Source organism: Phaethon aethereus, assembly GCF_964289735.1.
Source record: "Phaethon aethereus genome assembly, chromosome: W".
Taxonomy (NCBI): Eukaryota; Metazoa; Chordata; class Aves; order Phaethontiformes; family Phaethontidae; genus Phaethon; species Phaethon aethereus.
The window spans coordinates 34,361,262-34,649,619 of NC_138581.1; the positions used below are offsets into that span (position 1 = coordinate 34,361,262).

The 288,358-nt window shown below is 44.4% G+C and overlaps 1 protein-coding gene across 1 annotated transcript; it reads right to left on the reverse strand.

Moving 5' to 3' along the window:
* Positions 1 to 47,434: 47,434 nt before the first annotated feature.
* LOC309415200 (zinc finger SWIM domain-containing protein 6-like) lies at positions 47,435 to 214,014 on the reverse strand (the record flags this gene model as incomplete). Its single annotated transcript, XM_082012650.1, has 14 exons — positions 213,469 to 214,014; positions 139,203 to 139,559; positions 109,459 to 109,607; positions 108,789 to 108,939; positions 92,923 to 93,102; positions 91,162 to 91,338; positions 90,733 to 90,879; positions 86,594 to 86,740; positions 84,153 to 84,413; positions 78,904 to 79,039; positions 59,266 to 59,423; positions 58,591 to 58,754; positions 51,723 to 51,804; positions 47,435 to 48,297 (listed from the first exon to the last, which is right to left on the reverse strand). Exons 1-14 carry the CDS (start codon positions 213,953 to 213,955, stop codon positions 47,435 to 47,437), a joined length of 3,459 nt encoding a protein of 1,152 aa, XP_081868776.1. The 5' UTR covers positions 213,956 to 214,014.
* Positions 214,015 to 288,358: the final 74,344 nt, after the last annotated feature.

Below are 288,358 nucleotides of genomic sequence, written 5' to 3' on the forward strand. Positions count from 1 at the left end.
CTTGCTGGAGGCTGAGTGCTGGCTCTGTCCATCCCTGGCCTCAACTCCTTGATGGGGGCTCCAGGTGCAACTTCACATTTGCCAGTCCTTGTAGTGATAAGGCCCTACAGTTTAAAGGCCATGGCTGCAGAGCTAATGACGTCTCATCCCTAGCTCTTGCATGTTTTGTAAGAAGCCACCTGAGATGCAAGCTTTCTGGCTCATGGTTTATTTCTGCAAGGACTTACGTTAATGAAGGCAACACTTTAGACAGACACCACTTCAGGAGGTTCTGACTTAATTACCTAAGGAAAAAAAGCAAACCAGGAACAAAAATGGGATTGCATGAGGAACATCCTACACACACACTCTCTCTCCCATCCCATTTGGAGTCTGCTTCTGTCCAGGTTGTCAGGGTCCCTTGAACCTGCAGGTAATGACCCTCTTGGTGTCAAGCAGGTAAAAAAAAATATGGCTGAAAGACCAAGAATAAAACATTTTTTATTCTTTTGTAGCTTTCAGGGTTTTTTTGAGAAATGATCAACAATAATCAAGCAGTCACAGTCCCCAATAATCCTGGATAAAGGGTCATTTATTTCTCATACTTTTTTCTCTTGCATCCAGAAACACATATTCTCATTTAGAAACTAATGCGACCAGGTTACTGCGCTGTTCTGAAATGCTTTTGTGACTCATAACTCAAAAATGCTTCTGTGATTTTTCCCTTATCACTATTGATGGTTGTGTAGGACTCTGCTGCAGCAACATTTCCTGCTGTAGCACGCTGACTTAATGACCATCGGGGGGTAGAACATACAGGCTGTTTGGGTCCCTATCAGAGCAGACACATAACGCTGGGCTATTCCACCCATTGACTTGTTACATCCATGATTTGATACAGACAGAAACACAGATTTGAGTAGATTTCACGTTCTGTGAGTATTCATTGAATAGAAGTACACTGGACCAAATCTTGCAGAATCACAGAATCACAGAATCAATAAGGTTGGAAAAGACCTCTAAGATCATCAAGTCCAACCATCAATCCAACACCACCATGCCCACTAAACCATGTCCTGAAGTGCCATGTCTACGCGTTTTTTGAACACTTCCAGTGATGGTGACTCCACCACCTCCCTGGGCAGCCTGTTCCAATGCCTGACCACCCTCTCTGTAAAGAAATTTTTCCTAATATCTAGCCTAAACCTCCCCTGGCGCAACTTGAGGCCATTTCCTCTCGTCCTATCGCTAGTTACTTGGGAGAAGAGACCAACACCCACCTCACCACAACCCCCTTTCAGGTAGTTGTAGAGAGCGATAAGGTCTCCCCTCAGCCTCCTCTTCTCCAGACTGAACAACCCCAGTTCCCTCAGCCGCTCCTCATAAGACTTGTGCTCCAGACCCCTCACCAGCTTTGTTGCCCTTCTCTGGACACGCTCCAGCACCTCAGCATCCTTCTTGTAGTGAGGGGCCCAAAACTGAACACAGGATTCAAGCTGCGGCCTCACCAGTGCCGAGTACAGGGGCACAATCACTTCCCTACTCCTGCTGGCCACACTATTCCTGGTACAGGCCAGGACGCTGTTGGCCTTCTTGGCCACCTGGGCACACTGCCGGCTCATGTTCAGCCAGCTGTCATCCAGCACCCCCAGGTCCTTTTCCTCTGGGCAGCTCTCCAGCCACTCCTCCCCAAGCCTGTAGCATTGCATGGGGTTGTTGTGACCCAAGTGCAGGACCCGGCACTTGGCCTTATTAAACTCATACAGTTGACCTCGGCCCATCAATCCAGTCTGTCCAGATCCCTCTGCAGAGCCTTCCTGCCCTCCAGCAGATCAATGCTCCCGCCCAACTTGGTGTCATCTGCAAACTTACTGAGGGAGCACTCGATCCCCTCATCCAGGTCATCGATAAAGATATTGAACAAGACCGGCCCCAGAACTGAGCCCTGGGGAACACCGCTTGTGACCAGCTACCAACTGGATTTAACTCCATTCACCACAACTCTCTGAGCTCAGCCATCCAGCCAGTTCTTTATCCAGTGAAGAGTACACTTTTACACAGAGCAAAGAGTACACTTTTTTTTATCCAGTGAAGAGTACACTTCTTTACACAGCGAAGAGTACTTGCATGATGTGTAGATGGGAGCCTCCCTTTGAACATCCAGTCCAGCACTGGCAGTCAGGGTGCCAGGAGGAGCTGTGCTTCAGTACCAACCACTTCCGAAGCAGCTCGAACCCCTTCATATGCTGCCAATATCTCTTTTTCAGTTGGAGTATAGCGGGCCTCAGATCCTCTGTATCCCCATCTCCAAAACCCTAGGCATCGACCTCGAGTCTCCCCTGGTGCTTTCTGCCAAAGACTCCAGGTAGGACTGTTCTCCCCGGTTGCGGTGTAGAGCACGTTTTTAACATCTTGTCCTGCTCGGACTGGCCCAAGGGCTACTGCATGAACTATTGCCTGTTTAATTTGGTTAAAGCCTTGTTGTTGCTCAGGGCCCCTTTTAAAATCATTCTTCTTCAGGATCTCTTGATAGAGCGGGCTTACAATCAGACTGTAATTTGGAATATGCATTCTCCAAAAAACCCACAATGCCTAAGAAAGCTTGTGTTTCCTTTTTACTGGTTGGTGGAGACATAGCTGTTATTTTGTTGATCACATCCATTGGGATCTGACGACGTCCATCACGCCATTTTATTCCTAAATCTGGATCTCCTGTGTAGGTCCCTTTACCTTACTTTGTTTTATGGTAAAACTGGCTTTCAGAAGGATTTGGATTCTTTTCTTCCCTTTCTCAAAGACTTCTTCTGCTGTGTTGCCCCATATGATGATGTCGTCAATGTATTGCATGTGTTCCGGAGCTTCACCCTGTTCCAGTACAGTTTGGATCAGCCCATGGCAAATGGTAGGGCTGTGTTTCCCCTCCAAGTGAAAGCAAACTGTGGCCTGCACTCTGCTACCAGAGAAACTGAGAAAAACGCGTTAGCGATATCAGTTGTGGCGTACCACTTGGCTGGCTTGAACTCCAGTCCGTACTGAAGTTCTAGCACGTCCGGCACGGCAGCACTCAGTGGCAGCGTGACTTCATTCAGGCCACGAGAGTCTACTGTCAGTCTCCACTCTTCGTTTCACATTGGCCATATAGGGCTGTCAAAGGTTGAGCGAGTCTTGCTGATCACTCCTTGGCTCTCCAGCCGACGAATCAGCTCGTGGATGGGAATCAGGGAGTCTCTGTTGGTGTGATATTGCCGCTGGTGCACTGTTTAGGTAGCGATTGGCACCTGTTGTTCTTTGACCCTCAGCACCCCCACAACAGAAGGGTCCTCTGAGAGACCAGGCAAGGTGGACAGCTGTTTAGTTTCCTCTGTCTCTAAGGCAGCTATACCAAAAGCCCACCGGTACCCTTTTGGGTCCTTGAAATACCCTCTGCTGAGGTAGTCTATGCCCAGGATGCACGGAGCCTCTGGGCCAGTCACAGTGGGGTGCTTCTGCCACTCATTCCCAGTTAGGTTCACTTCAGCCTCCAGTACAGTCAGCTGTTGGGATCCCCCTGTCACTCCAGAAATACAAATGGGTTCTGCCCCTTTATAGCTTGATGGCATGAGGGTACATTGTGCACCGGTGTCCACTAAAGCCTTATACTCCTGTGGGTCTGGTGTGTCAGGCCATCTAATCCACATAGTCCAGTAAACTGTTATCCCTCTCCTCCACTTGGCTGGAGGCAAGGCCCTTCTAGTCCTGGTCATACTATTTGTTACTCGGTTCTTGTGGATATGAACCAGATATCCCTCCAAGAGGATCAGAGTTAAGATCAGCCTTTCTATTCTGTCTGGGGAACTGCCCACTGGAAACTGGAGCGGCAAGTTTCCTGGAAGAACCCAAACCCCCTTTTCTGATTGTTTTTTCCCGCAGCTCACCTACCCATTCCTCTAAAATAGAGGTAGATTTTCTATCCCACTTCCTCATGTCCTCTCCGTGGTCACACAGGTCAAACCACAGGGTGGCACAGAGTGTGTACCTACTGTATCCTCTCCCTTGAGTAGAAGGACACTTGTTCCTAATAGCTGAGATACTGGTTTGTATGGGTGGGGTGCAGAATATAGACTCATTGAATCGCTTGAACTCCCGGGACAGTTTCTTGTACAGTTTCTCAGATAGTTTCTTGGATAATGTGTCTGGCAGTTCCTCTACGTCTGAGACACAGGCCCGCAGGGAGGAGTGACTCTCTTATTGCTGGAGTTGACCAGGCAATTCATCCACTGTTTGTCCCACTCCATCTTTCCAGGCCATTACTGCCAATGAGTTGGCATATGACGGTGCGCTCCGTACAAACTTCCGCCACATGAGTCGGGTGCACTTGACTTCATCCTGGGTCTTTGGATAACTGCTTGTTGTTCAGGTCATCATAAATCACCTCCAGCATGGCTAACTCCTTCAGGTACTGGATACCTCTCTCCATGGTGGTCCACTTGCCTGGGTGACATAGAACATCTTCCTTGAAGAGATACCTTTCCTTCACGCCATACAGGACTTGCCTCCAGAGGCTGAGGACTTGTGCCCCTTTTCCAATAGTTTTGTGAATTCCCCCTTCCCTAGAAAGTGATCCTAGCTGCTTGGCTTCCCTACTCTATAATTTCAGGCTACTGGCCCTGTTATCCCAGAATCAGAGCAGCCAGGTGACAATGTGCTTGCCTGGATGATGGCTGAAATCCTTTCGCATATCTCGCAACTCACTCAGGGATAAGGATCGGGTGGTTACCGCCTCGTTTATGAGTTCTTCCTATTCTTCCTCCTGCTCCCTCTTAGAAGAAGCTTCTTCATCCCTTGCTAAACAAGCTGACTTCCGCTTCCAATATTTCTTCTTGAGTATAGGGGCGACTGATACAGGCATGGGTTGGTTCTCTGGTTCAGTTGCAGTGCCTGTTGCTGGGGTTGGAGTAACCGCAGTGCCTGTCACCGATAGCTGAAATGGCTGAAACATCTTCACTCCTTTCCCTGGGCCTGCAGAGATATGAGTTGTTCCTCTAAAATATATTCCGAAATTCTGTCCTACCTTCATGACCAAAGTCAAAGCTTGTTTCTTTGTCCTGGTTTCAGCTGGGAGAGAGTTACTTTTCTTCCTGATAGCTAGTATAGTGCTGTGTTTTGGATTTGGGATGAAAATGATGTTGATAACATACTGATATTTTTAGTTGTTGCTAAGCAGTCAAGGACTGTCCAGCTTTCCATGTTCTGGCCTGCCAGCGAGAAGGTGGGGGGTGCATGGGAAGCTGGGAGGGGACATAGCCAGGACAGCTGACCCAAACTGGCCAAAGGGATATTCCCTAACATATGACGTAATGCTCAGTATATAAACCGGGGTAGTTGGCTGGGGAGGGGCCGCAGCTCGGGAACTAACTGGGCATTGGTCAGCAGGTGGTGAGCAATTGTGCTGTGCATCACTTGTTTTGTATATTCTTTTATTGTTATTATTATCTTTTTTTTTTTTCTGTCCTATTAAACTGTCTTTATTTCAACCCACGAGTTCAACCTTTTTTTTCCAATTCTCTCCCCCATCCCGCTGGGGAGTGGGGAGGAAGGAGTGAATGTCTCTGTGGTTGTTTTAGCTACCTGCTGGGTTAAACCACAACATTCCTGAAGTCCTATTTGTATCAATCACCTCAGTTAAGCGATTCTGTGCACATCATCATGTTCTTAACATGATAGAGATCTATAGCCTTAAGTGAAGACTAGAGTAGCTGCAGAATATTTGATGTTGCAGAAGACTTATAAATTTTAGGTAATAAGAGATATTTCTTTAACCCAGATGTTGACAATATTTCAGTATAGTAAATAAGAAAACAACATGTGAACTAAAGATTAGAACAAAACATGCCAAAAGCAGGTTCTCAGAAAATTGCCATGTTAGTAAATTATCTTTATTTCAAAGCAGTAAGGGGGAAACTACATCATCCCTTTGCCACTGCACACAAAGAGTCCCTGTTTGGGATCAATGAATAGGTATGTGCAACCAACCTTCTTGCCATTGCCTGCAGGTTATGGTTATAGATTTGGAAGTTGGTGGAAAATTTCAGATTGAGCCTCAACGTTCACTCACATCTGGACTTTAATGTAACAGCCTAAAGGGAGTGTTGCTCTAAATTTTAGATTACACTGAACTGATGAAGGGCTTGACATGATCTACAGGGAAAGGTCAGAAAAGCTGTAAATGTTTATTTCAATAAGATTAAACCAGTGCTTTCAATGCTGCTTTTACACTTCCATCTATATATCCACTTACAGGCTCTGCAGAACACCTTCTAGTGCTTTTCTGTCCTAGGAAATCTTTAGCATACATGCACTGAAAGGAAATGTACACAGCATATAGCCCTGTAAGAGACCAGGGTAGTGGAATCTGTGGGCAACTGCATCGAAATTGCTAATTCTGTCTGGTCATCAGTAGAAAAAACATCTGGGCAAGAAAGAGGAAGCTTGGGCTGATTCAGGAAGAATGTTAGCCGTAAGGCTAAGGACTAGCCTAGCTAGATGGTATCAATACAGGCTGGGGGATGAAGGGATTGAGAGCAGACCTGCTGAGAAGGACTTGGGGGTACTGGTGGATGAAAAGCTGGACATGAGCCAGCAACGTGCACTTGCAGCCCAGAAGGCCAACCGTATCCTGGGCTGCATCCAAAGCAGCATGGCCAGCAGGTTGAGGGAGGTGATTCTGCCCCTCTGCTCCGCCCTGGTGAGACCCCACCTGGAGTACTGTATCCAGCTCTAGAGCCCTCAGCACAGGAAAGACATGGACCTGGTGGAAAGGGTCCAGAGGAACACTGAATGAAGAAAATGAACTCTATCCCAGCTGAAACCAGGACAAGAGGAAAAGCACTGTCCAAGGACAAAACACAAGAATTTAGGTTAATTCTGGAATTGTTACATAACATATATCCACAAACTACCTCTCCAGCGCCACTTATTTTTGTGTGAGCCCAACTACTTACAGTGGCTTGAGTGCTATTTAAAAGACCATAGCAAGCATACTTGAAGAGCATGTGCTTTCTGGTGTTTGGACCCATGACAGGTGAATTCTTGATTTATTTCTCTCTATATCCTCTTCCTTTTGTTTCCATCCATGCTCTAATGCATGGAATTCCTGGTCTACAAAGCAAATCAAGTAACCTGCAATGCAGCAGTAGGAAGAAACCAGTGAGTGTTCATGCCACAAATGTCAGGTTGTGTAGGATCAAGTCCAGGCACAAATGACTGCATACGAATAATTTGTTAAAGCAATGCTGCTTCTCAGGATTATTTGCTGATTTCCAGTTTACAAAGTTGCACTGCTGCTCATTTAGGCTTGCATGCAGAAATAAAGTTTATAGGTAATATTTGGAAAACAGTTACTCAAATTGGCTCACTACATTTCCATAATGACTATTGCATATATGTAATAACTATTTTTTAAGCCATCAAGTATTTTGTTCCATGTGGCCACTTTCTATGAAATGGTTCTATTTATACTGGCTACTGAAAATAAATTGTGGCAATATTCTCTCAGGTCAAAAGCAAACCTCATACAATGCCCACTGTTAATTAATAAGGCTCTCCTGCTGCAACAACAGGTCCACAAAGCTGAGGTGGTGTAGCTAACGCCATTCATCATCCAGGGCATCTCCAGTAAAAGGAGGATGGGTTTAGGATGAAAGAGATTAGAAGTCTCATCATAATGTCTTTGGCTTATGTGAGTTTGAATGATTTTTAAATAAAGGTAGCGGTTTTTAGTATTATGATGCTGGACAAAATTAAAATCTTGACTTAAAAGAATGAATAGTTTCATATCTAAAGTATTTCATGCCAAATGTTTGTCAGGTTTTTTATCTTAGTCCAACTATTTACAGTGTCTCTAATGCTATGTAAAAGACTGTAGCAAGACATCCCCAGGGAATTATATTACTATTTGGCTTTATACTTCTTTCACTACTTCCAATAAAACATGAGCTGCTTCAGATGTGTCAGAGGGCATTCCATCTCCTCAGCTGCAAATGACAAATGATGAAAAATACACATTGCTGACTTTTCTCCCACCCCAAATTCCTATCTAGCTCTCCAGTGACTCTAAGTGTTGCATTTAGTCTATTTTTGCAGATGTTCTGCTCTCGTGGTTTAACCCCAGCTGTCAAATAAGCACCACGCAGCCACTTGCTCACTCCCCCCACGGTGGGATGGGGGAGACAATCGGAAGGGTAAAAGTGAGAAAACTCATGGGTTGAGATAAAGACAGTTTAACAGGTAAAGCAAAAGCCACGCACGCAAGCAAAGCAAAACAAGGAATTAATTCACTACTCTCCATTCGCAGGCAGGTGTTCAGCCATCTCGAGGAAAGCAGGGCTCCATCACACATAATGGTTACTTGGGAAGACAAATGCCATAACTCCAAACGTCCCCCCCTTCCTTCTTCTTCCCCCAGCTTTATATACTGAGCATGATGTCATATGGTATGGAATATCTCTTTGGCCAGCCTGGGTCAGCTGGCTAGTGTCCCCTCCCAGCTTCCCATGTACCCCCCACCTTCTTGCTGGCAGGCCAGCATGAAAAGCTGGACAGTCCTTGACTGCTTAGCAACAACTGAAAACATCAGTATGTTATCAACATTATTTTCATCCCAAATCCAAAACATAGCCTCACACTAGCTTCTGTGAAGAAAATTAACTCTATCCCAGCTGAAACTAGGACACCTGAACAGTGACTGTGCATCTCTCAGATTTCATGTACGAAGATCATTCTCATTCAGTGCTATACATACATATGCATTGTATTCATCTCATTTATTGTAAGTGTGAATTTAGAGGTTCTTCCTTCTGTCGCGGCCCGAAAGGAGCCGTTCAGGATGACCTCCCTCCCCATGAGACCAACGACCAAGTTTGTGATCCCCCTGGACTGAATTAAGGTGAAACGACACCACCCAATCAATATAACAATTTAATAATACAAAATGCAAGGCATGAGGTTACGTGGATATCTCAATGGCAACTACCCTAACTAAACAATTCAACTAAACAAACAAGTCCCGTGCAACATGTCTTTTACAATTCAACAGAGAGGAAAAAGAGAGAGAGAGAGAAAGAGAGCAAATAAATAAAAGCAAATATCTCGGCTCTGTGTGTTTTTCGGCGCTCTGCACACCGGGTAGAAGAACCCATATTTGGGACAACAGTTTTGGCAACCCAGATGGGACCGCCATAAGGCCTTGTCTGGATCGTCTTGCCAACCACAACAGTGCACACCAACCTGTTAATCAGGGACTCCTCCAGATCTCCTCCGAGGTCGGGGCGACAAGCGACTCAAAGGTGCAATGCCCAAAAAGAGATATTTGCATAGGGCGAAAGAGGGGTGCATCCTTGGATTGGTGAGTATTAAAATTTAATTACTTTCATGGCAGAGGTACAAAAAGGTAAAAAAAGTCGCACGCATATAAGTTGCTTGTAGACACTGGCAAGGGGTGCCTTAATTGACCGGTGGGGTCAGAGCCGAGGGCGCACAGGGGTATGTTCTTTACACGCTGAAGCTTGGTACCAGGGGGGTGCCTTGCCGAGTGTGAGAACTAGGTATAGGTAATAGGTAACAATTGGCAAAATGGGCTCGAACCAATCCGTGATTCCTCCCTGTAGCCCTTTGGGGTGTATTTTGAAGAACTGGCATAAATTTGGGGGAGATCCAATGACTAAAGATAAAAAAATTATTGTAATCACTGGTGACTAAATTACAAATTGGATGATGGCTGGAAAATGGAGTTTTACAATTTAATATTATACTGCAGTTAATGTTGTTTTGTCATTGACTTGGGAAAACAGGATGAAGTTTTGTATGTTGATGCTTTTATGACTCTGTACAGAAATCCTGATATTCAGAAAAATGTAAACTAACTGACCTAATGATGTATACAGCTTCTGATTATAAAAAAAAACCCAAACCAAGGATGACTGTAGCATAGGCTGTGATAATAAAAATCACAGAGGGACACGAGCAGGAGGATGCGCAATTGTTAGTCCCAACGGCCCCACCTTCCACCTTTAGAAGTGGTGGGACCAGAAGGGTTGCCTGTTTTTGTACATGTCCCGTTCACTACCTCTGACCTGTTAAACTGGAAACAATCTGTTGGTTTATAGAGAGAAAATCCTGAAAAAATGCACCAACTTTTAGAGACTCTAACGCTGACTCACAGTCCTAGCTGGGGAGATGGGAGATGTACAAGCATTATTAAATATCTTCTTTACAGCAAAGAAAAAAGAATTATAATAATAAAAAAAACAAACAGGGAAGAAGGTGAGAAAAGAAATAAACTGGAGGACCCTAACAGGGGGGAGGAAAGGCCCAGCTGAAGCAATACCGACAATTAATCTTATATGGGATCCGGCACAGAGTACCAAAATCAAAAAATATGCCCCCTCCCAGCTTCCCGTGCAGCCCCCACCTTCTCGCTGGCAGGCCAGCATGAGAAGCTGGACAGTCCTTGACTGCTCAGCAACAACTAAAAACATCAGTGTGTTATCAACATTCTTTTCATCTCAAATCCAAAATGCAGCACTGTGCTGGCTACTAAGAAGAAAATTAACTCTATCCTGGCCAAAACCAGGACAGAGTTGGGTCAGGGCTCCAATGAAAATCCATCGGCCTTTTACGAGAGGTTCTGTGAAGTAGCTAGAAAATGGATGGACTTGAATCCAGACGATGAGGCAAATCAGAGGATGTTCAATATGCTGTGCATTGGGCAGCGACTCAGGATACAAGGAGAAAGTTGAGGGGACTGGGGGAATGTCGATTTTACAATTGATAGAAATAGCATATAAAGTGTATAACAATTGGGATGAGAGAGAAAGAAAAAGAAAAAGAGAGCAGAATGAGGTTACAAGCATCTTTGCTGGCAGCAGCAATAAACAGAAACAATGTCAAGGGAAAAGTAGAGGAAGAGGCGCACAAAACTGAACCTCTATAGGGCCAAATCAGTGTGTGGCCCGTAGGCAGGAAGGGCACTGGAAAAATGAATGCCCAAACTGAAAGGGGCCAGAGGAACAAGATCACGCAGGAAACGCTAATCTTATTATAGTAGAAGGTTCAGACAATGAATGAAGAGGATCAGGGAAAACATTAAAGTATCCTCAGCCGATGCCCTGGTTTCAGTTAAGCTGGGGAACGAGACCATAGATTTTTTAATACATAGTGGAGCCACTCATTCAGTAGTCACTAGTTGTAAAGGGCCCCTAAGCAAAACTACTATACAGATTGTTGGGATAATGGGAAAGAGAATATTAAGGTCATTTTTACCACCTATGGAATGTACAGTTGGAAATACTCAAGTAACTCACGAGTTTCTATATATGCCAGAATGCCGTCTTCCACTGCTAGGATGGGACTTGTTATATAAATTGAATGCACAAGTAACCTTTTCTGAAAACTCTGTACAGCTTCACATCCCACCCGAAATGGCGTGGAAGGCACAAATCTGCATACTGACAGATAAAACCCTGGAAAAGACTGGAAACAACATCCCGGACATGATATTGGATGTGATAATTCCTTCACCATGGGCCTCAAAGAGACCAGGTAAAGCAAAAAATGTAACTCGGATTACAATAGAACTAAAGCCGGGGGCAAAGCTGGTAAGGGTAAATCAGCACCCTATTAGATTGGAAGCACACAAGGGTCTGAAGCCCTTGACAAATACTTTTATGCAATACAGACTGCTTAGAGAATGTCAATCTGAATTCAGTAATCCTGTTTTACCAGTAAAGAAGCCTCGTACTGAAGAATATAGACTAGTAAAAGACTGGACATACACCCCACTGTATTGAAACCTTACACTGTACAACTTTGGTACCTGAAACAAATGACTATTTTACTGTTTTGGACCTAAAAGATGCTTTCTGTATCCCAGTGGACGAACAAAGCCAAACAATCTTTGCCTTCAAATGGGAAAACCCCACAATGGGAAGAAAGCTGCCGTTGTGTTGGACTGTGCTCCCCCAAGGATTTAAAAAAACCAAACAGCCTTACTCTCTTTGGTAACATATCGACAAAAGACTTAGAACAATGGTGGGGTGAGAATGATGATGCAACTCTGTTACGATGCATAGCAGGAAAGGGAGAATCAATTGGTGGAAATACCGAGATGATCAAGAGATACAGAAGGATGTTGGGTAACCCCGAATCAGCAAGTTCTTACTACAGCCAAAATGATGGAAGCTCTCCTCAAGAAACGATATGAAGAAACTCAGCTGGGAGCTGATGCTATGATCAGCAGTGTTAAGAGATACGCTATAAGGCCAAAAATGCAATCAAGTGCAGATCGAATAGTAAGAAGACGTCAGACCTGCTGCACAAACAGCCCTAAGATTTAAAGAAAGCTACCAAGGGGTGAAGCAAAAAGGGGAATAGCCCCCGGGGAGCAGTGGCAAATAGATTTCTCTGAGTTACCAAAGTGTGAGCAGTATAAATATCACAGAATCACAGAATCACAGAATCACTAGGTTGGAAAGGACCTTCCAGATCATCAAGTCCAACCATTAATCCAGTGCCACCATGTCCCCTAAACCATGTCCTGAAGTACCACATCCACATGTTTTTTGAACACTTCCAGAGATGGCGACTCCACCACCTCCCTGGGCAGCCTGTTCCAATGCCTGACCACCCTCTCAGTGAAGAAATTTTTCCTAATATCCAATCTAAACCTCCCCTGGCGCAACTTGAGGCCATTTCCTCTTGTCCTATCACTAGTTACTTGGGAGAAGAGACCAACACCCTCGTCGCCACAACCCCCTTTCAGGTAGTTGTAGAGAGCAATAAGGTCTCCCCTCAGCCTCCTCTTCTCCAGACTAAACAACCCCAGTTCCCTCAGCCGCTCCTCATAAGATTTGTGCTCCAGACCCCTCACCAGCTTCATTGCCCTTCTCTGGACATGCTCAAGCACCTCAGCATCTTTCTTGTAGTGAGGGGCCCAAAACCGAACACAGTATTCAAGCTGCGGCCTCACCAGTGCCAAGTACAGGGGCACGATCACTTCCCTATTCCTGCTGGCCACACTATTTCTGATACAGGCCAGGATGCTGTTGGCCTTCTTGGCCACCTGGGCACACTGCTGGCTCATATTCAGCCGGCTGTCAACCAGCACCCCCAGGTCCCTTTCCGCCGGGCAGCTCTCCAGCCACTCCTCCCCAAGCCTGTAGCATTGCATGGGATTGTTGTGGCCAAAGTGCAGGACCCGGCACTTGGCCTTATTAAACCTCATACAGTTGGCCTCGGCCCATCGATCCAGACTGTCCAGATCCCTCTGCAGAGCCCTCCTACCCTCCAGCAGATCAACACTCCCATCCAACTTAGTGTCATCTGCAAACTTACTGACGGAGCACTCGATTCTCTCATCTAGATCATCTATAAAGATATTGAACAAGACCTGCTTGTTTTAGTAGACACATTCTCTAGGTGGCCCGAAGCTTTCCCTTGCCATAACAATCAAGATAGGGAAGTCATTAAAATTTTATTAAAAGAAATAATTCCCCAATTTGGAATCCCTGAGGGCTTATTCTCCGATAATGGACCTCATTTTATTTTAGAAATAATCCAAGGGGTGTCGAGATTCCTCTAATTGAAATGGGATCTACATACCCCTTGGAGACCACAGTCTAGTGGGAAGGTAGAAAGAATGAATCAGACCCTTAAAACACAAATTTCTAAAGTATGTCAAGAAACCCAGCTTAAATGGGTAGATATCCTATCAATTGCCCTGATGAGGATTAGGATCGCTCCATGAGTGAGAGAAAGGATAAGACCCTTTGAAATACTATATGGAAAACTATATCCCATCAATGAGGTGGGTAGCTGGAGTGATCAGATAATACATATTAAAGGTGAAGGAAGTTTGAAAGATTATTTGTTATCTCTCTTGTGGGTATTATCCTCTTTACACAGGTATCTCAACCAGTGGGCTCCGCTTCCTTTGAACTCTTCGGTACATAACTTCACTCCTGGAGATTGGGTTTACATCTGGACCTGGAAGGATGGACCACTAAAAGAAAAGTAGAAGGGATCAGCTCCTGGATCCACTACATGAGAGTGAAGGGAGCTCCACCAGAGGAAAAGTGGACATCTGTACCAACGGGAGCGCTAAAGCTAAGACTTTCTAAAAACTCTATGGGCTAATGAACTGTTTATAGTTATAATATGGTTTATGGTAACACTGATCTTTTCAAACTGCATCACAATGACAATAAGAATATTAATGAAGATACTCTTGCTTTTACTGCTAATCAGACACCCTATACCATATGTGATCAGAGTTGATGGAAACACAGGAACAATGGGAAAGCCAATACAAAACCTTACATTGACAATCACTGGTAATCATATAAAGACAAAAACAAATAGGTACCTTATTTCTGTTACACCACCCAGGTGATAGAATCTCTACTGAATGTAATGTGACAAACTATCTAAAGGGACATGCCTCTATAGTCATCAAAATGATGAATCAAACTCAATCAAAGGAAAGGGAAAGCTGCTTTTCAGGCCCCTACTGTAACATTAGCTTCTTCAATGACACACCTGGCAGTAGTATGCTTATGGGTAAATACAGGGAAAGAGAACGGAAACGCACTATCCTTAAAGATCATGCTAACACCTACCCCTAAACCTCATACTACTGCTTATATAACCACCCAAACTATATGCCCATTGATCTCTGAAATTGGATCATATGTAATCAGACATGTAGGATGACAGCAAGTGATGTTGAACCCATCATGGTCCCTCAAACGAGTAGAACTATTAATGCAAATTAATCTCTCTGCAGTTAAACCAATCTGTTCACCATTCATAAGTACATCTTATACAGGGTGGTTAGCATGGTTACGTGAGCCTTACCCTTCGAAACGAGCAAAGAGAGATGTAACTGGTACCTTAGGGACAGGATTGGGAGTCTTAAACAGCATAAATGCTGAAATACTTGCAAGCAAACTTAGTACAGCCATACATGATCTAAACAAAACAGAACATCCATTACAGTCCTCCCTATCAGCTTTAGGAACTCATCAGTGACTTTTATCTAAAGTATTACCTCAGTGAGAAAGAGTTACTGAAAAGGATCACCAATTAATCCTAGATGCACTTGATGCAGCTCAAAGTAATATTTCTCTAGCTCTCAGTGGCATCCAAGCTCAACTGTGGGTGCAATCTACAATAGCAGCAATTGTAAGAGAAGGAGAAGATGGCACCTTACCCACTGAAATTTGAAAAATAATCTGGGAAAACGCAACCAAATTTGAAAGAAAATTCCATTTGTGGAGGTATCTATTTAATTTCACTCATGATCCTATTAATAATAAAGCCATGGCTTTTGTTTTAACCATACAGAATGCATCAGTAAAAACCATCTACCTGATCATTGCGTTAGGATTAAATCACAACGGTACTATACTCTATCCATTAGAGTATAGGCCCAAAGAGGCAATAACAAATGGCAGACTGTTGAAATTGATGCATGTGTAGTATGGGAACAACAGGGAAGTAACACCATTAAAGCTCAGGACATTTGCCTTGACATTGAGCAAAATGTTTGTCACTTTAAGATACATCCAGAAGAGATCCCTGGAACGGTACTTATATATATTCAGAAGGGGTGTGTATGTATAAGAACTCATTGTAATTTTTTAGTTGTAGATAATATCACTGTTCGTGTAGGTAACCACTCAAATACTTGGTTTGTAACGATTAATATTATAGGATGTGAGTTTAACTATGCAGCTTCTATTACGTCTTATCAGCTGTTAGAATTCAATTATACTTTAGTTAAAAATCTATTGCCTGCTCCCATTGGGATGAATCTCACTCTGCTAAAAGAAAAAGACAAACTTTTACAACATAAGGATCTACGCCAGTTGCTGGGATGTACCTGAGATGATGGACAAAGGACTTGAATCACAGTTCACCATGAGGCAGAAGAGAGACATCATGTTTCAGACTGAATGAAGAAAGATGGAGAACATAGATGGTGGGAAGCCCTCCTTGGATGTCATGCGACATCCCATTGTGATCTTCTTGTCACTGACATGTTTACATGTATTGCTTATAATCATATTGTACTTTAAGGTTTGGCTCATAATGAAGCAAATAATAGCTCTAATGCAAGGTAGGCATGCTCACCACAGAGGAAAGTAAACTCCTCAGACCTAAAAGCTTTCCTATAAAGAATAGAAAAATTTCCAACAAGACATATGGCAATGGGAAGAAACCATAGAGCAATTTTGGAAAATTCTGAAGCCTCCCAAGGATGGGGACTTTAAAATGAAAAGATCTAAGTGAGACTTATTTGAAATATTGATTATATCTCTAAGTCTCAAAGGGGGGAATCTGTTGAAGTGTCCTGGTTTCAGCCAGGGTAGAGTTAATTTTCTTCATAGAAGCTAGCGTGAGGCTATGTTTTGGATTTGGGATGAGAAAATGTTGATAAGGTGCTGATGTTTTGGGTTGTTGCTGAGTAGTCAAGGACAGTCCAGCTTCTCATGCTGGCCTGCAGCGAGCAGGCTGGGGGTGCACGGGAAGCTGGGAGGGGACACAGCTGGGACAGCTGACCCAGGCTGGCCAAAGAGATATTCCATACCATATAACGTCATGCTCAGTATATAAAGCTGGAACAAAGAAGAAGGAAGGGGTGGAGGGACGTTCGGAGTTATGGGATCTGTCTTCCCAAGAAACCATTACACGTGATGGAGCCCTGCTTCCCTGGAGATGGCTGAACACCTTCCTGCCCATGGGGAGTGGTGAACAAATTCCTTGTTTTGCTTTGCTTGCGTGCGCGGCTTTTGCTTTACTTATTAAACTGTCTTTATTTCAAACCATGAGTTTCCTCACTTTTACTCTTCCAATTCTCTCCCCCGTGCCACCGTGGGGGAGTGAGCGAGCGGCTGCGTGGTGCGTAGTTGCTGGCTGGGGCTAAACCGCGACAGAAGGTATGCAAGGAATGAAGCTGGGGGTATTGTTTAGTCTCTGTGAGCAGTTAACAAGGTGCAACCTTGAGGGAAGGAACAAGATAATCACAAAAGAAACACAGCTACTCAACCTTGAGTCAACTATCCTAATTAACATCTAATTAACATATAATATGCAATGCTACAGGCTTGGGGAGGAGTGGCTAGAGAGCAGCCCAGCGGAAAGGGACCTGGGGGTGCTGGTTGACAGCCGGCTGAACATGAGCCGGCAGTGTGCCCAGGTGGCCAAGAAGGCCAACAGTGTCCTGGCCTGTATCAGGAATAGTGTGGCCAGCAGGAGTAGGGAAGTGATTGTGCCCCTGTACTCGGCACTGGTGAGGCCACAGCTTGAATCCTGTGTTCAGTTTTGGGCCCCTCGCTACAAGAAGGATGCTGAGGTGCTGGAGCGTGTCCAAAGAAGGGCAACGAAGCTGGTGAGGGGTCTGGAGCACAAGTCTTATGAGGAGCGGCTGAGGGAACTGGGGTTGTTCAGTCTGGAGAAGAGGAGGCTGAGGGGAGACCTTATTGTTCTCTACAACTACCTGAAAGGGGGTTGTGGCGACGAGGGTGTTGGTCTCTTCTCCCAAGTAACTAGTGATAGGACAAGAGGAAATGGCCTCAAGTTGCGCCAGGGGAGGTTTAGATTGGATATTAGGAAAAATTTCTTCACTGAGAGGGTGGTCAGGCATTGGAACAGGCTGCCCAGGGAGGTGGTGGAGTCGCCATCTCTGGAAGTATTCAAAAAACGTGTGGATGTGGCGCTTCAGGACATGGTTTAGGGGACATGGTGGCGCTGGATTAATGGTTGGACTTGATGATCTTGAAGGTCCTTTCCAACCTAGTGATTCTGTGATTCTGTGAATATGCATAATAGAAACCTGCTCCTGGGCGGGGAAAGCCCCCTCCTCACAAAAGCCCCTTCCTCACTGAGCATGCCTAGAAAAAAAGGACGCTGTGACTTTAAGTGGAGACGAGGCTTGTGAGAACCAATGGGAACAAGGGTAATGGAGCCAACTTGTAAAAAATACTGATAACTGTTGCTCGAAGTGTACAAATATTTTCTGTGTGTTAACTGAGGCATGCTAGCTTTGTGGGCCTATCACCTAGCACCCAACTCTGTGCAGATTTGGAATAAAAGCAAATATCTCGGCTCTGTGTGTTTTTCGGCTCTCTGCACACTGGGTGGAAGAACCCATATTCGGGACAACAATGTTGCCATTTTTATACAGTCCAAGTCCCACAATCTCTGCCCAGTTCCAAGAAACTTCATGCATATGCAACAGGCAACAGCACATCTGCAGGCTTTGGTGTCTCTTGCCTGCACCGTATCTCTGCTCTGCAGGAACCGGTACCTCATTCTTCTTTGTGGTTTTTCTCACTGCACCTGCACTGTATCTCTGCTCTGCATCTCTGCTCTGCGGGAACCAGTATCTCATTCTTCTTTGTGGTTTCCTCGGTACCGCAAAATGTTTAAGACAAAAAAAACACATGTCGGTCCGCCACACCTTCCCACTTGAATGTACAGAAATATGTGGAAATAATGGAAATATTGTATGGAAATAATTATTCATTTTTCTGTTGAACTTAAGCACCAAAGTAATCATCCAAGTAAGCAAGTAGCAAGTCTACCTTGCATAGTCTGTGCTGAAGAGCATTACTTCACTCTTGGTATCCAAGATAACTCAAGCTAGTGTAAATATGTCTTTAAAAGCTGCAATCACACATTCCAAAAAAGTTACAACCTATGTTTTTGGTAGCTATAAATGAAATATTTTTGCTCACACTCCATATTAAAAGAACATCAGTGGAGGAGATGCTTGCATTTTGGGGAGGACTGTCTAGAATAACAGGAGACAAATAAATTAACAAAGTCAGAGAGAATTTATTCATTCTCTTGCACTCAACAGTGGCTACGATGCAAAAATGAGTTATGAAGCCAGTTAGACTGCCCCAGTCCTAATACAAGTTTCAGCAGCCTGTGCTGGCTTTGGTCTTTCTGGGCACTGTTTACATAATTTGTGAATTAGTTCAACAAAGCATAGCTACATGTTCTTCCAGCCACACAGCCCTGGGTGCCTTGGGAGCTGGCTTTGTCAACTTTCCGCTGTGGGATCACAAATCAAGCTCCTTTCCCTGCAAGACCCTTGGCTGTTGTGTCATGTATGGAGTAGGCATAACACCTGTGAGTGACAGAGACACCCCTCTGTCCCATCCTGGAAACTCTTATGAGCTGAATATCATACAGATGGTTCTCTGTTTTGAAATAGGTACTTCTAAAATGTCACCTAAGAACTGAACACACTTCAGAAAAAAAGGCATGAAATAACCCATAGGCATTCACCAATCTGTCATTACTTGGTTCAGTAGGTATCACTAAAGCCCACCTCCGCTTGCTGAGTAGAGACTTGTAGCACTACCTTTGCAGTGCTCTTTGGGGAAGAGTAGATGTACCTGTGAGGATAACTATTGAGAACAGTTTCTTCTGCACATGACCTTCTTTAACCAGAAAACTTTTGAATAGGGAATGATAATACACGTTTCAGGAGAATAGACTTTAAAACATTTCTAAACAACAGGGTTCCTCAGCTCCCCTTAGGTTTCTTATTTACAGTGTCATATTTAGTACTGAATTTAACCAGCTTTACCTGTAACAAATCTGCTGAGAGATCCTATGATGAAGGAAAATTTCCTTTCCAGCCAATCTCTTTAGGAGCCATGTTGAGGTGCTTTTCTCATACGTTGCAAACTTCCTGCCACCTGGAAGGCACTGGTCAGTACTCAAGCCTGAGAAATTCCCAAAGTTTAAACCTGAACAGGTCACTGCACTGGCTGTTGTGTTCACTGCTCTGGCTGGCTGCCTTCTGCTGTCTCCTGTAGATTACAGACGGTTACTCTGGAAAAAGCAAAACAAAACACTTGATTACTTTTTGCTAATTAAAAAGTCCCTACCAAGCAAACTATGGCATTTGATTACCATCATTTTTAGAAAAGGTTGCTCAATAGCAGTTAATTCCCACAGTCAGTTCTGGTATGAGCCAAGAGGAGTATGCAACTTGCCGTAGTTTAGGAGAAGAGATTAAATTTAGTCTTTCTGGAAACGTATAGAGGAAAGGAAAGACTGTCCAAAGTCAGCTGAAGAAATTACCTCAACTAAGTAAGCCATATTTGAGGCAATTTATTTTAATGTGATCCCAACAGGAACTCTTTAGAAGATCAGCTAGTCACTCAGTACAGCTTCATCTGATGTTATTTTGCTGAGCCCAGACTGTATTTAAAACAAATTCCCAATCTGTATTTTAACAATGGACCTCAGAAGAGCACAGTCTAGGAATGTGGTTACAGCACGGGTGGTTCCTATCAATATTACCCAAGTCATGCTGTAAAGGTGATAGGATACCAATGTTTTGTAACTAGAGTCATCATTAGAGCAGTTTCTACAGAGTAGATAAGATCAAAACAAAAGCTCATTGACCCTCTTGCATTTAAGGACTCCGTTATCTTTATTATAGAAATCCCTGAATGCAGCTTACTTCCCATTACACATTTAAGCCCATGCTGTCTCTGACACTCTAATTCTCTTAAGATTTGAAAGCACTCTTTCTCTATGCTTATTAATTTTACATGGTACTTTGAGACAAGTTAATAACAGGATCCAACTCATCCACTGTCCCACTGTTGGGGAACCAAAATATATGGATGAGAAACCTAGTGCTAACAGCAATGCTATTCAGATAAAGCTGTTTTTATCAAGTTGTGTCAGAAAGCTAAACAGCCTGCTGCTCCTGATCCCTCCAGTTTTGATCTGCTCTGTGGAAGATAGTAAACAATCCCACAAGTATTACCAATTTATAACTTAATTTTCCTTCCAATTACTGCATAAATTATGTTATTGCAATTTATACCTGAGGTTCATATGCTACCACACTGATACTATCTGAGCATAGATTGATTAGCCAGAATATACAGCACAGCAGCAACCATTCTCCTTTCTTGGAAAGGTACCAGGCTCAGGATGGAAAGGAGCTGCCAGGGAAATGCCATATAGTTTTGAATGGAAGGATTATTTCTGCGCCAATTCTCATGCCTATGCTGGAGGCATAGGCAATGCAAGGAGACACAGGCTCATGTTGGGTCTTTAAATACTAGCATAATATAAACATTTACCCTTATCTGACAACTTCAATTCAGCAATTATTAATTATTACAGGAAGCCACAAAACAGCTCACAATGAGCGATTTATTCAGGTAACATAGCCACTGCTGTATTTATGATTAGTCTAATACAAACAGTAGGTTTCTATTCATTATTTGCAGTTCTGAAGTTTACTGAAGTCACCATTCACAAAAGTGCAGCCTTGTTTAAAGACTGAATTTGTTGCACAAGTTTTGCTTTTTGTTGCCACCTGAGTCACATGCTGTGGGTCCCCCTTGGGGTAACATTTTACTTAATAGGACCCTAACTGAGAAAGCCATCTGTCTCTGGGACTGATGCAGAGGGAAGGCGGGATGGAGGGAAAACTGAGTCTTTGGAAGGAAAATCTGATAAATAAGCTCATGGAGCTTCAGGATATTGAATTAAAATGTTCTGGTGCTCTTCTGCAGAAGAAACCATATTAGATCCACATGCACGAACTGCAGACTTTCAGGAAGCTGGTGCCTTTGTGACGGCTGTGTAGGTGACTTCGCAGACTATGTGCTCTCACCTAACATTTGCACCAAGGAATTCTTCGTGCACATAGATGTGAAATTGTAACTGGAAATATTGCAGCTAAGCTCCTGCCTGGCATGTTGAAAAGACAGAGCTGCCACTGTCGTGAGCTGAGGGCACCTGTGCTCATCCTGCGCTATGCTGTACCATACCAGCCTGCAAGCGCGGCCGGGGTCTGCGGATCCCCATACCGCATCCTCCGTCACCATTCCCCTGCCACCATTGGCACAGGCGAGGGAGGTGAGCGTGCTTGCAAGCCTGCTGCTCTCTTCCTTCGCCTGCAGCTTACGTCTCTGGGCTGAGATTTTGAAGAAGGTTCCTTTGCTCCCCACTCTGTGTGGCAACTGACATGGCAACTGCCTCCCCTGAGCCTTCTGATGCACACTGGAAATTAAGAAACTTCTAGGAGGTTTGCAGAAGGAATTTGCTCAAGATATGAAAAGAATTGTGTGACACAGCACCTCCAACAGAGGGGAAAGCAGTCAATCGTGTACTTCTATCAGACTGCCTGTTTTCTGCTGCCCCCCAGTTGTAATGACTACCAGTAACACGAAAGCTCAGAAGACAGCAAAGACATCCCTGGTCACCCCCACAAACAGTGCAAGTCACCTAGTTTTCTCTTTCCTGTCAGCACCCGGTTGAGCATTTTACCCCAAAGAAACCTGGCCCCCTTTTCACTTCACTGTGAAAGCGTGGCCCCAGAACCTGACTGTGCAACAGTCCCTGCCTTGTCTTTAAGCCTCCTCAGACATACTGCATAATTTTTACCCTACAGTCAGCATAGTTTCATCCCACTGTCCCGGTTTCGGCTGGGATAGAGTTAATTTTCTCCCTGATAGCTGGTATAGTGCTGTGTTTTTTGTGATTTGTGATGAAAATAATGTTGATGATATACTGATGCTTTTAGTTGTTGCTAAGTGTCCTGGTTTCAGCCAGGATAGAGTTAATTTTCTTCATAGAAGCTAGTGTGAGGCTATGTTTTGGATTTGGGATGAGAAAATGTTGATAACGTCCTGATGTTTTGAGTTGTTGCTAAGCAGTCAAGGACAGTCCAGCTTCTCGTGCTGGCCTGCTAGCAAGAAGGCTGGGGGTGCACGGGAAGCTGGGAGGGGACACAGCCAGGACAGCTGACCCAGACTGGCCAATGGGATATTCCATACTATATGATGTCATGCTCGGTATATAAAGCTGGGACGAAGAAGAAGGAAGGGATGGAGGGACGTTCGGAGTGATGGCGTCTGTCTTCCCAAGAAACCATTATGCATGACGGAGCCCTGCTTCCCTGGAGATGGCTGAACACCTGCCTGCCAATGGGGAGTGGTGAATGAATTCCCTGTTTTGCTTTGCTTGCATGCACGGCTTTTGCTTTACCTATTAAACTGTCTTTATCTCAAACCATGAGTTTCCTCACTTTTACTCTTATGATTCTCTCCCCCATCCCGCCGTGGGGGAGTGAGCGAGCGGCTGCGTGGGGCTTAGTTGCTGGCTGGGGTTAAACCACGACACTAAGCGGTCGAGGACTATTCAGCTTATGCTGGCCTGCCAGCAAGAAGGCGGAGGGGGGGGAGAGTGGTGCACGGGAAGCTGGGAGGGGAGTGAATAATAATATTTACAGTAGTAATAGTAATCATAATAATAATGATAATAATAATGATAATGATAAAATGATATACAAAATAAGTGATGCACAGTGCAATTGCTCACCACCTGCTGGCTGATGCCCAGACAGTTCCTGAGCAGTGGCCCTCCCTGGCCAACTCCCTCAGTTTATATACTGAGCATGACGTCGTATGGTATGGAATATCCCTTTGGCTAGTTTGGGTCTGTTGTCCTGGCTGTGTCCCCTCACAGCTTCCTATGCAATTACTTATTTTGTATATCCTTTTATAATTTTTTTCCCTTCCTTTTCTGTCCTATTGAACTGTCTTTATCTCAACCCACGAATTTTACTCTTTTTTTTCCGATTCTCTCCCCCATCCCACTGGGGCAGGGGGGAGTGAGTGAACGGCTGTATGGTGTTGAGCTGCTGGCTAGGGTTAAACCATGACACCCACATAGTTCACTTAGGTCAGGAGGCTTTTCTCTGGCCAAAGCAGGCTGCCTGGCACGCACCGGGAGACACTGCCGCCAGGGGACCTTTTGTTCTATGGTGAACAAGAAAGAAATGTAACAACGGCAAATCACCACAGAAAAAATGTGCTGTCACTAAACTTCATTCAAGATAAAGGGAAGCCTGTGGTAACGAGCCCTGATGGTACCTCTGAAAACACAGGCCTTACTGCCGCTGAGAGAATTTCCTGGTCTCCCAGAGGCAGGGGTGCCACCCTCACGCGTGCCCTCCAGGAGCCGCTGCCTGAGGAAGAGTCCAAAAACCTCCACATAACCAGGCTGGTGAAACAAAGGTCACCCAGTGCAACAGCCTGGGCCAGGCAGACCTCTTTATTTGGCATTGCTATTTATCTTCTGAGGTTTAAAAAAAACCAACAAACCTTCAGGGGGTTATGTCTCCTGGACTCTTGGCTCCCCCTGGATGAGGGTGGCAGCTGACAGCAGGTCTGGGTGGCTGGTGGCAGGATAGGGGGGCTGCATGTGAGCAGACTTGGGTTGCACTGCTGCCCCCCAGCTCACCCCCAGGTCCCCCCCAGTGGGGCTGCTGCCTGCCCCTGGGAAAGGCTCCATCAATATCCAACAGAATAGCAGCATTCCTGTGTTTAACACCCCCATTCCCTGTTTGCACTGCTTTCCAGAGTGAGGATGTTATCCCAAGGATCACGGCTCAAGTCCAAAGTGTCTTGAGCATGGCAGGCAAGCTTTGTGCCCCTGAGCTACTGTACAATGCTGCAAAGCTGTGCTGCACAGCTGCCTCGCTCCATCCCAGAGCTGGCTGCCTCTTACTAGTGTCAGGGAAGGATCCTCTCTGATAGCGCTCGCAAGAGCTTGGGTGAAAGGTATTAGCACATACCAATACTACAATGTACTTTTGTCTACTGTTGTCTATAGGAAAGTCAGAAGCCTATTAAAATTTGTAATAATGAAGAACAAAGTTACCTACAAGAAAGTAGGTTTCTCCTGGGAGGAATCTTAACAAAAGCAAGAGTTTGGAGATTGCAGCCAGTACATAAAAAACTGGAACAATTGCTCCATATTGGGATTTATTTCAGGAAATAAAAAGCAGGGAAAAACTGGAATACCTTTATGTACTATATCACACACAGGTAAAATTACATGTTCTGAAAAGGTCTGTGGTTTCTATATTGCAATTGGAAAAGATTTTAGATATCAAACACATTATTTTGCAACATACTGGCGCCATCTGATGCGTTAGATATAATCCAGGGCTTCTTAGATGACATTGAAGATTCAAATGGTTTGAAGAACAGGAATGAAAACTTTCACTTCAGGCAGAAGTCAGTATATCCTTTTCCAGAACAACAGATATATCTTTTAAATCCTCTATGGGATTTATTATGGTGTGCCTATTAGCATCAACATATTTAAGCATGTGTCAGTGTTTCCATTATAAACTCCTATTTTAAAGTGTTTTATAACTCATCTGTAAATATATGGCACTTGGCAGAGACAGACACAATTAATCTGTTTCTGTACCAGGACTTTAAAAAGTGTGCATGCACACGCACACACACAAGCAATTGTGGAATCTTAGTCTTTAATGTAGTTCTGTAGCCCAAAATTATCTAAATCAAAAGAATAATTTGTCTTCAGCTTCTGACATAGCTCTTTACTTTCACTGCTCTCCTGATGTAGCCAGTTATAATTTATTTTTCAAACCATAAAAGCAACTGCTCTTACACTGTACCCACTTTTCTTGAGGGTTATAGTATTACTGCCAAGGGAGTTTCACCTAAGGAGGAAACCTCCCTCATCCTCCCCATGCACATTTCTGCAGCAGGCCTATAATGAGCTATTATTTGGTAAACAAGCAGCAGTCTGAAAACCTCCTTTAGCAGGCATTTACAAAAGCTACCTTTAAATAGGAGAATTTTTTTAAACACTAGTCTGCAAAGAGCTTTGATACATTTTCAAAACATGAGCAAGTGAAACAGAGCTGCCAAGAAGCAATTTAAGTTGGTTTTTTTTTTACTCCTGTTCCACTTTTTATTTTAGGCTGTTAAAAAGAAAACAAAGGAAATTAAATTAAAAGCCTCTCCATTTGAGAAATTCTGGCTGTTCCCTCCCCAGCGTCCCTAGTGAACTCCCTCATGTCCATATCTGAATCTCCAAGGAGCACTAAGTCTCCCACAGTTCTCTACAGGCAGACCAGGACAGGGTCCCCCTGGGACCTGTCGGTGGAGTTTTGCAGCAAGGGGTGGAAGTGGGGAGTCACACCCCCCAGAAGTTCTGGGCAGATGCCCCCAAGGATGATGTACTTTGCACAGATGGCCCGGCTCCCTCCAGCTGCTGAAGGAGCAGCCAGTGCACTCTATGATGCTTCTAAGTCCTCTTTTTAGCAAAGTACTTTAAGGAAGTGAGAAGTACCATTGACCTCACAAGGACTATGCATGCACAGAAACTCAACCGTCTGCTTCCATATCTTGCTTATCCAGAGACCTAAATCAATCACAGAATCACAGAATCACAGAATCAATACGATTGTAAAGGACCTTCAAAATCATCAAGTCCAACCATTAATCCAGCGCTACCGTGTCCCCTAAACCATGTCCTGAAGCACCACATCCACACGTTTTTTGAACACTTCCAGAGATGGTGACTCCACCACCTCCCTGGGAAGCCTGTTCCAATGCTTGACCACCCTCTCGGCGAAGAAATTTTTCCCAATATCCAATCTAAACCGCCCCTGGCGTAACTTGAGGCCATTTCCTCTTGTCCTATCACTAGTTACTTAGGAGAAGAGACCAACACCCATGTCGCCACAACCCCCTTTCAGGTAGTTGTAGAGAGCGATAAGGTCTCCCCTCAGCCTCCAGACTAAACAACCCCAGTTCCCTCAGCCGCTCCCCATAAGACTTGTGCCCCAGACCCCCCACCAGCTTCATTGCCCTTCTCTGGACACGCTCAAGCACCTCAGCGTCCTTCTTGTAGTGAGGGGCCTAAAACTGAACACAGTATTCCAGGTGCGGCCTCACCAGTGCTGAGTACAGGGGCACGATCACTTCCCTACTCCTGCTGGCCACACTATTTCTGATACAGGCCAGGACGCTGTTGGCCTTCTTGGCCACCTGGACACACTGCCGGCTCATATTCAGCCGGCTGTCAACCAGCACCCCCAGGTCCCTTTCTGCCAGGCAGCTCTCCAGCCACTCCTCCCCAAGCCTGTAGCGTTGCATGGGGTTGTTGTGGCCGAAGTGCAGGACCTGGCACTTGGCCTTATTAAACCTCATACAGTTGACCTCTGCCCATCGATCCAGCCTGTCCAGATCCCTCTGCAGAGCCCTCGTACCCTCCAGCAGATCAACACTCCCACCCAACTTGGTGTCATCTGCAAACTTACTGAGGGAGCACTCGATCCCCTCATCCAGATCATCTATAAAGATATTGAACAAGACCAGCCCCAGAACCGAGCCCTGGGGAACACCGCTTGTGACTGGCCGCCAGCCGGATTTAACGCCATTCATCACAACTCTCTGGGCTCGGCCATCCAGCCAGTTCATTACTCAGCAAAGAGTAAACCTGTCTAAGCCATGAGCCACCAGTTTCTCCAGGAGAATGCTGTGGGAGACGCTGTCAAAGGCTTTACGAAAGTCCAGGGAGACAACGTCCACAGCCTTTCCCTCATCCACTAGGCGGGTCACCTGGTCATTAGAAGGAGATCAGGTTGGTCAAGCAGGACCTGCCTTTCATGAACCCGTGCTGGCTGGGCCTGACCCCTTGGTTGTCCTGCACATGCCCTGTGAGCACTCTCAAGACAAACCGCTCCATGATCTTCCCCGGTACAGAGGTCAGGCTGACAGGCCTGTAGTTCCCGGGATCCTCCTTCTGGCCTTTCTTGTAGACGGGCGTCACATTGGCAAGCCTCCAGTCTTCTGGGACCTCCCCTGTTAACCAGGACTGCTGATAAATGATGGAGAGTGGCTTGGCAAGCTCCTCCGCCAGCTCCCTCAGTACTCTCGGATGGATCCCATCAGGCCCCATAGACTTGTGGGTGTCCAGGTGGCTTAACAGGTCCTTAACTGCTTCCTCCTGGATTATGGGCGGGTTACTGTGCTCTCCATCCCCATCTTCCAGCTCAGGGGGCTGAATACCCTGTGGATACCTGGACTGGCTATTAAAGACTGAGGCAAAGAAGGCATTAAGTACCTCAACCTTGTCCTCGTCCTTGGTGACAATGTTCCCCGCCATATCCAATAAAGGATGGAGATTCTCCTTGCCTCTCTTTTTGTTGTTAATATATTTGTAAAAACATTTTTTATTATCCTTTACAACTGTGGCCAGACTGAGCTCTAGCTGGGCTTTTGCCTTTCTAATTTTGTCCCTGCTTGACCTAACGAGATCCTTGTACTCTTCGTGAGTTGCCTGGCCCTTCTTCCAGAGGTGATAAACTCTCCTCTTTTCCCTGAGTCCCAGCAAAATCTCCCTGTTCAGCCAGGCCGGTCGCCTTCCCTGCCAGCTCTTCTTACGGCACATGGGGACCGCCTGCTCCTGCGCCTTTAAGATTTCCTTCCTGAAGACTGTCCAGCCTTCCTGGGCCCCTTTGTCCTTCAGGACTGTCTCCCAAGGGACTCCCTCAACCAGTGACCTGAACAGGCCAAAGTCTGCCCTCTGGAAGTCCATGGTAGCAGTTTTGCTGACCCCTCTCCTTACTTCACTCACAATTGAGAATTCCATCATGTCATGGTCACTAAGCCCCAGACGGCCTCCGACCACCACATCTCTCGCCAGTCCTTCTCTGTTTGTAAACAGCAGGTCCAGTAAGGCACCTCCCCTGGTGGGCTCACTCACCAGCTGTGTCAGGAAGTTATCCTCCACACACTCCAGGAACCTCCTAGATTGTTTCCTCTGTGCCGTGTTATACTTCCAGCAGATGTCCGGTAGGTTGAAGTCCCCCACAAGAACAAGGGCCAGCGAATGCGAGACCTCCGCCAGTCGCTTATAGAATGTCTCATCTGTCTCTTCGTCCTGGTTGGGTGGTCTGTAACAGACTCCCAGCAAGATATCTGCCTCATTGGCCTTCCCCCTCATCCTTACCCATAAGCACTCTACTTGGTCTTCACAATCAGTGATTTCTATGCAATCAAAACACTCCCTAACATACAGAGCCACCCCACCGCCTCTCCTTCCCTGCCTATCCCTTTGGAAGAGCTTATAGCCATCCATTGCAGCACTCCAGTCATGAGAATCATCCCACCATGTTTCTGTGATGGCAACTACATCATAGCTGTCCCGCTGCACAATGGCTTCCAGCTCCTCCTGTTTGGTGCCCATGCTGCGTGCATTGGTGTAGATGCACTTGAGCTGGGCTATCGATTTCAACTCTGGTACGCCACCCCTAGGCTCATCTCTAGTGAGCCTGGTTTTATCCCCTCCCCCCTCCAAATCTATTTTAAAGCCCTCTCGATGAGGCCTGCCAGCTCATAAGCAAGAATCCTTTTGCCCCTTGGAGACAGTTGCACTCCATCAGCTGCCAGGAGGCCCGGTGCCGTGTAAACCGCCCTGTGGTCAAAAAACCCAAAATTCTGATGACGGCACCAGCCCCTGAGCCATGTGTTGATCAGGTGTGCTTCCCTATTCCTTTCAGCATTCTTCCCTGTCACTGAAGGGATTGATGAAAACACTACCTGTGCTCCCGCTCCATCGACCAGTTGCCCCAGTGCTCTCAAGTCCTTTTTGACTGCCTTTGGGCTTCTTAGTGCAACCTCATCGTTGCCAACCTGCATGACCAACAGCGGGTAGTAATCAGTGGGCCAAACCAGACCAGGGAGTTTCCTGGTGACATCTCTCACCTGGGCCCCAGGGAGGCAGCAGACTTCCCTGTGAGTTGGGTCTGGTCGACATGGGCCCTCTGTACCCCTCAGAAGGGAGTCGCCTACAACAATTACCCTCCTTTTTTTTCTTAACAGAGGACATCTTGATGCATGGGGCTGGCTGACTCACCCTAGGCACCCCCTTGGATGGACCTTCGTCAGGGTCCTCATGTTCCTGTCCCTCACGTTCCAGAGCCCCATACCTGTTGTGCAAGGGCAGCTGGGATGGTGAGGGAGTCTGAGAGGGGATTTGCTTGCCTCTCCAAGGAGGGACCTGCTTCCATTTCCCCTCATCTCTTAGGTCCTCTTCTTCTGCCCGGCAGCAAGAGGGCAGGGGATCCCCTGCTGCTTGTGGAGCCTCCACCAGCTGCCCCTGCTTCAGGGATGGCAGGGTGTGGCTCCACCAATCTCCCTCTCACACTCCCTAATGCTCCTCAGCCTCTCCACTTCCTCTTTCAGCTCTGCCACCAGACTGAGCAGGTCGCTCACCTGGTCGCACTGCACGCAGGTGGTGTCTCCGCTGGTCTCTGGTACAATAAGACGGTTCCAGGCTTACGTCTAGTCTTCATGTTAGGGATCCCTGAGGTCTGCCATGGGAACTGCTATTCACCCAGTATATAGCACAAGAATTCATGGAAAAAGCCCAAAAGCCACATGTATTTAATCTTTTGGAATTACAGCTTTCAGAGACCAGCGTCTTTTATGTGCTTTCTGTAGCGCTGAGAGAGTTCTGCAGTTGTGCTGTCAATTGTGCAATAAACGAAGCAAGCTGAAACCCGCCACTGTTTGAAAAACCCAGACATCAAGGACCTATTGAACAAGCTAAGGAATTTTTTTTAGCCAAATGCCAAAACACTATAATTTCTGAATTTAATGACAAATTCACAGCATGGCTTTTAAATAAACAGTTTAATTCCTCATGATTCTTACATACAGAAAATCACCAGAATAGCTAGTAAGTTGAAACGACTGCAGAAAGACGAGCTGCACAAAAGAGCGTTCACTTTAAACAAAGGCACAGAGGCAGCACTCAGGCTCATGGGTGGGATGGGGGAACCCAATGTCACCGAAATCGGGAATAAACCTCGTAACACCAATGTAGTGTTAAAAGGCAGGCATTCTTTATTCACGGCGCCGGGAACACGGGGGATAGCTCCTCCTAAATCGTGTTCGCTCGATCAGTTCAAAAATCAAACATTTATAGGCAAGATTAATACATATTCATCAAGTGTCCATACAATGATTGGTTAAGTATTCCTCGCCTACCATGTAAATGACCACGCATGCTCACTATGATTTCTTGGGATTTTACTTCCTTAATCTTTTGAGTCGGAGGGTTTCTTGAGTGGGTGGTCTCTGAGTCGGTGGTCGCAATCTCCCCCTGCCGAATTACCTTTCCTACAAAGTTCACTTAAACTTGGCAACACTCAATAGGCTTTCACGGGCTGTCGGCCCAATATGCAATCATTCACCCCACAGCCCTTTGTTTTAAGACAGGACTATAGAATGAATAATTACCTACCCACCGGACCACCGAACTGACCAAGGTGTTCCTTCTTTCTGACTACTTGTTATTAGAACAAAACATAATACCATGATCACAAAGTTACACTTAACTCCTTGATAATTAAATCAAGATGGGAAGGGTTAGGTGGGTTCTCGAGCAGCATTGCTGGTGCATAATGTTCTTAGAGTTACAACTTGCTACAAATTCACAAACCTATTTTCTAACGCTATTTTAATTCCCTACCATCTTGGTTACATTTCCCCCCTTTGGAAGTTTTGAAATAATTTCTTTTCAATACTTCCATTACAAATTAATTTCCTTATTAACATTCAATCACTTCATTGTATGATGGTAGGAGCATTATTAGTTAGTCCATTTAAATTTTGGTGTTTTGTAGTCAATGCAAGTGTAATTCTGCTATCAATGGTAGCTCTTTTTGTAAATTCCTTTTTCAAACAATGATAAATGAATAATATTCTCAAAGATATTATTAATAATAATAACACAGTACCAATTAAGGACTTAACCCAAGAACTCAAGTTTCATCCCAATCCACTGAAAATTTTATCAAACCAATTTTCTTGCATGTCTTGTTGCATTTCCTGAGTATCCTTTTCTATTTTTCTCAATAAGTCCAAATCATATTCAACATCCTGAGTAACATTTGGGATATGTATGCAACAATGATCTATCCTATCCCTCAGGTATCCACAAACTCCATGTTCTTTTAGTAAGAGCACATCTAGAGCCATCCTATTTTGTAGGGTCATCTTCAAAGTGGCTTGTAACTGTAAATTTAGTTGTTTAAATCCTTTCCTTGTTATTTTGGCTAATCTTTTCACTTGACCTGTCAACTTATATAACCAATCCCTATTCCTGTAAGTTGCCAGGGGAGTCAATAAGGATTCTAAGGCTCATCCAAGTTTCACTCCTGTTGAGGGTTCATTCCAATCATCATCATCAATTTGTGATCTTTTTGTTCATATTAACTTTAAATTTTCAGAATCTCCCCTAAAGGGAGCTTTCTTTCAGATTGGACATAATGTTGGCATTCCTAAAGTAATTTTTTACTTTCCCGTCCATTGGTAAATGGGTGGTCCAAGTTCCATCACTCATTGCCCAAACTAAATGTCCTGGGCTCTGAACTGTAGACCTTCTACAAGTAAATATTGATCCCCTTCTAATTTTATATACACTAGTCAAATTTAAATCATTCTTGAGTCCTCTGCACCAACACCCATATTTCAATGCAGCTGCTAAGGGAGGAACTTCTTGGACTGCTCTATCAACTGTACTGCAATTATATATCTTTTTACAATTCCACCAGGGTACTATGTCTTCCTTTTCTCTGGATGTGGTTCCCCTGTCATTAACTGATGGGAAAACTGTAAAGACTGTTCCGTCCCAGGCAAAACACCATGAAGTATTAGCCATATATTGAAATTGAGATAGAATAGCCATAGACCACACTGAATCCCATGCAACCTCTGCCTCTTGCTCGGTTTGATTTTTACAATTACGAACTACTCGTCCAGCTTTCTCGGGATCATATACAGGGAGGCCTCTACTTATTTCTTTTCATAATTGTTTATCTCTTGTGCTTACTGCACTCAAATTTGTTGTTAAGATTCCCCATGGAATTGATTCACCTACTGCTCTTGGAATTGGAAGACATGCGGTTATTTAGGTTACATTTTGTAAATTTGCAAATTCTTTTATCAATCCTACCATTAAATTTTCTTCTGGAGTTCTCCTTGGAATGTATATTAGCTGCTCTGCTTCACTCTCCCTTCCAATTGATCTATTATCATCTCAAATAATGCTCCCAACATCATCAGTTTCCAAATCAAAACCCATTTTTCCATATTTTCCAATGATAATTTCTTAAACATGTTTTAAAGTCAACTTTGCAGTCTCTGAATCCCTATTGATGACCTTCCATGACGGGGCTTTCTTCACTCGGGTGTCGTGTATCCCCGGTTCCACTCCTCCAACCTTGATTGCAGTATAAGTTGTTAACAGTACCTAGAATGGTCCCCTCCACTTTTCCTGCAGTGGTTCAGAGTTCCAAGTTTAAAGATCACCTGGCTGATACTGATGTACAGGCGTATCCAAGGCAAGTGACCTAGTCAGCACAATATATCTCCGAAGTGCTCCAAGAACTTTTCCTAAAGAAATTAGATACACTTTCAAATCAGTTTCCCCAGCTACCTTCATATCCCCTGGGATTAAAGGAGTCTGGTACAGTTTATCATACAGGACTTCATATGGACTTATACCGTCTCTTGATCTTGGTTGGATCCTGATTCTCAAGAGAGCTAGTGGTAAAGCCTGTGGCCACTTCAAAGATGTTTCCTCACAAATTTTACATATTTGTCTTTTCAACATTTGATTCAATCTCTCAATTTTTCCACTCGATTGTGGCCTCCAAGGGGTATATAAGTCCCATTTTATACCCAAAATTTTACTGAACTATTGAACTACATCTGCCACAAAGTGTGGTCCTCTATCAGAAGACATTCCCAATGGCACTCCAAATCTTGGTATTATTTCCTTCAACAACACTTTAACTACCTCTCTAGCTTTGTTGGTGCGGTAAGGGAAGGCCTCCGGCCATCCAGAAAATGTATCAATTAGTACTAACAAATACCTGTATCCATTCTGACTGGGTAACTCAGAGAAATCAATTTGCCAGTAATCTCCTGAAGAATTTCCTTGTTTTATCATTCCTAGAGGTGGCCTCTTTTGGTTCATGGGGTTATTTTTAAGGCAGATTGGACATTTAGCTATTATTGATTTAACTATTCCTGTCATTCCTACACATACTACAGATGTTTTTAAACTTGAAACCATAGCATCTACTCCCCAGTGTGTTTGTTCATGTTTTTCCTCTGCGAGTTCCGTCATAATTTGCAGGGTTACTATCACCTGTTTTTTTGTTTTACTGGTACTAGTGCAAGGATACCTCGTTCTGCGGCCTCTTTTGCAGCTTTGTCTGCCAATCGATTACCTATATTTACAGCCGTCTGACCAAATTGATGAGCTTTACAATGCATTACCGCCACTTCTTTCGGCCTCTGCACATCTTCCAGGAGTTGGAGAATTTCTTCTTTATACTTTATTGATGTTCCTTGGGCTGACAGCAGTCCCCTTTCTTGCCAGAGGGCTCCATGAGCATGGATCACACCAAATGCATATTTAGAATCAGTCCAAATATTCACCCTTCTTCCTTCAGCTATTTGCAGAGCCCGCCTCAATGCCACCAATTCTGCTTTCTGTGCTGAGGTACTTACAGATAGTGTCCTTGATTCCAATACCTCAGAGGTGGTGATGACAGCATATCCAGCCATTCGTTTTCCTTCTCGTACGAAACTGCTTCCATCTGTATATAGCTCCAGATCAGGGTTTTCTAGGGGTTCATCTCTCAGGTCTGGTCTGCTGGAATAAACTTGTTCAATAGTTAACAAACAATCATGTTCCAAATTTCCTGTTGGATTCTCTGTTGACAAAAATATTGGATTGCTGGATTAACAATCGGTGTGGTTTTCAATTCCACATCATCTTGTTCCAATAGGACAACCTGATACTTCAGCATTCTGCTGGGGGATAGCCAGTGACCCCCCCGTTTTGCTCTAGAACAGTTATTACCATATGCGGTACGTACACCACCGTCTTTTGACCCATGGTCAATTTTCGAGCTTCTTGGATCAGCAATACTGTTGCTGCCACAGCACGTAAACATCCTGGCCATCCTTTACTCACGTTGTCAAGTTGTTTAGAGAAGTACCTCACTGGTCGTCTCCAGGGTCCCAGCCGTTGCGTCAGCACTCCAAGAGCCAGATGTTGCCTTTCATGTGCAAACAACTCAAAAGGTTTGGTCACATCAGGTAATCCCAGAGCAGGTGCCATCATTAATGCCTTTTTCAGTTCTTTGAATGATTTCTAACATTGTGGTGTCCAAGTCAGATACTGATCCTTGGATTCCTTTAAAGCCTCATACGGTGGCTTTACATACAATCCATAATCCAAAATCCAAAGTCAGCACCACTCAACCATTCCCAGAAAAGTTCTCAATTCTTTCAGGCTACTTGGTTCAGGAATTTGACGGATAACTTCTTTTCTTTCATTTCCCAATTGTCTCTGTCCTTGGGATATTTCAAATCCCAAATAAATTACTGTTTCTTTTCCTATTTGGGCCTTATTTCTGGAGACTCTATATCCTCCTTGGCCTAGGAAATTTAGTAAACTGATAGCAGAACACTTCCCTTTTGGTCCTGTCTCTTCCATATCTCTAATTCCTTTGCCAATTGATTCCCAAATATCGTAGGGCTATTTTTGAATCCTTGTGGAAGTACAGTCCACGTCAATTGGGTCTTTCGTCCTGTGGCCAGACTTTCCCACTCAAAAGCAAATATGTTTTGGCTGCCTATATCTAGAGGTATGCAGAAGAAGGCATCCTTTAAATCTAGTACAGTAAACCACTTATGTTCCTCTTTCAAAGAAGTCAGTAAAATATATGGATTAGCCACTACTGGGTGTATATCTTGGACTATCTGATTTATACCTCTTAAATCCTGAATCAATCGGTATTCCTTACCTCCGGATTTCCTTACTGGTATATGGGAGTGTTATATTCTGATTCACACTCTACCAATAGTCCATATTCTAAAAATTTTGTAATCAACCCCTCTAATCCTTTTCGAGCCTCCCACTTAATAGGATATTGTTTTTGTCTTACCGGTTTGGCTCCAGGTTTTAAAATCACCTTTACCAGCTCTGCCAGTTTAGGTCGTCCCAGAATTCCACTTGCCCAGACCAAAGGAATAACTGCATTTTCCACTTCTTCTGGAATCTGTTCTTCCCTGTAGGAATCCTGTAACATAAACACTCTTGCCTCTATGGCTTTTGATTCTGGTATTAACAATTTGATTTCTCCATCTTTGAAAGTTATTTGTGCATCTAATTTACTCAATAGATCTCATCCCAACAAAGACAGTGGACATTCAGGCATATACAGAAACTGGTGAGTTACCCATTGTTTTCCCAATTTAAACTTTAATGGCTCTAAAAATGGCCAATTTTCCTTCTGCCCTGTCGCACCAACAACATCTACTGATTTGTGACTAAATTTCCCTTTACATGTACACAATACTGAGTAAGTAGCTCCAGAAACTCTATTTCTTCATTCCCTAGCTTCAATGTAACCAGAGGTTCAGCTAGGGTTGATTCCCCCAGTCCCCTTCATAGTTCTTCATCCAGAGTCATTAATTTAATTGCCTGGAGAGCCGGATCTAATTCTCCTGCCTTAGGACATTCTCTTTTCCAGTGCCCACACTTCTTGCAAACAGCACATTGATCTTCTGCCAATCGGGGCTTATTTTCCTTCTCTCTCTGATATTCATTCCTTGTCCTCTCCCTCTGCCTATCCTGTTATTCCCTGCCAAAACTGCTAGTAGCTTTCCACCCCTTCGGGTTTGCCTCACCTATTTTTCTTTTTCTCTATTGTTATATACAGCCTAAGCAATTTCAAGCATTTTACCTTAGCCACCCTTTCGGGATCCTCCTGATAGGTACCTGCAGTCTCTTTCCATGATCTTAAATCAGTAATTGAAAAAGGAACTTTCACCACCACTGTTTCGAGTTCTCATCACATTTTCCCCTTTTTCACAATCTTTACCATGGGATCATACGGATGTATTCCACACTGTCTCTGCCATTCTGGATGATTTTGTATTGTAAAGAACAAATCAACATAAGCCACTTCTTCCCATTTACCCTCCTTTTTACAAAACAACATTAATTGCAAGATGGTGTTATATTGCAATGTCCCATTTTCTGACCATTTCTCCCCACTGTCCAACCTTGGACATACATTGGCCACCAATGATTGCAATATTCAATTAATTGCTTCCGAGTCAGAGGATCACCTCCCAGATCTTTCCAATGCCTCAAAATACATCCCAAAGGTGTTTTTTTGTGGGATAGATCTTTTACTCGGAAATGTTCCCATCTTCCCAAGACTAGTGGGTGTGATTGTGCACTATCACAGGCACTAGTCGGAGGGACCCCTACTCTCCTCGAGGGTCCCTCTGGATCTTCTAGCCCCCTGCTAGAAATCCCCCAACCTCCTTACCTGGGCCCCTAGCCCAACCTTGCGAGGCTTTCGCCGCGTCTTATAGGCAGGCATTCCTTGTGAGGGTCTCGTACCCTCACCCTTTCCAGAGGTACCTTTCAGCCCTACTCTGCGTAGCTTTCGCCGCGCCTTATGAGCGAGCTAGTGGGACTCGAACCCACGTTACTTCAATCCTTTAAAGAATGCCTTATTACCTTTCCAGGGGACTTGCTCAGAATTCTTCGGTCCGGGGATCAGAGGTTCTCCCCGAGAATCCCTCGGTGCCGGCTGGAGGTCCTGTGATCCCACGGATCCGTCGAGATTCACAAGCAGGGTCCCACCTGGGTCGCCAAAACTGTCACCGAAATCGGGAATAAACCTCGTAACACCAATGTAGTGTTAAAAGGCAGGCATTCTTTATTCACGGCGCCGGGAACACGGGGGATAGCTCCTCCTAAATCGTGTTCGCTTGATCAGTTCAAAAATCAAACATTTATAGGCAAGATTAATACATATTCATCAAGTGTCCATACAATGATTGGTTAAGTATTCCTCGCCTACCATGTAAATGACCACGCATGCTCACTATGATTTCTTGGGATTTTACTTCCTTAATCTTTTGAGTCGGAGGGTTTCTTGAGTGGGTGGTCTCTGAGTCGGTGGTCGCAATCTCCCCCTGCCAGAATTACCTTTCCTACAAAGTTCACTTAAACTTGGCAACACTCAATAGGCTTTCACGGGCTGTCGGCCCAATATGCAATCATTCACCCCACAGCCCTTTGTTTTAAGACAGGACTATAGAATGAATAATTACCTACCCACCGGACCACCGAACTGACCAAGGTGTTCCTTCTTTCTAGCTACTTGTTATTAGAACAAAACATAATACCATGATCACAATGTTACACTTAACTCCTTGATAATTAAATCAAGATGGGAAGGGTTAGGTGGGTTCTCGAGCAGCATTGCTGGTGCATAATGTTCTTAGAGTTACAACTTGCTACAAATTCACAAACCTATTTTCTAACGCTATTTTAATTCCCTACCACCTTGGTTACACCAACACAAGGAGGCTCTACAGATGTGTGGTCTCTCTCAGTCACATGCCCTGCATAGGTCTCACCCTGTTGCCTTAACCCTCACCATCATTTGTCCAGTAGAGAAGTATTTAGTACTAGGGAAAGAGGAAACAGTTTCCCTAGGGGTACCTATGCCTATGGTTTATCAAGCTGTGTAGTTGTGTCCAGAAGCAAATATGTTACCTGGTTGTTTTGTCTCCCTTGCTGTCCTTCGGCCCAGCCATAGCACATCCTTGCAAGATGTACACACTGCTTGGAAAGACCGTGAAAAGATTAAATACCTGGCAATCACTGACTAAGACCTTAAACGTGTAACTTCTTGCCTGACAAGATCGAACAGACCTTGAGCAAGCTCGTTAGGCTTCCCTTGTAAACTCACTGATAACAGGAAGCAAGCTCATTAGGCTTTCCATGAAAATCACTGATAACAGGAACTCAGGACATTTATGCCAAGATAAGCACCAAAGAACTAGTTTAAATTGACCTCTGAGATAAATGATTTAGTCCCAAACAGGATTCCAATTTAAGTTTACAATTTATTAAACGAATAGAGGCAAGCAAACAGCGCTGGGTGCGCCGGGAGTCTCCGTTCCACCAAGACGCACACCTTCACTTCTTACAATTCCTTCCTTTATACTTTTCTAGGCTTCGTTTCTCGCCTTTCTCCACCTTTTTCTTGGAAGATGACTCTTTCTCTAAGTACGTCACCACTTCCCCGGTCTGCGCATGCTTCATCTTTTTCTAGGTGGTCGTCCGGTGGTCGTTGGGAGGAAGATGCTCCTCTTCGTCAGTGCACTCTACATGACCTCTCTGTTTGCGCAGGCGCTCCGTTATTCTACTTATATTATGCTACCTTATTTGGCTATACGTTTTCTCGACATTTCTGCGGTTATCTACAACACTGGTTTGCACTAGTATATCAGGAACTAACATACATATCAGGAGGCTACATAAGCTACGCATATCAAGGGAGTTACCTAAGCTACACTTAGCAGGAAGTTACATAAAGACTACCACTCCCCTGTTTATGGTCATGCCCTACATATATTCCTTTATTTCAATATAAATGACATTTGCTTCAAGCTTATATTCACTAGATTTTCTTTACACGAATCACTCATTCCTCACACCTCCTTGTACCATTCTGAGGCCGAAAGGCTGATGAGCTAATTCAATGACTATATATGGACAAAGGAAGCCCAAAGTTCAACTAGCAGACAGCGTGAGGAAGACTATGGATGACCACCTGAGGCTGAAAAGACCCTAACCCTAATTTTACTGCACATGCTCGGACTACATAAATGAATTCCAGGAACTCATCACCATAAGACTGCCCCCTCTCAGGGAATCTGATGAATATGTATGATTTTTCTGTATATGAACTGATGTGCTTTACTAGCCTGTTGGAGCACTCGTGGTGGAGCGATCCCCAGTGCTGCCCAGCGCTGCAATAAAGAATGCCTGCCTTCTAAAACTTCAAACTAAGTGTTAGAGGGTTTTCTTGCTGACTTTTCGGTATCAACCAAAGCTACAGATATCAGTTAGTGAGCCAGCCTGTCCTGCGCATCAGTCCACAAATGTTTCACCCAAGTGCAACACCTGAAGAAAAGCTTGGGCCCATGATTAATAGCTATATTTGGGCCTGGACTCCCATCTGCCCCTGCTGAACATGCTCACCTGTAAGCATACGCTTGAATAGCAGCAAAGACAAAGGGACAGAGGGCTTCAGTTGTACCATTTATAATGCATCTAAGACGTGAGGTGCAATCTGTCTAACTTGTTTCCCTGCACATAGGAAAAGCTAGGCGATAAAGAAAGCATTACAAATAGTCATTGTGCCAATTAACAAGATTCAGGTCATCTGGAATTGGATGCCACAAACCCCAAATGATTTTTCCTGCCCACTAACTAGGCAGAATTTGGCACTACTTCTCTCACCACTGTTTTTCTAACTAACAGACTTCCCAAAAGTGTGTGCCAAGATCAGCCTTGACGTTATTCCAGCAACTTCACCAGAGGAATATTTAGCTCTGTCCTTAATCACCTTCATCCATTTTTTTGACTTTCCAGTATCCTTCTATGAACAGTGATTTGCCTTTGATTCCTGGGACACCAAACCAAGATGACTTTGTGGTTGGACAAGCGATTCCAAGGTCAGAGTGGTGACCTGGAAAGGCAGACAGTGCTGGTTCTACATGCTAGCTGTGGCTGATGCCTTAGGTCTCAGGTCAACAGCCCCTAAAGTAAACGTGACTGAACAGCTCACCCTTCTCATTCACTGTTCCACAGATACTTCCAACACCATGGACCACAGTTACCAAGCAATACCTCCATTACTCATTTTACATCATCAGACCCCAAGCAAGAAATGCCCTCCACATCATCTTCCATGTAAGCATTTTTCCAAATACAAAGCTCTTGAAATTACGTATACTAAAAGGCAAAGGCTAAAGAAAGAAAAGGGAAGTTATAACAATGAAATGCAGTTAGTACAAAACACAGTAAGAGACTCTACTCACTGGCTGGCTCCTGGGCAGACAGGATACTTCAAAATTCAGAGGTTGTGACATAGACAGTTTAATCAGGCTGGGGCATCTGCACGTCTTCTGCTACCTGTTGATTCCAGGAACACACTGGAGCCCACCTATAATGGAACACCAGGAACATGGACTCTGCTATGTGTGGTGGGTTGACCCTGGCTGGATGCCAGGTGCCCACCAAAGCCACTCTATCACTGCCCTTCTCAGCTGGACAGGGAAGAGGAAATATAATGAAAGGCTCATGGGTCGAGATAAGGACAAGGAGAGATCACTCACCAATTACTGTCACCGGCAAAACAGACTCGACTTGGGGAAATATATTTAATTTATTACCAATCAAAATCAGAGTAGGAAAATGAGAAATAAAACCTAAATCTTAAAACACCTTCCTCCCATGCCTCCCTTCTTCCTGGCTTCAACTTCACTCCCAAATTCTCTACCTCCTCCCCCCCTCAGCAGCAGTGCAGGGGGATGGGGAATGGGGGTTGTGGTCAGTTCATCACACATTGTTTCTGCTGCTCCTTCCTCCTCAGGGGGAGGACTCCTCACACTTTGCCCCTGCTCCAGCGTGGGGTCCTCCATGAATTCCTCCAACATGAGTCCTTCCCACAGGCTGCAGTTCTTCACAAACTGCTCCAGCCTGGGTACCTTCCATGGGGTGCAGTCCTTCAGGAACAGACTGCTCCAGCATGGGTTCCCCATGGGGCTGCAGGTCCTGCCAGCAAACCTGCTCCAATGTGGGCTCCTCTCTCCACAGATCCTGCTAGGAGCCTGCTCCAGCACAGTCTCTCCACAGGGTCACAGCCTCCTTTGGGTCCTCCACAAGCTGCAGGTAGATATCTGCTCCACCGTGGACCTCCATGGGCTGCAGGGGGACAGCCTGCCTCACCATGGTCTTCACTACGGGCTGCAGGGGAATCTGTGCTCTGGCGCCTGGAGCATGTCCTCCCCCTCCTTCTTTGCTGACCTTGGTGTCTGCAGAGTTGTTTCACATAGTCTCACTCCTTTCCTCCGGCTGCAGTTGCGCAGCAGGTTTTTTCCCCTTCTTAAATATGTTATCACAGAGGCACTACCACCGTCGGTTGGCTCAGCCTTGGCCAGCCAAGGATCTTGGCCAGCCACCATCTTGGAGCCTGCTGGTATTGTCTCTATTGGACATAGGGGAAGCTTTCTAGCAGCTTCTTTTAGAAGCCACCCCTGCAGCCCCCCTGCTACCAAAACCTTGCCCCGCAAACCCAATACAGTAGATGTTTTGCTTTCCAGTCTTCAAAATACCAGATTTAACAGAAAACAACAAAAGAAAGCATAAAAACATTAAATATTTGGATTAGATAATTAAGGAAAGAAACCAATCTGATGCAGCTCTTCACATTGTGCAGGTAAGGAAGGGTAATATTTTAAAAAAGGGGCAGTTCATGATCGTGGTACTTTCCAGTCATAATTGCTCTCTGCAACTAGAAGCTATAGAAATCTATCAAAATTACTCTTAGAAATAGCTTGTACTTTGTAGCCAATACATATTAATAGACATCTTTGATCCTGTGACCTTGCAGATATCTGCAAATACAGCAGCTGATGTAATTTTCTTCTTAAGGCAGGTTCTTTTTCTCAGAGCATATAATGCTCTACTTTTACTATCTTTAGGGATAATGATACTACCTGTAAGGATGGATCGCAAACATTTCAACTGAGGGCTAGGTGCTACTTGATGCTGACAGCCCAGGATGTTAGCGGAGGCAACACTCTTGTCTTCCCATGTGTGGTATGGAGTGCACACTTCTACAGGGGAGGCAAATCCTACCAATCTCTTCTCTCAGTAAAGCTATCCCTGACACTTTGTCATCTCCCCAATTAAGAATCTTACAAAGTTTTTCATCTCATATTCAGTGTAGTTTGTAACATGCTGAAATACCCATAAATCTCTACTATTGCATTGTCACGAGGCAAGGGTTGGACATAACAATTTGTGGCTCGTGCTCCTTCCTTCCCCACTTATCCTTGCAGAAAGTATACTTTCAAGGGGACAAGCACTTAAAAAGATGGGAAAATGTTTGTTTATGAACACTTTATACTTTATCCCTAGCCAGAACTGCAAAGCAAGAGAATACCTGAGGGTATCATACTTCCCGATTCTGTAAGGGTATCAGCTATATTGCTATTTTTCAAAAATATATCCTGCATTAAAATTAGATGAATTACCAGGATTTTTGTTTTTAAATCAGAACTAGAAGGATGGATGATTTTTCAGTAAAAATCTGTATTTTAATCAAATTGAAGGCATCTCAGTGAAATAAATTTACTTCTAGTGCAAATACACTCTATGGAACTACAAATCTAAATTGGCACAACTCATAAAGCAAAATTTCCCTCTATGTAAGCTGCACCCCAGTTTTGATGTGCTTATCTTATACCCACTTATATAAAAACTTAATTGCTACTAGACAAACCTGAAAGAAAACTGTAGCTCAAACTAATTTGACAGAACACTAAAGCATTATTGAAAAGTGACTTTCACAGTGGCTTTTGAAAGCTTGCAGCATGAAACCTTGTATGGATATACAAAGAAATTGATGGAATATGGATTTTCTATAGAACAGAAAATTATTAATGCAAAGCACTCAGTATCTTCTATACTTAAAAATACTGGGAAGCCAATTGTGATATACAGTCCCAGTCTTCTAGTTGCAGCTCTAGTCTCAAATATTACCTGCAATTTCTCTCAAACAATCTAATAAATTCTTTGTCATGTACATGCAAGCCAGGTTTAGCTTCACTGCCATAGCATTAAAACCAAAAGATTTTGAGAATAAGACGTGAAGTACTCCAAAGGAAGCTGTCTTGGATTTCAGTTGCACCTTAGTATCTAAAGTATAAGTAAGTCTCCCATATGTGCCTTTCCCTTTTTCATGCTGAAAAGCTGTGCAGTTTTCTCTAATGGGAAAACCAGATGTGGAAATGAAGTGTTGAAACACCAAAAAGCTAAACAAAGGTAACGTAATTTGGGTAAGAAAAATCTCTGCTGGCTTCTGTTCTGGCAGAATGAATAGACTATAAAGGAAATCTGAAAACGAACTTATGGATAAAAGTCAGTTTCTTGGGCTGCAAGACAGTCTCATAATACAGAAGTAATATCACGTCTTTCGGGATTTCACTCAACTCACCAAAAGAATCAAGATTCAGTGGTAGCCTATGATATGGAAGAACCATGCTCAGTTCCCTTCACTGCTGAACAGCAATCCTGGATTTAAAAAAAGTTCTCATTTAAAGGAGGAGTGTTGAAAAGCACTATAACATTTTGCAATGATAGCAGAGGTGTTCAGTTGCATATCTCAAATATATGGCTCTGAAAAGAAGATAAGGTATTTGAGACATTGTATTTTGACTAGGCTTCCTTATGCTTCAAAATTAATTCCAATCTGTAGTTTCAGAAATATTTGATCAGTTTTCACCAAAAGAGCCCTCAGACTTTTTTTCATGGAATCTCTTTCCTGCATTCTTCCTACCTCCACAAAACAAAAGCAGTACATATCTAGACATGTTTGCTAGAGACATGGGGCAATCATCTGTTGGTCTATGAGGGCTTTTAACATGGTGTGAACTGCACTGTGCAGCACCACTGAAGACACATGAAAAACTGATAAGAAACTGATAAGAAAAATTGATCAGTTCTGAAAGAATAAGCCATTGTACTTGTCAAAAGAAGGTGGCAACCATCAAGACCGCATTTAATTCTAAAAGCCTTTGTCTTCAAATAAGCTTCAGTTTTGCAAGCTACATAATCCACAATATCCATAATACTGAATTATTTGTAAGAAGAGGCAAAAAAACCCCAACACCCACACAAACCCTATAACAGAATGGAGTATCCTTCTTGTTCCTTATTGTCTGTAGCAGAAAATTAATCTAGGACAAAGTAATGAAGCAAACACATAATGAGGATTCAATACTTGGAAGGGACAGAAGTCACAGAAGCTATAGAACGTTAGTACTACCAGGTCAGGACAACTCAGCTGTTAGCAAGGCTTGGTAAAGACTCATATTTTACATGACAAGTTGTACAAAGATTCAGACCTTTTCCTCCTTAATCTTCCAGTGACACAAGTCTCACTGTCAGAATTCATAGTTACACTGGTATCTCTGATAGTTGCTTGCTGCATGCTAATTCTCTTTTCAGCTGAAGATACTAAAAAAAGAAAGTGAAGATGTCCAGGTCATGTAGTCAAATATGACTTCATATAACATAACCTAAGATGATAAAGATCTTGGTAAAGCAGAAAGCTCCTCTTCAGTTTTCAACCATGCCATATTCCATTATTCACTGAGGGCTGGAAAAGTTACACAAAACTTACAGAGCAAAGGCTCCAAAAAAGCAGAAAGGCTGGCTGTCAACTGGTGAGCAGGAACTCTGTGCTGGGTGGAGTGAGCTGCACAGTTCAGAATACACAAAATGCTTTAGAAAAGCCAAAGAACAGCAAGAACTGTCCTTGTATATATTTGCAGCACATCTCAGCTCTCATTGTCACGCAAATAATCCACTGAGTGGGAACATGCCCCCACACACTTTTCCATCCCACCAGGGCAATATGTCAAGGTTTACGGTTCGTTGTATAGACTATGCATCTTCAATTGCAGGCAGCATTTGGTCCCTCTGACACATCAGGTCTTCCACCAGCAAAGGAGCTGCTGCAATTGTGAACACTACCATTCCTCAGCAGGTTTCTGAGGAACAAAACATTTCTTTCCTGGTCTTGGTGGTCATATTGCTTATCACCATAACACATCAAAGTTGCAAACTGGGAATTTAAGATCTATGAACTATCCATACACAATTCAACTCCAGTAACAGACACCATAAAGGAGGCAGCATCAACTTTCAAAAAACTAAATTTAATCAAAACAAAAAAATTGTTGATCATTAACAAGTTTATAAAACAGTGATTTAGTTACATAAATAAATTGATATCAGTGTATCAAATCTTAATTACTTTCAACTTCATGAGCATGTTTACATGAGTGATAAAGTACAACCTTTTTACCTATTATAATAAATAAAATGGAGAGCATGAAATAGTTTTTCTAAACAAAAATACCTACAAACATACCTCTAGCATGTTCTCTAATGAAGGGAATAAGAGACACTGGACAACTTTTGCACCAAAACATAAAAACTGCTTTAAAAAGCACAAGGATACAGAATCATCAGCTAAAGTAAAGACACTATACTGTAACCAAAGTTGGTATTTAATAATATAATGAACAGTTTGGTAGTTAGATCTCCAGTTTGGTTATTTTAAAGCATTAAGACAAGGCAAGATAGAAGGCTGCTTTTGTTTGAGTAATTCTAGAGAAAATAAAATATATTAAAAAAAATGAATGGAAAAGTAGAACAGTCATACCTACACAACTTTCTGTCCTGCACAAAGTCAAAATACCTATGCAGAATATATATATTTTATATATATATATATTTGTGCACAAAGGTTAGCTTATTATTAGCTCACTGCAAAGGCGTAATGTATCATGTCAATCATTTTGCGTTTTGTGTCAAAAAGGATATTTCTTTAAGTTTCCTACGCTAGGAGGCACAAACCCCGATTCTGGCATACTGTATTCTTAATGCTAAGGCTCGCTGCTCTGGCTGTGTATTTTTCTGTTGTCCCTCTTTACTATAGTGCCTGTTACAAGCATGTGTGTATGCATGTATACATATATATGTATACACGGGTTGTATAAATATATATATATAAAATTTCCCCCAATAGGTATCAGTCCAACCATGCAATCCAAAAGGTGGCTCTGCATAGATGCCCAGCATATAGTTCACTACCTGAGCCAACCCTGAAGCAAGGCGCACTTTAGTCCTTCAGATGATAGGTTTTCTTTTTTGTTTAAAACCAAGTTACTGCAGCTTCAAGTATTTTGCATTACATAGACTTTTTTTAATAAATTAATGTTATTTTTTTCAATATTCAGACATATACTATAATATATACACAGTACAATAAATGCTCTCATTCTTTTTTATTTTTTTTTTATAAATCCCTGAGAACGTATGTTGACAGTTGCCAAGTTTCCACATGCACAAGCATTGTGTGCCATGCTTCTGGATGAACAGCACTGCAAAGCCACGTGGTCAGCCTTTTAACTATTAGTATTTCATTTGTTGGTTTGTTTAAATATGCTGAAATGTAAGGATGAGTTACAAAGGAGTAAAGCTGAATCCATTCGAGGTACTTATCACAGGATGGAGGTTTTTTGTTTGGATTTTAAAGCCATTGCAATATATGGGGTTTTTTGAGGCTGTGAACATATACAGAAAGAACAGGAAAGCGATGTGGGCTTTTGCCACTTGACAACATATACTCAGTGTAAACCAAAACTTTTTTAACCTCTCTCTCACACAAAACAGAAAAAAGGAAAACAAATTAAACACACAAACTTTCACAACATGACAGTTTAGTTTGCAAACTCAATATAACTATACACATATAATACCGGTGTGGCTCTGTTTCTTTAAGTTCAAAAGGATACAAAGGCAGGCTCAAGTAAAAACAAACCACTCCCCCCACGCATTTTCATCAACCAAACCGCTCACGAACCAACATCATCAGTTTCTTTTTGCCTTTGTAGATTTGTTTTAGGTTGTCAATAAACTGTGTAAACTGGATGTGTCCATCATGAGCCATTAAGAAGGTCTCTCGGGCCTTGCTGAGGAACTCTATAAACTCACTATAGTGTCGCGGGCTGATGTGAGTGAGACGTGAATGAGTTGTATTAATGTAGGCTCCGATCGTGGCATCCAAGAGTTGTCTTAAAGGGGCTTTGTCTAGTGACATGAGCTTACCAGAGTTCCTCCTTCCATGAAGTCCCACCATGCCAGGAGTGGTCAAAGTACACCTACGCAAAATATCTGACAGTACTGTTGCACATTTGACACTTTTGACCACCAGAGGTATTATAGCTGCTAGCTCATTTTTCCCAAGGGAGTGGCTGAGTGCACATGCCCATAGAACGTCATTAATGGCAGGGTGTGTGTCCTGATTGTAACTCAGGTTGAGATGTGTCATGGCCAAAGTGGCCAGCTTGTAGGCCCGCATAGGGTAACCACGGTGCTCCATGTATCGTGCTATAGTAAAAAGCTGCGAGTAGCTCATGCCGGTTGTAGCAGCATCTAGAACAATTTGGTAAGCGGTCTCAAAAGCTATGTGATCCTTTTCACATAAGGTCAGTGCAGAGAGGGCACAGTTTTGAGGATCCTTCATGGCACACTGTAGAGCAAGTGTCCTAGCACTGCCAGCCAGCTTCTCCTGCTGATGGCAGTCCAGATGCAGATGGACAATGGTGCTGTTGGACATCACTGTTGTAGCAACAATACTAGTGGCTTCTGTTGGAGTGAAAAGTGTAAACCAGTTTTGCATTATACTATCCAGTGCATAAACACCTGGGGAGAGAAAGAAAGGATTAGCCACAACTGATAAGACCTAGCAGATACAGATGTTCAGCAAAAGATTACATTTTCAAAGCCTAAGAGCTTGCCAGTACATCCAAGGAGATGTGCTTCAGCAAGAAGGGCTAAACCAGATAACATGGCTGGAAAAGGACATTAAAACAAAAGCTATGTAGCAATCACTGAAATGCAGATAATAACAAGCAGCCCTCACACAGAACACTTAAAAGGCAATTTTAACTTCTTTTCTCAGTGTGCATCTCAAGGTACAGCGCATGCACAAAAGAATATGAAAGCATGCTAAATGTCTAATTTAATAGAACACCATGGCATTTAATACTAAGCACACCTTAAAAAAAAAAAATCCTAACCCCCACCCCCTCCCAAAAGGCTTTTCAGATACATCTTGTATCAAATTCATATGCACCTGAACATCAAGATCCTTATTAGGGAAATACACTGAGCAATATGCACTACTGGATATTATCTGAAATAGATATTTTCCTTACTATCACTTTATTCCTGGCACGTGTGTGTGGTGGGGGGGAAGAAGGGGGAAACAGTGATTAATGGATTCCATAAACCGAGTCTTATAGCCAACTAGAGTGTCTTATTATTGCTAGAGGCAGTTTACAGACATATGTGAGCCCACCTAAACCATATCCAGAGGTCTTTTTCTCTATAGGACTCTGATATGTCCTGTACACCCCTTCACTCGTGCAAAAATTCAGCATAGTCAGAAAATAGCAGATCTTCATTAAATGAATGTTTATTTAAAATAAACAGATTCCTTGTTTTATCAACTTGATTAAATCTCAAGAGTACTTTGTGTGACATTAAAGGTTCTTTATGGGATGCATCTATTAGAATATGTAAACTAATTTAAAGCAGTATTAAGCATTTTATTTGCCATTATGTAACTGCACAAATTAATTGGGTTTGCGTGGCAAGGTTTTGGGTAGCAGGGGGGCTGCAGGGGTGGCTTCTAAAAGAAGCTGCTAGAAGCCTCCCCTGTATCCGATAGAGCCAATGCCAGCCAGCTCCAGGATGGACCTGTCACTGGCCAAGGCTGAGCCAGTCAGCGATGGTGGTAGCACCTCTGTGATAACAGAGTTAAGAAGGGAAAAAAACCAAAACAAAACAGCATAGCAATTGCAGACGGAGGAGAGGAGTGAGAATATGTGAAACAACCCTGCAGACATCAAGGTCAGTGAAGAAGGAGGGGGAGGAGGTGCTCCAGGCGCCAGAGCAGAGATTCCCCTGCAGCCCATAGTGAAGCCCATGGTGAGGCAGGCTGTCCCCCTGCAGCCCATGGAGGTCCACGGTGGAGCAGATATCCACCTGCAGCCTGGGGCTGACCCCACGTCGGAGCAGGTGGATGCCCCTGAAGGAGGCTGTGACCCTGTGGGAAGCCTGTGCTGGAGCAAGCTCCTGGCAGGACCTGTGGACCCATGGAGAGAGAAGCCCACGTTGGAGCAGGTTTGCTGGCAGGACTCGTGACCCCGTGGGAGACCCACACCGGGGCAGTCTGTTCCTGAAGGACTGCACCCCATGGAAGGGACCCAGGCTGGAGCAGTTTGTGAAGAACTGCAGCCTATGGGAAGGACCCATGTTGGAGAAGTTCATGGAGGGCTGTCTCCCATGGGTAGGAACCCACGCTGGAGCAGGGGAAGAGTGTGAGGAGTCCTCCCCCTGAGGAGGAAGGAGCGGCAGAAACAACATGTGATGAACTGACCACAACTCCCATTCCCTGTCCCCCTGCACTGCTTGTGAGGGAGGAGGTAGAGAATTTGGGAGTGAAGTTGAGGCCAGGAATAAGGGAGGGGTAGGGGGAAGGTGTTTTAAGATTTGGTTTTATTTCTCATTATCCTACTCTGATTTGGTTGGTAATAAATTTAATTAATCTTTCCCCAAGTTGAGTTTGTTTTGCCTGTGATGGTAATTGCTGACTGTTTTCTCCCTGCCCATATCTCAACCCATGAGCCTTTCATTATATTTTCTTTCCCCTGTCCAGCTGAGGAGGGGAGTGATAGAACGGCTTTGGTGGGCACCTGGCATCCAGCCAGGGTCAACCCACCACAACAAAATAATACCCAGGCACTAATATCTGTAAGATAGCCTCAGTAATAATTACCTTAGCAAAGATATAAAAGCAATAAAACAAGAGCATTGCATGAAAATTTGCAGACACAAACCATTTTCTGGCTGAGGTTATACAAAGGCAAGCTGTATTTTCCCATGCTACTGACAACATTATTTTCCCAGTTAAGCATAAAGAAAGAAAAAACTAATCCAGAGAATAAGCAGCAGCAGCAATCCTTTGAAGTTCTGAAACTCAAGAAGCATCTATGCAATACAATCCAACTCAGATGTATGAAAAAGGAGTAAATAAAGTAGGGAAGCATACTTTCCAAAAATACCTTCAGTGACAATTAAAATTGCTCCCTTATAGTACTTATATTGTCCTCACTACCACAGCTGCTGGTTTTCTTTTTGGTTTTTTTTTTTTTTTTTTACAGCTACACATTTTTAAATCCCCTCATCTTCACTTTCAGATTATGTATCCTCATCTTGCAGATGGTAAACTGGAATACAGAAGCTAAGGGATACCTCATCAAGTCACACAAGAAATTTATGGCAAAGCCCAGAAATGAACATAATGTCCTGCTGAGTGCACTATTCTCCCACTGCTATCCTCTAAGTATGAGGCTAGTTCTGCTCCCACCTTATTTTTACCTTACGTGGTTAAGGATGGGTGCATTAGTGCTTGGTTTACTTTCCAGTGCAGATGACAGGCCTGTACAATGTCATAGCCACATAACAAAGATGCATTACACTCTAAGCTTGGATTTACCCAGGGGCTTAAAAAAAAACCACAAGAAAACAAACAACAAGCAATGAGAACCCCTTCATGAGATCTTGTCTGCCACACAGTTGGAGGCATCCTCAGCATTTCATTCACCTGTTTTCTGGTTCCTCTTCCCCACAGCTGACCAGATAGTGCTCTCACTAGTCTTTTGGAGCCTCACCTTTCAGAGCAAGCCAAGTTGTAGCATAGTCTAACAGCCCATAACCATGAGCCTTTTCTCTGCTCTCTCCGAGCCTCAAACCCAACATGGAGGGGACAAGGGGAAATCTGGGGTATTTCCCATGAGGTTATGCATGTCCCTGTCTTGCAGGGGAAAGAATTCACACTACATTACTCCACTATTGTCTCACTTGGCCAGTGCCTATTTGATCACATGCTCAAAAACCCCACTCATCATTGCCATAATTAATGTCTTCTAACCAAAGGAATTTTATAGATGAACAGAAAGTGGGAGACATTTGCAGAGCCTGAGTGTTGACAAACAAGATCAAGCCCTCTAAGATTAGCTGACAAAAAGGCAGGAGCCCTTGAGAAGCATCTCGGAACATACCTATTTCTGTTGCACATGTTACCAGCCACCTCACCATTTCCCGCCGTCGCCAATTCAGTGTTGACAGTGTCATCCGCATCACCTATTAAAACAACACAAACAAAATAAAAATTAATCCTATTGCAAAACCAAGACAATATACAAACAATTAGGGATTTAAGAAGAAGCATACAGAGAATAATTCTAACTGCAGGTCCTTCAAGGCTAAAGGAGAAACTCTGTTTTATTCGGGGAGAAGAAAAAAAAACACCAAACACAAAAAAGCCCCCCCCCAAGCCCAACCAATTACCAATTAGTCAAATTAAATTATATTATGTCTCCTCCCTCTATGTATGTTAGTCTTTAAAGTGGAAATGTGTCAACTCTTGTTGGGCAAAGTAACCCATCTAATTTTCCCCCCATCTGCATTTTTTTCATTGACTTCAACAATACAGACAGGAGTTAGAGTGATTTTACTGGCTGCTTATGCTGCAAAGTTTTATATATACACACTTGCAGATATATCCGGATATTATTAGTAAGTCATAATGATGATTTCTCTCTCTGAACAAGGAGTCCCTGCAAAGAAGTTCCATCGCAAAACCATCAGAATCATAGAAAAAGGACTTTAAGCTCTGATTGCAGTGCCTATATTTTACATCACTTGCAGTTATTGCCTATGCTGTTTCTTAAAATGTGGGCAAATATGTTTATGCAGTAAAACAAACACTGCATGGAAATTGCATGGAAAGCTTGTTTCAGCTAACTGGACAGACCCCACAGACATCTAGATGAAGAAAGCAAATAGTTTTCCCCTCACAATATCAGTGATCATACTATGGTATTACTATTTGTAGCAATTAAACAAAGAGCATAATAAGTCAACCAGAGCCTTCAGCTATGATCTTTACATATTAACTCATAAAGTGCACTCACAAAACAGCTTGGAGTCAGCAGCATTTGTAAGAGGGTTCTCAACCCATATCCCCCCCAATCCTAAGGTGACTTCAAAGTGGCATGTAGCCCTCTGTCATATTTGTTACTCCTGCCACCTCCTTTAGCCCTAAGCAGTAGATAGGATAATTAAGATGGAAAGGCTGCTGAGGAGCACAAATGCACAGATGATTTTTAAGAAGTCTGGTTATAAACAACCATCAGTGATTCCATGCTGGCCTCCAAATGTTCACACCTTGGGAGCTTGCTGACTGGTTGTACATCACCCAAAGTTACAGCATAAGGCTAGCTTTGTCGGTCTCAGACATCATGGTATCATTTTGACTAAATAGTAATTTAAGTGCTAGACTGGAGAACATCATTTTGAGAGAAAGCAAATTGATCTGTGAGGAGCAACCCAACACATTTTAAAATATGAAAATATGGCTAACAAATGATGGAATCAGCCTTTACTTGAAGTCTTTCTGGAAGAAAAACAGACATCCCCAAGTCAAAATGCTTTGGAGTGCAAGTATCTGTCTGATTCTCTCCATCAAAGAGTCTAAGTGACTTCCTGTGTCGATGCACACACAAATTGAAAGCTAACACTCTTCCAATATACAAGATGAATTTTCAGCTTCCCCCAAGTAGAGCGAATCCAAGAGAAAATACAGGGTTATGGACTGAATTCTGCTACTGGTGAAGGAGGAAAGGATGTAAAAAAAAAAAAAGGCATGAATGATGACTACTCTGAAAGTCTTCTCTGATGACTTCCTTCACTGTGGTGGTCTGTAAAACGATCATTAGTCACAAGAGCCTTCAGCATGCATAGTGGGCATAATAGCAGCTCCAGTGTAACTCCATTCATAACTTGAGAGCAAAAAACAATACTATATCTAGTTTCTTGAAAAGTTCCTTGGATTTGAACTATTCTGGAATTAGGTTCCTTTCATTTGATTAAACTGACAAGCTGAGAGCACTAAGGGAGGAGCCCTTTACTGATGATTAAAAAAAAAACAACCAAGGATTTCAAATAAAGCATATATTGATGTCTTGACCAAGGAGAAGTTGAAGTTAATTTATACTGTAGTCCATGTAGCCAAAGAACTATTTCACTTCTGCTCAATACACTCTTGAGCTACCTCTTCCTAAAAGGGAGTTCCAGATCTGTCCAAGATCTGTGATATCAATTGAAGAGACCTTCTTAACAGGTTAGTAAGACTGAAAATGACAAGAAGCTCCTGGGAATTACATAGCTTATCTAAAAGACAAGCTCTAGTCCTGCTGGGGGACTTCAACCACTCCAACATCTGCTGGAAAAGTAGCACGGTGAGCTGTAGGCAATCCAGGAGACTCCTGGAGTGCATGAGGGATAACTTCCTGTGCCAGGTAATAGACAGCCCTACCAGAGGGGATGCCATACTGGACTTGTTGGTCACCAATGCAAGTAAGTTAATCAGTGACATCAAGACTGGAGGCAGCCTGGGCTGCAGTGATCATGCACTGGTGGAGTTCGCAGTCCTGAGGGATATGGGCAGGCAAAGAGTAAAGTCAGGACCCTGAATTTTAGGAAAGCAAACTTCCAGCGCTTCAGGGAGTTAGTCAATAGGATCCCCTGGGAAACTGCCCTCAGGGACAAGGGAGCAGAACAGAGATGGCAGATCTTTAAGGATGCTTTCCATAGAGCACAAGAGCTCTCGATCCCCAGGTGTAAGAAATCGGGAAAGGAAGACAAGAGACAAGCATGGCTGAGTCAAGACCTGCTGGTCAAACTAAAGGGCAAGAAGGAAATGCACAGGCAGTGGAAGCAGGGACAGGTATCCTGGGATGAGTACAGGGGCGCTGCCTGGTTGTGTAGGTCAGGAAGGCCAAGGTGCGGCTGGAGCTGAACTTGGCAAGAGATGCAAAGAATAACAAGGGCTTCTACAGGTATGTCAGCCAGAAAAGGAAGGTCAAAGAAAGCGTACCCTCCTTGATGAGCAAGAGTGGCAAACTGGTAACAACGGATGAGGAGAAGGCTGAGGTACTGAACAACTTCTTTGCCTCAGTCTTCACTGGCAGTGTCTCTTCCCACATGTCTCGAGGGGATGGCCTGCAAGATGGGGACTGGAGGAGCAAAGTCCCTCCCACTGTAAAAGAAGATCAGCTTCATGACTACCTGAACATGCACAAGTCTATGGGACCTGATGAGATGCATCCCAGAGTCCTGAGGCAATTGGCTGATGGAGTTGCCAAGCCACTCTCCATGATATTTGAAAAGCCATGGCAGTCAGGGGAAGTCCCTGGAGACTGGAAAAAGGGAAACATTGCACCATTTTTAAAAAGGTAGCAAGGAGGACCCTGGGAACTACCAACCAATCAGCCTGACCTCTGTGCCTGGGAAGATCCTGGAGCAGATCCTCCTAGAAGCTATGCTAAGGCACATGGAGGACAGGGAGGTGATTCGAGACAGCCAGCATGGCTTCACCAAGGGCAAGTCCTGCCTGACCAACCTAGTGGCCTTCTGTGATGGAGTGACCACATCAGTGGACAAGGGAAGAGCTATGGATATTGTCTATCTGGACTTCTGTAAGGCCTTTGACACGGTGCCCCACAACATCCTCCTCTCTAAATTGGAGATATATGGATTTGATGGGTGGACTGTTGGGTGGATGAGGAATTGGTTGGATGGTTTAATCCAGAGGGTAGTGGTCAATGGCTCAATGTCCAGATGGAGATCGGTGACGAGTGGTGTCCCTCAGGGGTCTGTCTTGGGACCAGTGCTCTTTAATATCTTCATCAATGACACACAGTGGGATCGAGTGCACACTCAGCAAGTTTGCAGATGACACCAAGATGAGTGGTGCGGTTGACATGCCTGAGGGAGGGGATGCCATCCAGAGGGACCTGGACAAGCTCGAGGAATAGGCCCATGTGAACCTCATGAGGTTCAACAAGGCCAAGTGCAGGGTCCTGCACCTGAGTGGGGGCAATGTGTGCTCAGAAGGCCAGAAGTGCCCAGAACGCCAACTACATCCTGGGCTGCACCCAAAGAAGTGCGACCAGAAGGTCGAGGGAGGTGATTCTGCCCCTCTACTCCTCTCTGGTGAGACCCCACCTGGAGTACTGTGTCCAGCTCTGGAGCCCTCAGCACAGGAAAGACATGGAACTGTTGGAGAGGGTCCAGAGGAGGGCCACAAATATGATCAGAGGGATGGAACACCTCTCCTATCAGGAAAGGCTGAGAGATTTGTGGTTGCTCAGCTTGGAGAAGAGAAGGCTCTGGGGAGACCTTATTGCAGCCTTCCAGTACTTAAAGGGGGCTTATAAGAAAGATGGGGACAGACTTTTTAGCAGGGCCTGTAGCGATAGGACAAGGGGTAATGGTTTTAAACTAAAAGAGGGTAGATTCAGACTTGATATAAGGAAGAAATTTTTCACACTGAGGGTGGTGAAACGCTGGCACAGGTTTCCCAGAGAGGTGGTAGATGCCCCATCCCTGGAAACATTCAAGGTCAGGTTGGATGAGGCTCTGAGCAACCTGATCTATTTGATGATGTCCCTGCTCACTGCAGGGGGGTTGGACTAGATGACCTTTAAAGGTCCCTTCCAACCCAAAGATTCTATGATTCTGTGATTCTATATGATTCTATGTTTCTATGATTGTCTCTTCCAGAAAGAACAACCTTGGCTTCGTCCTGATTAATTTTTATTTTTAATAAGAATTTCTTATTCTAGAGGAACAGATCTCTCTACCCATAAGAGATGCAAGAAATGGCCAACCATTACTTCCAACAATGAACCAACGCACCAATGTGAAACCTCTTTGTCATGTACATTGGAAGGAGGTTTATTTATTTACAGGCTTTTGGGGAAAGGACACCTCTTGCCAAATACGCATCAGGTGATCACCTGCACTAACTTGCTCAGCAGTTCTGTCAGCGGTACCTGTCTACATTTGTGTGGTAATACTTGCATTGATGTAGCAATACAACGGGCAAATGAAGGAATAGAAGCCCTCCTGTACCTGCAGATCTTACAACGTCTGTGCCAGTAAGGTTCTGAAGGACAGAATACACCGGAGATGCTGAGATGCTACATGCCCATTTGACCACGCTTTCCACAGCTAGTTTAAATGCCTTCCCTCTGCTGAGTCACATAACACATGCTGCCATTAGAAATAGGAAGAAAGAACCCAGGAGTCCATACATTACTCCCAAATCTAGAAAAATATAAGAGGCTTTTCTGTCACAGAAATCCCAGTGACAGAGTTGTGAAATTGTTTGTATCATCTCCTCAGCCCAACCAGTCCAACTTGTCATTGTTGTAGCTGAGAGGCAGAACAGTATTTCAGGAGAAACAGAGTTTTATAGGGCACATAAATATCATAAGCAGTCAGTTACTAGATAGCGAACACAGACAATCTAATTGCCATTAGGTTGGGGGAAGGCAGGAGAGGGGAAAGCATCTGTAGGCCACTGAAGACAGTACTGACACTGTAAGGCTTTTACAGGAAAAACATTTCTGTAGAAATCTATATAGCTGTGAGTTACTACCAGAAAACTGCTATGCATCTTCCTTCCAGAAAGTGTCCCACCGTGGGGGAGTGAGCAAGCAGCTGCATGGTGCTTAGTTGCTGGCTGGGGTTAAACCATGACAAAAGCAAACTACCTTTAAGATTCTTAAACCACCTTAGTAAGCTCGGGGCAGACAGCAGACATGTTCTTACACCAGTTTATTCCAAACACCGGATTTAGGAGAAAGTATAGGTTCATGATAGTTATTTCACTAGATCTTACTGAAGACATTCTGATGACACCATCATCCACACAGGGGTATCCATGAACACAGTGATATCCAAAGTGTGCTGCTACCACTGAATGATACTTGGTGAATACTTGAGGTGACATTCAAGTCAATCAATCATAAGGATCTTTCTCAAGTAAACAAACATTTAAGGCAGAAACATACCAAGATGTGAAAAAAAAAGCAGATTTCCACAGCAACCTTGGGAATAAGAAAGGCTAACAAAGCACACAATCTCAGCTTTCTGATTAAAGACTTTAGCTTCTAAAAGTCTAGAATAGGCAAATAGTACCTTTCTTTGGCATGAGAAGCAACTGGGATAATATCCTTTCCCCAGAAGTCTTTGGAGCTTTGTTTACTGAAGCAAAGTAGTAAACGGGTTTCTGATCTTTGCATGTTTTTGTCTGTTTGTTTTTTGTCATCATTTTTAAGAACTCCCTGAAGAGGGATGAAGAGATTTATTTTTGTTGAAATGAACTGTGTAAACTCCAAGATTCACCAGTGTAAGGCAATATTACTCCAGATACCTAAAAACTTAGCTGTCTCCTTTTAGCTTGTAAAGTCTCTCCTAAGAGCCTGAAAACCAATCTGAGGTTCTTGTACACATCAAGCTGAGTCTGATGCAGATGACCATCCCACAGCTTGTGGAGTGCAGGATTTGATGAAGTGAGAGGGCTGCTGTTAGCACAATCTGCCTTAGAAACAGGTCATTACGGTTGACCTTGGCTTTCTCTAGTAATTCAACAAGGACCTACCAAATCTCATTTGAGGGAAAGGAAGGGAAGGATGGGAGGAATGACAAGAAACCCCTCAAGGCCATGCAAAAGATCTGCAAAAGTGCATTTCTGGCAAGCAGAATAATTTTGCTATCTAGCCATCCCTACCTATACTCCTGAACCCATTGCATTGGTCCTCTTTCACCCCTGAACAGAGGAGTGCCTTGCAGCCAGCTGCTCTTGGCTCTCTCTTCCATGCAAATGGCACAAAGGGGCTGTGCAGACCCTTGCTCTGTGTTTACCAGTCAACTGCACTTTACATCAGAAAACAGAATCTAAAAATTCCAGATAGAGCCCAAAGAGGGTATGGTCGTCAGTGACTTAAAGAGCTGTACCCACCAACACAGGGTCAAATTCCTGTCTTCTACTGTAGTAATAATGAACAAGGGAAATACCTGAAGGCCCAACTCCAGAGAAACCTTCAGAAGAGTGATGTCTGGCAAGCTGTCCATGAGTGTTGCTATTTTAAATGCATCCTGGGCAAGTTTGAAGATGTGTGATGAGGAGTGGATATTTTTCTGGATGGATTCTAGCACTGTTTCCAGCCTCCGAACATCACCTGCAAGGTGTAAACAGAACAAGCTCCCAAAACATCCAGAGATACATTATAATTGAGCCTGCCATTGCTACACAATAGTACAATGTTTCAGTTATACACATTTTGTTTTTTATAAACCTCCCATAATTAAATCACATGAATGAAAGATACAAAACAGCACAAACTCCTCTAGTGCCTGATGGTGTTAGTGTAGTACATGGCTAAAAGTCATCCTGACTTGTGAATTTTAGAAGTGATTTGTCCACTCCTGGGTTTCATAGTCTATATTGTGTGTCAGAAGAACAAAAAGCTGTCTCATCAGCCTCAAATCAAGCCCATCTGGCTACCGTCTAGCTAGTTTAACCACTTTGCTAGAAAATTGACAGGTTTAAGTCAGTTCAGTTTGTTGTTCCTATTTCAAGCTCCTGTCAGACTGAAATTTGGATTACTAAACACAAGTTTTATAATCTGTTTATTCCATGCAATATTAAAAACATAAATTTAGTTGAGTACGTAACTGACAACAATGTACCTTTGGCTGCTGTCAGCATGGTTGATGCCAGCTCACACTGCTGGGATTCGATGTGACTTAGGGTGAACCAGCGAGGATACCGGTTTGGAACAACTGATGCAATGTGGTGCGAGCGGGACATGTCTCCCGAAGGAGCTGTAGATTCCAATACTAGCAACCTGAAATAAGGAAGAAATCCTCTTTCATGAAATCATTATTATTTTAGGTTACTCATAAGCAAAACTAAAGCTGCAAGAACACTTGACCTTGTTTATGAAATGTGCAATTTTGGGTATAAAGATATTGGAGGACCACTTCTCGGGGAATCTTAAAAGTCCATTTGCCAAACTTGCCTACATCAGTGGGCATCTGCAGGAATTCACAGGACAATTAAGCCATCCATTAGCCAAGGCAGCAGAGACTTTCTGCATCATCCATAGAGTTGAAGCTTTTTTCCCCTGCCTTGTTTCAGTCTTTGAACCACAGCCCTCAGGAAGGAAAGTGGAGTAGTTCTCCATCACACTAAGAACATGTAAATATTTTCCAATATTTGGAATATACTTTCTTTACTTGCAAATGCTCAAAGTAAGGGAGAGGGATATTCAACAAGTCATTCGGATTTTGACCTTGCAATAAATTCAGACATACCAAAAAGGACATTTTACTGTTCAAATATGAACTACTTTTTAAAGTCCTTAAACTCTAGCCTACTAACATTTGATAATGTGCATGCTAATGTGAAAAAAAAGACTTCCCTTTTGTTTTATATCAAGAGTCAAATCTCTTCCCTAGTACCACTGAGACAACTCTTTATATAGTTTGTCGCTTTGAATTTCACTGCCAACTTCTATGTTCCTTTGCTGTGAAAAGAAATGCTGTTGTGAATTGGTGGGTTTCATGCAATTTTGTCAAGATTAGGGAACATCATAATAAGCACAAGCAGATTTATCGTTCTTCACTTTTTTTCCCTTTCAAACATCAATTATTTAGCTAGGTTTTAGCAAAGCTACTTTGTGATTAAACATCACCATTAAAGTCTGACTCCCAAAGCCTGGGTTGAAATTCAGGCTTAACAAGGGATCAGTCAAACTAAGCCAAATTCAAGTTCGGATTTTAAGTGAGCAGTCAACTAGGTCACCGCAGATCCACAAGGCTCTACTCCATGTTTCAGTGCTGCAAGCAGAGAACTGTAGACAGAAGTGACCATCAAGGATAGCACACACTGTCCTTGCAGACCTGAGGTGCATGCATGAAGGGCCTTATGGTCTCAGCTTCCATTGATTTCACACTGAGTGTTCCACACACTAAAAGAGGATTAAAAAAAATGAAACAGCAACAGATAATTTTGAATACAGAGAGGCAAAATACTGCAGAGTTGCCATCATTGGTCAATGACCTGTGTAGACTGACACTAAACACTTATGTCTGGAGAGCAACTAGCTGTAGTCTTGGGAAGTTAACTTCTTTGATAAACGTTCAAGTTAATAAAGAAATATGCTCCACTTCTAAAAGTATGAGCAACCACACAGATTTCTAAGCAGAAATATTGTACCCATGCCACAGAAGAAGGGATGCTCAAATTTCCCTCTTCTGATCCATTCCACCTCACAAACATGAGACAGACATTCAATCTTCATGTTTGCTTTCTTCTTTCCCCCCTCAAAGCAACGTTTAGTTTTAGTTAGTTTTTCATTTGGTTTGTATCAGGACTGCTTTGTACACTGAACTATCACTTTGGTGTGAATGGAAAGAGTAACCAATCTTCTTTACGACAATTTTTGAGAAGTGCCAAGTAATGCAGACAGACATGGAATAGAAAGTCTGCCATAACCACAGTTCAAGATAGCAGTCCACATTTATTAAGAGTGCCAAATATATATATATAAAAATATTTAAAAATAAATAAAAAATATAAAAAAGCTGAACTCTCATCTGCCTTATAAAGTGATGCCAAGAGAGCTATGGAGAACAGCCCTGATTATGCTGATGTCTCCTGTGATTTTACCAGATGGAAACAAGCAGACAATTCTTTCTTATACTGGACTGTATGAGAAGTAACTTCTTTGGCTGAGATGGCAGCTTCATGCCAAAAGATGGCTGGACCTCCCCATGATTAACTAGAGATTTTATCATTTGGATCTTTGTCCTGGTTTCAGCCAGGATAGAGTTAATTCTCTTCACAGAAGCTAGTGTGAGGCTATGTTTTGGATTTGGGATGAGAAACTGTTGATAATGTGCTGATGTTTTGAGTTGTTGCTAAGCAGTCAAGGACAGTCCAGCTTCTCGTGCTGGCCTGCTAGCAAGAAGGCTGGGGGTGCACGGGAAGCTGGGAGGGGACACAGCCAGGACAGCTGACCCAGGCTGGCCAATGGGATATTCCATACTATATGATGTCATGCTCGGTATATAAAGCTGGGACGAAGAAGACGGAAGGGATGGAGGGACGTTCGGAGTGATGGCGTCTGTCTTCCCAAGAAATCATTACGCATGATAGAGCCCTGCTTCCCTGGAGATGGCTGAACACCTGCCTGCCCATGGGGAGTAGTGAATGAATTCCCTGTTTTGCTCTGCATGTGAGTGCGGCTTTTGCTTTACCTATTAAACTGTCTTTATCTCAAACCATGAGTTTTCTAACTTTTACCCTTGCAATTCTCTCCCCCATCCCGCCGTGGGGGAGTGAGCGAGCGGCTGCGTGGTGCTTAGTTGATGGCTGGGGATAAACCATGATAGTCCTTTCTGGCGCCCAATCACAGAATCACAGAATCACAGAAACACTAAGGTTGGAAAGGACCTTCAAGATCATCAAGTCCAACCATTAATCCAGCACCACCATGTTCCCTAAACCATGTCCTGAAGCACCACATCCACACGTTTTTTGAATACTTCCAGAGATGGCGACTCCACCACCTCCCTGGGCAGCCTGTTCCAATGCTTGACCACCCTCTCGGTAAAGAAATGTTTCCTAAATTCCAATCTAAACCTCCCCTGGCGTAACTTGAGGCCATTTCCTCTCGTCCTATCACTAGTCACTTGGGAGAAGACACCAACACCCTCATCGCCACAACGCCCTTGCAGATAGTTGTAGAGAGTGATAAGGTCTTCCCTCAGCCTCCTCTTCTCCAGACTAAACAACCCCAGTTCCCTCAGCCGCTCCCCATAAGACTTGTGCTCCAGACCCCTCACCAGCTTTGTTGCCCTTCTCTGGACATGCTCAAGCACCTCACCGTCCTTCTTGTAGTGAGGGGCCCAAAACTGAACACAGTATTCCAGGTGCGGCCTCACCAGTGCCGAGTACAGGGGCACAACCACTTCCCTACTCCTGCTGGCCACACTATTTCTGATACAGGCCAGGATGCTGTTGGCCTTCTTGGCCACCTGGGCACACTGCTGGCTCATATTCAACCGGCTGTCAACCAGCACCCCCAGGTCCCTTTCTGCCAGGCAGCTCTCCAGCCACTCCTCCCCAAGCCTGTAGCGTTGCATGGGATTGTTGTGACCCAAGTGCAAGACCTGGCGCTTGGCCTTATTAAACTTCATACAGTTGACCTCTGCCCATCGATCCAGACTGTCCAGATCCCTCTGCAGAGCCCTCCTACCCTCCAGCAGATCAACACTCCCACCCAACTTGGTGTCATCTGCAAACTTACTGAGGGAGCACTTGATCCCCTCATCCAGATCATCGATAAAGATATTGAACAAGACCAGCCCCAGAACCGAGCCCTGGGGAACACCGCTTGTGACCGGCCGCCAGCCGGATTTAACGCCGTTCACCACAACTCTCTGGGCTCGGCCATCCAGCCAGTTCCTCACCCAGCGAAGAGTAAACACATCCAAGCCACAAGCCGCCAGTTTCTCCAGGAGAATGCTGTGGGAGACGTTGTCAAAGGCTTTACTAAAGTCCAGGGAGACAACGTCCACAGCCTTTCCCTCATCCACTAGGCGGGTCACCTGGTCATAGAAGGAGATCAGGTTGGTCAAGCAGGACCTGCCTTTCATGAACCCATGCTGGCTGGGCCTGATCCTTTGGTTGTCCTGCAGATGCCCTGTGAGCACTCTCAAGACCAACCGCTCCATAATCTTCCCTGGTACAGAGGTCAGGCTGACAGGCCTGTAGTTCCCAGGATCCTCCTTTGGGCCTTTCTTGTAGATGGGCGTCACATTGGCAAGCCTCCAGTCTTCTGGGACCTCCCCTGTTAACCAGGACTGCTGATAAACGATGGAGAGTGGCTTGGCAAGCTCCTCCGCCAGCTCTCTCAGTACTCTCGGATGGATCCCATCAGGCCCCATAGACTTGTGGGTGTCCAGGTGGCTTAGCATGTCCTTGACTGCTTCCTCCTAGATTATGAGGAGTACATTGTGCTCTCCATCCCCATCTTCCAGCTCAGGGGGCTGAATACCCTGTGGATACCTGGACTGGCTATTAAAGACTGAGGCGAAGAAGGCATTAAGTACCTCAGCCTTGTCCTCGTCCTTGGAGACAATGTTCCCCGCCATATCCAGTAGGGGATGGAGATTCTCCTTGCCTCTCTTTTTGTTGTTAATATATTTGTAAAAACATTTTTTATTATCCTTTACGACTGTGGCCAGACTGAGCTCTAGCTGGGCTTTTGCCTTTCTAATTTTGTCCCTGCTTGACCTAACGAGATCCTTGTACTCTTCGTGAGTTGCCTGGCCCTTCTTCCAGAGGTGATAAACTCTCCTCTTTTCCCTGAGTCCCAGCAAAATCTCCCTGTTCAGCCAGGCCGGTCGCCTTCCCCGCCAGCTCTTCTTACGGCACATGGGGACCGCCTGCTCCTGCGCCTTTAAGATTTCCTTCCTGAAGACTGTCCAGCCTTCCTGGACCCCTTTGTCCTTCAGGACTGTCTCCCAAGGGACTCCCTCAACCAGTGACCTGAACAGGCCAAAGTCTGCCCTCCGGAAGTCCATGGTAGCAGTTTTGGTGACCCCTCTCCTTACTTCACTCACAACTGAGAATTCTATCATGTCATGGTCGCTAAGCACAAGACGGCCTCCAACCACCACACCTCTCACCAGTCCTTCTCTGTTTGTAAACAGCAGGTCCAGCAAGGCACCTCCCCTGGTGGGCTCACTCACCAGCTGTGTCAGGAAGTTATCCTCCACACACTCCAGGAACCTCCCAGACTGTTTCCTCTCTGCCGTGTTATACTTCCAACAGATGTCCAGTAGGTTGAAGTCCCCCACAAGAACAAGGGCCAGCGAATGCGAGACTTCTGCCAGTCGCTTATAGAATGTCTCATCTGTCTCTTCGTCCTGGTTGGGTGGTCTGTAATAGACTCCCAGCAGGATATCTGCCTCATTGGCCTTCCCCCTCATCCTTACCCATAAGCACTCTACTTGGTCTTCACAATCAGTGATTTCTATGCAATCAAAACACTCCCTAACATACAGAGCCACCCCACCACCTCTCCTTCCCTGCCTATCCCTTCGGAAGAGCTTATAGCCATCCATTGCAGCACTCCAGTCATGAGAAGCATCCCACCATGTTTCTGTGATGGCAACTACATCATAGCTGTCCCGCTGCACAATGGCTTCCAGCTCCTCCTGTTTGGTGCCCATTCTGCGTGCATTGGTGTAGATGCACTTGAGCTGGGTTATCGATTTCAACTCTGGCATGCCACCCCTAGGCTCAGCTCTAGTGAGCCTGGTTTTATCCCCTCCCCCCTCCAAATCTATTTTAAAGCCCTCTCGATGAGGCCTGCCAGCTCATAAGCAAGAATCCTTTTGCCCCTTGGAGTCAGTTGCACTCCATCTGCTGCGAGGAGGCCTGGTGCCATGTAAACCGCCCCATGGTCAAAAAACCCAAAAATGTGGGTCATGAAGGGTTTGAGACAATGACAGATTTGATTGGAATGTGCTAGATCAAGTTTATAGCTGTTATTGCTGTTTAGCTATTAATTGCCAGGCCCCTGTACTTGCCATGGGTTTGCTTTCCTTACGTATATTAGAGTCTAGTGCTCGTTAGTGGCTGCTTTTTGCTTTCGCTGCTGCTGTGCTGCTTATCGTCTGACTCTGCTGTGCCTGGGAACACTCTAACAGCAATGGCCTTGTGCCTGGGCTGGCAGATGGCCAGGGCATGGCTGCTGTTTCGGTGCTGCTGTATTGGACAGGCTGGAACTCCACTGTGAACTCGAAGCGAAGGGTCTGTGACCTGTGGATGAGTCCATATGGGAGCAGGACACCCCGAAGTGTCTGTGGCCGTGTGTAAGCCCATGCCAGAGCAGGTATATTTTGAAGCATCTGTGGCCATGGTTATGTTTGTTCTGCAGCAGGTATACCTCTGATGGGATTGTGGCCCAAGGATAAGTCCACGCTGGAGAAGGTACATCTCGAAGCATCAGTGGCTGTGCATGAGGTCATGCTGGAGCACCTCAAAGCATGTGGCCATGGAGAAGCCCTCGACAGTGCAGGTACATTCCTGGAGGGACTGGAACTATGGGTAAGGCCATGCTGGAGCAGTTTTACTTCTGAAGGGACTGTGGCTGTGGATGAGGCCACACTGGAGCAGATATATCTCTGGAGGCATTGTGGCCCATGGAGGAGGCCATTTTGGAAAAGGTGCACCTCAAAGTGACTGTGACTGTGGATAAGTCTATGCCACAGCAGATATACCCCTGGAGAGACTGTGGCTCATGGAAGGGACTGCAGTCTGTGGATAAGTCCAAGCCAGAGCAGGAGCAAGGGGAGGAGTTCATTGCAATGTTAAACCCTATGGTCCAGTCCAAAGGGCCCAGGGGTGGAGATTGTAATGGAAATACCTTTAAATTGTTGTAACCCATGAATTCAGTTGCATGTTATAGGAACAACTACTATAGCAGGAACCACCTGGACCAATGGAGGACAAGCCTTACAAGAAGCAGTGCAAGTGCAGCAGTGACCTGACCTGAGCTGGCTTTGGTGTCCAGGAACTCCATGCAACACACCACCTCTCCTGTCCTGAGTGATCACCATAAGAGATGGAGCCCAAAGTCATGGACTAAATGAACTCAATGGACATTTCATGGATGTTTGTGGACATTTCACAGATGTTTTACAGGGATGGTCTATAGACTAAGGGAATGATGATCTGTGTATTATATTAAAGGATGGGAAGGGGGAGTGGTTAATCAGGTTGTACTGGTTTGTATAATGTAAGCATACTGAGCATAACGTAAATGGTATGGAATAAGGGGTGGATACTGTCCTGGTTTCAGCCAGGATAGAGTTGGTTTTCTTCACATAAGCTAGTGTGAGGCTATGTTTTGTGTTTGGGATGAGAAAACATTGATAACATACTGATGTTTTGGGTTGTTGCTAAGCAGTCAAGGACTGTATGGCTTTTTGTGCTGGCCTGACAGTGAGAAGGCTGGGGATGCACAGGAAGCTGGGAGGGGACACAGCCAGGACAGTTGACCCAAACTGGCCAAAGGGATATTCCATAACATATGACGTCATGCTCAGTGTATAAACTGGGGGAGTTGGCCAGAGAGGGGCTGCAGCTCAGGAACTAACTGGGCATCGGTCAGCAGGTGGTGAGCAATTGTGCTGTGCATCACTTGTTCTGTATATTCTTTTATCATTAATATTACTATCATTGTTGTTGTTATTATTATTATTATTATTTTCTCTGTCCTATTAAACTGTCTTTATCTCAACCCACGAGTTCTACCCTTTTTCTTTTCTGATTCTCTTCCCCATCCCCCTGGGGAGAGGAGAGTGAATGAATGGCTGTGTGGTTGTTTTGGCTACCTGCTGGGTTAAACCGGAACAGTCCTTTTTGGCGCCCAACATGGGGCTCGACGGGCTGAGATAATGACAAAACTGACTAGAGGGTGTTAGAACAAATTTGTTATAAGCATTCATTATATTAGTTTGATAGTCGCTGGTCATAATGTTTATTCATTTGCTCTCAAAGTTCTTGTGCTTGTTCTCAGAGGTGTGTTCTGTGACACCTGACTTGCTGTATATGTTTCCCATTGTTCTGTTTATCATCTCTGGGAACTGGGTCAAGGTTATCATTGTGCTGTACTTTGTAACAGCGGCTTATGACATGATAAAATGGCTAGTCGTGACACTAATTTGGTATTTGTACTCAGCATTGCCATCATCTCTGTACTTCGGGAGCCACCTCTCGGAAATTATTAATAATTACACTTTTTACCTTTTCTCTTCAGAGAGCCAGTCTATGGGGGAGACACCTTCCTTTACCTTCCCCTTCTCTTCCAAGCTAGTTACAACAGCTTTTGAGAATTTCAGATATCCCTAGAATCTTCAAACCAGCATGCGCCTATTGCTAAGTCTCCCAAATGTGCTTCAGGTCTTGTTTAAAGTTAAACAATTATTTAAAAATACCACCCCTGCAACGGGCACTCTGGCTACTCAAACCCCGGCAACAGGCACTGCAGCCACTCAGACCCTGGCGGTGTGCACTGTGGCTACCCCAACCCCTGTGGCAGGCACTGCAGGTATTCCAACCCCAGTGATGGGCACTTATGGCTACTCAAACCCTGCAGATGAACCAGAGAACCAACCTGTGCTGGTATCAGTTGCCCCCATACACAAGAAGAAATGGACATGAAAGTCAGCTCATTTGGTAGTAAAGGATGATGAAGAAGGGCCATCAAGAGATGGCCTGATCCCTATCCCTGAGTGAGCTGCAAGATATGCGAAAACACTTCAGCCATCATCCAGGCGAGCACATTGTCACCTGGCTGCTCTGATGCTGGGATAACGGGGCCAGTAGCCTGGAAATAGAGGGTATGGTGGCCAAGCAGCTGGAGTCCCTGTCTAGGGAAGGGGGCACTGACAAAGCAACACAAGACCTCAGCCTCTGGAGACGACTCCTGTATGGCGTGAAGGAAAGGTATCCCTTAAAGGAAGATATTGCATGTCGCCCAGGCAAATGGGCCACCATGAAGAGAGGTATCCAGTACCTGAGGGATTTAGCCATGCTGGAGGTGATTTATAATGACCAGGACAACACAGATCCAGATGAAGTCCAGAGCACACAGTCTATGTGGTGGAAGTTTGTACAGAGCACACCATTGTCGTATGCCAACTCATTAGCAGTAATGACCTGGAAAGATGGAGATGGGCCAACGGTAGATGAATTGGCTGGACAACTCGAGAAATATGAAGAAAATCTCTCCTCCTCCCTATGGGCCTGCGTCTCAGCTGTGGAGAAACTGCCAGGCATGATGGCTGAGAAACTGTCCCGGGACTTTCAGTGATTCAAAGACGATATGGTCTGCTCCCCAGCTGTACAGACCAGTATCTCAGCTGTTAGGAGTAAGTGTTCTTCTGCTCAAGAGGGAAGATACAGGGGGTACACACCACGGGTCACCCTGTGGTTTTATCTGCGTGACCACGGAGAGGACATGAGGAAGTGGGATGGAAAATCCACCTCGACCTTAGAGACCCAGGTATGTGAGTTGCAAGGAGAAATAATCACAAAAAGGAGTTCTTCCAGGAAAATTGTTGCTCTGGTTTCCAGTGAGCAGTTTCCCAGGAAGGGTAAAAGGGCTGGTCTGACTTCTGAGCTTAATAATAAAGGGATTTCTGATTTCTATTTAGAAGAAGTGGGTAATGGATACTATAACCAGCATTAGAGGGGCCCTGCCTCTAGCCAGGCGGAGGAGAGGGATAACAGAGTTTATTGGACTGTGTGAATTCGATGGCCTGGCATGTCAGACCCACAGGAATATAAGGCTCTAGTAGACACTGGTGCACAGTGTACCCTAATGCCCATCAAGCCATATAGGGGCAGAACCCATTTGTATTTCTGGAGTGACAGGGGGACCCCAACAGCTGACTGTACTGGAGGCCGAAGTGAGCCTAACTGGGAATGAGTGGCAGGAGCACCCCGTTGTGACTGGCCCAGAGGCTCCGTGCATCCTGGGCATAGACTACCTCAGGAGAGGGTATTTCAAGGACCCAAAAGGGAATTGGTGGGCTTTTGGTATAGCTGCTTTGGAGATGGAGGAAATTAAACAGCTGTCCACCTTGCCTGGTCTCTCAGAGGACCCTTCTGTTGTGGGGGTGCTCAGGGTCGAAGAACAACAGGTGTCGAACGCTACCACAACAGTGCACTGGCGGCAATATCACACCAACAGAGACTCCCTGATCCCCATCCATAAGCTGATTTGTTAGCTGTAGACCCAAGGAGTGATAAGCAAGACTCACTCACCCTTTAACAGCCCTATATGGCCAGGGCGAAAGTCTAATGGAGAGTGGAGACTGACAGTAGACTATCGTGGACTGAATGAGGTCATGCCGTGACTGCGTGCTGCTGTGTGGGACATGCTAGAACTTCAATATGAACTGGAGTCAAAGGCAGCCAAGTGGTACGCCACCATTGATATTGCTAACGTGTTTTTCTCAATCCCTGTGTCAGCAGAGTGCAGGCCACAGTTTGCTTTCACTTGGAGGGGTGTCCAGTACACCTGGAATTGACTTCCCCAGAGGTGGAAACACAGCCCTACCATTTGCCATGGGCTGATCCAGAATGCACTGAAACAGGGTGAAGCTCTGGCACACCTGCAATACATTGATGACATCATCGTATGGGGCAACACAGTAGAAGTAGTTTTTGAGAAAAGGAAGAAAAGAATCCAAATCCTTCTGAAAGCCAGTTTTGCCATAAAACAAAGTAAGGTCAAGGGACCTACACAGGAGATCCAGATTTAGGAATAAAATGGCGTGATGGACATCGTCAGATCCCAATGGATGTGATCAACAAAATAACAGCGATGTCTCCACCAACCAGTAAAAAGGAAACACAAGCTTTCTTAGGTGGTGTGGGATTTTGGAGAATGCATATTCCAAACTACAGTCTGATTGTAAGCCCTCTCTATCAAGTGACCCAGAAGAAGAAAGATTTCAAATGGGGCCCTGAGCAAGGACAAGACTTTAACCAAATTAAACAGGAGATAGTTCATGCCGTAGCCCTCGGGCCAGTCCGGGCAGGACAAGATGTTAAAAATGTGCTCTACAGCACAGCCGGGGAGAATGGCCCTACCTGGAGTCTCTGGCAGAAAGTACCAGGGGAGACCCAAGGTTGACACCTAGGGTTTTAGAGTTGGGGATATAGAGGATCTGAGGCCTGCTATACTCCAACTGAAAAAGAGATATTGGCAGCATATGAAGGGGTTCGAGCTGCTTCGGAAGTGGTTGGTTGTTGGGATCACCCTGCACGGCTTGACCTTAAGGAGAAGGAGCTGTGGCATTGAGAAGCTGGTAAACAGCTGGATATCTGCACGGCTCGGCCTTGAGGAGAAGGAGCTGTGGAAAACAACTAAGAAGAAGCGAGGAAAACAGGAACACCTGCAAGCAGCGAATCCTGACTGTGTGAGAGGCTCATGGACAGCGCGTGATATTTTGTATATAGCCAATTGCAATAGTGTGTGTAACAAGCTGTAACCAATCATGAGTGTGTGCGCAGTGACTAAGCGAAAATTATTGTCAGACAAGACAATAAACGGCTTCGGAATATAACTCTCATAGAGTTGTGAAGTCCATCCTTCTCCCGCAACTGGTGACCCCGACGTGATACGATCTATGGGATCTCATCGTTGAACACCGGTCGAGCGCAGAGGACGCCGCGGGAGAAGCCCGGTTGGAAGAATTGCAGTCAGCGGGACTGACGCAAGGAAAAAGAAAAAGGAATACGTTGCAACGGAAAAGCACCCAGCGAGGTGAGGTGAGCAACCGGGGCGGCATGGGGCAGAACACATCGCGTGAAGAAGGGGCGATAGTCAGACTCCTGCTGCATATGCTCTCTAAGAGAGGACTGAAATATGATGAATATACACTTAAAAGGCTCCTAATTTGGAGCCGAAAGAAAGGGTACCCCCCCGATCTGTCTGTGGCATTTAAGGCAGAGACGTGGGAGGAGATAGGAAAAATGTTATGGGAACATATTGAGAAAACCGCTGCAGAGTTAGTGACGGCGTGGAAGTTGATATTAACCACATTAAAAGCCTTAAAGGCAGAGAGAAAAGCTGCAGCTGATATGGAGGAGGCTGTTAAACCGCCTTCAACCAATCCGTTTTTAACTGAGCCAGAGGGTCCAGGACCTTCAGCGACTCCGAATGCACCGCCTGAGGTGCCAGATGCACCGGGTGAACCGGCTGCATTAGATAAGTCAGAGAAACAGATCTACGATGATGTATGTGAGGGCAAGACAGGACAAAGCTGCCCAGAACAATGTACTCAATGTTCCCCTGTGTGCTCGTGTGAAAGATTGATGGGGCGGGCTTCACCACCCCCGAAACCACCCAGACTTAACTGATCGAAAGCCATAGTTTTGAAGCCCTCAGCCGAGCCCCTGCCACCTTTATGGCCCCCATTGCCTGATAGCAGCGACGAAGGAGAAGAGCCTGTTGTAGAGACTATAGGGAGGCAAGAGCCTAGAATGAAAGGCAACCCTAGAGAGCGGTGGAAAGACCTTTTTTTAGGAGCAATGAAAGACGAGGAAACAGAGTTACCGATGGCATTTCCCGTTAGTGTACAGCCTCACAGGCCCAATCGCTGGGACCCATTTCATTGGGACTTGATTAAGAAAGTGCGGAAGGCAGTACAAAATTATGGCTTGCAATCACCTTTCACGCAAGCTCTATTAGATAACATATTCACAGGAATGGTTCTTACACCATGGGATTGTCGGCAGATGATAGATATGTTGTTGACACCAACCCAAAGGTTATTGTGGGCAGACAGATGGTATAAACTCTGTATGCAAGAAGCCCTGAGAAACCTGGAGCATCAAGACGGCGATCCGCTTCAGAACATTACTATGGAACAAATGACAGGCCAGGGACTGTTTGTGGATGTTAGATTGCAAGCTCGGCTGCCCTTAGAAGCCTTGCAATTAGTTGGGCGACTAGCGTTGAATGCGTTGCAAACAGTCCCTGAGGAGGGAAAGAGGCAACCATCTTACACTCAAATTAGACAAGGGAGAGATGAACCATATATGTCTTTTGTTGATCGTCTGAGAGACACTTTGAATAAGGTGTATACCAATGAAGACGCAAAACTAGCAGTGTTGTTGAATTTAGCAGTAGAAAATGCCAATGTAGATTGCAAAAGAATTTTGTTAGCTTTGCCAAAAGAAGCAACGTTAGTACAAATGGTAGAAGCCTGCAACAGAGTAGGCTCTGCCACACATCAGGCAGAGACACTCGCAAGTGCCTTTGCAGCAGCAATTAAGCCATTTATAAATGGAAAAGGGGAGAAAAAATGTTTTAATTGTGGAAAAACAGGGCATTTTAGAGCTCAGTGCAAGGCCACAAGGAAAGGACCTAGGCAGATTGAGACAGGTCATAAATCCTTCCAACAAGGACCCTTTCAGCAAGGAATAGGCCCAGCAGGAGCACCATGTGGTCGATGTCAAAAATTTGGTCATCAAGCCTCAGAATGTTGTTCAAAGTATCATTGGGATGGTATGAAATTGGGAAACGGGCGACCGAGTGTGAAGGCACCCCGCACGACAACACAAATGGGGAAGCACCACCAGGCGGCTTGGAAAGCCTCAGCGCCCAAACCAGAGGGAGCGCCGGAATGGACGTGGAAACAACAGTAGAAGTTACCTTATGGGACATGTCGGTTTATGATGTCCCAACTAATGCGAATGGACCATTAGGATATGGATTGAGTGCTTTGTTATTAGGACGATCTTCAGCAACAAAGCAGGGACTTTTTGTTCTCCCTGGAGTCATTGACGCTGATTATACGGGAACCATCAAAGTAATGTTGTGGACTCCATCTCCTCCTGTTGCGGTTCCTGCAGGCACACGTATTGCACAACTGGTGCCTTTTACTGCTTCTGTACCTCACGCAGCGCAATCAGTGAGGGGGAATGGAGGGTTTGGCTCAACAGGAAGACCACAAATCTTTCTAGCATTAGATATCAGCAGAAGAAAACCGACTTTGAAAATGAAGTTTAGGCATCCTGACCCCACCGTGCGACCGCGACAATGGACCATCGATATGTTAGTGGATACAGGAGCTGATGTGACCATAATCAGTCAGTGAGAGTGGCCGCCAGGCTGGCTGGCTCAGACTCCAGCTCACGGACTTGTAGGGGTTGGTGGGTTTTCTGCAACACAACAGAGCGTAACAACTCTAACCTGTGAAAATCCAGACGGGCTAGTGTGTTCAGTACGACCCTATGTAGCCGCATTACCATTAAGTTTGCTTGGGCGGGATGTACTGAGTCAAATGAATATATCACTCTCTAGCGATCCGCAGGGTTTTCGGTAGTGGCCATTGAAACGCGACCTGTGCTCAAACTGGAATGGAAAACCGATGATCCAGTGTGGGTAAATCAATGGCCGCTGACCGCAGAAAAGGTCGCCCACCTGGAAGATTTGGTAAAAGAACAGCTAGAAAAAGGCCATAGTGTGCCAACCACTAGTCCTTGGAACACACCTGTTTTTGTGATTCCAAAGAAAAGTGGAAAATGGAGACTATTACATGACTTGCGAGAAGTCAATAAGGTTATAGTGGACATGGGAGCCTTGCAACTAGGGCTACCATCTCCCTGTATGATACCGAAGTATTGGAAGCTTTTGATTATAGATCTCAAAGATTGCTTTTTTACAATCCCTCTGCATGAAGGCGATGCCAAACATTTTGCATTCTCAGTCCCAAGTACAAACAAGGCACAACCCATGCAAAGATATCATTGGACAGTATTGCCACAAGGCATGAAAAATTCGCCCACGATGTGTCAAATTTATGTAAATTGGGCTTTACAGCCAATCAGAAAAAGGTGGCCTCAATATCTCATCTATCATTGTATGGATGACATATTGTTGGCTGGTGATCAATTAAATCCAGAAGAAATGAACGGGGAGCTCGTTGAGCTTTTGAGGCAAAGTGGGCTGCAAGTGGTGCCGGAAAAGATACAAGCTGAAGCGCCTTGGAGGTACTTGGGGTGGATGATCACTGAAATGTCGGTGACCCCCCAAAAGGTTGAATTAAGAATTCAGATTAAAACATTAAATGATGTACAAAAATTGGTAGGAGACGTTAATTGGATTCGACCTATTTGTGGGATCACAAACCAAGATATGGAGCCTTTGGTTCAGCTGTTGCAAGGGGATAGCAGGTTAAACTCTCCTCGGCAATTGACCAAGGAAGCCCAGGAAGCAGTAGCAAACATTTCTGAAAAGGTGACTCAAGCATTTAGTTCTAGGATAGACCCCTCGATAGGGATCACTTTGGCAATAATCAATCACGAGCGACATCCCTATGCACTTATAATACAGTGGATAACAAAGCCAGAATCAAAAGCGGACCCATTGAGAATGTTAGAGCGGGTCTTTTTGCCTCAGAAGCACAGAAAAACCATCACCACGAAAGCAGAGTGTTTTGCAAATTTGATTATGAAAGGGCGCAACAGAATTATTGATATATCGGCAAAGGACCCGAAAACGATTTTAATACCATTACAACAAGAATATTTGACTTGCGCTTTGCAGCACTCTGTTCCCTTGCAAACTGCATTAGCAGGATTTGAAGGTGACATTCAGATTCATTATCCATCACACAAAATGTTCACCTTTTTTAAAAAAACCATGAAGTAGAAGAAAAATCAAAGTGTAGTCAATATCCAGTTCAAGGTGCTACAGTATTTACGGATGGTGGTGGGAAAACAGGCAAGGCAGCAATAGTATGGCGAGAGCACGGAGAATGGAAAGAACGGGTACTTGTCATACCAGGATCAGTTCAAAAGGTAGAACTACAGGCAGTAATTGAAGCCTTTAAATTATGGCCTGAAGAACCTGTGAATATAATTACTGATTCTTTATATGTAGCTGGAGTACTCCAAAGATTGGAAGGTTCAATCCTCAGACAAGTACAGCAGGAACAGCTATATCAACAATTTAGAACGCTTTGGTTTTTATTGCAGAAAAGACGACATCCTTATTACGTTATGCATATACGCAGCCATACCAACCTTCCAGGGGAATTGGTGGAAGGAAATGCAAGAGCTGATCGGCTGACTGCCGCAGTATGGGCTGGACCGGCCCCGGACCGTTTAGGTCAAGCACAAGCCTCTCATGCCTTTTTCCATCAATCCGCCAAAGTTTTAGCGAGACAATTTAATCTAAGTGCAGGTGACGCTAGAGCTATTATACAGACTTGTGCCGATTGTCAACAAATAGGCCCAGGAATCACGATTACAGTAAATCCCCGAGGATTGCATTCGCTACAACTACGGTAGATGGATGTGACACATGTCGCTGACTTTGGAAGATTTAAATATGTTCATATTTCAATTGATTGCTATTCTGCAGTAGTTTGGGCCACTGCACAAACAGGAGAAACTAGTAGACATGTACAAAAGCATTTGCGAGCTGCATTCGCAGCCCATGGTATACCCCTACAAATTAAAACCGATAATGGCCCTTGTTATGTAGCCCAGTCAACCCAACCATTTTTTGCTCAATGGGGAGTGACGCATGTTACTGGAATACCGCATTCCCCAACTGGACAAGCTATCGTTGAACGAATGAATCATTCCCTGAAGTGTTTATTGCAAAAACAAAAAGGGGGAGAGGCTACCACACCACCTCAAGAACATTTGAATAAAGCCTTATATGTGTTAAATTATTTGCGTCTAGCAGAAGGAGAAACAGTACCTCCCATAACAAAACATGTAAAAGGAATGACAGGAAGTCTGTTTAAGTTAACACAAAATGTGCAAGTAAAAGTTAAAAATTTGGAAAAGAATATGTGGGAAGGACCTTTTCAACTGCTAACCTGGGGACGAGGTTACGCTTGTGTCATTACAGATTCTGGAACTCGTTGGGTACCTGCAAAATGGGTAAAACCATGGGTGAAACAGTCACCATCGTCGTCGTCGGACACATCTTGACACTATCAGGTGTCATCGCAATCTGGATGCCACCTCAGCCAAAAGAAAATGTATGGGTAAATCACACTGAAATTTGCGGTATCATGAGAGGAACATGGAAAGCTTTTAGGGCAAAGCGCTCTATAACTACAAATCCTTTGGTGAGATATAATATTGGTTTTCATAGCTTTGTGCAGGCGCTTTTTCCATCGCTAGGAGTCGTTTCCATCGCTAGGAGTAGTACAGCTAGAATTGTTTGCCTTGTAACATTCTGCTATTGGCTTAAGCATAGTTGATATGTGACTGCTGGATTATGGTAAGATGCTGTGTGAACAAAGCCTACGAACCAATAGACGGGATGGCTGTGGCGCGTGCAGCACGTCTGGCCAGCGGGCACATGCGCCATAGGCTCCCTGTGTTAAAAGGTGACAACCGAGGTGAGTTCCGACACTCGCTGGCCACGTGTGTCAAAACTCGTTCCTCGGCAAAAGTAGAAATACCGGGATTTCCCGAAGGGCAGTGGGACGGTGTACGGCAAGGCCACCGTTGCCTCCGTGGGGATGCCCACGTAAAGCTGGCACCTACCGACTGCTGGGCTGAGTTCGCGGCACAGGACGATACAAGAATGTACAGATGGTCCATCTTCCTCACAGTCCTCGGGTTGCAAATGATCCATCAGGTTTTGTTTATAGATAAACAAAAAGGGGGAGATGTTGGGATCACCCTGCATGGCTCGACCTTAAGGAGAAGGAGCTGTGGCATTGAGAAGCTGGTAAACAGCTGGATATCTGCATGGCTCAGCCTTGAGGAGAAGGACCTGTGGTAAACAACTAAGAAGCAGCAAAGGAGCGCAGGAACACCTGCAGGGAGCGAATCCTGACTGTGTGAGAGGCGCGTGGACAGCGCGTGATATTTTGTATATAGCCAATTGCAATAATGTGTGTAACAAGCTGTAACCAATCATGAGTGTGTGCACAGTGACTAAACAAAGATTATGATATATATTGGAGTCAGACAGAACAATAAACGGCTTCGGAATATAACTCTCATAGAGTTGTGAAGTCCATCCTTCTCCCGCAGTTGGTACTGAAGCACAGCTCCTCCTGCCGGTGCTGGGCTGGATGCTCAAGGGGAGGGTCATCATGCAAGTGATGCTACGTGGAGTAAGTGGGTGGCACTGATCACACAGCAGGCTCGAATAGGAAACCCCAATCGCCCAGGAATCTTGGAAGTGATCATGGACTGGCCAGAAGGCAAAGGTTTTGGAATATTGCCAGAAGAGGAGGTGACGTGCTGAAGAGGCTCCACCATATAATAAACTGCCAGAGAACGAAAGGTGTTGGGATCACTCTGCACGGCTCGACCTTAAGGAGAAGGAGCTGTGGCGTTGAGAAGCTGGCAAACAGCTGGATATCTGCACAGCTCGGCCTTGAGGAGAAGGAGCTGTGGTAAACAGCTAAGAAGCAAGAAAAACAGGGACACCTGCAAGCAGCAAATCCTGACTGTGTGAGGGGCGCGTGGACAGCGCGTGATATTTTGTATATAGCCAATTACAATAATGTGTGTAACAAGCTGTAACCAATCATGAGTGTGTGCGCAGTAACTAAGCGAAAATTATGATATATATTGGAGTCAGACAAGACAATAAACGGCATTGACCTGATCATATTGGTCGTATGCGTCTTGTCCGAGACTTCCGTGTCAGAAAGGCAATATGCCCCTTTTACTGATGGGTCCTGTCGTATTATAGGAAAACATCGAAGGTGGAAAGCTGCTGTATGGAGTCCTAAACAACAAGTCACAGAAGCTGCTGAAGGCCATGGTGAATCGAGTCAGTTTGCAGAGGTGAAAGCCATCCAGCTGGCTTTAGATATTGCTGAACGAGAAAAATGGCCAATACTCTATCTCTGTACTGACTCATGGATGGTGGATAATGCTCTGTGGGGGTGGCTACAGCAATGGAAGCAGAGTAACTGGCAGCAAAGAGGCAAGCCCATCTGGACTGCTGTGTCGTCTCAAGATATCGCTGCCCGGGTAGAGAACCTAGTTGTAAAAGTACGCCATGTAGATGCCCACATACCCAAGAGTCAGGCCATTGAAGAACATCAAAACAACCATCAGGTGGATCAGGCTGCTAAGATTGAAGTGGCTCAGGTGAATCTGGACTGGCAACATAAGGGTGAATTATTTATAGCTCGGTGGGCCCATGACACCTCAGGCCATCAGGGAAGAGATGCAACATAGAGATGGGCTCAGGATCAAGGGGTGGATTTGACCATGGGCACTATTGCACAGCTTATCTATGATTGTGAAACGTGCGCTGCGATCAAGCAAGCCAAGCGGTTAAAGCCCCTCTGGTATGAAGGATGATGGTTGAAATATAAATATGGGGAGGCCTGGCAGATTGGCTACATCACACTCCCACAAACCTGCGACCTTGGCGTCAGCACCTTGCCACTACCATCACACACACACACACAACCACATCAGTAAAGAGAACACGCGCTAAAACTGTCGTTTAAGACAAAACCACATGCCCCAAAGAGTAGAATTCTAGAAGGATTTGCAAGATAGAATGCTGTTTTACAGTTGTAGGTAAACACTAATTGTACATTTGTAAATGATTATACTGTAGTTACTACAGACATCAATTGCTTTTACAGATGACAGAACCAAAGTAATTTCTCCATAAAGGTAACAATGCTTCTTTTAGAAAAAAAGACTAGGTCTTGATTACCAAGCTTTTTCCCCTTTTCCAAACTGCTACTTGTGCTCTTTCTCGATGACTTGTGAATACATACCGCATGGCTCTCAGTGCAGTTCTGTATGCCAATTCAGCATCATGAGGTAGGAGAGAGGTGAAAAGATACTTGGCAAATGTGTGCATTGGAACACTCTCTCGATGGATGACTTCACCTAAACCACTATATGGTCCAGCTGTGGGAAAGAGAAAGAGAATGTCAGTCTTTACATATTGTTAAAACACAACTTCTGGACCTTTAAAAACATTCACTATACCTTGAGTTAGAAGTGGTATTCAGAGACAGTTTGCGGTAGAAAAGGTAAAGTTGCATTGATATTTTTGTGAAATATAAGTATATTAAATACCATATATTCTTTGAGACAACAAGACAGAATGCAAATTGTATAGTACTAAGCTCAATACCAGTGCACATAAAAATGACAGAATGGTCCCAGGGCTCCATGGGGTGTCTATGGTATGCAAAAGTAGAAGATGATAATCCTAGCTTTGCCTCTGTGTAGTTATATTGTGCACATGAATCCCTATGCACCCTCTGTTGGTGCATAATTGCTTTATCACAAATCCACCAGAAAAAAAAGTGGTTACAGTGGAAAAACATGTATCTTTAATAGAAGTTACATGACCAATCACTACAGCAGCACTACCTGACATTAGGTATTTAAATAACTCACGAAGAGTACAAGGATCTCGTTAGGTCAAGCAGGGACAAAATTAGAAAGGCAAAAGCCCAGCTAGAGCTCAGTCTGGCCACAGTCGTACAGGATAATAAAAAATGTTTTTACAAATATATTAACAACAAAAAGAGAGGCAAGGAGAATCTCCATCCCCTACTGGATATGGCGGGGAACATTGTCTCCAAGGACGAGGACAAGGCTGAGGTACTTAATGCCTTCTTTGCCTCAGTCTTTAATAGCCAGTCCAGGTATCCACAGGGTATTCAGCCCCCTGAGCTGGAAGACGGGGATGGAGAGCACAATATACTCCTCATATTCTAGGAGGAAGCAGTCAAGGACATGCTAAACCACCTGGACACCCACAAGTCTATGGGGCCTGATGGGATCCACCCAAGAGTACTGAGGGAGCTGGCGGAGGAGCTTGCCAAGCCACTCTCCATCATTTATCAGCAGTCCTGGTTAACAGGGGAGGTCCCAGAAGACTGGAGGCTTGCCAATGTGACGCCCATCTACAAGAAAGGCCCAAAGGAGGATCCTGGGAACTACAGGCCTGTCAGCCTGACCTCTGTGCCAGGGAAGATCATGGAGCGGTTCATCTTGAAGGTGCTCACAGGGCATGTGCAGGACAACGAAGGGATCAGGCCCAGCCAGCATGGGTTCATGAAAGGCAGGTCCTGCTTGACCAACCTGATCTCCTTCTATGACCAGGTGACCCACCTAGTGGATGAAGGAAATACTGTGGACGTTGTCTACCTGGACTTTAGTAAAGCCTTTGACAGCATCTCCCACAGCATTCTCCTGGAGAAACTGGTGGCTCATGGCTTAGAGAGGTTTACTCTTCGCTGGGTGAGGAACTGGCTGGATGGCCGAGCCCAGAGAGTTGTGGTGAACGGCGTTAAATCTGGCTGGCGGCCGGTCACAAGCGGTGTTCCCCAGGGCTCGGTTCTTTGGCTGGTCTTGTTCAATATCTTTATAGAATATCTGGATGAGGGGATCGAGTGCTCCCTCAGTAAGTTTGCAGATGACACCAAGTTGGGTGGGAGTGTTGATCTGCTGGAGGGTAGGAGGGCTCTGCAGAGGGATCTGGACAGTCTGGATCGATGGGCAGAGGTCAGCTGTATGAGGTTTAATAAGGCCAAGTGCAGGGTCCTGCACTTTGGCCACAACAACCCCATGCAATGCTACAGGCTTGGGGAGGAGTGGCTAGAGAGCAGCCCGGCGGAAAGGGACCTGGGGGTGCTGGTTGACAGCCAGCTGAACATGAGCCAGCAGTGTGCCCAGGTGGCCAAGAAGGCCAACAGCGTCCTGGCCTGTATCAGAAATAGCGTGGCCAGCAGGAGTAGGGAAGTGATTGTGCCCCTGTACTCAGCACTGGTGAGGCCGCAGCTTGAATCCTGTGTTCAGTTTTGGGCCCCTCACTACAAGAAGGATGTTGAGGTGCTGGAGCGTGTCCAGAGAAGGGCAACAAAGCTGGTGAGGGGTCTGGAGCACAAGTCTTATGAGGAGCGGCTGAGGGAACTGGGGTTGTTCATTCTGGAGAAGAGGAGGCTGAGGGGAGACCTTATTGCTCTCTACAACTACCTGAAAGGGGGTTGTGGTGACGAGGGTGTTGGCCTCTTCTCCCAAGTAACTAGCGATAGAATGAGAGGAAATGGCCTCAAGTTGTGCCAGGGGAGGTTTAGATTGGATATTAGGAAAAATTTCTTCACCGAGAGAGTGGTCAGGCATTGGAACAGGCTGCCCAGGGAGGTGGTGGAGTTGCCATCCCTGGAAGTGTTCAAAAATTGTGTGGATGTGGCACTTCAGGACATGGTTTAGGGGACATGGTGGCGCTGGATTAATGGTTGGACTTGATGATCTGGAAGGTCCTTTCCAACCTAGTGATTCTGTGATTCTGTGACTTGGTCTCCAGAGAAGACTTGGTCAGATCTTGCACCAAAGCTGCTTTTATTAGTCCATTATAGCCACACGATCTTAAAAATTGTACTTGTTGTAGGGAAACTATTCCCATTGTTGAGGCAATGGATTTGGCTCACACTCAGTGCAGCCAGTGCAGTACTTCAACTTCATAACAGCAGTGTCAAGATTGACAACAGAAATTACTATTTTAAATGAAATGAAACTATCTGCTTGCTGAGTTCTGAATGTTCACCATGCATATGAATCCCATTTTTGCATTTTTCCTGCAACCTTAAGACTGGTATTCCTATTAATAGGAAAACTATGTCAAGCAGTTTTTTACTTCAGCGGCTAGAGTTTCAGGCATTAAATGTTGCAAGATACAGAATAAGAATCTTACATTAAGTGTTATTGGACAATTATTGCACAAATAGTAGCCAGAAGTCCTAGAAGTTACTACTTCCTCTTCTACTAGACATTCCAACCCACCACGCTTGGATGGATAAATAACTGTGTGAGCACACTTCTTCACTGTAGTCACACGTGTCAGCTTCCAGCAGTGGATCAAACTAACATGGCTGACCCTACACTGAAGCAAATGAGGAGTACTCACAAAATTTATTCAACCTCTTCTGCTGCAGAGGATGATGAACTCTATGAGAGGGAGATGGTAACAACTTGGACCAGCACAGCTATGTCAGCGATGTTTTTCTGACTGGTGCCTTAGCACAAAATGCAAAGATAAAAATCACTAGGCATGAAAAAAAATCTGAGCTCCATAGGTGGGCATTTCTGAAGACTGGGGCTGATCACAAAGGAAACATCAATGAAGATTAAGTAGGTGACAGTGTGTGTCTCAATCATTTAAAATGAAGTTGAAAGCCATTCAAAAATAGGTGGCATTGCTTCAATGAAAGAAGCCATTCCATGTATGTTTGCCAGTTGGTGGTCCAGTCAGGAACTCAATTAGGACATGAAGGATACATGACAAAGCATTTATATGAAAATATATTCTGCCATTAACTTAGCAGTCAAACAAAAAATTAGAACAGTTCTTGCAACACAGTCTTATGTTCTGCTTTCCCACACATTCAAATGGTAGCTACATACAGCATGCATTAATCTGCATTAATAGCATAGAAATCAGCTCAATATTGGAGTAAGCTTTCTTTATTATATCTACGGGACTTTAACTATAAAAGCACAATTGATATGATTAGGATCTTAAATCACTGCACAGTTTTTCCTCCATGTGAGCTGGTGGTTTCTGCCTAACCTGGAGTAAACTGAAGCTATTGCAGGAAAGCCAGATTTCTCAGCAAATAGTAATGCAAAGACCATCATTGCACACTGCTCACCACAGCAATTTTATAGGTAGCTATTTTAGCAGAATTCCTGCTATGATCACTTGTTTACTACTCTAAGAAAACAAAAAGAATATCAGTGATCAAAGTAGTAAACTAGAAGTATCAGAGAATACTTGAGAGAAATCCTGCCTTTTCCTCATAAAGCATCCTTACCAGTAAATAGATGCAGCAATTTGATTTTATAATCCATAGGACCCCTCTATGGTGGGTAACAGCTGGATCCAGCAAGTAGCTGTTCTTGTCCAAAGGCCATAAAGCAGCGGTTACAGCCACACCGTAATGGAAACTCTCCCTATGGTGCAGCTTCTCTGCAGTTTCAAATGGCACCATCAGTAGGTACCAAAGTCTTTAAGGATCTGGGCAATAATAGTGACTCAAAGCTGAGAACGTCTCTTCCATTAAAGAAGTAGTTTTAAAAGACAAATGTCTTACAGAAAGAAAGCAAAACCTGACTGCTGTGTAACAGTCTTCACAACTTACCTAGGGCAGTATCACACTCCCTACCATCCCTTGAGCAAGCACTCAAAACTCGGACCATGCCTTTAGCTAATTGGTTCCTTTAAAGTTTTTTCTTCCATTTAAAAAACCCAAAACTAGCAAGACAACCTTAGAACCCGCAAGACTACTCTCTGAACATGAGGCTTAAATACTATATGTTAAGCCTTTTCAAAAGCTAAGGCAAAAGCATGCACTGTTTTGTACAGATTTTATTGCAATACTCCAGCTAATTCTCAAACACAAGTTATTTGTCTTAATCAAAATTTAGTCACAAGACCAGGCCTTAAGCCTCAGTATTTGACCATATATTTCAATTTTCATGTATGATACAAACTTCAGAGGCAAGTCATTTTCCTAACTGCTACAAAGAAAATGTTATATTTCTGCCCCAGCAATTCTAAGTGAATTTTCTGAGCTCTTCACTTGGGAACAGAGGTAAAAATCTTCATACATTTACAAAGCTGCCAGTCCTTTTTCAGGATACAAGTGACATTTAGAAATTTGCTACCCGAGAACTGTTGATGATAACTGATGTCTATATTATTCAATTGTGAGCCTGGGTTGTATAATTAGGATACTGAAATTATGATAAGCAACAAATCTAAAGAACAAAATGCAATAAAAATTAAAATGAAGGGCTTATAGGTCAGTAGATGCCTTCTCTCTAGAGTCATGTGATATCTGAAGTATGTTTGATTTTCATAAGAGACCAGAAATAAAATTTTGCTGGAGTTCTACATCAAAAAACATCTTAAGTATGTAAGGCAGTTTCTACTGGAATACTAATTCAGTGGGCTTGTGTAAGTGAAGACAGTTTAAAGAAACAGTTAGCATCTACATTGAGCTACCTTCTAATAGGAAGACTGCTTGTTTTCGAAAAATCTTCACCAGAGTATCATCCAGTTCAATTTCCTGTAGCTTAGAAATGAGCTGCTCCTCATTTCGACAAACCTTCTCTTGTGCATACAAGCCATCTGGCATTATTCGTTGCTGTCCCAGCCCTATCAATGCTACTTCCACAGCCAGCATCAAATAAGATTCCCCTTCTTCTAAGGACTTGTGTGCAGGCAGGTGCTGGTACTCCAGAGATTTGCATTGCCCCACGTTCTCTATAAAGGGTGACACAAAGAACAACACATCAGGAAATCATTCTAATCCATAATCTGCCTCTGCCACATTTACAAATATTCCTCTGTCAGTATTCATTTTTTTAAATGATTTAAATTACTAGTGCAATCTCAAGATCCAATGATCCAATCTAAACTACCTGATCCAATTCCACGTGGTAGAAATACACAAAACATTAGGTTTTAAAAAACCCACTGAAGTAAAAATAAAAGTTTTCATTTTAAACTGTATGATTTGGAGAAAGGCAGTTTCTCCAACTCTGTGTTAATAAGGCCAAAATTGGAAGATCTATTTCAATTTTTTCCCCACCCATTTCCATATCTCCTTAAAGCTTTGATGTTGGATAAGTGGAAAGGGAAGGTGCTTATACACCTGCATAGATTTCAGCTGAAGCTATTAGGATTGTGCAAATACAGTAGGCCTGGGAACTCCACAACTTTAAAGTATCCTGTTTGCTAGAGCTCTTTTCATGCTTTTTTATTTGTTACAGTTGTATTTATGATAATCATGTATAATGTTTCCAACTTTTATTAACACCAGAAGTGCTACTTTTAGTAAAGATTACTTGTAAATTCCACGAAGACCAAGCCATAAATTGCTTTAAAGAGTACTACTGATTCATTTGGCATTTCAGAGATACACCATATGACAAAATGCTATTCCAACCTCTAGCAGTTTACAGTCTAGTTTTGGAACAAAAAGTTGTAATGTACAGATGTAAGGAGATGGACAGCTGCAGCAAATGAGAAGGCAGAATGCATTTGGTAGATTGCATATGCTAGTGTAGGGGGAATTTACTTTTCAACACATACTACTTTTATTTCATGGGGTTGTTTTGGTTTTTTTCTAATTGCAAAGAATCTGATTTCTTTTAATTAAAGTTCTTCCAGAATCGGTGGATACGGGTTTAGAAGTTTATTGAAGAAAATCTAATTGAATAAAATGAGTTTTGAGGCAAAGCCCCAAGAAGATTGGGGATGTGCATATAAAAGAGCTGGAGGTAGAGGGATGAATCGAGTTTCTGACCACACAGAAGGTGATAAGAAACTACCACAGAGGTAGAAAGGGACTGAGAATAAGGAATAAATCAGTTAAGCTCTTGGGAAGCAAATATTGAAGTTAAAATGGGCATACACATCCTGTCCTAAATCACGTATCAATACTGCAACACTATTTTCTAATTCATAACCTTTATAGACCATGTATGTTATATATTTTAAGTTTGTCATTAATTTGAAGTATTATGTACACTTGTAGCTAAGAAGTCAAATAACATCCTGGATTGCATAGGAGGAGTGTTTCCAGCAGATGGAGGGAGATGATCCTTCCCCTCTGCTCAGCACTGGTGAGCCCAGACCTGGAGTGCCATATCCACTACTGGGCTCCCCATGGACATACTGGAGCAGATCCAGTGAAGGGCCACAAAGATGATTAAAGGACTGGAGCATCTCCCATATAAGAGACTGAGACAGCTGGGATTGTTTAGCCTGGAAAAGAAAAGGCTCAGGAGGATCTTAACAAAATATATAAATATTTGATGTAAAGAAGACAGAGACAGACTCTTCTCAGTGGTATCCTATGACAGGACAAGAGGCAATGGGCACAAACTGAAATACAGGAAATTCCATCTGAGCATAAGAAAACACTTTTTTACTGTGAGGATGGTCAAACACTGCAAGAGGTCACCCAGAGAGGTTGTATGGTGTTCATTCTTGGGGTTATTCAAAACCCAACTGGACGCAGTCCTGGGCAACCTGCTCTAGGTGACCCTGCTCTGAGTAGAGCAGGTAGACTAGACAATCTCCAGAGGAGCCTTCCAACCTCAATAATCCTGTGATTTCCTGTAATTTCTCAAAAATAGGACAGCAATGTATGTGGAGAGGGTTGCTGCTATAAAGTCTTATTCAGTTTTATTTCAAGCGTGAAATATGGAATTGTCTTCAAGAATGAGCAACTGGTAATTTTTGAAGTGCTTTCATATAACTTAAAACAAAATTTTACTTAAAATATTTTCTCTCCACTGTGTTTTCTTAGGGAACGCAAATGTGAGGTTTTATACTATAAAGACACTGGCTTCAAAGTTAATTCAGAAAGGCAAGATAGGAAAACAACTCCAGTTAATGAGGACTTAGAGAAGATTGCTCCCTTTGCACGGCCTTACCCATGAAGTCTGAGAATCCATGGAAGCTCTCATCATCCACCCTGCAGGCTTCCATCAGGTTACTGAAGAGGGTACCAATCGGATCCAAAGGGTGTCCCACCCAACCTTCAAGATTCGTTATTGAGGTTACTCCTTTGTGGAGAAGTTCTGTGACAGAAAAGATGGAGGGAGGAGGGAGGGAAAGAGAGCGCATGTTAGCCCCTCAAAACAATTAAAGTAAAACTGATTAAAATGCTCTCAGTACAGAATTCAAACTATTTCCAGTAGCTTCTGCTTAGAAGGAGAAAACAGTATCTTTCAGGGTGAATCCATTGCCCTTTGTGAATATGTTAAAAGAGGGAAAAAAGTAAATGGATGAAGTTGAAACATTTTGAGCACTAGCAAAGTATATTATGGGTCAAAAATATCAACTGCAGTATCTTCTGAAATCTCTTACTTGATACCAGTAACTCTTTACAACTGTTTCCTCACTCAAAAGTTGCAGTACCATTTTTACATTTTAAGTGAATCTGATGGCACTGAAATAAATTAAAATATTCTGAAATGTTCCATTTTAATAAATAAAATATGGGCTTATCTTGCATCTAAATATTTATTGAAGTAATAAACTCAGGATGACAGCTCCTAAAAAAAAAGAAGAAAAAAAGGTAAAGTGTTTAAATGAGGTATATGAGAAAAAAATTGTCCTTTAAGTGCATTTTTTTGTCATTCTAAAGTTTCAGTCAACAAATACCTTCATACCTTCATCAGTTACATGAAAAAATTGTTTAGCACAATGAATTGAAGGAAGGGTAGCTGTGGTAACAGAGGTTAGAGATTCCCCAAATCCCTTTTTTTACTAAGTCTTATGGCAGTAGCTTCCCTTTGACTCCAACTCCCAACTTTTTTCTCCTAGACACATACACATAACTGAACTATGAGAGATCAGACACATTATGAGTGACCATTTAAAAATTGTATACAAGCCATTGCCGATGCTCTGTTTCTCTGCCTATTATAAACTAACTTGTACCTGCCTCTGCTCTCTCTCATTCACAAAGTACCATCTTTCTGAGTAACTATATGTATTATCACAAAGCTTTAAAAGCTGGCTTCTTGCCTATTTAAATGTGTGGGGCTACAAAGTGAAACACAGTCACACTGACGAACTGAGTGTTCAGGAGGGTGGCATTTTTAAAAATAATCAACTGATATGCAATATGAAAAACAAACAAGTAAATAATAGTCTTGTTAACAAACAGCATGTGCTAAAGATGACAGGCAGAAGCATGTAATATTACAAAAAGGATTAATATCGGTGACTTCTTACTGACTCACTTATATTCCATTTCACCTATTGTGTTGTCCTGGTTTCGGCTGGGATAGAGTTAATTTTCTTTCTGATAGCTGGTATAGCGCTGTGTTTTGGATTTAGTATGAGAATAATGGTGATAACATCCTGATGTTTTGAGTTGTTGCTAAGCAGTCAAGGACTGTTCAGCTTCTCATGCTCTGGCCTGCCAGCGAGAAGGCTGGGGGTGCAGAGGAAGCTGGGAGGGGACACAGCCGGGACAGCTGACCCAGGCTGGCCAAAGAGATATTCCCTACCATACAACGTCATGCCCAGTACATAAACTGGGGGAGTTGGCCCGGGAGGGGCCGTAGCTCAGGAACTAACTGGGCATTGGTCATTGCGGGTGGTGAGCAATTGTGCTGTGCATCACTTTTTTTGTACATCCTCTTATCATTATGTTGTGGTTTAGCCCCAGCCGGCAACTAAGCACCATGCAGCCGCTCGCTCACTCCCCTCTCCCCCAGTGGGACAGGGGAGAGAATTGGGAAAACCTTGTGGGTTGAGATAAAAACAGTTTAATATGACAGCAAGAGAGAAGGAAACAATAATAACAATAATAATACTGACAAAGGAATATACAAGAACAAGTGATGCCCAATACAGCAATTGCTCACCACCTGGTGATCAATAGCCCATCTCTGAGCAGCAATTCCCGCCCCCCGGCTAACTCCAGTTTATGTACCGGGCATGACATTCTATGGTAGGGAATATCTCTTTGGCCAGCCTGGGTCACCTGTCCTGGCTGTGTCCCCTCCCAGCTTCTTGGGCACCTCCGTACTGGCAGAGCATGGGAATCTGAAAAGTCCTTGACTTAGTATAAGCACTACAACTACTTAGCAACAACTAAAACTTCAGTGTGTTATCAACATTGTTCTCATACCAACTCTAAAGCACAGCACTATACCAGCTATCAGGAAGAAAAATCAACTCTATCCTGGCCAAAACCAGGATACATTATTATTATCATTATTATTCTTTTTTTTTCTGTCCTATTAAACTGTCTTTATCTCAACCCACAAGTTCTACCTTTTTTTCCCGATTCTCTCCCCCATCCCACCGGGGAGGGGGGAGTGAGTGAATGGCTGTGTGGTTGTTTTAGCTACCTGCCAGGTTAAGCCACAACATGTGTCTACTTATGAGCTTCACTCATGTTATGCCAAACACAGGCTTCAGTCTTATAGAATATTCATATAGACATTTAACTTTAAATCGCACAAGTGGTTCCACGGACATCAGATCAGTCATATGAATGAAAGCAAAGTAGAAGCACATGGTGGTTGCTGAACTGAAACTGCAGCTGCAGAATTAATCTGCTTATAGAGAAGACCAGCATATTTTGCAGTATTAAAATAATATTTTTTAAATTCCAAACATAAGAGGAAAAAAAAACCAAAAGCAGTGAGTAACAAAATAGAAATGACAAACTTCTTTGTTTTGGGGTAGGATGAATCACATTTCATACACTCCATTTTTAGCATAATATTAGTTGACAGGTATAGAAACTGCTCACAGGGAAAGGAACTTAGCAGAAGTGATGAATGTCTAGATACTGCATTAGCAACTGGGAATGAAAAGGAACAGTACTACGACCAGCACACTTGCAGCAGACCCTTCACACCTGTCAGTGGTATGTACACACATATACACACTGACATAGCCCCCTCCCTTCTTACCTCCCCAGTCTGAGAAGCTGGAAAAGGTGCAAAGCTTTTAAGGGAGCACATGTTAAGGAAAGATATATTACATGATAAAAAGACTCAGAAAAATTCTCCTAAGTAATAATTAAGTTTTATTCAAATCTAGGATCCACAATAGTGCTCAAAACTTCTTCCTTGGGTACTGTGAAATGAAAATGGAGGCACATAGGAACTGCCAGCTAATTTTTTTTTTTCACTCAGGTGTCTACCTTGTCTTTACTTCAATTTCTAAACGATCATTTCTGGGAAAACACTTACACATACACTTGAAAAATTTACACATGTGACTTCACACCGGTATTGTTGCCTAAAATGCATGGAGATACACATAGTTAAGAGTAGCAGCAAAGATCTAAAATGAAATTTGAATGAAAGGTGTTCTTGTAGTAGCTGAGAACGCAATTCCAGTTTTTCCACGTGCATTCTTTAACCACAAAGCCATCCCTTTCTTCTTCCACTACCTCTTCAAACTTATGACAAAGTTCAGTGCGGGATTATTTTTGGTAGAATGTTCCTTCAAAAAATAGGGGTAGTGCTCAGAGGAACACCACAGAACATTTTATAAATCCAGTGTTTCAAAAATCTCATTTCCAGCTATGTGAATCCACTAAAGTTTTAAGAATCATAAGAGACTTTTAGAACAAACTGCCAAATTTAATGAATTTCTTTAGTGCAGACTTTGTTGTTATCAATGTCAACTTTAGGCTTCCACCTCAGAAATATATAGCTCTGCTAAATTATACATCAGAGGGAAAAATTATTTTAAATATGTGACGTGCCAAATGCAAAGCTCTGTTTAAAAGCCTATAAATTACACAGGATGAGTATTTACACTGTGTAACCAAAAACCCTGATTGGGATAAAGGCCCCATTATGTCAGGTGTATTGCAGAAGGCAGAACAGAGCCCTTGCCCTGCAGAGCTCACAATCCAGCTTAAAAAAACCTCCAACATCCAGAATGTGACATTACTGCTATGATCATTTGGACTGAAGAGTTAAAGTCACCTCTTTTGCTTTAGTTTCAAAAGCAGTTTTCTCATGCAAAGTTCCATTCCGGTGTTATTGTCACCTTGTCATGTCCTTTGCCCTTCTCTCTTCCCCACATTTACCTTTCTTCTGAGCCTGGAACATTTCCAGCTGTTCCTGCTGCTGCCGCCTTAGTGTATTAACAATAGCTATTGCTAGCCTCAGTGCTTCTTGTGGGTATCCATGAGATCGTAATGCGTCCACCCTTGCACAAGCTGTCGGAACATGTTCTAAAATGGAGAAAATAATTGAGGAATAGCAATGCTTCCATGTCTACAATAGCCTGTTTTGCTAGGTTACTCAAAAGGGCTTTTTTGTTTGTTTTCTTTGTTTTATTTTTAAAACTATGCAAGAGAGACTTAAAGACTTACTTCTGAGTCAGTATTTCAAGGGAGCCTCTGTTCTCTTTGCTAGGCTTTTCATTCATCTCCCCACCGTCCCCCCAAAATAATGCCATAGAAACTCAACAAAGCAGCAAGTCATGGAAACGTCTTTCTGGTTTAGCCACTTACCATGCCAGAGGGGCCACCCATGAGAGTCAAAGAGCGAGTTTCCAGTGTCGCAATGGTAACAGTAGTTGGTGTATAAGTCACTGCTGATAATGTGCTGTAAGTGGCTGTCCTGCCAGTGCAGATCACATGCCTCTATGGCTCGAGTGAACACTGTCCGATGTGGCCTGTTCGATGAATCTGTCATTTTCACAAGTTCAGAAAGCTGCATCAGCTTTTACTCATTTATATGTGAATCGGTCATTCACAGTATTCTTGTCTTCTGCCTATTCACCAACCCCCAACTGAGGGCAGCCTGCTTTGCCCCTCTCCACAAGGAGCAGACCACAGATGACATTTCACATCCTATTACCCAACAGCTCAGACGAACTGTGTGCCATTCACTTTGCATTCAGAGAGATCTAGAAACCAGCACGGTTAATGCTAAATAGGACTTTGCAAAGGGAACAGTTAGAGATGAAGTACATTAAACAGCACGTACAGAACTCCCCTAAAAACAAACTAGAAAGTATATGGCACACAGCTACTCAAGCATCCCCAGCTTCTCTCCTTCTCAGACCCAGAGCTACTAGGATGAGGGACAGATAAACATCAAGAATCAACAAGAATTTTAGTTGTTCTCTTTGAGAAGTGACATTAACTTTAAGCACTTGTAGAAATTTTTGGTCATAAACATATACAAATACTGCAAAGATAGTGAGGTACTGAGGCCATGGGACTGACATAATCTTTACTGGATTTCTTCCTGTGGCAAAAGTGCTGTCAACATGGTACTGTGTCTATGAATGTTGAAATGCCATATCAGAGTTGCCACTAGCCTGCCAAGGTTGGGCTGAACATCATGAGATCCAGAAAGCAGAACACCTCTGTAGGAAGTTATATGTTGAATGAACTTCTGTCCCCAGCTAGCTGCAAGATTTAAAAATGAACCAAGTCTATTTCCTTCAGAGGTAATCTTCCAAGAAAAAGAAAATAGGAAAAACCCACCTAAGCCCAAATCCACCACCTCCCACAAGCATTTAATTTTAACTTTATCATGATTATATGAAATATGTATCAAAATACTGGGGGTTTTGAGGATTATGAGTTTTTTTTTCCCAGGTAAGTATCCTGCATCTTCCTCAGTTATTAACAAAGTAGCAATCTGCTTGAAGATGACTGGAGAAGGCTTCTGTCAGATTTGATAATCACATTTTAGATTAGAAAGCATGATATCGAGTAAGAAGAGACACCTCCTCCAAGGCAGTGTTGCCTCCGCACCCACCCTCACCTGTCAATGCAGACTGCACAACACAGAGCACATCCCACAGATAGCTGCTTTAGTTTCTCACACACTCCATTTAATGCAGTTACAATAGATCTCCCTTTAAGTATCAAAGGCTTTGTAACTGCAAACAAAATAAAAATCCCAACACCAGAAGGTATATAAGATTATAGTCAAGCAAAGAAACTTTTACATGACATACTTCAGGGACATCTAATTTTCATGCAACAAGTATTTAGAAGGACCAAGTGAAAAGTTAGAAGACCTAACTAAACAGAAATACTTGCTTTGAAAACATTGCAGCCCCAGCACAAAGACAACCCCTCTATTTATCCTTTCTGCAAGGATAGTATTAGTGAAAATAAATTTGGCTGGTCAGTCCTCAACAAGAAAGTTACTTGTCCCAGGAGAGAGTGCTGAATTCTGCAAGGCTAGAGTATATAAGACAGAGGCTATATTATATGTTGCAGTCAGTTTTAGGCTGACATATTTAGGCTCACCTTGGTTAGCATTTGCACCCTGAGGCAAAGCATTGGTTAAATTGGGCAGCTCATTTCCATGGTTTCCATCTTCCCAGGGACAAACATCCACACTGTTCCATTTTTTCAGCTGTTTTAGCCAACTGTCCTTCTGCTCCAACTTGCAGTGGGGATTTAAGACTATACACATCCACAGAGCACCTGATATAAAAAAAAAATTGCTAAATTAGGTTTTCTATTAAAAATGCAGCAGCCAATGACTAATTGCAAACTTCTATACTGTACTTTTTCACCCCTTGAAGGCTACACTGCTTGTTTCCCAGCTATGCCTAACACCAGACAGACTGAATTTCTGATGCAGAATCTTGGAGCTGGTGTGGCCCATTTGAAGCAATTGAAAGACTGTATTAAGCCAACCTTCTCAATTAAAAGGCATTAAGTAGCTCTTTTGTATTAGAAAATCCATAGTTCAAATGTATGGCCCATCAGACAGGAACATCAGTCAAAAGCAAACAAGAATTCACATAAAGTTACAGCAGGAAATTACCCAAGTTTTTCTTCTAGTTTTTGTATCAGAAGAAAATGTTGTTTTCTACAAACAAGAACCATGTATCTTCCAGCTTCACATTACAGGAACCAAACAAGTCTATTAGTAAGACATGTATTTTGTAAACATATACTTCCACACTCAAAACCCAGCAGAAGTACTGCTGATCATATAACTTATTCCCAAACACATCTGGACCTCAGAGATCCAGTAAACACTGCTTTTGTGCAGTCTAATAGGAATAAGATATTGTTATTGCCACTACTTCAGTAATTTGGTTACACTAGAAAATTTGTTTTACATTTTCTGTTTACGGAGCTTGAAGGGAAAACTAATTTGCAGTGATGTTTCAAATATACCATCACTTCAGAACCTGCTCCCTGACACTATATAGCAGAGCAGGCATAAATACATCAGGGTCTCTAGTAAAAATTTTCAAATGGAAAGATTTTTCTTTAAATCATCTGTCTCTTCATCAGCGTGAACTTTGACAGAAGCATGAAGACATCTGGAAGTACTGTTTAGCAACAGTTAATTTGCTCATTAATAATGTGCCTTATATACTACAAGAGATTTAAAGAATATGCTTAAACTATGCAATCTTCATGACAGGCTAAAAAAAAAACAGTTTTAGTGGAGACTAGGACACCGAGCATGACTGAAGATCCAGCATAAAATTTTGTTTGACTGTTTGATTACAGTCTTCCCAAGAAATCTACTTTTCCTAGAAATATTATGCTATCTTGTCAGGGCTGCTGTGTAGCAGCCCTGGTTTGGGATAGCATTTCCTCATTTACAATACCTGTGTAATCAGTGGCTGAAACTTGGCCTTTGTCTTGGAATTTTACATTTAATATACTTAAGATCAATTCATTAATTTGCAAAATTAAAACATGCAAGAAACTGATGCACATTTGACATGTCTTTGCTCTTCCCATTAATGCACTTCTCAAACTAAAAACCCAAAAGCTATCGGGTTAGTAACATTTGATTGTTTCAAAGAAAGCAGAGCCAGGTAATCAAGATCATTCCCTTTGTGCAACAGACAAATCAGCTTCAGCACTTGCTGCACACTTGCCACTGTGCCCCATTTGAGTCTAATCAATTCTATTACAAAAGCATCATTTTCCAGCATTGGAAGTGCCAGAATAATAACAACAATAGGAGATGGAACCTATGACCCTTTTAAAATAGAAGTGTCAGCAAAGGATTTTAAAGTGGTTTACATCTGGTTTTTAAACACATACACACTTTCACTGGGACGATCACTTGGAAAGAAGGTAGTGTATGATATTTATTGCTTCTCAACAAGAAGGACAAGTGCCTTCAGAACGACTGGCAAAGCCACCTCACTCCTCCAGGAATGGAGAGATCTCCATTAGAACAAAGCATAATCAGAAGTCCCACTGGAGAATGCTCCAATTAAACAGTTGATTTTATGGAATAGTGAAGATAGGCAAAGCACTTCAGTGCTGTTCTCTCCTCAATAAGAACCCCAAGGAAAAGTACTCTCAGCATTCAGTTGGATCGAAGTTGCAATTTTATTCATAAAAAGAATTCCTTAATGCACTCTGGTTTCTCTATGCAGCCTTCAGAAAAAAAAGGCTTCCTATGGGTGCTGTGTTTCTTTGAGAACAGAATGTTTCATTTTTCTCTAATTAATTCTATTACTGAACTAAACTTTGATGTATTGGTCTTGACAAGTGCTTCATGCTGATTGTATTATGTATGGTATTATAATTACTCCCCATGCATTTTACACTAGCTGGCTGATTAATGCAATAGATTACCTGCAGCACTGATGGCAAGAGGGAATCATTCCCTTCTGCACACTAAACGCTGAATGTGCATTAGAGGGAGCGGAGGTGTAACCCAGGGACAAAAAAAGTGTCTAATTCCTTAAGTTTCCCTTTCTCTTAAGATTTCCAATATGAGAATCTAGCACAGCTCCTGGTTAGCTGATCTACTGTCATGACTCAAAATTCTAAGCTTATTTCAAGTTTTCTAGTTACATTTGTCCAGCTCCAATTACAATCTTTAGCTACCTTTTGTTTGAATGGTAGAAGTGTCTTCACTATCAAGTTTTTAGTCTATGTAGTTGTCTTAAATCATGAAAGAGATCATCCTCCTTTGTCTTGAATGACAGGTGTGAGCAGACTGAGATTCTTGCATCTCTCACCTTAGATTACTTTTCCAATTTTTCAGTTATTTTTTCAGTATCCATTCAAGACAGAAAACTGGAAAATAACACAAGGCCAGATTGCTGGACTGCAGAAATTAGTGAAGATACAGTAATTCCTCTCCATAGATCTATTATTTCTCTTTAGCTCTGGTATTTACTAGAAGTGGTACCAGAAAATTAAATGGCAGCTTAATGTTATTGAAATATTAAAAATAGAGGAAGGAAAAAAATAATTCTAAGTACCAGTTTGGGCTCACAGTAAAACTCTGACTTTAATCTTGGAAGTCACGACTCTACAGTTAGGGCCACAATGAGTTTTGTACCAGCTCCAATACCGAACAATTTTTTAGAACATTTTAGAACATTTACAAGTAAAACAGTTCAACAGTTTAGGAATAAGAACTTCAAAACTGTTTTAATGTGGGTACTTGAAGAAATTTGGCTCCTACTGTAAAAGTACTTTCCATCCAACTGAACTAAATGGAAACCCAAACTTTCTGTATGGCATTAAAAATAAACCCCTCAAGCTATGCTTATAGACTAAAGTTAATTACTTTCACCATTATTCCTCAAATCTGATAAATGCAGTTTAACCACAGGAAAGAATACCCTCTTTGAAAATAGCTCCCACTTACTGTCATACTCCAGCCTCATATACCCTCAATTTAAAATACCATTATGGCACATGCCAATAATCTTCTACTGTTCGTAATGAAGGAGGAAGGAAATCATGCTCAAAAAAGATGGATAGAACCCATCTTTGCACAACGACAGCCTGGCTTCATTCACCAGGGAAATGAACTTTACAGCAACAATTGAGACACTCCAGGGCCATGACAGCAATTTCTTTAAGTTGTCATCCATAACTCAGGCCTTAGAGCAACAAAACTGTCTTGTGATGCTGTCCTGGTTTCAGCTAGGGTAGAGTTAATTTTCTTCATAGAAGCTAGCATGAGGCTATGTTTTGGATTTGGGATGAGAAAATGTTGATAATGTGCTGATGTTTTGAGTTGTTGCTAAGTAGTCAAGGACAGTCCAGCTTCTCATGCTGGCCTGCAGCGAGCAGGCTGGGGGTGCACGGGAAGCTGGGAGGGGACACAGCTGGGACAGCTGACCCAGGCTGGCCAAAGAGATATTCCATACCATATAGCGTCATGCTCAGTATATAAAGCTGGGACAAAGAAGAAGGAAGGGGTGGAGGGACGTTCGGAGTTATGGCGTCTGTCTTCCCAAGAAACCATTACGCGTGACGGAGCCCTGCTTCCCTGGAGATGGCTGAACACCTGCCTGCCCATGGGGAGTGGTGAACAAATTCCTTGGTTTGCTTTGCTTGCGTGCACGGCTTTTGCTTTACTTATTAAACTGTCTTTATCTCAAACCATGAGTTTCCTCACTTTTACTCTTCCGATTCTCTCCCCCGTGCCACCGTGGGGGAGTGAGCGAGCGGCTGCGTGGTGCGTAGTTGCTGGCTGGGGCTAAACCACGACAGATGCTAACTCAGAAGTACTGTTAGTGCCTCCAATAGCATAAATCATTCAAATACACTGACATATATTAACAGCTTATTCTGTGAAAGAGATGTAACCTTAAGTGCATGAGCTGAAGGCACATTGTTTTGTAACTGTATGGCAACCACACCATGGCAGCTAAGACTAAGAAAACCAACAGTAAGAAAAGGATTATCAATTAAGCAAAGAGTCTACTGGATATGACACAGCTGTAGACACAAGTATGTGTAAGATATCACTCCACCCAGAAGTCCCACAATGAAAGACCAAGGGAAATGGTGCAAAGCATGGTGCATCCCACCTCCTTTGAAACATGGGCATTCCTACAGCTTTCAATTCAAGGCCAGAAATGTAATATGTGCAATTGATTAATCTAAACTAAGAAATTTAAAGGTGCAGAGCATTTGTACTCTCCTTAGCTGTAAGGCAGAACATGATTCAATTAGAACTTTGGATATCCAAAGAAATCATGGAAATACGGATATAAGCTTGGCACTCAAATTTCAAAATTAGAGCCTTGCTGTACCATTTTTGAAATACCATAAAATATAGGGAAAAGTGACTGTTTCTACTGCATAGTGGATCCTAAAAAGGGATTGCATGAAGTATGCAGCTCCAGAAAAATAGTATTAGAACACAAAAACTGTAATGAATGCTTAACTTAAGTGATTCTTTTTCATGGCAGCCCTGAAGTAGTCACCAAATCTGGCATCAGGAAGGAATTTCTCTAGGGGCATACTGGCAACAATCCTAGCTGGTTTTGTCCTTTTTCCCCTCCCTTAAGTACTAAGCAGAGGTAATCTGTTTAGAACAACTGGCATGCCCCATTCATACAAGTTTGTCTTTCTAATTGCAAAGGGAAGGAATTCTTGAGATAGATAGAAATATAGATGGAGAATAGCTCATTTAGTTAAGGTTAAAAGAATCTAACCTGGTATTTTCTAGACATGAATTCAGAGTGGTTTCCGAATCAAAAAAGCATTATTTAACATTCAGTCATTAGTTCGCTTATGGAAAAATGGTAATTAAATCTCTCTTAATTGATCTATAATGATTCCTTGCTGAAACTCAACATTGAGAATTAAGTTTTAGATGAGGAGCAAAGTGTTACTAATAAAAATTTAGGCATGATCCTTCAGGAAATGTATTGTACTATTTCTCTGCATGACATGACCTTGTAAAATGATATTTTAGTTTTAAATTTTAACACAAAAATATATCACTAATCCAGAAAATTTCCAAAATATCATCAAGTGTGAACTCAAAGTAGATCATCAGGCTGTTCCAACAGTTAAAAAGCAGCCCACAGTAGGGCAAAGTGATAGTGAAAAACTACTAAGACTAAGACTATTAGAACTAAGGCAAAGACATATTATTCCACTCAGGAAAAGCTTTTGAGAACAAGCCATTTAGTATGCATAACGGAAAGGATTCTATGGACATCACTCAGAAAAGCATTATCCCATGAATAAGACTCATGGGAATATCATGAGAGGTTCCTACACTTAAAAACTTTAGATACCAACAACTGGTTGAGACAGACAGGAGAAGCTTATACATTAAAATGTGGAGAGTACAGAATATCTTTTAAGTTCTCCTCAACTTCATGAAATACGAGAACCAACAGAGATCAGGATCAGCATGAGAAAAACCCAGAACAAGTTTGCCAATTTTATCCACTGCCCTGCCTTTCAAGAGCTCTTTGAATATACCCTCTTCTCCATGTGTATTGGGTCTGGCTGGGAAGGAGTTAATTTTCCCCATAGCAGCCCTCATCGCGGTTGCTAGAAAGGTGTTGAGAACACACCAGTGTTTTGGCTACTACTGAGCAGTGCTCACACAGCATCAAGACTGTCTCACCAACATCCCCCCCCAAGGCCAGTAGGCTGGGGGTGGGCAAGATCTTGGGAGGGGACACAGCCAGGACAGCTGACCCAAACTGGCCAAAGGGATATTCCATACCATATGACGTCTGCTCAGCAATCAAAGCTAAAAGGAGGAGCAGAGGGGATATTCGTTATTAAGGCATTTGTCTTCTGGAGCAACCACTACGTGTACTGAAGACCTACTTCCTGGGAAGTGGCTGAACATCGCCTGCATTCAGCCAAGCATCCAGCCAAGGTCAACCCACCATATCATGACAGAGCCATCATATCTTTGTTCCATAATAAACTTATCCTTGACTCACAAAACAGCTCTCTTCCCCCTTAAACTGTTCTTAAATATAAAAATGGAGGAAATCTACTAGAAATGTTTGTTTTGAAACATACAAATTATATTGTTTCTTCACCATGAAGGCAAACAAGAAGATATAAAGATACTGAAAATGGTAGTTCACAAAAAAATATCTTATCCTGTAATCTACGTGCTGACAAGCTGTTGGGGTCCCTCACTCCACCAAGTAGTAGATACTTGTCTTAGATTCTTCTACTTGACTGCTTTCATCAGGTTAAGCATCTGGGATTTAGTTTAACAGTTTCAGCTTTATTAAGCTGTCACAAGAGCAGCCCTGCTTTGATAACAGCAGCTGCTCCAATTATGGCTTGGTTTAGGGTTGACAAGTATAATGATTCATTCGTGGCACATGAGAAGCAATAAAAGGTTGTTCTGCATTACAGCTTTAAAAATGTGGGCACTTTTTTCATTTAATTTGTCACTTAGCTTTTGCTAAGAAGACATTTAAATTGCAGTAAAAGGCAAATGGGGTTTTTAGTTTAAATGCAATCCCCATATTTAAATGACCTGTAATGGCCCAGTGTTCCAGTGGGAATACTATTGTTTCACAATGGGCCCTGATGGTGACATGTAACATTTGTATTCAGGTCCTGTATTAACCATGCAGCTAAAGGGCTTCCAATTTCATTTCACAGCCAGAAGCCTGCAGAAAACACCAATTAACTTGCAGATCCCGTTTGCCAACAAAACTCAGCCTCTTCTCAATGTCTGGCATCTGGCAGTGCTCAACATTTAATTCCAAAGCAAAGCCTCCCAGCCATCATGATCCCTGGGCTGGGGCACAAAGTCAAATTTTCTCCTTTTATTAAGGAAATTTTATCACTTTCGTACAGAATAAGAGAACTTAATTTTTGATGGATGAATATTAACGAATTACTGCTGTAGTAATATTGCATGGATCATTTTTTCCTCCTCTAGAATACAAAGAAGGTTAACTGACCTTTTTTTCTTCAAATATGATATCTCAGTTCAATAGGCATCAGCAAATATTTACTGTGCATTTCCATATACCTCCATTTTACCAATGCAATTTAATTAAAATACAAACCAAGGGGCTTCAGACAGTTAATCAATCTGATGTAGTGAAGTCTTCAACCATGGTCACTGAAAATTAATCATAAATATCAGCGCATGAAATTTACCTACCTAGACACCATTTAAACATTTAAGCAACATGAAAAATTACAATTCCACTCTAAACTCTGGAAAACGCATTCATGTATTACCGCGGCAAGTTGGAAGTGTTCACCAGTGCGTCACTGAAGTTCATATAAATTCTTCTAGCATGAGAAGTATATGAGCAAGTCTTATAGCTTTGACCTGTAATCTTAATCTTTCCAGTAGTACACCTTTGGAGCATGTCCTGGTTTTGGCTGGGATAGAATTAATTTTCTTCCTAGTAGCTGGTATAGTGCTGTGTTTTGGATTTGGGATGAAAAGAATGTTGATAACATACTGATGTTTTTAGTTCTTGCTAAGCAGTCAAGGACTGTTCAGCTTCTCATGCTGGCCTGCCAGCAAGAAGGCAGAGGGTGCACGGGAAGCTGGGAGGGGACACAGCCAGGACAGCTGACCCAGCCTGGCCAAAGAGATATTCCATACCATATAACGTCATGCCCAGTATATAAACTGGGGGAGTTGGCCAGGGAGGGGAGCTGCCTGGGAGCTGGCTGGGCATGGGTCAGCAGGTGGTGAGCAATTGCATTGTGCATCACCTGTTTTGTACATGCTTTTATCACTACTATTTTTTTCCCTTCTTTTCTGTCCTATTAAACTGTCTTTATCTCAGCCCATGAATATGACTTTTTTTTTCTGATTCTCTCCCACATCCCGCCAGGGAGGGGGGAGGGAGCAAATGGCTGTGTGGTATTGTCCTAGTTTCAACCAGGACAGAGTTGGTTTTCTTCACAGAAGCTAGTGTGAGGCTATGCTTTGATTTTCGGGATGAGAAATTGTTGATAACGTGCTGATCCAGACTGCACTGGAACAGGGTGAAGCTCCAGAGCATCTGCAATACATTGATGATATCATCGTATGGGGCAACACAGCAGAAGAAGTTTTTGAGAAAGGGAAGAAAAGAATCCAAATCCTTCTGAAAGCTGGTTTTGCCATAAAACAAAGTAAGGTCAAAGCACCTGCACGAGAGATCCAGTTTTAGGAATAAAATGGCAAGATGGACGTCATCAGATCCCAATGGATGTGATCAACAAAATAACAGCTATGTCTCCACCAACTAGCAAAAAAGAAACACAAGCATTTTTGGGCGTTGTGGGTTTCTGGAGAATGCATATTCCAAACTACAGTCTGATTGTAAGCCCTCTTTATCAAGTGACCCTGAAGAAGAATGATTTAAAATGGGGCCCTGAGCAACGACAAGCCTTCGAACAAATCAAACAGGAGATAGTTCATGCCGTAGCCCTCGGGCCAGTCCGGGCAGGACAAGATGTTAAAAATGTGCTCTACACGGCAGCCGGGGAGAATGGCCCTACCTGGAGTCTCTGGCAGAAGGCACCAGGAGAGACTCGAGGTCGACCTCTAGGGTTTTGGAGTCGAGGATATAGGGGATCTGAGTCCCGCTATACTCCAACTGAAAAGGAGATATTGGCAGAATATGAAGGAGTTGGAGCTGCTTTGGAAGTGGTTGGTACTGAAACACAGCTCCTCCTGGCACCCCGACTGCCGGTGCTGGGCTGGATGTTCAAAGGGAGGGTCCCCTCTACACATCATGCGACTGATGCTACGTGGAGTAAGTGGGTCGCGCTTATTACACAGCAGGCTCGAATAGGAAACCTTAGTCGCCCGGGAATCTTGGAAGTGATCATGGACTGGCCAGAAGGCAAAGGTTTTTGAGTATCACCAGAAGAGGAAGTGGCACGTGCTGAAGAGGCTCTACCATATAATAAACGGCCAGAGAATGAAAGGCAATATGCCCTGTTTACTGATGGGTCCTGTCGTATTGTAGGCAATCATCGAAGGTGGAAAGCTGCTGTATGGAGCCCTATATGACGAGTCGCAGAAGCTGCTGAAGGACAAGGTGAATCAAGTCAGTTTGCAGAGGTGAAAGCCATCCAGCTGGCTTTAGATATTGCTGAATGAGAAAAATGGCCAATACTCTATCTCTATACGGACACATGGATGGTGGCAAATGCTCTATGGGGGTGGCTACAGCAATGGAAGCAGAGCAACTGGCAACGCAGAGGCAAGCCCATCTGGGCTGCTGAATTGTGGCAAGATACTGCTTCCCGATTAGAGAATCCAGTCATAAAAGTACGTCACGTAGATGCTCACGTACCCAAGAGTCGGGCCACCAAAGAACATCAAAACAACCATCAGGTGGATCAGGCTGCTAAGATTGAAGAGGCTCAGGTGGATCTGGACTGGCAACATAAGGGTGAATTATTTATAGCTCGGTGGGCCCATGACACCTCAGGCCATCAGGGAAGAGATGCAACATAGAGATGGGCTCGGGATCGAGGGGTAGTCTTGACCATGGACACTATCGCACACGTTATCCATGAATGTGAAACGTGCGCTGCCATCAAACAAGCCAAGCGGTTAAAGCCCCTCTGGTATGGAGGATGATGGTTGAAATATAAATATGGGGGGGCCTGGCAGATTGACTATATCACACTTCCACAAACTCGCCAAGGCAAGCGCTATGTGCTTACCATAGTGGAAGCAACCACCCCATGGCTGGAAACATATCCCATTCCCCATGCCACCGCCCGGAACACTATCCTGGGCCTTGAAAAGCAAGTCTTATGGCGACATGGCACCCCCGAAAGAATTGAGTCAGACAATGGGACTCATTTCCGAAACAACCTCATAGACACCTGGGCCAAAGAGCACGGCATTGAGTGGGTGTATCACATCCCCTATCATGCACCAGCTTCCGGAAAAATTGAATGATACAACGGACTGTTAAAGACTACACTGAGAGCAGTGGGTGATGGGACATTCAAACATTGGGATAAACATTTAGCAAAAGCCACCTGGTCAGTCAACACTAGGGGATCTACTAATAGAGCCGCCCCTCCCCAATCAAAACTTTTACGTACTGTAGAAGGGGATAAAGTCCCTGTGGTGCACGTGAGAAATATGCTGGGGAAGACAGTCTGGGTTACTCCTGCCTCAGGCAAAGGCAAACCCGTTCGTGGGATTGCCTTTGCCCAGGGACCCGGGTGCACTTGGTGGGTAATGTGGAAGGATGGGGAAGTCCGATGTGTACCTCAAGGAGATTTGATTTTGGGTGAAAAAAGTCAATGATTTGAATTGTATTATGTTAATTGCTACACAATACAGCATGACATTACTACTACGGTTCCTATCTACCATATCAACGGTATTACAGTGAGAGTCACCCAGACTGATGAGGAATGATCTTCACTGAAACCGAGTAACGTGCAGCAGTGATGGAACCAGAACTGGCTTCAGTAGTTTGCGCCCAACAACTTCCTCGAGACTGACATCTTCGACCTGCAGATCATGGACATGGACCATGCCAGATGACAATCCAACACCACATACCATCTCCCCTGCCCCTAGAGAGTGCTATGATGGATGAAGCCCAGAGTCATGGACCAAATGAACTCCACAGACATTTTAAAGTGATGGCCCATGGACTAAGAAAGTGATATCTGTGTGTATATATTAAAAGACAGGAAGAGTAATAATGAATAATTGGAATGTATTGAGAAGTGTAGGACCCGGGCATGATGTAAATGGTATGGAATAAGGGGTGGATACTGTCCTGGTTTCAGCCAGGATAGAGCTGGTTTTCTTCACAGAAGCTAGTGTGAGGCTATGTTTTGGATTTGGGATGAGAAAATGTTGATAAGGTGCTGATGTTTTGGGTTGTTGCTAAGTAGTCAAGGACAGTCCAGCTTCTCGTGCTGGCCTGCTAGCAAGAAGGCTGGGGGTGCACAGGAAGCTGGGAGGGGACACAGCCAGGACAGCTGACCCAGGCTGGCCGAAGAGATATTCCCTACTATATAATGTCATGCCCAATACATAAACTGGAGTTAGCCGGGGGGCGGGAATCGCTGCTCGGGGACGGGCTATCAGTCACCGGGTGGTGAGCAATTGCTGCACTGGGCATCACTTGTTCTTGTATATTCCTTTGTCGGTATTATTATTGTTGTTATCATTGTTGTTTCTTTCTCTCCTGCTGTCCTATTAAACTGTTTTTATCTCAGCCCACAAGTTTTTTCACAATTCTCTGCCCTGTCCCCCTGGGGCAGGGGGGAGTGAGTGAGCGGCTGCGTGGTGCTTAGTTGCCAGTTGGGGCTAAACCATGACAGGTGTTTAGCTGCCTGCCGCATTAAACCACAACAGAGCATTTAGCTCAATTCTTTGATGTACAATAGGTGAATCTGCTGAGCATAATTATATTCTTCCTCCTGATCTAGAGGTTTTAAAACACAACAAAAAATCCTTACATGTAACTAGCTAGTTAACTTGAGGCCTTTGAATCAGAAATTGCTTGCAGAATTATGACTTTGTATTAGAAAATCGCCAGGCTCATACTTAGATGTGAAGTATTTAATTTTTTTAAATCAGCATCTTCAAACATACAAACCCAGTCTGATTTCTACTGAAGTCAACACAATTTACCATAAACTTTAGCAGGAGCTCTGATTAGAGCCCAATGTGTTCTTCCAGTATCGCCAATGCCCAATGCCAGGTAGTAAGCATCATTTAAGTTCTAATAAAATGCTCAATTAACCCAGTCCAGGAGCAAAGCTGAAGTTATTTAAGTATGCTTAATAACCTATGCCAAAATAGAACTGTCAAAGTGGCCATATGCCTAGCGGTTGGCGGACAGCATACCAGTGCAAGCAAGCCAGCCTTTATTAAGCAGTCTATGTTTAAATACTTTACATGTCCTAAAAATCTCCATAACTACAGTGTTGCTACCTATCTGTAAAATAAATGAGACCACAGATAAAGCACTTTTTTTAAAAAGACATACATATATGCCACTCCCAGATTACTCTCAACGTATAATACAGAAAGTATTGAAAGGCTTGTCCCACTCCCTTTATTGATATTTTAGTTCTCTGACATCCTAGAAGATGACAAGATAGGAAACCAACATTACATAATGATACCATTGCCCCCTTAAACCCAATATCTGAGTTCTCTGCCACTACTGGCACAGATCAAGGGTCGCCAGGGACAACCTGCTCTTCCTTCTGTAGTTTGCTATCATAACTCTGGTCTCCCTTAAAACCTCCTTCAATTTTTGCACATTCACATGCATGTTTCACCTGGAAAAAGGGATGTTTTTAACTCAAGGTGAAATCCTAGCAAAAACACAGCAGCAGCTTCTAATTTTCACACAAGGTAGGAGTCAAGTTGGAGAGATTCATCCAATTAACAGAAATTTTCAGGGAACTTGCTAAGCACCAGTGGAAGGAATCCTACTGGTATAGGGAAAAAATGGACAGGTTAGCAATATAAAGACAAGCTGGTGATGGAAGAACCAAGTTAAGTTAGACCCTTAGGCTACTGCGCACCTGAAATGATCAAAATGTATTTGCAGTTGAAACTGTGGTACATGATCAACATATTTTGATACTGTTACAGGAGGCAGAGCAGTTCAGGACTGAAACAAGAGGTTCTGCCTCAGATTGCAAATACAGCAGCTGAGGTAGTGGTGAGGCTAGAGGTTGCCATTGAGGCTTTTTGGGAGTGGCAACTACAATTTTGATTAAACAGAGGTAAACTGATCAATTTGATTAATCTAAAATATTGCTTATTTGATGTTGCAGGCAGAGAGATTCCACCTTCAGATAGGTGCTGTCAAGAAGATGATGTTAACACGGATGGGCAGAGGTCAACTGTATGAGGTTTAATAAGGCCAAGTGCCGGGTCTTGCACTTGGGTCACAACAACCCCATGCAACGCTACAGGCTTGGGGAGGAGTGGCTGGAGAGCTGCCCGGCGGAAAGGGACCTGGGGGTGCTGGTTGACAGCCGGCTGAATATGAGCCAGCAGTGTGCCCAAGTGGCCAAGGCAGCCAACAGCGTCCTGGCCTGTATCAGAAATAGCGCGGCCAGCAGGAGTAGGGAAGTGATTGTGCCCCTGTACTCGGCACTGGTGAGGCCGCACCTAGAATCCCATGTTCAGTTCTGGGCCCCTCACTATAAGAAAGACATTGAGGTGCTCGAGCATGTCCAAAGAAGGGCAACGAAGCTGCTGAGGGGTCTGGAGAACAAGTCTTCTGAGGAGCGGCTGAGGGAAGTGGGATTGTTTAGTCTGTAGAAGAGGAGGCTGAGGGGAGACCTTATCGCTCTCTACAACTACCTGAAAGGGGGTTGTGGCGACGAGGGCGCTGGTCTCTTCTCCCAAGTAACTAGTGATAGGATGAGAAGAAATGGCCTCAAGTTGTGCCAGGGGAGGTTTAGATTGGATATTAGGAAAAATTTCTTCACCGAGAGGGTGGTCAAGCATTGGAACAGGCTGCCCAGGGAGGTGGTGGAGTCGCCATCTCTGGAAGTGTTCAAAAAATATGTGGATGTGGCGCTTCAGGACATGGTTTAGGGGACATGGTGGCGCTGGATTAATGGTTGGACTTGATGATCTTGAAGGTCCTTTCCAACCTTAGTGATTCTGTGGAACTGATGAAACAAGATGAGCTGCTAAGATGTCCTGGTTTCAGCCAGGATAGAGCTGGTTTTCTTCACAGAAGCTAGTGTGAGGCTATGTTTTGGATTTGGGATGAGAAAATCTTGATAAGGTGCTGATGTTTTGAGTTGTTGCTATGTAGTCAAGGACAGTCCAGCTTCTTGTGCTGGCCTGCCAGCAAGCAGGCTGGGGATGCACGGGAAGCTGGGAGGGGACACAACCAGGACAGCTGACCCAGGCTGGCCAAAGAGATATTCCCTACCATCCGACGTCATGCCCAGTACATAAACTGGAGTTGGCCGGGGGGCAGAAATCGCTGTTCGGGGACGGGCTATCGATCGCCGGGTGGTGAGCAATTGCTGTATTGGGCATCACTTGTTCATGTACATTCCTTTGTCAGTATTATTATTGTTGTTATTGTTGTTTCTTTCTCTCTTTCTGTCCTATTAAACTGTTTTTATCTCAACCCATGAGGTTTTTTTTCCTAATTCTCTCCCCCGTCCCACTGGAGGAGGGGGAGTGAGTGAGCAGCTACATGGTGCTTAGTTGCCGGCTGGGGCTAAGCCACAACATAAGAAAATTTAACAAAACCTTTTATGTTTATTGGCAGCATGTGGTAAGACTACTACAGGTAAAAGTTGGAGAACACATTTCTGCCTCTCCCACCACCTACCAGCTCAACCCACATAAGCAATGAAGCATGAGACCCTCTGGTTTTCAGTATCGTGGGATACAATTTTGCTGTGTACATGTCCAGCTTGGCAAAAAGCATTATTCCCTAGCAAGCCAAGTGTCCTGGTTTTGGCTGGGATAGAGTTAATTTTCTTCCTAATAGCTGGTATAGTGCTGTGTTTTGGATTTAGTATGAGAATAATGTTGATAACACACTGATGTTTTTAGTTGTTGCTAAGTAGTTGTAGTACTGTAGTTATACCCAGTCAAGGACTTTTCAGATTCTCATACTCTGCCAGTGAGGGAGTGCACAAGAAGCTGGGAGGGGGCACGGCTAGGACAGCCGACCCAGCCTGGCCAAAGAGATATTCCCTACCATATAACATCACATTCAGTATATAAAACTGGAGTTGGCTGGGGGGATGGGAATCGCTGCTCGGGGATGGGCTATCAATCACTGAGCAATTGCTGCGTTGTGCATTAATTGTTTTTGTATATTCCTTTGTCAGTATTATTATTATTATTTCTTCTTTATGTGCTGTCCTATTAAACAGTTTCTATCTCAACCTGCAACTTTTTTTCCAGTTCTCTCCCCTCTTTACAGGAAAGGACATACTGACCTTTCATGTAAAGCAGTGTTGTTATAGCCCTCTGTTATTTGATCTCCTTTCCTGCTCAGTAATGGACTTTTGCTTTCCTTTCTTGCTGTCTTCTCATACTCTTAATGAATCTTTTTTTGTCTTCTGTTTCTCTGTAGTTGTGTATCGATTTCTTCCTTAACCTTTCCAGTTTAGCACTAGTGGCTTATATACTTACCTCAGTTGTGTAGCTACATTTCCACTTTTTGCTTTATTCTTTTTAGATCCTCAGGTACTTACAACCTGTTGCAATCATACTTGTTTCATGCCATGCTTCCTCTCCTCCATCTGTAATTGTCTCATGTAGCAGATCAGAAATTCAGTTTCACTCAACCTTAACTGAACAAGCAAACCTGCAGAAAACTCCAACCTGCTTTATCTAGTACCACAATAAAGTTTCTCTCCATCCCAAATATGTAATTGTTTTTTCATTATACACATGAACACCTAAATTATTTTGAAGTCTATGCATTTACCCAGTTCGTCCCAGAGCTGCCTATACTTGTCAGTCATTGCAGTTCCTTGTTGTCTCCAAAGCGACAGACGAGGGTCAGCCATGAACTGTTCTGTTATCAACGTCAACATGCGAGCTCCATTTGAATCTCTCATCTTTAGCATCTCTCGCACCTAGGAAATGAGTCTTTTAATACAAACTTGAAAAAAACAAACCAAATCACAGTACAGACAATATGCTGCAATGTTAAACATTACATGTCTGTTAAATAAGAAATATAATTTATATATCTGATGTGAAATTTTTAAGTAGAAAAAAAATAGTCTGCATTCCAAACTTCAACAACAATTTTTAGTTTCAGTATTCCATTGCAATTCTGCAAACACACTTCTTCCACAAGTAATCCACAGGTGTATTATGGATGCTGCCACAAGACCATAATTTCTACAGGTTTTTCCAACATTTTGGGGGTAGGAAGGAAGAGAACAACAAAGCTGCAGACAGTTGAAATGTTACTTCATATCCTTAAACTGATCTCAAGACACACCAGATTGTGTTCCATTGCATTATTAACTTGCCATCATGTTCTTTGTCTTGTTTTAGAACAGGACTTTGAGTAAGAGGTGAACAAATACAGACTGGCCAGGGGAGTGGGGAGAGAGAGGAGGGAAGGTTTAGAGTACTCAACATACCTTTGCAAAAAGTAAATTGAGCTGCTTCCCTGATCCATGGTATCCACCCTGGAAGAGAAAGAGTTTAACCTGTTCTTGGACCTGTTCCTCATCCAAATGCCAGCAGTTTTCATCATCTATGCTAGCACCTGCTGTTGGATCAGGAGCACCTGCAAACAGCAAGAAAAGAAATCATTATGTTCTATATGAAGAAGAGAGGTTTGTGGGTCCAGGGGAAAGGAGTACTGCAGAGGTTTTTGGATTTGTGTATTGTCCTGTCTTGGATGTCTTGACTTTAATCTAAAGGTTCTTTAAAATAAACCTAAATTTCTCCTCAGTAGTCTTAAGCACTGAGAAATCGCAGCCTATGAAAAGGTATTTAAATAAACAATATTTTACAATAAAACATTAAAATCAAAGTAAGTTTTTTCCTCCCATCTCAGCACCTGTTCTAGAATGCTTTTACAAAGAAAATTACACTTCACATAGTATTTCAACAACTGCAATGTTAAAACCACTCTCCCCAAAACACCTGTGTAATTTTTGTACCTTCAGCAATCTTGCTCAGGTTTAAGTGACTGCTAGTGAGCACTGCTATTGATGAACGTGAGGAAAATCACCACCTCAGTGCCTCTGAGCTGTGATGGCTCTGCAAAGCTAAACAAAGAGTAAAAAAAAAATCCTCAAACAAATCCAAAGTCTTTAAGCACTCAAGGCATTTTGATCATAAATAAGAGTTACAGCTGTGTAAGACTGGTGCTTCTGAAGGAACATTTTTATATATGCAATGTCATCAGCACAGAGTCAATTCAGAGCCACTCTACCTGAATTAGCCTAGTGCCAACTAAATTGACTGGATTTACATCAGGCAGTGCTTTGGTCACAGGTTGCTCTAACTCAAATTTTGCAGTTGAGATCAGTGATTTTCCACTTATGGCCTCTTCTAAAGGCTGACAAAACTAAAACAAGTTCTTGCACCATCTAACAATCTAAATATTTCTGAAGAAGCCCGCACCTTCACTGGATTTTTTTTTTAAAAGGTATTCAAACTAAAAAGGTTGAAAAGCACTTATCCAGACTGTCAGGGAAACAACTCAAGGTAGTGCATCACTGTCGTGCTTTAACCCCAGCCGGCAACTAAGCCCCAGGCAGCTGCTCGCTCACTCCCCCACGGTGGAACAGGGGAGAGAGAATCGGAAGAGTAAAAGTGAGGAAACTCATGGTTTGAGATAAAGACAGTTTAATAGGGAAAGCAAAAGCTGCGCACACACAAGCAAAGCAAAACAAGGAATTCATTCACCACTCCCCATGGGCAGGCAGGTGTTCAGCCATCTCCAGGGAAGCAGGGCTCCATCACGCATAATGGTTTCTTGGGAAGACTTGGGTTCACTCCAAATGTCACTCCACCCCTTCCTTCTTCTTCATCCCAGCTTTTTATACTGAGCATGATGTTATATGGTATGGAATATCTCTTTGGACAGCCTGGGTCAGCTGTCCCAGCTGTGTCCCCCCCCAACCTCCCGTGCACCCCCAGCCTTCTTGCTAGCAGGCCAGCAAGAGAAGCTGGACTGTCCTTGACTGCTTAGCAACAACTCAAAACATCAGCACCTTATCAACATTTTCTCATCCCAAATCCAAAACATAGCCCCATACTAGCTTCTGTGAAGAAAATTAACTCTATCCTGGCTGAAACCAGGACAATCACCATACCAGATAGAAGGTATTTTAAGCATGCCCAAGACTCAAGTTAACTTGACATTTTGATTTTGGGCTTGTCACAACTGTGTAATCTCTGTCTCTGTTAGGTTTTGAGAAGATGTTAGAAATTGAATCGCATAACACAATCTATCACTTTTAAATCCCAGATCATGTTACCTCTGTAGTCAATACTAAAAGGATACTGGCAGGGAAGGAAAATTACATGGTCAGATTTGTAAAACTTTTTTTCAAAGAAGTCCTGAGAACATGAAAAGCAAAGATAGCTACAACTCTTCAGATGTATAGGAATGGAAAGATGTATAGAAACATAGATTCTATTGATTTAAGCCTTTATTACACAGTTGCAGCTCTGCCATGTAGGTGAATCTTTTAAGCGGTTGCAGGGAATGCTAGAATCTTTATTCAATGAAAATACAACCGGAAGATTTAAAGGGTCAGAGGGATGTCTTGTCTACTAGTTGTTGAGAGTCAAAAAAAGTCTTCCAGCTCAGCAACTTCCTAAACTGCCTCCAACTTCAGAGCCTACAGCTGTGAACACTGCACTGCTGTCCACATATATATATATTTAGATTAATAAGAAATTGTCTCTTTGAAGATGTGAAAGAACTCTCCTGCCTTCCACAGGAACCATAAGAGTGTCTCAGAAGACAGGAATCAAGCCCAAGACAATACAAAAACCAAGGAATGAAAAACTTCCTCTTCTGTGAGCGCTTCCATCTTTACTATGCTAGTTTTAAGGGGCTTTCAATTCAGTCAGCTACATGAAACACATGCTGATAAGTCTTCAGTTGCAAAGAATGAGATAAAAAGGGAAATCAAGCCATAAAAGAACAAGCAGTGCTGCTGTTGAACAGACCCAGGTTTACAGTATCACCTTGCAAATAGTTTAAATATTTCATTGCTCTAAAACACAAAGACCTGTGAAAAGGAACTATATAAAAGCACCAATATACAAAACACACATATTTATCCCTCACTTCAATAGAGATTTATCTTTAAATAATCTTGGTATGGCTATTTTTAAGTTGTATTAAAAATAGCCTAAGATTCCTCAGCTAAGCTTCCCTATTTAGGGAAAAAACAAAATTCCTTCCATAACTGTTTAGATTTTATCAAAAGCTCACCAGTCAGTTTGTGCTAGAAGGTTAAATTTCAACACAGCTACCGAAGATTCTTTAAACAGGGTTCCTTTACAGGAACAAGGGCACCCACTGCCCCATGCCAGCAGCGCTGCCCCCACCAAGGCCTCTTCTCCCAGCACAATCCCAAATATACCTTCCCCAGGGGCTCAGCATTGCTATCCTTATATCAGCATTATTTTCATGTCACTGGGTTAGAAGACTATAAAAGCTGAAGACACCAAGCTGAGGGTCTGAGCTCTACAATGCTGTTCACAGTACTACAGATACTTCTGACTCAGAGCAATATTTCCTCACAAGAACATATATAGGCTACACTCAATATGATAAAAATTTTCAATTGGGATGTATAAAGAAATTCCAGTATACATGTAACTGGCACCAGCTACGGTTGTAATTCACTGATCTTTGAACACCATTGGCAGTCTTCAGCAATAGCCCTGGACTAACGAGGCATGGAGATGGTGCAGCCCTGGCAGCAGCTAGGCCTCCTGGTGGTGCTGCCGGGGAAGCCTCAGTTCCCACTGCCCATGTCACTCTTCTTTTGGGGTCGAGACGCGACCATCCCCACATCCCTCAACCAGGCACTTTTCGAGATCCCTATATTCACTTACAGTCAGGTGAACACTGATTCATCTAGTCTGCTTCCTCTCCCACTAGCACACACATCACTCTTGAGCAACAGACAGGATTTCTACACTGCCACTTTTCTTCTGAAGATGTGGGACTGGGTGAGTAGACAAGAAACTATCTGAACAAGCAACAGGACTGCAGAAGGGAGCTGCAAAATGAAGCCCTAGCAATAGCTGGCAAGAAGGCTCAGGCTCAACACCAGGTAGATCTGAAGGGTCAACCCAAAGGCGGCGGCTTCACTTGGGGTGCAGCGTGGCCCTCAACAGGCACTGTGAGGCTTTGGCAGATAGACAGTTTGGCTGCGGAGAGGAACTTGGGCAGCCCTGAATTTAATCTCTGCAACGCAGTTTGGTACCAAGACCAAATCCCTTTCCCCACTTGTAAACTGGAGATAAGTATTACTTACGTGCTTTAGAGGGGTGTCATGAGGATAAATTAGTTCCCATTTGAAGTATGAAAGTGAAAAACACTGTATAATTATACTAAATATTAAAACCTGTAATTAAACTGTGTCAGTTTATAGACACTAACATATTAATCTCCCTCACTCCAACCTCTGACTTTGTTAACTTCTGTTGTGACTGGTCTTTGAAATAGGTTTTACATCATGTACATACAGTTAAATACAATAAAGTATTTATACTCAGTATATAGATACAGCCATACATACTTATGCTCTTTTACTAAAGTTACTAAATTGCAATCTTAGCAAAGCAGGAATACTGTGCACAATTGTTTGTAACACAGAACACCCAAATAAAATTTGAAGACAGGGTAACAGCCTCTTATATTTATGGTCATAACAGGTTACATGTTAAATATAATCAACTCCCAAGTTCTAAGAAGCAGCAGCATTTATAAAAATTAAACACCTTGATCATTTACATAGCAATTTTAAGAGCAACTGCTTTCAAAATGAGCAACTGCATTCAAGAACTGGTGTCATATGGAGAACTTAAACCTCAAAAAGTAAATTGAATCAAAGCAAGGGGCTTTGACTAAAATAGGCTAAGAATAGCCTATACTGAAAACTACTCAGGAGCAGATCAACAGTAAATTTTGGTTAAAATAACAACAGAATGTAGGATCTTCAAGGTAAACTGCTTCCCTGGTCCTTATTTCTGAAGTATCACAAGAGTTGTTTTAATCTTCAAATGAAACCATGCCAAATTACTCATTCAGCCATACTGAATTTTTTGAACTTCATTTTATAAAAATCTTATGAATTTAAGTATACAAATGAACTGCAAATTAGTTAATTTTTATTAAATGTCATCCCATGGCAGCATTAAGGAGAAGAAGATATGGAAAAATTATTACAAATAAAAAGCATGAATACTATGCAAATACTGAATGGTCCCAGCTAGAAACCAATACTGCTGTATGCTGATTCACAACAGAATAGTGATTGATTTTATAATCTTAGTGTGCTCAGAATTATTCTAAACAGTAATTACAGAGAAACAAAGATGAAAAAAAATGATTAAAAAATATGATGCCTTTGATTCCCCAAATGATTCAAAGTTTAGACATAAGTCACTTCATCTTTTAGTTAATTTCAGAACTCTTGGGTGAAATATAAACACCTGTTCAGCAGTGCACAGCATCAAAGAAAAACAGCAGCTGCTATGAAGCAGCCAGTGCTAACAACATAAAATATAAAGACAGGACAGGTGTGCTGGTTTTGGCTGGGATAGAGTAGCTAGTATGTGGCTAAGTTTTGGATTTGTGTTGAAAAGAGTGTTGATAAGAGAGATGTTTTTGTTATTACTGAGCAGTGCTTACACAGAGTCAGGGCCTTTTCTGCTCCTCACCCCATCAGCAAATAGGCTAAGGGAGCACAGGAAGCTGGGATGGGACAAAGCCAGGACAGCTGACCCAAACTGACCAAAGGGATATTCCATACCATATGACGTCATGCTCAGCATATAAAGCTGGGGGAAGAAGAGGAGGAGGGAGGACATTTGAAGTTATGGCATTTGTCTTCCCAAGAAACCATTACGCGTGATGGAGCCCTGCTTCCCTGGAGATGGCTGAACACCTGCCTGCCCATGGGGAGTGGTGAATGAATTCCTTGTTTTGCTTTGCTTGTGTGTGAGGCTTTTGCTTTACTTATTAAACTGTCTTTAACTCAAACCATGAGTTTCCTCACTTTTACTCTTCCAATTCTCTCCCCCGTCCCACTGTGGGGGAGTGAGCAAGCAGCTGCCTGGGGCTTAGTTGTCAGCTGGGGCTAAACCATGACAACAGGCTTCGCTAAGTTGCTGAGAAAAGTTAATAAACCCCCAACAAATTTTTAACTTCTAAAAAATTCTTTCCCTTCCATCTGCACATAGAGCAAAATGCATAAAATTATCCTTTGACAATATCTAACCTCTCCTGCTAAAATCCAGGTCTCTCAAACATTATATAGCAAGAAGTTTCAAAGTCTACTTGTGTGTGGCAGATAAAAGAACTTCCTTATCAGTATAGACTTACATGCAGTGTTTTCATTTTATTTTTACATTTCATGTCTCAAACCAAAAATCTCACTATTTATTTTCATGTTTAATGTATCTGCAAAAATATTTCCTTAAAAACTGAACTGCATAAAATGTTTTTTCATATTATTTTGCAGCTATCGATCTTTCATTTCATTTTACATCGTACTACTTATTTACCACTACTTGGGTTTCTAAAATTTCTCTAGTTTTGACTAGCCTTGTTGTTGATGCATTTACGTACTTTCTGGAAGGTTATTGATTACATGATTAGTTTAACTTTTAAAGATTTCTTTAGCCTAATAACTGTGTGATTATGTTTAACAGCCTACTCTCATAGTCCTTAGGCTGTACTTGCCTCAATGCTAACATTTCGGCTCTGTGTAAATAGTTAATCACAAGAAATGTGTGCGTGTAGAACCAAGAGGCCTCATGAAATTAAAACCGAGACTGAGATTAACGAGTACAGAGAAGATATCTTAACCTTGAGAATAGAAACATCCTAGCAGGAGTGCTCAAACAAGGGTGATAAGAAAGAATCGCTTGGCTGGACAACAGAAGGGGCAAACATCCAAGGAGAAGAAACTATCCTCAGGAGACCCGTGGCCATAAAAGGGAAAAAGGATGTCCTGGTTTCAGCCAGGATAGAGCTGGTTTTCTTCACAGAAGCTAGTGTGAGACTGTGTTTTGGATTTGGGATGAGAAACTGTTGATAATGTGTTGATGTTTTGGGTTGTTGCTGAGCAGTCAAGGACAGTCCAGCTTCTTGTGCTGGCCTGCCAGCAAGCAGGCTGGGGGTGCACGGGGAGCTGGGAGGGGACACAGCCGGGACAGCTGACCTAGACTGGCCAAAGAGATATTCCCTACCATCCGACGTCATGCCCAGTACATAAACTGGAGTTGGCCGGGGGGTGGAAATCGCTGCTCGGGGACGGGCTGTCGATCACGGGGTGGTGAGCAATCGCTGTATTGGCATCACTTGTTCTTGTACATTCCTTTGTTGGTATTATCATTGTTGTTTCCTTCTTTCTTTCTGTCCTATTAAACCGTGTTTATCTCAACCCACGAGGTTTTTTTTCCTAATTCTCTCCCCTGCCCCACTGTGGGAGGGGGAGTGAGTGAGCGGCTGCGTGGTGCTTAGTTGCTGGCTGGGGCTAAACTACGACAAAGGAGTAGGGGGGTAACTCCCCAAACAACCACCCGAGGCCCCCGCACATGCGTAGTGTAGTTTTGCATTGCCAGCATTATGTAAATGTAGTAGATAGGCAGGGAGGCGGAGATTGCTCAGAAAATGTAATCAATATGTATAGCTTGTTAAAATAAAAGAAGTGCTTATGGAACTCAAGACAGACACATTGGGCGGAGTTATCCCCTGTGTCTCCAGTACTGCAATAAAGAATGCCTGCCTTCTAAAACCTCAAACTGAGTGCGAAAGGGTTTTCTTGCCAACTTTTTCAGTAACATTTTGCTGATCGAGATGGGACTGCACTTTTGAATTTCAACGGTTCCTGGGATTGTGGGACCTCCAGCCAGCACCAAGGAATGCTCGGGGAGAATCTTCGATCCCCAAACCGAAGAATTCTAAGCCAAAGCCCCTCCTTGGTAAGTTTCAAAGGTATTCTTTCTCTAATTTCTGGTTGCCTGCCCGTATGATGCAGCAAAAGCTCCGCAGAGTTGGGCTGTAAAGGTACCTATCTGTCTGTATAAGGGGACTGAATCCCCCTCTGTCTGTATAAAAGGGATTCTGATCCCATCTGTACAAGGGGTTTGAGTCCCCATCTGGAAACGGGTCTGGTTAATTGTGGTCTGACATCTGGCTATTGAATTTTGGATATCGATTATCGGTTTGTCATTTTAACAATTGTGGTCTGATGTTTGGTTATTGAATTCTGGGTATTGATTATTGGGTTTTGGCAATTGTTTTACGGTAAAATGGGAGCTGCATCATCACAGCGTGGTATTCTTAAGGAATGCCCATGGGGGTGCATATGGATACAGAATGCAATTCCTTAAGTGCTGAATTGGTCAAAATTATATGAGATGAAACAGGATCAGAAAGAGTCTCCTACTGAGTTTATGAATAAATTAAAGGAGGCAGCCAAAAAGGGTACCACGCTGGATCCAGATTCAGAAGAAGGGAGAAGTCAATTAGCTACATTGTTTATTGGCCAGTCCTCAAATGATATCAGAAGAAAATTGCAGAAATTGCAAGGGGTGGATGCCCGAGACTTGGGAAAATTATTAGACATAGCATGGGCGGTATACAGGAATAGAGATCGCCAGAAAGAGGCTGTTAATGCCAAACTGATTGCTACGTTAGAAGGAACTCCTAAAGGGAGAGGAAATTTCAGAGGAGGATATCAAGGACAGGGTCACAGCCATGGAAGGTCCATGCCTCGGCTAGGAGAAAATCAGCATGCATACTGTAAAAAGGAAGAGCACTGGAAAAGTGATTGCCCTAACCAGACATTTGGAATGACTCCAGACACACTGCTCTCGGTGGGGACGGAATGAAGGGGACTGGAGGAATCTCTCCCAGCAGAACCTCTGGTTAAAATTAAGCTGGGAGAGGGAGAAGTGGAGTTTTTAGTAGATACTGGAGCCACTTACTCCGTTTTAAAGACATTAAAAGGAGAAATTAGTAATAGACAAATAAAGGTTGTTGGTGCAACAGGAAAGCAAGAAATACGGCCATTCTTTCACAGAATCACAGAATCACTAGGTTGGAAAGGACCTTTAAGATCATCAAGTCCAACCATTAATCCAGAACCACCATGTCCCCTAAACCATGTCCTGAAGCACCACATCCACACGTTTTTTGAACACTTCCAGGGATGGTGACTCCACCACCTCCATGGGCAGCCTGTTCCAATGCCTGACCACCCTCTCAGTGAAGAAATTTTTCCTAATATCCAATCTAAACATCCCCTGGCGCAACTTGAGGCCATTTCCTCTTGTCCTATCACTAGTTACTTGGGAGAAGAGACCAACACCCTCATCGCCACAACCCCCTTTCAGGTAGTTGTAGAGAGCGATAAGGTCTCCCCTCAGCCTCCTCTTCTCCAGACTAAACAACCCCAGTTCCCTCAGCCGCTCCTCATAAGACATGTGCTCCAGACCCCTCACCAGCTTCATTGCCCTTCTCTGGACATGCACCAGCAACTCAACATCCTTCTTGTAGTGAGGGGCCCAAAACGGAACACAGTATTCAAGGTGCGGCCTCACCAGTGCCAAGTACAGGGGCACAATCACTTCCCTACTCCTGCTGGCCACACTATTCCTGATACAGGCCAGGACGCTGTTGGCCTTCTTGGCCACCTGGGCACACTGCTGGCTCATATTCAGCCGGCTGTCAACCAGCACCCCCAGGTCCCTTTCCGCCAGGCTGCTCTCCAGCCACTCCTCCCCAAGCCTGTAGCATTGCATGGGGTTGTTGTGGCCAAAGTGCAGGACCCTGCACTTGGCCTTATTAAACCTCATACAGTTGGCCTCTGCCCATCGATCCAGCCTGTCCAGATCCCTCTGCAGAGCCCTCCTACCCTCCAGCAGATCAACACTCCCACTCAGCTTGGTGTCGTCTGCAAACTTACTGAGGGAGCACTCAATTCCCTCATCCAGATCATCTGTAAAGATATTGAACAAGACCGGCCCCAGAACCGAGCCCTGGGGAACACCGCTTGTGACCGGCCGCCAGCCGGATTTAACGCCATTCACCACAACTCTCTGGGCTCGGCCATCCAGCCAGTTCCTCACCCAGCGAAGAGTAAACCTGTCTAAGCCACGAGCCGCCAGTTTCTCCAGGAGAATGCTGTGGGAGACGCTGTCAAAGGCTTTACTAAAGTCCAGGGAGACAACATCCACTGCCTTTCCCTCATCCACTAGGCGGGTCACCTGGTCATAGAAGGAGATCAGGTTGGTCAAGCAGGACCTGCCTTTCATGAACCCATGCTGGCTGGGCCTGATCCTTTGGCTGTTCTGCAGATGCCCTGTGAGCACTCTCAAAACCAACCGCTCCATAATCTTCCCTGGAACAGAGGTCAGGCTGACAGGCCTGTAGTTCCCAGGATCCTCCTTCCGGCCTTTCTTGTAGACGGGCGTCACATTGGCAAGCCTCCAGTCTTCTGGGACCTCCCCTGTTAACCAGGACTGCTGATAAACGATGGAGAGTGGCTTGGCAAGCTCCTCCGCCAGCTCTCTCAGTACTCTTGGGTGGATCCCATCAGGCCCCATAGACTTGTGGGTGTCCAGGTGGCTTAGCATGTCCTTGACTGCTTCCTCCTGGATTATGAGGAGTACATTGTGCTCTCCATCCCCGTCTTCCAGCTCAGGGGGCTGAATATCCTGTGGATACCTGGAGTGGCTATTAAAGACTGAGGCAAAGAAGGCATTAAGTACCTCAGCCTTGTCCTCGTCCTTGGAGACAATGTTCCCCGCCATATCCAGTAGGGGATGGAGATTCTCCTTGCCTCTCTTTTTGTTGTTAATATATTTGTAAAAACATTTTTTATTATCCTTTACGACTGTGGCCAGACTGAGCTCTAGCTGGGCTTTTGCCTTTCTAATTTTGTCCCTGCTTGACCTAACGAGATCCTTGTACTCTTCATGAGTTGCCTTCCCCTTCTTCCAGAGGTGATAAACTCTCCTCTTTTCCCTGAGTCCCAGCAAAATCTCCCTGTTCAGCCAGGCCGGTCGCCTTCCCCGCCAGCTCTTCTTACGGCACATGGGGACCGCCTGCTCCTGCGCCTTTAAGATTTCCTTCTTGAAGACTGTCCAGCCTTCCTGGACCCCTTTGTCCTTCAGGACTGTCTCCCAAGGGACTCCCTCAACCAGTGACCTGAACAGGCCAAAGTCTGCCCTCCGGAAGTCCATGATAGCAGTTTTGCTGACCCCTCTCCTTACTTCCCTCACAATCGAGAATTCTATCATGTCATGGTCGCTAAGCCCAAGATGGCCTCCGACCACCACATCTCCCACCAGTCCTTCTCTGTTTGTAAACAGCAGGTCCAGCAAGGCACCTCCCCTGGTGGGCTCACTCACCAGCTGCATCAGGAAGTTATCCTCCACACACTCCAGGAACCTCCTAGACTGTTTCCTCTCTGCCGTGTTATACTTCCAGCAGATGTCCGGTAGGTTGAAGTCCCCCACAAGAACAAGGGCCAGCGAATGCGAGACCTCCGCCAGTCGCTTATAGAATGTCTCATCCGTCTCTTCATCCTGGTTGGGTGGCCTGTAACAGACTCCCAGCAGGATATCTGCCTCATTGGCCTTCCCCCTCATCCTTACCCACAAGCACTCTACTTGGTCTTCACAATCTTCGATTTCTATGCAATCAAAACACTCCCTAACATACAGAACCACCCCACCACCTCTCCTTCCCATTCTATCCCTTCGGAAGAGCTTATAGCCATCCATTGCAGCACTCTAGTCATGAGAAGCATCCCACCATGTTTCTGTGATGGCAACTACGTCATAGCTGTCGCGCTGCACAATGGCTTCCAGCTCCTCCTGTTTGGTGCCCATGCTGCGTGCATTGGTGTAGATGCACCTGAGCCGGGCTATAGATTTCAACTCTGGCACGTTGAACCTACCCCTAGGTTCAACTCTAGTGAGCCCAGTTTTAGCCCCTCCCCCCTCCAATTCAAGTTTAAAGCCCTCTCAATGAGGCCTGCCAGCTCATGAGCAAGAATCCTTTTGCCCCTTGGTGTCAGTTGCACTCCATCATTTGCGAGGAGACCTGGTGCCATGTAAACCGCCCCGTGGTCAAAAAACCCAAAATTCTGATGACGGCACCAGCCCCTGAGCCATGTGTTGATCAGGTGTGCTTTCCTGTTCCTTTCAGCGTTCTTCCCCGTCACTGAAGGGATTGACGAAAACACTACCTGCGCTCCCGCTCCATTGACCAGTCGCCCCAGTGCTCTCAAGTCCTTTTTGACTGCCTTCGGGCTTCTTAGCGCAACCTCATCGTTGCCAACCTGCATGACCAACAGCGGGTAGTAATCAGTGGGCCAAACCAGACCAGGGAGTTTCCTGGTGATGTCTCTCACCCAGGCCCCAGGGAGGCAGCAGACTTCCCTGTGAGTTGGGTCTGGTCGACATATTGGGCCCTCTGTACCCCTTAGGAGGGAGTCACCTACGACAATCACCCTCCTCTTTTTCTTAACTAAGGACGTCTTGATGCGTGGGGCTGGTTGACTCACCCTAGGCACCCCCTCGGACGGACCTTCATCAGGGTCCTCATGTTCCTGTCCCTCATGTTCCAGAGCCCCATACCTGTTGTGTAAGGGCAGCTGGGACGGTGAGGGAGGCCGGGAGGGAATTCGCCGACCTCTCCGAGGAGGGACCTGCTTCCATTTCCCCTCATCTCTTAGGTCCTCTCCTTCTGCCCGGCAGCAAGAGGACAGGGGATCTCCTGCTGCTTGTGGAGCCTCCACCAGCTGCCCCTGCCTCAGGGCTGCCAGGGAGTGGCTCCACCAATCTATCTCCCTCTCACACTCCCTAATGCTCCTCAGCCTCTCCACTTCCTCTTTCAGCTCTGCCACCAGGCTGAGCAGGTCGCTGACCTGGTCGCACCGCACGCAGGTAGCGTCCCCATCGATGAAATTTAAATTGGGAAAACAATGGGTGATACATCAATTTTTATATTTGCCTGGGTCACCCAAGCCCCTCCTGGGAAGGGATTTATTAGAAAAATTAGAAGTAGACATAAGATTTAAGGATGGAGAAGTAGAAGTATTGATCCCTGAAACTAAATTTGTTGAAGCCTTGTTATTGCAGGATATACCGACAATTGAAAAGGAAATTCCCCAAGACGTGGAAAATCAAGTGATCCCGATTGTATGGGCAGGAGAAGTACCAGGGAAAACTAGGCGCGCTGATCCGCTAAGAGCTGAACTTAAGCCAGGAAAGACATCGGTAAGGTTAAAACAATATCCCCCCAAAATTAGAAGCCAAGGTGGGATTAATTCCCATCATCCAAAAATTTCTTAAATATGGTCTATTAGTAGAATGTGAATCTAAATATAATACTCTGATATTGCCTGTCAAAAAGGTGGATGGGAAAACGTATAGATTGGATCAGGACCTAAGAGCCATTAATCAAATTGTCCAAGATATTCATCCTGTGGTAGCTAACCCCTACACTTTGCTGACCTCTCTAACTGAAAAGCAGAGGTGGTTCACAGTTTTAGAATTAAAGGATGCCTTTTTCTGCATACCTCTGGACCTAAATAGTCACGAGTTGTTTGCATTTGAGTGGGAAAATCCTGAAACTGGGCGAAAGACACAATAGACCTGGACAGTGTTGCCCCAAGGATTCAAGAATAGCCCCACTATCTTTGGAAATCAGATGGCAAAAGAACTGGAATTCTGATGAGAGCGCCAGCCCTCGGACTACCTGATCTTACAAAAATCTTTTGAACTGTTTAACTATGAAAGGCAAGCGGTGGCTCTCAAAACAATTGGATCCTGTGAGCCAAGGATGGCCGGGATGCCTGAGAGCAGTAGAGGCAACAGTACTGTACTGCTGATCCAGGAAGCCCGGAAGCTGACCTGGGGACAGATGACGACTGTTTATGTATGTTCCACACATGGTCGTCACAGTATTAGAACAAAAAGGGGGACACTGGTTATCTCCCAGTAGAATGCTAAAGTACCAAGTAGTCGTGATAGAACAAGATGATATTACGCTTCAAGTGACTGCTATTGTTAACCCTGCAATGTTCCTCTCTGCCAGACAAGTCGAAGGAACACCAGAACATGACTGCCTGCAAACTATTGAAGAGACATACTCCAGCAGACCAGATCTGAGGGATACCCCTTTAGAGAATCCAGATTGGGAACTGTACACCGACGGCAGCAGCTTTGTGCGAGGTGGAATATGCATATCAGGGTATGCAGTAACCACACTCAAAGACATAGTAGAAGCGAAGGCTCTGCCTCCAAAAACATCTGCACAGAAGGCTGTTGCTATAATGCATTGTAAAGCATATCAATCAGATAAAACCACTCAAGGGAAAGGGAATAAACTGGCCGACTTAATGGCAAAAGAGGTTGCAGAAAAAGGCACTGAAATGCTAGCTCTAGTCCCAGAAAAGAGAATTCTTTTAGCAGAACTCGTATTGGTAATACCTTATTTTCTTATGAGAAACTTAGTACAACAAGAACATAATAGAGTACATTGGGGAACTGAAAATTTATTAAAACACTTACAAAAGATAATAATCAGCCAAAATATGATAGAAACTGTGAAGTCAATTACCAAAAGATGTGAATTGTATTGCAACAATAATCCCAAGGCCCAGAACAAAATCCTATTTGGAATCAATAAAGAAGGACATTTACCTGGAGAATACTGGCAAATTGATTTTACTGAATTACCAAGAAAAGGGGGGTTAAAGTATCTACTTGTTTTAGCAGATACCTTTACGGGTTGGCCCAAGGCTTTTCCATGTCGCACCAACAAGGCCGAGGAAGTAGTAAAGATATTATTGAAAGAAATCATTCCATGATTTGGAGTCCCCTTGGGAATGTCATCAGACAGCGGTTCCCACTTCATAGCAGCAGTTGTTAATCAGCACAGCCGTTTCAGGCTGGAGACTGGCTATATGTGAAATCCTGGAATTCAGAACCATTAACCGAAAAGTGGAAAGGACCTTTCCAGGTTCTCCTAACGACATACACTGTTGCTAAGGTTGGGGAAAAAGGACCCTGGATTCACTATTCGAGGATCAAGAAGGCTTCCCCTCCATGGGTGACAGAACAACAGGATCCTTTGAAGCGGAAGATAAAACAATAAAATGTATAAATATGTTGTGTCTATTGTAAATTTGATAACCATGAGTCCAGTTTGTGAAATGATTTACTGGGATCAAAACGTACATCTAATGCTGTCCCAGAACGTTACTCAAATACTCCATAAAAGTGATTGCTGGAACTGTGCCCAGATCCCAGAAAATTCAAGGAAAGATATACCTTTAATAGGGATACCACTTCCTAATCGAATTAATTGGACCAATCCAAGAATTTGGGGAAATACCACCTTAGAAAGAAGCCCTAGTACACGCTGGACCCAAGAGTGAGAGATCAGCGTTTTACCTCTACCTAATTCTAGTTGGTCGTGTTTATTCAATTTGGGAAATGGAGAATTTGTGGGCAGTTTTGAAAATTGTAACGAGACTCAATCATTGAATTTGTCAAGAATAGCTCCTGCTTTTGTGACCCTAAATTACACAGGTCTTCCTGTTCCCACAGGAACAGGTTGGTATTGGCTATGTGGCGGGACAGCCCAAAAGATATTGCCCTTAGGATGGAGAGGAGCATGTACGTTAGGAGCTCTGGTTCCCAATATGACCATAATTGATAAATTACATCAACAAAAGGGATGGATTAGAACTTTTCTTCGACGAACACCAAGAACTCACAATGCAATTGCAGGTAGACCTACCGGATTTCACAGCTTTGTAAGATGGTTCTTCCCATGGCTTGGAGTGAGTGAATTAGAAAGGACCTTAGTAAACATTTCAGCATTAATAGAAATAATAGAAAATAAGACAGCAAATGCAATTCAAGTATTACAAAAAGAAGTCTCTGGCCTCTCACAGGTAGTATGCCAACATCAAATGGCACTGGATTTATTACTGGCCTCACAGGGAGGTGTTTGTAATGAAAAAAGGATCTAAAACAATTACAAAGTTTTAGCATGTGTCACTAATCAACTGTAAGTTTTGCAAATTTCTTAATATATGGAAGGTTATTGTTTACATGATTAGTTTAACTTTAGTATAGAATTCTTTAGCCTAATAACTGTGTGATTATGTTTAACGGCCTACTCTCACAGTCCTTAGGCTGTATTTCCTCAATGCTAACATTGTGACTATGTGTAAATGGTTAATCACGACTAAAGCAGGCCTCATGAAAATTAAAACAAAGAAGAGTTAAGAGCAAGGACTGAGAGATTAAAGAGAACAGAGAAGATATCTTAACCTTGAGCATAGAGACAGACTGGCAGGAGTGCTCAAACAAGGATGATAAGAAAGAATCGCTTGGCTGGACAACAGAAGGGGCAAACATCCAAGGAGAAGGAATTATCCTCAGGAGACCCATGACCATAAAAGGGAAAAAGGAGTAGGGGGCTAACTCCCCAAACGACCACCGACGACCACCCGAGACCCCCGCGCATGCGTAGTGTAGTTTTGCAACGCCAGCATTATGTAAATGTAGTAGATAGGCAGGGAGGCGGTGATTTCTCAGAAAATGTGTGAATATTCATGTCTCTAAGGTATATAAAGGATGAACTTTTGCTTCAGGGCATGCACGTTAGGTGGAGTGATCCCCCGTGCATCCAGCACTGCAATAAAGAATGCCTGCCTTCTAAAACTTCAAACTAAGTGTTAGAGGGTTTTCTTGCCGACTTTTTCAGTAACAGTCTCTCAAACGATTTTATTAGTTTAAGCAGGGCCATATGAAAGATTCAATTTTTTTTTTATGTAATTTATCTTCTTCAACGTTAAATGTTCCCTTTTCCAGGAGATTGGCAATACATTATATTCTGTTGTTCAGCCCTACCCTACCATTTCCCACTAAAAACCCCATAATTTCAGCTAAATACACTAGGTTCATTTTAACACATATTCATCGGTATCTCCGGATTGCCCTTTGGAACTTACGATATAGGAACAGCACTAGATATTCTGAGACTTTCTTTTAAAGCAAATCTGGTTTTTTTTTGACAGATGTTTTCTTCTCGAATGCCTCCACCAAGGCTCCTAATATACATTTGTATGGGATCACCCGGCTAAACCAGTTTCCAAGCACAAAGGCGAGATGCAGGGAGTTGAAACTGAGCTTTGTCTGGCCTTGACAGACCCTTATCTATGCAGAGATGACTTGAGGGGGGATGAGGGGCTTGAGGGCCCGGGGTTGCCTGAACACTGCATCATGACAGGAACAGAAACCCGAATGAAGCCTTGAGTAATCCCTTAAACAAATGCCCTGAGCACCATTCCACCACTATTCAGTTACTTGGTGTGCTAGACATCATAAATTAGCAATGCAGACTAAGGGGCCATCACAGCACCAGAGATAAACATTCCAGACACTATAATCCACTCAGGCATAATCCTGCCCACCCATCAAACCAGGAAATAAAAAACGTAAGGTTTGGGCAGAAATGAGGCAATCTTTCCAACGATACAGCTGGCCTGTAGGAGATTCTCTCCCCCCTTGTCCAGGATGCTGTACAAGGTAACTTCCCAGGGATTAGGAGGCCTTACCTGAGAGAGGGTAAGTGATTAAGAAACACACGTATGGTATTTGGCATGCTTTAAGATCGTGATAAGAGCACTCTTTTAAAGTATTAAGATCTAGCGCGCTTGTGGTTTGTGTTAGTACATTCTGGAAATCACTTGTAGGTTGTAATAGTTGTCTACCTGGACTTTAGTAAAGCCTTTGACAGCGTCTCCCACAGCATTCTCCTGGAGAAACTGGCGGCTCGTGGCTTAGACAGGTTTACTCTTCGCTGAGTGATTCATAGAATCACAGAATCACTAGGTTGGAAAGGACCTTCAAGATCATCAAGTCCAACCATTAACCCAGCACCACCATATTCCCTAAACCATGTCCTGAAGCGCCACATCCACACGTTTTTTGAACACTTCCAGAGACGGCGACTCCACCACCTCCCTGGTCAGCCTGTTCCAATGCCTGACCACTCTCTCAGTGAAGAAGTTTTTCCTAATATGCAATCTAAATCTCCCCTGGTGCAACTTGAGGCCATTTCCTCTTGTCCTATCGCTAGTTACTTGGGAGAAGAGGCCAACACCCTCGTCGCCACAACCCCCATTCAGGTAGTTGTAGAGAGCGATAAGGTCTCCCCTCAGCCTCCTCTTCTCCAGACTGAACAACCCCAGTTCCCTCAGGTGCTCCTCGGAAGACTTGTGCTCCAGACCCCTCACCAGCTTCATTGCCCTTCTCTGGACACGCTCCAGCACCTCAACATCCTTCTTGTAGTGAGGGGCCCAAAACTGAACACAGTATTCAAGCTGCGGCCTCACCAGTGCCGAGTACAGGGGCACAATCACTTCCCTACTCCTGCTGGCCACACTATTTCTGATACAGGCCAGGACGCTGTTGGCCTTCTTGGCCACATGGGCATACTGCCGGCTCATATTCAGCCGGCTGTCAACCAGCACCCCCAGGTCCCTTTCTGCCAGGCAGCTCTCCAGCCACTCCTCCCCAAGTCTGTAGCATTGCATGGGGTTGTTGTGGCCGAAGTGCAGGACCCTGCACTTGGCCTTATTAAACCTCATACAGTTGACCTCGGCCCATCGATCCAGCCTGTCCAGATCCCTCTGCAGAGCCCTCCTACCCTCCAGCAGATCAACACTCCCACCCAACTTGGTGTCATCTGCAAACTTACTGAGGGAGCACTCGATCCCCTCATCCAGATCATCTATAAAGATATTGAACAAGACCAGCCCCAGAACTGAGCCCCGGGGAACACCGCTTGTGACTGGCCGCCAAATGGATTTAACTCCGTTCACCACAACTCTCTGGGCTCGGCCATCCAGCCAGTTCCTCACCCAGCGAAGAGTAAACCTGTCTATGCCATGAACCGCCAGTTTCTCCAGGAGAATGCTGTGGGAGACGCTGTCAAAGGCTTTACTAAAGTCCAGGTAGACAACGTCCACAGCCGTTCCCTCATCCACTAGGCGGGTCACCTGGTCATAGAAGGAGATCGGGTTGGTCAAGCAGGACCTGCCTTTCATGAACCCATGCTGGCTGGGCCTGATCCCTTGGTTGTCCTGCACAGGCCCTGTGAGCACTCTCAAGACGAACCACTCCATGATCTTCCCCGGTACGGAGGTCAGGCTGACAGGCCTGTAGTTCCCAGGATCCTCCTTCCGGCCTTTCTTGTAGACGGGCGTCACATTGGCAAGCCTCCAGTCTTCTGGGACCTCCCCTGTTAACCAGACTGCTGATAAATGATGGAGAGGGGCTTGGCAAGCTCCTCTGCCAGCTCCCTCAGTACTCTCAGGTGGATCCCATCAGGCCCCATAGACTTGTGGGTGTCCAGGTGGTTTAACATGTCCTTGACTGCTTCCTCCTGGATTATGGGCTGGTTATTGTGCTCTCCATCCCTGTCTTCCAGCTCAGGGGGCTGAATACCCTGTGGATACCTGGAGTGGCTATTAAAGACTGAGGCAAAGAAGGCATTAAGCACCTCAGCCTTGTCCTCGTCCTTGGAGACGATGTTCCCTGCCATATCCAGTAAGGGATGGAGATTCTCCTTGCCTCTCTTTTTGTTGTTAATATATTTGTAAAAACTTTTTTTGTTATCTTGTTCGACTGTGGCCAGACTGAGCTCTAGCTGGGCTTTTGCCTTTCTAATTTTGTCCCTGCTTGACCTAACGAGATCCTTGTTCTCTTCGTGAGTTGCCTGCCCCTTCTTCCAGAGGTGATAAACTCTCCTCTTTTCCCTGAGTCCCAGCAAAATCTCCCTGTTCAGCCAGGCCGGTCGCCTTCCCCGCCAGCTCTTCTTACGGCACATGGGGACCGCCTGCTCCTGCGCCTTTAAGATTTCCTTCTTGAAGACTGTCCAGCCTTCCTGGACCCCTTTGTCCTTCAGGACTGTCTCCCAAGGGACTCCCTCAACCAGTGACCTGAACAGGCCAAAGTCTGCCCTCCGGAAGTCCATGATAGCAGTTTTGCTGACCCCTCTCCTTACTTCCCTCACAACCGAGAATTCTATCATGTCATGGTCGCTAAGCCCAAGATGGCCTCCAACCACCACATCTCCCACCAGTCCTTCTCTGTTTGTAAACAGCAGGTCCAGCAAGGCACCTCCCCTGGTGGGCTCACTCACCAGCTGTGTCAGGAAATTATCCTCCACACACTCCAGGAACCTCCTCGACTGTTTCCTCTCTGCCGTGTTATACTTCCAACAGATGTCCGGTAGGTTGAAGTCCCCCACAAGAACAAGGGCCAGTGAATGCGAGACTTCTGCCAGTCACTTATAGAATGTCTCATCTGCCTCTTCATCCTGGTTGGGGGGCCTGTAACAGACTCCCAGCAGGATATCTGCCTCATTGGCCTTCCCCCTCATCCTTACCCACAAGCACTCTACTTGGTCTTCACAATCTTCGATTTCTATGCAATCAAAACACTCCCTAACATACAGAGCCACCCCACCGCCTCTCCTTCCCTGCCTATCCCTTCAGAAGAGCTTATAGCCATCCATTGCAGCACTCCAGTCATGAGAAGCATCCCACCATGTTTCTGTGATGGCAGCTACTACATCATAGCTGTCCCGCTGCACAATGGCTTCCAGCTCCTCCTGTTTGGTGCCCATGCTGTGTGCATTGGTGTAGATGCACCTGAGCTGGGTTATCGATTTCAACTCTGGCACGACACCCCTAGGTTCAACTCTAGTGAGCCTGGTTTTATCCCCTCCCCCCTTAAAAACATGCAAAACCCTCTTGTAAAGGAATCACCACCAAGTGAAAAATTGGCATGGCAAATACAGAGAGGATTTCCAATAAATCTCACTCTGCTCTCCTGAAGTTAGTGAATAGACAACACATTCCTGTGCTTCTAACAGCATCCCCTTATTTTTTTCGTGCAGCAACACTCAGTCATGAAGCAAGAAAGGATATTGCATCACTTGTATCCACTGAGGAACTTAAAAGGATTTGTCATTTCAAAACCCATGTCATCAGTGCTAAGTCACTTCCCAGTTCCCCCAGTAACCTCCTTCACAAGGAAGGTGGCCAAAGCCAGTCATCGAATGCTGCATAAGACAGAATTTTGAGAAAATAATTATCCGATTCACCTTTTGTGAAAGTAAAGTACTGCAGAGTTATTCCATCTCCCTAACCAGCTCATAAGCAAGTCAAGACGACTGCTGTGGTCAGAAATCTTCAAAGCCCTGGATCAGTCTTATGTAATAATAAGTAGCATTCTAGAGCTGATTTCTTCTGCCTGTTGCTAGAAATATATGAAAACCTGAACTAGCGCAACCATCACAAGAAAAAAAAATTAGAAGTTTTATATAAAACAACCCTGGAATTAAAACACCTCTAGGTAACACTGAAGAGAATTTCCTCATCCAACTCCAGATTCATGACTTTCCTTTAATCAAAGCTGTTTCTGGTGTTTCTGCGCCAGGTCTCCTCTACTTTTATAGGCAAGTTTTTGTAAATAAGTTTTTCCTCTTACTTACCTGTGCCTTCAAGCAGTGTTCAGTATAATTCCTCTTCAAACATTGGTTTAGGGAGGTTAAACTTTTCAAAGCAAGAGAGGTCTACAAGACAGTTTTGTATTACAAACTGAACACCTGCAGCACAGGAGATATGACAGAGTGAATGGTGATCTTATGTTCAACCACCTATGCTATTAGAACCAGGGGTAGATTTCTTCTGGTTAGCTTTTTTATTTATAATTTAAGGAATGTGATTAAAGGTCAAAATAACAGAATTTACAGTATGAATCCCAGAAGAACGCTCACTTGCTATATAATCAGAGGAACTAACTTTTTCCTTAAAAGAATCCTGGAATTTTTAACATCATAAACATATTTTAAATAATAATAATAATTAAAAAAAAAAAAAAAATCAGACTCATGGGAGTCCAAGAGGAAGAATCAGGAGACTATAGATCCTCTTTTATAACCCAGCTTTCTTTGGTAATAGCAGTCTATTTTCTTGTGCTGCCTGGATTTTCTACTTCAGTTTTTGTTTTTTTATTAAGAAATACCAACAGTCAATAAAGACATACTGCAATCTTATTTACTAGGAAAACAGCAACATGTAAGAGACAAACAGTTTTGTGGATATTTTTTAAACTACCCTACTCAAACTCATTGTGAAATTTTGTAATTTATCAACAACTTAGGTTTTTGTTTCCTATTCTTTTTGCTATTTGGGCTGTGATATAAGCATTAAATCTCTCTCTAAAAATACTTTCAATATTAATAAGTAAAGAGATATTTTGACAATAAGGAAATAGCTGACAAAGATCAACATGCCTGTGATTAGTATAATTACAGACAGTGTTGATGAAGTTTAAGCACTCTCTGCAACACCCTTTCTGTCATTTCTCCTCTTACATTAGCCATAGTATAGCTAATATAGACATCATAGCCATCATATGTCCTTCCTTTCCCACCCTTGCCTTCCCCTTTTCTAATCACCCTTGACTGTTTTAGTCTTCTCTGCACCACTTGCATACTCGCCATAATTCTTCCTTCCCCTTAATTCCTTACATTCAGGCTATTACCAACTCTGATGTGATACATACATTCAGCTTACAACATCTGAGCATCTTTCTCTGTTGTTTAATGTCCTGCATCTGCTTTAGCTTCCCTTTCCACTGCCACCAGGCAGCTCTGCAAACCACCTACTCATTATGTCCTGCAACAACTAGAGCAATAGCCTTGCCTTTTTCCACATCCCCATGGCACTCAAAGAGCACTGCTCCCGAAATTCACCTTCTTGCAGCACCACCTGCCTGGGCCTGCTAGGGTTACTGGACCCTAAGGAGAGGGGCTAGGCTGCAGATGAGCCCCATTATCAGAAAGACTCCCTTCTTTTGTTCCACCTACTCTGTATCTAACAAACGTGGCTTTTCTCTTTTCCAAAAAGTATTACTTCCTAAACATCTTAAAGCAAAGATTCAATAACAGAATCCTTGTTGGGATCACCCTGCAAGGGCTCGACCTTAAGGAGAAGGAGCTGTGGCGTTGATCTGCATGGCTCGACCTTAAGGAGAAGGAGCTGTGGCACTGAGAAGCTGGTAAACAGCTGGATATCTGCACGGCTCAGCCTTGAGGAGAAGGAGCTGTGGTAAACAACTAAGAAGAAGCGAGGAAAACAGGAACACCTGCAAGCAACAATCCTGACTGTGTGAGGGGCGCGTGGACAGCGCGTGATATTTTGTATATAGCCAATTGCAATAGTGTGTGTAACAAGTTGTAACCAATCATGAGTGTGTGCGCAGTGACTAAGCGAAAATTATGATATATATTGGAGTCAGACAAGACAATAAATGGCTTCGGAATATAACTCTCATAGAGTTGTGAAGTCCATCCTTCTCCCGCAACTGGTGACCCCGACGTGATACGATCTCTGGGATCTCATCGTTGAACACCGGTCGAGCGCAGAGGACGCCGCAGGAGAAGCCCAGTTGGAAGAATTGCAGTCAGCGCGACTGACGCAAGGAAAAAGAAAAAGGAATACGTTGCAACGGAGAAGCACCCAGCGAGGTGAGGTGAGCAACCGGGGCGGCATGGGGCAGAACACATCGCATGAAGAAGGGGCGATAGTCAGACTCCTGCTGCACATGCTCTCTAAGAGAGGACTGAAATATGATGAATATACACTTAAAAGGCTCCTAATTTGGTGCCGAAAGAAAGGGTACCCCCCCGATCCATCTGTGGCGTTTAAGGCAGAGACGTGGGAGGAGATAGGAAAAACGTTACAGGAGCATATTGAGAATGGAGATAAAACCGCTGCAGAGTTAGTGACGGCATGGGAATTGATATTAATCACTTTAAAAACCTTGAAAGCAGAGAGAAAAGCTGCAGCTGGTACGGAGGAGGCTGTTAAACCGCCTTCAACCAATCCCTTTTTAACCGAGTCAGAGGGTCCAGGACCTTCAGCGACTCCGACTGCACCTCCCGAGGGTGAATTGGCTGCATCAGATAAGTCAGAGAAACAGGTCTACAATGATATATGTGAGAGCAAGACGGGACAAAGTTGCCCAGAACAACGTACTCAATGCTCCCCTGTGTGCTCGTGTGAAAGATTGATGGGGCGGGCTTCACCACCCCCGAAACCACCCAGACTTAACCAATCGAAAGCCGTAGTTTTGAAGCCCTCAGCCGAGCCCCTGCCACCTTTACGGCCCCCGTTGCCTGATAGCAGCGACGAAGGAGAAGAGCCTGTTGTAGAGACTATAGGGAGGCAAGAGCCTAAAATGAAAGGCGACCCTAGGGAGCGGTGGAAAGACGTTTTTTTAGGAGCGATGAAAGACGAGGAAACAGAGTTACCAATGGCATTCCCCGTTAGTGTACAGCCTCACGGGCCCAATCGCTGGGACCCATTTCATTGGGACTTGATTAAGAAAGTGCGGAAGGCAGTGCAAAATTATGGCTTGCAATCACCTTTCACGCAAGCTTTATTAGATAACATATTCATGGGAATGATTCTTACACCATGGGATTGTCGGCAGATGATAGATATGTTACTGACACCAACCCAAAGGTTACTGTGGGCAGACAGATGGTATAAACTCTGTATGCAAGAAGCCCTGAAAAACCTGGAGCGTCAAGACGGCGATCCGCTTCAGAACATTACTATGGAACAAATGACAGGCCAGGGACCATTTGTGGATGTTAGATTGCAAGCTCGGCTGCCTTTAGAGGCCTTGCAATTAGTTGGGCGACTAGCGTTGAATGCGTTGCGAACAGTCCCTGAGGAGGGAAAGAGGCAACCATCTTACACTCAAATTAGACAAGGGAGAGATGAACCATATATGTCTTTTGTTGATCGTCTGAGAGACACTTTGAATAAAGTGTATACCAATGAAGACGCAAAACTAGCAGTGTTGTTGAATTTAGCGGTAGAAAATGCCAATGTAGATTGTAAAAGAATTTTGTTAGCTTTGCCAAAAGAAGCAACGTTAGTACAAATGGTAGAAGCCTGCAACAGAGTAGGCTCTGCCACACATCAGGCAGAAACACTCGCAAGTGCCTTTGCAGCAGCAATTAAGCCATTTATAAATGAAAAAGGGGAGAAAAAATGTTTTAATTGTGGAAAAAGAGGCCATTTTAGGGCTCAGTGCAAGGCCACAAGGAAAGGACCTAGGCAGATTGAGACAGGTCATAAATCCTTCCAACAAGGACCCTTTCAGCAAGGAATAGGCCCAGCAGCAGCACCACCATGTAGTCGATGTCAAAAATTTGGTCATCAAGCCTCAGAATGCTGTTCAAAGTATCATCGGGATGGTATGAAATTGGGAAACGGGCGACCGAGCGCGAAGGCACCCCGCGCGATGACACAAATGGGGAAGCACCACCAGGCTGCTTGGCAAGCCTTAGCGCCCGAACCAGAGGGAGCACCAGAGTGGATGTGGAACCAACAGTAGAGGTTACCTTATGGGACATGTTGGTTTATGATGTCCCAACTAATGCGAATGGACCATTAGGATATGGATTGAGTGCTTTGTTATTAGGACGATCTTCAGCAACAAAGCAGGGACTTTTTGTTCTCCCTGGAGTCATTGACGCTGATTATACGGGAACCATCAAAGTAATGTTGTGGACTCCATCTCCTCCTGTTGCGGTTCCTGCAGGCACACGTATTGCACAATTGGTGCCTTTTACTGCTTCTATACCTCAGGCAGCACAATCAGTGAGGGGGAATGGGGGGTTTGGCTCAACAGGAAGACCAGAAATCTTTCTAGCATTAGATATCAGCAGAAGAAAACCGACTTTGAAAATGAAGTTTAGGCATCCTGACCCCACCGTGCGACCGCGACAATGGACCGCGAGAGTGGCCACCAGGCTGGCTGGCTCAGTCTCCAGCTCACGGACTTGTAGGGGTCGGTGGGTTTTCTGCAACACAACAGAGCGTAACAACCTTAACCTGTGAAAATCCAGATGGGCTAGTGTGTTCAGTACGACCCTATGTAGCCGCATTACCATTAAGTTTGCTTGGGCGGGATGTACTGAGTCAAATGAATGTATCACTCTCTAGCGATCCGCAGGGTTTTCGGTAACGGCCATTGAAACGCAACCTGTGCTCAAACTGGAATGGAAACCCGATGATCCAGTGTGGGTAAATCAATGGCCACTGACCGCAGAAAAGGTTGCCCACCTGGAAGATTTGGTAAAAGAACAGCTAGAAAAAGGCCATATTGTGCCAACCACTAGTCCGTGGAACACACCTGTTTTCGTGATTCCAAAGAAAAGTGGAAAATGGAGATTATTACATGACTTGCGAGAAGTCAATAAGGTTATAGTGGACATGGGAGCCTTGCAACCAGGGCTACCATCTCCATGTATGATACCGAAGTATTGGAAGCTTTTGATTATAGATCTCAAAGATTGCTTTTTTACAATCCCTCTGCATAAAGACGATGCCAAACATTTTGCATTCTCAGTCCCAAGTACAAACAAGGCGCAACCCATGCAAAGATATCATTGGACAGTATTGCCACAAGGCATGAAAAATTCACCCACGATGTGTCAAAGTTATGTCAATTGGGCTTTACAGCCAATCAGAAAAAGGTGGCCTCAATATTTCATCTATCATTATATGGATGACATATTGTTGGCTGGCAATCAATTAAATCCGGAAGAAATGATCGGGGAGCTCGTTGAGCTTTTGAGGCAAAGTGGGCTGCAAGTGGCACCGGAAAAGATACAAACTGAAGCGCCTTGGAGGTACTTGGGGTGGATGATCACTGAAACGTCGGTGACCCCCCAAAAGGTTGAATTAAGAATTCAGATTAAAACATTAAATGATGTACAAAAATTGGTAGGAGACGTTAACTGGATTCGGCCTATTTGTGGGATCACAAACCAAGATATGGAGCCTTTGGTTCAGCTCTTGCGAGGGGATAGCAGGCTAAACTCTCCTCGACAATTGACCAAGGAAGCCCGGGAAGCAGTAGCAAACATTTCTGAAAAGATAACTCAAGCATTTAGTTCTAGGATAGACCCCTCGATAGGGATCACTTTGGCAGTAATCAATCACGAGCGACATCCCTATGCGCTTATAATACAGTGGATAACAAAGCTAGAATCAAAAGCAGACCCATTGAGAATTTTAGAGTGGGTCTTTTTGCCTCAGAAGCACAGAAAAACCATCACCACGAAAGCAGAGTGTTTTGCAAATTTGATTATGAAAGGGCGCAACAGAATTATTGATATATCGGCAAAAGACCCGAAAACGATTTTAATACCATTACAACAAGAATATTTGACTTGGGCTTTGCAGCACTCTGTTCCCTTCCAAACTGCATTAGCAGGATTTGAAGGTGACATTCAGATTCATTATCCATCACACTAAATGTTCACCTTTTTTAAAAACCGTGAAGTAGAAGAAAAATCAAAGTGTAGTCAATATCCAGTTCAAGGTGCTACAGTATTTACAGATGGTGGTGGGAAAACAGGCAAGGCAGCAATAGTATGGCGAGAGCACGGAGAATGGAAAGAACGGGTACTTGTCGTGCCAGGATCAGTTCAAAAGGTAGAACTACAGGCAGTAATTGAAGCCTTTAAATTATGGTCTGAAGAACCTGTGAATATAATTACTGATTCTTTATATGTAGTTGGAGTACTCCAAAGATTGGAAGGTTCCATCCTCAGACAAGTACAGCAGGAACAGCTATATCAACAATTTAGAACACTTTGGTTTTTATTGCAGAAAAGACGACATCCTTATTATGTTATGCATATACGCAGCCATACCAACCTTCCAGGGGAATTGGTGGAAGGAAATGCAAGAGCTGATCGGCTGACTGCCGCAGTATGGGCTGGACCTGTCCCAGATCGTTTAGGTCAAGCACAAGCCTCTCATGCCTTTTTCCATCAATCTGCCAAAGTTTTAGCGAGACAATTTAATCTAAGTGCAGGTGACGCTAGAGCTATTATACAGACTTGTGCTGATTGTCAACAAATAGGCCCAGGTATCGCGATTACAGTAAATCCCCGGGGACTGCATTCGCTACAACTATGGCAGATGGATGTGACACATGTTGCTGACTTTGGAAGATTTAAATATGTTCATGTTTCAATTGATTGCTATTCTGCAGTAGTTTGGGCCACTGCACAAACAGGAGAAACTAGTAGGCATGTACAAAAGCATTTGCGAGCTGCATTCGCAGCCCATGGTATACCCCTACAAATTAAAACCGATAATGGTCCTTGTTATGTAGCCCAGTCAACCCAAAGATTTTTTGCTCAATGGGGAGTGACGCATGTTACTGGAATACCGCATTCCCCAACTGGACAAGCTATTGTTGAACGAATGAATCATTCCCTGAAGTGTTTATTGCAAAAACAAAAAGGGGGAGAGGCTACCACACCACCCCAAGAACGTTTGAATAAAGCCTTATATGTGTTAAATTATTTGCGTCTAGCAGAAGGAGAAACAGTGCCTCCCATAATAAAACATGTAAAAGGAATGACAGGAAGTCTGTTTGAGTTAACACAACATGTGCAAGTAAAAGTTAAAAATTTGGAAAAGAATATGTGGGAAGGACCTTTTCAACTGCTAACCTGGGGACGAGGTTATGCTTGTGTCATTTCAGATTCTGGAACTCGTTGGGTGCCCGCAAAATGGGTAAAACCATGGGTGGAACAGTCACCATCGTCATCGTCAGACACATCTTGATACTGTTAGGTGTCATCGCAACCTGGATGCCACCTCAGCCAAAAGAAAATGTATGGGTAACATTAGCAAATCAAACAGGACAAGACACCTTCTGTCTGTCTCTTTCCTCCCCGGGCAATCCCTTTTCAATCTGCCAGAAGGGTCATGATGGTTGTGTGGAGATCAATGGGCTGGGAAACAGCTGCCCGGGAACGGGTCAGGGGACTGTGCTATGGGCGTCCTAGTTCCTAATTTGAGAATTATCATTAGACAAACATGGAAGGCTTTTAAGGCAAAGTGCTCTATAACTACAAATCCTTTGGTAAGATATAATATTGGTTTTCATAGCTTTAAGGCAAAGTGCTCTATAACTACAAATCCTTTGGTAAGATATAATATTGGTTTTCATAGCTTTATAGCTTCTATCGCTAGGAGTAGTACAACTAGAATTGTTTGCCTTGTAATATTCTGCTATTAATTTAAGCATAGTTGATATGTGACTGCTGGATTATAGTAAGATGCCATGTGAACAAAGCCTACGAACCAATAGACGGGGTGGCTGTGGCGCGTGCAGCACGTCTGGCCAGCGGGCACATGCGCCATAGGCTCCCTGTGTTGAGAGGTGGCAACCGAGGCGTGTTCCGACACTCACTGGCCACGTGTGTCGAAACTCGTTCCTTGGTAAATGTATAAATACCGGGATTTCCCGAAGAGCAGGGGGATCAGTGTACGGCAAGGCCACCGTTGCCTCCGTGGGGACGCCCACGTAAAGCTGACACCTACCGACTGCTGGGCTGAGTTCATGGCACAGGACGATACAAGAATGTACAGATGGTCCATCTTCCTCACAGTCCTTAGGTTGCAAATGATCCATCAGGTTTTGTTTTTAGATAAACAAAAAGGGGGAGATGTTGGGATCACCCTGCAAGGGCTCGACCTTAAGGAGAAGGAGCTGTGGCACTGAGAAGCTGGTAAACAGCTGGATATCTGCACGGCTCGGCCTTGAGGAGAAGGAGCTGTGATAAACAACTAAGAAGAAGCGAGGAAAACAGGAACACCTGCAAGCAACAATCCTGACTGTGTGAGGGGCGCGTGGACAGCGCGTGATATTTTGTATATAGCCAATTGCAATAGTGTGTGTAACAAGTTGTAACCAATCATGAGTGTGTGCGCAGTGACTAAGCGAAAATTATGATATATATTGGAGTCAGACAAGACAATAAACGGCTTCGGAATATAACTCTCATAGAGTTGTGAAGTCCATCCTTCTCCCGCAACTCCTCTTTAGTAAACACCATAAAATCACAAAATAATTCAGGTTGGAAGGGACCTCAGGAGGTCACGCTCCTGAATGCCACAAAAAAAAAAGCTCAAAACCAAAGAGGGAATGAAACAAAAGGAAGAACAAGTATCAAACTTACCATGGACTTGATTGATTTCTGAATTCTGAGAAAGAATTTCATCTGCTAGTTTTTGAGCAGTTGGCAAAACTTCTGTGTGGTGCACTGTGATCAAATACTGTATAAATTTTTGTAGTTGGTCTCTGTTCATTTGAAAGAGTGTCTCTGAAATGGGAAGATGCAGTTTGACCTCATCTGGCTTGCGGATCCGATATAAAGAGAGTGCCACAACGTGGGCACAGTAAAATATGTCCTTGTTTCCACAGCTACAGGTCACTGAGGTAATCTTGCAACGATCAAAGCTGATAGCTACATTGCAAACAGTTTCTGGCTCCGATTGCATTGCAGGCTCTGTCACTGTGCCACTCAAGTGGAAACCTGTGAAGAGAAAAAAAGAGAAAGCTTACATTATTAAGTAAAATACCATATCTCATTATCAATAACCTTTCATTAATAAAGTAAAAGTCATCATCTATTTCTATGAAATGATCTATCTTAAAGAACTTTCTTTAATTACAAATATGATGAACCCTTTTGTACATATGTACCCTTTTCATCTCCAGTAAAATCAAAAGGAAATAGTTTACAAGCCCTCTTTGCCATTCACAACATTCATAAAATTTTGATAGTAAGACAGACATTTATTTGGTAAAATGACAGCTGCAGAAGCAGAGTTACATCCGATTAAGACCAATGTGAAACTCCCAACTGCCCAAGTTGGCAGCATTTTTCCAAATCCCACACCAGGGAACCTGCACCTACCAGCAAATTCAACCATTCTCTCAATAAGAAGGAAGTAGTGCACTCCAGTGGCACGAACCCAGGTCCTAATCTCAACTGCCACCGATTCACTGAGATGAGTCACTTAACCTCTTTGATTTCAACTCTCCCACCACTGAGCTGATGCTAAAGCTCACCTTCAACTCAAGCAATCCAGTAGGGTAGCTATGTTTGTGTAGCTCTTTGGAGATGGAAACCGCTGCAGTTACCAATACACAGGATATCAGATTTATAATACTGAATGGGACATGCATGCACTGTTTCAGAAGTCTGCATTTCCACTTGGTACGATAAAGCACAAGGCAAAAGAGATGGGTTTTCTTATATTTTAAGAAGGTATGGTATACCACGAGAAATATGTTCACTTCAGCCACTATTCAACAAAGCACCCTGTTGAACCAAGGTCTCAAACTCTATTCTCTGAAGACCAGACCTAAACCAATCTGTTTTTCCAACATGAAGACCCAGGTTTGGCTCTCAATACTTTATCACTGCAGAATTTGGGTGTTTCTTTTGGATTTTATGTAAACATGACATTGATTTCTGGCTCAAGCATTAAGTCAGAGGTATAGATACAGAGCAATACAAACAAATTTCATATGCTGTATCAGTATTAAAATTGAACAGACGGCATATAAAATCTGGAATGGATACTACAAGTAAGGTGTTATATGTTAACTATTTATAACGGAAAGAATATAAAACCATGTTCCCTCAAAGTCCAAAACTGATTTAGTATTCTTGAAATATAAGAAAAGTGTGTTGTAGGAAGCAGTATCACATGAAAATTAGGTGGAAAAAAAAGAAATATATACATAACTCTACTCCAAAATGTTGCATCTCCAATTTTTTTTTAAAAAGCTCTTCAAGCTACAAGAAACAAAGAGGAAAATCTCTCATTTTTTCCATTTGTTTATGCTGTACATTTCAGAGCAGGTTGTGCAGTCGACATCACTGTTTGGATTACATTCAACTGCAGTACTCTGATACTCTACCCTGAAGAAGGTCATACACACATACTAACCTTGATTTTACAAGAGGTTGTTTACCAGTTTAAGTAGTTAGAGTTGAAGTTGAAGAGGCAGTAAGCTGTAAAGTGCACGGGGGGGGGGGGGGGGGGGGGGGCGGGCGGGCAAAGAAGCTCAGGCATACGTGATATTCTTGCTCTTGGCTCCACTCAACACTTATACAGAAAAGAGGAGAAGAATTGCCCCTTGAATCATGAGCTCCTCCCTCTGCTTTTCCCTTTCGTTTTTAAGTAGTCACGGCATGGTCCCATGAGTACCCTCTCAGAAAAAGAGGCTTTGTTAAAATGTAGCCAGATCTATTTCAGGTTAATTCCCAGTAAATGAGAATTGGATTGGTGGTCTCAAAGAAATTGTACAGGAGATTTTTTTTTTTTTTTATATCGCTTTCCTATGAAGTATACATAAAACTCTCTCTCATCTATGTGCTGAGGAAAAGCCTAACACTCTGTCCTGGTTTCAGCTAGGGTAGAGTTAATTTTCTTCATAGAAGCTAGCATGAGGCTATGTTTTGGATTTGGGATGAGAAAATGTTGATAAGGTGCTGATGTTTTGAGTTGTTGCTAAGTAGTCAAGGACAGTCCAGCTTCTCGTGCTGGCCTGCAGCGAGCAGGCTGGGGGTGCACGGGAAGCTGGGAGGGGACACAGCTGGGACAGCTGACCCAGGCTGGCCAAAGAGATATTCCATACCATATAGCGTCATGCTCAGTATATAAAGCTGGGACAAAGAAGAAGGAAGGGGTGGAGGGACGTTCGGAGTTATGGCGTCTGTCTTCCCAAGAAACCATTACGCGTGACGGAGCCCTACTTCCCTGGAGATGGCTGAACACCTGCCTGCCCATGGGGAGTGGTGAACAAATTCCTTGTTTTGCTTTGCTTGCGTGCACGGCTTTTGCTTTACTTATTAAACTGTCTTTATCTCAAACCATGAGTTTCCTCACTTTTACTCTTCCAATTCTCTCCCCCGTCCCACCGTGGGGGAGTGAGCGAGCGGCTGCGTGGTGCGTAGTTGCTGGCTGGGGCTAAACCACGACAGTCCTTTTTGGCGCCCAACGTGGGGCACGAAGTGTTTGAGATAATGACAAGTTTGATTGGAACGTGCTAGATGATAAAATTTATAGCTGTTATTGCTGTTTAGCCATTAATTGTCAGGCCCCTGTGCTTGCCATGGGTTTGCCTTCCCTGCATATATTAGAGTCCAGTGCTCGTTAGTGGCTGCTTTTTGCTTTCGCTGCTGCTGTACTGCTGATCGTCTGACTCTGCTGTGCCTGGGAAGATTCTGATAACAGCAATGGCCTTGCACCTGGGCTGGCAGATGGCCGGGGTATTGCTGGGTTTTCTCCTGTGCTGCTGTACTGAATAGGTTGGAACTCCACTGTGAACTCGAGTCGAAGGGACTGTGACCTGTGGGTGAGTCCATGTGGGAGCAGGACACCCCGAAGCGTCTGTGGCTGTGCATAAGCCCATGACAGAAGCAGGTATATCTCGAAGCATCTGTGGCCATGGTTATGTCTGTGCCGCAGCAGGTATACCTCTGATGGGATTGTGGCACAAGGATAAGTCCACGCTGGAGAAGGTACATCTCGAAGCGTCTGTGGCTGTGGATAAGTCTATGTTGCAGCAGGTGCACCTTGAAGCATTATTGGTTGTGCATGAGGTCATGCTTGGAGCACCTCAAAGTGTGTGGCCATGGAGAAGCCCTGGAGGAACTGGAACTATGGGTAAGGCCACGTTGGAGCAGATTTATCTCTGGAGGTAGTGTGGCCTGTGGAGACGGCCGTTTTGGAGCAGGTGCACCTCGAAGTGACTGCAACTGTGGATAAGTCTATGCCACAGCAGATATACCCCTGGAGAGACTGTGGCTCACGGAAGGGACTGCAGTCTGTGGATAAGTCCAAGCTGGAGCAGGGGCAAGGGGAGGAGTTCATTGCAATGTTACACCCTATGGTCCAGTACAAAGGGCCCAGGGGTGGAGATTGTAATGGAAGTACCTTTAAACTGTTGTAACCCATGATTTGAGTTGCATGTTATAGGAACTACTATAGCAGGAACCACCTGAATGAATGGAGGACAAGCCTTACAAGAAGCAGTGCCAGTGCAGCGGTGACCTGACCTGAGCTGGTACCCAGTAACTCCACGCAACACCCCACCTCGCCTGTCCTGAGTGACCACCATAAGGGATGGAGCCCAAAGTCATGGACTAAATGAACTCAGCAGACTTTTCAGGGACATTTTGGAGGGAAGTCTATAGACTAAGGGGATGATAATCTGTGTATTATATTAAAGGATGGGAAGGGGGGGGGGTGGTTAATGAGGTTATATTGGATAGTGTGGTACCTGAGCATAACGTAAATGGTATGGAATAAGGGGTGGATAATGTCCTGGTTTCAGCTAGGGTAGAGTTAATTTTCTTCATAGAAGCTAGCATGAGGCTATGTTTTGGATTTGGGATGAGAAAATGTTGATAATGTGCTGATGTTTTGAGTTGTTGCTAAGTAGTCAAGGACAGTCCAGCTTCTCGTGCTGGCCTGCAGCGAGCAGGCTGGGGGTGCACGGGAAGCTGGGAGGGGACACAGCTGGGACAGCTGACCCAGGCTGGCCAAAGAGATATTCCATACCATATAGCGTCATGCTCAGTATATAAAGCTGGGACAAAGAAGAAGGAAGGGGTGGAGGGACGTTCGGAGTTATGGCGTCTGTCTTCCCAAGAAACCATTACGTGTGACGGAGCCCTGCTTCCCTGGAGATGGCTGAACACCTGCCTGCCCATGGGGAGTGGTGAACAAATTCCTTGTTTTGCTTTGCTTGCGTGCACGGCTTTTGCTTTACTTATTAAACTGTCTTTATCTCAAACCATGAGTTTCCTCACTTTTACTCTTCCAATTCTCTCCCCCGTCCCACCGTGGGGGAGTGAGCGAGCGGCTGCGTGGTGCGTAGTTGCTGGCTGGGGCTAAACCACGACACACTCGAACACTGAAAGGGCCTAATCCCACTCCTTCCTGCTCTCAGTAAGTAGCCAAACTCCTATTAATTCTGATAGAAAAAGACCCAATGAAATATTTTCTATTAAACAATTTTTAAAAATAATGTGCCCAACCAGCTACTCCAACAATTTTGTCACTTTTAATTTTTCAGCATATAATTCAAGCATTTAAACGGTTAAAATTTTCCTGGACAGATGAGTGTCTCCAGAAATAATTAGAGTTAACAGCAGACCTACCTTTAAGTCCCTACTCACATACAGACACAAATGCAGCTCCTGGCTCCCCTTCCCTCTCCACGGAGATTTTTTGAGAATTCATGTTACAAGCAGCAACATTCATAAACACAGATCCTGATCTAAACAATGACAGCACTAATACAGTCAAGTTACCTAATCCACCCTTCTTAAGTTACAGAGGGTTTAAACAAAAAGATCAGCTGCCCTTGCAGCCTAAAATGTAGAAGCTCTGTATTAACTGTGGTGCAACAATGTGCTATGCCTGGTAATTATGAAGAACTATTTTCCTCTTCTTTTTCTGTTTGTGTATTTAAAGAAAGAAATTGTTGTTAGTAAATGTGACCTTTAAAAAGGTTTCAACATGTGACAAAACAATTCATGAAATTTCAGCTCAGAAGCCCTAGTATGGCTGTTATAATTTAACCTACCAGACATCAAACACTGCCTTCTCCACTAGCCCACAACACTGCAGAGTACTCAACAGGGAGGGCTGTTCCTCTCCCGCAGACATAGCCTTAATCTTTTTTAACCTATCCATCTAATATTCTCCAAACAAAATATCAAAAGCTTGTAGCCAGTAAAAAAACTGACACTGTGCTTTCCTAGAAAGCATTTGCTGGCAGTAATTTATAGCCTGCCAAGAGGAGAGATGTTACATGCTTCTGGAAAGAATCACCTGCATGGGGACTCAAAGATAATGACATTTCACTAAGATCCAAAGGAGCAGAAAAAGTCTCTTCAGCTAAAAGCTGCAAGCCCTCACTCCAAATATGTATTTCCCTTCAAAGGGAAAATTCCTCTTTTACTCAAAGTTACAAACCTTTGCTGGAAGTATTTATCCATTTAAAAAAAAAGTGTTTCAACCTTTAAAATAAAAAGCTTGTTTGTTATTGTCTAAAGACAACAAAAGGTTCACAGGCAGAAAAGCGTGTGTTCACTACTATTTATAGAGCAGGCATGTTTCACCTTTGCCCTTCAGCTGCTGCAGTTCAAAATGTTTTACTGTTTTCAAACCAGCACATGACCAGTAATTCAAGCTCTGCTGACATTTTCAACATGCAGAAGCTTTGCATTCTGAAAAAATGCATTTAGAAAAGCAGTTAGAGAATTAAGACAACATATCCAAATGAAGCTCTTTTGCAAAGTGATTTTGTTTCTGTTGAACACTCACCTCAGAAACAAACACACCACAAAAATGAGTTAACAGCCAAAAAATATCTTTTTCAGCTGTCATACTTTTGGAAGGAAACTGCGCCAAAGTGCCATCAGGAGGAAAATATTAAGTCACTGAATTCTACAAAGTAATTTTTGCCAAAACCTGTTTGACAGCATCCAATCCATTAAGTAAAAACATTTTGGGACTGTAAAGCTGCCCGATAATTGAAAATTCACATTACTACAATGTAGTATTTGCCAGCACAAATATATACACTTTAGACATCCTTCTGAGTTTTGTCATAGAAAATTAATACTTTAGAATAAAACAAAAGAAACTTCAAACTGTAAGGCACTAAAGAGGGTAAATGATAGTGGCATACAGAGAAACAGCAGCTGGTCAGCTTTCAGTCACTCAAGCAAAAGCAAATTTTGAAATAGTGAGTTCCACTAATCCAACAGCATAAGCAGCAAATTTACTGCACTAAATAAGCATCATCAATAGCATCTCACAAACTTAATGCATTTCTACTGTCACCCTGTGTTACAAAACATCTTCCTCAATGTACCCAAGTCTAAAGATGTACTTTAAAAGATACTGACCAAAACGAACAAAACCTAATCAGAACAAGCAGCCATGTAAAATGCTGGGGGGGGGGGAAGAAAATTTATGCTGAGATTTTACAGTGTTGTGGCTCAAGGAAATTAAAAAAAAAAAAGCACAATATAAGTTTTAAATCAACTATAAATAGAAATTCAAATCTAAAGTTTTAGACCGTTGGATTCTTTTTCTCTCAGTAGTTCAGAGTTCAAAATTCTAAAATGTTCCTTTAGACACAGAAAAAAAGAAATTAAAGAAAAAACCTCTCGTTCGAGGGGAGCTACATCCATTTGTGATTCAGTCAACAATACAGCAAGCTATTATAAAGTGAACTTTAGAATTATTCAAAATATTTTTTCAGCTTTCTCAGTAAACTTTAGCTGCCTTTTCAAAAATGCCAATAACATGACATCAAAACAAACACATTACCAGCTCAAAAAACAGCAAGCTATTCCTATGAACATACAATAATAGTACTTTAACAAAATCTATTAAAAATCTCTGCTGTCAAGAATTCTAATGGTTAAAAAAATAATCACTTTAAGTTCATACTTGTAATTGAAAGCTTTGAAATGCAACCACAGATCAACACTGGGTACTGTTTATCCTTTACAGAAAATAAAAAATATCAGCACTGGATTACAGAAATATCCCAAAGCTTAAAAACCAGTGCCTTTGAATAGCTTTCTGCCATGTACCTTTTGAGAACACCATGCATACCTCATCCACTATGCACACATTATCTTAAAATTTGGAAATGTGTTACCAACTGTCTTTGGAAAACAGAAGCATTCTTTAATATTGATCCACTGACCTTTTTTCAAGTAGTTTACAAGAATCATCTTTATGTTCCTATTAAAAAAAAAGAACAAAACAACTCAAGAGCTGTTTTGCATTCCCAGAAGAAGAGACCAGTGGACGAGATTATTTATAGAGAAAAAAATGGAAGAGCTTGTTCTGAAAGCTGGGGAGTCTTCAGTGAGCAAGAACTACGTGGGTAACTTCCTCCTACATAACTTTAAGTTGGCAATCATCTAAATCATACCCTCTATCTTTAACAGTCATTTAAATTAACTTGCAGACCTGCCAGCTAAGATTTATTCAGACTACTATATTACTTTGCAAACACATGATCACTGTGTGAAGTGAAAAACACCTCTGCTTCACCTTGCCAACCAAACAACAGGAAATGCTTATGGAAAGTAGTGTCCAACTGTGTCCATTAGCTATTTTTTCATAACTTAGATCAGTAGTTGCATCTCCCACCCCCCACCCAAGACAAGCAAAAGTCTAAACCATGTTTCCCTCATTCAAATTTTGTCTTTTAAGAAGTGGTTTTCCTTTAAGATGGCAAAGTAGTATCCTACATTCAATTCTTCTGAACATTGGAACACTCTAAAAACAGATCAACAACACACTTGGAAATTATTATGAAGTCAAAACTTTGCATGCCACCACTTAGCCTGAAGAGGAGGAAAGGCCATTCAATCAGCAAATAATGCAACAAAATGCTTTCCCCTGCCCAACAGCCATATAAGATCTGGACTGTTTTAAGACAGATGCAGACTGCAGCAGCTCCTGCTGTCTGGAGGTGGAGGCATTGAACAAAACATGCTTCCCATGAGCATGGCCTCAAGGGTCCCTCAAAGTTTCACTGCTATCCCTTCGACTAAACAACATCCAACCCACTCCACAGGAACCTCATACGAACTACAGAATGATGTTCTCACCAGCACTGCTCACAGCCTCAGATCACATCTCTCAAAAACCTGAAAGTTGTCTGCACTCCAGCTCATTTAATATGGATATAACCACCCGTTTTAGGTGTTTGCTGCATTAGCTTTGTGGGGAAAGCAAAAGCAGCCATATCTTGGTGTAAAAAAAAAAAAAACAAAAACAAAAACAAGCACCTTCTAGACAGCAGTAACATAGAACCCTACCTCTAGCACAGTGATCCTCAAATTGTGATCTAGGATGCTATGGGAAATGATGCTTATGGCTCACAAAGCAGAAGCAGAGCAGAAGCAGACATATCTCTTCAATTAAAAGCTTAACATAGTGCTGAGCATTCACTAGAAATGTGAATGCTGACCAACTCCTGTCAGGTCAAGAAGGCTAGCAATCCATGGCTGCAGGCCACCTTCTATCAGGTATACAATCCAAGTTTGTTTGTTTTTCAAATGGTATCAGTTTAAAACAAACTTTGCTCCTCCATGCTAAAAGCTTAAGGGTGCCTCTCTCAGTACAATGTATCATAAGAGCAGCAGTAAACAAAATAAAAAAGAAATCTGCGTGACCCTGGAAGCCCCAAAGCTGACGGGTAGAAAAGTAGAGTTTCCTGTGAGACACCAGCAGACCAGAAATGTATTTATATATCCAACAGTTCTTATAATAATATATCCCACAGAGACCACATGACAGCTACCTTTAAAAAAAAAAAAAAATCAAGAATACCAAAAAACCCATAAGTTTCGCAGAATGTGTGTAAATTAACATTTTATGTTTTACGATTGTCCTGGTTTCAGCCAGGATAGAGTTAATTTTCTTCATAGAAGCTAGTATGAGGCTATGTTTTGGATTTGGGATGAGAAAATGTTGATAAAGTGCTGATGTTTTGAGTTGTTGCTAAGCAGTCAAGGACAGTCCAGCTTCTCGTGCTGGCCTGCTAGCAAGGAGGCTGGGGGTGCACAGGAAGCTGGGAGGGGACACAGCCAGGACAGCTGACCCAGGCTGGCCAAAGAGATATTCCATACCATATAACATCATGCCCAGTATATAAAGCTGGGGGAAGAAGGAAGGGATGGAGGGATGTTCGGAGTGATGGCGTCTGTCTTCCCAAGAAACCATTATGCATGATGGAGCCCTGCTTCCCTGGAGATGGCTGAACCCCTGCCTGCCCATGGGGAGTGGTGAATGAATTCCCTGTTTTGCTTTGCTTGTGTGCGCGGCTTTTGCTTTGCCTATTAAACTGTCTTTATCTCAAACCATGAGTTTCCTCACTTTTACTCTTCCGATTCTCTCCCCTGTCCCACTGTGGGGGAGTGAGCGAGCAGCTGCGGGGTGCTTAGTTGCTGGCTAGGGCTAAAACAGCACAGTGATGCATGTGTATTGGGTTTGCATGGCAAGGTTTTGGTAGTGGGGTGGCTACAGGGGTGGCTTTTGTGAGAAGATGCCAGAAGCTTCCTCTATGTCTGATAGAGCCAATACCAGCTGGCTCCAAGACAGACCCACCACTGGCCAAGGCCAAGCCAATCAGCAACAGCAGTAGCACCTCTGTGATAACATATTTAAGAAGGGGAAAAAATGCTGCACAACAGTAGCTGGAGGAAAGGAGTGAGAATGTGTGAGAGAAACAACTCTGCAGACACCAAGGTCAGTGAAGGAGGAAGGGGAGGACATGCTCCAGGCACCAGAGCACAGATTCCCCTGCAGCCTGTGGTGAAGACCATGGTTAAGCAGGCTGTCCCCCTGCAGCCCATGGAGGTCCACAGTGGAGTAGATATCTACCTGCAGCTCGTGGAGGACCCCAAGCCAGAGCAGGTAGATGCACCCAAAGGAGGCTGTGACCCCATAGAGAGCCTGTGCTGGAGCAGGCTCCTAGCAGGACCTGTGGAGAGAGGAGCCCACACTGGAGCAGGTTTGCTGGCAGGACCTGCAGCCCCATGGGGGACCCATGCTGGAGCAGTCTGTTCCTGAAGGACTGCACCCTGTGGAAGGGACCCAGGCTGGAGCAGTTTGTGAAGAACTGCAGCCCAGGGGTAGGGCTCACCTTGGAGAAGTTTGTGGAGGACTGTCTCCTGTGGTCGTGACACCACCCTGGAGTAGGGGAAGAGCATGAGGAGGAAGGAGCGGCAGAGACAACATGTGATGAACTGACCACAACCCCCATTCCCTGTCCCCCTGTGCCACTCAGAGGGGGGAGGTAGAGAAAAATCATGTGTAAGTTGAGCCAGGAAAGAAGGGAGAGGTGGGGGGAAGGTGTTTTAAGATTTGGTTTTAGTTCTCATTATCTCTACTCTGATTTTGATTGGCAATAAATTAAATTAATTTTACCCAAGTTGAGTCTTTTTTGCCTGTGATGGTAATTGGTGAGTGATCTCTCCTTGTCCTTACCTCGACCCATGAGCCTTTCATTGTATTTTTCTCTCCTTGTCCAGTTGAGGAGGGGGAGTGATAGAGCAGCTTAGTGGGCACCTGGCATCCAGACAAGATCAACCCACCACACACATGGTAAGCCTCAAACTTTTGAGAGAGACTTAATAGGCTATCTGAGCTGAGGGAAACCAGCTGGAACCATCATACAGCAGCTCACTGCAGCAGAAGTGTGAAGTGTGAATCATCAAATCTACACTGGCATTGAAGAGAAACTGGAAGTAAATTCAAATCAAAGGGTAAGGAAAAAAAGGGTAATTAATACTCAAGAAAGTTGCTAGAGGTAGAGCTACTCCCAAATAATTGAGCTTTTAACTAACCATGCTGCCCAGACAGTCCAGCTAGTATACATTAAAATATTTATAGGTGAATTGTAATGGAATATTAATGTAGGCAGGCACCAGGCTCAAGTTTACATTCAGACATAACAAAGGCTGGAAACAAAAGGTTAAGACATATTACTAATATACAGTTAAATTTTTATAAACAAACCTTCACTCTGCTGGTGAACTTCATAGGCCCTGGTTTTTTTTGCGAAGGGAACAGACTGAGACACCAGGATGTGCAAACAGTCTGCAAGGATCTGCATCCCAGCAATATGCTGAGGGAGCCCAAGAACAAGGACTGGCAGTCTTCAGAGGACCAGTGTGAAGACATTTGTTGCTAGCTTTTGAGGAGGAATTTGCTCTACTACAGTGGGCAGAAGCTGGCATCCCTCCTGCAGGAAGCAGGCAGCAGAGATTCATCCCATAGCCCAGGGTATCTATCTCCCAAGGTGATACAGTTTTAGCTTTTACTGCTACTTAGTTTTCACATCACATTTGCAGGGAGAAAATATGCTTAGTTGCCACAGCACAAGCATAAATATTACAAATGGGAAAGTGACTGCAAATGAGGAAGAGCAAGAAAACCAAAGAAAGATTAAACCTCCTGCTTTCATTAAAATATCCTTAAAGCAATACAAGAAGAAATAGGCTGCTCTTACATTCATGAAAGCAAATATTTAGATACTATCAGTTGTGTTAAGCAACTTAGAAGATGCCTTGCCTGTCAAACAGATAAAATATGGTCATTTGTTAAAGTTGCTATTTACATTTTTATTGCTTAGAGGTGAAATTTTCCATATTACATATCTACAGTTAAAGGCTTACCCTCAACTAAGAATCATCTGTCTCCACCAAAAGGAAAAAAACAGAAATTAAATCATCTGAGAATGAAGAAAACTTCCAGCAAAACCTGCTCATTTTTAAGGGAGGGAAAGAGGGGAAGAACCCAGCTCTAATCGATTTTTTTTTTGTTTAAGTTTCCCTCCCCCCAGTCCAACCTCATCTCTCCTCCTTTCACCTTCAACTGGCTCAGTGCATGCACTTTTCCCATTTAATGGGAAGTGGATAAAATCCTACAAAGGAAGAAGACAGCAATCACTGATATAAACTTGGGAAGAGATTTAAAAAATATTAGAAAATAATTACTTCCTGAAAAGAGTATGTCTGGATTTCCATAGCCCTATTTACAGTTTGGGAAAACCCAGCACAGGAAGTCTGAAACACAGGCATGCTGCAGTAAACAATATATAGGTCATTCCAACAGCATAAAACATTTAACTGATTGAGTAATTTAAGACTGCACTCAAACAGTTAAAGTTTAAGCTATGCAAAAGTGCAAGACAGTATACTTTTGAAACTAAACTGACCTTCCATCAGGAAGCATTACACTATTCCTTGTATTGGGTCTGGCTAGGACAGAGTTAACTTTCCCCATAGCAGCCCTCACAGTGCTGTGCTTTGCATTGGTAGCTAGAAGGGTGTTGATAACACGCCAGTGTTTTGGCTGCTGCTGAGCAGTGCTCACACAGCATCAAGGCTGTCTCTGCAACATTTCCGCCCGCCCCCCTCCCCCCCCCCCCGCTCCCCTCCCCCCTCCCCCCCCGCTCCCCTCCCCCCTCCCCCCCCCCCCCCCCCCCCCCGCTCACCACCAAAGGCCAGTAGGCTGGGGGTGGGCAAGATCTTTGGAGGGGACACAGCCAGGACAGCTGACTCAAACTGGCCAAAGGGATATTCCATACCATATGACGTCTGCTCAGCAATAAAAGCTAAGAGAAAGGAGGAGGAGTGGGGGGCATTTGTTTTCCGATGTTTGTCTTAGGAGCAACCACTACGCATGACTGAACATCACCTACTGCTGATGGGAAGTAGAGAGTAAATATTTTGTTTTCTTTTGCTTCCAGCTTATTAAACTGCCTTTATCTTGACCCACATGTTTGGTTTTTTATTCTTTCCATCCTAATTTCTCCCCCCTGTCTTGCTGAGGAGGAGAGTGATAGAGCAGCTTGGTGACACCTGGCATCCAGCCAAGGTCAACCTACCACAAAGAGGAAACTGCCACTCCTATTTCCATTACTAGTTGTGTAATAAATAATTTTCGGAGGAGAAAAAAGGAGGAGAAAAAAGGAGGAGAAAAAAGGAGGAGAAAAAAGGAGGAGAAAAAAGGAGGAGAAAAAAGGAGGAGAAAAAAGGAGGAGAAAAAAGGAGGAGAAAAAAGGAGGAGAAAAAAGGAGGAGAAAAAAGGAGGAGAAAAAAGGAGGAGAAAAAAGGAGGAGAAAAAAGGAGGAGAAAAAAGGAGGAGAAAAAAGGAGGAGAAAAAAGGAGGAGAAAAAAGGAGGAGAAAAAAGGAGGAGAAAAAAGGAGGAGAAAAAAGGAGGAGAAAAAAGGAGGAGAAAAAAGGAGGAGAAAAAAGGAGGAGAAAAAAGGAGGAGAAAAAAGGAGGAGAAAAAAGGAGGAGAAAAAAGGAGGAGAAAAAAGGAGGAGAAAAAAGGAGGAGAAAAAAGGAGGAGAAAAAAGGAGGAGAAAAAAGGAGGAGAAAAAAGGAGGAGAAAAAAGGAGGAGAAAAAAGGAGGAGAAAAAGGAAAAAATCAGTGCTGCACTTGTGCCAAATGAAAAATAGCATTAAAATTCCTAGAAAGGAAGACCCTTTCTTTATGGCCATAATTCTGTTCTTTCATTTGTATACCAAGTATTCAGAAATACTTGATTCTTAGCATTTACAAAATCTTTTATTGCAGAATGAATAGGCTTAATGTAAGAAAAACAGATTTCCAAAGGCACAGAAAACTGAGTGCAAGTCACTTGCATATCTTTTTGTATTTATAAAATACATATATCTGATAGTTCAAACAAAAAATTACATACGTTCCCAGGCCCTAATTTCTGGGAGCTGCATGCAGAGCAAGCACTTGGAATAGGTAAAGGGTAGGGGTGTGCGGGGGAGCCTGATGTACATTCTTCCACTGACTAAGCCAACGCTAGCACATTCAGAGCACACAGCTGCTCCTCAAACAATGCAGGTAAGATTAATATGCAATTTTCTTAAAGAGGTAATTTAGGAGCCCACCCCTTCCTCTAAAACCACACACTAATTCTTGAATGAGCAAGGTATAACATTCTTCCTTGCCAGAGCCAAGAAATTCTTAGGAATGTTTACCTCTAACCTGCAGCACCCAGAACTTTAACAATCTATAGTTATTCTGACTATTCATCAGATTCTAGATAGCGTTTTAGTATGTAACATGTTATCCAAGTCTCTATTAACATGCATGTGTCCTGGTTTCAGCCAGGATAGAGTTAATTTTCTTCACAGAAGCTAGCCTGAGGCTATGTTTTGGATTTGGGATGAGAAACTGTTGATAAGATGCTGATGTTTTGGGTTGTTGCTAAGTAGTCAAGGACAGTCCAGCTTCTCATGCTGGCCTGCTAGCAAGAAGGCTGGGGGTGCACGGGGAGCTGGGAGGGGACACAGCCGGGACAGCTGACCCAGGCTGGCCAAAGAGATATTCCCTACCATACAATGTCATGCCCAGTACACAAACTGGAGTTAACCGGGGGGTGGGAATCGCTGCTCGGGGACGGGCTGTCGATCACTGGGTGGTGAGCAATTGCTGTATTGGGCATCACTTGTTCTTGTACATTCCTTTGTCGGTACTATTATTGTTGTTATCACTGTTGTTTCCTTCTCTCTGCTGTCCTATTAAACTGTCTTTACCTCAAACCATGAGTTTCCTCACTTTTACTCTTCTGATTCTCTCCCCCATCCCACTGTGGGGGAGCAAGCGAGCAGCTGTGTCGGGCTTAGTTGCTGGCTGGGGCTAAACCACAACAATAAGGTTGAACAATAAAATGCAATATGAGATTTTTCTTTTTTTAAATTCATGTCTCACACCCAGAAAATCAAAACCTTCCAGGTAACACAGACCAAGATAGTGAAAAGTTTGGAAAGGCAGGGGGAAAGAGGAAAAAAATGGAACTGCGCAATCAAGGAAGCAAAACTTCCAGGGTAAATTAAAGAAAAACAGTCTAAGAAAGGAGGACAAATTATACAAGTAAACACAATTTAATTTGTCATTTAGACTTATTAAGCAAGTTACTGGAATTCAACATGCTGTGGTTTGGCCTCCAAGATCAGGTTTTACAGTACCTAAGCTATTAGACTGAGAACCCCAACAAAAAAAACAAAAAAAGCACTTCTGGTAACATATAACATTTCTAACTTTCACTTACAAGCCAAGAAACACCTGTCCTGGTTTCAGCTAGGATGGAGTTGTTATGATGATAAAGATCTGTAAACTGAAAACTGTGCCTTTAACTTTTAAACACTGTCAGTATCCCAGCTCTCATCAAAATAAATTTAAATACTTCAGTCGGGGCCCTTACAGAGAGGGCTATTGATTTATTCTCTTTATACTTTAAATAGTTCAAAAGAAATTGAAATTATCTAGAAAGAATGCCTTCAGTATTGTGCCCTGCAACAACATTCCCATCCCTTTTCGCAAATCTGCCCTGCTCTCGTACTTGGCAGAACAATTCAAAGGAAGCAGCTGTGTACTATATCAGAGTTGTCCACTTATTAAATCAAAATAACTAAAAAAAAAAAAAAAAATTTAAATATATCCATCCATACCCTCTTCAGTCAAATAGGAAGGAAAAGAACTGTTTAACTAGCATCATGCTTCCAGAAGGTTGACTACTCTATGATTTGGTTATTTGTATCTGTTGAGAAAGGGTTTAAATAGATCTTTCAGTATACCAAGGTAGCTTAGACTATATAGCAAGGACTACTATTCCCTACATCAATTTTTTCCTGTTTACTTAGCCAAATGGGAGGCTTCCTCCTCTAATAAGGAGTGAAACAGATATCAGGAGCTGCAAACATTATTAACCACTTCCTTAGAAATCTGTCTTCTCTGCAGTCTGAATCTCTGGATGAGAGTTGTGACAGATATCCATACGATGCCTGCTGCCCTTCTTAAATTCTCCAAGCAAATCTTAGAAGTCCAGATTCATAGACCTAGCTTAGTCCTAACAAGCAATGATGATGTTTTAAGGTTAAATGGAATTACTTTCCTACATAAATATTCGAACATCAGACCAACTATTTTCAAAATACTTTGAAAACACAGAATAATATCAGTAATGAACCTGAAATACCCAAAGCTTTTTGACCCCTGCTTACTCAGCAAGAAAATCCTATTTCTCAGAAAGAAATCTCCTAGTTCTCACCTCTGGCAAGACTCGCAAGCCCATGAGATGTGCGAGTTCCAGATTGAGATGCTAGCTGAATCTTCCCATCTGTGACATACATTAATTGGATCAACAAGCATCCTCACATGCTCTGAAAGAGGAATGAGGGAAAACATTGCTCACCTTTTCAGTGCCAGTTCTCATGTATGCTTTCACTTGTTTTTATTTCATCTTTTGGTTACACAAAAAAGTAAAATACAAGACATGCACCACCTCAGAAGAGGCTCTGAAACCTATCATCGTCTCATCCCTGCAATGTGCATTTCATATGCCTGCTTGTCTGTTTGCAGCAATAATTCCTCAGTTTGAATACAAAGTAACAGATAAGCATCCCTCTTTATGAATTTACCCCCAAGAGCTCTGAAATGTTGCTCCATTAAAAGCACATCTCAGCACATCCTGCTGGTTTTGGTTGCTGAAATACTCTACCCCCTCCCCAATTCCCTCTGGTCTCTCATGGACTATAAAGCTGAAATTAGCTACTCATTACATGTGAAGGAGTCTCACATAGAGCAGCACCTTGCTGCGGAAGTCTGCTACTTTACATGGCAATTTCAGAACTACAGCACCTGCTACCTTACTAATATGTATATTTAATGCCACTGCATAATGTACAGAATTATATGCTGTTCATTGCCCGTTTGTTCAGATATTATGTACTCTTAAGTAGCATTATTCCCTTTGAATAACATTTTATTTTTTATTAGGCCTTCTCCCTGGTGTTCTTTGTAACAGAACCCCAAATGAATGGCTCATAGACTATTCTAGACCAAAAAATCCCAGGACTCAGGGTGAGGTAACCAAATGTGACAAGCTTCTGGCCTGCAACTACTAGCATAGTAGTTTATTTCCTGGGTCTCACTCCCCAGTCTACAGTTTTACATTGTTTTGATATGAAGGGAAGTGGAAAGGGAATCATATTTGGACAACTGGTGGGAAACCTATTCTTGCCACTGGAAATATGAATACTTGTATTACAGCAGTGGCCTTTGCAACAAATTTTATTCTTTCTACTAGAGGACACTAAGTAGTAATATTAAAGTTCTACTACATACAGTTATTAATAAGTTTATTCACAATAGCAAATGACTTCAGAGGAAAGAAATCAAAGTTTTAAACTAGAGAAACAAGTTTTGGAGTCAAGTGTTGGACCAACACATGGGAGACGTTTCATGTCCTTCAGGAAATACTTCAATGTGCTCCTATGCCAAACGTAGTCTTAAGACAGTATCACCAACCCTCCCTACACCTAACTCAGGGAAAACAGATTATGAATATGGTTATTCCAAGTGACAAAACAACTGGCCATTTAGTCTAGAAGGCAGTGAATGCTAACATGTATGGTTCCCAGCTCAGATTTTGACTTTAATTACATACTTCCAAAGCAGCCCAAGTAAAAGGTAACGAATCTACTCTGCATTACTAAAGTGATGCCCTCTGGGAAACATTACTTTAAACCTGCTTTGGAGCAAGCAATAATCTGCTCTCTGTTGGAGGGCAAGTGCAATGCAAGGCAAAGGAGATTCCAATATACTTAGCTAAAACAAGCTTTATCTCAACTAGACGCTCAGGATTATGCAGGCAGATGTTTGCTCTAGAATTAGTTTTCAGATCATTTTGATGTTAGGAAGATTTGGGGGCTATGACAACACAGAAGTACCCCCACAGGCTGCTTTAGAATGTTAGGAACAAAATTCCAACTGGCACATTTTCCTTGTTCCAAACTGCAAATAAATGTAAACATGAAAAAAGCAACAGAGACACCCCTTGCTGGCCAGATCGAGTCTCAATGTAGTCTTCTCTCATCTGCTAGTGTTGAAGGTATGCAAGGAATGAAGCTGGGGGTATTGTTTAGTCTCTGTGAGCAGTTAACAAGGTGCAACCTTGAGGGAAGGAACAAGATAATCACAAAAGAAACACAGCTACTCAACCTTGAGTCAACTATCCTGATTAACATATAATTAACATATAATTGGCATAATAGAAACCTGCCCCTGGGCAGGGAAAGCCCCCTCCCCACTGAGCATGCCTAGAAAAAAAGGAGGATGCTGTGACTTTAAGTGGAGACGAGGCTTGTGAGAACCAATGGGAACAAGGGTAACGGAGCCAACTTGTAAAAAATACTGATAACTGTTGCTCAAAGTGTATAAATATTTTCTGTGTGTTAACTGAGGCGTGCTAGCTTTGTGGACCTACCACCTAGCACCCAACTGTGTGCAGATTTGGAATAAAAGCAAATATCTCGGCTCTGTGTGTTTTTTGGCTCTCTGCACACCGGGTGGAAGAACCCATATTTGGGACAACACTAGTGCTTGCTGCACTATGGAGTAGTGTTTATACTCATAATCCACAAAAATCATTGTCACTGGTGGGGAGGGGAATATCTATTTCTCCTTTATTATGGATTGCACAGGGACACGTTGAGGAAAGGCAGTGAAGGCATGGCAGAATGGGCTAAACCACACCAAGGCTGACTGCTGTCCTAGAGGAATACCTGTGTGATACCTGGCCTCTCAGCCTCGGAGAGGAGGGTCAACAGGCTGCAGTTGCCAAAAACTGCTTCCTATTTGCAGCAGTCTGAAGAGTAGAAGCTTGTAAATAAAAAGCTTGCAGGGTAGACTGGAGGGTCAGATGAGAAGGTTGTCTAACACCAAAGTGAACTACAAACAAAGAGAGGAAAAGAGCCCACGCTGTTGCTCAGAGAGGACCAAGTGGCACAACCTGTAATGTCTGCTCCAAGGAAGAGCAGTGCATGAGAAACAGCCAGTTTAGAAAGGGAGGTTGGGAGGAGGTGGTGGTGGTGTCCTGCTTTGTTGCTTCAACTGTTTCACAATGCAGACTTTTCCCACATCAAAAGGGGGGAGGGAGGGGAGGGCTCAATGTCCAGATGGAGATTGGTGACGAGTGGTGTCCCTCAGGGGTCCATATTGGGACCAGTGCTCTTTAATATCTACATCAGTGACATAGGGGGATCGAGTACACCCTCAGCAAGTCTGTAGATGACACCAAGCTGAGTGGTGCAGTTGACACGCCTGAGGGATGGGATGCCATCCAGAGGGACCTGGACAAGCTCAAGGAATGGGCCCATGTGAACCTCATGAGGTTCAACAAGGCCAAGAGTAGGGTCCTGCACCTGGGTCAGGGTAACCCCTGGTATCAATACAGTCTGGGGGATGAAGGGATTGAGAGCAGCCCTGCCAAGAAGGACTTGGGGGTACTGGTGGAGGAAAAGCTGGGCATGAGCCAGCAATGTGTGCTCACAGCCCAGAAGGCCAACTGTATCCTGGGCTGCATCCAAAGAAGCATGGCCAGCAGGTCGAGGGAGGTGATTCTGCTCCTCTACTCCGCTCTGGCGAGACCCCACCTGGAGGGCTGTGTCTAGCTCTGGAGCCCTCATCACAGGAAAGACATGGACCTGTTGGAGTGTGTCCAGAGGAGGGCCACAAAATCGATCAGAGGGATGGAACACCTCTCCTATGAGGACAGGCTGAGAGAGTTGGGGTTGTTCAGCCTGGAGAAGAGAAGGCTCCGGGGAAACCTTGTTGCAGTCTTCCAGTACTTGAAGGGGGCTTATAAGAAAGATGAGGACAGACTTTTTAGCAGGGCCTGTTGCAGTAGGACAAGGGTTAATGCTTTTAAACTAAAAGAGGGTAGATTCAGACTAGATACAAGGAAGAAATTCTTCACAATGAGGGTGGTGAAACCCTGGCACAGGTTTCCCAGAGAGGTGGTAGATGCCCCATCCCTGGAAACATTCAAGGTCAGGTTGGACGGGGCTCTGAGCCATCTGATCTAGCTGAAGGTGTCCCTGCTCACTGCAGGGGGGTTGGACTAGAGGACCTTAAAGGTACCTTCCAAACCAAAGATTCTATGATTGTAGTCTATAGCCTACTTTTAGAAACTAGGAAAAACCACTAAACTGACTATTTCAATGCACCATGGTAAACAATTACCCAACAGATTAAAAATATACAAAGAACAGCAGAGTATGCTGGGCATTCATATCCTGCAAAAAACCCTATTTTCCTTCTTCACTCAACAGCAGTTCTTCAGTCATACAGCAGCTAGCCAAATGTACCAATTTTTAACCTTTCAAGTAGGAGGATAGAATGGAATAAGGGTGAGGAAAGGACCTATTAGAATAATTAAGCCTTCATGAAACCAGAAATTGACGCGTAGTATTTAACAGCTGTTTAAAATACGCATAACTAGGTTTGGAATCGTTATTCTGATTTAGAGCACTGTTTATGTGTAAGTAAATACAGTCTGACAGCAATCAGAAAGAATCAACTGCAAGTTTAATAAGCATTATTTGTATTCTACATAATAATCTATTTGTTCTTTCAAGCCACTGCAGTGATAACACATTTAAAGTCTTCTACTGTGTACTAAATCTAAGGTACCTAGGCAAAGCACAGCATATTCCAGTTGAACGCTTCCCAAATCATATCGTTAACTTTTTAAATATTACTGCCATCTGGCTACTAGGCTTTGTTTACCAAAACCATAGCTATGCACACTTTTCTACAGCAGCTGTAGTAAAAAAATTTAAGTAATACCATTTGGTTAATTTACAATTCACTTTAAAAAAACATAACAGAAAACTAAAACGTTTTATCAAATCAGTTACCATTGTGCCTAGAAAAATTAAATATATGTAGCTTTGTGTTTTGCTTGCTTTCCCATTTCGGTGCTTTAATGTTCTTCAACTCATTTCCCATCTACGCTGACACAGGAAAGAAATAACAGTGACCAAAGAATTTGTCAAGAGCTAAATAAGTAGTCTTGCATTATCTGTAATTCCTTTCTGGATGAGCACTGGTACTATAAAAGTAGGACACTGAAATGCTGTTATGCTAGTACCTCAGTTCTTAGGGTACATAGCAAGTCATACAGCCCTCTCAAAGAGACCCCAAAACCAAGCTGAAAGTTCTGATAAATTCCAGGGACTCCTCACAGTGTCTAGGCCACACTAAACAAGATAAATATTTCAATTATGACTAATCTGAAATAACGCATGATGAAAGCTGGGGAAGTCTTGGGAGCAGTGAGAATATTTAAATTGGAAAAGAGCTTGTGGGGATTTTTCCTATTCCTAATTACAGTACATTGTATTAATCAGGCATGGAAACCACAAACCCAAGGCTCTTTGTGATCAAGTTGTCATGGCAGCACAAAACACGCTCAAAGCCAAACAGGTGAAGAAGCATTTTCAGCGGCTTACTGCATAGATATCTTATAGATGCGCAGCACAGAGGAATTCTGATCTTTAAAAAAGGTTGTGGCCTTGGAGAGCAGATATCCTTGGCTGGATAAAAGCCAGTGATAATGTAATTACAGCAGAATTTTTTTAAAGTTCTGCTGTCCTTAAAACCTTGCCTAAAGCTCCATCCAAATATTTATTCATTTCATTACTCAAATAACCAAATATAAAATAATCTAGCAGTTGCTTAAAATATGCCCAACTAGATTTGAAATAGTTGTACCAATTTAAGCAAAAGCACATGTGTTTGTGTGCAAGAGAATACAATTTGGATCAACTACCAGAATCAACTGCAAACTTAAGCTATGGGATAACTAAGAAGCGTCATTCATACTTATGTGAATATAATGAGCTATATGCTGTTGGCCCAAGTTTTCCACCAGCAACTCTGTAAGAGTTTGGTACATGCATATGCATTCCTTGTGGCAGTCACAGATCGTTCCTAGATCTGAATGAAGACTGCAGACTGATAAAATGCTTTACAGTCCAGAACAGCTTTGCAGGCTGATTTTGCAGACACTATAGTAGAAAGGGGTCTCTCTGTTCTCATCCAGAGCGCAGAATTTTGTGTCCTACAGTTTGTTCACATGTTGATGTTTTAGAAAGAATTCAGTATTTTGGAAGCAATAATTAGGCTTTTACTTTTGTTTCTCCTCTCTCTGGAGTCAGATAACTCCAGTCCCTGTGATATGTTCTAGCCCACCATGACTGACACAGGTAAAGCATCTGGCCAAGTTTTAGCCTGAGCTGACCTGAATGCTTTATATAAGAATTCAGGCCATCAGAGCAGTTTCCCCTTGCTAGCAATCAAAACATATATATACTTTTGATTCATAAGCAATCAAAAAAACCCCACCACAACACAATTATGTGAGAAAATTACCCAATACACATGGAAGTCAGCAAGTCTATTAAAGTAAAATACCTTCATGAATGGATCCTGAAGTGTCAGAAAAAATAACATTAGAGGTTCTATATAAATAATCTACTAGGCCAAAAAGATAAACTAACATGGTAAGTATTTTATCTTCCTCCTGTTTTATACAAAACAACTTTGAGAAGGTAATCTAAAACAAAGAGCTAAGGAGCCACATTAGCTTTCCTCAAATATTTTCATAACATACAGCATATTTCATCCCTGTCCTGGTTTCGGCTGGGACAGAGTTAATTTTCTTCCTAATAGCTGGTATAGTGCTGTGTTTTGGATTTAGTATGAGAATAATGTTGATAACACACTGATGTTTTTAGGTGTTGCTAAGTAGTTGTAGTGCTTATACTCAGTCATGGACTTTTCAGATTCCCCTGCTCTGCCAGCAGGGAGGTGCACAAGAAGCTGGGAGGGGGCACAACTGGGACAGCTGACCCAGGCTGGCCAAAGAGATATTCCCTACCATATAACGTCATGCTCAGTACATAAACTGGAGTTGGACGGGGGATGGGAATCGCTGCTCAGGGATGGGCTATCCATCACCGGGTGGTGAGCAATTGTTGCATTGTGCATCATTTGGTTTTGTAGATTCCTTTATAATTAGTAGTAGTTCCTCTTCCTTTGATGTCCTATTAAACTCTTTATCTCAGTCAATGAGTTTTTATTTCCGATTCTCTCCCCCATCCCACCTGGGGAGGGGCAAGTAAGAGGCTGCATGGTGCTTAGTTGCCTGCTGGGGCTAAACCACAACAATCCCTAAGATAAAATAAGCCCTAATATAAAAGATTCAAGTAACCAAATATTAATGAACAGTAATAACATGATCCTGATATTTTATGATACTGCTCAGCTGCTAGATATGAATTCTCAGCTGAGAATGACCAGTGCAGTCTCCTCCCATCTAGCTGGGAAACTTATGGAAGGATTGTGCTTTAGATTAAAGAAAACCAATACAGTATATACAGCAGAACGTGCCAGGTAAATCTCTGAACAGATAAGTAGTGGAAAAAATAGTGAACGATTAAAGGACTTCCAAATTTCTCAATTTTGAACAAATTCAGGAATTGGATATTCCTTTTTTGGATGTGTATCAGTGAGTAAGCACTGAGCAAGACAAAAAATATAGATAGGAAAAAACAGACAAGACACAAGAACTGCAACACCAGATTATTACTCCTTAACTCTACTTATCTCCTAGAGAAGAAGTTTACTACTGTGGTGCTTGCTTCAGAAACATGTCCCCCCCAAGAGATTAATTTGGGATCCTTCAAGAGATTAATTTGGGATCCTTCAAGAGATTAATTTGGGATCCTTCAAGAGATTAATTTGGGATCCTTCAAGCACAGCTGGCAGGGAAGAATGGTATTCAAATACCAAATTTAGTTTAATTTCTTTTTGGAAAGAGGTAGAAAAAGAATGCATTATCATGCATAAAGACATATTCATTTTTTTATATTGCCTTATATCTTCCACCCCAGCCTTTTATGGGTGTTTTTTATCTGGTAAATCTTATAATGACAGAGAGTTGGCACTGATGCACTAGGTGTTTTTCCGGTTTGTACAGCATATACTTGTACATGGTTCCAGTCTCAATGAAACCCATAGGAGCTACCAAAAAAATACTCTATATTTAGTTTTTAAATATAACCTCCAAAGTGTATACTGAAATCTAAACACTTAAATGAAAAGTTCCAAGAAGTGGTGGTGGTTTTGATTATCTCCTCCCTCCTCCACTCTTCAGCTTTGTGACAACAAGAAATCCCCTTTTAATTCTCCCCTCTGCTTCTGACCCACACCTAACTTTTTCCAGTGCTAAGTAATACCAGCTGGGGTAGCTATGGATGAAAGCATTATTCAGAAGCTGAAGTCTATGGTTCAATTTGCACAGGTTGTCTAGATTCCATCACCATCTCTCCAATGACACACAGACATCTAAATTCAAATGTAGCACAGGCCAAAGTTTAATTTAATGATGTTGGGAAGCGGGAGGCAGAATTGTTTTGAAGTTCTCCCTGAAAAGCAGCCTGTTGTATTAGAATAAAGCAGCTTGTTTCTATCATTGCTTTGTCTCACAAGTTTGGGCTGGTCATTTACACTTCAAAGCACCAAATTAACATCTGAGGACATGAATTTTAAAAATTACTATTTGCTTCTGCTCTCTGAGTTGCTAATGCTTTTTTCATTAAAAAAAAAAAACACCACAAAAAAAAAACCAAACACACACAACAAAAGCCAAAAACATAGCCAGACCCCAAAAGGAAAAAGAACCTTTTCCTCAGGCAAACTAAGCATTTATTTTATGTCCATGTCAGCACAAATGGACTATATCTTAATTAAACCTCACAAATTAAGCAGGTAGCTGAAATGGTGTCAAACAAAAGTATTGTTTAATTACTGAAGAAATACTTTTTGGTATATCATATGCAACTTTCTCCCTCCCCTCCACATAGACAAGCTCCAATACTCACAACGTGAAATCCTCACTAACAGCAACAGCTTCCAAGCATGCTTTGCACTGACTTGAAAGTTAACACAATACTGCTAGTCTTGCTAATCCTGGTTTTAATAAAATATGTCTCTATTCATAACACAAATACAATTATTTAATTGTATATTACAATTACTTATAAGTGTTGGAGTTTTTAAAAGAAATAAAGCCTATGTGCTTTTAAACTAGATAACCATAAGTATTTGGGACCAAGTTCTCCAAACATTAGGCTCCCCACCTCTGAAAGCACCTGTGGTTTTCATCAACCTTTCAAAACAAGCATCATCTAAACCAAAAGCTGCATTTCAACAAAAACCTTACAAGCTTACAAAACATTCTCAAACTCACAAGCATTCCTCAAAAAGAATCAAGTTGAAGTCAAATTATTCCAAACAGATACAGTTTGATCAAAAATTCACACCTGGTCATTTGCTTTCTCCAGCTCTCCAAAATCTGTTTGGCTGTGTTGCATTCATTTCATCACATGCAGGTCTTGCTGGTTAAAAGGACTCTAATTTTAGACAGTAACTCCCAAAAAACAGCACCATCAGCTCAGCTCCAGCAGCCCAAACAACAGCAGCTGAAAACACAAGTGCCAACTAAGTTGTTTCAAAGAGGTGAGGCAGTGGGAGGAGCCCAAGGAAGCCCACACACCTCCCTGGGAAATGTCCTCACCTGCCAAAAAGAATCACCCAGAATTCACCGGGGATTGTTTTGTACTGCTCCATTCAAATTGGAAATTTGTATTTATGGCGAACAAGCCACATTCACTGTAAAAACTTAAGAACTGTCCAAACCTTTCACCCAAAAAGAAGAACCTCTGTGCTCTTTCACAGTCAAAATCATTTCAGACTCAGCATCCACAAGAGCTCAAATATCATCCCAGATGAAATGATTCTCTTCTAGCCAGGACAAAACTCATAAACTCCAAAAGGGATATTCCATACCATATGATGTCATGATAAGCAATAAAACACTGGGGGAAGAAGGAGGAAGTGGGGGACGTTTGTAGTTATGGTGTTTTGTCTTCCCAAGAAACCATTACGCGTGATGCAGCCCTGCTTCCCTGGAGATGGCTGAACCCCTGCCTGCCCATGGGGAGTGGTGAATGGATTCCTTGTTTTACTCTGCTTGTGTGTGTGCAGCTTTTACTTTACTTATTAAACTGTCTTTATCTCAAACCATGAGTTTCCTCACTTTTACTCTTCCGATTCTCTCCCCTGTCCCACCATGGGGGAGTGAGCAAGCGGCTGCGTGGTGCTTAGTTGCTGGCTGGGGATAAATCACAACACTCACCCATCAAGGGGCACTCATTTTAAAATAGTGATAACCCTAAGAAATATTTGTATAAGATTCTTTGATTTTGTCTGTCAGCATCACCTCAGTAGCACAGCATTACAGATACTACAAACCTCAGTCAAATAACCTCTGAGAAATATCATAGTAAAACTAGAGATAAGTTTTAATTCGGCTAGCAAGTAAATTGCTGGCAATGTGAAACTTTATGTCACAGAAAATTCTTTACAAAAAGCATGAAAGCATTTTACAGACGTTTAGTTTTGATCAGTTGTTTCCAGATCCCCACTACCATTTACAACACAAGTAATCATATTCCTGTAACCAGGTCAGGTGACTGAAGTCCAAAGAAATAAGAAGAAAAAAAACCCCCACATCTGTGTACTTCCTGAAGAGGGGCAAGGGCAGTGTTGTCAAGGATTCATAAGTTTACAGTTACCTTTTTTTAAATGACAAACTATATTTCCTAAAATGCATTTTCATGTTTTTAGTCAGAAAAAAAACTTACATTCCTCACTTAAAAAGAGAACAAAAAACCCACAGAAAAATAGCCATCTCATCTAGCATTCTTCAGAACTGGGCATTGTTCAGGGACAGTTAAAGCGAAATGTCCTGGTTTCAGCCAGGATAGAGTTAATTTTCTTCATAGAAGCTAGTATGGGGCTATGTTTTGGATTTGGGATGAGAAAATGTTGATAACATGCTGATGTTTTGGGTTGTTGCTGAGCAGTCAAGGACAGTCCAGCTTCTCATGCTGGCCTGCAGCGAGCAGGCTGGGGGTGCACGGGAAGCTGGGAGGGGACACAGCCAGGACAGCTGACCCAGGCTGGCCAAAGGGATATTCCCTACCATATGACATCATGCTCAGTATATAAAGCTGGGACGAAGAAGAAGGAAGGGGTGGAGGGACATTCGGAGTTATGGCGTCTGTCTTCCCAAGAAACCATTACGCGTGACGGAGTCCTGCTTCCCTGGAGATGGCTGAGCACCTGCCTGCCCATGGGGAGCAGTGAATGAATTCCTTGTTTTGCTTTGCTTGCGTGTGTGGCTTTTGCTTTACTTATTAAACTGTCTTTATCTCAACCCACAAGTTTTCTCACTCTTACCCTTCCGATTCTCTCCCCCATCCCATCATGGGCTGCGTGGTGCTTAGTTGCCGGCTGGGGCTAAACCATGACACAAAACAAAAGCTTTGACTTCTGAACCATAATTTTTCACACTACATTTTAATTTGAAAGAGATACAGTACAGCCTGTGCTCCTAAATTGTATGAGCAGGTAGGGTGGAGCAAAAGAAAGGATGTCTCTTCTTTCACACTCCCTCCATGCCACCTATGCAAGGAAAGTCCCTTTTCCAGTCTTCTATAACCACCACCGTTATGAAGTGTAGAAGCTCCAGTTGTCAAGACTCTCCAGAGCTGAAACTTTACAATGTTATAAGACGACAACATGTGGCACATATTATTTTAACTCACAGCATAAAGGATTTCAAATATTAACAAATATCTAACAGTTCTACAACTCCTTTCATGTTAAGTTTTATAAATCCTGCACAGATTGCATGTGGTGGCAAGCTGGACAAATTGAAGAGTTAACTACAAATAAAAGCATTTTATCTGACTGCATAACTGACACCAGTATCTAAATGCATGGAATCAATCAGTTCAACGCTTTCAAAGGACCAGGGCACTTATTTGAATAAAAGTTCCCCATAGCTACTATAACCACCACAACATACATATTTTAAGACAAGATTTTATCAGCATATACAGCAACACAAAAAACTCAAGCGCACTGGAGGATAACTTAATATTTCCTGTGGGGGCCATAACTTTTAGTTTTCTTGACATTTACAAATTTGGTCTCTGCTTTAAATGTGTAGGCTCTGTATTTCTTTTACATTTACTAGATAATTGAGTTGGAAAGGATCTGTTGCTTTATCTGATCTATTATCATTGCAGTGTACAATTCACAGATTTATAAAGACATTTATCTTCCTGAAATAGTCCTAACAATGCCAATTCCACAAACTGACTAAAATGCTCCATTGGGTCACTGACAGTAACATTAAAGGGATTTCACAATTACTGAGCTGCTACTTTCCTAGTTTTAGGTTTTCATTTGGTATACTTGCATGAACTATTAAAAAATAGCTCCCCATGTGCCGCCCCTGTTGCTTTTGTTCCAGCAATGGCCCTAAATCACCTTTGCTGATAAAACACTAGTTGAGAAATATTTAGTACATCTCCTTTTTAGACACTACAGAGTGTTATAAAAAACAAATTAACAATTACTTTCAGATGTAAAGTGGACAGACATTTTGAATTTGTATTTTGCTTTATGCCATGTTTATTACACTTCCTCAGGACGATTCCAGGTAGTGCTCTCATTGAAAACGATATCATTTGGGTGGCTTTTACCTTATCACCATTGCAATTATCTCAGTAGTCCTCAAAAGAAAAAAAAAAAAAAAGTCATCAGCACAGAAGCCAACCACATCACATGCTGTTTCTGGCTCCTCTGGGAGATTTAAAAATACGAAAGTGACTGATGGTCTACAGGCCGTTCTGATCCTAGCAACATTTAGTATTATCAAGTTTGTGTTTCACTACTAGCTTACCATTGGAAAAAGCTGAACACCTTGACATTAGAACAAGCAGCCGCTATCTTCAGAAGTCTTCCTAGAATAATCACATTCTTAAAGTTCTCAGGGTTTTTTACTTGCCATTGGGCTTCCCTCATTTAAAACACTAAAGTTTTATTTGTGTGTGCTTTCTGAACCTTTGAAGTATTAGAACTTTTCTTTTTAGCTGCAGAGGACAGTTTGAAAACTGAAACCTATCTCCTAGGGTTGTTTATTATTATTTTTTAAGGCTTTTAATTTCAAGAAAAGAAGTTAATCATGATTTCTGAACACCTCAGTTGACGATTACAAAACACTCTGTAATTATGTACCTATTTAGCCTGTGAAAACACACTGTCGTAGTTTAGCCCCAGCTGGCAACTAAGCACCACGCAGCCGCTCGCTCACTCCCCCTCCCACAGTGGGATGGGGGAGAGAATTAGGAAAAACCTCGTGGGTTGATGTTGGGATCACTCTGCACGGCTCGACCTTAAGGAGAAGGAGCTGCAGCATTGAGAAGCTGGTAAACAGCTAGATATCTGCACGGCTCGGCCTTGAGAAGAGGGAGCTGTGGCACTGGGAAGCTGGTAAACAGCTGGACATCTGCAGGGCTCGGCCTTGAGGAGAAGGAGCTGTGGTAAACAGCTAAGAAGCAGCACTGTATAAGAAAAACAGGATGGAACCCGGACCACGTAGCAGTAAGCGCAAGTAGGAGGAGTATGATAATGCACTCTTTAGAGCTAAGCCAATGATTGTAAGACAAGTATGCATAAGGTAGAACTTAGTGTATAAATATGTGTAAGGTTTTGCAAGAAAGTTGAAGCTTGCTTTATCACTCATATTGAGTCGACTGCATGCCTTCCCTCGCTCGTCGCAGGTTGAGATAAACACGGTTTAATAGGACAGAAAGAAAGAAGGGAACAATAATGATAATACCAACAAAGGAATGTACAAGAACAAGTGAGGCCCAATACAGAGATTGCTCACCACCCCGTGATCGACAGCCCGTCCCCGAGCAGCGATTTCCGCCCCCCGGCCAACTCCAGTTTATGTACTGGGCATGACGTCAGATGGTAGGGAATATCTCTTTGGCCAGTCTGGGTCAGCTGTCCCAGCTGTGTCCCCTCCCAGCTCCCCGTGCACCCCCAGCCTGCTTGCTGGCAGGCCAGCACAAGAAGCTGGACTGTCCTTGACTGCTCAGCAACAACCCAAAACATCAGCACATTATCAACAGTTCCTCATCCCAAATCCAAAACACAGTCTCACACTGGCTTCTGTGAGGAAAACCAGCTCTATCCTGGCTGAAACCAGGACAGTATCCACCCCTTATTCCATACCATTTAGGTCATGCCCAGGTCCTATACTTTTCAATACATTCCAATTATTCATTATTACTCTTCCTGTCTTTTAATATATACACACAGATATCACTTTCTTAGTCCATGGGCCATCACTTTAAAATGTCTGTGGAGTTCAGTCAGTCCATGACTCTGGGCTTCATCCATCATAGCAGTCTCTCAGGGCAGGGGAGATGGAGATGGTATGTGGTGTTGGATTGTCATCTGGCACAGTCCATGTCCATGATCTGCAGGTCAAAGATGTCAGTCTCGAGGGATTTGTTGGGCGCAAGCTGCTGAAGCCAGTTCTGGTTTCATCACTGCTGCACATTGCTTGGTTTCAGTGAAGCTCATTCTTCATCAGTCTGGGTGATTCTTACTATAATACCATTGATATGGTAGATAGCAGCCATAGTAGTAATGTCATACTGAACAATTAACATAATACAATTCAAATCATTGACTGTTTTCACCCAAAATCAAGTCTCCTTGAGGTACACATCGGACTTCCCCATCCTTCCGCATTACCCACCAAGTGCACCCAGGTCCCTGGGCAAAGGCAATCCCACGAACGGGTTTGCCTTTTCCTAAGGCAGGAGTAACCCAGACTGTCTTCCCCAGCATGTTTCTCACATGCACCACAGGTACTTTATCCCCTTGTACAGTACGTAGAAGTTTTGATTGGGCAGGGCCGGCTCTATTAGTAGATCCCCTAGTGTTGACTAACCAGGTGGCTTTGGCTAAATGTTTATCCCAATGTTTGAATGTCCCATCACCCATTGCTCTCAGGGTAGTCTTTAACAGTCCGTTGTATCGTTCAATTTTTCCAGAAGCTGGTGCATGATAGGGGATATGATACACCCACTCAATGCCGTGCTCTTTGGCCCAGGTGTCTATGAGGTTGTTTCGGAAATGAGTCCCATTGTCTGACTCAATTCTTTCGGGGGTGCCATGTCGCCATAAGACTTGCTTTTCAAGGCCCAGGATAGTGTTCCGGGCGGTGGCATGGGGCACAGGGTATGTTTCCAGCCATCCGGTGGTTGCTTCCACCATGGTAAGCACATAGCGCTTGCCTTGGCGAGTTTGTGGAAGTGTGATATAGTCAATCTGCCAGGCCTCCCCATATTTATATTTCAACCATCGTCCTTCATACCAGAGGGGCTTTAACCGCTTGGCTTGTTTGATCGCAGCACACGTCTCACATTCATGGATAACCTGTGCAACAGCATCCATGGTCAGGTCCACCCCTCGATCCCGAGCCCATCTATACGTTGCATCTCTTCCCTGATGGCCTGAGGTGTCATGGGCCCACCGAGCTATAAATAATTCACCCTTATGTTGCCAGTCCAGATCCACCTGAGCCACTTCAATCTTAGCAGCCTGATCCACCTGATGGTTGTTTTGATGTTCTTCGGTGGCCCGACTCTTGGGTACGTGAGCATCTACGTGACGTACTTTTATGACGAGATTCTCTAGTCGGGCAGCAATATCTTGCCACAATTCAGCAGCCCAGATGGGCTTGCCTCTGCGTTGCCAGTTGCTCTGCTTCCATTGCTGCAGCCACCCCCATAGAGCATTTGCTACCATCCATGAGTCAGTATAGAGTACTGGCCATTTTTCTCGTTCAGCAATATCTAAAGCCAGCTGGATGGCTTTCACCTCTGCAAACTGACTTGATTCACCTTGTCCTTCAGCCACTTCTGCAACTCGTCGTATAGGGCTCCATACAGCAGCTTTCCACCTTCGATGTTTGCCTACAATATGACAGGACCCATCAGTAAACAGGGCATATTGCCTTTCGTTCTCTGGCAGTTCATTATATGGTGGAGCCTCTTCAGCACGCGCCACCTCCTCTTCCGGTGATATTCCAAAATCTTTGCCTTCTGGCCAGTCCATGATCACTTCCAAGATTCCCGGGCGACTAAGGTTTCCTATTCGAGCCCGCTGTGTAATAAGCGCGACCCACTTACTCCACGTAGCATCAGTCGCATGATGTGTAGAGGGGACCCTCCCTTTGAACATCCAGCCCAGCACCGGCAGTCGGGGTGCCAGGAGGAGCTGTGCTTCAGTACCAACCACTTCTGAGGCAGCTCCAACTCCTTCATACGCTGCCAATATCGCCTTTTCAGTTGGAGTATAGCGGGACTCAGATCCCCTATATCCTCGACTCCAAAACCCTAGAGGTCGACCTCGAGTCTCTCCTGGTGCCTTCTGCCAGAGACTCCAGGTAGGGCCATTCTCCCCGGCTGCCGTGTAGAGCACATTTTTAACATCTTGTCCTGCCCGGACTGGCCCGAGGGCTACGGCATGAACTATCTCCTGTTTGATTTGTTCGAAGGCTTATCGTTGCTCAGGGCCCCATTTAAAATCGTTCTTCTTCCGGGTCACTTGATAAAGAGGGCTTACAATCAGACTGTAATTTGGAATATGCATTCTCCAGAAACCCACAACGCCCAGAAATGCTTGTGTTTCTTTTTTGCTAGTTGGTGGAGACATAGCTGTTATTCTGTTGATCACATCCGTTGGGATCTGTCGACGTCCATCTTGCCATTTTATTCCTAAAAACTGGATCTCTTGTGCAGGTCCCTTGACCTTATTTTGTTTTAAAGCAAAACCAGCTTTCAGAAGGACTTGAATTATTTTCTTCCCTTTCTCGAAAACTTCTTCTGCTGTGTTGCCCCATACGATGATGTCATCAATGTATTGCAGATGCTCTGGAGCTTCACCCTGTTCCAGTGCAGTTTGTATCAGCCCATGGCAAATGGTAGGGCTGTGTTTCCACCCCTGGGGAAGTCGATTCCAGGTGTATTGGACACCCCTCCAAGTGAAAGCAAACTGTGGCCTGCACTCTGCCGCCAAAGGGATCGAGAAAAACGCGTTAGCAATATCAATGGTGGCGTACCACTTGGCTGCCTTTGACTCCAGTTCATATTGAAGTTCTAGCATGTTCGGCACGGCAGCGCTCAATGGCGGCGTGACTTCATTCAGGCCACGATAGTCTACTGTCAGTCTCCACTCTCCATTAGACTTTCGCACTGGCCATATGGGGCTGTTAAAGGGTGAGCGAGTCTTGCTGATCACTCCTTGGGTCTACAGCCGACGAATCAGCTCATGGATGGGGATCAGGGAGTCTCTGAAGGTGCGATATTGCCGCCAGTGCACTGTTGTGGTAGCGATCGGCACCTGTTGTTCTTTGACCCTGAGCAACCCCACCACAGAAGGGTCCTCTGAGAGACCAGGCAAGGTGGACAGCTGTTTAATTTCTTCCGTCTCCAAGGCAGCTATACCAAAAGCCCACTGGTACCCTTTTGGGTCCTTGAAATACCCTCCTTAGTCAACCTGGTGTGCCCCGGCTCCCCGGGGCTCACCATATTGATGCCGGCCTTAGCACGGACGCCCGCTCGGCATAGCGCACTGCAGCCCAGAACTCCTGGGCTCAAGCGATCCGGCGGGCTCAGCCTCCCGAGTAGCTGGGACTACAGGCACGCGCCACCGCGCCCGGCGCCAAAAAGGACTGTCGTGGTTTAGCCCCAGCTGGCAACTAAGCACCACGCAGCCGCTCGCTCACTCCCCCTCCCACAGTGGGACGGGGGAGAGAATTAGGAAAAACCTCGTGGGTTGAGATAAACACGGTTTAATAGGACAGAAAGAAAGAAGGGAACAATAATGATAATACCAACAAAGGAATGTACAAGAACAAGTGAGGCCAAATACAGAGATTGCTCACCACCCAGTGATCGACAGCCCGTCCCCGAGCAGCGATTTCCGCCCCCCGGCCAACTCCAGTTTATGTACTGGGCATGACGTCGGATGGTAGGGAATATCTCTTTGGCCAGTCTGGGTCAGCTGTCCCGGCTGTGTCCCCTCCCAGCTCCCCGTGCACCCCCAGCCTGCTTGCTGGCAGGCCAGCACAAGAAGCTGGACTGTCCTTGACTGCTCAGCAACAACCCAAAACATCAGCACATTATCAACAGTTCCTCATCCCAAATCCAAAACACAGTCTCACACTGGCTTCTGTGAAGAAAACCAGCTCTATCCTGGCTGAAACCAGGACACACACATTCATATCTTTCTTCTCATTCACTCTTCCTCTTCAGTTTTTTTTTTCCCTACACCCTTTTGCATCATAATTTTAAGAATAAACTTTTCAGAGCAAGGACTGACTGGTAACATGAGTCTGCACAGGACCTAGCACAAACACAATAAAATAATAAATGGGTACAGGTGGATAATGGCAGAGGTGATGGGGAAGTACTGGAGTGACTGTACACAAGCTCTGAAGAAACCTTTTACTCCTCTATGGATATCTCTATCAAATCAACCAAACAAGATGATTTTATAAACTCTAAACAAATCACTGAATCATAGAATACTTTGGGCTGAAAGGTACCTTTGAGAGTCATCTAGTGTCCATCCCCATCCCCGTCCGTCATTGTCCCGTTTCCCCCCCCGCAATGAGCAGGGACATCTTCAACTAGATCAGGTTGCTCAGAGCCCCGTCCAACCTGACCTGGAATGTTTCCAGGGATGGGGCATCTACCACCTCTCTGGGAAACCTGTGCCAGGGTTTCACCACCCTCACCGTGAAAAATTTCTTCTTTATATCTAGTCTGAATCTACCCTCTTTTAGTTTAAAGCCATTACCCCTTGTCCTATCGCTACAGGCCCTGCTAAAAAGTCTCTCCCCATCTTTCTTATAAGCCCCCTTTCAGTACTGGAAGGCTGCAATAAGGTCTCCCTGGAGCCTTCTCTTCTCCAGGCTGAACAACCCCAACTCTCTCAGCCTTTCTTCATAGCAGAGGTGTTCCATCCCTCTGATCACTTTGGAGGCCCTCCTCTGGACACCCTCCAACAGATTGATCTCTTTCCTGTGCTGAGGGCTCCAGAGCTGGACACAGTCCTCCAGGTGGGGTCTCACCAGAGAGGAGCAGAGGGGCAGAATCACCTCCCTCGACCTGCTGGCCATGCTTCTTTGGATGCAGCCCAGGATACAGTTGGCCTTCTGGGCTGTGAGCACACACTGCCGGCTCACGTCTAGCTTTTCCTCCACCAGTACCCCCAAGTCCTTCTTGGCAGGGCTGCTCTCAATCCCTTCATCCCCCAGACTGTATTGATACCAGGGGTTACCCTGACCCAGGTGCAGGACCCTACTCTTGGCCTTGTTGAACCTCATGAGGTTCACATGGGCCCATTCCTTGAGCTTGTCCAGGTCCCTCTGGATGGCATCCCATCCCTCAGGCGTGTCAACTGCACCACTCAGCTTGGTGTCATCTACAGACTTGCTGAGGGTGTACTCGAACCCACTATGTCATTGATGGAGATATTAAAGAGCACTGGTCCCAATATGGACCCCTGAGGGACACCACTCGTCACCGATCTCCATCTGGACATTGAGCCGTTGACCACTACCCTCTGGATTAAAACATCCAACCAATTCCTCATCCACCCAACAGTCCACCCATCAAATCCATCTCTCTCCAATTTAGGGAGAAGGATGTTGCAGGGAACCATGTCAAAGGCCTTACAGAAGTCCAGATAGACGACATTCATAGCTCTTCCCTTGTCCACTGATGTGGTCACTCCATCACAGAAGGCCACTAGGTTGGTCAGGCAGGACTTGCCCTTGGTGAAGCCATGCTGGCTGTCTCGAATCACCTCCCTGTCCTCCATGTGCCTTAGCAAAGCTTCTGGGAGGATCTGTTCCATGATCTTCCCAGGCACAGAGGTCAGGCTGACAGGACGGTAGTTCCCAGGATCCTCCTTGCTATCTTTTTTAAAAATGGGTGCAATGTTTCCCTTTTTCCAGTCTCCAGGGACTTCCCCTGACTGCCGTGGCTTTTCAAATATCATGGAGAGTGTCTTGGCAACTCCATCAGCCAATTGCCTCAGGACTCTGGGATGCATCTCATCAGGTCCCATAGACTTGTGCATGTTCAGGTTCCTCAGGTGGTCTCAAACCTGAACTCTTACAGTGGAAGGGACTTTGCTCCTCCAGTCCCCATGTTGTGGCCCATCCACTAATCATTCAGATTTTGTAAGGTCAATACATACAGTTATAAAAAGCTTCTAAACATGACTAGTATAAAACAGAAAATCCAGAGAGGAAATCCTTGTTCATGTGTTAGAGAAGTGAGTGAAGGGAATCAAAAGGACAATTCAGCATAAAGATCTTACAGTTAGCATTTCCATTTCAAGAGAGAAGCTAAGGCATCTCTTATAACCAATAAGCATATATATTTTTATTGCAGTTAAATATAAATTCCTGTACTGGGTTTGTGTGGCAAGGTTTTGGTAGAGGGGGGGAGCTACAGGGGTGCCTTCTCTGAGAAGCTGCTAGAAGCTTCCCCTGTGTCTGATAGAGCCAATGCCAGCCAGCTCCAAGATAGACCCACCTCTGGCCAAAGCTGAGCCAATCAGTGACCCTGGTAGCACCTCTGGGATAACATATTTAAAAATGGGAAAAAAAACCCAGCACACAGCAATTGCAGCCACAGAAAGGAATGAGCATATGAGAGAGAAACAACTCTGCAGACACCAAGGTCAGTGAAGAAGGAGGGGAAGGAGGTGCTCCAGGCACCAGAGCAGAGATTCCCCTGCAGCCCGTGGTGAAGACCATGGTGAGGCAGGCTGTCCCCCTGCAGCCCACGGAGGTCCACAGGGGAGCAGATATCCACCTGCAGCTTGTGGAGGACCCCATGCCAGAGCAGGCAGATGCCTGAAGGAGGCTGTAACCCCATGGGAGGCCAGCGCTGGAGCAAACTCCTGGCAGGACCTGTAGACCCGTGGAGAGAGGGGCCCACGTTGGAGCAGGTTTGCTGGCAGGACTTGTGACCCCGTAGGGGACCCAGGCTGGAGCAGTTTGTGAAGAACTGCAGCCTGTGGGAAGGACTCATGTTGGAGAAGTTCGTTGAGGACTGTCTCCCATGGGAGGGACCCCAGGCTGGAGCAGGGGAAGAGTGTGAGGAGTCCTCCCCCTGAGGAGGAAGGAGCGGCAGAGACAAGGTGTGATGAACTGACTGCAACCCCCATTCCCTGTCCCCCTGTGCCACTCAGGGGGGAGGAGGTAGAGAAATCGGGAGTGAAGCTGAGCCCAGGAAGAAGGGAGGAGCGCAGGGAATGTGCTTTAAGATTTGTTTTTCATTGTCATTATTTCTACTCTGATTTTATTGACAATAAATTATATTAATTTTACCCAAGTTGAGTCTGTTTTGCCCATGACGGTAATTAGCGAATGATCTCTCCCTGTCCTTATCTCGACCCACAAGCCTTTCATTACACTTTCTCTCCCCTGTCCAGCTGAGAAGGGGAGTGATAGAGCGGCTTTGGTGGGCACCTGGTGTCTGGCCAAGTTCAACCCACCACAATTGCTAGCCTTGCAACTTTTATTAAAGACAAACTCCAATGCTCAACCGCACCCTTTTTAAAGTTGGCAACTCTTCAGAAGTTCTATTTAATAACAAATTGAACTCTTACATTTCATTTATGCAGGCTGAGACATGGTTTTCTCCTGTAAGGTCTGCACTTCTAGAAGATCTCATTCTTGGTCATCTCTACAGATCAATATTTCATTCATAAGAGGCCTAAAAAAAGGAAGTTTTAAATGACCATAACTTGTTCCTTACCTAACTTTACAGTTTGTACTGCAGCAGTTAAGTGCACAGATACCAAGCATTTTCAAGCAGCTCTTACTACGTTGCACTGCAGTGTATCGCCTGCTTTCTTTGGGTTAAAGATGAAGTGCTGGGCTTCAAGCTATTTCATGAACTCTACAGCAAAAACCTAAGGAATGATGGATGCTAGGGAACAATTCTCCATTGTCTCAGCCAACCTGGATGCGTTTCAGGAAGCAGATCAGCATACATTCCTTTTTTTTCAACCAGCAAAGAGAGGAGTAAGAAGAAGTTTGCCCATTGAGGCTAAATTACATGGACTTTTTTACATGCAGAACTACATCAGATAAACCAAACCCTTGAAAGAGCCACTTGGGGGAAGGAACACTGTTGTCAGGTAATTTTCTTCCTCCTCTTAGTTTTGGGTGTCAGAGGATAGTTATTGCTTTCTCCTTCCATCTTGTTTTTTGGAAAAACTTCTTCAGCAGCCGGGCCTAAAATGTCATTTAAGAGCTGGCTAGGAGAAACCAGATGAGCCAAAGGGGACTCCCCCCCTCCTCCTCGAAGAGAGATTTGCTACCTTCGCATAAGCACAGATTAGGAGAAAGGTAATAAAGTATTCCATTAATTGCTTATTATTAGGATTGGGAAATCCATAGCACCTCACGCTAATACACCTAGAGGCATGGCCTCATCTGTGTTACTTTCAGCATTAGGGAAGCAGCAGGAGCTGCAGAGAACTGCACCAGCCACGTACACTCATTCTTGCTCCCTACTCTGACCTGTCAAATTTCACCAAAGCTCCTCCTCTCTGTGGTCTTACATCCTGAACTGAATCAAGGAATGGACCCAGCCAAGAGGAAAAAAAACCCCAAACCATCTTTCATTGGGTAGGTTCCCTGACCCACATTACCACATCAGGCCACACAAAACAAAACCCACACTTCCACTGGCACAACTAAAGGAATAGTGCAAAGACAGAAAGAAACAGCTGAGAGCAACTCCAGCTCTGACACTGCAAGAAATGTACGTGAAACCACAGCCTAAATCCTACTTAAGTATGCATTGAGTTTCCCCACTGGCCACAGAACATGGTAAAACATACTTGCAAATCTTTAACCTGTCTCAGGAATTATTTTAATAGGTTTTTACTAGTTTAAAATGTAAATTTAAGTAAAACTGGCTGAACCAAAAATACAACAGCTTACACAGACAGTAGGTACAAACACACACACAGAGCAGTAATGTTTGTTCTCTCCGCACTGCACTCTCAGAGAATTGTCAAATTGTAAAAAACCCCAGAATCTACATGTCAGTTAAGTTGCTGACCTGACATGAAAACATCAGTCATTGAACTTTTTTATTTCTCACCACTACTTTAGCTAACAAGCCACCACAGCGTAAACATTCATGAAGCAGTCTGAAACTTTCACAAGCACTCTGAATACACGTAACTGCCTCATGCAATTTTAAGTAAAAGACATTATGTTCCAACCTCTGTGTTTCATTATGACATGGTTCAGGGTATATATTGCTAGTTTCTCTCTTTCAGAACAGTTTTGCAAACCTCTAGCAAACCTCTGTTTTCTTGAAATGTTAAGCCCCTACAAGGAAAGGCACAAACCCTGCTTGTATAACATGCTGGAGTTTACTATGGTATCTTCCAGCCCTTACAGAGAGCTGTTCTAGTTCAAACTATAACTGTTCTTGTATTTTCTGCCTACAATATAGCGTTCATAATAAAATGCATTAACCTGCAAGGAAGCATCATCAGCTAATTAGAACTACAACTCTAGCAACTGAAAGTGTCATCATAGAGTTCAAAAGAAAAGTAAAAATACAACAGCAGTATATTAGGATGCTCCAACAGTACAGTCGTTACAATTGTGTATTGGACAACATAAATCATTATACAAAGAAGGAAATTCAGATACTTAAAATAAACATAGTTCATAAACTGATAGCCAATTATCTGATCAAAACAGATTCTTCTGAGTAATCTGAAGGTTAAACCATGACACCTTCTTATTGACATTTTAATGGATCTGAAAAAATTGGAAAAATTCCTGCCTTGCACCAAAAGAGAAAAGCCGGCTGTTAAAACTGTGGTATTTCCAAGGCAAAACAAAATAAAATGAACAAACAGGATTGCCAAGTGCATTGAAACATTGCAGTGTCACTGCTATAGGGCAAAATTAAGAGGTATTAGTGACTCAAAGCTACCCCAACAATTGCCAAAAAAAAGGGTAATATTACCATCCAAGAAAAGCTACCATTACAGGAAATAAAGTTAAGACATTAGTAAAATGCCAAACTTGCAGGATGTTTAAACATCATAGCAACAACACTGCCTAGAGCGATAATTTTCACAATTAGTAACAAAGCCTCCAGGCTCTAATTCTATTTACAGAATGCTGCTGGTGGTGGTGTGTTCATTTGTATCCTGATGCATTAAAAGATTTTGTCCCCAAGTTAAGGATAGGATGTAAAAAATGGGAAGGACTGTCCTAGCTAATGAAACAAGGATCTAAAAGAATTATAAGGTTTCAGCATGTGTCACTAATCAACTGTAAGTTTTGCAAATTTCTTAATATATGGAAGGTTATTGATTACATGATTAGTTTGACTTTAGTATAGAATTCTTTAGCCTAATAACCGTGTGATTATGTTTAACGGCCTACTCTCATAGTCCTTAGGCTGTATTTCCTCAATGCTAACATTGTGACTATGTGTAAAGCAGGCCTCATGAAAATTAAAACAAAGAAGAATTAAGAGCAAGGACTGAGAGATTAAAGAGAATAGAGAAGATATCTTAACCTTGAGCATAGAGACAGACTGGCAGGAATGCTCTAACAAGGATGATAAGAAGGAACCGCTTGGCTGGACAACAGAAGGGGCAAACATCCAAGGAGAAGAAATTATCCTCAAGAGACCCGTGACATCCTCTGCTCGGCTGCGAGACCCGATGAGTCTGGGACTCTCTTGAGTACCCTCGGAGATTTTTTCCAGAGAGACTCCCGTTCTCAGTCGGATCACCGCGGAGACAGACAAAGACCCTCTGGTAAGAAGACATCTTTAAATCCTAAATTTGGTAATGATCGATCGATTTGGGACCGTCTATAAGACGTGCAGAATGCACACAGGTCGGCGTATATCGGGTTGCTAGCACCTTATAGGTATACGTTTGGGGGACTTATGTCCCATTTGGTAGGGGATTACACACCCATATGGGGGACTTAGGTCCCATTTGGAAAGGGATTACATCCCCACTTGGAGGGGCTGCATCCCCATTTGGTAGGGGATTAACTTCCCCATTTGGAGGGGCTGCGTCCCCATTTGGAGGTCTGGTTAACTGTTATCTGACTTTTGGTTAATGCATTTCGGGTATTGATTATTGGTTTGTCATTTATCGGATTTTGGTTATTAACGGTAAAATTTGCATCAGATATGGGAGAGTCACAGAGTGGCGGAATTCTAAAGAAAAGTCCATTGGGATGTGTTTTACAGCATTGGAAAGATCTGGGGTGGAGTGCCAGGAAGAAGTGTCGATAGAAAAATCTTAATTAAGTATTGTAATCAGTGGTGGCCTCTCTATAAGTTAGATGATGGAGGAAAATGGCCCTTTAATGGGACATGAAAATATAATACATTGTTACAACTAATGTTGTTCCTTCGGAGAGAGGGAAAATGGGATGAAGTGGTTTATGCAGATATGTTTTTCACATTGTGAAATCACCCTGAATGGCAGAAAGATTGTGGAATCAATATAGCCCCTTCGGAGCCCTTTGTCCTGGCTCTGGAGAAGGAAAAAGGGAAAGAACTGGGAAAACTGAAATGATGCTGTTCAGTGTGTAGTATAGGACAAAGATGCCTTAAGTTAAAAGGAAAGGGAGAGTCAGAGGAAAGACTGGAAGATTGTATTACACCACCGCCGGCTTCGGTGCCAGTCTCTCCCTCCCCCTTAAGGAATGCAGATACTTCTGATGAAGAATCTGTTTCTGCCTCTGGGAGTGCCGCTTCGGGTCCCGTAACCCAAAGCAGAGTCCGACCGAGGATACAAGCCCCCCCCTCAGACAAGCTATGGGTCCGGAAGGACCGACTCGAATTAAGGTCCCTTTTTCAACGAGTGATTTGGACATGTGGAAGAAGGTAGTGAGAAATTATAGGGATGACCCAATACGGGTGGCGAAAAGATTTGAATTGATAGTTAAAAATCAGGCTCCTGACTGGAAAGATATAGATTTAATGTTAGATGCAATGACGGAAACAGAGAAACAGCTAGTGGTGAAAAATGCTCGAACACATATAGAAGCCCTTATCACTGCAGGAACATATACTGGTGGAGTAGATAATCATGTTCCTCTCACTGATCCGAAATGGGATCCTAATGATCATATGGAATATAAACAATTGAAGTCGTATCAAAAGTGGATAAAATGTGGACTCGAAAATGGAATTCCAAAATCAGTAAATTAGTTAAAATTGTATGAGGTAAAGCAAAGTCAGGATGAAACCCCCTCAGACTTTTTGGAACAGCTAAGGGAAGCCATGTATAAAAGTAAAACCTTAGATCCTACCTCAGATGTGGTATGACAACAATTAGTTTCGCTGTTTTTAGGACAGTCATCAGAGGATATAAGGAGGAAGCTTCAAAAATTAAAAGTGCAAGGAACAGATGTGAGAGATTTAGAGAAATTGCTGGAGACTGCTTGGCAAGTGTATCGGAATAGAGATAGTCAGAGAGAGAGTAATGGGCAAAACAATTGCCAATGCTACAGTGGCTGCTTTGCGCACCACGAGGGGCCAGGTAACCTCTGGGAACCCACCAGGAAACAACACTAATGGGAGGAGAGGAGCCCTGAGAAGTAGCCTAAGTGCCCCATGTAGGGGAAATCAACCCCTCCCGAAAGATCAGTGTGCTTATTGTAAGCAAAGGGGACTTCTTAGAACAATTGAATGCTGAAATAGGATTTAGAGATGGAGAAATTGAATTTAAAATACCAGAAGAGAACTATGTTGAAATTTTAAGTTTGGCTCTTACTGAATCCCAAATTAGGGAAGAAGAAATTATACAAGAAAAAAAAGGCCAGGTATACCCAGGAGTATGGGCTTCAGGAACACCTGGAAAGGCTAAAAATGCAGAATTGGTTGTTGTTAAACTCAAAAAGGGAGCACAACCTGTTAGGGTAAAGCAATATCCCCTGAAATTGGAAGACAGGCGAAGAATGAAAAGCATTATAGAAGAATTTATAAAACTCAGATTATTAATTGAATGCTCTTGAGAGTGTAACACTCCTATTCTGCCTTTAAAAAAAAAAGGCGCCTGATGGCAAAGCCTACAGATTGGCACAAGACCTGCGGGCAGTAAATAAGATAGTTGAAGATTTACACCCAGTAGTGGCAAACCCATACACCTTATTGACTAATTTAAAAGAAACCTATGAATGGTTCACAGTATTAGATCTGAAAGATGCATTCTTTTGCCTCACCTTGGCCCCTGAGAGCTGCAATTTATTCGCCTTTGAATAGGAAAACCCCGATTCAGGACAAAAAACCCAGCTAACCTGGACAGTGCTACCCCAAGGATTTAAAAACAGCCCCACAATCTTTGGAAATCAATTAGCTAAAGAATTAGAGGCCTGGGAAAGACCTCTGGGAAATGGGATTCTTTTGCAGTATGTAGATGATATTTTGATAGCCACAGAAAAGGATAAAGAATGGACTGTGAGTTTGTTGAATTTTCTTGGACTAAGCGGTTACCGAGTCTCATTACAGAGATGCCCAGATCTTGAAGAAAGAAGTAATATACCTGGGATTTGTGATTTCTAAGGGACAGAGACAGCTCGGGAATGACTGAACAGAAGCTATTTGCAGGACTCCAGAACCGACCACGGTAAAAGAGCTTCGAATCTTTTTTGAATGACAGGTTGGTGCTGGTTATGGATCTATAATTATGGACTTCTGGTTAAACATCTGTATGAACTACTGAAAAATAGCCAGACGCAATTAATATGGGCTGATGAAGCCAAGAGGGTGTTTAAAAAAAAACAAACTGAAATTGTAGCTAATGAGGGCTCCAACTCTGGGCCTGCCTGATATAACAAAGCCCTTCTGGCTGTTCTCCTATGAAAGGCAAGGAGTGGCTTTGGGAATTCTAGCCCAGAGGCTGGGTCCTCACAAGCGAGCAGCAGCATACTTTACCAAACAAGGTACCGAGTACAGGGGCACAATCACTTCCCTGCTCCTGCTGGCAACACTATTCCTGATACAGGCTGGGATGCTGTTGGCCTTCTTGGCCACCTGGGCACACTGCTGGCTCATGTTAAGCCATCTGTCAACCAGCACCCCCAGGTCCCTTTCTGCCGGGCAGCTCTCCAGCCACTCCTCCCCAAGTCTGTAGTGTTGCATGGGGTTGTTGTGGCTGAAGAGGAGGACCTGGCACTTAGCCTTATTAAACCTCATACAGTTGACCTCGGCCCATCGATCCAGCCTATCCAGATCCCTCTGCAGAGCCCTCCTACCCTCCAGCAGATCAACACTCCCACCCAACTTGGTGTCATCTGCAAACTTACTGAGGGAGCACTCAGTTCCCTCATCCAGATCATCAATAAAGATATTGAACAAGACCAGCCCCAGAACCAATCCCTGGGGAACACCGTTTGTGATCGGCCGCCAGCCAGATTTAACACCGTTCACCACAACTCTCTGGGCTCAGCTATCCAGCCAGTTCTTTACCCAGCAAAGAGTGCACCTGTCTAAGCCACGAGCCACCATTTTCTCCAGGAGAATGCTGTGGGAGACGCTGTCAAAGGCTTTACTAAAGTCCAGGGAGACAACATCCACAGCCTTTCCCTCATCCACTAGGCAGGTCACCTGGTCATAGAAGGAGATCAGGTTGGTCAAGCAGGACCTGCCTTTCATGAACCCATGCCGGCTGGGCCTGATCCCTTGGCTGTTCTGCACATGCCCTGTGAGCACCCTCAAGATGAACCGCTCCATGATCTTCCCTGGCACAGAGGTCAGGCTGACAGGCCTGTAGTTCCCTGGACCCTCCTTCCGGCCTTTCTTGTAGATGGGCATCACATTGACAAGCCTCCAGTCATCTGGGACCTCCCCTGTTAACCAGGACTGCTGATAAGTGATGGAGAGTGGCTTGGCAAGCTCCTCTGCCAGCTCCCTCAGTACTCCTGGGTGGATTCCATCAGGTCCCAGGGACTTGTGGGTGTCCAGGTGGCATAGCAGGTCATTAAATGCTTCCTCCTGGATTATGGGGAGTTTATTCTGCTCTCCATTTCCATCTCCCAGCTCAGGGGACTGAATACCCTGCAGATACCTGGACTGGCTATTAAAGACTGAGGCAAAGAAGGCATTAGGTACCTCAGCCTTGTCCTCATCGTTGGTGACAGTGTTCCCCCCCCCACATCCAGTAAGCGGTGGAGATTCTCCTTGGCTCTGTTTTTGGTGTTAATATATGAGATATTCCCTACCATACAATGTCATGCCCAGTACATAAACTGGAGTTGGCCGGGGGACAGGAATCACTGCTCGAGGACAGGCTATCGATCACCAGGTCGTGAGCAACTGCTGCACTGGGCATCACTTGTTCTTGTACATTCCTTTGTCAGTATTATCATTATTATTGTTTTCATGGTTGTTTCCTTCTCTCGCTGTCCTATTAAACTGTTTTTACCTCAACCCACGATTTTTTCCCGATTGTCTTCCCAGTCCCACTGGGAGAGGCGGGGGAGTGAGCAAGTGGCTGCGTGGTGCTTAGTTGCCAGCTGGGGCTAGACCACGACAGTCCTTTTTGGCACCCAATGTGGGGCTAAGGGCTTGAGATAATAACGGTTGCAGGTCACAGTATCAGTTTATTTGATTTGCATCATGCTCTCGTCTTGGCCGTACATGTTAAAGGTGGGTGTTGGCTTCTGCAGGCTGCTGTGCTCTGCAATGATTAGTAATGTCTTGCCTGGGAGGTTTGTTTTTAGGACACTGACCTTAAGCTTAATGTGGTATTTGAGCTCTGTACTAAAGCCATTACTGTATTTCGGGTACTACCTTGTGGAGACGATTAGCAACTACACCTTGTCCTCTGAAAGGTTTTTTATGGAGGAAATACAGAATGGCACCTTTGCTGCCTTCTACCATTCTTCATTACAATAACTTTTCAGTATTTTGAACACCCTTGGGTAGTTAAAATACCTCTATTGCTACTTCTAGGGAACACTGTTTCGGTTTTGTCTAAGGTCAGCAGGCAATTTAAGAATATCATGCAGCGACCTGCGACAAAGCTGGATAGTTATGAATGGCAGGGTGTGTGGAACAGCATGGGCAAATGTCTAGGGTAGTGGGCACCTCCGGTGTTTTGGAACTTCACTCCCGAACAACTGCAGAATCCTGATAAACTAGCAGAATATTTGGAAATCAAAGTATGCTGTCGGCCTGGCAGTTCCAAGGAGACACAAATCATTGCAATGTGCTGGGGCCTGACCCATGCCTACCAAGCCATATTCCAACACTATTCGGTACCCTCAAAGGGAAGAGAGGGTCTCTGGATCTGATGACAAGGTGACGGGCACTGCGGCTACTTCAACCCCACAACAGGCACTACAGCTGAACCAGAGAACCAACCCATGCCAGTATCAGTTGCCCCTATAAGAAAGAAGAAATCTTGGAAGTAAAGTCAGCTTATTTAGTGTCATGGTTTAGCCCCAGCCGGCAACTAAGCACCATGCAGCCGCTCGCTCACTCCCCCTCCTGCAGTGGGGCAGGGGAGAGAATTAGGAAAAAAAAACCTCATGGGTTGAGATAAACACGGTTTAACAGGACAGAAAGAAAGAAGGGAACAACAATGATAATACCAACAAAGGAATGTACAAGAACAAGTGAGGCCCAATACAGAAATTGCTCACCACCCAGTGACCGACAGCCCGTCCCCGAGCAGCGATTTCTGCCCCCCGGCCAACTCCAGTTTATGTACTGGGCATGACGTCGGATGGTAGGAAATATCTCTTTGGTCAGTCTGGGTCAGCTGTCCCGGCTGTGTCCCCTCCCAGCTTCCCGTGCATCCCCAGCCTGCACGCTGGCAGGCCAGCACAAGAAGCTGGACTGTCCTTGACTGCTCAGCAACAATCCAAAACATCAGCACATTATCAACAGTTTCTCATCCCAAATCCAAAACACAGTCTCACACTAGCTTCTGTGAAGAAAACCAGCTCTATCCTGGCTGAAACCAGGACAGTATCCACCCCTTATTCCATACCATTTACATCATGCCCGGGTCCTGTACTTTTCAATACATTCCAATTATTCATTATTACTCTTCCTGTCTTTTAATATATACACACAGATATCACTTTCTTAGTCCATGGGCCATCACTTTAAAAAGTCTGTGGAGTTCATTCCGTCCATGACTCCGGGCTTCATCCATCACAGCAGTCTCTCAGGGCAGGGGAGATGGTATGTGGTGTTGGATTGTCATCTGGCACGGTCCATGTCCATGATCTGCAGGTCAAAGATGTCAGTCTCGAGGGATTTGTTGGGCGCAAGCTGCTGAAGCCAGTTCTGGTTCCATCACTGCTGCACGTTGCTTGGTTTCAGTGAAGCTCATTCTTCATCAGCCTGGGTGATTCTTACTATAATACCATTGATATGGTAGATAGCAGCCATAGCAGTAATGTCATACTGAACAATTAACATAATACAATTCAAATCATTGACTGTTTTCACCCAAAATCACGTCTCCTTGAGGTACACATCGGACTTCCCCATCCTCACGCATTACCCACCAAGTGCACCCAGGTCCCTGGGCAAAGGCAATCCCACGAACGGGTTTGCCTTTGCCTGAGGCAGGAGTAACCCAGACTGTCTTCCCCAGCATATTTCTCACATGCACCACAGGGACTTTATCCCCTTCTACAGTACGTAAAAGTTTTGATTGGGCAGGGCCGGCTCTATTAGTAGATCCCCTAGTGTTGACTAACCAGGTGGCTTTGGCTAAACGTTTATCCCAATGTTGGAATGTCCCGTCACCCATTGCTCTCAGTGTAGTCTTTAACAGTCCGTTGTATCGTTCAATTTTTCCAGAAGCTGGTGCATGATAGGGGATATGATACACCCACTCAATGCCATTCTCTTTGGCCCAGGTGTCTATGAGGTTGTTTCGGAAATGAGTCCCATTGTCTGACTCAATTCTTTCGGGGGTGCCATGTCGCCATAAGACTTGCTTTTCAAGGCCCAGGATAGTGTTCCGGGCGGTGGCATGGGGCACAGGGTATGTTTCCAGCCATCCGGTGGTTGCTTCCACCATGGTAAGCACATAGCGCTTGCCTTGGCGAGTTTGTGGAAGTGTGATATAGTCAATCTGCTAGGCCTCGCCATATTTATATTTCAACCATCGTCCTTAATACCAGAGGGGCTTTAACCGCTGGGCTTGTTTGATCGCAGCACACGTTGCACATTCATGGATAACCTGTGCAATAGCGCCCATGGTCAGGTCCACCCCTCGATCCCGAGCCCATCTATACGTTGCATCTCTTCCCTGATGGCCTGAGGTGTCATGGGTCCACCGAGCTATAAATAATTCACCCTTATGTTGCCAGTCCAGATCTACCTGAGCCACTTCAATCTTAGCAGCCTGATCCACCTGATGGTTGTTTTGATGTTCTTCGGTGGCCCGACTCTTGGGTACGTGAGCATCTACGTGACGTACTTTTATGACGAGATTCTCTAGTCGGGCAGCAATATCTTGCCACAATTCAGCAGCCCAGATGGGCTTGCCTCTGCACTGCCAGTTGCTCTGCTTCCATTGCTGTAGCCACCCCCATAGAGCATTATCCACCATCCATGAGTCAGTACAGAGATAGAGTATTGGTCATTTTTCTCGTTCAGCAATATCTAAAGCCAGCTGGATGGCTTTCACCTCTGCAAACTGACTTGATTCACCTTGTCCTTCAGCAGCTTCTGCGACTCGTCGTATAGGGCTCCATACAGCAGCTTTCCACCTTCGATGTTTGCCTACAATACGACAGGACCCATCAGTAAACAGGGCATATTGCCTTTCATTCTCTGGCAGTTTATTATATGGTGGAGCCTCTTCAGCACGCGCCACCTCCTCTTCTGGTGATATTCCAAAATCTTTGCCTTCTGGCCAGTCTATGATCACTTCCAAGATTCCCGGGCGATTAAGGTTTCCTATTCGAGCCTGCTGTGTAATAAGCGCGACCCACTTACTCCACATAGCATCAGTCGCATGATGTGTAGAGGGGACCCTCCCTTTGAACATCCAGCCCAGCACCGGCAGTCGGGGTGCCAGGAGGAGCTGTGCTTCAGTACCAACCACTTCTGAGGCAGCTCGAACTCCTTCATATGCTGCCAGTATCTCCTTTTCAGTCGGAGTACAGCGGGACTCAGATCCCCTATATCCTCGACTCCAAAACCCTAGAGGTCGACCTCGGGTCTCTCCTGGTGCCTTCTGCCAGAGACTCCAGGTAGGGCCATTCTCCCCGGCTGCCGTGTAGAGCACATTTTTAACATCTTGTCCTGCCCGGACTGGCCCGAGGGCTACGGCATGAACTATCTCCTGTTTGATTTGTTCGAAGGCTTGTCGTTTCTCAGGGCCCCATTTAAAATCATTCTTCTTCAGGGTCACTTGATAAAGAGGGCTTACAATCAGACTGTAATTTGGAATATGCATTCTCCAGAAACCCACAACGCCCAGAAATGCTTGTGTTTCTTTTTTACTGGTTGGTGGAGACATAGCTGTTATTTTGTTGATCACATCCATTGGGATCTGTCGACGTCCATCTTGCCATTTTATTCCTAAAAACTGGATCTCTTGTGCAGGTCCCTTGACCTTATTTTGATTTAAAGCAAAACCAGCTTTCAGAAGAATTTGAATTATTTTTTTCCCTTTCTCAAAATTTTCTTCTGCTGTGTTGCCCCATATGATGATGTCATCAATGTATTGCAGGTGCTCTGGAGCTTCACCCTGTTCCAGTGCAGTCTGGATCAGTCCATGGCAAATGGTAGGGCTGTGTTTCCACCCCTGGGGAAGTCAATTCCAGGTGTACTGGACACCGCTCCAAGTGAAAGCAAACTGTGGCCTGCACTCTGCCGCCAAAGGGATTGAGAAGAGTGCATTAGCAATACCAATGGTGGCGTACCACTTGGCTGCCTTTGACTCCAGTTCATATTGAAGTTCCAGCATGTCCAGCACGGCAGCGCTCAGTGGCGGCGTGACTTCATTCAGGCCACGATAGTCTATTGTCAGTCTCCACTCTCCATTAGACTTTCGCACTGGCCATATGGGACTGTGAAAGGGTGAGCGAGTCTTGCTGATCACTCCTTGGCTCTCCAGCCGACGAAGCAGCTCATGGATGGGGATCAGGGAGTCTCTGAAGGTGCGATATTGCCGCCAGTGCACTGTTGTGGTAGCGATCGGCACCTGTTGTTCTTTGACCCTGAGCAACCCCACCACAGAAGGGTCCTCTGAGAGACCAGGCAAGGTGGACAGCTGTTTAATTTCTTCCATCTCCAAGGCAGCTATACCAAAAGCCCACGGGTACCCTTTTGGGTCCTTGAAATACCCTCTGCTGAGGTAGTCTATGCCCAGGATGCACGGAGCCTCCGGGCCAGTCACAATGGGGTGCTTCTGCCACTCATTCCCAGTTAGGCTCACTTAGGCCTCCAGCTGTTGGGATCCCCCTGTCACTCCGGAAATACAGATGGGTTCTGCCCCTATATGGCTTGATGGCATCAGGGTACATTGTGCACTGGTGTCCACTAAAGCCTTATATTCCTGTGGGTCTGACGTGCCAGGCCATCTAATCCACACAGTCCAATAAACTCGGTTGTCCCTCTCCTCCGCCTGGCTGGAGGCAGGGCCCCTCTAATCCTGCTCATAGTACTCGTTACCCACTTCTTGTAAATAGGAATCAGGAGTCCCTTCAAGACGATCAGAGGTGAGATCAGCTCTTCTATTCTTTCTGGGAAGCTGCCCACTGGAAAGTGGAGCGACGATTTTCCTCGAGGAACCTGAACCCCCTTTTGTAATTGTTTTTCCTTGCAGCTCGCGTACTCGTGCCTCTAGGGTCGAGGTAGGTTTTCCATCCCACCTCCTCATGTCCTCTCCGTAGTCATGCAATTGAAACCACAGGGTGGCTCGCAGTGCGTATCCTCTATATCTTCTCTCTTGAACAGAAGAGCGCTTACTCCTAATGGCTGAGACACTGGTCCGTATGGGTGGAGGGTAGGGCATATCCTCTTTGAATTGCCGGAACTCCCGGGACAGTTTCTCTACAGCAGAGACGCAGGCCCGTAGGGAGGAAGAGAGACTTTCTTCGTATTGCCAGAGTTGGCCAGCCAATTCATCCACCGTTGGTCTCTCTCCGTCTTTCCAGGCCATTACTGCTAATGAGTTGGCATATGATGATGGTGCACTCCGTACAAACTTCCGCCACATAGGTCGCGTGCAATTGACTTCATCTGGATCTTTGGATGATTGTCCATTGTCCAAGTCACCATAAATCACTTCCAGCACAGCTAGCTCCCTCAGGTACTGGATACCTTTCTCCATGGTGGTCCACTTGCCTGGGTGACATAGAACATCTTCCTTGAAGGGATACCTTTCCTTCACACCCGACGGGAGTCGTCTCCAGAGGCTGAGGACTTGTGCACCTTTTCCAATTGCTTTGTCAATGCCCCCTTCCCTAGAAAGGGATCCCAGCTGCTTGGCTTCCCTACCCTCTAATTCCAGGCTACTGGCCCCATTATTCCAGCATCGGAGCAGCCAGGTGACAATGTGCTCACCTGGACGATGGCTGAAATCCTTTCGCATATCTCGCAATTCACTCAGGGATAGAGATCGGGTAGTTACCGTCTCTTTTATGAGTTCTTCCTCTTCCTCCTCTTCAAGCGATGACTTGCTCTCTTCCCTCTTCCGTCCTTGTGACGGCCCTGCTTCAGAGCACTCTGCCTCCTCACTCTCTTCCTCTGGCTCCTTCTTAGAAGAATCTTCCTCGTCCCTTACTAAACGAGCTGACTTCCACTTCCAAGATTTCTTCTTTTGTACAGGGGCAACTGATACTGGGATGGGCTGGTTCTCTGGTTCAGCTGCAACAGTCTGAGTAGCTACAGTGCCTGTTGCAGGGGTTGGAGTAGTCACAGTGCCTGTCACATTGCCATCAGACCCAGAGAGCCTCTCTCCCCTTTGCATAGTGTTAAATAGAGCTCGGTAGGCATGGGCCAGGCCCCAGCACATTGCAATGATTTGTGTCTCCTTGGAGCTGCCAGGCTGACAGCATACTTCTTACAAATATTCTGCTAGTTTATCAGGATTCTGCACTTGTTCGGGAGTGAAGTTCCAAAACACCGGAGGTGCCCACCGCCCTAGGCATTTGCCCATGCTGTTCCACACGCCCTGCCATTCATAACTATCCAGCCTTGAGGCAGATCTCCGGGTGATATTCTTAAATTGCTTGCCAACCTTAGACAAAACCAAAACAATGTTCCCCAGAAGTAGCAATAGAGGTATTATAACTACCCAAGGGTGTTCAAAATACTGAAAAATTATTGTGATGAAGGAGGAAACATTATGATAGAGGGTAGCAAAGGTACCATTCTGCATTTCCTCCATAAAAAAACCTTTCAGAGGCAGAAGTATAATTGCTAATTGTCTCCACAAGACAGTAGCCAAAATACAGTAACGGCTTTAGTACAGAGCTCAGATGATACCACATTAAGCTCAAGGTCAGTGTTCTAAAAACAAAATTCACAGGCGAGACATTACTAATCATCGCAAAGTACAGCAGCCCGCAGAAACCAACACCCTTCCTTAAGATGTACAACAAAGACGAGAGCATGATGCAAATCAAATAAACTGATATTGTGACCTGCAACCGTTATTATCTCAAGCCTCGGGCCCCATGTTGGGCGCCAAAAAGGAGTGTCGTGGTTTAGCCCCAGCCGGCAAAAAAGCACCACACAGCCGCTCGCTCACTCCCCCTCCCCCAGTGGGACAAGGGAGAGAATTAGGAAAAAAAACCTCATGGGTTGAGATAAACACAGTTTAATAGGACAGAAAGAAAGAAGGAAACAACAATGATAATACCAACAAAGGAATGTACAAGAACAAGTGAGGCCCAATACAGAAATTGCTCACCACCCAGTGACCGACAGCCCGTCCCCGAGCAGCGATTTCCGCCCCCCGGCCAACTCCAGTTTATGTACTGGGCATGACGTCGGATGGTAGGGAATATCTCTTTGGCCAGTCTGGGTCAGCTGTCCCGGCTGTGTCCCCTCCCAGCTCCCCGTGCACCCCCAGCCTGCTCGCTGGCAGGCCAGCACAAGAAGCTGGACTGTCCTTGACTGCTCAGCAGCAACCCAAAACATCAGCACATTATCAACAGTTCCTCATCCCAAATCCAAAACACAGTCTCACACTAGCTTCTGTGAAGAAAACCAGCTCTACCCTGGCTGAAACCAAGACATTAGTCAGCTACTGGAAAAGGGGCACAAGCCCTCAGCCTCTGGAGGCGACTCCTGTCAGGCACGAAGGAAAGGCATCCCTTCAAGGAAGATGTTGTATGTCACCCATACCACCATGGAGAGAGGTATCCAGTACCTGAAGGAGTTAACCATGCTGGAGGTGATTTATGATGACCTGAACAACAAGCAGTTATCCAAAGACCCAGGATGAAGTCAAGTGCACCCGACTCATGTGGCAGAAGTTTGTACGGAACGCACCGTCATATGCCAACTCATTGGCAGTAATGGCCTGGAAAGATGGAGTGGGACAAACAGTGGATGAATTCCCTGGCCAACTCCAGCAATAAGAGAGTCACTCCTCCCTGCGGGCCTATGTCTCAGACGTAGAGGAACTGCCAGACACATTATCCAAGAAACTATCTGAGAAACTGTACAAGAAACTGTCCCGGGAGTTCAAGCGATTCAATGAGTCTATATTCTGCACCCCACCCATACAAACCAGTATCTCAGCTATTAGGAACAAGTGTCCTTCTACTCAAGGGAGAGGATACAGCAGGCACACACTCTGTGCCACCCTGTGGTTTGACCTGTGTGACCACGGAGAGGACATGAGGAAGTGGGATAGAAAATCTACCTCTATTTTAGAGGAATGGGTAGGTGAGCGGCGGGAAAAAACAATCACAGAAGGGGGTTTGGGTTCTTCCAGGAAACTTGCCGCTCCAGTTTCCAGTGGGCAGTTCCCCAGACAGAATAGAAAGGCTGATCTTAACTCTGATCCTCTTGGAGGGATATCTGGTTCATATCCACAAGAACCGAGTAACAAATAGTATGTCCAGGACTAGAAGGGCCCTGCCTCCAGCCAGGTGGAGGAGAGGGATAACAGTTTACTGGACTATGTGGATTAGATGGCCTGGCACATCAGACCCACAGGAATATAAGGCTTTAGTGGACACCGGTGCACAATGTACCTTAATGCCATCAAGCTATAAAGGGGCAGAACCCATTTGTATTTCTGGAGTGACAGGGGGACCCCAACAGCTGACTGTACTGGAGGCTGAAGTGAGCCTAACTGGGAATGAGTGGCAGAAGCACCCCATTGTGACTGGCCCAGAGGCTCCGTGCATCCTGGGCATAGACTACCTCAGCAGAGGGTATTTCAAGGACCCAAAAGGGTACCGGTGGGCTTTTGGTGTAGCTGCCTTGGAGATGGAAGAAATTAAACAGCTGTCCACCTTGCCTGGTCTCTCAGAGGACCCTTCTGTGGTGGGGTTGCTCAGGGTCAAAGAACAACAGGTGCCGATCGCTACCACAACAGTGCACTGGCGGCAATATCGCACCAACAGAGACACCCAGACTCCCATCCATGAGCTGATTCGTCGGCTGGAGAGCCAAGGAGTGATCAGCAAGACTCGCTCACCCTTTAACAGCCCCATATGGCCAGTGCGAAAGTCTAATGGAGAGTGGAGACTGACAATAGACTATCGTGGCCTGAATGAAGTCACGCCGCCATTGAGCGATGCCGTGCCGGACATGCTAGAACTTCAATATGAACTGGAGTCAAAGGCAGCCAAGTGGTACGCCACCATTGGTATTGCTAACGCGTTTTTCTCAATCCCTTTGGCGGCAGAGTGCAGGCCACAGTTTGCTTTCACTTGGAGGGGTGTCCAATACACCTGGAACCGACTGCCCCAGGGGTGCAAACACAGCCCTACCATTTGCCATGGGCTGATACAAACGGCACTGGAACAGGGTGAAGCTCCAGAGCATCTGCAATACATTGATGACATCATCATATGGGGCAACACAGCAGAAGAAAATTTTGAGAGGGGAAGAAAATAGTCTAAAACGTTTTGAAAGCCAGTTTTGCCATAAAGCAAAGTAAGGTCAAAGGACCTGCACAAGAGATCCAGTTTTTAGGAATAAAATGGCAAGATGGACGTCGACAGATCCCAATGGATGTGATCAACAAAATAACAGCTATGTCTCCACCAACTAGCAAAAAGGAAACACAAGCATTTTTGGGCGTTGTGGGTTTCTGGAGAATGCATATTCCAAATTACAGTCTGATTGTAAGCCCTCTCTATCAAGTGACCCAGAAGAAGAACGATTTCAAATGGGGCCCTGAGCAATGACAAGCCTTGGAACAAATTAAACATGAAATAGTTCATGCAGTAGCCCTTGGGCCAGTCCAGGCAGGACAAGATGTTAAACATGTGCTCTACACAGCAGCCGGGGAGAATGGCCCTACCTGGAGTCTCTGGCAGAAGGCACCAGGAGAGACCCGAGGCCGACCCTCTAGGATTTTGGAGATGGGGATATAGAGAATCTGAGGTCTGCTATACTCCAACTGAAAAAGAGATATTGGCAGCATACGAAGGGGTTCGAGCTGCTTCGGAAGTGGTTGGTACTGAAGCACAGCTCCTCCTGGCACCCCAACTGCTGGTGCTAGGCTGGATGTTCAAAGGGAGGGTCATCATGCAAGTGATGCTACGTGGAGTAAGTGGGTCATACTCATCACACAGCAGGCTTGAACAGGAAACCCCAATCACCCAGGAATCTTGGAAGTGATCATGGACTGGCCAGAAGGCAAAGATTTTGGAATATCACCAGAAGACGAGGTGACGCGTGATGAAGAGGCCCCACTGTACACTAAATTGCCAGAAAATGAAAAGCAATATGCCCTGTTCACTGATGGGTCCTGTCATACTGTAGGAAAACCATCGAAGGTGGAAAGCTGCTGTATGGAGCCTGCACAATGAGTCACAGAAGCTGCTGAAGGACAACGTGAACTGAGTCAGTCTGCACATGTGAAAGCCATCCAGCTGGCTTCAGATATTGCTGAACAAGAAAAATGGCCAATACTTTATACTGACTCATGGATGGTGGAAAATGCTCTATGGGGGTGGCTGCAGCAATGGAAGCAGGCCAACTGTCAGCGTAGAGGTAAACCCATCTAGACTGCTGAATTACGGCAACATACCGCTGCCCAGGTAAGGAATGTGTTTGTAAAAGCATGGCATGTTGATGCTCACATACACAAGTCAGGCCACTGAAGGACATAAAAAGAACCAGCAGGTGGATCAGGCTGCTAAGATTGAAGTGGCTCAGGTGGATCTGGACTGGCAACATAAGGGTGAATTATTTATAGCTCGGTGGGCCCATGACACCTCAGGCCATCAGGGAAGAGATGCAACATACAGATGGGCTCAAGATCAAGGGGTGGACTTGACTATCGACGCTATTGCACAGGTTATCCATGAATGTGAGACGTGTGCTGCGATCAAACAAGCCAAGCGGTTAAAGCCCCTCTGGTATGAAGGACGATGGTTGAAATATAAATATGGGGAGGCCTGGCAGATTGACTATATCACACTTCCACAAACTCACCAAGCCAAGCGCCATGCGCTCACAATGGTGGAAGCAACCACCCCATGGCTGGAAACATATCCCATTCCCCATGCCACCGCCCGGAACACTATCCTGGGCCTTGAAAAGCAAGTCTTATGGCGACATGGCACCCCCAAAAGAATCGAGTCAGACAATGGGACTCATTTCCAAAACAACCTCAGACACACCTGGGCCAAAGAGCACGGCACTGAGTGGGTGTATCACATCCCCTATCATGCACCAGCCTCTAGAAAAATTGAGCGATACAACGGACTGTTGAAGACTACACTGAGAGCAATGGGTGATGGGACATTCAAACATTGGGATAAATATTTAGCAAAAGCCACCTGGTTAGTCAACACTAGGGGATCTGTCATTATAGCCAGCCCTGCCCAGTCTAAACTTCTACGTACTGTAGAAGGGGATAACCTCCCTGTGGTGCATGTGAGAAATATGCTGGGGAAGACAGTCTGGGTTACTCCTCCATCAGGCAAAGGAAAACACATTTGTGGGATTGCTTTTGCTGAAGGACCTGGGTGCACTTGGTGGGTAATGCAGAAGGATGGGGAAGTCTGATGTATACCTTAAGGAGATTTATTTTGGGGGAAAAATAGCCAGTGATTTGAATTGTATGGTGTTAATTGCTATGCATCACTGTATGTCACCACTAGTATGGTTGCTATATGCCATATTAATGATATTACAGTATCACCCATGTTCATGAGGGATGAGCTTTAATGAAATAGAGCAAAGCACAGCAGTGATGGAACCAGAACTGGCTTCAGCAATTTGTACCCAGCAACTTCAAGATCAAAATCTTCAACCCACAGACTGTGGGCCTCGGTCACACCCAATACACCAGCTGCAAGCTCCAAATGTAGCATGCAACAATCCAACACCACACACCATCTCCCCTGCCCTGAGAGACTGTTATGACAGATGGAGCTCAAAGTGATGGACTAAATGAACTCAAGGGACATCTTAGAGGGATAGCCCATAAACTAAGGGAATGATATCTCTGTGTATATATATCACAGGACAGGAAAAAACAGCAGTGATTAATGGGAATGTATTGGAAAGCAGAGGACCTGGGCATGACATAGATGGTATGGAATAATGGGTGGATACTGTCCTGGTTTTGGCTGGGATAGAGTTATTTTTCTTCCTAGTAGCTGGTATAGTGTTGTGTTTTGGATTTAGTATGAGAATAGTGTTAACACTGATGTTTTTAGTTGTTGCTAAGTAGTTGTAGTACTTATACTCAGTCATGGACTTTTCAGCTTCCCCTGCTCTGCCAGTGGGGAAGTACACACAAAGCTGGGAGGGGGCACAGGCAGGACAGCTGACCCAGACTAGCCAAAAAGGATATTCCCTACCATATAACATCATGCTCAGTATATATAACTGAAGTTGGCCAAGGGACAGGAATTGCTGCTCAGGGATAGGCTATCACTCACTAGATGGTAAGCAATTTTTGCATTGTGCATTACTTATTTTTGTGTATTCCTTTATTAGTACTATTCTTGTTATTATTTCCTCCTCTTTTGCTGTTCTATATAACTGTTTTTATCTCCACCCACAAGTTTGTTTTTTCCAATTCTCCCCCCCATCCCACCTGGGTCAGGGAGGAGTGAGCAAGCAGCTGCATGGTGATTAGTTGCCAGCTAGGGCTAAACCACAACACACTGCCAAGTCCACCACTCTATTATGTCCCTAAGCACCACATCTACACATCTTTTAAATACCTCCGGGGATGGTGACTCAAGCATTTCCCTAGGCAACTTTTTACAATGCTTGACAACCCTTTCGGTGAAGAAGTTTTTCCCTAATATCCAAATCTAGACCTACCCTGGCACAACTTGAGGATGTTTCCTCTCATCCTATCACTAGTTACTTGGGAGAAGAGACCAGCGCCCTCGTCACCACAACCCCCTTTCAGGTAGTTGTAGAGAGCGATAAGGTCTCCCCTCAGCCTCCTCTTCTCCAGACTAAACAACCCCAGTTCCCTCAGCTGCTCCTCATAAGACTTGTGCTCCAGACCCCTCACCAGCTTCATTGCCCTTTGGACATGCTTCAGCACCTCAATATCTTTCCTGTAGCAAGAGGCTCAAAACTGAACACAGTATTCAAGGTGCTGCTCTAGTGCAGAGTACAGGAGCACAATCACTTCCCTAGTCCTGCTTGCCACACTACTTCTGATACAAGCCAGGATGCCATTTGCCTTCTTGGCCACCTGGGCACACCACTGGCCATTGACCAACACCCCCAGGTCCTTTACTGCCAGGCAGCTTTCCAGCAACTCTTCCCCAAGCCTGTAGCATTGCATGGGGTTGTTGTGACCCAAGCTCAGTATTGTCTTAAGAGGCAAGATATGACCTTTGAAGGCAAACAGCATCTTTTGCAACAGCTCTGCAGCTAGAGAAGTGAACATGCATGATTGTAGTAAATATTTAGGTATTCCCTTCCCCTTTCCTGTACTCCTAAAGCAAACATTTGTCTGGCTTGCTTTTAACCACTGGGGAAGTGTGGTAGAAGGGACTCATCTCTTGGTCAAGCTATTATAACAAGGAAAAACACTATGGATGAAGAGATGCAAAAGATGGCTCACTCAGAGGCCCAACATGCATCACAACTCAGGAAAGGCCCATGCTGCCATCTCTGGCATAATTAGGTCACCTTTTGCCAGTAATGAACTCCCAAGCACAGCAGCCATCTCCTTTCCCAGGCAGCAATCAGTTTCATGATCACTTCTGTCTCAGTCACACTCAGACTGGCTTAATGAGCCCTGCACTTCTCAGTGCCCCTCTCTTGCAAGCTACTCTTCCTTGAATTAACAGTAGCATTTTTTGGCCAATAAACCAGTTAAAACTCACCTAGCAAGATCTAAATTCATAAGCAGGCTCACCACACAGCTCCACAAACCCTGGCACAAGGTGCAAGCTTGAGGAGAACTGCAGCATCCCTTTGACAGCAGGCTGCATTTAAGCCAGCCTAAAGCAGCCACATAACTTCAGGGTAAATGACAGAGTCATCTTCACAGTGGGTAAAGTTTGCAAATGAACATCATGAAAACACTTTCCAAATTACGAGTTTATAAGCACAGCAATACACATTTTCTGTTCTTGGAGTTACACCATGAGGCACAGAGCAGTAGATGAGGCAGTTATTTTATCATATTCATGACTAGAGTATTTCACAATGGAAAACATTTGTTAGGCCTGTTTCATAGTCCATCCTTGGAGGAGTTCGCCAAGTGACAAGAGAGAGCAAGTTTGCCAGAACAGGCTCCTGGAGAAGGACTCCCACACTCACAAGGAAGTGTTACAGCCACACTGTGCTGCTGCATCAGCAGCTTTCCTCACAGCAGCAGGCTTGGTCAATGAGGAGTGTGCCCCACTCCCTAGAAAAAGGGAGGGGGAAGAGTGATAACACTGCTAAATTATAACTGGAAATACAGTTTGAACTTCTATCAAAGTAAAGGTTTACGGCTTTTGTCATTTATAGTCTTTGTCAGGCAACCTAAGGTTACCAGCCTTAGAAAGACGACAGACATCAGGCTTGTATTTTAACTTTAAACCTGTATTTGTAAATAGACTACTGGTCTCAGCCTTCAATCAGCACCCCACCTTTATGACACAATCCAGGTTCTGTAGGCCAGTACAAGAGTCTCTGAACAGCTGACACACAGCTCAAGCTAATTACACCAACTCCTAGTTCCTGTATCACTTCACCAGCATGCCCATGTCAGGGCTAACGAGCTATAACCACCACACTGGACACCACTATTAGACACCTAGAGCACATATTGATAACAAACCTCACAACAGCCTCCTGCTCACAAATATATTCATTCCCACATGAAATCAAACTGAACAAAGGCCTGGCAGTGCTTTTGCCCATGGAAGAGAAGCTGCTTGGTGCTGAGAGCAGGGTGTGATGGCACTGAGCTCTGTGGGGGAATGAGCCTTTCAAAGGTCCCTCCAACCTGTGCTGAACGTGCTGCTGGCAACTTACAGTACTTCTACTAAGCTACTGATGGAAGATTAAATCACAGGCTAACTTCAGAAGCAGTCCCACCACCAGCCCACACTGCAAACGTAACCTTCCAACTGTACTTCAAACCAGCAACAGATGGCAGCAACTGCAATATAAGTGGATCTGCTTATTCCCTCACACCATACTCCCCCATCCCCAAGATCAGAACATTCATTTCCTTACCAAGGTCATATGCAATTCTATGCCTCCCAACCTACCTGTGGTGGGTTGACCTTGGCTAGATGCCAGGTGCCCACCAAAGCCACTCTATCACTCCCCTCCTCAGCTGGACAGGGAGAATCATTCAGCAGTTATCATCATGGGAAAAACAGACTCAACTTGGGGAAATTAATTTATTACCAATCAAATCAGGGCAGGATAATGAAAAATAAAACCAAATCTTAAAACACTTTCCCCCCATCCCTCCCTCCTTCCCAAGCTCAACTTGACTCACTATTTTCTCTACCCCCTCCCCCCTGAGCAGCACAGGGGGATGGGGAATGGGAGTTGAGGTCAGTTCATCATACATTATCTCTGCCACTACTTCCTTCTCAGGGGGAAGACTCCTCACACTCTTCCCCTGCTCCAGTATGGGGTCCCTCCCATGGGAGACAGTCCTCTGCAAACTTCTCCAACATGAGTCCTTCTCACAGGTTGCAGTTCTTCACGAACTGCTCCAGCCTGGGTCCCTTCCACAGGGTGCAGTCCTTCAGGAACAGACTGCTCCAGTGTGGGTCCCCCATGGGGTCAAAAGTCCTGCTAGCAAACCTGCTCCAGCATGGGCTCCTCTCTCCACAGGTCCTGCCAGGAGCCTGCTCCAGCACAGGCTTCCCACAGGGTCACAGCCTCCTTTAGGTCCATCTACCTGCTCCAGCATGGGGTCCTCTACAGGATGCAAGTGGATATCTGCTCCACTGTGGAGCTCCATGGGCTGCAGGGAGACAGCCTGCCTCACCATGGTCTTCACCACAGGCTGCAGGGGAATCTCTGCTCTGGCACCTGGAACACCTTCTCCCCCTCCTCCTTCACTGACCCTGGTGTCTGCAGAGCTGTTTTGCATATCCTCACTCCTCTCTCCATCTGCAATTGCTGTTGCTGGTTTGTTGTTTTTTGGGTTTTTTTTTTCCCCCCCACCCTTCTTAACTCTGTTCTCCCAGAGGTGATACCACTGTTGCTGATTGGCTCAGCCTTGGCCAGCAGCAGGTCTATCTTGGAGCTGGCTGGCATTGGCTCTGTCCAACACAGGGGAAGCTTCTAGCAGCTTCTCACAGAAGTCACCCCTGCAGACCCCCGCTACCAAAACCTTGCCACACAAACCCAATACACTACCTGGTCCAAAACACAGCCACAGATAACACCCCACCCCCACCTACCAATCAAGCTACATGTATGCTAGGCTAATGTACAGGCTTTCTTTCTGCACTCCTATGCTGATGACTCCCTCACCTCATTCACCCATACAACTACTGCCTGAGGTGCTTGTGTTACAGCGCCACCTGCCCCACATCACCATCTTCTCACTCCCACTGCCAAATAATTGACTACACTGAGGCCCTTACCTGGAATGTGATTCTGCCATTGAGACTTTGCTGGTTCCAGTGCAGTGCATCACACTGGGATGGCTCTCACCAAGGTCCCCAGTGGAAAGCTTTTCTAGATATGCTTCAGGATTCATATTCCTTTACCTTTCAGCACTTCTATAAATTGATGATTCCTGTGCTGGTTTCAGCTGGGATATTTAATTTTCTTCCTGATAGCTGGTATAGTGCTTTGTTTTGGATTTGGGATGAAAACATTGATAACGTACTGATGTTTTCAGTTGTTGCTAAGTAGTCAAGGACAGTCCAGCTTCTCGTGCTGGCCTGACAGTGAGAAGGCAGGGGGTGCACAGGAAGCTGGGAGGGGACACAGCTAGGACAGCTGACCCAGGCTGGCCAAAGGGATATCCCATACCATATGACGTCATGCTCAGTATATAAAGCTGGGGAAGGAGGAGGAAGGGGGACACACACATTTGGAGTGATGGCATCTGTCTTCCCAAGAAACCATTACGCGTGATGGAGCCCTGCTTCCCTGGAGATGGCTGAACACCTTCCTGCCCATGGGGAGCGGTGAATAGATTCCTTGTTTTGCTTTGCTCACGTGCACAGCTTTTGCTTCACCTATTAAACTGTCTTTATCTCAGCCCATGAGTTTCTTCACTTTTACTCTTATGATTCTCTCCCCCATCCCACCAGGGGAGAGAGAGCATGTGGCTGTGTGGTGCTCAGTTGCCAGCTGGGATTAAACCAAAACAATTCCTCTCCCAGAACTTTTGTGGCTCTCCTTTTACTTCCCAAAAGTCACAGTTCAGTGTCTCATCGCACAGTCATCCTCCTCTCCTTCCTCCTTTCAGTAGACGTTTCTCAACACTTTATCATGGTTTAGTGGGCATGGTGGTATTGAGTTGACAGCTGGACTTGATCTTAGATGTCTTTTTTCCAACCTTAATGATTCTATGATCTCTACTTCTTAACTTCATTTTGTTATTCAAGGAGGGAGGGGAAGATGGACCTCATAACAGGCAGGATTCACTGAAGTGCATGCTCATGATTCCCATCTCTTTCCATTTATCCAGTCTAACATTGTATTCTCCATCCTTATTCCCAGGTCAGCACAACATATAGCCTTGGAAAAAAACAAAAAAAAAAAAGGCAGAAAAAGACACCCAACCCCTCTCAGTTCTTCTCACGTCTTAGTACCACAAATATTCACTACTATGGAGAGGAAAAAAAATAAAATATAAAACACTTGCCTGCTCTTTTTGTAATACAGAATGCTTAAAAATTAAGCCATTTATTGCCTGTTGAGGAGAATTAAGACACAGTTTGACTATACCTTATAATAAAAGAAATTCAGTTATATTCTATGATCTTATCAATGCATATTTAACTCTATGAATAAATCTGTTTCAAACAGTTGCACAAAATTAAGTTAATGGTTTTGTTTTACCACTGTAATGGAGCCTCCACCATGACCCAACAGAAATAGCTTCCGCTTCTGATAAAGTACAGTCCAACAAACACCCTTCAATTAAATAGAAAGGGAGCACGCTCTGATAAAGTGCGTTTCCTTTGTGTCAGATACATCTTATTTATAAAATTTAAATTGGGATACAAGGTTAAAAAAAGAGCAAGAGAACACACACTTCATAACTGTAAACATTTTACAATTTCAAAAGCTACAAGACAGCTAAGTTACAGTTTGCCAACCTGCTTTCCATTTTGAAAACTGTGTTTCATTTTGTGGGAAAGAATCTATCAGTTTCCATGCTTTCGCTAATACCCATTGAAAGTAGACCATGTAAGAGGGAGCAGACTATATTCTCCTTAAATACACCTCTTCAGGGATCTACTGAGCTCTTTGACCAATACCTTATCTCACACATCACCACTTACCCACTTCTCTTCCTAAGCTCTCATCTATAAAGGTCAACTCAGTATTTTCCTACTTCTCTTCAAGTACATCTTATTCCGTGAGCCAAACTCTTGTTTACTCCTAAACGCTTCTTCACTCCCGCCACCAAACAGCCACTTACATTTATCATCTATACAATTACCTTGAAATTAAGCCTGGAAATTATTGTCAGGATACATGGCAATGTAAAGTTTGATCACAGAAAACTGTCAGTAAAACTAAATGGTATGCTGCTTCTAAGATTAGCACTTATCAAGTTATTCTCAGCTTCCTTATCCCACCAGATTGCCAAGGCATCTGTTACATTAGGTCCCATTCCTAGTCACTGCCTACCATTCATGCATTAGTAACACATTTAGATGACATCACCTCTAAATTCATGTATTTAGATTTGACCAAGCAAGCTGCATGACGGCGCTCTCACATATCATGGCTTGCAATAATAAAGAGCTAAAGAAGTTACACATTTATGTCATCCACATCACTCTGCTCTAGAAGAAGCAAAGATGAAGTTTCATGCTTCTATGTAACATAGCTACACAAAATCCAGATGCAGAATATAATTGACTGATATTTTATCCCCAAGACACTAATTGTAGTCAGTTTGCAAGGTTTCAGTTCACAACCTAAATCAATGGAGGAACCAAGACTCATTTTGCATGTACAACAGCAGCAGTACAGCCAGTTGTCATTGGTCATAACACAGTATTTCAGAATAAAAGCATTCCAGGTTTCCTTCCTTTAGCTAATACATTAAACAATTCATTTAGACTATCAATTTTTCCCTGTTCTTGAACTTTAAAAAAATCAGCAGACTCAGCAGAATTGTCTTGAAGAAGCACAAGCCATGCTTAATGTGGTCACTGAGGCCAACTTTGTGAATATGCAAACAAGCATTTTACTAAGACTACTTTTCACCCTCCCAAAGCACTGTACTGTCTTCCTCAAACATGAGGGGGAAAATAAGTGCTTCACTGAGGCAACTGCTGTGCAAGTAATTAATAGCTTACTGTAAGATTCTTCACACACCTTCACTGACTAGCTCATGTTTTCCAGAAGACTATCTATAGACGTTTTTGTTAATGAATTCTTAACACAGTCATTTTACCTGCCATCCTGGCCAAAACTGCAGGTAAGTGGCAGAAATGACCAGCCCCCAAGCATATGAAATCCTGAAGACCATACTATCTGCGTTTGTTTATACCTTCCATAAATGCACTATCAATACTATCATTAATCACTGAATATGGATTGGTGCTCTATGAGCTTTAGGCCACTCGAAACAGCAAAGCTGAATGTAAAAATTTAATATTAATAAAGCTCACCAGCTGCTCTTGACAAGAGTAAGCTAGAAGCTTATTTGCTGAAGAGAGTTTGTGCTGCCACTATACCTTGCACACATAGCTGAACACTGGTATGCAGAGAGAATACAAGCCATTAGTATAAAATAAGAAAGAATTAAACTTCAAGCATAAGGAAACAAACCTGAGACACACAGTGCTGATAAAAGCCTTTAACCCAAAACCTTGCTTTTAACACAAGTTCAAAAATACAAAAATAATTAGAATACATGCAAACTTGATCCTCTACTGTATTAGAGATTGTAAATTTGCCTCACACTTTATAAAACAGTTTATCCAATTTTAAGTGCCTCAATCATCAAATGTTATTTCATTAGTCAGTATAAATTAAACATTGTAGTCAGCTGCACATTTCCTGCACTGTATCTTCATTACTACCCAGCTGTCAGTAACCAGTTTGCAGTTAAACTTGGCATGCGTACAGTGTCTCACTTCTTACAAGTCATACAGCTATGCAACATTTGATTTTCCCAGCCTTTCAAGTGATCATTTGAATGTCAATAACTTTGTCTATTTTTTACAAAGATAATATATTAATGCCTAGATCTGTGAAATTTCTGCCTATAGTGACATTCCCCCCCCTTATTTTTCTGACAATCCCTTAATATCTTAAAAGGTCTGACACAAATTAGCAATGAAAGATGACTTATATAAACAGACATATTGTTAAATAAAGCAGGAGAAAAGGCAAGTCACCTGAATTTTTAGCACATTAATTCAGTAAATGAGCTGATTTATCTGATCAGCTAGTTCTACTAGTGTGAATTTAAGCTTACTGACAAGTTTTACTGCATCCTTCCAATTAACATCAGACCTTCTCAGCCATTACCCATGCATTTCCAAAGCAAAAATTTCCAGATATTTCAAGACTGTCAAGTGTACTCACTTGCAACAAGGAGTAGTGTTAGAGTAAAAAATAGATTAAAAAAAGATTAATCTCTCCTTTTTAAAGCATGTGATGACACACATCACAATTACATTAAAATATACTCTAAATGCAGTTAGATTCCCCTCTTCCACATTTTTTCATTTTTCAGAAGGGTTTAATAAAGTGTTGGTAAAAAGCCCACATTAGGAGATACTTCAGTCTATTTCTGATTTGACACAATTCATTACAGTATTTTGTATGATTGCTCAGCTCCTACAGCAGGCTTTTTATCAGTTCTGACTTCACCACAAAGGAATTCTTTACATTTTAATTACTATTAGAAGGCTACACTCCTCTGGTCTGTTTACACATTTGTAGAATTAAGTCAGAAGAAAAAACACAATTTTAAGATAGTGACTTACATCACAAGTTTTCTAGACATTCTGGTCTTCAATAGCAGTGCCAAGGTAACAAAGACTGAATGCATATCGCTACCTCAGAGGACAGCATGGTAATGCATCACAAGGGCATCACATAAATCATAATTGGCATGTAGCTAGAAGAATGCAAACCAGCATACAGTACCATCCAACATCTCTAGTGATCCAAGTCACAGAAGGTTATGAAGCCATGTCAAGAGCTGCATACATATCCAGCTGAGAGAAGTTTTTTTACATAGGTAGCTTTAGATAGTAAACCAAAAGGAAGAACTGGAAGTTCAAGGAGACATCTCTCAGAACAAGTGCAATTGTTGGACAGTACTCAAGTATTCACATGCTGTCAGGCTGACTGCATTCCAGGCATTCAGAATTCACATTAAATCTGTACCCTTTCTGCACATGAAAGCTTTTCAAAATTTCAAATTAGTTCTTGTCACAGCATAGTCATAAATTAGGATAGTTTTTGCCAGTTAAAAATAGTGTGATCCTTTTTTTTTTTCCTTGCCGCAGTAAATTCTCCTACCTAATCCCCAAAGAAAACCACCTAAAGAGCAAGGAAGTTAAGGGATGTCAGCTGCATTCCTATACTACTGTAACTTTGCACTCCTATTTTGTTAACTACTATAAAACTTCAGTATTTGTCTTGACATAACTATATTACCTGGATAGCAGGTGACATCAAAATTGAACCCATGTAGACATATCTTATAGTGTGCCACATAATATATTTTATCCTTCACCAGTAAACACTGCTGTACGCAATAATATACTGCTTCTCACTCTAGAGTAGTATGGGGTTTTGTTTGGTTTTCGGGGGGGGGGGGGGGGGGGGGTGGGTGGTGGTTTGTTTTCTTTTTTTAATTAGAACTTTACCAGTCTTATGTAAGGGTTCAATTTTAACAGGTTCATTAAAAAAGCAAATGACATGGCAAAACACTCCAAGTAGCTACTGATTTTTAAGGAAACCCAGTTGTCCAATGCTGACTTTTAAATTGTTTCAGCCTACCCTCACAAACAAATTTTGCTTTTAATTAATTGTTCATCTCAAAGTTAGAGTGCAGAAAGAACACGCGCACATGCACAGGCATCAGTTGCTGGCATGACAACTGGCTCAAATTCAAGAATTGCTACATACGAAAACATCTATAAAAGAAGATTCCTTGTTTAAAAAGCTGTGATGGAAACTGATTTACAATTCATTTCCTCTTTTAAAAAAAAATAAATTCTAGAGCAATAACAACTGTCCTATTACATTTATCCTACTATTCATAATTACATGGAAAGATAGTATAAAGTTGTTTTTTCACCTCTTCGAATCACTTTAAAATGCTTACTGTCTCTTAGAATCCAGATTAGATATTTTTAAAGACTGAAAAAAGGTAGGAGCTGATTTACAAAGTTTTCCACATGTAGTAATCTGGTCTTGAAAGAAAGCTTCCCCCCCACCCCACCCCGTTTTAAGGTTTCCAAAGAAATTATTCAAGGTCAAGGATAGTACATCAGAGCACACATACATACACACTGAAAATAGTTTGTGCATTCCCTAATTAATGCATTGCATTCCAAATCTAACAAGGAAATGGGAATGCATTCAGACATCTCCCTTTCATAAAGAAATATTTAAAAATTAGAGCCTTTACTTGTTTCTGTTCTGGAACTTGGAAATATCGGTAGTTATTTCTTAAAGTAAACTGAAACTGGAATCACTGAAGATATTTTCACAAGACTCTACTAGTCTTGGAACCAAGTCAAAAAAGTCCAGCAGGAAGTCAGACATTATTTGTTTACTCCCCTACCACAATATTGTATTAACAAGTTCTGGTTTACTTGTTTTAGTCATACATTCCTAACCAAATCCCAACATCAGGCTGACTGCAGAAAAAAAAAAACCAACTATGCTTGTTTCTTCAGCATGTCAGCAGATTAACTTCTTGTCCTTCTCAGGCAGAGTTTAATACAACCTTCTCCCCTTGGAAAAAGGTCACTTAAACATACCAGGACAATTTAGTATCACAGGACACCAAGAAGTTCACACAAAAGACAGTGCTTGTATCTACAAATGACAGCCTTAGTTTTGTCACATAATTAGTATTACTTGCATTAAATAAAAATCTTTAATAAATCCATGTGTCCTACAAGTTTCATCAAAAATTAGATATGTATTGCATACATCAAAGATCATGTCTGCTAAAAGGTGCATTTCAATTCACAAGACAAAAACATTTGTGCCAGCTTTGCTAATAAAATACCTGGTTTTGTTTTATCAACAGAAAGGCATTTCACATGAAACTGTTGGCACTCAAACAATTAAGCCTTGAAAGAAGAAAAGTTACATTTGTTTTACTTGCTCTACAATTTCACACTATTTTGAGAAAAGATGGCTAGAGAGAAGAAAAATTAACTGGAATCATCATCCATTAAAAGGATCTGAAATTTGCTGATTACAATACATATAGGTATCGCGTTCCACCAGAATTACATGTAGCAATTACCAACATGGTTTTGTAAAGCTTTCTTCCTGATGAGAAAATAGCTTCTCCTGGTTTTGAAAGCAATCACCAACTTTTAGTTCATATGTCCCCCCAAAAAAAGGAAAAGGAGAAGAATAATTAGCTGTAACAACAGATGATAAAAGCACCTCTTAGTGAGAGGATAAATACTTCTCATTAAAAGAAAGCTAAAAAAACACTCTTTAAATTAATTTAAAAACCAACTAAGAAACAAAGAAACATCTAGGGAGCTCCAACCATTATTTTACACTTCAGAAATTTTACTTTGTTTTTCTTTAAAAAGTATTTTTGGTTACATCCCTCTGATCACATTTCACCAAGGGGCTTCAGAAAAACGAGTCTGCAGCTCCATGCTGATGATGCTGTTTGGCTGAACCCTCTTCCACGGACAAGGCAGTTTTCTAGCTCACAATATTAACATTAAATTCTAGAGCTGTGGTAAGTGCCAGTCAATTAATTCTTTACATTGTTTTCCTTCCCTAGGAGTTTCTTCCCTCCAACTCACTTGCCATTCAGAACCAAGAGGCATGACTACCATGACTACAAAGCCTTATGTTGTCATAGAAAGGACTAACGCCTTAAAGGAAGGTGTGTATGAAGGTCTATGCAGCAAAGACAAGTTGACCTCAAATTATACAGACAGGAATACTCTAGGAGTACTTATATGACATATCAAAAAAAAAAAATCACTTCAAGTACTTCTAATGTAGATGCAACTACAGTAGCAAAGCTGAGCTTTATAGCACTACAGCAAAGGCAGTCTCCATCTTTCCTCAAGCAAGAAGAGTCATATCAGCAGATACACAGAGTTTGGGGGTTGTTTTTTTTCTTCTCCTAGAATAACTGCATTAAGGGCTCTTGCCAGGTCAGTTGTGCTATTGAGGGATCACACCTCCTCCTAACCTAGACAGCCACAGCTGTGATGACAATACAGTACTGTATACTAATTCAGGGCTAACCTCAGAAACCAAATATACACTTCACCATCTAAAACTATCTGCTCGCTCTTGGCATATTCACCAATGTGGCCAGGTGAAACACAGTCAATTTCTAATTTTCCTTTCAGATTGTTGTATATACTCAAAGTGCTTTCATGTTTAGACTAACTTTAGTAAAAATACTCGGTTTGAAAACATGTATACTAGAAAAGCTCTGTTTTATACAGTTGAAAAGGTTTGCTTTAGGAGCCTGCATTCTTCCCCCCCCAATCAACTAAAAAAGAAAATTAAAATCATGTCTGATTGAAACATAAAAAAGCTATTAAAACATCAATAAGTTAAATGCAAATGAAATGTTGAAGCAAACTTCTTTAGAGAAAAATCTTTCTTTCAAAATTAAGTGATGCTAGTTGTTGTGCTAGGACAACATAGTTCAACTTAAAAATAGGCTAGCGGACAACTTTACTGTTTGATTATTAAGAATATTATTTGTGCATATCACTAATGTGTTATCTTTTATTTAGATTTTTTTTCTGTTACACATGAGGGGGGCACAAAGCAGGATCACATGAAGATTTTTAGCAGAGCATAGACAAGTTTTTGAAATTCTTCCACTTGAAATGAGTTGCCATGATAAAATTGTCTTGAGTGTTTATTCAGGGTTAAAATGAAGAGGAAAAAAACATAAAATTCAGAAGCAAATTGTTCCATTTAACTACCGCTGAACTGGAATGTATGTATTTCCCTCAGAAATCAAATCCTGCATTCCCTATCTATAGTAACACTTAGTGTTACAAGTAAGGCTGTTAGAATTGATATGTAATAAAATGTACTTTGTCCAATAACTGTACTTTTCCATAGTACAATAGTAAACATTTACAGAGTTTCCATTACTCATACTGCAAAGAACATAAGTTCACATTTATATGGTCACTAAACACGCACTTACACAAACTTAATGTTAAGTTTTCCTCAATGCTACATATTCAACCATATTATGTGGAAACAATTCCGTTCTCCACCCAATATAAGTCACTCCAATTAAATTTGCTTTCACAGTTGCACATTTCTGCTTCACAAGGATTCTCTCATCAGCAAGATCCTTTACCAGCCCTAATGGCACAGCTACCTATCCAAATTACACAAGAACTTTCCTACACCAGGACCCAGCCTACCCAAGTGCTCCACAACTCCCTTGGTAGGCAAACCAAAGACCTCTGTCAGAATAAATTAGAATAGAATAATTTCAGTTGGAAGAGACCTTAAACGATCTAATCCAACTGCCTGACCAATTCAGGGCTGACCAAGTTAAAGCATGTTAGTAAAGGCATTGTTCAAGTGCCTCTTAAACACTGACAGGCTTGGGGCATTGACCACCTCTCTAGGAACCCTGTTCCAGTGTTTGACCACCCTCACAGTAAATAAATGTTTCCTAATGTCAACTCTGAACCTCCCCAAGATAAGCGAAAAGCCAAACAAACCCAACAAAAGGTATTTTCAGCAGTAGGTATAGCATTTGTTTGGTATGCAGTTAAGGGATCCAGAAACAGCAGTCAACACTTCAGTAGTTGTATTTATGCATATTTTCTTTCTTCACATTGACACTTACCAACATTACTCCCCTTTTGAAGCTATGCAAAAAGTTACTTTTTTTTTTCTTTCACAACTACTCATTGAGGCCTATTCCACTGCTGAAAGCAAGCAAAGCCAAGCCCACACTGGGTGTCCCAGAAAATTGCATCTTTTATTTATCACCCCTTGGCTTTATTTTCACAGTGAATTCCTAGCTTAAATGTAATCAGCCAACAAACCCTCCTTATGTGCACTCCTGTCATTCCTCATTGCTTGCAATCAGAATCAAGTGCGTGCAAAATGTGGAAAAAAGTCTCAGTCTCAGCACCACCAACCAAACTAAAAAAGCCCTACTTCTGGTTTTACCAGTCTTGAGGAACCACAGATGCACCTCAGACCTCTGGAAAGAGAGAGAAAGCCAAAAGATTAAACTTATAATAAAGTTAAATTTAAAATTTTTAAAAAATTACAGCCCTTAAAATAATTTAAAAGCCTTAAAAAGTTTAATTTAAAAAAACCTAAATTGTAAAAAAAAAAAAATATGTCTAAAGCTGACCTAGACAAAAGGGAAGGGCGCTTAGCCTAGGAAGAGCAATAGAGCTTCCCTTCGGAAAGTAGAAGGCACTTTTGCAGGCTACCCGCGAAGTGAAATCCGCTGCAGACAAGGCCGAGGGGGAGCCCAGCACCGGGACCGGGGCCGCCGCCACAGCTCGGCACGGCTCAGCCCCACACGGCACTGCGAACAGAAGGCGAGCAGCAGCCGCAGCTGAGCCACCGCCGGAGGACGGTCTGGCCCAGCACAGGGCGGGACAGAGTGACCGTCCTCGCGGAGCCGCCGTCCCGCCCTGCCCCCCGATTGTCGAGCCGGCGACGAAAAGCAATAGTCTCTTTTGTCTGGCTTCCTCTTCCGGTGTCGGGCTGGGGACACCCCCCCCCCCGAAAACTGAAGAGAACACAAATAAAACATGAAAATCAGAACAAAATGCCCAGTCGCCGCCGCTGTCACCTCCGCGACACAGCCGCACGGCGATGCGCCCGGAACGCACAAAGCAAAAGCGCAAGCGCACCACCCCCCACGGAAGTTTCCCGGGAAAGCTCGCCTTCCCCGCGGGGTCACCACCGCCCCGATGACTGAGGGGGGCTGCTTGCGGACGGGAGGTGGAGCCCCTCCCCCCACAGGTAGCCCCCGTTGGGGCTGAGGACACCAACCTCCCGTGCCCTTTAAACAGGGAGGAATTAACCAGGAGCGCTACCCGCAGCGGGTGAAGAGCGGCGGCCGGGGGGGGGGGAGGGGGGAAGTATTGTTCTAGGAGGAGGAACAGCACTTTCCTCTTCACGTCGCCGTTGTCACGCAGGGGCTCATCCCAAAGTAACTCGTGGGCCCCTCCGCGCCCGAGCTGCGGCAGCTCCCCGCCGTCGCCCCAAACTGAGGGCCTTTCCCCCTGCCCCCCGCGGCGGGGCTTGGGCGGATCGCGCCCCCACCGCCCTAGAAATGCCTTTGTTAGCGGCTCCCCCGCGCCGCACAGCCGCTCCTGGGGTCTCGCACTCTCTTTTGGACCGCGGCGCATCCCGCCTTCTTCCCCAGCCGGCTGCCTTCTGCTGATTCATCTCCACCGGCGGTCCCGGGGGGGGGGGGGGGCGGGCGGCGGAGGCATCTCCTCGCTATTGTGGCTCGGGGTATGGCGATGACCCGGATTACCGAGGGTGGGCGGTCGGAAGGAGCAAAACCAAACGGGATTACACACTCTGGATTACAGGGAGCAAGTACGACGCGTCGGGAGAGTTAAAGAGACGGGCGGAGGGGGGGGGCAGCGTGCCTGGCCCGCCTGTCGGAGACCAGGCCGGCCGCTGGCGGCGGGGGCCGTGGATATGTTATTCTGTGTTCTGGGTGCGAGGAGGAGGAGACTGGCGGAGGAAGTTGCCCAACCCGAATTACAGCCCGGGAGTGAAGGGTTCGTACGAGCTAGGCCGCGGGGGGGGGGGGGGGGCAGCTCCCCAGTCGCCCTGCCGGGGCGCACCAAGGCAGAGTGGCTCCGGCCACCGGGGCCGAGCAGGGAGGGAGGCGGCTCCTTAGATGGCAGGCGGGTGACACGCAGGGGCAGACCTGCGGCTGAGGAGACCAGCGGCGCCCTGCCCGAGTGGTCGCGGCCCGGCTCCGCAGCGCGGTCCCGGCCGGTGACTCACCGACTTGCAGGACGTTATCGACACAGCCGCCGTCTAGCAGAGCGATTCCCCTGCGGAAGGGCAGGCGGTTCTCGTCGGCGGGGTCCACACCCCCACTGGGCGCGATGCCCCCCCCGGAGGCGGCGGCAGGGTCCTCGGCGCCGATATTGAAGGATGAGTACATACAGATCTCCCTCTCGCTGCGGGGGAAGGACCAGTAGACGATCCTGCGCTGCACCGGCTCCGGGATCCGCTCGAACCGCTCCTCCACCCGCTGGAAGGGCCACTTCTCTGCCACCTCGCGAGCTGCGATGTCCAGCAGGGACTCGGGGCTCTGGGTCTTGCCGAGCGGCAGCAGCCCCAGGGCGGCGGCGGCGGCGGCGGCGGCGGCGGCGGCGGCGGCGGGTCCGGTGCCACCCACACGCTGGCCCGGCCTGCGCCCCAAGCCATAGCCGAGTCTGCAGCAGAGGCGCTTAGCAGGGGAAGGGAGCTGACCACGCTCCGCCATGACCGCGCTGCTTCTAAGCAGATAGCGGAAGTAGCTGTATCCTATAAACGGCACCAGGAAGACAGCAATCAGACGCAAGCCCCCTCGGTCACTCCCTCTCTTCCCTTACATGGCCGCGGGGGCGGTGCCGGCCGCCTCGCCCACGGCGCGGGACGGAGCCTCATGCAAATCAGCGCCACAAACATAAATAGAACGGCCCGAGGAAGGCTCGTTCCCCGTGTTGGTGGGGGATGGTGCGCGCGCTCCTAGCGCAGGGATGCCGTGCCCATGTGTCACTTTTTTCCCCCCCTCATGTCTAAGCCCGAGAGCACCTCGCGCGCCTGATGGGGAGAGAGGGCGTGGCTGGCGGCGCCCCTCTCTGACGCCATGCAGAATGGAATGTGGAGGCGGGACCGCCGCGGCCTCAACCAGGTCACCTCTGCGAGTGAGGAGAACCGTGCCCCGCAGCCGGAAAATACGGTAACGGCTGAGGCATCCACCCTCGCCCACGGAAAGGCGGGGGCTGGCCCACCTCCAGCGCCTCGCTCGGGGGAGTAGAGCGACGCCCGCCTTTCGCCGGAGTTCCGCAGGAGTTGAAAGCTACTGGGAGACGGCAGAGGCGTCTTGGAGGGTAGGTGGGAGGCGCCCACGGGTGGCCCCACGTGAGGTGGCCTGGCCTAGGCTCCTGCCTCAGACACGGGCTGAAATGGGAGAAGCCGGCGTGTTGTTGTCGGGGTGCTGCTCCTCTGGGGCAGGAGCCGGAGTGGCTGACTCCACGCGTGCCCGCAACAGGCCCTTGAGGCGGCCCAGTGAGGCGCGCCCCAATGTTTTCCCTTCTATTAGAGGCACTATGGCCATTGGGCTTCTGGGTGAGCCCCCGCCCCGTGGGGTGCCCGGCGTGTGATGGCTCTCTGGTCGCGCGCGTGCCGGTCCCTGGAAGCTCTGGTTGCAGCCCGGTGCGAGCTCCTTCCGGCCGGCTCGCGTCGCAGATAGTCCGAATTGGAACCGTTCTGGTAGCCCAAGGTGAAGGGCTCCGTGCCACTGTAACCAAGGTGGTAGAGAATTAAAATAAAATAGGGTTAGAAAATAGGTTTGTGAATTTGTAGCAAGTTGTAACTATAAGAACATTATGCACCAGCAATGCTGCTCGAGAACCCACCTAACCCTTCCCATCTTGATTTAATTATCAAGGACTTAAGTGTAACATTGTGATCATGGTATTATGTTTTGTTCTAATAACAAGTAGTCAGAAAGAAGGAACACCTTGGTCAGTTCTACGGTCTGGTGGGTGGGTAATTATTCATTCTATAGTCTTGTCTTAAAACAAAGGACTGTGGGGTGAATGATTGCATATTGGACTGACAGCCCGTGAAGGCCTATTTAGTGTTGCCAGGTTTAAACGAACTTAGAAGGAAAGGTAATTCCGGCAGGGGGAGATCGCGACCACCGACTCAGAGACCACCCACTCAAGAAACCCTCCGACTCAAAAGATTAAGGAAGTAAAATCCCAAGAAATCATAGTGAGCATGCGTGGTCATTTACATGGTAGGCGAGGAATACTTAACCAATCATTGTATGGACACTTGATGAATATGTATTAATCTTGCCTATAAATGTTTGATTTTTGAACCGATCGATGAACACGATTTAGGAGGAGCTATCCCCCGTGTTCCCGGCGCCGTGAATAAAGAATGCCTGCCTTTTAACACTACATTGGTGTTACGAGGTTTATTCCCGATTTCGGTGACAGTTTTGGCACCCCAGATGGGACACTGCTTGTGAATCTCAACGGATCCGTGGGATCACAGGACCTCCAGCCGGCACCGAGGGATTCTCGGGGAGAACCTCTGATCCCCGGACCGAAGAATTCTGAGCAAGTCCCCTGGAAAGGTAATAAGGCATTCTTTAAAGGATTGAAGTAACGTGGGTTCGAGTCCCACTAGCTCGCTCATAAGGCGCGGCGAAAGCTACGCAGAGTAGGGCTGAAAGATACCTCTGGAAAGGGTGAGGGTACGAGACCCTCACAAGGAATGCCTGCCTATAAGACGCGGCGAAAGCCTCGCAAGGTTGGGCTAGGGGCCCAGGTAAGGAGGTTGGGGGATTTCTAGCAGGGGGCTAGAAGATCCGGAGGGACCCTCGAGGAGAGTAGGGGTCCCTCTGACTAGTGCCTGTGATAGTGCACAATCACACCCACTAGTCTTGGGAAAATGGGAACATTTCCGAGTAAAAGATCTATCCCACAAAAAACACCTTTGGGATGTATTTTGAGGCATTGGAAAGATCTGGGACTTGATCCTCTGACTCGGAAGCAATTAATTGAATATTGCAATCATTGGTGGCCAATGTATGTCCAAGGTTGGACAGTGGGGAGAAATGGCCAGAAAATGGGACATTGCAATATAACACCATCTTGCAATTAATGTTGTTTTGTAAAAAGGAGGGTAAATGGGAAGAAATGGCTTATGTTGATTTATTCTTTACACTACAAAATCATCCAGAATGGCAGAGACAGTGTGGAATACATCCGTATGATCCCATGGTAAAGATTGTGAAAAAGGGGAAAATGTGATGAGAACTCGAAACAGTGGTGGTGAAAGTTCCTTTTTCAATTACTGATTTAAGATCATGGAAAGAGACTGCAGGTACCTATCGGGAGGATCCCGAAAGGGTGGCTAAGGTAAAATATTTGAAATTGCTTAGGCTGTATATAACAGTAGAGAAAAAGAAAAATAGGTGAGGCAAACCCGAAGGGGTGGAAAGCTACTAGCAGTTTTGGCAGGGAATAACAGGATAGGCAGAGGGAGAGGACAAGGAATGAATATCGGAGAGAGAAGGAAAATAAGCCCCGATTAGCAGAAGATCAATGTGCTGTTTGCAAGGAGTGTGGGCACTGGAAAAGAGAATGTCCTAAGGCAGGAGAATTAGATCCGGCTCTCCAGGCAATTAAATTAATGACTCTGGATGAAGAACTATGAAGGGGACTGGGGCAATCAACCCTAGCTGAACCTCTGGTTACATTGAAGCTAGGGAATGAAGAAATAGAGTTTCTGGAGCTACTGAATACATGCAAAGGGAGATTTAGTCACAAATCAGTAGATGTTGTTGGTGCGACAGGGCAGAAGGAAAATTGGCCATTTTTAGAGCCATTAAAGTTTAAATTGGGAAAACAATGGGTAACTCACCAGTTTCTGTATATGCCTGAATGTCCACTGTCTTTGTTGGGACGAGATCTATTGAGTAAATTAGATGCACAAATAACTTTCAAAGATGGAGAAATCAAATTGTTAATACCAGAATCAAAAGCCATAGAGGCAAGAGTGTTTATGTTACAGGATTCCTACAGGGAAGAACAGATTTCAGAAGAAGTGGAAAATGCAGTTATTCCTTTGGTCTGGGCAAGTGGAATTCTGGGACAATCTAAATTGGCAGAGCTGGTAAAGGTGATTTTAAAACCTGGAGCCAAACCGGTAAGACAAAAACAATATCCTATTAAGTGGGAGGCTCGAAAAGGATTAGAGGGGTTGATTATAAAATTTTTAGAATATGGACTATTGGTAGAGTGTGAATCAGAATATAACACTCCCATATTACCAGTAAGGAAATCCGGAGGCAAGGAATACCGATTGGTTCAGGATTTAAGAGGTATAAATCAGATAGTCCAAGATATACACCCAGTAGTGGCTAATCCATATATTTTACTGACTTCTTTGAAAGAGGAACATAAATGGTTTACTGTACTAGATTTAAAGGATGCCTTCTTCTGCATACCTCTAGATATAGGCAGCCAAAACATATTTGCTTTTGAGTGAGAAAGTCCGGCCACAGGGCGAAAGACCCAATTGACATGGACTGTACTTCCACAAGGATTCAAAAATAGCCCTACGATATTTGGGAATCAATTGGCCAAGGAATTAGAGATATGGAAGAGACAGGACCAAAAGGGAAGTGTTCTGCTATCTGTTTACTAAATTTCCTAGGCCAAGGAGGATATAGAGTCTCCAGAAATAAGGCCCAAATAGGAAAAGAAACAGTAATTAATTTGGGATTTGAAATATCCCAAGGACAGAGACAATTGGGAAATGAAAGAAAAGAAGCTATCCGTCAAATTCCTGAACCAAGTAGCCCGAAAGAATTGAGAACTTTCCTGGGAATGATTGAGTGGTGCCGACTTTGGATTTTGGATTATGGATTGTATGTAAAGCCACCGTATGAGGCTTTAAAGGAATCCAAGGATCAGTATCTGACTTGGACACCTCAATGTCAGAAATCATTCAAAGAACTGAAAAAGACATTAATGATGGCACCTGCTCTGGGATTACCTGATGTGACCAAACCTTTTGAGTTGTTTGCACATGAAAGGCAACATCTGGCTCTTGGAGTGCTGACGCAACGGCTGGGACCCTGGAGACGACCAGTGAGGTACTTCCCTAAACAACTTGACAACGTGAGTAAAGGATGGCCAGGATGTTTACGTGCTGTAGCGGCAACAGTATTGCTGATCCAAGAAGCTCGAAAATTGACCATGGGTCAAAAGATGGTGGTGTATGTACCGCATATGGTAATAACTGTTCTAGAGCAAAAGGGGGGTCACTGGCTATCCCTCAGCAGAATGCTGGAGTATCAGGTTGTCCTATTGGAACAAGATGATGTGGAATTGAAAACCACACCGATTGTTAATCCAGCAATATTTTTGTCAACAGAGAATCCAACAGGAAATTTAGAGCATGATTGTTTGTTAACTATTGAACAAGTTTATTCCAGTAGACCAGACCTGAGAGATGAACCTCTGGAAAAGCCTGATCTGGAGTTATACACAGATGGAAGTAGTTTTGTGTAAGAAGGAAAACGAATGGCTGGATATGCTGTCGTCACCACCTCTGAGGTATTGGAATCAAGGACACTACCTGTAAGTACCTCAGCACAGAAAGCAGAATTGGTGGCATTAAGTGGGCTCTACAAATAGCAGAAGGAAAAAGGGTGAATATTTGGACTGATTCTAAATATGCATTTGGTGTGATCCATGCTCATGGAGCCCTCTGGCAAGAAAGAGGATTGCTGTCAGCCCAAGGAACATCAATAAAGTATAAAGAAGAAATTCTCCAACTCCTGGAAGATGTGCAGAGACCGAAAGAAGTGGCGGTAATGCATCGTAAAGCTCATCAATTTGGTCAGACGGCTGTAAATATAGGTAATCGATTGGCAGACAAAGCTGCAAAAGAGGCCGCAGAACGAGGTATCCTTGCACTAGTACCAGTAAAACAAAAAAACAGGTGATAGTAACCCTGCAAATTATGACAGAACTCGCAAAGGAAAAACATGAACAAACACATTGGGGAGTAGATGCTATGGTTTCAAGTTTAAAAACATGTGTAGGAATGACAGGAATAGTTAAATCAATAATAGCTAAATGTCCAATCTGCCTTAAAAATAACCCCCTGAACCAAAAGCGGCCACCTCTAGGAATGATAAAACAAGGAAATTCTTCAGGAGATTATTGGCAAATTGATTTCTCTGAGTTACCCAGTCAGAATGGATACAGGTATTTATTAGTAGTAATTGGTACATTTTCTGGATGGCCGGAGGCCTTCCCTTACCGCACCAACAAAGCTAGAGAGGTAGTTAAAGTGTTGTTGAAGGAAATAATACCAAGATTTGGAGTGCCATTGGGAATGTCTTCTGATAGGGGACCACACTTTGTGGCAGATGTAGTTCAACAGATCAGTAAAATTTTGGGTATAAAATGGGACTTATATACCCCTTGAAGGCCACAATCGAGTGGAAAAATTGAGAGAATGAATCAAATGTTGAAAAGACAAATAAGTAAGATTTGTCAGGAAACATCTTTGAAGTGGCCACAGGCTTTACCACTAGCTCTCTTGAGAATCAGGATCCAACCAAGATCAAGAGACGGTATAAGTCCATATGAAGTCCTGTATGATAAACTGTACCAGACTCCTTTAATCCCAGGTGATATGAAGGTAGCTGGGGAAACTGATTTGAAAGTGTATCTAATTTCTTTAGGAAAAGTCCTTGGAGCACTTTGGAGATATATTGTGCTGACTAGGTCACTTGCCTTGGATACGCCGGTACATCAGTATCAGCCAGGTGATCTTTAAACTTGGAACTCTGAACCACTGCAGGAAAAGTGGAGGGGACCATTCTAGGTACTGTTAACAACTTATACTGCAATCAAGGTTGGAGGAGTGGAACCGGGGATACACTACACCCGAGTGAAGAAAGCCCCGTCATGGAAGGTCATCAATAGGGATTCAGAGACTGCAAAGTTGATTTTAAAACATGTTTAAGAAATTATCATTGGAAAATATGGAAAAATGGGTTTTGATTTGGAAACTGATGATGTTGGGAGCATTGTGTGGGATGATAATAGATCAATTGGAAGGGAGAGTGAAGCAGAGCAGCTAATATACATTCCAAGGAGAACTCCAGAAGAAAATTTAATGGTAGGATTGATAAAAGAATTTGCAAATTTACAAAATGTAACCTAAATAACCGCATGTCTTCCAATTCCAAGAGCAGTAGGTGAATCAATTCCATGGGGAATCTTAACAACAAATTTGAGTGCAGTAAGCACAAGAGATAAACAATTATGAAAAGAAATAAGTAGAGGCCTCCCTGTATATGATCCCGAGAAAGCTGGACGAGTAGTTCGTAATTGTAAAAATCAAACCGAGCAAGAGGCAGAGGTTGCATGGGATTCAGTGTGGTCTATGGCTATTCTATCTCAATTTCAATATATGGCTAATACTTCATGGTGTTTTGCCTGGGACGGAACAGTCTTTACAGTTTTCCCATCAGTTAATGACAGGGGAACCACATCCAGAGAAAAGGAAGACATAGTACCCTGGTGGAATTGTAAAAAGATATATAATTGCAGTACAGTTGATAGAGCAGTCCAAGAAGTTCCTCCCTTAGCAGCTGCATTGAAATATGGGTGTTGGTGCAGAGGACTCAAGAATGATTTAAATTTGACTAGTGTATATAAAATTAGAAGGGGATCAATATTTACTTGTAGAAGGTCTACAGTTCAGACCCCAGGACATTTAGTTTGGGCAATGAGTGATGGAACTTGGACCACCCATTTACCAATGGACGGGAAAGTAAAAAATTACTTTAGGAATGCCAACATTATGTCCAATCTGAAAGAAAGCTCCCTTTAGGGGAGATTCTGAAAATTTAAAGTTAATATGAACAAAAAGATCACAAATTGATGATGATGATTGGAATGAACCCTCAACAGGAGTGAAACTTGGATGAGCCTTAGAATCCTTATTGACTCCCCTGGCAACTTACAGGAATAGGGATTGGTTATATAAGTTGACAGGTCAAGTGAAAAGATTAGCCAAAATAACAAGGAAAGGATTTAAACAACTAAATTTACAGTTACAAGCCACTTTGAAGATGACCCTACAAAATAGGATGGCTCTAGATGTGCTCTTACTAAAAGAACATGGAGTTTGTGGATACCTGAGGGATAGGATAGATCATTGTTGCATACATATCCGAAATGTTACTCAGGATGTTGAATATGATTTGGACTTATTGAGAAAAATAGAAAAGGATACTTAGGAAATGCAACAAGACATGCAAGAAAATTGGTTTGATAAAATTTTCAGTGGATAGGGATAGAACTTGAGTTCTTGGGTAAACTCCTTAATTGGTACTGTGTTATTATTATTAATAATATCTTTGGGAATATTATTCATTTATCATTGTTTGAAAAAGGAATTTACAAAAAGAGCTACCATTGATAGCAGAATTACACTTGCATTGACTACAAAACACCAAAATTTAAATGGACTAACTAATAATGCTCCTACCATCATACAATGAAGTGATTGAATGTTAATAAAGAAATTAATTTGTAATGGAAGTATTGAAAAGAAATTATTTCAAAACTTCCAAAGGGGGGAAATGTAACCAAGGTGGTAGAGAATTAAAATAAAATAGCGTTAGAAAATAGGTTTGTGAATTTGTAGCAAGTTGTAACTATAAGAACATTATGCACCAGCAATGCTGCTCGAGAACCCACCTAACCCTTCCCATCTTGATTTAATTATCAAGGAGTTAAGTGTAACATTGTGATCATGGTATTATGTTTTGTTCTAATAACAAGTAGTCAGAAAGAAGGAACACCTTGGTCAGTTCTACGGTCCAGTGGGTAGGTAATTATTCATTCTATAGTCTTGTCTTAAAACAAAGGACTGTGGGGTGAATGATTGCATATTGGACTGACAGCCCGTGAAGGCCTATTGAGTGTTGCCAAGTTTAAATGAACTTAGAAGGAAAGGTAATTCCGGCAGGGGGAGATCGCGACCACCGACTCAGAGACCACCCACTCAAGAAACCCTCCGACTCAAAAGATTAAGGAAGTAAAATCCCAAGAAATCATAGTGAGCATGCGTGGTCATTTACATGGTAGGCGAGGAATACTTAACCAATCATTGTATGGACACTTGATGAATATGTATTAATCTTGCCTATAAATGTTTGATTTTTGAACCGATCGATGAACACGATTTAGGAGGAGCTATCCCCCGTGTTCCCGGCGCCGTGAATAAAGAATGCCTGCCTTTTAACACTACATTGGTGTTACGAGGTTTATTCCCGATTTCGGTGACACCACGACCCGCGGTGAGTAAATTGAATGCAATTAACGTGTTTGCCTTGGTGTCGAAAAGGTCTGTAAAAAGGCTGGTATTAGCCATCTGTCACGGTTAATTTTTAGCAAGCGGTGTGTTATGCTCGCAGTTGCCACAGAGTGTAAAGCGAGAAGGATTATTTTTATTTTTCTGCGTTCATTAGAAATCATACCATTCGGGATCATACCGACTCCTCAAATTAAAAGGCCTTCCTGAAAAAAAAAAAAAAAAGGAGAAAATGCTGATGAGCCACAGTGGCAGGCTGAGGATATAAGACTCTTGCATAGCACCGGGTAAATACCAAATGCTACCTCTGCTTGTAGCAGGGACATTAGCCACACTGCTAATGTAAAATATTATGAAAATAATATACAATAAGGATCAGAGATAGCAAATAAAGCTGATACCATCTGTCTTATGGAGAGAGACTTTGATGTATCATTTTAGAACAATCAATATTTTAACCCCAGCCAGCAACTAAGCCCCACGCAGCCACTCGCTCACTCCCCCACGGTGGGACGGGGGAGAGAATCAGAAGAGTAAAAGTGAGGAAACTCATGGTTTGAGATAAAGACAGTTTAATAAGTAAAGCAAAAGCTGCACACACAAGCAAAGCAAAACAAGGAATCCATTCACCGCTCCCCATGGGCAGGCAGGTGTTCAGCCATCTTCAGGGAAGCAGGGCTCCGTCACGCGTAATGGTTTCTTGGGAAGACAAATGCCATAACTCCAAATGTCCCCCCCCCTTCCTTCTTCTTCCCCCAGCTTTATATACTGAGCATGATGTCATATGGTAGGGAATATCTCTTTGGCCAGCCTGGGTCAGCTGTCCTAGCTGTGTCCCCTCCAAGCTTCCTGTGCACCCCCAGCCTCCTTGCTAGCAGGCCAGCATGAGAAGCTGGACTGTCCTTGACTACTCAGCAATGACTGAAAACATCAGCATGTTATCAACATACCAAATCCAAAACAGCCTCATACTAGCTTCTATGAAGAAAATTAACACTTTTTTTAGGTAACTAACCACTTCAGTTCTTATAAGAAAGCTATAGGTTTTATGGATTCCAAATGTATTCTATCATTTATCATTTGAAATCTTGAAAAACACTGCTGTAGGTAAAAGTAGTGAATATCACTACACTTTGCAGTGTAGTGACTCTGGGATTTCAAATACAGGAAAAAATGGATAATAGCAATGAGTGTCAATGAAGTTATCTTATGATTGGTCAATGAAGAAAACTTGGATCAATATCTTCGGTTTTACAGTCTTTTCTTAAATAGTTTCATTCATTATGTTCAGAAACTATTTTTAATTTCAGGAGTTAAAAATAGAACATTTGCCTTTTAGTAGCCTTTTAAATCAAATACTCTAGGATAAATATTGCCAGCTCTTTAGAGTCTCTCTATTAAAGTGAAAATAAACCAGCAGCACTGAATGAGCCCTTTCAAAGTGCAGTTTTTTATTCTAATTAAATTCCATGATGATTCCAAAACTGGAATCAGAGGCTAGAATCTAAAAGCATTTAGGAAAACATATTTAGAATACTAAGTGTACTTTACCGGTATTCTACAATAATGAAAAGATACAAACATCCTAATTTGACCTCTGCCTTTTTGTGGCTTGATACTTGATGTATGAGGTCATTCTGAGATGGACTGAAGGGGAGGGCATTGTGCGTGCCAGAGTCCCAGAGCTGTGTGAATTAATGCTGCTCTGTATTTCCTCAAAGAATGAGCACATTCAGTTTACATTTATTGAAAATAGGCCCTGGGAATTAATTATTTCTTCCTTATAAGGAGCCTTGTGTTGAGATATCTGTTGGGACAGTTTAGCTCACTACTAAGTTACTAGGGATAAAAGCATCACTGTTACAAGTAAAATGATAATGTGAAAGTGACGACTTAAAATTAAACATGTTGAACTGATTTAGAAGATTCAGAATTTCAACGTCTTTGAATAGAGGAACCAGTGTCTCTCCTTTCTTTGGAGTTTTAACTTATTCACTTACCATTTGCAAAAAGTCAAAAGCAGAAAATCCTGTCTCTGAGGGGAAACTAGATTTAGCATCACTTCTATAGATCTCAGTTGCAGAATTCATGAACGCTCAAAGTAAAAATAGTGTTATTACTCTCACAAGCTTTTCTAAACTTTATTTTTAAAGGATTATATTTTTTTCTGATATAAAAATAAAAGCAAATTTGATGAAAACTTACGACTTTAAAATAACTTTCTTCTAAGTATTTTTTCTCTTTACTGCAAGTACATACACTTAATTGTGGTAAAGTAGCTGTGTAATTAAAAAAAAAAAAAGATTACTCAAAGCTTTATCCTCTTCTGGTCAGAAGTCCTCCACCAAAAATATGATAGGCCAGTTCAGAAGTTAATCAGTTGCAAAATGCCACCACTTGATCTGCCATCATGTATAGGAACACCTCAGCACATATAATGTACAGGAAGTGAAGTAGTCTGGTGGTCTAAATGGAAACATCATTAGACTGCCTGTTTGTAGATAAGCATCCTACACTAACAAATCTCCTTTTTATCGTCTCTGGTTTCCTCCCTTTAAACTGTATTTTATTTTAGACTTCCTTGCATTAGACCAAATAGCTACTTTGCCATGGCAGGCAACATAATTCTTGGGCAGAAACTCTGCATGAAGATGGGCATGCAAACCTCAATCCACTAATGTAAGGAACAAAAAGCATTGCTTACCCAGATTTTCACCTATGGCAAAGAAAGAGAACATATACTAAAAATTCTCAGAAGTGCATTTTCCAGGGTGTTAAGTGCTGGTAGAATAGCTTTAAAGCAAAGCAAAAAAAAAAAAAAAAACCCCAAAAAAACCCAAACCACCAACCCAAAACAAAACAAAAAAAAAATTCAAAAGAAAAAAGAACTCTCTTCCTCCCATTTCAAGAAGTCTGAGTCCAGATACATTTGTGATGGTGAGGGAGCTGTACTTACAAGGGAACAGCTTAAATATGCCAAAAACTGAAGCTCCTGCCTATGTGCTAGAGATGTGGTGCACATCCATAGGATACTTTGTTGTTCTGGTGCATCCTTGTCTCCACCAGTGCAGCCAAGACAGCAGTGCAAGGAAGAAGAAAGTATAGCTAACTGGCCAGCAATTGCTTCAGATATTTGCCAGTCTTCTGTGAACTTCTTTGCCTTTACAAATTATAACTGAGGACCTGCAGAAAGTATGGAGGCAGAGAAAAGGCAGAGATAGCTAAACAACACTTAAATAGTTCCTGTTTAAAAAACTGGCATTCTTTTAAAAAGCTTGGGTACAACGTCTGCTTCCTCTAACTTAGTCACCAGTGACTGCATTTAGCAAGCTGGGGAAACTGAGCTGGAATTAAAGATTATTTTTTTTCTTAACAGTCCATTTAAACTTTGATTCCTACTGGTTCTTAAATTCTTAGTTTACAAGGATTTGAACAATATTACAAACCTGCCTCTAGCTTTGCTGGGACTGAAACACCCAGTCAGGATTTACAGACTACTCTTTTCTTGGGTTGTATCAAAGACAAACTTACAAGGCAGTGCTCTAAATATGAGGGCTTTTGTATAATTTAGACATCCTAAGAAATTAGAGACTGAGTTTTTCCTCTATGGCCGAAGTATGATTCTGTGCCATCTGGTTAAGCTTCATTTAGTCAGAGAGGACTATGCACTGAAGAATAATTAATGAAGACTCAGTGTGAGGGTATAACATTCTGTGGAGTTGTTTTTAATTTTTTCTTTTTTCTTTCTTTTTTTTCCCCCAGATTTCATCTTCTATTTGTATCTGTATAGCAGTATTTGGTGTCAACTCCATCCTTAAGCAAAGTGCTATTTAAAGGTGATGGTATTTTTGCAGGTTGGGTTTAACTAAATAAAACTTAGTTACAGTAAAACTGTACTGCTCTGTCCCAACTAATGCCCCGTAAACATTCCATCCACTTATCTTCCTTCTTCCTATTCTTCCTGTCCTGCAGTCTTGGAAATTGTACCAGAGCTATTATCTCGAGCTAAGCCTTGTAATCAAATTCAGAAGATAGAGATAAGCTATGGTTAGAGCTCTGCAGTAAAATTTTGTCAGAGAATCCAGTACTTCCTTCTACTTCAGTAGCTTCAAAGGTTTCATTGGAATCCCTTTTTTGGAGCAGGGATTTTTTTTTTTTTTTCCCCCTACTGGTCTGTCACTAAACAACATCTAACTTTTGAAGTTGTTCTGAATAGAAAGGGAGAACATTCTTCTTTTTCCTCTTCTGTGCTCCAGGGATTAAGATGAGCTGAGAGATATGCCTCTGTTGCACTTCTCCACTTGGAATAATAGTGACACAATGTACTCTTATATTTCCAGAAAGTTAGTGCTTTGAGCCTCTTCCAGGGGGGTATTAAGAGTTGCAAGAAGTTGGCAGTTTTACTACTGAAAAGGAAGAGACCCCTTGATACTTAATACTTATCCATGCTTCTTTACTTCAACAAATTAAGCAGGACTCATGGGACAGCTGTCTTATTGCTAGACACTGTCCTCTGCTGGGCTGTATTGGGGTCCTTCACAGAACCACAGAATCACAGAATCACAGAATCACTAGGTTGGAAAGGACCTTTAAGATCATCAAGTCCAACCATTAATCCAGAACCACCATGTCCCCTAAACCATGTCCTGAAGCGCCACATCCACACGTTTTTTGAACACTTCCAGGGATGGCGACTCCACCACCTCCCTGGGCAGCCTGTTCCAATGCCTGACCACCCTCTCAGTGAAGAAATTTTTCCTAATATCCAATCTAAACCTCCCCTGGCGCAACTTGAGGCCATTTCCTCTTGTCCTATCACTAGTTACTTGGGAGAAGAGACCAACACCCTCATCGCCACAACCCCCTTTCAGGTAGTTGTAGAGAGCGATAAGGTCTCCCCTCAGCCTCCTCTTCTCCAGACTAAACAACCCCAGTTCCCTCAGCCGCTCCTCATAAGACATGTGCTCCAGACCCCTCACCAGCTTCGTTGCCCTTCTCTGGACACGCTCCAGCAAGAAGGAATAGATACAGGCACTGTGTGTGGTGTGGTTCAAATGCTCTAGGAGATACTGTGTCAGGTTGACTGTGGACTTAGGCAGATGTTACCATCAGTCATCCTGTGGATGCTGTGATCCATGAGCAGGAGGGAGAGAAAACTATTCTGGTCTGTTCATGTAAAATACATTTTTTTTAGTGGTTCCATAAAATGGAGCCTCTGGATTCATCCAGTTGTAGTGAAGCTCCCCCAATCTGAGAAGAAGGAAGAATCTCTCCAGTACCCTAAGTCAGAACTGCTTCCCAGTTAATAATTTTAATATGTTCCTCTCAGAGCTTTGTTACAGCCAGCACAAAAATCACCTTGTTCTTCTGTGGTTTCAGTGGTTCTGAGCAGCAGCAGCAAAGCCTGACAGATGCTGTCCAGTTTTCACTGTGCTCAGGGCAGCAGCACAGGTACCAAAGCTCTCTGTATGCACACTTGGACAACCAGTACTGAGTCAGTTTGCACCCTACTCTGACCTTTCAGTTTATCTCTGCAAACATAAAGGCTTTCACTTTTGTCTTATAAAAAAAAAGTTCATTGGCTGCACTTGAATGGATGCTTTTCAAGTTCTCTAGGAAAGCTAGAGATCTTTTCTTTAAAAAGAAAACAAGAAATGGCTAGGATATGAGTTAGGAGTGGAAGAACTGAGGAAGAGAAGAGCAGAACTAATGTAAGATTTGAAGGATGAGTTTATAAACCCAGTCCCTTCCCAACTCTACCCTCTAAATGGCATTTACTGCCAGGGAAATTGGATCTATCCTGGACTGATTCTAGCATCGGGAAAGTCCTCCTAAAATAGCTCTGGGCCTTACAAAAGTTGCAGTTTCCTATCCCAATAACTGATGCTGTGGTGACAACCTCCATCTGGTACTCATGAGTCACAGTCACCACATGCACTAAGGGGAAGGAGGCAACATTTTCCCTTTGCTCAGAATCTCTTGCCTTGTTTGCAGTGATGGTCCTAGGAGTGAAAAATTGTTTCCTAGGTTTGCGCACTTCTTGAAAAGGATGGTGTCCCCTATACTGGCAACTTGGAAATGAAACTGCAACGTGTTTACTCGGATCAGTCTGAGAAAGAGATAGACTGGTGGAACCATGCTCTGTCTTCCCCGAGACAGAAACAGGAACAGCCACCAGAAAAAAACCAAGATCAAGGGTATCCTGTATCCTCCCCCTGCCAGGCTGAAGGCAGTAGCTTAAAGGAAAGAAGCAATTGTAGGCAAGTCCACGCTCGGGGCTGTAGGCGTACCCCCTCCTTGCCCACTTTGCCTTCCCAGGTGCCTCTGTACAACAGGTATGAGGCTCTGGATGTGGAAGGCCAGTCCACAGATGATGTGGACAATGGTCCATCTACACCGGAGGTGTTGCCAAGGGCAGAAAGGCCTAGCCCCTGTATCACAACCACCTCCACGAGGAAGAAAAGACAGGTCATAGTTGTAGGTGACTCTCTTCTGAGGGGAACAGAGTGTCCAATATGCCGGACAGACCCTTCTCTTAAGGAAGTCTGCTGCCTCCCTGGGGCTCGGGTTAAGGACATCACTAGGAAATTTCCTAGCTTGGTGTGGCCCTTGGACTATTACCCACTACTGCTCTTCCATGTGGGTGGAGACAAAGCTGCAACTCATAGTCCAAGGGAAATCAAAACAGACTTCAGGCCTTGGGATGGTTGGTAACGGAATCTGGAGCACAGGGGTTTTTTTTCCTCTCTTCTTCCAGTTGTGGGTAGTGACACTGGAAGAAACAGATGGGCCCTATTAATACATGGCTCCATGACAGGTGTCACCACCACAATTTGGGGTTTTTTGATAATGGGATGGCCTACATGGCTCCAGGCCTACTGGCATCAGATGGGATTCACCCTTCTCAAAAGGGGATGAGGAATGGGGTCAGGAAGGCCAAGGCACGGCTGGAGCTGAACTTCGCAAGGGACACAAAGAATAATAAGAAGGGCTTCTACAGGTATGTCAGCCAGAAAAGGAAGGTCCAAGAAAGCGTACCCCCCTGATGAGCAAGACTGGCAGACTAGTAACAACAGGCAAGGAGAAGGCTGAGGTACTCAACAATTTTTTTGCCTCAGTCTTCACTGGCAACAGTCTGCACACACCTCCCGAGTAGATGGACTGCAAGACAGGGACTGGGGTAGCAAAGTCCCTCCCACTGTAAGAGAAGATCAGGTTTGAGACCACCAAGTCTATGGGATGTGACGAGATGCATCCCAGAGTCCTGAGGGAATTGGCTGATGTAGTCGCCAAGCCACTCTCCATATCTGAAAAGTCATGGCAGTCAGGGGAAGTCCCTAGAGACTGGAAAAAGGGAAAAACTGCACCCATTTTTAAAAAGGGTAGCAAGGAGGACCCTGGGAACTACCAACCTGTCAGTCTGACCTCTTCTCGTGGTTTAGCCCCAGCCGACAACTAAGCACTAAGCAGGCGCTCGCTCACTCCCCGCTCCGCCAGTAGAATGGGGGAGAGAATTGGAAAAAAACTCGTGGGTTGAGATAAAAATAGTTTAATAGGACAGCAAGAGAGAAAGAAACAACAATGATAACAACAATAATAATACCGACAAAGGAATGTACAAGAACAAGTGATGCCCAATACAGCAATTGCTTACCACCCGGCAATCAATAGCCCATCCCCGAGCAGCAATTTCTGCCCCCCAGCTGACTCCAGTTTATGTACTAGGCATGACGTTGTATGGTAGGGAATATCTCTTTGGCCAGCCTGGGTCAGCTGTCCCGGCTGTGTCCCCTCCCAGCTCCCCGTGCACCCCCAGCCTGCTCGCTGGCAGGCCAGCACGAGAAGCTGGACTGTCCTTGACTACTTAGCAACAACTCAAAACATCAGCACATTATCAACAGTTTCTCATCCCAAATCCAAAACATATCCTCACGCTAGCTTCTGTGAAGAAAACCAACTCTATCCTGGCTGAAACCAGGACAGTATCCACCCCTTATTCCATACCATTTACGTCATGCCCAGGTCCTACACTTTTCAATACATTTCTATTATTCATTATTACTCTTCCTGTCTTTTAATATATACACACAGATACCATTCTCTTAGTCCATGGGCCATCACTTTAAAATGTCTGTGGAGTTAATTTGGTCCATGACTCTGGGCTTCATTCATCATAGCAGTCTCTCAGGGCAGGGGAGATGGTATGTGGTGTTGGATTGTCATCTGGCACGGTCCATGTCCATGATCTGCAGGTTGAAGATGTCAATCTCAAGGAAGTTGTTGGGCACAAGCTGCTGAAGCCAGTTCTGGTTCCATCACTGCTGCATGTTGCTTGGTTTCAGTGAAGCTCATTCCTCATCAGTCTGGGTGATTCTTACTGTAATACCATTGATATGGTAGATAGGAACCGTAGTAGTAATGTCATGCTGTATTGTGTAGCAATTGACATAATACAATTCAAATCATTGACTTTTTTCACCCAAAATCAAATCTCCTTGAGGTACACATTGGACTTCCCCATCCTTCCGCATTACCCACCAAGTGCACCCAGGTCCCTGGGCAAAGGCAATGCCACGAATGGCTTTGCCTTTGCCTGAGGCAGGAGTAACCCAGACTGTCTTCCCCAGCATATTTCTCACATGCACCACAGGGACTTTATCCCCTTCTACAGTACGTAGAAGTTTTGATTGGGCAGGGCTGGCTCTATTAGTAGATCCCCTAGTGTTGACTAACCAGGTGGCTTTTGCTAAATGTTTATCCCAATGTTTGAATGTCCCGTCACCCATTGCTCTCAGTGTAGTCTTTAACAGTCCATTGTATCGGTCGATTTTTCCGGAAGCTGGTGCATGATAGGTGTGGAGTAATCGCTGAGGGGTACTTTGGAAATTTACCCTCTAAGAACAGCCTTGAAACCAGGTGGAACATAGCACTCATGTACAACGGGTCTGTGCCATGGAGACTCCCTGAACAGCCTTGGATGTTGGCAACATCAGGGGCGCCTGGTGTGCTGACTCTGGGAGAGATTACATGGAGGGTGGAGCGGAGTGGAGACCTCGCGGCTACGCTCTGTGAACAGGGGAGTTTAGGGATGCACAGCATGTACATTGATAAGCTGCGCTTACAATGTCCTGGGCCAAAGACCTGTCAACTCTGATGAAGTGCTGTACTTAGAGTGAACTTTGCTAATTATAATATCATTATAATACTAAAACGCACACCCCTCTCAAAAGCTACCACCCCCCCAAGGTGCGACCCCTCCTCAATGAGTGTGCGCACTGAATTTTTCCTAGTCTGTACCTTTAAACGCGAAGCGAGAGAATTCTGCACCAATCCTGATAAAGGTATGTATGACTAGAGTCACTCAAGCTCCACCTGCGAAGTAAAACACTATAAAATAATGTTTTAAGAGCTGGATGTTAGGGAAGATACCATCGTCATGTACCACTCTAACTTCTGGGATCAGTCGACGGGCTGAGCCTCTCTTCCCCCCCATCGGGACGCCGTTGGGTAAGATTCGAACCCTTGGTCATACCAAGTGCCTTCCCGGGAAACTTAGAAATCTCTATATAGAGTCACTTTACATCTTTTAACGCGTTTATAGCCAAGTAGTGTCCCTCGTAGTTTTAGCATTTGCACGTGCTTTATAGGTAGTGAATTTATCACCAGCAATCCAAAGAACCTGTATATCTGTTGCTTCAATAAATCGCACTATTGATTGACTCAGCCGTGTGTGGTCCCTGAACGCGACCCTACCTCTGAGTGCGGCCGTGTTAGTTCAGGAGGTGTCCGGCTGAGCAGGTAGTGTGATGTTAGTAGTGCATCCGGACCCGTGATAGTCCAACAAAGGTGTTGGGCGCGACCGGACTACTAACGCTGACTTTGGGCATCACTCGGAACCTAAGCTCAGCCGCCCCCAGTCCCTCTGATATCTGAGGATCGACTGGAAAGCAAGGGGGTTTAGTTTCTGCCAAATTGCTCTGCCTCTTAACGCAACAATAGGGGATGTGATATACCCACTCAATGCCATGCTCTTTGGCCCAGGTGTCTATGAGGTTGTTTCGGAAATGAGTCCCATTGTCTGACTCAATTCTTTCGGGGGTGCCATGTCGCCATAAGACTTGCTTTTCAAGGCCCAGGATAGTGTTCCGGGCGGTGGCATGGGGCACAGGGTATGTTTCCAGCCATCCGGTGGTTGCTTCCACCATGGTAAGCACATAGCGCTTGCCTTGGCGAGTTTGTGGAAGTGTGATATAGTCAATCTGCCAGGCCTCGCCATATTTATATTTCAACCATCGTCCTCCATACCAGAGGGGCTTTAACCGCTTGGCTTATTTGATGGCAGCGCACGTTTCACATTCATGGATAACCTGTGCAGTAGCGTCCATAGTCAAGTCCACCCCTTGATCCCGAGCCCATCTCTATGTTGCATCTCTTCCCTGATGGCCTGAGGTGTCATGGGCCCACCGAGCTATAAATAGTTCACCCTTATGTTGCCAGTCCAGATCCACCTGAGCCACTTCAATCTTAGCAGCCTGATCCACCTGATGGTTGTTTTGATGTTCTCCAGTGGCCCGACTCTTGGGTACGTGAGCATCTACATGGCGTACTTTTATGACTAGATTCTCTAATTGGGCAGCAATATCTTGCCACAATTCAGCAGCCCAGATGGGCTTGCCTCTGCGCTGCCAGTTGCTCTGCTTCCATTGCTGTAGCCACCCCTATAGAGCATTTGCCACCATCGATGAGTCAGTACAGAGATAGAGTATGGGCCATTTTTCTCATTCAGCAATATCTAAAGCCAACTGGATGGCTTTCACCTCTGCAAACTGACTTGATTCACCTTGTCCTTCAGCAGCTTCTGCGACTCGTCGTATAGGGCTCCACAGAGCACCTTTCCATCTTCGATATTTGCCTACAATACGACAGGACCCATCAGTGAACAGGGCATATTGCTTTTAATTTTCTGGTAGTTCCTTATACGGTGGGGCCTCTTCAGCATGCGCCACCTCCTCTTCTGGCAATATTCCAAAACCTTTGCCTTCTGGCCAGTCCATGATCACTTCCAAGATTCCTGGTCGACTGGGGCTTCCTATTCAAGCCTGCTGTGTGATAAGCGCGACCCACTTACTCCACATAGCATCAGTCACATGATGTGTAGAGGGGACCCTCCCTTTGAACATCCAGCCCAGCACCGGCAGTCGGGGTGCCAGGAGGAGCTGTGCTTCAGTACCAACCACTTCTGAGGCAGCTCCAACTCCTTCATATGCTGCCAATATCTTCTTTTCAGTTGGAGTATAGCGGGACTCAGATCCCCTATATCCTCGACTCCAAAACTCTAGAGGTCAACCTTGGGTCTCTCCTGACGCCTTCTGCCAGAGACTCCAGGTAGGGCCGTTCTCCCCGGCTGTGCTGTAGAGCACATTTTTAACACCTTGTCTTGTCTGGACTGGCCCGTGGGCTACAGCATGAACTATTTCATGTTTAATTTGTTCCAAGGCTTGTCGTTGCTCAGGGCCCCATCTAAAATCGTTCTTCTTCCGGGTCACTTGATAAAGAGGGCTTACAATCAGACTGTAATTTGGAATATGCATTCTCCAGAAACCCACAACACCTAAGAAAGCTTGTGTTTCCTTTTTGCTGGTTGGTGGAGACATAGCTGTTATTTTGTTGATCACATCCGTTGGGATCTGTCGACGTCCATCTTGCCATTTTATTCCTAAAAACTGGATCTCCTGTGCAGGTCCTTTGACCTTACTTTGTTTTATGGCAAAACCTGCTTTCAGAAGAATTTGAATTATTTTCTTCCCTTTCTCGAAAACGTCTTCTGCTGTGTTGCCCCATACGATGATGTCATCAATGTATTGCAGATGCTCTGGAGCTTCACCCTGTTCCAGTGCAGTTTGTATCAGCCCATGGCAAATGGTAGGGCTGTGTTTGCACCCCTGGGGCAGTCGATTCCAGGTGTATTGGACACCCCTCCAAGTGAAAGCAAACTGTGGCCTGCACTCTGCCGTCAAAGGGATTGAGTAAAACGCATTAGCAATATCAATGGTGGCGTACCACTTGGCTGCCTTTGACTCCAGTTCATATTGAAGTTCTAGCATGTCCGGCACGGCAGCGCTCAGTGGCGGCGTGACTTCATTCAGGCCACGATAGTCTACTGTCAGTCTCCACTCTCCATTAGACTTTCGCACTGGCCATATGGGGCTGTTAAAGGGTGAGCGAGTCTTGCTGATCACTCCTTGGCTCTCCAACCGACGAATCAGCTCATGGATGGGGATCAGGGAGTCTCTGTTGGTGCGATATTGCCGCCGGTGCACTGTTGTGGTAGCGATCGGCACCTGTTGTTCTTCAGTCCTCAGCAACCCCACCACAGAAGGGTCCTCTGAGAGACCAGGCAAGGTGGATAACTGTTTAATTTCTTCCGTCTCCACAAGATAGTACCCGAAATTCAGTAACGGATTTAGTACAGAGCTCAGATACCATATTAAGCTCAAGGTCAGTGTTCTAAAAACAAATCTCGCAGGCAAACCATTACTAATCATTGCAGAGTACAGCAGCCTGCAGAAACCAACACCGGTCTTTAACATGTACGGCAAAGACGAGAGGGTGATGCAAATCAAATAAACTGATATTGTGACCTGCAACTGTTATTATCTCAAGCCCTTCGTGCCCCACTGTATACGGAGGGGTTAAAAGATGGGATTTTGGTCCGTAGTTGGACCCTGGGTAAGAAGTAGACAGCCAAGAAAACCACAGCAGAGGGGTTAAAAAGGTGGACTTTCAGCCCATGAGAAGAATAGTAAAATATCATTGTGTTCCAACCATGGACCACGCGGTGGCATGTATACAGAGGGGTTAAAAGATGGAATTTTGGTCCGTAGTTGGACACTGAGTGAGAAGTAGACAGCCGAGAAAACTGCAGCAGAGGGGTTAAAAGATGGACTTTCGGCCCGTGAGAACACTGCAATTAGCACAGTGAGAAAAACAGATAGCTGGGTGAGAAGTATATAACAGGCTGGGTGAGAGAAACCAGATGGTTTCCCACAGAGATACGAAAGTTGAACAACACTAGGGGAGGACGTGGAGGGAGGATTCCTTGCAACATCTTGCTATTGGCTTAAGCATGATTGATAATATGCCGTGTGTACAGAGCCTACAAACCAATAGATGGGATGGCTATGTGTGTGCAGTGCGCATGACCAGCGGGCACATATGCCATAGGCTCCCTATGCTGAGAGTCAGCAACAGAGGCGTATTTTGGCACTCGCTGGTCACGTGTGTCGAAACCTGCTCCTCTGCAAATGTATAAATACTGGGACTTCCCGAAGAGCAGGGGGATCGGTGTACGGCGAGGCCACCGTTGCTTCCGTGGGGATGCCCACGTAAAGCTGGCACCTACCGACTGCTGGGCTGAGCGCGCGGCGCAGGACGACACAAGAATGTACACATGGGCCATCTTCCTCACAGTCCTCAGGTCAGTAAGACAATTGCTTTGCAAGATACCCTTAGTGTAACGCATGTCTGTAGTTATTAAAACGCTTATTGCTTTTCCCCTTGTAGTCTGTGTATATGTGTCTACCCTTCTTGGGAATCGTCGAAACCACCCTAGGACAGGCACCAAAAAGGACTGTCATGGTTCAGTCCCAGCTGGCAACTAAGCACCACACAGCCGCTTGCTCACTCCCCCCTCCCCCAGTGGGAGAGGGGAGAGAATTGGGAAAAAAAAACCTCGTGGGTTGAGATAAAAATAGTTTAATAGGACAGAAAGAGTGAAAGAAACAACAATGATAACAACAATGATAATACCGACAAAGGAATGTACAAGAACAAGTGATGTCCAATACAGCAATTGCTCACCACCCAGCGATCAATAGCCCGTCCCCGAGCAGCAATTCCCACCCCCCAGCTAACTCCAGTTTATGTACTGGGCATGACGTTGTATGGTAGGGAACATCCCATTGGCCAGCCTGGGTCAGCTGTCCTGGCTATGTCCCCTCGCAGCTTCCTGTGCACCCCCAGCCTTCTTGCTAGCAGGGCAGCACAAGAAGCTGGACTGTCTTTGACTATTTAGCAATAACTCAAAACATCAGCACGTTATCATCATTTTCTCATCTGTCGTGGTTTAGCCCCAGCCGGCAACTAAGCACCACGCAGCCGCTCGCTCACTCCCCCTCCCACAGTAGGGTGGGGGAGAGAATTGGGAAAAAAACCTTGTGGGTTGAGATAAACACGGTTTAATAGGACAGAAAGAAAGAAGGAAACAACAATGATAATACCAACAAAGGAATGTACAAGAACAAGTGATGCCCAATACAGCAATTGCTCACCACCCGGCGATCGACAGCCCGTCCCCGAGCAGCGATTTCTGCCCCCCGGCCAACTCCAGTTTATGTACTGGGCATGACGTCGTATGGTAGGGAATATCTCTTTGGCCAGTCTGGGTCAGCTGTCCCGGCTGTGTCCCCTCCCAGCTCCCCGTGCACCCCCAGCCTGCTCGCTGGCAGGCCAGCACAAGAAGTTGGACTGTCCTTGACTGCTCAGCAGCAACCCAAAACATCAGCACATTATCAACAGTTCCTCATCCCAAATCCAAAACACAGTCTCACACTGGCTTCTGTGAAGAAAACCAGCTCTATCCTGGCTGAAACCAGGACAGTATCCACCCCTTATTCCATACCATTTACGTCATGCCCAGGTCCTGTACTTTCAATACATTCCAATTATTCAGTATTACTCTTCCTGTCTTTTAATATATACACACAGATATCACTTTCTTAGTCCATGGGCCATCACTTTAAAATGTCTGTGTAGTTCATTCAGTCCATGACTCTGGGCTTCATCCATCACAGCAGTCTCTCAGGGCAGGGGAGATGGTATGTGGTGTTGGATCGTTATCTGGCACGGTCCATGTCCATGATCTGCAGGTCGAAGATGTCGGTCTCGAGGGAATTGTTGGGCGCAAGCTGCTGAAGACAGTTCTGGTTCCATCACTGCTGCATGTTGCTTAGTTTCGGTGAAGCTCATTCTTCATCAGTCTGGGTGATTCTTACTGTAATACCATCGATATGGTAGATAGCAACCATAGTAGTAATGACATACTGTATTGTGTAACAATTAACATAATACAATTCAAGTCATTGACTATTTTCACCCAAAATCAAGTCTCCTTGAGGTACACATCGGACTTCCCCATCCTTCCGCATTACCCACCAAGTGCACCCAGGTCCCTGGGCAAAGGCAATCCCACGAACGGGTTTGCCTTTGCCTGAGGCAGGAGTAACCCAGACTGTCTTCCCCAGCATATTTCTCACATGCACCACAGGGACTTTATCCCCTTCTACAGTACGTAAAAGTTTTGATTGGGCAGGGCCGGCTCTATTAGTAGATCCCCTAGTGTTGACTAACCAGGTGGCTTTTGCTAAATGTTTATCCCAATGTTTGAATGTCCCGTCACCCATTGCTCTCAGTGTAGTCTTTAACAGTCCGTTGTATCGTTCAATTTTTCCGGAAGCTGGTGCATGATAGGGGATGTGATACACCCACTCAATGCCATGCTCTTTGGCCCAGGTGTCTATGAGGTTGTTTCGGAAATGAGTCCCATTGTCTGACTCAATTCTTTCGGGGGTGCCATGTCGCCATAAGACTTGCTTTTCAAGGCCCAGGATAGTGTTCCGGGCGGTGGCATGGGGCACAGGGTATGTTTCCAGCCATCCGGTGGTTGCTTCCACCATGGTAAGCACATAGCGCTTGCCTTGGCGAGTTTGAAGAAGTGGGATATAGTCAATCTGCCAGGCCTCGCCATATTTATATTTCAACCATCGTCCTTCATACCAGAGGGGCTTTAACCGCTTGGCTTGTTTGATCGCAGCACACGCTTCACATTCATGGATAACCTGTGCAATAGCGTCCATGGTCAGGTCCACCCCTCGATCCCGAGCCCATCTATATGTTGCATCTCTTCCCTGATGGCCTGAGGTGTCATGGGCCCACCGAGCTATAAATAATTCGCCCTTATGTTGCCAGTCCAGATCCACCTGAGCCACTTCAATCTTAGCAGCCTGATCCACCTGATGGTTGTTTTGATGTTCTTCGGTGGCCCGACTCTTGGGTACGTGAGCATCTACATGGCGTACTTTTATGACCAGATTCTCTAGTCGGGCAGCAATATCTTGCCACAATTCAGCAGCCCAGATGGGCTTGCCTCTGCGTTGCCAGTTGCTCTGCTTCCATTGCTGTAGCCACCCCCATAGAGCATTTGCCACCATCCATGAGTCAGTATAAAGATAGAGTACTGGCCATTTTTCTCGTTCAGCAATATCTAAAGCCAGCTGGATGGCTTTCACCTCTGCAAACTGACTTGATTCACCTTGTCCTTCAGCAGCTTCTGCGACTCGTCGTATAGGGCTCCATACAGCAGCTTTCCACCTTCGATGTTTGCCTACAATACGACAGGACCCATCAGTAAACAGGGCGTATTGCCTTTCATTCTCTGGCAGTTCATTATATGGTGGAGCCTCTTCAGCACGCGCCACCTCCTCTTCTGGTGATATTCCAAAATCTTTGCCTTCTGGCCAGTCCATGATCACTTCCAAGATTCCCGGGCGATTAAGGTTTCCTATTCGAGCCCGCTGTGTAATAAGCGCGACCCACTTACTCCACGTAGCATCAGTCGCATGATGTGTAGAGGGGACCCTCCCTTTGAACATCCAGCCCAGCACCGGCAGTCGGGGTGCCAGGAGGAGCTGTGCTTCAGTACCAACCACTTCTGAGGCAGCTCCAACTCCTTCATATGCTGCCAGTATCTCCTTTTCAGTTGGAGTATAGCGGGACTCAGATCCCCTATATCCTCGACTCCAAAACCCTAGAGGTCGACCTCGGGTCTCTCCTGGTGCCTTCTGCCAGAGACTCCAGGTAGGGCCATTCTCCCCGGCTGCCGTGTAGAGCACATTTTTAACATCTTGTCCTGCTCGGACTGGCCCGAGGGCTACAGCATGAACTATCTCCTGCTTAATTTGCTCGAAGGCTTGTCGTTGCTCAGGACCCCATTTAAAATCGTTCTTCTTCCGGGTCACTTGATCAAGAGGGCTTACAATCAGACTGTAATTTGGAATATGCATTCTCCAGAAACCCACAACGCCCAGAAATGCTTGTGTTTCTTTTTTGCTAGTTGGTGGAGACATAGCTGTTATTCTGTTGATCACATCCGTTGGGATCTGTCGACGTCCATCTTGCCATTTTATTCCTAACAACTGGATCTCTTGTGCAGGTCCTTTGACCTTACATTGTTTTATAGCAAAACCAGCTTTCAGAAGGATTTGAATTATTTTCTTCCCTTTCTCAAAAACTTCTTCTGCTGTGTTGCCCCATACGATGATGTCGTCAATGTATTGCAGATGCTCTGGAGCTTCACCCTGTTCCAGTGCAGTTTGTATCAGCCCATGGCAAATGGTAGGGCTGTGTTTCCACCCCTGGGGAAGTCGATTCCAGGTGTATTGGACACCCCTCCAGGTGAAAGCAAACTGTGGCCTGCACTCTGCCGACAAAGGGATTGAGAAAAACACATTAGCAATATCAATGGTGGCGTACCACTTGGCTGCCTTTGACTCCAGTTCATATTGAAGTTCTAGCATGTCCGGCACGGCAGCGCTCAGTGGTGGCGTGACTTCATTCAGGCCACGATAGTCTATTGTCAGTCTCCACTCTCCATTAGACTTTCGCACTGGCCATATGGGGCTGTTAAAGGGTGAGCGAGTCTTGCTGATCACTCCTTGGCTCTCCAGCCGATGAATCAGCTCATGGATGGGGATCAGGGAGTCTCTGTTGGTGCGATATTGCCGCCGGTGCACTGTTGTGGTAGCGATCGGCACCTGTTGTTCTTTGACCCTGAGCAACCCCATCACAGAAGGGTCCTCTGAGAGACCAGGCCAGGTGGACAGCTGTTTAATTTCTTCCGTCTCCAAGGCAGCTATACCAAAAGCCCACCGGTACCCTTTTGGGTCCTTGAAATACCCTCTCCTGAGATAGTCTATGCCCAGGATGCACGGAGCCTCTGGGCCAGTCACAATGGGGTGCTTCTGCCACTCATTCCCAGTTAGGCTCACTTCGGCCTCCAGCACAGTCAGCTGTTGGGATCCCCCTGTCACTCCAGACATACAGATGGGTTCTGCCCCTATATGGCTTGATGGCATTAAGGTACATTGTGCACCGGTATCCACTAAAGCCTTATATTCCTGTGGGTCTGATGTGCCAGGCCATCGAATCCACACAGTCCAATAAACTCGGTTATCCCTCTCCTCCGCCTGGCTGGAGGCAGGGCCCCTCTAATCCTGCTCATAGTACTCGTTACCCACTTCTTGTACATAGGAATCAGAAGTCCCCTCAAGAGGATCAGAGGTGAGATCAGCTCTTCTATTCTTTCTGGGGAACTGCCCACTGGAAAGTGGAGAGACGATTTTTCTGGAGGAACATGAACGCCCTTTTGTAATTGTTTTCCCTTGCAGCTCACGTACTCGTGCCTCTAGGGTTGAGGTAGGTTTTCCATCCCACCTCCTCATGTCCTCTCCGTAGTCACGCAATTGAAACCACAGGGTGGCTCGCGGTGTGTATCCTCTATGTCCTCTCTCTTGAACAGAAGAGCGCTTACTCCTAATGGCTGAGACACTGGTCCGTACGGGTGGAGGGTAGGGCATATCCTCTTTGAATTGCCGGAACTCCTGGGACAGTTTCTCTACAGCAGAGACGCAGGCCCGTAGGGAGGAAGAGAGACTTTCTTCGTATTGCCGGAGTTGGCCAGCCAATTCATCCACCGTTGGTCTCTCTCCGTCTTTCCAGGCCATTACTGCTAATGAGTTGGCATATGATGATGGTGCACTCCATACAAACTTCCGCCACATAGGTTGCGTGCAATTGACTTCATCTGGATCTTTGGATGATTGTTCATTGTCCAACTCACCATAAATCACCTCCAGCACCGCTAGCTCCCTCAGGTACTGGATACCTTTCTCCATGGTGGTCCACTTGCCTGGGTGACGTAGAACATCTTCCTTGAAGGGGTACCTTTCCTTCACACCCGACAGGAGTCGTCTCCAGAGGCTGAGGACTCGTGCACCTTTTCCAATTGCTTTGTCAATGCCCCCTTCCCTAGAAAGGGATCCCAGCTGCTTGGCTTCCCTACCCTCTAATTCCAGGCTACTGGCCCCATTATCCCAGCATCGGAGCAGCCAAGTGACAATGTGCTCACCTGGACGACGGCTGAAATCCTTTCGCATATCTCGCAGTTCACTCAGGGATAGAGATCGGGTAGTTACCGTCTCTTTTATAAGTTCTTCCTCTTCCTCCTCTTCAAGCGATGACCTGCTCTCTTCCCTCTTCAGTCCTTGTGATGGCCCTGCTTCAGAGCACTCTGCCTCCTCACTCGCTTCCTCTGCCTCCTTCTTAGCAGAATCTTCCTCCTCCCTTACTAAACGAGCTGACTTCCGCTTCCAAGATTTCTTCTTTTGTACAGGGGCAACTGATACTGGGATGGGCTGGTTCTCTGGTTCAGCTGCAACAGTCTGAGTAGCTACAGTGCCTGTTGCAGGGGTTGGAGTAGTCACAGTGGCCGCCGCAGGGGTTTGAGTAGCTACAGTGCCTGTTGCAGGGGTTGGAGTAGTCACAGTGCCTGCCACATTGCCATCAGACCCAGAGAGCCTCTCTCCCCTTTGCATAGTGTTAAATAGGGTTTGGTAGGCATGGGCCAGGCCCCAGCACATTGCAATGATTTGTGTCTCCTTGGAGCTGCCAGGCCGACAGCATACTTCTTCCAGATATTCTGCTAGTTTATCAGGATTCTGCACTTGTTCGGGAGAGAAGTTCCAAAACACCGGAGGTGCCCACCGCCCCAGGCATTTGCCCATGCTGTTCCACACACCCTGCCATTCATAACTATCCAGCCTTGGGGCAGATCTCCGGGTGATATTCTTAAATCGCTTGCCAACCTTAGACAAAACCGAAACAATGTTCCCCAGAAGTAGCAATAGAGGTATTTTAACTACCCAAGGGTGTTCAAAATACGGAAAAATTACTGTGATGAAGGAGGAAACGTTATGATAGAGGGTAGCAAAGGTATCATTCTGCATTTCCTCCATAGAAAGCCTTTCAGAGGCAGAAGTATAATTGCTAATCGTCTCCACAAGACTGTAGCCAAAATACAGTAACGGCTTTAGTACAGAGTTCAGATGATACCACATTAAGCTCAAGGTCAGTGCTCTAAAAACAAAACTCGCAGGCGAGTACAGCAGCCCGCAGAGACCAACACCGATCCTTAACATGTACAACAAAGACGAGAGCATCATGCAAATCAAATAAACTGATATTGTGACCTGCAACTGTTATTATCTCAAGCCTCGTGCCCCACGTTGGGCGCCAAAAAGGAGTGTCATGGTTTAGCCCCAGCCGGCAACTAAGCACCACGCAGCCGCTCGCTCACTCCCCCTCCCACAGTAGGGTGGGGGAGAGAATTAGGAAAAAAACCTTGTGGGTTGAGATAAACACAGTTTAATAGGACAGAAAGAAAGAAGGAAACAACAATGATAATACCAACAAAGGAATGTACAAGAACAAGTGATGCCCAATACAGCAATTGCTCACCACCTGGCGATCGACAGCCCGTCCCCGAGCAGCGATTTCCGCCCCCCGGCCAACTCCAGTTTATGTACTGGGCATGACGTCGTATGGTAGGGAATATCTCTTTGGCCAGTCTGGGTCAGCTGTCCCGGCTGTGTCCCCTCCCAGCTCCCCGTGCACCCCCAGCCTGCTCGCTGGCAGGCCAGCACAAGAAGCTGGACTGTCCTTGACTGCTCAGCAGCAACCCAAAACATCAGCACATTATCAACAGTTCCTCATCCCAAATCCAAAACACAGTCTCACACTGGCTTCTGTGAAGAAAACCAGCTCTATCCTGGCTGAAACCAGGACATCATCCCAAATCCAAAACATATCCTCACACTAGCTTCTGTAAAGAAAACCAGCTCTATACTGACTGAAACCAGGACACCTCTGTGGCTAAGAAGATCATGGAGCAGATCCTCCTAGAAGCTACGCTAAGGCACATGGAGGACAGGGAGGTGATTCGAGACAGCCAGCATGGCTTCACCAAGGGCAAGTCCTGCCTGACCAACCTAGTGGCCTTCTACGATGGAGTGACCACATCAGTGGACAAGGGAAGAGCTACGGATATTGTCTATCTGGACTTCTGTAAGGCCTTTGACACGGTCCCCCACAACATCCTTCTCTAAATTAGAGAGAGATGGATTTGATGGGTGGACTGTTGCGTGGATGAGGAATTGGTTGGATGGTCGCATCCAGAGGGTAGTGGTCAGCAGCTCAATGTCCAGATGGAGATCGGTGACAAGCGGTGTCCTTCAGCGGTCTGTATTGGGACCAGTACTCTTTAATATCTCCATCAGTGACAAAGTGGGATCGAGTGCACCCTCAGCAAGTTTGCAGATGACACCAAGCTGAGTGGTGTGGTTGACACGCCTGAGGGAGGGGATGCCATCCAGAGGGACCTGGACAAGCTTGAGGAATGGGCCCATGTGAACCTCATGAGGTTCAACAAGGCCAAGTGCAAGGTCCTGCACCTGGGTCAGGGCAACCCCCAGTATCAATACAGTCTGGGGGATTAAGGGATTGAGAGCAGCCCTGCCAAGAAGGACTTGGGGGTGCTGGTGGAAGAAAAGCTGGACATGAGCTGGCAGTGTGTGCTTTTAGCCCAGATGGCCAACCGTGTCCTGGGCTGCATCCAAAGAAGCATGGCCAGCAGGTTGAGGGAAGTGATTCTGCCCCTCTGCTCCACTCTGGTGAGTCCCCACCTGGAGTACTGTGTCCAGCTCTGGAGCCCTCAGCACAGGAAAAACATGGACCTGTTGGAGTGGGTCCAGAGGAGGGCCACAGAAATGATCAGAGGGATGGAACACCTGTCCTATGAAGAAAGGCTGAGAGAGTTGGGGTTGTTCAGCCTGGAGAAGAGAAGGCTCCAGGGAGACCTTATTGCAGCCTTCCAGTACTTAAAGGGGGCTTCTAAGAAAGATGGGGACAGACTTTTTAGCAGGGCCTGTAGCGATAGGACAAGAGGTAATGGCTTTAAACTGAAAGAGGATAGATTTAGACTAGACATAAGGAAGAAATTTTTCACAATGAGGGTGGTGAAACACTGGAACAGGTTGCCCGGAGAGATGGTAGATGCCCCGTCCCTGCAAACATTCAAGGTCAGGTTGGACGGGGCTCTGAGCAACTTGATCTAGTTGAAGATGTCCCTGCTCATTGCAGGGGGGGTTGGACTAGGTGACCTTTAAATGTCCCTTCCAACCCAAAGTGTGCTATGATTCTATGATACCTGTCGTCCAGCCAAGGTCAACCCACCACATAGACAGAAAAGGTTGAGAGAAGAGCCAGAAAAATCCTTGTTTCATGTGGCGTGATGTAAGGAAGTTTTTATTTTTGGTTTATCAAACAGAAAATCAGACTAGAATTTGCGGGAGAAGGATGGACTTCACAACTCTATGAGAGTTATATTCCGAAGTCGTTTATTGTCTTGTCTGACTCCAATATATATCATAATTTTCGCTTAGTCACTGCGCACACACTCATGATTGGTTACAACTTGTTACACACACTATTGCAATTGGCTATATACAAAATATCACGCGCTGTCCACGCGCCCCTCACACAGTCAGGATTGTTGCTTGCAGGTGTTCCTGTTTTCCTCGCTTCTTCTTAGTTGTTTACCACAGCTCCTTCTCCTCAAGGCCGAGCCGTGCAGATATCCAGCTGTTTACCAGCTTCTCAGTGCCACAGCTCCTTCTCCTTAAGGTCGAGCCATGCAGATCAACGCCACAGCTCCTTCTCCTTAAGGTCGAGCCATGCAGGGTGATCCCAACAAGAATTGAGTGGTCCAATTTTCCCTAAATAATAAGCAAATTAGCCTTTGGGACGTTTTGATGAAAATTACAATGTGTTTTCCATCTCTAATAGTTTTAACCTCAGGCGATGTCTTTCTTAAAAGACATATTCTAGTTGAACTCCGCAGTAGTTCAGGAAATCTCCAGGACTTCTATGACAAAACAGATCAGCCCAGATGGTCACAATGGATGTTCTAGCCTTATCTCTGTTGGGGACCAAGATGTTTTTGGTTCGTCCTTCAGCTCTGCTATGGGCTTACTTCACGCTCCAGTTTTTTGCCTATGGATGCTAACAGTTGTACTGGAGCTTCCAGCAGTTTAAGAAAGGGCATAATTGTCTGTAAATGGTATAGTGTGGCAAGGGATCCAAACTGCAGAAGAGCCTTTCCTAAAGATGTACGCAGAGGACAGCCAGCCACACATGGAATCTTAGCACTCCTTTTTCTTGTTTATTCCAGTTTCTGAGCAACAGTCTTGTGAATTAACAGTGTATGTGGTGATTCTCTGCTACTATATAAGTTTGCATCAGTATGCAGAAGGTGGAATACTGTTTTGGCTTAAGACTCCTAGCTCATGTATCAACTCTTGTATGCCTGCATGATTTGAAATGCACCAAGGATATGTCCATATTGACACTTGATTTTTTTTTAGCTTGTCTAAAACTTGCAAGTTGCGTTTGCACTCTTGTTTGTAAAGTGATATTTAGTCCTTCAAATGAAAAGTGCAAAAGTAATTAGTAACATTAGCTTATAATTATTTACAGCAAACCAATTCCCTCTTTGTACATAGAAAAATGAAATTATATCCTTGCCTGGCTGAAAACTTCCTTTCTGCAAGTAATAAAAAAGGCAAAGATCCCTTACAATGGCTACTTCAGCCTTCTTGCAGCTTCGGACAAAACCACATTGGTGGAAGGACTTGAATATGAACTTATACAAAGGGGACCTCTGTGCAGTAACAAGAACTTGGAAACAGAATATAATTATGTAAGAAATTTAAAATAAGTTGGGGAGCATGTATGAATGAGGTCAGCATTCCAAGTAGTCCCTAACAAGAAATGGATTTTTGTATCTATCTCTCTTGCCACTCATTTTTCTTTATGGCTCATCATCTGAATTTTCTGTTAAGCTTCCTCCAAGCTAAAAGCTTATACTTCATAGTAATTCTTCTTAACAGCCTTTTGGTGCAAAGTTGGCCTTGGTATCCTATATAAGCCTCCCAAAATCTTTAATTACTTTGATACTGATGAGGAAGGGATGTGTTAAAAAAAAAAAAAGCATCAACTCCATGTTTTCATGTCCTGTGTTGAAGAAGCTAATAAATTGCATGATCTTAAGAAATCAAGAGAAGGAAAAGCCACAGTACTGTCATGAAGGTAGTAGATAGCACTGGTCACCTTGTCATTGCAGCACTGACCAGGAGGGAGCTGCGCTAATTGTTGCCCTTGGTATTAGTAGCTCCAGGGCTTAACCTCTATTCAGATGAAGTAGGTTTCTCCCTAAGCTCCCAGACAGTCATATTTTACTACTAAGGAGATCCTTTATTCTCTTTTAGGGGTAGGTTTTCTCTTTTACATTCTCATCAGACTAACTTGCATGTTTTTTGTAGTTTCACTTGGTCACCGCTCATTTAGAAGTACATGTGATGTGTCACTACTTCCTCATCCATCTTTGAATCAGATAGACAGTTTGTCCTGGTTTCAGCCAGGATAGAGCTGGTTTTCTTCACAGAAGCTAACGTGAGGATATGTTTTGGATTTGGGATGAGAAACTGTTGATAATGTGCTGATGTTTTGGGTTGTTGCCAAGTAGTCAAGGACAGTCCAGCTTCTCGTGCTGGCCTGCTAGCAAGAAGGCTGAGGGTGCACGGGAAGCTGGGAGGGGACACAGCCGGGACAGCTGACCCAGACTGGCCAAAGAGATATTCCCTACCATATGACGTCATGCCCAATACATAAACTGGAGTTGTCCGGGGGGTGGAAATCGCTGCTCGGGGATGGGCTATTGATTGCCGGGTGGTAAGCAATTGCTGTATTGGGCATCACTTGTTCTTGTACATTCCTTTGTCGGTATTATTATTGTTGTTATCATTGTTGTTTCTTTCTCTCTTGCTGTCCTATTAAACTGTTTTTACCTCAGCCCACGAGGTTTTTTTTTCCCAATTCTCTCCCCCGTCCTACTGGGGGAGGGGGGAGTGAGCGAGCGGCTGCATGGTGCTTAGTTGCCAGCTGGGGCTAAACCACGACACAGTTGTTTGATTATACTTAAACAAACTACTCTGGAAATCTACAGCTAAGCAAAGCATGAAAATTCTAAGTAGGCCTTACGTCATAGGTCTGAATCTCTTGGGTAGGTAACCCTATATTTATATGCCTTGTGAACTCCAGTTTTGGATTGCATGCTTTTAAGAATCATCTTTAACTTTGTATTTTTGTGTGTCACCTCCATGGTAAAGACTGCCTGGCAACTCTCACCGAGACAGGAGGCTCCAAAGTACAACTGTCATGAGACAATGGCTTAGTACCTCATGCATCCACAGTTGATTTTTGCCGCCTTCTACTGGAGTCTTGTGTCTCAGATGCTATAGTTTGTATTGCAAAAAAGTCACAAGGAGAGACAGAATCACACAGAATCACGGAATCATTAAGGTTGGAAAAGACCTTTAATATCATCAAGTCCAACCATCGACGAAATACGACCATGCCCAAGAAACCATGTCCCGAAGTGCCACGTCCACACGTTTTTTGAATCCTTCCAGTGATGGTGACTCCACCACCTCCCTGGGCAGCCTGTTCCAAAGCTTGACCACCCTCTCAGTGAAGAAATTTTTCCTAATATCTACTCTAAACCTCCCCTGGCGCAACTTGAGGCCATTTCCTCTCGTCCTATCGCTAGTTACTTGGGAGAAGAGACCAACACCCACCTCGCCACAACCCCCTTTCAGGTAGTTGTAGAGAGCAATAAGGTCTCCCCTCAGCCTCCTCTTCTCCAGACTAAACAACCCCAGTTCCCTCAGTTGCTTCTCAATGTCCTTCTTGTAGTGAGGGGCCCAAAACTGAACACAGGATTTAAGGTGCAGCCTCACCGGTTCCAAGTACAGGGGCACTATCACTTCCCTACTCCTGCTGGCCACACTATTTCTGATACAGGACAGGATGCTGTTGGCCTTCTTGGCCACCTGGGCACACTGCTGGCTCATGTTCAGCTGGCTGTCAACCAGCACCCCCAGGTCCTTTTCTGCCATGCAGCTCTCCAGCCACTCCTCCCCAAGCCTGTAGCGTTGCATGGGGTTGTTGTGACCCAAGTGCAGGACCCAGCACTTGACCTTGTTCAGCCTCATACAGTTGACCTCGGCCCATCGATCCAGCCTGTCCAGATCCCTCTGCAGAGCCTTCCCGCCCTCCAGCAGATCAATATTCCCACCCAACTTGGTGTCATCTGCAAACTTACTGAGGGAGCACTCAATCCCCTCATCCAGATAATCAATAAAGATATTAAACAGCACCGGCCCCAAAACCGAGCCCTGGGGAACACTGCTTGTGACCAGCTGCCAGCCGGATTTAACACCATTCACCACGACTCACTGGACTCAGCTGTCCAGCCAGTTCTTTACCCAGCAAAGAGTAAACCTGTCTAAGCCACGAGCCGCCAGTTTCTCCAGGAGAATGCTGTGGGAGACGCTGTCAAAGGCTTTACTAAGGACAACATCCACAGCCTTTCCCTCATCCACTAGGCGGGTCACCTGGTCATAAAAGGAGATCAGGGTGGTCAAGTAGGACCTGCCTTTCATGAACCCATGCTGACTGGGCCTGATCCCTTGGTTGTCCTGCACATGCCCTGTGAGCACCCTCAAGATGAACCTCTCCATAAGCTTCCCCAGTACCGAGGTCAGGCTGACAGGCCTGTAGTTCCCAGGATCCTCCTTTGGCCCTTCTTGTACATGGGCGTCACATGGGCAAGCCTCTAGTCATCTGGGACCTCCCCTGTTAACCAGGACTGCTGATAAATGATGGAGAGTGGCTTGGCAAGCTCCTCCACCAGCTCCCTCAGTACTCTTGGGTATATCTTGGGCCCCATCAGGCCCCATAGACTTGTGGGTGTCCAGGTGGCATAGCAGGTTGTTAACTGCTTCCTCCTGGATTATGGGGAGTTTATTCTGCTCTCCATCACTGTCTTCCAGCTCAGGGAGCTGAATACCCTGTGGATACCTGGACTGGCTATTAAAGACTGAGGTAAAGAAGGCATTAAGTACCTCAGCCTTTTCCTCATCCTTGGTGACAATGTTCCCCCCCATATCCAATAAGGGATGGAGATTCTCCTTGGCTCTCTTTTTGTTGTTAATACATTTGTAAAAACATTTGTTGTCCCTTATGACCATGGCCAGATTGAGTTCTAGCTGGGCCTTTGCCTTTCTAATTTTCTCTATATGTGACCTAACGAGATCCTTGTACTCTTCTTGAGTTGCCTGCCCCTTCTTCCTAAGGTGATGAACTCTCCTTTTTTTCTTGAGTCCCAGCAAAAGTTCCCTGTTCAGCCAGGCCTGTCGTCTTCCCCGCCTGCTCTTCTTATGGCACATGGGGAGAGACTGCTCCTGCACCTTTAAGACTTCCTTCTTGAAGAATGTCCAGCCTTTCTGGACCCCTTTGTCCTTCAGGGCTGTCTCCCAAGGGACTCCCTCAACCAGTGACCTGAACAGGCCAAAGTCTGCCCTCCGGAAGTCCATGGTAGTGGTTTTCCTTACTTCACTAAGAATTCAGAATTCTATCATGTCATAGTCGCTAAGCCCAAACCGGCCTCCGACCACCACATCTCCCACCAGTCCTTCTCTGTTTGTAAACAGCAGTTTAAGCGGGGCACCTCCCCTGGTAGGCTCACTTACCAGCTGTGTCAGGAAGTTATCCTCCACACACTCCAGGAACCTCCTAGACTGTTTCCTCTCTGTTGTGTTATACTTCCAGCAGATGTCCGGTAGATTGAAGTCTCCCACAAGAACAAGGGCCAGCGATTGTGAGACTTCTGACAGTCACTTGTAGAATATTTCATCTGCCTCTTCGTCCTGGTTGGGTGGTCTATAACAGACTCCCAGCAGGATGTCTGCCTCCTTGGCCTTCCCCCTCATCCTTACCCATAAGCACTCGAGTGGGTCTTCACAGTCATTGATTTCTATACAATCAAAACTCTCCCTAACATACAGAGCCACCCCATCACCTCTCCTTCCTTTCCTATCCCTTCTGAAGAGCTTATAGCCATCCATTGCAGCACTCCAGTCATGAGAGTCATCCCACTATGTTTCTGTGATGGCGCCTAAGTCATAGCTGTTCTGCTGCACAGTGGCTTCCAGCTCTTCCTGTTTGCTGCCCATGCTGTGTGCATTGGTGTAGATGCACTTGAGCTGGGCTGTCGATTTCATCCCCAACTTCGGCATGCCACCCCTAGGCTCATCTCTAGTGAGCCTGGTTTTATCCCTTTCCCCCTCCAAATCTCGTTTAAAGCCCTCTCGATGAGGTCTGCCAACTTGTAAGCAAGAATCCTTTTCCCCCTTGGAGACAGCTGCACTCCATCCGCTGCCAGCAGGCCTGGTGGTCAAAAAACCCAAAATTCCACCGACGGCACCAGCCTCTGAGCCATGTGTTAACCAGGGATGTTTTCCTGTTCCTTTCAGTGTTCCTCCCTGCCACGGAAGGGATTGAGGAAAACACTACCTGCGCTCCCGCTCCATCAACCAGTCACTCCAGTGCTCTGAAGTCCCTTTTAATTGCTTTTAGACTTCTCAGCACAACCTCATCGTTGCCAACCTGCATAACCAACAGCGGGTAGTAATCAGTGGGCCGTACCAAACCAGGGAGTTTCCTGGTGATCTCTCTCACCCGGGCCCCAGGGAGGCAGCAGACTTCCCTGTGAGTTGGGTCTGGTCGACATATTGGGCCCTCTGTACCCCTCAGAAGGGAGTCGCCTACAACAATTACCCTCCTTTTTTTCTTAACAGAGGAAGTCTTGATGCGTGGGGCTGGCTGACTCACCCTAGGCAACCCCCTGGATGGACTTTCATCAAGGTCCTCATGTGCCTGGCCCTCATGTTCCAGAGCCCCATATCTGTTGTGTAAGGGCAGCTGGGACGGTGAGGGAGGCCGGAAGGGGATTCGCCTGCCACCCCAAGCAGGGACCTGCTTCCATTTCCCCTCATCTCTTAGGTCCTCTCCTTGTGCCTGGTTGCAAGAGGGTAGGGGATCCTCTGCTGCTTGTGGAGCCTCCACCTGCTGCCTTTGCCTCAGGGATGGCAGGGTGTGGCTCCACCAATCTATCTCCCTCTCACACTCCCTGATGCTCCTCAGCCTCTCCACTTCCTCTGTCAGCTCTGCCACCAGGCTGAGCAGATCATTCACCTGGTCACGCTGCACACAGGTGTTGTCTCTGCTGCCCTCCAGCACAAGTGACAGGCTCAGGCACTCTTTGCAGCTGGACACCTGGACAGCCGCATGCTTGAGTGGGAACTTTGGGTCTCCATGGTCCTTCTGGCAATGGCTTTCAACCAAGTGGAGACCATAGCTGTGCCTCTTCTGGGAGGGCGATGACCACTTGTCGAGAGAGCCTCTAGTGCCAGGGGGGGACTGCACCCTGCCCACACGCCTTCCCTGCACTCGCGAACTGACGCACCAGGTCCTGTTCGCCGTGCTCCGGGTTGCTTGTGCTCCCTGGGGTTGCTCTTGTACGTGAGGGGCTTTGGCCGCTGCCGCTCTTGTCCCCACCCACGCTGAGTCAGAGCTGCCGCTCGTCAGGAGCCCGCTCTGCCGTCCTGGGGGGGCTGGGGCACACTCTCTCTCCCTGCGCTTTCGCCTTCGCAGTTATGTCGCGGTTTTGCCGCTTTAGGAAGGGTCCCCTGGCGCGATCCTCCACTTCGGAGCCCTTTGCCTCGGTGGCTTCCTTGCAAAGTAACTTCTCACATGCACTCAGCACAGCATTTGCTGGTCTATGCACAACTACACTTGACCATCATTTCCCCCTTTCTCATAGGCATCTGAAGAAACAAATTTTGATCTGTGGCTGTGGGGAAAGGAGGCAAAACCTTCTCCATCCTCCTTCCCCCAGTTTTGCTTTCTGTCTTTGCATTGAAGGACACTAGGCATCATTTCTGATTTAAGATTCCTGTAGTGAGGCTGTATTTCTCATGATAGCTCAGATTCTTATCTGGTGTAAATTATCGTACTTCCAGTCAACTTCAATGGATTTGACAATTTATACTATTGTGGTTTAACCCCAGCTGGCAACTAAGCACCACGCAGCCACTCGCTCACTCCCCCATGGTGGGACGGGGGAGAGAATCGGAAGAGTAAAAGTGAGGAAACTCATGGGTTGAGATAAAGACAATTTAATAAGTAAAACAAAAGCCGCACACACAAGCAAAGCAAAACAAGGAATTCATTCACTACTTCCCATGGGCAGGCAGGTGTTCAGCCATCTCCAGGAAAGCAGGGCTCAATCACACGTAATCGTTTCTTGGGAAGACAGATGCCATCACTCCGAACGTCCCCCCCTTCCTTCTTCTTCCCCCAGCTTTATATGCTGAGCATGACATCATATGGTATGGAATATCCCTTTGGTCAGTTGGGGGCAGCTGTCCTGGCTGTGTCTCTTCCCAACTTTTTGTGCACCCCCAGCCTACTTGCTGGTGGGGTGGTATGAGAAGCAGAAAAGGCCTTGACTCTGTGTAAGCATTGCTCAACAATAGTGAAAATGTCCCTGTATTATCAACATTGTTTTTAGCACAAATCCAAAACATAGCCTCATACTAGCTTCTATGAAGAAAATTAACTCTATCCCAGCCAAAACTAGCACAATATCATCTGAGGTTCTGCATCTGAAAACTCTGTAATAAAAAGCAGCTGGTAATTTAACTAACCAGAAAAATGCTAAGTGCCCAGTATGTGTCTGAGTCTAGCTATCTTAATATCTGATACTCAGCTGCCAGCAGACCACCGCATACTGGAGAATTAAAGTCCTTTGTCTTGTGTCTGAGTAACTGGGATTATGTCCTGTATTTTATCAAAAATGAACAGAGACTGTCATAGTTCTTGACAGCAACTTTGCTGGGAGACCCGAAAGACAACATTCCCTTGGCAAAGCCCATGAGCTTGGCTCTGCTAGAAGCTAGTCATATCTTTATATTTACCATGAACATTACATATTATTATATGCAATATTTTAGAGCAGCTACTTAGGTTTGTCACTTTAATGTGTTTTAGTTTTGATTTCTATATTCATCTTCAAGCCATATGAACATTACTTGATGGTTGGTATCAATTTGAACTTGTGAAGAATATGAGATTGCACGGATATCAACTATTTATATGAAGAATATGGTAAGAATTTGTAAAATGTTTAATAGAAAACATGGTCTCTGACCTATTCCAGAACATGATACTGTAAATAAAGTGCCTATCACTATGTTTGAAGAAAATGTGTCTTCTTTATTTACAGTTCTTTATTTAACTGTCCACACAGAACAAATCATTATTTTTATATTATTGGAGTATGTTATGCAATTTTGCCTGTAAAGAACTATTTTTTCCATAAAGCATGAAACTTTCCCCTATTACTTTAAAATGTATATACGGTTGTGCTCTTTCTATTAGTAACAACAGGGCATAGATATAAACAGCACCTTTTCTATAAATCACATTCAGTCCTGGCTCAGGCATACTCTATGACTGCTACCCAGTGGGGACACCTTTAGTGAGTGACAGAAGTTTCTGTCCATACTCAAAAAACATTCTTAATAGGTCAGTGAGAAAAAGAATAAAATTTCATTCCAGCTTGTTCATCATAAATCACTGGTCTGACTGTCTTTACATCTTGCAAAGACTTTACATCCATCTAGGCTTAAAAGTAACTTTTCCTGGTATACGTGAGTAGAAGCATTGATAAATGAGAGAATACTGGATTTTAGGAGGTGAACTTTTTTCCTGCTACTGAGAGGTCATCTTTTACATCCCTAGGGTTGGTTGTTTCATGTTTCCTCTGCATCATCTCCTCTATTTAATATCCTACTACATACTTTAAGAAATAACTACCTAGTGCTAAGCCCTAAACCCTCCAGTTAGGGGAGGGGAGAAATATTTTTGCTTTTTCCTCCTTTGTCAAATATTCTTAGAGATGTGTAAACAAGAATGAGTTATGAATCACCATTCTAAAGAAACTAAGTGTTTACAATCCCAAATTGAGAGGTATTTTGACAATATGTGTCAGGTCCTACTACAGTCATGGGACTTGGTAAGGGGATCCTGGGTTAGTTGTGTTACCCAAAAGAGCCTAGTACATGCAAAAGGAATGCATTAGCCCTTCACAAGCCTTTTGAAAGTGCAAACAGAAGCATGACAAAAATTACCTAGCTGACCTTGGGTAAATACAACCATCAGGCACAGCCAAAGTGTCCTTGTCTGTAGGTTGGTGGCAAAACTTAAGCAAGGATCTCCCCAAACTTCTCTTTTCCTAACTTTTCTTGGCCTCCTCCTATCCTCACTGCTATTTGACCACTGTCCACATTTGGGTGACTCCATCTTACTACAGAGGGACAACGTCCTCTGCCCATCGCAAACTGCAGCTGCTTTCCAGCTCTTATATTCCTCGGCTTCCTGCCGTCTTGTTCCCACCTAGTGGCCATGTGTGTGAAGTAATCACCAAGGGTGAGAGAAAGGGCAACAAAGACAAATAAACGTATGAAGATCATCTTCTCAGTGAGTCTGCAGGAAGCCTGAGGTGTGGTTGAACTAGCCTTGTAATGTTCTGCCCTTTGGCGCTATTTTATATAAACTCGGAAGAAATAATCAGAAGTACAGTCATTTTTACATGTAGGGTATACAGATAATTTGAGAGTACAATAAATATTTTGTTTATGGAGCACATAAGTTTGAGTACAGCTTTACCCACTTATGAGAAATTACTCTTTCTTCTACATGTGCTTCAAAATATGCTGCTTTTTGCTACTATGGGTAGATAGGTAGTGTATGTTATGTGTGGGACACAAATATGGCAACATCTGTATTATTTTACATGTTGACAAATTGATTTGAATTTATTTGCAGCTAACCAAAGCACCATATCCAAAACCTGTTCTTAATTATGGATATTCAATTTTGCATTTGCTAGAACAAATTGACAGCATCTTTTGGCAGAGATGAGTTTGGATGATAAAATATGAGATGCAGTACCTGCAACTTCTCCTCAGATCTAGCCAAAGGATGCCCCAGCCACTGAGTTATCAGTTGGCTCCAGAACCCACGCAGCAAAGATAAACACCTTGGCAGCTGAGGCTCCAGGGGATCTTCAGAGGCAGGGAAGGGAGTCAGCATGAGCTCCTCCCACAAAGCGAGTTTTGCAGCCTGTCTCCTGCCTTTTTTTTAAACCAGATAAACTGAGATGTAATCAATTGCTTCTTGTTTTGCTATTCCCATCAACAGTCTTTTGAAAACTTAGCCCAAAACATTTTGCTAAGCTGAACTGATAGGATTTCCCCTTCATCTGTGAGAGATTTTATTCTTGTTCAAAGCCTCATTCAGGCCAGTAATGGAAATACAGAAGTTTGGAAAGGGCCACAGGACATGGGCAAGATGCCAGTGAGGGTCTTTGGTGAACTGCAACCCAGGAGGAGAGGACAGATCCCTGGCCCCTTTTTCTATCTTTCTTACTCTTTTCAGATCACTTCCATGTTATGTATCTGTTTGTCTGATTTACTAGATTTTTGTTATTCCTCCTTATAACATTCCTTCTGGGCAGTGGCATGAGGGACAAAATATGTTTCCAGCCATCTGGTGGTTGCTTCCACCATTGTAAGCACATGGCACTTGCCTTGGCAGGTTTGTGGGAGTGTGATATAGTCAATCTGCCAGGCCTCCCCATACTTACATTTCAGCTATCGTCCTCCATAGAAAAAATAGAATCATAGAATCTTTGGGTTGGAAGGGACCTTTTAAGGTCATCTAGTCCAAGCCCCTGCAGTGAGCAGGGACATCTTCAACTAGACCAGGTTGCTCAGAGCCTCATCCAACCTGACCTTGAATGTTTCCAGGGATGGGGCAATACCATACCTCTTCATACCAGAGAGGTTTTAACTGCTTCGCTTGCTTGATTGCAGTGAATGTTTCACATTCATGGATAATTTGTGCAATAGTGTCCATGGTCAAGTTCACCCCTCGATCACGAGCCCATCTATAAGTTACATCTCTTCCTTGATGGCATGTGGTGTCATGGGCCCACCAAGCTATAAATAATTCACCCTTATGTTGCCAGTCCAGATCTACCTGAGCCACTTCAATCTTAGCAGCCTGATCCACCTGCTGGTTGTTTTGATGTTCTTCAGTGGCCCGACTAATGTATGTGAGCATCTATGTGGTGTACTTTTACAACCAGGTTCTCTAGTTGGGCAGCAGTATCTTGCCACAATATGGCAGCCCAGATGGGTTTGCTTCCGCGCTGCCAGTTGGTCTGCTTCCATTGCTGTAACCACCCCCACAGGGCATTTGCCACCATCCATGAACCAGTATAGAGAGAGCGCACTGGCCACTTTTCTTGTTCAGCAGTGTCTAAAGGCAGCTGGATGGCTTTCACCTGTGCAGACTGACTCAATTCACCTTGTCCTTCAGCAGTTTCTACAACTCGTCGTATAGGACTCCATATAGCAGCCTTCCACTTCCGATGCTTTCCTACAATGCGACAGGACCCATCAGTGAACAGGATATATTGCTTTTCATTTTTTGGCAGGTTATTATATGGTGCGGTCTCTTCGGCATGCGTCACCTCCTCTTCTGGTGATATTCCAAAATCTTTGCCTTCTGGCCAGTCCATGATCACTTCCAAGATTCCTGGGCGACTGGGGTTTCCTATTTGAGCCCGCTGTGTGATGAGTATGACCCACTTATTCCATGTAGCACCAGTCGCATGATGTGTAGAGGTGACCCTCCCTTTGAACAACCAGCCCACCACATGGGTCAAAATAAAGGCAAGTTAATAAAGCAAAAGCAAAGGCCACGCGCAGAAGCAAAGTAAAACAAAAGATTTATTCTCTACTTCCCATCAGCAGGTGATGTCCAGCCACTTCCTGGGAAGCAGGGCTTCAGTACATGTAGCAGTTGCTCCAGAAGACAAGCAGTCTATGGGGATAATTAACTGGCTGCTATGGGGAAAATTAGCTCCATCTTAAACCATCTTTATACCCAACATACAGATTTATACATTCTCATTAACTATTATCCCCTGTCCTTTAACAGATACATGTCACTCTCCCATTTCATGGGCTTCCTCCACTTCTCCAGATGTTCACAAGAACAGACTGTAACTTGGGCCCCATCTGTCAACATGGGTGCTCAGGACAGGAGAAGCAGTATGTTCGATTGTCGGGCACCAGCACTGGCTTAGTTTGGGTCATCGCTGCACTTGTCTGGTTCCTCACGAAACTCGCTCTTCGTCGGTTCAGGTCGTTCCTGCTACATTACTTCCTACAACAGACAACTTGCATCACAGATTATTTTTCCCACAAGGTTAAATCTCCTTGAGGCACACACTGGGTCTCCCCATCTTTCCGCATTACCCACCAAGTACACCCAGGTCCTTGAGCAAAGACAATCCCACGAATGGGTTTGCCTTTTCCCATGGGAGGAGCAATCCACACCACCTTCCCCAGCCACTTCCCTAGGTGCACTACAGGGACCTTATCTCCTCCCACGGTATCTAGGGGTTTTGTTTGGGCAGGATCAGGACAGTTAGCAGATCCTCTGGTGTTAACTGGCCAAGTGGCTTCTGCTAAATTCGTATCCCAGTGCTTCCATGCCTCATTGCCCAACGCTCTCGACATAGTCTTTAACAGTCCATTATATCTCTCAGTCTTTCCAGAGTCTTGTGGGTGATAGGGGATGTGATACACCCACTCAATGCCATGTTTCTTGGCCCAGGGATTTATGAGGTTATTTCAGAAATTAGTTCCATTGTCTGACTCAATTATTTCTGGAGTACCATGTCGCCATAAAATTTGCCTTTCAAGGCCTAAGATGGTGTTTCGGGCAGTGGCATGGTTTACAGGGTATGATTCTAGCCAACCAGTAGTTGCTTCCACCATGGTGAGTATGTAGCGCTTGCCTTGGCGTGTTCACGGCAGTGGTCCAATATAGTCAATTTGCTAGGCCTCACCATATGGAAAACCCAGCCACCGCCCTCTATTCCAGGGAGATTTTACTCATGTGGCTCGCTTGATTGCAGCACATGTTTCACATTCATGAGTGACCTGTGTGATGGCCTCCATGGTCAGGTCCACCCCTCAATCACGAGCCCATCTGTATGTTGCATCTCTTCCTAGGTGTCCCGATGTCTCGTGGGCCCATCAAACTACAAATAGCTCACACTTACGCCCCCCAGTCCAGGTCCACCTGAGCTACTTCAATTTTGGCAGCCTTGTCTACCTGTCGATTGTATCTGTTCTTCAGTGGTGCGGCTTTTGGGCATATCTACATGACGTACCTTTAGAGCCATGTTTTCCACCAGGCACCCATGGTTTTCCACCCATGTCCTGCCACAATGCAGCAGCCCACATGGGCTTGCCTCTGCGCTTCCAATTGGTCTTCTTCCACTACTGTAGCCACCCCCACAGGGCATTAGCCACCATCCAGGAGTCAGTACAGAGACAAGAGCACTGGACACTTTTATCATTCAGCAATCCCTAGGGCTAGTTGGATGGCTTTCACTTCTGCAAACTGACTCAACTCACCTCCTTCAGTGGCCTCAGCAACTTGTTATGTGACTCCACACAGCAGCTTTCCACTTCCGATGGTTTCCTACAACATGACAGGATCCATCAGTAAACAGCACATAACGCCTTTCATCTTCTGATAACTCATTATATGGTGGTGCTTCTTGGGCACAAGCAACCTCCTCAGGCAATGCTCCAAAGTCCCTGCCTCCTGGCCAGTCCATGATCTCTTCCAGGATTCCTGGGTGGTTGGGTTTACCCAGACGAACTCGTCACATGATCAACGCTACACACTTACTCCATTTAGTGCTGGTCGCGTGATGTGTAGAGGGAATGTTTCCTTTGAACATCCAGTGTAGCATGGGCAATCATAGAATCATAGAAAATTTGGGTTGGAAGAGACCTTTAAAGGTCATCTAGTCCAACCCCCCTGCAATGAGCAGGGACATCTTCAACTAGATCAGGTTGCTCAGAGCCCCGTCCAACCTGACCTTGAATGTTTCCAGGGATGGGGCATCTACCACCTCTCTGGACAACCTGTGCCAGTGTTTCACCACCCTCGTGAAAAATTTCTTCCTTATATCTAGTCTAAATCTGCCTTCTTTTAGTTTAAAACCATTACCCCTTGTCCTATCGCAACAGACCCTGGTAAAAAGTCTGTCCCCATCAATCTTGGTGCCAAGAGGAGATATGCTTCTGTACCAACAACTTCTGAAACGGCTCAAACCCCCTCATATGCTGCCAGTATCTCTTTTTCAGTCAGGGTGTAGTGGGCTTCTGATCCTCAGTACCCTCGTCTCCAAAACCCTAATGGTCAACCTGGGGTTTCTCCTGCTGTTTTCTGCCAGAGGCTCCAGCTGAGACCATGCTCCCCGACTGCAGTGTAGAGTACATTTTACACAGCTGGTCCTGTCCGGATAGGCCCAAGAGCTACCACACAAGCTACTTCCTGTTTGATCTGCTCAAAGGCTTGTTGTTGCTCAAGGCCCCACTCAAAATAGTTCTTCTTTCAGGTTACTCAAAAGAGAGGGCTCACAAGCTGACTTGTAACCTGGAATATGCCTCCTCCAGAACCCTACAAGGCCTAGGAAAGCTTGTGTTTCCTTCTTGTTAGCTGGTGGAGACATAGTTGCTATCTTGCTGACCACATCCATTGGCACATGACGACATCCATTCTGATATTTTATTCCCAAGAAATTAATCTCCAGTGCAGATCCCTTGACCTTGCTTTTCTTTATGGTAAAACCAGCTTTCAGAAGAATCTGAATTACTCTTCTTCCCTTCCCAAACACTTCCTCTGCCTTGTTTCCCCACATGATGATTTCATCGCTGTATTGTAGATGTTCAGGGGCATCACCCTTTTCCAGTGCATTGTGGATTAGTCCATGACAAACGGTAGGGCTGTGTTTCCACTCCCAGGGCAGTCAATTCCAGGTGTATTAGACACCCCTCCACGTGAAAGCAAACTGTGGCCTGCAGTCTGCTTCCAAAGGAATTGAAAAAAATGCATTGGCAATGTCAGCTGTAGCATATCACTTGGCTGCCTTTGACTCCAGTTCATATTGGAGCTCTAACATGTCTGGTACAGCAGCACTCAGTGGTGGCGTCACATCATACAGGCCATGATAGTCTACTGATAACCTCCACTCTCCATCAGACTTTTGAACAGGACTTATGGGGCTACTGAAAGGTGAGTGGGTCTTGCTGAACACTCCTTGGATCTCCAGTTGATGAATCAGCTCATGGATGGGAGCCAGGAAGTCTTGGTTTGTGCGATATTGCCGCTGATGTACTGTCCGGGTAGCAATTGGTACCTGCTGTTCTTCAACGCGAGGCAATCTGGAGTTGGGGGTGAGATCGATAGCCCAGCTCAAGTGCATCTACACCAATGCATGCAGCATGGGCACCAAACAGGAGGAGCTGGAAGCCACTGTGCAGCGGGACAGCTATGATGTAGTTGCCATCACAGAAACATGGTGGGATGACTCTCATGACTGGAGTGCTGCAATGGATGGCTATAAGCTCTTCCGAAGGGATAGGCAAGGAAGGAGAGGTGGTGGGGTGGCTCTGTATGTTAGGGAGAGTTTTGATTGTATAGAAATCAATGACTGTGAAGACCCACTCGAGTGCTTATGGGTAAGGATGAGGGGGAAGGCCAACAAGGCACATATCTTGCTGGGAGTCTGTTATAGACCACCCAACCAGGATGAAGAGGCAGATGAAATATTCTACAAGTGACTGTCAGAAGTCTCACAATCGCTAGCCCTTGTTCTTGTGGGGGACTTCAATCTACCGGACATCTGCTGGAAGTGTAACACAGCAGAGAGGAAACAGTCTAGGAGGTTCCTGGAGTGTGTGGAGGATAACTTCCTGATGCAGCTGGTGAGTGAGCCCACCAGGGGAGGTGCCTTGCTGGACCTGCTGTTTACAAACAGAGAAGGACTGGTGGGAGATGTGGTGGTCGGAGGCCATCTTGGGCTTAGCGACCATTACATGATAGAATTCTTGATTCTTGGTGAAGTAAGGAGGGGGGTCAGCAAAACTGCTACCATGGACTTCCGGAGGACAGACTTTGGCCTGTTCAGGTCACTGGTTGAGAGAGTCCCTTGGGAGACAGCCCTGAAGGGCAAAGGGGTCCCGGAAGGCTGGACATTCTTCAAGAAGGAAATATTAAAGGCGCAGGAACAGGCGGTCCCCATGTGCCGTAAGAAGAGCTGGCGGGGAAGACGACTGGCCTGGCTGAACAGGGAGATTTTGCTGGGACTCAGGGAAAAGAGGAGAGTTTATCACCTCTGGAAGAAGGGGCAGGCAACCCAAGAAGAGTACAAGGATCTCATTAGGTCAAGCAGAGACAAAATTAGAAAGGCAAAAGCCCAGCTAGAGCTCAGCCTGGCCTGGCTGAAACCAGGACACATGGTCATAAGGGACAACAAATGTTTTTACAAATGTATTAACAACAAAAAAAGAGGCAAGGAGAATCTCCATCCCTTACTGGATAGGGCGGGGAACATTGTCACCAAGGATGAGGACAAGGCTGAGGTACTTAATGCCTTCTTTGCCTCAGTCTTTAATAGCCAGTCCAGGTATCCACAGGGTATTCAGCCCCCCGAGCTGGAAGACGGGGATGGAGAGCACAATAAACTCCTCATAATCCAGCAGGAAACAGTTAAGGACATGTTAAGTCACCTGGACACCCACAAGTCTATGGGGCCTGATGGGATCCATCCGAGAGTACTGAGGGAGCTGGCGGAGGAGCTTGCCAAGCCACTCTCCATCATTTATCAGCAGTCCTGGTTAACAGGGGAGGTCCCAGAAGACTGGAGGCTTGCCAATGTGACGCCTGTCTACAAGAAAGGCCGGAAGGAGGATCCTGGGAACTACAGGCCTGTCAGCCTGACCTCTGTGCTGGGGAAGATCATGGAGCAGTTCATCTTGAAGGTGCTCACAGGGCATGTGCAGGACAACCAAGGGATCAGGCTCAACCAGCATGGGTTCATGAAAGGCAGGTCCTGCTTGACCAACCTGATCTCCTTCTATGACCAGGTGACCCGCCTAGTGGATGAGGGAAAGGCTGTGGATGTTGTCTCCCTGGACTTTAGTAAAGCCTTTGACAGCGTCTCCCACAGCATTCTCCTGGAGAAACTGGCGGCTCGTGGCTTAGACAGGTGCACTCTTCACTGGGTAAAGAACTGGCTGGACGGCCGAGCCCAGAGAGCTGTGGTGAATGGAGTTAAATCCAGCTGGTGGCTGGTCACAAGTGGTGTTCCCCAGGGCTTGGTTCTGGGGCCAGTCTTGTTCAATATCTTTATTGATGATCCGGATGAGGGGATCGAGTGCTCCCTCAGTAAGTTTGCAGACAACACCAAGTTGGGTGGAAGTGTTGATCTGCTCGAGGGCAGGAAGGCTCTGCAGAGGGATCTGGACAGGCTGGATCGATGGGCCGAGGTCAACCGTATGAGGTTTAATAAGGCCAAGTGCAGGGTCCTGCACTTGGGTCACAACAACCCCATGCAACGCTACAGGCTTGGGGAGGAGTGGCTGGAGAGCTGCATGGCAGAAAAGGACCCGGGGGTGCTGGTTGACAGCCATCTGAACATGAGCCAGCAGTGTGCCCAGGTGGCCAAGAAGGCCAACAGTGTCCTGGCCTGTATCAGAAATAGTGTGGCCAGCAGGAGTAGGGAAGTGATTGTGCCCCTGTACTCGGCACTGGTGAGGCTGCACCTCAAATCCTGTGTTCAGTTTTGGGCCCCTCACTACAAGAAGGATGCTGAGGTGCTTGAGCGTGTCCAAAGAAGGACAACGAAGCTGGTGGGCAGTCTGGAGCACAAGTCTTCTGAGGAGTGGCTGAGGGAACTGGGGTTGTTTAGTCTGGAGAAGAGGAGGCTGAGGGGAGACCTTATTGCTCTCTACAACTACCTGAAAGGGGGTGTTAGTCTCTTCTCCCAAGTAACTAGTGATAAGATGTGAGGAAATGGCTTCAAGTTGCGCCGGGGAGGTTTAGACTAGATATTAGGAAAAATTTCTTCACGGAGAGAGTGGTCAAACATTGGAACGGGCTGCCCAGGGAGGTGGTGGAGTTGCCATCACTGGAAGTATTAAAAAAACATGTGGACGTGGCACTTCAGGACATGGTTTAGGGGGCATGGTGGTGTTGGGTTAACGGTTGCACTTGATGATCTCGAAGGTCCTTTCCAACCTTAATGATTCTGTGATTCTGTGAATCCCACAATGAAGGGGTCTTCGGAGAGGCCAGGCAGGGTAGATAGCTGTTTGATCTTCTCTGTATTCACAGTAGCTACACCAAAAGCCCATCGGTACCCCCTTGGGTCTTTGAAATACCCTCTCCTAGGTAGTCTATGCCAAGGATACAAGGGGCCTCTGGGCTGGTCACAATAGGGTGCTTTTGCCACTTGTCCCCTGTTAAGCTCACCTCAGCCTCCAGTACAGACAATTCTTGGCATCCCCCTGTCACTCCAGAGATCCAGACGGGTTCTTTGCCCCTATGTCCTGATGGCACCAGCGTACACTGTGCACCAGTGTCTACCAAAGCCTTATACTTCTGTGGGTCTGGTGTGCCAGGCCATTGAATCCACCAAGTCTAGTATACCCGGTCATCCCTTTCCTCCTCCTGGCTGAAGGCAGGGACCCTCTATTCCTGTTCCTCATCAGAGTATTCACTGTCTGACCCTTGCAGTGCCAGAGCAGAAGTCCCCTCACCAGGATCGAGGGAGGTGATCTCAGTCCTTCTATGTCTGGGAGATCGTTGATTGCCTTCTTGTGTCTGTACAGCGACTAAACTGACAGCCTTCTTGGCTGGCCCCTTCTTAACAGCTGTCTTCCCTCTCAGTTCATGTACACAGGCTTCCAGCTTAAAGGTGGGCTCACCATCCCACTTCCTCATGTCCTCTCCCTGGTCACACAGGAAAAACCAGAATGTGCCACATGGCATGCACCTGGGGCTCCCTTTCCATCTGACCAGGGCAGGAGAGGATTGATTTCTGGGGGCACCCCTGACAGCCAAGGCACTGGCCCATAGGGATGAGGAGGTACAGAGATTTTCTTTGAAGTTTTGGAGCCAAGAAGACACTCTATCCACAGTTGGTGTATCTATATCTGGGCAATACATTGCTGCCAAGCTGTTAGAATATGACACTGGAGCACTTTGAATCACCTTCCTCCACATAGCCCGTGTGCACAGGACATCCTCTGGATCTCTGGAGCCATCATCATCATCTAGATCACTGTAGATGACTTCCAGCACTGCTAATTCTCTCAGGTACTGGATGCCTTCCTCCATGGTAGTCCACTTTCCTGGGGAGTTCACAAGATCTTCCTTGAATGGATATCTTGCCCTCACACTTGAGAGGAGCCATCTCCAGAGACTACAAATTGCTCCCTCCTTTCCAATTCCTCTCTCAATTCCCCAGTTTCTAGCAAGGGATCCCAGCTGGTGGGCTTCCTTACCTTCCAGCTGCTGACTGTTGGCCCCATTATCCCAGCATCAGAGCAGCCAGGCAGCAATCTGATCACCTGTCTGGCAGCTGTAATCTTTCTGCATGTCTCAAAGTTCTGATGAGGTCAGGGATGGGGTAGTTTCTGCTTCCTGTCTGAATTCTCTCACTCCTTCCTTGAATTTCCTTGTTGAAGGACCAGCTTCTTGATCAAACCTTTCCTTTTCTTCCTCCTCCCTTACTAAGTGATGATATGGACCCGTTGTTCTCCTTGTCCACTGTTTCTTTTTCACTACTGGAGCAATTACTGTAGTTGTTGTTTGGGTCCCTGCCTCAACCACAGTCCTCTGAGAGTACTGAACTGTGGCTCAATAGGCACAGGCCAGTCCCCAGCATGGTACTAGGAGCTGCTGGTTTTCATTGGGGTAGGCAAGGCACCCTTCTATCAAGTGGCACGTCAGTTTGCCAGGGATGCTTGCCTGCTCAGGTGTAAAGTCCCAGGCTATGGGAGGTGATAACCGCCCTAGGAACCTGCCCAAATCTTTCCACACACCCTGACACCCAGGGACCGGCCTCCTCAGTGCATATTTCAGTATCTCCTCACACAAAAGCTGTCTTCTCTTACACCAGGACGACACCAGGTTCCACAAACCCCACAATATGCCAACTGTGTTAATTAGTAGTATTAAACAGCTGATGTAAGGGTGAACAAGGACTTCGGGAGCCTGCATAATGAAACCACCCACATCAGTCCCAGGTAGGGAGAGGCAGATGTATTCCCTCAGCCTCTCCACAAGATGGCTCCCCCAGCACAGTAAGGCCATCAATGACAGGGCAAAGCACATAGCCATTGTTTGTATTAACATGTTCCCAAGCTCAGCAAAATAAAGAGATAAGCAGTGCAGCCAGCAAAATCCATGACCCGCACAGGAGCTTGCCACTTAACAGCTACTATAGCTATAGCATGCTCAATGCAAAATTCACTCATAAAAGTACAAACCTTGTAGAAATCCTACTTACACAAAATAGCTTTTTGCTCCCACTCACCTTGTGGGAGTGAACTCCAACTGCAAAAACCTCTTTTATGTAGAAGGCATTTACTTTGATGAGTTTTCTATTTGTTATCCTTTTATTTTCACAATGTATCTTCTTATATTCTGAAACAGTAAATAAAAGCAGTTAATTTCTTTCCTCTTTATGTTTTTTATACTGTATACAAATTTCTATTTTATCTCAGATCTGTCTCTCTCCAAACATTGAACTGTTTTCTGTCTCTTCATATGCAAGCAATGGATACTAATAATTTCCAGAACCTCTGTATTTCTCTTAGGCTTTTTTAATCTTGGTAGATTATTTTTATTTTAAGCAAGGAAACTCCTATTCAGAAAAAAGCATGAAAACCCTCCACACAATATCTGATCCACACTTACTGCTAGCTCTTATCTAGATAGATGGCTTTTTATTAATATCCATCTGATTCAAGCAGGCACAATTAAAGGCTATAGCAAGAGAAATCAAGCTGAATTTACCTCTACACTATTTTTTAAATTCATTTTAAAGTATATTTGCAATTATTAAAATAATTTGTGTGAGACTAGCAGAATAAATAACAAATATATTAGGGACATTAAAATAATTTTAATTGTTAAATGTTTTCTATTAAAAATCAGAATTGGCTAACATTCTCTCATGCAAGAATATAAGTGCTGACTGATATTGATAACACCTCTTTTTTTCCTCATAATACAACAGATTTGTATGTACATATAAATTTGTGTAGTTGTAGTCTTCCTTGCTAACATTTAGCAATGCATATATATACATCTGAACAGTATAATAACTGAACACATTTTGAAGAGGTAACAGTATTTCATTTCAATTTCAATGTTTTGTTTTGAATAAGCAGTTATGTTCTGGAGCTAAATCAGTCAGCTTAACAACAAAGGGCAGTATGTTGATGAATTATGTATGTTATCTGCATTTTCTGCCTGCTGATAATTGACAGGTATCATGGCACCCTCTACAAACTTCCTGTAATTATATGCCACATATCAATCACCAACTTATGTGTAACGGTCCTCTCCCCACACACATACAGGCAAAATGTTTTAACATTTTATTTAAAGCTTACAGCATTTTTAAATTTTCTGTTTCTCACTCTGGTTTCCAAGCTGCTTTGCCACTCAACACATTCAATAATGTTAAATTAGTAAGATTTCTTCAGTGTTTGTTTGTCAGAGTCTCTCATTCAAGCTTTTGTTCCATCCTTTATATTTGTTTAGTTTTTAAAAATTTAGTAACGATAAACCAAAGAAAATTTACCTTGTAATTGTTTAAGAGAAATTACCTGTAGTAAAACAGATGTCTCAGTCTTTGATATCAAGTTCCTGTCTTTACTGGAACACCTCTCCTATGAAGAAAGGCTGAGAGCTGGGGTTATTCAGCCTGGAGAAGAGAAGGCTCCAGGAAGACCTTATTGCAGTCTTTCAGTACTTAAAGGGGACTCATAAGAAAGATGGGGACAGACTTTTTAGCAGGGCCTGTTGTGATAGCTGATAAAATAGCTAGTTCCTTCTTGGTAGTATGCATTTATTTCAGACTAACTCCACCATAACAAGGACACATTAATTGGGTAGCTCCACAACTGGACTCATTAGATGTAATGCTTACTGATTAAATTTAACCACTAGTGGGTATCTTAGCACATGATTCAGAATTACTTTTCATTCAGTGCTCTGGTCCTTGGAAGGAAATTTTGCTGAGAATTATTTTAATAAACCTGTGATAATAAAGCTGTAATTAAAAAGGAGTCTTTTAGTTACCTTGAAGGGCTTTTTACTTATATTGCCTTAAATACCCAAATTTATATTTTAATCTAAAAACCTACATTCAGTAAATGATATGCCTGATATATGTAAAACAGCACTACTAGTATATGCAGTAGAAGAGTTCCTCACTCTCTATCATTGCATCCTTGACAGTATTCACTACCAGAGAAAGTACATGAAACAAAGCCCCAGCATTTACAGAAAGTAATTGTGCATAAAGAAAATTAGATAAATGTCTCTTTTGTTCCCATTAATTTACACTTCATTTGTCAAGTTCTTTAGAAACCAAAGCTTAAATTCATATCCTGTATTATTGACTAAGTTGGTTCTGAGGGTCATACCTTAATGAAACAAAAGATACAATACATTGTTTCTCACTGAATTAAAATATACTATTAAACATATTTATAAAGCCCCTTTCATCTAAAACCACTTCAACTGTCAAGATATGATGCCCTGGGACTCTGGTAGAAGGTGACAGCCTCTGAGCAGTCAGTAATGACAAAGGAAATGTAATGTTTCCAGGTGCCCACCAAGCCGCTCTATCGCTCCCCTCCTCAACTGGACAGGGGACAGAAAATATGATGAAAGGCTTGTGGGTCAAGATAAGGACAGGGAGAAATCATTCAGCAATTACCATCATGGGCAAAACAGACTCAGCTCAGGGAAATTTAATTAATTTATTATCAATCAAATCAGAGTAGGAAAATCAGAAATAATAGCAAAACTAAAAACACCTTCCTCCCACCCCTCCCTTCTTCCCAGGCTCAACTTTGCTCCCGATTTCTCTACCACCTCCACCCCAAGTGGCACAGGAGGAACAGGGAATGGGGGTTGTGGTCAGTTCATCATACGTTGTCTCTGCCGCTCCTTCCTCCTCATGCTCTTCCCCTCCTCCAGTGTGGGGTCCCTCCCACAGGGGACAGTCCTCCATGAACTTCTCCAACTTGGGTCCTTCCCACAGACCACAAGTTCTTCATGAACTGCTCCAACATGGGTCCTTTCCACAGGGTGCAGTCCTTCAGGAACAGACTGCTCCAGTGTGGGGCCCCCACAGGGTCACAGGTCCTGCCAGCAAACCTGCTCCAGCACAGGCTCCTCTCTCCACAGGTCCACAGGTCCTGCCAGGAGCCTGCTCCAGCACGGGCTTCCCACGGGGTCACAGCTTCCTTCAGGGTACATCCACCTGCTCCGGCGTGGGGTCCTCCACGGTCTGCAGAGTGGATATCTGCTCCACCGTTAACCTCCATGGTCTTCACCACAGGCTGCAGGGGAGTCTCTGCTCCGGTGCCCGGAGCACCTCCTCCCCCTCCTTCTTCACTGACCTTGGTGTCTGCAGAGTTGTTTCTCTCACATATTCTCACCCCTCTCTCACAGCTGCTGTTGCGCAGCAGTTTTCTTCCCCCCTTCTTAAATATGTTATCACAGAGGCACTACCACCTCTAACTGCTTGGCTCAGCCTTGGCCAGCAGTGGGTCCATCTTGGAGCTGGCTGGCACTGGCTCTATTGGACATAGGGGAAGATTCTGGCATCTTCTCACAGAAGCCACCCCTGTAGTCCCCCCTGTTATCAAAACCTTGCCACACAAACCCAATACACAACCCCACTGAACTGAAAGACAAAATTTCAGGAAGGAAGGAAGGAAAGGAAGGGGGAAAAAATAACAGATTTTTTTCTGTAAGGCATGATTTTTGATAAAGATATCTGGATGTAGGACCTGGCTGTCTTGAGAGCTCTAAAAACCTGAGTGTATAAGTAAGGTAAAAAGTAGAGTGCAGATCTTATAGCAGTTGCTGGCAAATGCTTAAATAAACAATTATCAATGACCATACATAAATCCAATTTTCAAAGACTTAGCATTCAGTTGATGTAAACCCAAAATTCACAGGGACATGCAGAGGCATGGAACCATGATTTAAATAGACATGATCATGATCCCTCTCTGATTTTTATTTTACATTGCCACCAATGCACCTAGTGCTTCTGAAGCAGGTTTTTTTTTTCTAGCTGCTGCTTATCCAGCTTAGCCTGAAGCGGCACAGATGTCTCCCAGAAACTATTGGGTTCAGTGGGAGAAGCTTTCCAGATCATCTCAGATGTACCTGAACCACAGGAGGAACTCAGGAAAGCAAGCAGGCTGGGGTGCTTGGGGGACACAAGCCTTCTAGATGCACAGTATCCCGGGGACGTACAGCAACCACTCTCAGAGAGGAAGTGGCAAATCAAAGACATTTCCGTAAGTTGGCTTATGTAGCCTCCTAAAATGAAGGTTAGGGGAGGATTGGATTACTTTTGTAAAAACAAAATGTGAATGTCTTCCACTCTGTACCCTTCTAAAGAATAATCAAACATTCAAAACAAAACAGACTCTGTGATCCCTTTTCATCTTTTAATGGTCTCCTCACCTGCCAATCTGCTTAGCATAGTCTAATTTGTTTAGGACTAAACAATACACCACTTTCTTCACGAGTGGTACATATTTTGGGCCCCTCGCTACAAGAAGGAAAGAAGAATAATGCTGTGTTCATCAGTGAGAACCTGCAAGTGAAACTGGTCTGCGCTTGCTATTCAAGCCAGACAAACAGAGATGGGACACAGCACTTTTTCACAGAATCACAGAATCACTAAGGTTGGAAAGGACCTTCAAGATCATCAGGTCCAACCATTAATCCAGTGCCACCATGTTCCCTAAACCATGTCTTGAAGTGCCACATCCACTCATTTTCTGAACACTTCCAGAGATGGCGACTCCACCACCTCCCTGGGCAGCCTGTTCCAATGCCTGACCACCCTCTCAGTGAAGAAATTTTTCCTAATATCCAATCTAAACCTCCCCTGGCGCAACTTGAGGCCATTTCCTCTCGTCCTAATGTTTTTTTTCTCGTCCTTTTGTTTAGGAATAGCTGCAAGGCAAGTTAAACATCATTTTAGTGTCCCTTTTAGAACTTGGAAAACCTGAAGCACAGCATTAGTATTTAAAGAATCCGTTCAGTTTTAGTGGAAAGAAGTGGGGAGAGTCCAAGCACTAGTCAAGGGCTTTGCCCAACAAGTATAAAAAGGCTAAATGTAGTGTAGAGGAAAAAATGCTGACTGCAATGTAACCTACTCCTGGTCCTGCAGTAGGGTGGGCACCAAGGAGAAACAAGCACACCAGGAAAGAAAAGCATGAGCAGAAATGCTTAGGGTTGTGTGAATTTGCACAAGCCATCCAGCGAAGGCAAAGATGGGCTGGATCTCACATCCCATCTAATTAAGATGGAACTGACGCTGCTCCTTTCCAGACATCTGTTATACATGCCCCCTCAGCACTGACACTTGCCCTGCACACTTCCCAGCATGCTGGGGGCTGTACAACCATCCAAATGACTGTCCACATGCCTAAAGCATTTAGACTGTGAGTCCTGGAGCTACGCTATTATCAAAGCATTAATTAGGATAGCTCGCTCAAGGTTCAGCAGTTGTGTTCCCTTTGTGATTATCTTGTTCCTTCCCTCAAGGTTGCACCTTGTTAACTGCTCACAGAGACTAAACAATATCCCCAGCTTCATTCCTTGCATGCCTTCAACAGATTCCCTCCATTGAAACTAAGAGAAATAATCAAGATTTCAAATAAGTCTCACTTAGATCTTTTCATTTTAAAGTCCCCATCCTTGGGAGGCTTCAGAATTTTCCAAAATTGCTCTATGGTTTCTTCTCATTGCCATATGTCTTGTTGGAAATTTTTCTATCCTTTATAGGAAAGCTTTTAGGTCTGAGGAGTTTACTTTCCTCTGTGGTGAGCATGCCTACCTTGCATTAGAGCTATTTGCTTCATTATGAGCCAAACCTTAAAGTACAATATGATTATAAGCAATACACGTAAACATGTTAGTGACAAGAAGATCACAATGGGATGTCGCATGACGTCAGAGGAGGGCTTCCCACTATCTGTGTTCTCCATCTTTCTTCATTCGGTTCAAAACACGATGTCTCTCTTCTGCCTCATGGTGAACAGTGATTACAGTCCTTTGTCCATCATCTCAGGTACATCCCAGCAACTGATGTAGAGCCTTATGTTTTAAAAGGGTTTTTTTTTGTTTTTTACCAGCGTGAGATTCAACCCAATGGGAATAGGCAATCGATTTTTAACTAAAGTATAATTGAATTCTAACAGCTGATAAGATGTAATAGGAGCTGCTTAGTTAAACTCACATCCTATGTTAATAGTTACAAACACAAGTATTTGAGTGATACGAACAGTGATATTATCTACAATTAAAAATTACAATGAGTTCTTATACATACACACCCCTTCTGAATATATATAAGTACAGTTCCAGGGATCTCTTCTGGATGTATCTTAAAGTGACAAACATTTTGCTCAGTGTCAAGGCAAATGTCCTGAGCTTTAATGGTGTTACTTCCCTGTTGTTCCCATACTACACATGCATCAATTTCAACAGTCTGCCATTTGTTATTGCCTCTTTGGGCCTATACTCTATACTCTAATGGATAGTACCGTTGTGATTTAATCCTAACGCAATGATCAGGAAGGTGGTTTTTACTGATGCATTCTGTATGGTTAAAACAAAAGCTGTGGCTTTAAAGCTGTGGCTTTATTATTAATAGGGCGTATACGGAGGGGTTAAAAGATGGAATTTTGGTCCATAGTTGGACACTGAGAAGTAGATAATCGAGAAAACCGCAGCAGAGGGGTTAAAAGATGGATTTTTGGTCTGTGACAACACCGCAGTCAGCACAGTGAGAAAAACAGATAGCTGGGTGAGAAGTAGATAACAGGCTGGGTGAGAGAAACCAGATGGTTTCCCACAGAGATACGAAAGTTGAACAATACTGGGGAGGACGTGGAGGGAGGAATCCTTGCAACATCTTGCTATTGGCTTAAGCATGATTGATAATATGCCGTGTGTACAGAGCCTATGAACCAATAGACGGGATGGCTATGGCGTGTGCAGTGCGCCTGACCAGCGGGCACATATGCCATAGGCTCCCTATGCTGAGAGTCAGCAACAGAGGCGTATTTTGGCACTCGCTGGTCACGTGTGTCGAAACCCGCTCCTCTGCAAATGTATAAATACTGGGACTTCCCGAAGAGCAGGGGGATCGGTGTACGGCAAGGCCACCATTGCCTCCGTGGGGACGCCCACGTAAAGCTGGCACCTACTGACTGCTGGGCTGAGTGCGCAGTGCAAGACGACACAAGAATGTACACATGGGCCATCTTCCTCACAGTCCTCAGGTCAGTAAGACAATTGCTTTGCAAGATACCCTTAGTGTAACGCATGCTTGTAGTTAATAAACGCTTATTGCTTTTCCCCTTGTAGTCCGTGTATATGTGTCTACCCTTCTCGGGAATCCTGGAAACCACCCTAGGACATAGGGCCATGAGCAAAATTAACTAGATACCTCCATGAATGGAATTTTCTTTCAAATTTGGTTGCGTTTTCCCAGATTATTTTTCAAATTTCAGTGGGTAAGGTGCTATCTCCTCCTCTTACAATTGCTGCTATTGTAGATTGTACTCACAGTTGAGCTTGGATGCCACTAAGAGATAGAGAAATATTACTTTGAGCTACACCAAGTGCATCTAGGATTAATTGGTGATCCTTTTCAGTAACTCTTTCCCACTGAGGTAATATTTTAGATAAAAGCCACTGATGAGTTCCTAAAGCTGATAGGGAGGACTGTAATGGATGTTCTAGTTTGTTTAGATCATGTATGGTTGTACTAAGTTTGCTTGCAAGTATTTCAGCATTTATGCTGTTTAAGACTCCCAATCCTGTCCCTAAGGTACCAGTTACATCTCTCTCTGCTCGTTTTGAAGGGTAAGGCTCACGTAACCATGCTAACCACCATGAACAAGTTGGTTTAACTGCAGAGAGATTAATTTGCATTAATAGTTCTACTTGTTTGAGGGACCATGATGGGTTCAACATCACTTGCTGTCATCCTACATATCTGATTACATATGATCCAATTTCAGAGATCAATGGGCATATAGTTTGGGTGGTTGTATAAGCAGTAGTATGAGGCTTAGGGGTAGGTGTTAGCATGATCTTTAAGGATGGTCCGTTTCCATTACCTTTCCCTGTATCTACCCATAAGCATACTACTGCCAGAGGTGTGTCATTGAAGAAGCTAATGTTACAGTAGGGGCCTGAAAAGCAGCTTTCCCTTTCCTTTGATTGAGTTTGATTCATCATTTTGATGACTATAGAGGCATGTCCCTTTAGACAGTTTGTCACATTACATTCAGTAGAGATTCTATCACCTGGGTGGTGTAACAGAAATAAGGTACCTATTTGTTTTTGTCTTTATATGATTACCAGTGATTGTCAATGTAAGGTTTTGTATTGGCTTTCCCATTGTTCCTGTGTTTCCATCAACCCTGATCACATATGGTATAGGGTGTCTGATTAGCAGTAAAAGCAAGAGTATCTTCATTAATATTCTTATTGTCATTGTGATGCAGTTTGAAAAGATCAGTGTTACCATAAACCATATTATAACTATAAACAGTTCATTAGCCCATAGAGTTTTTAGAAAGTCTTAGCTTTAGCGCTCCCGTTGGTACAGATGTCCACTTTTCCTCTGGTGGAGCTCCCTTCACTCTCATGTAGTGGATCCAGGAGCTGATCCCTTCTACTTTTCTTTTAGTGGTTCATCCTTCCAGGCCCAGATGTAAACCCAGTCTCCAGGAGTGAAGTTATGTACCGAAGAGTTCAAAGGAAGCGGAGCCCACTGGTTGAGATACCTGTGTAAAGAGGATAATACCCACGAGAGAGATAACAAATAATCTTTCAAAATTCCTTCACCTTTAATGTGTATCTGATCACTCCAGCTACCCACCTCATTGATGGGATATAGTTTTCCATATAGTATTTCAAAGGGGCTTATCCCTTCTCTCACTCATGGAGTGATCCTAATCCTCATCTTGACTGCAATTGATAGGATATCTACCCATTTAAGCTGGGTTTCTTGACATACTTTAGAAATTTGTGTTTTAAGGGTCTGATTCATTCTTTCTACCTTCCCACTAGACTGTGGTCTCCAAGGGGTATGTAGATCCCATTTCAATTGGAGGAATCTCGACATCCCTTGGATTATTTCTAAAATAAAATGAGGTCCATTATCGGAGAATAAGTCCTCAGGGATTCCGAATTGGGGAATTACTTCTTCTAATAAAATTTTAATGATTTCCCTAGCTCGATTGTTGCGGCAAGGGAAAGCTTCGGACCACCTAGAGAATGTGTCTGCCAAAACAAGTGAATATTTATATTGCCCACATTTTGGTAATTCAGAGAAATCTATTTGCCAGTGCTCCCCAGGGGCTATTCCCTTTTTTATGTCACCCATTGGTGGCTTTCTTTGAATCTTAGGGTTGTTTGCATAACAGATCTGACATCATCTTACTATTAAGTCCGCACTTGATTGCATTTTTGGCCCTATAGCATATCTCCTGACACTACTTATCATAGTGTCAGCTCCCATATGCATCTCTTCATGTAGTCTTTTAAGGAGACCTCCCATCATTGTAGCTGTAATAAGAAATTGTTGGCTTGGAGTAATCCACCATCCTCCTGCATTCTTTGTACACTTCAATTTTTCTCCTAGTTGATCTTCTTTCTTCGAATACTGAGGGGGCTCTATATTAAGCTTTCTGCTGGGTATCAAAGCTCCGATTATTTGTTCATGTAAGGCAGCGCTTTTTGCCACTAAATCAGCTCTTTTGTTTCCCTGGATTATTTCTCCTTGCCCTTTTTGATGAGCTTTGCAGTGAATTATTGCCACTTCTTTTGGTTCTAATACAGCCTGAAGCAAATTTAAGATCTCTTGCCTATATTTTATACCGCTCCCTTGTGAATTTAATAGTCCACGTTCTTTCCAAATAGCTCCATGAGCGTGAACAACCCCAAAGGCATACTTAGAGTCTGTGTATATATTGATTCTTTGATTTTTTCCAATTTCTAGTGCCCTTGTTAGAGCAACTATTTCAGCTTTTTGTGCCGAGGTGTTAGGGGGTAAAGGTTTGGCCTCTATTTCCTCCCATAAGGTAACCACTGCATATCCAGCCTTTCTTTCTCAATTCCGCATAAAGCTGCTGCCATCTGTAAATAATTCTAAATCTGCATTCTTCAGTGGCTCATCTCTCAGGTCTGGCCTACTGGCATAAACATATTTGATAGTTGCTAAACAGTCATGTTGTAAAGGTTCTTGTTCTGCCATTGGCAATAAAGTGGCAGGGTTTAGAGCTGATACTACAATTAGGGTGACATCTTCTTGGTCTATTAATGCAGCTTGGAATCTGGCTAATCCGTTTGGAGAAATCCAGTGGTGTCCTTTTTGGCTCAAGATAGCAACCACTGCATGTGGGACTAGTACTGTTATTGGTTGTCCCAAGGTGAGCTTCCGGGCTTCTTGAATTAACAGAACAGTAGCAGCTACAGCCCGAAGACAAGATGGCCAGCCTTTACTCACTTCATCCAATTGCTACTGGCCTTTTCCAGCTTCCAGGCATCTGAGTCATTACCCCCAAAGCCACTTGTTGTCTCTCATGTACATACAACTGAAAAGGTTTTGTCAGATCAGGGAGGCCTAAGGCTGGGGCTTCCATCAATTTTCTTTTGATTTCATCAAAACTGCTCCTGTACTCTGGAGTCCATCCTAACAGCTCCCCTGGACCTTTTGTGGCTGCATATAAGGGTTTGGCTATCAGCCCAAAATTGGGGATCCATATTCAGCAGAACCCGGCCATTCCTAGAAATCCCTGTAACTGCTTTTTTGTCTTTGGTACTGCTATTCGGCATATAGCCTCTTTCCTCTCTTCCCCTAATGCTTGTTGTCCTTTTGATATATTAAAGCCGAGGTATGGGACTTCTTTCCTTACAGTTTGGGCTTTTTTCTTTGAGACCCGATATCCAGCCATTCCCAGAAAGTTTAGCAGGCTTACCGTAGCTTCTGTACAAACTTGTTCAGTGTCAGCTCCAATCAAGATGTCATCCACATACTGTAAGAGAGTAACATCATTATTATTAATTTGCCATTGTTCTAATTCTTTGGCCAATACTTCACCAAACAAAGTGGGACTATTTTTAAATCCCTGGGGAAGAACAGTCCAACATAATTGTCCTTTTCTTCCAGTGGTCGGGTTCTCCCACTCAAAGGTGAAGAGCGTTTGGCTTCGTTCATCTACTGGAATGCAGAAAAAAGCATCTTTTAAGTCTAACACAGTGAAATAGGCATGATTCTCTGATATAGATGTCAATAGGGTATAAGGGTTAGGCACTGTAGGATGTATATCTTTGGTTATCCGATTTATAGCTCCTAAAACCTGCACCAATCGGTATGCCTGGGAGTGAGGCTTCCTCACTGGTAAGATAGGTGTATTATATTCAGATTGACATTCCCTGAGCAGTCCATGTTGTATAAAGTTATTTATCAGAGGTTCAAGGCTTCTTCAAGATTCCAATCTTATAGGGTATTGATGCATTCTCACTGGTTTTGCCCCCTCCTTTAATTCTATCTTAATTGGACTTACGTTTTTTGCTTTACCTGGGTTTTTTGAAGCCCACACCAGGGGAATTACCCCATTCGATACAGTGTTCGGAATATTCTCTTTGGACTCTTCCAATGTTTTATCTGTCAGAAAGTAGATCTGAGCTCTCCAAACCGTTTCAGGTGGGATATGGAGCTGTACAGCATTCTCAGAAAAGGTTACTTGTGCATTCAATTGACATAACAAATCTTGTCCCAGTGGGGTAAGGGGCATTCTGGCATATATAGAAACTCATGAATTAATTTGGTTCCCCCAGTTGTGCATTCCATAGGCTGCAGAAAAGGCCTTGATGTTCTTTTTCCCATTGCCCCAACAATAGGTATAGTTACTTTACATAAAGGTCCTTTACAACTAGTAACTACTGAATGAGTGGCCCCACTATCAATTAAAAAATCTATGGTCTCATTCCCCAGCTTAACTGAAACCAGGGCATCAGCTGGAGAGACTTTAATGTTTTCCCCCGGTCCTCTTCATTCATTGTCTGAATCTTCTAACATAATAACATTAGCTTTTCCGGCGTGATCTTGTTCCTCTGGCCTTTTTTGGTTTGGGCATTCGTTCTTCCAGTGCCCTTCCCGTCTACAGGCCGCACACTGCTTTGGTCCTAGAGGAGTTCGGTTTTGTGGGCCTCTTCCCTGTATTATCGCAGTGTGTCCCCTCTTCCCTCTACCCGAAAGGTATCGTTTCCATTTATTGCTGCTGCTAGCAAAGATGCTTGCAACCTCATTCTGCCCTGTTTTTCTTTCTTTTCTCTCTCATCCTGATTCTTATACATGTTATATGCTATTTCTATTAATTGTGAAATCGACATTCCACCGGCCCCCTCAACTTTTTGCAATTTTCTCCTTATATCCTGGGTTGACTGCCCAATGAAGAAAATATTAAACATCCACTGATTTGCCTCATCATCTGGATTCAAGTCCATCCATTTTCCAGCTACTACACATAACTGTTGGGATCACCCTGCAAGGTCTCGACCTTAAGGAGCAGGAGCTGTGGCATTGAGAAGCTGGTAAACAGCTGGACATCTGCAGGGCTCGGCCTTGAGGAGAAGGAGCTGTGGTAAACAACTAAGAGGAAGCAAAGGAGCGCATGGACACCTGCAGGCAGTAAATCCTGACTGTGTGAGAGGCGCGTGGACAGCGCGTGATATTTTGTATGTAGCCAATTGCAATAATGTGTGTAACAAGCTGTAACCAATCGTGAGTGTGTGTGCAGTGACTAAACAAACATTATGATATATATTGGAGTCAGATAAGACAATAAACGGCTTCAGAGTATAACTCTCATAGAGTTGTGAAGTCCATATTGCTCCCGCACATAACCTCTTGTAAAAGGCCAATGGATTTTCATTGGAGCCCTGTCCCAACTCTGTCCTGGTTTTGGCCAGGAGAGAGTTAATTTTCTTCTTACTAGCCAGCACAGTCCTGCATTTTGTATTAGAGATGAAAAGAATGTTGATAACACACTCATGTTTTCAGTTGTTGCTAAGCAGTCAAGGACTGTCCAGCTTCTCGTGCTGGCCTGCCAGCAAGAAGGTGGAGGGCTGCACAGGAAGCTGGGAGGGGGCATATTTTTTTATTTTGGTACTCTGTGCCAGATCCCATATAATATTAATTGTTGGTATTGCTTCAGCTGGGCCTTAGCTCCCCCCTGTTCGCATCACAGAATCACAGAATCATTAAGGTTGGAAAGGACCTTTGAGATCATCAAGTCCAACCGTTAACCCAACACCACCATGCCCCCTAAACCATGTCCCGACGCACCACATTCACACGTTTTTTGAATACTTCCAGTGATGGTGACTCCACCACCTCCCTGGGCAGCCCGTTCCAATGTTTGACCACTCGCTCCATAAAGAAATTTTTCCTAATATCTACTCTAAACCTCTCCTGGCGCAACTTGAGGACATTTCCTCTCATCCTATCCCTAGTTACTTGGGAGAAGAGACCGACATCCACCTCACCACAACCCCCTTTCAGGTAGTTGTAGAGAGTGATAAGGTCTCCCCTCAGCCTCCTCTTCTCCAGACTAAACAATACCTGTTCCCTCAGCCGCTCCTCGTAAGACTTGTTCTCCAGACCCCTCACCAGATTCGTTGCCCTTCTTGGGACATGCTCCAGCAACTCAATGACCTTCTTGTAGTGAGGGGCCCAAAACTGAACACAGTATATGAAGTGCGGCCTCACCAGTGACGAGTACAGTGGCACAATCGCTTCCCTATTCCTGCTGGCCACACTATTTCTGATACAGGACAGGATGCTGTTAGCCTTCCTGGCCAGCTGACCACACTGCAGGGCACTGCAGAGCCCTCCTGCCCTCCAGCAGATCAACACTTCCACCCAACATGGTGTCGTCTGCAAACTTACTGAGGGAGCACTTGATCCCCTCATCCAGGTCATCGATAAAGATATTGAACAAGACTGGCCCCAGTACCGAGCCCTGGGGAACACTGCTTGTGACCGGCCACCAGCTGGATTTAACACCATTTACCACAACTCTCTGGGCTCGGCCATCCAGCCAGTTCTTTACCCAGCAAAGAATACACCTGCCTAAGCCATGAACCGCCAGTTTCTCCAGGAGAATGCTGTGGGAGACGTTGTCAAAGGCTTTACTAAAGTCCAGGTAGACAACATCCACAGCCTTTCCCTCATCCACTAGGCGGGTCACCTGGTCATAGAAGGAAATCAGGTTGGTCAGGCAGGACCTGCCTTTCATGAACCCATGCTGGCTGGGCCTGATCCCTTGGTTGTCCTTCACATGCCCCGTGAGCGCCCTGCTTGACCTAACAAGATCCTTGTACAGTTCTTGAGTTTCCTTCCCCTTCTTCCAGAGGTGATAAACTCTCCTCTTTTCCCTGAGTCCCAGCAAAAGCTCCCTGTTCAGCCAGGCCGGTCACCTTCCCCACCAACTCTTCTTACGGCACATGGGGACCGCCTGTTCCTGTGCCTTTAAGATTTCCTTCTTGAAGACTGTCCAGCCTTCCTGGACCCTTTTGTCCTTCAGGACTTTCTCCCAGGGGACTCTCTCAACCAGTGACGTGAACAGGCCAAAGTCTGCCCTCTGGAAGTCCATGGTAGCAGTTTTGCTGACCCCCCTCCTTACTTCACTAAGAATTCAGAATTCTATCTTGTTATGGTCGCTAAGCCCAAGACGGCCTCTGACCACCACATCTCCCACCAATCCTTCTCTGATTGTACTCAATCCTTTGATTGAGTTTGATTCATCATTTTGATGACTATAGAGGCATGTCCCTTTAGACAGTTTGTCACATTACATTCAGTAGAGATTCTATCACCTGGATGGTGTAACAGAAATAAGGTACCTATTTGTTTTTGTCTTTATATGATTACCAGTGATTGTCAATGTAAGGTTTTGTATTGGCTTTCCCATTGTTCCTGTGTTTCCATCAACCCTGATCACATATGGTATAGGGTGTCTGATTAGCAGTAAAAGCAAGAGTATCTTCATTAATATTCTTATTGTCATTGTGATGCAGTTTGAAAAGATCAGTGTTACCATAAACCATATTATAACTATAAACAGTTCATTAGCCCATAGAGTTTTTAGAAAGTCTTAGCTTTAGCGCTCCCGTTGGTACAGATGTCCACTTTTCCTCTGGTGGAGCTCCCTTCACTCTCATGTAGTGGATCCAGGAGCTGATCCCTTCTACTTTTCTTTTAGTGGTTCATCCTTCCAGGCCCAGATGTAAACCCAATCTCCAGGAGTGAAGTTATGTACCGAAGAGTTCAAAGGAAGCGGAGCCCACTGGTTGAGATACCTGTGTAAAGAGGATAATACCCACGAGAGAGATAACAAATAATCTTTCAAAATTCCTTCACCTTTAATGTGTATCTGATCACTCCAGCTACCCACCTCATTGATGGGATATAGTTTTCCATATAGTATTTCAAAGGGGCTTATCCCTTCTCTCACTCATGGAGTGATCCTAATCCTCATCTTGACTGCAATTGATAGGATATCTACCCATTTAAGCTGGGTTTCTTGACATACTTTAGAAATTTGTGTTTTAAGGGTCTGATTCATTCTTTCTACCTTCCCACTAGACTGTGGTCTCCAAGGGGTATGTAGATCCCATTTCAATTGGAGGAATCTCGACATCCCTTGGATTATTTCTAAAATAAAATGAGGTCCATTATCGGAGAATAAGCCCTCAGGGATTCCGAATTGGGGAATTACTTCTTCTAATAAAATTTTAATGATTTCCCTAGCTCGATTGTTGCGGCAAGGGAAAGCTTCGGACCACCTAGAGAATGTGTCTACTAAAACAAGTAGATATTTATACTGCTCACACTTTGGTAACTCAGAGAAATCTATTTGCCACTGCTCCCCGGGGGCTCTTCCCCTTTTTGCTTCACCCCTTGGTAGTTTTCTTTAAATCTTAGGGTTGTTTGTGCAGCAGGTCTGACATCTTCTTACTATTCGATCCGCACTTGATTGCATTTTTGGCCTTATAGCGTATCTCTTAACACTGCTGATTGTTGGGATCACTCTGCACGGCTCGACCTTAAGGAGAAGGAGCTGTGGCGTTGAGCTGCACGGCTCGACCTTAAGGAGAAGGAGCTGCAGCATTGAGAAGCTGGTAAACAGCTGGATATCTGCACGGCTCGGCCTTGAGGAGAATGAGCTGTGGTAAACAGCTAAGAAGAAGCAAGAAAAACAGGGACACCTGCAAGCAGCAATCCTGACTGTGTGAGGGGCGTGTGGACAGTGCGTGATCAGATGCTTGTAACCAATGGGGGGCGATGTCTGGCGCGTGGACAGTATGTTAACCTATAAAAGCTGTGTACTTTGCTAAAATAAAGGAGAATGACCATACCCACATTGGGACTCATCATTACTCCGGGATCGCCTCCCACTCCGGCATCTGGTAGCAGAGGATGGTTACGTGCTACAATTCTTCGTGACTGCGGTAAGCGCAGCGAGAGAAGGGGAGTGGGAAACAAGCGACTGGGAGAGGTACTGTAATCCTCAAGCGTGGGGACAGATACGGAGCAGTCTAGCTAACTGCCTCCCAGAGGGTGAGCTGCCATCATGGAGAGTGAGGCAGCTGCTTCGTTACTTGCAGGCATACTCTCTAATAGAGAAATCGAGACAACGGGATTAAATTAGGAGAGGGTGAGCTGCCATCATGGAGAGTGAGGCAGCTGCTTCGTTGCTTGCAGGCATACTCTCTAAGAGAGAAATCGAGACAACGGGATTAAATTAGGAGAGGGTGAGCTGCCATCATGGAGAGTGAGGCAGCTGCTACGTTGCTCGCGAGTATACTCTCTAAGAGAGGAATCGAGACAACGGTGAAACAGCTTACTAAGCTGATTAAATTAGGACAGTGCTTGGGACATTTTAAGGACGCTCGCACATTGTTTTCAATAACGGAGTGGCGAGAGTTAGGAGAACAAATGTGGCAGAAACTTATTGAAGGAGATGAAAAGCTGGAAAAGGAAATAAAGTCTGTGAGAGAACTGTGGAGAGACATGATAGAAACTTTAAAGGCTATGAAAGCGGAACGAGAAGTTGCATGTGCGGCTGCTCAGATGCTAACTCCAGGTCTGATGCCAGAGAAAGCGAAAAACGGGGAAGCCAAGGCGGGGCCGATCGCGCAGTTCTTTGGGCTACCTGCTGTGAAAGGGATGATGGGGTCTACGTGTAAGACTGTAGCTGAGTTGCGTGATAAAGTTGAGCAGGATTCGGGGACGAAAGAGCCGGATAATCTATGCTCCCCGCTTTCGTCAAGAATGTCGCCTTCTCCAGAAAAAGCGGAAGTCATCGGGGTTCGAGCAAGACAGCAGAGACAGCAAAGGGGGTGCGGAAGCCAGCCATAGCAGGCACTGCCCCGGTGCCTGGAAGTCACTCGCGCAACCGAGGAAACTGTTGGAATCTCGCCCTGATCAGGTGAGCGGCTGGGGAGGAGATGGGGTCCACGCTAACAAAAGAGGAAGAAGCAGTGGTTAAGCTCCTCCAACATATCCTCTCCAAGAGAGGTGAACAGTATGAGGAAGCCGGCCTAAAAAGATTATTGGTATGGGCGCGGCAAAAAGGACTAATTCCCTCAGTAAGTGAGGCTTTTGAGATCCGATTTGGGAAGGAATTGGCGCAGCACTGTGGGAGGAAGTCAGCACAGGCAACAAAGACAGTGTAAAGTTTCTGACACTCTGGAGGTTGATCCTAGAGACATTAAAAGAACTAAAGGCAGAATGCATCGCATGAAGAAGGGGCGATGGTCAGACTCCTGCCACATATGCTCTCTAAGAGAGGACTGAAATATGATGAATATACACTTAGAAGGCTTCTAATTTGGTGCCAAAAAGGGTACCCCCCCAATCTGTCTGTGGCGTTTAAGGCAGAGACGTGGGAGGAGATAGGAAAAATGTTATAGGAACATATTGGGAACGGAGATAAAACCGCTGCAGAGTTAGTGACAGCATGGAAGTTGATATTAACCACATTAAAAGCCTTAAAGGCAGAGAGAAAAGCTGCAGCTGATATGGAGGAGGCTGTTAAACCGCCTTCAACCAATCCCTTTTTAACTGAGTCAGAGGGTCCAGGACCTTCGGCGACTCCGACTGCACCTCCTGAGGTGCCAGATGCACCGGGTGAACCGGCTACATTAGATAAGTCAGAGAAACAGATCTACGATGATGTATGTGAGGGCAAGACGGGACAACGTTGCCCAGAACAATGTACTCAAGGTTCCCCTGTGTGCCCGTGTGAAAGATCAACGGGGCGAGTCTCGAAAGGAGATGGGCAAGCAGCGGAGCTAGCAACAACGTGGCGATTGCTATTGGAGACTGTTTTGAAGAGCCAGGGGCTAGCAGCAGACTCTGCAACAGCTTTTGAGTTACCTACCTGGGAGAAAGCAGGGAAATTGGTGTTTGAGGCAGCCTCTAAAGAGGATCATACGGCTATGAAAGTGTTAACAACCTGGCGATTAGTCAGAGACTCTATAAAGGCGATAAAAACAGAGCGGACAGCAGCGGCAGCAGCAGCTGCTGCTGCCACAGCCCTGGGAGAGAAGGGAGGCTGAGCTGGGGATGATAAGAACGAGTGACACCCGCCCGCCCCCCCCACACACCCCTGCCCCCCCCTGCTAACGCAACCAACGGAGATGACGAGTCCTCCTTGGCCCCCGCCTCCTGACCCGGAACATGAGCACTGGTCGCCCATGGTGCAACAGGAGGGGGCTGCCTGGGGTGATCCTTCCCCCAAGTCAAGATACGACCCTGCCCAACATTGGTGAGGCATGAGACAAGAGGCCTTGGCAGAGGGGGAGGGAATGGAGCGAAGTGGCTACCGGCCAGGTCGGTACGGCCGGCAGTAAGACCAGAAGATCCTGTCACACGTCCCACAGATGCAGTCAACTCCGACGTACCGCCAGCTGACGCTTTCACTCTTTTGTATGCGGAATGATGGCTCGTTGACCGTCTCAGCGGCACTCCCTGGACGTTCAAGAACAAGAACTTCAATATGCCATATTTGTAAAATGGTGTTGTGGGTTCATTCTATGTCGTTGTAATTATTGTCACAAATGTATCATTTCTTTTGCAGGGAATCAAAGAGTATATTTCAATTGCTTTTTTACCATTCCCTTAGCAGCTGAGGATGCAGAGAAGTTTGCCTTTACGGTACCACCAGTAAATAAAGGAGAGCCAGCAAAGAGGTATCATTGGGTAGTGTTACCACAAGGAATGAAAAATTCACCTACGATGTGTCAGACATTTGTGCCATGGGCTCTAGAGCCGGTGCGGAAAAAGTATCCAGATTTAATAATGTATCATTATATGGATGATATATTAATAGCAGGGACACAATTGAATGCAGACCACATTTTACAGCACTTAAAGCACTATTTAGGAAAACGGGGTTTAAAAATAGCACTGAAAAAAAAATTCAAAAGAAGGGACCATGGCAATATTTGGGCTGGATTATTACCAGGGGAGTGGTCCGCCCACAAAAAATAAAGATTAATTCGAAAATAGAAAATCTTTCTGATGTCCAAAAATTAATGGGGGATATACAGTGGGTTTGCAATATTTGCGGAATTACTAATGATGATCTGAGGCCATTGATGCCGCTCCTGGGGTCTTCAGTGGAGGCTCCAGAGCGACGTCAACTGCACGAGGATCAACACCAAGCTTTGCAGAAGATTACTGAGAAGATAGCAACAGCCTATGCTCACAGATGTTCACCTACTGAGAGTATCTCACTTATGATAGTTAATTTAGGAGGGCAACAGCAACATCCACTAGGATTGATCGTGCAGTTAGGAAATACGGCAAACAGTTTGAAAGTATTGGAATGGGTTTTTCTCTCCTATCAACCCAGAAAAACAGGGGTCACCAGATATGAATTATTTGCACAACTCATTATTAAGGGAAGACAAAGAATTGTAGAAATATCTGGATTAGAACCTGTAATAATTTATGTTTCTGTATCTCAAAAGTACTTAGATTGGTTGTTAGCCAGTTCTCCGGAGTTTCAGATCGCAATTTTTTAAGACGCGTTACAAATAGCTATCCGTCCGATGGATTATTGTCACTGTTGGCTAATCAACAGTTTGAAGAAATGCCTATGCGATCAGAGACCCCAGTGAACGGGATGACAGTCTTTACCGACGCAGGACGCAAATCCCATAGAGCGGCTGCCACTTGGCAGGAAAATGACGAAGGGAAACATCAACTGTTACCTGGGCTGTGTGGAGATTCTTTACAAACTATGGAACTTCGGGCAGTCCTTTGGGTATTCGAAAAATGGTCTCAAGAGGCTGTTAATGTTGTCTCGGATTCTCAATAGACACCTTTTCGCATGCCATTTGGGCTACCGCACAAGGCGGAGAAACAGCGCGACATGTTATCAAGCATATGCATGCTGCTATTATGCCCTTAGGAGTTCCTTTACAGTTAAAAACGGATAATGGGCCTGCGTATGTGTCTCGAAAATTTTCCCACTTCTGTCAGCTTTGGGGCATTCGACATATTACAGGGATTCCTCATTCCCCTACAGGGCAAGCTATCGTGGAGCGGGCACATCAAACATTGAAAGCGCTTTTGCAAAAACAAAAAGGGGAAAGCGTGCTGGACATGACAGAACGACTTGCAAAGGCGGTGTATGTGTTAAATTATTTGCGTTTTACGGGAGACAGGGAAGACCCTCCAATGGTGATTCATGCTTCAAGTCTACGATCTGGGGTGTCCCAGACTGGGGAAAGAATTTTAGTACAGTATAAAGATGTGGTCACTGGAGAATGGAAAGGACCTGCAGAGTTAAAAATGACTGGTCGAGGCTATGCTTGTATTCTTACAGATAGCGGAGTGAGATGGGTTCCAAGTCGATGGCTTCGACCATGCCGAGCGCACCTCTCTCCACAAGCGGAAGAAAGTTGTTCGTGAGTCTGATAGTCACGTGTTTGATATGCCAGGTTCAGGCGTGGTTTTCCGTTCAACCAAGAAAAAATATCTGGGCTACACTAGCTAATCAAACGGGCCAAGGCCACCTTTGCTTATCTATATCCACTGCTGAGAATCCGTTTACAACATGCTTGGTTGGTCTGCCCTTAGGGGACTATGATTCGGCAATGGTAGTAAAGAAGACTGCCCCTGATCTAGCCTTGTTTTTAAAAATAACAAACACCTCTGCAGTTATGGATAAGTGGGATAGATGGATGGCACATGGACCACAGGAGTTGTTGGAACCGCAGGAGTTGGATATTTTAGGATGCATTACAGCCCCTACCTGTTTATATTTTAATTGGTGTAATTATACAACGAGCAACATCTCGTGCTCTACTATTGTCCCAATAAGACTCCCTAAAGGAATATTTTTGATTTGTGGTGATCGTGCATGGCAAGGTGTTCCCTCCTGTTTGAGAGGTGGTCCTTGCACATTGGGGCGCCTGACATTGCTAACTCCCAACACTTCTATGATATTGAACCTTACCCGATGGCATAGAATAAGACAACAGATTTGAAAATATCAGGAAGGGCGCAATGACCAATTGGATTTTTGGACTGCGGACAAAACCATACTAGCCTCTTTCCTTGCCCCTGGGGTTGCTGCTGCCCAAGGCTTAACCACTTTAAATAAATTGGGATGTTGGCTAGTGAAACAAATCAATGCTACTTCTGCAGCACTCAGTGCTTTGTTTATGGAAACTGACTCAATAAGGCATGTAACATTGCAAAATAGGGCAGCTATCAACTTCCTACTTTTGGCCCAAGGGCACAGGTGTGAGGAGTTTGATGGCATGTGTTGTATGAATTTAACAGATACATCACAGTCGGTAACTCAACAATTGCGAAAACTGAAGGACTTAACGGACAGGTTACAGGCAAGTTCACTAGGCCCCGAATCATGGCTGTCAAGTTTGGGCCTAAGCGGATGGTTACTTAGTAAAAGGGGCAGTTGTTATAGTACTTGTTATCTTAATACTAATGCTTATTGTACTGTTTTTATTGCATTCTCTACAAGGAATGGTTCAAAAGGTAGTAAAGAATGCTTGGCTAGCTAATAACTCAAATGAGTATCTTACACACCCAATGAATGAGCTTTGTTAGATAAACACGCTCAAAACAAAAAGGGGGAGAGGCTACCACATTACCCTAAGAACGTTCGAATAAGGCCTTATATGTGTTAAATTATTTGTGGAAGGAGAAAGGACCTTTTCAACTGCTAACCTGGGGACGAGGTTATGCTTGTGTCATTACAGACTCTGGAAATCATTGGGTACCCGC